A 213,198-nucleotide genomic window follows, 5' to 3' on the forward strand; every position below is an offset into this window, starting at 1 on the left:
ATCTTGAACATGGGCAACAATTTTCAGTGGCAACCTTTCAAACCCAATCTTTTGAGTGGGACTGGACAAAGAAGCAAAGAAAATAATCAGGAAAAACTTTTACCCCTAGTAATGCCTGCCAATCACTAGAGGTTGTGAAGGGTAATTTGTAATTTCGATTTGAAAAATAAAATCAAGAGTAAAAATCATACTCATAATGTTAGTTTAAAATATTTCAGGGACAATCCCGCGAACAAATTGAAATGTATAAGTCCAAACCCATCATCAATTCTTGACTTCGTCGTTACTTACATGCATGTGTATGTACACAAAGAAGTGGAAGGAGAGCATGGTTGTCATTTGAATATTGTGATACTTGTAACCAAAGAGATCCAAAAATTAATACTAATTTTTTTGGAATTCATATGATCATATATTTTGTTTCTTTTCTCTTGTTTTGTGCTGTTTTTCTTTCTTTTCTTGTCCGTCGTCTTCATCAAAATAATACGATAAGATAAGATGTTATGGAAACTGGGATAGGATTAAACGCCCAGAAAAAACATCGAAGACAGATTAACACGTGACCGCAATAAATACGTGTCGTGCCGTTGTTGCTTTCCAGTCTCCACAACGACAAAACTCTCAGCATATTCCAGTTTTTATTTATTTTCTTTTTTTAATCTAAGAATTATTGACTTCTTCATCTTGTTACACTCCCACTCGAGTCCACTTCTTCTTCTTCTTCCCTCTGTTGCAGGTCTAGCTTTTGTGTTTGCAGAGTTCAGAAATGGCGGAAATAGGGAAGATAAAGCTCCACTCCGGGTGGCTCGCCGCGAGATCCACCGATGTGGAAATCGGTGGGACTCAGCTCACTACCACTCACCCTCCTACTGGTCCCACCTCGCCCTGGATGGAGGCGGTTGTGCCGGGAACGTAATATACTTTTCTTCACATTCTGATTCTGACTTTTTTTTTCCCTTCTAATTATAGGTTGTTTATATAGCTTACAGAATTAAAGTGCCTTGATGTTAGAGATCTAAATTGGCGAGGTTTTTTAAATTGTTTTCTGTTTTAACTTTAATGTAGTAAGGAAGAGATTGAACAGGCATAATTTACTGTAGAAAATGTAAATTGGTATCAGCAGGCATAGTGAATATGCATTCGTATGGTGGTCGTCTTCATCAAATAATGTCAGATTGTTAATTGTGGTGTTTAAGAATGAAAAACAGTGTAATGAGTTTACTTTATGTGATTTCTTGCATTGACAGTGTATTGGGAACACTAGTGAAGAATAAAGTTGTGCCAGATCCATTCTATGGGTTGGAAAACGAGACAATCATAGATATAGCTGATTCTGGGAGAGAGCACTACACATTCTGGTTTTTCACAACTTTCCAATGCAAGCTGGTATGCAGTAGATCGATAGGGATTGCTCTCTTTGCTGTGATCTCTGAATTCTCCTCAGACTTTTCATTTCTATTTCAATTAAGTATATTATGATGCTGTTTACAGCGTGAGTTGCTGAAATCATTGACGTAAACAACTGTGTATTTCATACCACAACACTGACATTAAATCCATTACAGGCTTATATTTGAAATGTTTATAGTTCAGTCATTTTATTGTTTAAGAATTGCTGTTGATGGCAAGCGAACATGTGGCCCAGCGGTAGAGTTGCAAGGGTGCAACCTAGAAGTCACAAGTTCAATAAAACATTTTAAAATTAAGTGGCATTCTTCAACACACATTTTGTGGGGATAAGGTCTGTGTACATTTTGCTTGTTCTAACCCCGCCCACGGTAGGAGCCTTGTGAACGGGTGTTGTTTATCTTTTATCTACAATGGTTGTTGATGCTTATTTTAAATTTAAGTGGCATTCTTCAGCACTTAAGCGTGCTGAATTGTTCCAACTTTCAAACATTTATATATTATGATATTTATGTAATAATAATGTTTGGTGATACAATATCTCTAATTACTTTAAATTGCAGTCAGGGAATCAGCACCTGGATCTGAATTTTCGTGCAATCAATTACTCCGCAGAAGTATATTTAAACGGGCACAGAATGGTCCTGCCAAGAGGAATGTTTCGAAGACATAATCTTGATGTTACTGATATTCTGCATCCAGACGGTCAAAATTTTCTGGCTGTTCTGGTCTTCCCTCCAGATCATCCTGGAACAATCCCAACTGAGGGTGGGCAAGGAGGAGACCATGAGGTATACTTCGAATTTCTCTGCAACTTGTGTTCTTGATTGTTCTCACTGTGGATATTGATATATCCTTTAAGGGGAATACGGTAAATCAATTAAAAAGGTGAGAGGGAAGTGATTAACCTGATATCATGTTGTCTTCTGATAGATCGGAAAAGATGTTGCCACACAATATGTCGAGGGCTGGGATTGGATTGCTCCTATAAGGTGACAGTTTTCTTTCTTCTGAGCTTCAGCATGTCGTTTTCAACATTTTCAGGAGGTGGAAAGTATTGGCTTTATCAGCTTCCTCTTGGCAATTTAGAAGAGTTTTTAGGATATGTTGCATTTTTCTGTTGGTTAACTCGAACGCGATCCTGATATGAGATATCTTATGTAACTAACCTTGATATTTTCAGGGATAGGAACACTGGCATATGGGATGAAGTTTCCATTGCAGTCACTGGGGTGAGTTTTTATACATTCTGCTTTTGTAAGCTCAGCCATATGATTTATTGTGGTGCTTGGTTCCATTTACTTTCTATATTTGTAGTGATGTCAATCAAAATTTTGATGCATTACTGTCTGATGCAGCCCGTAAAAATAATTGATCCCCACTTGGTTTCAACCTTGTTTGATGATTACAAGCGGGTATATTTGTATGCTACAACAGAATTAAAGAATAAAAGTTCCTGGGTTGCAAGTTGTTCTCTAAATATCCAAGTGACAGCTGAACTCGAGGGAAACATTTGCTTAGTAGAGCATCTTCAGACTCAACATCTGTCGGTTCCACCTGGAGCACATGTGCAGTATACCTTTCCTGAGGTTGGTTAATAGTTTATTGTTTATCTTGGCAGAAAATATTTTCTGTATATTTTTTGAATGTGTTTTTTTATTATTTTTCTTGGATGAATGACTTCTCGTGACTTGACAAGTTGGTAGTGTATTTTAGAAATCTAAACCATTCAGTAATATGTGTGTGTTTATGATATTTATTATTTGGATTATATATTGCATGAACATGTGAAGACAGTGGCGCATGATTTGCTTTTGCTGGAGTAATTTTTGGGAACACCTGTATTTGCGGTATCTTCTGTCTCATTAGTCTTAGGTAGCTTCGAGCAAGTGCTCCCTGTCTTTCTCAAATTCAATTTTCTCGGTTGTTAGTCATGCTTTGAAGCCCTATCCTTCACTTTCTATGTGTATGGGACATTTACGTTTGGAACCCTATGCAAGATGTAGCAGACACTTGCTTGGTGTTACCTTTTTCCCTTCTTGATGATTTTTCTATTATTCTGATGTGAAGCTAGCTCGTGGACAATAAATTAAGCCTTTTGCGATTCCTCGAAAGTTGAAACAAATTGTTCATAACAATAAAAATCTTGAAAATAATTTTATATTTCATTGTGATTGCCTTTGCTATAACATTTTAGAATTGGTGAAAGTCTTTGCCTTTTTGGGAAGCTATTTAGTTACATGTTCCCCATACTGGGCATGACCTGCAAAAGGTTCATCACCTTTTTTAGAAAAATTTCAATTGCTAATATTCCTTGAACGTATTGTTAAGATTTATTACAGTTGTTCTTTGGCAGCATGTGCTTCGGTTCTGCAATGATGACAAGGATAAAAGATTATGCCTAGATTAAATTCTATCACCAAACTGCTAAAGTAGAAATTTTTGTGTGTAATAATAAATGTGAAGTCTTCCACACATCCATTTATTCCATTCATCATGAAGTTGCATCGACTTAATTTGGTGACATATACTCCTGTCGTGCTAACAATGTGAATTGGCAGCTTTTTTTCTACAAGCCCAATTTATGGTGGCCAAATGGTATGGGGAAGCAATCCCTTTACAATGTGACAATTACTGTTGACGTAGAGGGATATGGAGAATCTGATTCATGGAGCCATCATTTCGGATTCCGCAAAATTGAGTCTCATATAGATCGTGCCACTGGTGGAAGGTACGGTCTGGAAACAAGTTATATTGTGTCATTAACCTAACAACTTGTTCCCATCTACCATTACTGTCTGGTAACAGTTAATCTCCAATCAACAGGTTGTTCAAGGTGAATGGGGAGCCTATTTTTATACGTGGTGGAAATTGGATATTATCAGATGGTTTACTGCGGCTTTCTGATACTCGTTACAGAACAGACATCAAGTTTCATGCCGATATGAATTTAAACATGATCCGTTGTTGGGGTGGTGGTTTGGCTGAGAGGCCTGAGTTTTATCATTATTGTGATATTTATGGATTGCTCGTAAGCTATTCTCTTTATATCTATTTGTGTGCACGTCTTACTCACCTTGTTTGTGCATCCGTTCCTTGATCATATGACCAAGTAATTTTGATAACTCCTCCACATTGAAGCTAAAGATTTGAAGGTTTAAGTTGAGTTTGCATGTTATAACTTATAACCATTCACCCAATTGAGTATCCCTGTGCAAGTCATAAATTAGATCAATGGTTGTTTGCTGTTGGGCACGTGCCAGTTCTCTAATGTTTCATTTTTAAGTTCTACTGGATGATTTAACAAAATTGAGTTTCAACATCCGTTTTAAGATTGAGAGCATTATTGCATCGCATTGCATCACTTGAACCATGCTGGGATTGCTGCTATTGACGTCTATGATGGTTACTACTAGCTATGATTGAACACCGCTAAATCCTTCCTCAAAGTTTCACTATATATATATTACTTCAATCGAATTATTGGCATCAGTTTATCTGGTGAAAATTGATCCATCTCTCATTTAAATATTGTAGGTATGGCAAGAATTTTGGATTACAGGAGATGTTGATGGAAGAGGTGTTCCCGTATCAAATCCAAATGGTCCTCTTGACCATGAACTTTTTATGCTATGTGCGAGAGACACTGTCAAACTCCTGAGGAACCATGCTAGCCTTGCTCTTTGGGTAGGAGGGAATGAACAAATCCCTCCTAATGACATCAATATGTCTTTGAAAAATGAACTGAAACTTCATCCAGATTTTATGAATGCCAATGAAACTGAAAATACCATGGACAACTTATCCGTCACTTGGGTGAATCCTAGCCAATATCTTGATGGTACACGAATTTACATCCAAGGATCTATGTGGGACGGCTTCGCAAATGGAAAAGGGGACTTCACTGATGGCCCTTATGAAATCCAGTATCCTGAAAGCTTCTTTAATGATGATTTTTACCGTTATGGATTTAATCCCGAAGTTGGTTCCGTGGGGATGCCAGTTGCAGCTACCATTAGAGCCACCATGCCTCCCGAAGGATGGCAAATCCCAATATTTAAGAAGCTCCCCAATGGTTATATTGAAGAAATTCCAAACCCCATATGGACGTACCATAAATATATTCCTTATTCCAAACCAGGCAAGGTTCATGATCAGATTTTGCTCTATGGGGACCCAACGGATCTTGATGACTTTTGTTTGAAGGTGCTTTTAAATCTGCATCTATGTTTGTGATGAGTTTAGAATTCCCTCGTTTTTTCCATTGACCTTTCTGATTAACAATCTCAGGCCCAACTTGTGAATTACATTCAATATAGAGCTCTTCTGGAGGGGTGGACTTCTCGTATGTGGAAAAAATTTACAGGTGTTTTAATTTGGAAGACTCAGAATCCTTGGACGGGTCTTAGGGGTCAGTTTTATGATCATCTTCTCGACCAAACAGCAGGCTTTTATGGTGTTCGCTGTGCTGCAGAGCCCATCCACATCCAGCTTAATCTTGCTTCATATTTTATTGAGGTAAATTGTTCGTGCTATCATATTTAGATTTTAGACTCTATGAAGGCTTTGATGATGATGATGATGATGATGATGAAGCATCATATATATACCTGTACAGAGCCTATCTGGATGCATATAGCCACCACACCCTTTTCTTTTGGCTTATTAAAATTTCATTCTGAAAATGGATTGGTTGCATAACAATAATTTGGTGCTTCATATATACCTTAATTTGGTATTTGCAGGTGGATATTTTCTATAGCCATAATATTTTCGATGAGAGCATATTTGAAAATGTAACTAAAATAAATTTTCTTTTAACTGTATTGTTACAAATGGTGCATTCAGTACATTGGATGGATTTTTGCAGATAACTTAAAACTAGAATTTGTCTGTGGTGCAAACAGGTGGTTAATACTACGTCCGAGGAATTATCTAATGTAGCAATAGAAGTATCTGTTTGGGACCTGGAAGGAACATGTCCATATTACAAAGTTCACGAAAAGATCTCTATCCCACAGAAGAAAACAGTACCTATTGCTGAGATGAAGTATCCGAAGTCCAAGAATCCCAAGCCAGTCTACTTTCTTCTCCTCAAACTGTACCATATGTCAGATTATCGTATCATATCGAGGAACTTTTACTGGTTGCATCTGCCAGGTGGAGATTACAAGCTTTTAGAGCCATACAGGAAGAAGAGAGTACCCCTCAAGATAGCATCAAATATTCTTATTAAAGGGTCTACTTATGAAATTGAAATGCGCGTGGAGAATACATCCAAGAAACCAGATTCACGGGGTTCGAGCATAACCTATAAGAATAATTACATTGCTAGACCCGGTGATGGAGATTTTGATATGACCACAGTAGAACCTGTAGATAGTGGAATGGAGGAAAAAAGTGGAGCTGGTTTATTTCAGAGGATCTTCAGACATTTTTCAAAGGAAACTAGCAGATTGAGAGTTGCTGAAATAAATGGAGCAGATGTAGGAGTTGCTTTCTTCCTTCATTTCTCTGTGCATGCTGCTAAGACAGACTACAAGGAAGGAGAAGACCCAAGAATTCTCCCTGTTCATTATTCTGACAACTATTTTTCTCTTGTCCCGGGTGAGGTTATGCCCATCAAAATCTCTTTTGATGTTCCCCCAGGTGTTGCCCCACGCGTAACACTCAAGGGCTGGAATTACAACGGCGTGCATGCAGTCATTTGAGCACCATATATGGATACTCCAATTTTTGTTTCTTGACCATGCACCTATCCGATTCATGATCAAAGTTTCAGGTTGATTCTCGACACTAGAGGTGGATCGAAACTCCCAGCAGCAATGGGATGGAAAGTCAGTTTCTATGTGCCTATCTATATTTATTTATTTCTGGCAAATGTGGAACCAGACATCCTAATATTTGGTTAGGTTGTACAGAGCCTCTTACAGGGAAGTACATTTCTTGCTTTAAGATTTGAGTGGGTGGCTAATGGCTATGCAGCCAGACAAAACTTCAGGGGTTTGATGGCATATTACTATTCATTTTTTTTGTTTGTTCACTGTAACATTAATAATCAAATGTTCTTAGTGGTACCGGAATGGAAATAAATCCTGCATTTCCAATTAAACATTTTTTTTTATTATCCGTGTTGTCCATGAAAGGATTGCAAATCTGAGTTGGTGTTACATCTCGTTTTTTTAGCGGAGCAATCTGTAGTTGCTAAAATGGCATGTATTATGCGGAAACATAAAGCATAAATCTGTAGCCATCAGAACTGCACACATTATACTGGCGACATGTAAAGACTAGGCCAAGACTTCTGTGAATGCTACATAACCCTGGTTTGATTGGTGGGTGTTGATACAGAGCTGCAGTAGAAGCTGCAAGTTGGGATGGAAACCGCCATGAATGAAAAAACTCAACCATCCAATCCAAACTCCCTCACTGGCTTTTATCAGAATTCCCCAATTTCACACAAATTCGGGTCAAACTCGGGTCAGTAATTTGGTTCGAAGGACCAATATCTGTCTGCCACATCATCAAGAAATAACACCGTTTTTAAGTGGGCTGGACCTATTCGTCTTTGCTTTTAATCAATCAAAGCCAGCCCACTCCAACCCCGGATCCAAAAGGCCCAAAACGAGCTACGCTTTAGGAATAAAGATGGCAATTATATAGCCGTTGGAAGCAGCTCCCCCAATCGACGGCTCATGTTTACTTCGATTCAAACTTGAACGCAAATCAAAAACCCTTTCTCTCTCTTCCGCTCTGAAACCCATTCTCTCTCTATCACGCTCTCGCCACTCTTTCTTTCTCTTCCTCTATCTCAGTGAAATTCGGCAACTTGAATTCTCTGATTTTAGAGCCATGGACGGTAATTCTCTTGTAGTATTCGTTTGTGTTCATCTGAGGGAGTGATTTTGTTTTACGTTATATATAATTCTTTCTTTCTTGATCAATCATTCGATCGATCTGTAATAAACTGTGTTGTTTTTCCGACAGATCAAACGATGGAAGTTTTAACGGAGAAAGGCGAGCATGCCGTTTCTCGTTGCGACCCACAACCCTCTCCGTCCTCAAATTCAGGTTCTTCTCCTTCTCCTTTCCTGCACTACTTTCGCTCTTTTTCGGTACTCTTTCTTCTCCTCTAATGCACAACTACCTAATTTTAGATGAGTAATCTTGTACATTCCTCTATTCGTCTTTTCTTTTCTGTACTTCTTGACCTAAATTTGCTATGAATTACGGCGATTTTTGATACCTAGAAGATGAAACGTGACACGTTTGGATGTTTTGTTTGAGTTATATTATAAATTTCTTAATCCCCTTTTAAGTTAGGGTTTGAGTTATTTGAGGTTTTTGATGATTGTGTTTTCACTTTGTTTCAAGAAAACAACATCGAATCAAATATTGGCTGTTGAGAGAGTTTCATTTCCTTCTTCTAGGGCTTTGGTTCCTGAGAAATAAAGTTTTCTTCTAGTTTTTATGATGTTATTAGGTTCAACAATCCAGTTGCGTATGCCTTTACTATTGTCCCAAAAGTATGGAAGAAAAAGAAAAAGAAAAGCACACAATTCAAGTTTTTTGTACTTTCAAGTGTCATGTACTCATGTCCCTTTACAACATTGATCAGTGATTAATGCAAAATGTATAGTTCCCTTGTATCCTCTGTCTTCAAAATTCCTCTTTGTTCATATGATGATTTCGGTGTTTGCGTCAGAATTGGTTGATGAGAGTGGCCATTCCATAAATGAAGATAATGGATGGAACAGAAATGAAGTTGAAGAAACTACTCATTCGATGGATGAGGATAGTATATTGAATAGAAATTTGCTAGCTCAGGGGCCAACACTTCCTAGATCGCAGGATATTATTAATTTGAGCAGTAAAATTCAGGTAAAATTCTAATTATTGTCCTAGACTGTAATTGCAGATAAATATATATTTAGTTTTGTCTCCTGTTTGTTTGGCTGTTAGAATTAAATGCATTTCCAAGAACCTGAAAATCATCATTTTGTGAGGGTGAAGGGAATCAAATTCTTTTTGGGGTTCAACTTACCATTTAGAAATGTCTTTCTTGTTGTTGACTCTTGCTGTTTCAGAACCTAAAGAAAGAACATGCTATTCTATCTGATCAAGCGAAGGGTATGGCAAGAGATTCCTTTCCTGGCCCAGAGGCTATAAGTATGCTTTGGCATCTCAGTGAGTATCTGGAAATGGTAATCTATTTATCAGATGTTAGTTTTTTTTTGGCTCTTATGGCATTATTCTTGCTATGTTTGATGTTAGGTCGTGAACATGAACTTCTGAAGAAAAAGTACCTACAGGAGTCTGGTGAATGGAAGCGGCTTTACAATGAAGTTATAGAACTTAAAGGAAATATTAGGGTCTTCTGCAGATGTAGACCATTGAATAAAGTTGAAATTGCCAATGGGTTGAAAAAAGTCGTGGAATTTGACTCATCACAGGATAATGAGCTACAGATAATCTCCTCTGATTCTTCCAAAAAACAATTCAAGTTCGATCATGTGTTTAAGCCTGAGGACGACCAAGGTAATTTGAGATCTCCTGGCTGTATTCGGATTTTGTGAAAACCTGTACTATTTAGTTCTTAATTCCATTAGTATCACTGTATCATATATGCAGATGCTGTCTTCGCACAGACAAAGCCCATTGTGACTTCAGTGCTGGATGGTTATAATGTCTGCATATTTGCCTATGGGCAAACTGGAACTGGGAAAACATTTACCATGGAGGGAACCCCTGAAAATAGGGGAGTCAACTACAAGACTTTGGAGGAGTTGTTTCGCATATCTGGGGAGAGAAATGGCATTATTAGATATGAGCTATCTGTTAGCATGTTGGAGGTCTACAATGAAAAGATTAAGGATCTCTTAGTGGAAAATTCAAACCATACTAGCAAAAAGTGAGTTTCTTTTAGCCTGCCTTCATTTTTTGCTTTACATTCTGTTCAGGAAGTCTGATCATTTGAATAACAAAGAAACTTGTGGACAATTTAGTTGATGGTTCTATGTATCTTACTTGATCATATACCTCCGAATCAAAAACTTTTGACCATGGAGCCAAATGTACCTGCCATGTTTTGGGGAAATGGGAAGATCATTGGTCTCTATAATATTGTCCAAAACATGTATCCTTTACTCCCAGTTATTCTAATGCATCAGTTCTATGCTTTTGGCTATGTTATATTAATTTGAGAGATATGTGAAGGTAAAGGGAATGCAAATTTTTTTTTGTTGGATTAAGGTTGGAGATAAAGCAAGCAGCCGAAGGAACCCATGAAGTCCCTGGGCTTGTTGAAGCTCATGTTCGTAGTACCGAGGAAGTTTGGGAGCTTCTGAAGTCTGGAAGCCGAGTAAGATCAGTTGGATCCACCAATGCCAATGAGCTTAGCAGCCGTTCTCACTGGTACCTCAGCTCTTTGTTTCCTTCTCATTTATTTTAGAGAACTAAGTATAAATAATGTCTAGCTTTCTGTTTACAAACTTGATGAGTGAGGCTGCTCACTGAGATTCGAGTTATAGCAGATAAATAATCTATATTTGTCAAATATAGAGTCAAGTTCAAGACATCTCTTTACTGCAGAAATGACATCAAAATTGTGTTTATGCAGCCTGTTGCGGGTAACTATAAAGGGGGATAATTTAGTCAATGACCAAAAAACTAAGAGTCACCTTTGGCTGGTGGATTTGGCTGGTAGTGAGCGTGTTGGAAAAATAGATGTTGAAGGTGAAAGGCTAAAGGAATCTCAGTTCATAAACAAGTCTCTTTCTGCACTTGGGGATGTTATCTCTGCCCTTGCTTCTAAAACTGGCCACATTCCTTACAGGTCTTTCCCTCTTTGTCTCTCCTCTCACGCTCGCACACGCCTTTGTTTTTCATCTTATACTCACCAGTACTTACCTGACTGGAGTTTTCATCGTTTGCCGTGCACTAGGAACTCCAAGCTCACCCACATGCTGCAGAGTTCATTAGGTAAGTGATTTGGTTTCATAAGTTCATATCCTTGGACTGTATCCAAATAAGTTTTCTTTCAACAAACCTGAAGGTCTTCATTTGCAAAGCCTAATCTTTACTGGATTATTAAATGCAGGAGGAGATTGCAAAACCCTGATGTTTGTTCAGGTCAGCCCAAGCCCCGGAGACCTTGGGGAAACCCTTTGCTCACTGAATTTTGCCAGTCGAGTCCGTGGGATTGAAAGTGGTCCTGCACGGAAGCAGACAGACCTCGCTGAGATTTTCAAGTACAAGCAAATGGTATTTCATAACTTTCATTCTGTAACTTCTGTTAGTTATCTTCGTTATTTCTTTCTATTGCTTTGAGTAGCTGCAACTCAGATTTCTCTAAACTAACAGGCAGAGAAGCTAAGGCATGATGATAAAGAAACAAAGAAGTTGCAGGATAATGTGCAGTCCTTGCAGTTAAGACTTGCTGCTAGAGAACATATCTGCAGAAGTCTTCAAGAAAAGGTAATTATGATGTCTGCAGTACTCTAGATGAGGAATCATCTGTTCTTATTTTTTAGAGCAGCTTGCATTTCTTGCATTATAGCTCTTTTGAGGCTTTTGAGTTTGTATTTCATCCTTTCGTGACTTAAGATCCAGCTAAACAAGCAATTTAATTGATTTTCCAACAGGTCCGGGACCTGGAGAGTCAGTTAGCAGAGGAGCGGAAAACCAGATTAAAGCAAGAAACCAGAGTTTTTGCTGCTGCTTCTACTCGGTCTTCAAGACAAGCTCCATCTTCTAGACAATCACTGGTAAAGACCAAACCAGAGAAGAAACCACCGCTGGGTCCTTCAAAACTGAGAATGCCATTACGAAGAATCACCAATTACATGCCCCAATCATCTCCTCCCCGTGCCAGTAGAACTGCTACAACCAAATCATTTATTCCTGCTCCAACACAAGATAAAGAAAATGTTCCCAGAATGACAACAATGGCAGCCAACACAAAAGGCCTATTGATGAAACCAAGACGTATGTCAGTAGCTGTTAGACCATTGGGTCCTTCAATGACATCGCAAGTCCTTCAGCCCAAGAGACGGGTATCCATTGCTACGCTGCAACCAGACCCAAGCCCTTACATGGCAACTCCCCTTAACAACTCTGCTTCACGATATATAAATGGAAGCGCAATAGGTAGGCCGTCTTTACTGAATGACCCGCGGAAGGCAAGGTACTCGAAGTTGTTCACTCCATTGCCAGAGTACAGGACAGCTTCAGATGTGACTACACCAATTGCCATGAGAAGCAGTAGTAAATTCATGGGGAGTCCTCCAACACAGGCTGGATCATGGAAGCCTACGCATCCAACCGTGGTTGCATTGCAACGGAAATCGCTGGTATGGAGTCCACTCAGGCAGAGAACCATGCAGAATCAAGGGAGGTTGTCATTGTTGCCTTATCGACCCTCGACTGCTAACCGGTGATCCTTGCTGTCACAGTCTATTTCCCTTTTCCTTGAAGGGGGAAGACTTAATTAGATTAGATGTGAAGAAAAGGGACACATCAAGTCTTTTTCTCATTGTATGTCTTGGATTATAATCCTCACTGTCACAGGATTTTATTATGTTTTATTTCTTTTGAACTTCTATAGCACTGAGTGAAAATTTGAAGAAATGATTCTTTCCAAGATCTCCTCATGAACATACCCACCTCCCCTTACTCTGGACTTCTCTTTTGTAATAGACTAATAGTATTACAGATCATAAATGATTATATTTTTTGGTCACTGGAGAATAAGCAACCGATGTGACACGTGTAAGTAACCCAAGTTGGCTTATAGAGTGCGATTGATTCATGACTCGTGTCAAGAAGGATATCCACGAGCCGTTGATCTATGGACAATCAACGATGCTCTGGCCCACTTGGGCACTACCTCTTAAAGTATACTATTTTAAGTTGAAAATAGAAAAGTAGCCGTTAGCATGCCTTTTTCTCTCTCGGTGTAGCCTAGAATTGGATAGGACCGTTAAGACAAAATAGATCCGTTACAAGAGTTTATGTTTCAAGTTTTGTTTTTGACTTTTCCACTTTGGTCTGAGAGAGAGAGAGAAGAGAGAGAGAAACTGTAACCGAAAGAAACCCATTATGATGAAGTCTCTCAGGTTTATGGGTATTTAGAGAGAGAAACAGAGAGCAAATCCTTTTGAGACTCTTTTTTTGTTGTGGGTGTTTTGAGGTCTGCAATCATGGTTGCAAGAACCCCACCTAAGCAGAGGAGATCAATGGTAGCTCCCCTCAACCCCATTCTCATCAGAGAAACTGTAAACAAGGTAAACTAAAAGTGGGTTTGAATTTCATCATTGGTTTGCATGTTAATTATGCAGAAGTTGGAATTTTTTTAGCTGATTATATTTTTCTGGGTTTGTGTGAATGTGCTTGCTTTGGTGGGTTTGTGAAGGTGGATAAATGCATGGCAAGATTGCAAGAACTGCAATATACAGTATCAGGAGGAACCAAGGTGATAGCTGGAGTGAGTCTGAGTCCAAGGAGCACCAGAGGTTACTTAAGGACTAGTCTTAGGTGCAAGCAAGAAACTTTGAGGTATGATCAATTTTATCTCAAGAACAAGATGAGAGATGCAATTTTTGTTGGTTTTGATAATTTTGATTCTATCAGTACTCAAATGGGTTTTCTTTATTTTGGTTTACTAATTTGAAGGATCAAGAATGGTGCCGCTAGGAAATCTCCGGTGGGGAAGTTCCCAGCAAGTACAGGAGGTCTCTCATTTTCCTTTCTTGACTTAATCTAGTTTCTTTCTACTCTGTTTTCTCTGGGAACAAACAGAATTTTTTAACTTTATGGTCTAGTGACTTTTGAACCCTTTTGCACAGGCGAATGGAGGCGAATGTCGTTACCAGCAATGTTGTTAGGAGAAACAGTGGGAGAGATTCTACAAGCAAGCCAATTTGCAAAAGAAATAGTAGCAGCAGTTGCTCAAAAGACCAAGAGAATAGCCCCAGAAGATCCGAAAACACCAGTCACAGAACAGAGGAAACCGAGACCCCTGCTTGAGAACACTGAGCTCAAGACTAGAAGGAAGAAGGAGAAGCAAAATAAACTGCAACTAATCCGATCAGAATCTGATACACCGTCTCTTCAAAGGGCTCGATCGCGGATCAATTTCAAGGTTTCACCTCCAAAAAAGACCGACTTAAACAAAGACAATAGTAACCATTATGTGGCCAACAGAGTATCTCCCAAGCACAAGCCTTGGGCTAAAAAAACTGTACTTTTTCCTAACCCTTTGTTCCTTTCTACACCTTCTGCTCTACAGCAACCAAAGTTCTGCAAGACAAGGTCTCCAATTATAGCAAGAAGTAAACAACAGACTCCACACAAGTTCTTGATTAAGTCTCCGCCATCGTCCTCTTCGAAATATCATGTTAAGATCAAGAGCCCACCACTTCTTTCACTTTCTCCTACAAGGTCTGCAAACTTGAGCAAGAAATCATCACCAAAGGTGTCAACTGCCTCGAAACTGCGGCGATCTTTTTCACCTTCCAGGCTTGCCAACAGATTGGTGTCTCCTTTAAAGGGCAGAAAAAGTGTACAGAAGATTGATGGTCATGGGCTGATGAATGGACTGAAACAGCGTCCAGTTTCAATTCCTAAGCAATTCCCAACTATGATGAGGATTTGAATGTGTGTATATTCTTTAATTTATTGATTTTGCCCTGTTTGAAATACTTTCTCAACAGCCATAGTTGATTTATTTCCATTCTTAATTGTGAGTTCGACAACCAGTCTTTCTACATTATGCACTTTGCAAGTCTTTTTGACGATAAATGTAGATTTCCATTGTAAAATTTAAGTTCAATTGGATCCGAACCAAGGCCCTTGAACATATCTTGATATCTTGTGCACATTGAGAGAGTATCTTATTTATATCTTTTTACTTTATGTCAACTGAACACAACATAATAAGTTAACATGGGTTCAAACCCGACAATCCTCATACTAACACTCAACAACCTCTAGTGCACAATTGCAGAAGAGACCATTTCCAATAAAACAACAAATACACACATTGTTACCTCTTTTAAAATCCACAAATGGATAAGAAAACGTGGAACAAAATTTTAGGCTATGGCGTGTCATGTTCAATACTCATTATGGTTACTCTACACCAGTAATACAATTTCAGAAAAACATGTGAAAACCCATCCCCACCTCCAAAAGAAAGAAAAAGAACATTACATTATCTCGGATATTTACCCTTTGTAGCAAGAATGACTTATATGGTGTACTCAGGCCATTAAACCAATACTGAGATGTTACTTCTGTTGTTTTTCACCCATAAATGGCAAACCACCACACTAGATCATATTTCACGACGCATGAGATCATATGAACTCTTCATAGCAAGGCAATGTACTTGAGAGCCAGCACAATTTTCTAGACATTCATCTGCCTGGAGATGCAAACCTTGTCCTCTGCCTATTCAACGCACGATCCTTGGGGGATGAAGATTTTCCCCCTACACCCACTAAGTGCATCATCTCTGCAAAGACAGTGTCATAACCATTACTCACCCAAAAAAAAATCAGAACTCGTCTCTACATGAACTTAACATCAACCAAAATGAACTTTCATTTACAATGGGAATGCTATTAGTTCTAATAATGAGACATAATTTTCCAACATATGATACTTTATATGAAGGGTTCTAACCTCTTTTTTTTTCAAGCTCTTGGTCAAGCTCTTCTTTCCATTTTCTCTGCCTTTCAGAAAAGCTCATACTGCAAAAGTGAAGCATCAATTTCAGGTCACAGCACTGCTAACAGAGAATAAATATCTGGCCAACCTAAAAGGCGATTAATTCATTGTCTAACCTTGGGCTACTTGATTCTTGATGGGCATCCTTAGACCCTTTCTGTTCGTTTTCTTGAGGAGACAAATTCTCACGTAAACTGTGATCCCTCACATTATTTATATTAGATACACGTCTACTATTACTCCCAGGGCTTCTAGTTCCAACAGCTGCAGATGGACACCAAACTGGAACCTGCTTTGGAGACGTGCTTTTTGGGGGTAACTTCAAATAATTTGGAGTAGTTTCATCACATTTACTCCCAGCAAAATTTGGAGAGCAAGCTTCATTTACACTATTGTAGTACTCTTCGTATAAAGGTGTCTGAAGTTTCTTTAGCTCAAAAGCCTGGAGCATCAATTGCAAGTTCAAGTCATGCCTGTTATGCAAATCCAGATATAAACATGACTGAAAACTCACAGCTTTGATGCTAAAAGACTGATACCTTCTCATCCAAAAAGGCTCTGATTTTTGATTCAGTGAGTTCATCGTCATCCTCAGAGAGTGATGCCACAAAAGGGAACAAACGATTTTCCTCCTTACCAAAAGCCCTAGGGTATGAGGTAGAATCTTGGGTAGTGGCTGAATTCTTCTCTGCCGGTTCTTGTTTAAAACTTGCACTAAATTTGTTCCTCCAGTCTCCAGAAAGCTCACACAAAGAATCACCACTCTAATTAAAGCAAATGATTAAATGAGTTACATACTGCAGCAACTCTCTTAGATGATTATATTACACTCAAACTGTGACAAAGACATAAAAACTTATTCTCACCTGATTGAAGTCATACGGATTCAAACCAGAAGTGAGCTTTATTTCACCGGCAGTAAAATCATCTTTATCAATCTGGCACATATCTTCATCGCTGTTGTTTGTTCCCCATCCAAGCTTGCTTTCTAACAGGTTCTTAGTATTTGTTGAATAACTCAGAGTGCCCATATTACAGATGTCTGATGTGTCAGGGCAGACTGACATTTGACTGAAAATAAATAGGATGCTATTGTCAAAACCCCTAAAGCATAAAGGATAGAATGAAAGAGACCGGAATGTAGAACTTACAGAATGTTCAGGTCAGTGGGATGTGATTGCAAAGAAATTTCAGAATTCTCCTGGTTGAACAGTGGTTCCTATTAAAAAGATGGATGACAAGAAATAATAGAAACCAATATCACAGGATCTAGTCCTGAATTACTGACCATGATCAAGATATCAACGATAGGACGAGACTCCAAAAACTTCCCTGTAATAAACGGATGCTGCATATAATTGATGAATATATATCAAATATTTGCCTAATTTAATCATTGTGTGATCATTTGAGAGATGATCATTGAAACTCCCAGAATTATAATAAAAGCACAAAAAAAAATAGCGCAGGCAACCACTGTAATGAACATAAGGGTAATAAATGTTACCAAAGAGAAATCACCTGCAGCAGGTTGGTTGCATCTGGCCTCATATTTGGTTCCCTGTGATTGGAGATTACAAGTATCAAAACTTAAGAAAAATGAAAAGGGAAATATACCGTAGCAAGCATGCTATTTATTGTATGTAAAATCTGACCATTGTAGTTGGTGCAGAAAGTTGCTTTTATCATTTTTTACACAGTTGTTGCAAACGAAAAAGATATTGCATGTAAAATTGCAAATGAAAAGGATAACATGTTACAAGGAATAACTATATTGAAAGAAAGAATATAGTAGTATGAAATTTAGATACCATAAATGAATACAAGAGACTTCTAAATCATGGAAGTGCAAGAAGTATATGAAAACTTGACCATGTAGGTATTTAAATTTTAAACATCATTGTTGTGGTGAAGATACTAAACAGTTTTCCTCCCTCCTCATATCATATAGATTCTAGATTTCAGATTAACACCAGAGAATGCAGAAAAGAGAGGAGAGGAGAGGGAAAAAGTACTTCTGCAAACATTGGAGCAGAAAATCTTTTGCCTCAGCAGAGAGATGCTCAGGAATTTCAGCATGGGATTTTGTAGACCCTATGAAGTAGAATGCAGCTACCTAAAAAAAACTTGTTGTCAGTGCAATGAACAAGCATATTGAACAATAGATATAAAAAAAAATCAGCAGAATTTTGTACCTCTTGGTATTGCTGGCTCCAAGGAGGCTTTCCAGTGGCCATCTCAATTACCGTGCATCCAACGCTCCATATATCAGCAGAGCTTTGAAATTATTTAAAAGAAACAAGTAATTACATTTGCATCCAAATTGCAAGCATCCCCACCATTTCTTTAATACAAATGATGCAACAAGCAAAACTAAGTTAACACAGTTCTTCATTGAGTATTTTTTTGAACAAAAACTACTAAGTCCACAAAAAACAATAGCCAAGCACTTGAGTATCAATCAAAACAACAGCTTCCTAACAAGTGTGATAGTAAATTTACTTTTGAGAACATAGCTAGTGCATTTGAATTCTCCTGCAGAAATAGACATGGGCTGCATTCCTTACTACATCGATCTTGATAACTCATGTAAGTTAATTCCTATTAACCCTACTTTAGAAGGAGAATCGAGAGAGAGCACTCCCTCCACCTCACACATACACACACTTATTTTAAATTCTACATCAATAGTTTTCCTCTGCTTGGGGTTGGTTATATCATGAATAATAAGCAGACCATTCCACTCCAAGCATGGTAAAGAAGCGAATTTCTGTATAGGACACAGAGATTCACAAGATCAGGAATCAGATTGCCTTACCAGCTATGACCAGTCTGAAGAATGACTTCAGGAGCCATCCAATATACAGTACCCTTCATTGACTTGGCACCTGTAATAGTAGCCTGTGGACCAAGTGTGTAAATTTATAAAATTTGGAACAAAAGACATTTCTAAATAGAAAAGCTTGGGAAAAATGATTTCAAAAGAGGATAAACATGACTTACCAGCTCAACAACCTGTTTGGATGCACCAAAATCTGCAAGTTTAATGCATCCTTTATTATCTACAAGTATATTTGCCCCCTGGGAGTTGATAGAAATTCTTTTCATCAATCTTGTTCTAAGGAGAGAGAGAAGGGAAATAAAACCACCTACAGATCACATCAATTGACAAGGAAAGAAAAGGTACCTTAATGTCCCGATGCATGATTCCGTTGTTGTGTAAATACTCAAGTCCCTGCAACAACTGTTTTGTGTATGATCTTATAACCTGTTTCACAAATTAGGAAAAAGATTAGTAACTGCCTAACTGGGACACCTGTCAGAAGCAAGGTCAGTCCGCAAACACTTACAGGCTCTGGGAAGGGTCCAAATTTCCCAAGAAGTGACGATATTGATCCACCAGGCACAAATTCCAAGAGAATGTTTAAGCTTTCCTCTTCCCTCACAATTCCCAAATATCTCTGAGGATTTTAAAAGAAGCGGTAGGAGATTTGATAGGCTTCACACACAATTCATAAGCATAATCAAACACATTACTTACAACAATATTTGGATGTGAGAGATTCTTCAAAAGTTTCACTTCTTCCTCAAGTCCCTTTATGTGATCCTACTTAAAATGATCAGCAAATTAAGTGATAGCTGTGTTAAGACAATTCTTCAAGAAATCAACATCAACTGATACAACTGCACTATCTATAATAAACATAATACAAATACATTTATTTTCTTAGGAATTATATAAAAGATGATACAGAAACTCAGACTCTTCAGATTTCTTAAAAAATAACATTATTTGTAATAGCTTAGGTAATAAAACCCATATTGTAAATATATGCTCTTGATCAGTTTGGTCAGCAACTGTAAGGGACACGCACAAAAGAAGAATAACAGTGATCCAACATTCCGAGGAAGACATAAACTAGTCCCTCTCTAGCTAGTAATCTAGTATAATAATGAATTTAACTATTTCAATGAATTTGCAAGCAATACAACACTGTCAAAGAGGGGGACCTAAAATAACCATTTGCTATGAATATGATTAATATAACTTTTCAACTTCTGGAAAGAAGAATCAAGTTAATGATCCCCCATACAACTTGACAAGTGACAACAACCAAATACAAAGTAAGAAGTAAGTAACACACGACTCCGTCAATCATTAAAACACGGTGGGAGTATAAAAGTAGAGACACATACAAATGCTAAACATTCTATTATTCAGAATTAGCGAGTAAATGTGCATATCTTAACTAAATAATAGATAAGATCCAAATAATTTCTCTATACACTCCCAACTATCAGACAAATTTCTTTTCTTGTTCTAAATATTTACAGCAATCAAACACAATGACAAAAATAGGAAGAAGCAACCGTATTATCATACAAGATGTCAACAGCATAAATACTTCATTATATGATAAACAAAGTAAGTTAACTCAAACCTGTGTTCTCTCCTTCATTGCACCATTTGATGGAATCAACACCTTTAAAACGAAAAACAAGACAACTTGACGTCAAATTCAACCCTGAATACAAAAACCATGGAGGTCAAACAAGAAACAACCCATGATGAGAGTCAACGGTTGAAATTAACATCATCATCATGAGCAGCAGCCAGCAGTAGTAAATCCTTTATCACAAACACTATTTGGGTCGGCTACATGGTAACATGAATAGAAATGATAAAATTTTTATAAAAAATCCGTCATATAAATTATCCTTGGCCATTCATTCCTATCAAAAGCAGCACTCTTGACTACTGATCAAAAGTAACCAAAATCAAAAAACAACTGCCAAACAGACATTCAAATCCAAACTCTAACTGAAAATGAACAATGTTCACTTCAACTTCAAGTAGCATTTGAAACCCTCAAACAAGCCCACAATAAACTCAAAAGAGCTCCAGACAACAATCCAAACTACTCAAAAAGAAAATTTGCAAAACAAGAATCAGTAGAGATCCCACTGAAAGCCTAAAAACCACAATCCAGAACCAAGGGACCGAGATTCATTCTAGCGTTGAAACGAAGAACTCCTATAGTCCTATGCAATTTCAGGAAACCACAAAGCACGCACCCCACACCGAAAATCAACCCGAACCTTGAAAACTATCAAAGAGCCAAAACCCCAAGTTAACTGAAACCCGATCAAGAATACCCAAAATTAAAGCCATGAATAATTAAGAAGCAAACTTCCCAAAAACCAATTAAAAAACCACTATTGACAGTTAAAATTCGTAAGAAAAATGGAAGAAATAAGAGTACCTGCTTCACCGCCAAGAGCTCTCCAGAATCAAGGTTCATGCCCATGTAAACATGACCAGAGGCACCACAACCGATCAACTCGCCCTTGCGCCATCGAATCGGAGGAGGAGAATAGGGTTTGGTGGAGAAGACCCGAGACATACGTACGGAAGAGCTAATCCTATCGACCAGAGATGATGGGGTGGTGGATGTGCTTGTTGGTTCTTCGGCGGCTAATGGGGGAGAATTAAATGCAAGTGATCGGCGAACGGAGCCGAAGAAATCTTGCATGGTCGACAGGTAGAGTACGAAAGAGAGAGCGTTGATTAGGGATTTTGATTTTGGTCGGCAACAAGGGGAGAAATTGGAGCAGAGATAGGAGGGAAAAAGGCTCCGGTGACTTTCTTTTCAAATCATTTTTAAATTTTTTTAAATACTAGTACTTAAAAAAAATATTAGAATTAATTATCAATAAAAATCCATTAAAATAAGTTGGTACACTTTTGGTAAAGAATTTTGACAATAACATATATTGTTGATAATAAATAGTGATAATAAATGATAGTAGATATCGTGATTGAAATGTTAATATGTGTTTGATTGTACTATTGTTAGTAGCATATGTAATGTTAAAATTGTTATGTAAATTACGTGTAGGATATTATACATTTAAATTGTAACAGAGACAAATGAATAGTAAAATAAATAACAAATAATTTATAAAATTAAAATAAATATATTATCATCAAACACTTTTCAAATAATTTTAAATAATTTTTAAGTACATTATTAACTAATCCAAACTTAAAATATAGGGTAAAAAAGATGGATAAAGAATGAGGGTATTCTAATCATTCCAACATAAAATGAGGGTTAAAAAGGGATAATTATAACAAAATTGTCCAATATTAAACCATTTGAAAATGGACAATATATTATCCAGAAAGTGTCTCGATTTCTGGGACAAAATTGTTGTATGATTAAGAAAAACTATTTATTGTTAAACTACAATATAACTATTTATACTTGTTATATCTTTGTATACTCAGGATTGTTTACAGCGAATAAATATTCTAAACCTCCAAATTCAATAATATCAACACTTGTTTGCTGTCATTGATCCGATCATTTTAAGAGCTAGAGAAGCTGACTTGAATCATGATATGATCTAGAGTTTGTTTTTCTTGTGAATCGTGATTTTTTGATTTTATCATATCATGACACATCATGTTTTGTGTTTTGAAAAAAAAATTGTTTTCCAATACAATTGGGTCCGTTTGACAGACAATTTTGTCAGTAGCGTATATACTAGCAGATATGGTACTAGCAGATATACTGGACAATAATAGTAGCAGATATACTGTCAAAATGGTTTGTGGTGTTTGATTCAACTTTTATTGGTAACATATCATGTGGCTAATATTATGTGTCCAATTACGTGCAGGGGTATTATGTATTTTAGTTATTTTAGTTGTAACAAATGTATATAAATATAAAATAAATAATAATTAGTTTTTAATGTAAAAATAAATAAAATAAATAATTTACATTGAGCACTGTTTGCTTGCAGAAAAAATGAGAAATTAATTCAAGCCAATTTTTTCTCTAAATATAGGCAGAATTTCTCCCTCCCTCAACTTCATATTCACTTCGTGCGATTCCGGTTGCCGATTGCCTCTTTTCAATTCCGATTGTCACTTTTCAATTCCTTGCTTTACCTAAACACCCGTACTCGAAACCATCCCTTTTCAATTTCGACGGAGAACTTCCCGCCGGCGTCTAAATACTCCTCTTACGGTTGACTGCGTCCCATAATCTGCTCTTACGGTTGGCTCAGTCCCGATGACTTTGAGTTCTATCTCGATGAGGATCCTGTCGCTATGCTTCCGGCCGACGAGCTCCAAGATGCTCTAGTCAGTGGAGGGACCTTCTAGGGGAGAATTTGGAGATGTGAGAATGAGTGAGGAAGGGTAATCTGGGAACGTCATTAATTATATGGGGAGTATTTGGGGATAAATTGTAAAATGGTCTCAAAATTGTTTTATTTTGGACAATTTTCAAAACACCATAATATGGTCACAAAACAGTCTTAGAGTTTGAGCCATAAAATGGCTGTTTGGTTAGCACAAACAATTTAGCATATATTGCCCTCAAAACAGCTTATCAAACGGGGCCAATATTTGTATTTGTCGCAACTCTTCTTTTTCATGTCATATCTTACGCGAGTCATTTTACTTTGTGATATTTTCTGATACTTTATGTTGTATAAGATCATGTCATATTAGAGATTTTTGTAATCCTATGACTTGTTCTGACTTATGGTTACACTATTTAGATGCAATTGGCCACAATTATTTTTCATTGATGGCTATTTTGGTTAGTTGTGTGAAGGTTGTATTGCAAAACAATGGTTGGTTATGTATCAGTTGACCAGTTGTTATGTTTCTCTCGAGCCTTTTGATGCCACAAGACTCTAGCTGATTATCGAAATATAATGCTTTTGAAAATGGTTTCAAATCCTAGACTTGTGTTGAGACTGAAGAACCTTTGCACGTGTTCAGAATGACATTATCATGTTTATGCAGAGAATGCTATGCCTTCTGGTTGATACTTGATAACCAATTCAGAAGGTATTGTGTTTGATTTTAATTGCAAGCAATACTTTTTGTGGCAAAATGTTGGGTTTTGACTAAACTTACCCTCCCGTCGAGCAGGTGAGAAAGTTTTGTACGTGCAGGTATGACGGCTCGAGTTTAAGCCTATATTGGATGCGGGCAAAACTGTGAGCAATACCCTTTGTGACCATGTATTGGGTTTCGATCTAACTTACTCTCCCGTCATAACTTAGGTGAGAAGTTTCATTTGCGCAGACTTGACGATTCGAGTTTAGGCCTATTATTGTATATTTGTATTGTATCTCTATTATAACGAAGGAAGGAACGTGGGCAAATTGACTACTGCAAACAAAATCAGAGTGAGGACTGGACCTCAAACGATAGGGAAAGGACCTCAAAACCTCCTTTGATGAGCCATCAAAAGGAGTAAAGGACCCAAGGAAGGAACAGTATCAACTGAAAACAAGAAAAGAAAAGAGAGAGTTAGATTATATATATAGTCTACAATCAGCACAGCAAGAAAGAGAACATGGAGCTTTTTTTTGTTGTTGCTGTGGTTAGGTTTTTCATGCATTTACAATGTCATCATTCTAAGCCTATTTGGAGACACGAAATTTTCACTTCTCGAGTTAGGAGAGCCACATAAACAATGTGGTTGGTTGTCTGATTTATTAAAAATTAGCTAGCAAAGAAATACAAAGTACGGATCGATAGATGAGAGACGCCGAACAAATCTATACAAAAAGCAAAAGTAAGCATAGAGGGAAACGAGAAGAGGAATTACCTCTGATTCTTCGATACAAAAGCAAGCAGAAAATAAGTGAGATGAGATGGAGATAGGGATTTATAGCTGTATGTGAATCATAATCCGAAACTGAGATGGAAATGGAGGTGTAGAGGGAGAGGGAGAGGGAGACTCCGTTAGCATTTGTAGTCCTAGGTGATAAAGATTAATTGTTCTTGTACCAACTCCTAAATTGCCACTACTATTTCTACCCAATCTCAATTTCATTACTGGAGGGTCGAACACTAGCGAGAAGGATTGAGAGAATCGAGCAACAAGTCGTTTTTCCCGACACAGCCTTTGCCTCCGACGAAGAACCACTTGAGGCTTTCTGCCTTTCTTTTTTGCTCCAATAACTGTACAATTCCCTCCGCTTCTGATTATTTGTATTTCTACCACAACCCAGATAGATATCTAGAGAGTCAAGGCGGAGGAGCTGTCACTCGATTTGGGTCTCCTATCAGTGTACAAATCGAACTCAAAGTCATGTATGTCAGAGAGGTTTGTTCGAAGTCACGACAAGTGAGAAAAAGTAGCATCGGCGGTTAATCTGTGTTAGTGCAGCTTCCATGATGTCTGCAATTTATGAGGAAAAAGGATGAAGATGACTTCATTTACATGACCTACAGTGATGAAAACACATTTGGTATATTCTGAGATGCAATGAAGCTGTGTCTGTGAATATTTAAGGCTTGCGAGATTGGGTTCTTCACTTGCAAGAAGTAGATCAGATGTGGTTTGGATGTAAACACTTCTCTTTAGGACTTATATCGTTTGTTTTTGGATTCCTACATCCTCAACCATCGGAACTTAGATGCATTAAGAGGTAGAGTTATTCTTGATCTTAGTGACATTGAGACCAATGTTTATCAACGGGAAGTAAAAATACCTAATTATATTTATTTTAATTAGTTAATCCGTTGTCACCAAGATTTCTATTTATGTACAACAATAATGGAGTTTACGATTCAGTTGATTCTGTATGGAATCACTTCTCCTGAAATCAAATTTTACATTTGCTCACTCTCTTGATCTGAATATAATATTTTTTTTTGAAACAGGGATTTAAAAAGGAAGTAAGATGCGAACCCACGACCTAATGAGCGGGTGATTCTTTAATTTTTATATGAATTTTGTCCCTCATATTAATATGATATTATAATATGATATTATTATCAAGATAATGTTATTGATATAAATCACAAGTATTTCTATCAAGGTCGATATTGGTTGAATACAGATGGTGACGAAAAAAATTTTCTTTTCTTTTTTTAGTGCACAATATCTAATTCCATGGTAAAACCCTTTCCAACCAAACCGGCAAACTAGCTAGAACCCTACACCGGGAATGAAAAAGAGAGTTAATGGCGTATCAAGAAACCCAACAAAGAAGGCAGCTAAATAAGAAAACAGCTTGGCACAATCAATAAACCCATTTAGTCCTTCAGCTAGACGAATTCTTCCTTGCAGCATAAACACGGTAAGCTGCCAGTCCAACAATCGCTACAGCAGCTCCAACTGAAATGGTGAACACAGCCAGTAACATTGCAGAGAATTACTAATACAAGGTATAAAAGGAAGAAAAAAAAATGATAAAGAAATCAGCAACGTAAAATGGCCAAAAAGACCAACACACCTGAGACACACATAAGAGAGCGGTTTATGAGCCGATGATATTGCTTGCGGCTTCTCCCTGCTTCAGTTTCAGGAATGCTCAAATGTGGCTTCTCTGCAGTACTAACAATCCTACGGAATACATTATTGAAATCGCCCAACTTTGAACTGATGGGTATTGGAGCTTCAATTCCCATATCTTGAGTAACCTACGAAAGCAGAGAACAAAAAAGGCAATAGTATATTACTTAGACATGTGGCACAGCTCCAAGGGAGGAAAATAGTAATAGTAAAAGGAATAAAGAAAATTAAGAGGTTGTAACACTAATCATCGACAAGTATATGAAGAAGTTAACCAGCACCACCTACGGCATTTGATTAATTAGTAGTACACAAACTACTACAAAAACAAAAAATAAGGTACCGACTGGACATGTCTGTTCACTGCTCAACCAAATCATGCCAAAGTTATAGAGGAAATTATTCCTGTTCTGCATGTAAAGTTGCAGTTTGCAATGAGTTATATCTCGAAACACCAGTTTAGACAACCAATTGGTGTTAAGAAGGAAAAGGTATTTCATCATTGTTCAACAATATGGACACAGGAAGATTATATTACCAGTGCATGGCAAGAAGAACATTGTTGAGTTCCCAGTGAAGTTGAACTCAGGTGAAAAAATATTGATTTCCACACCCAAGTTTTTTAGTGAATCACTGAATCCTTCAAACTACAAAATAAGAATACTGATATAAAGAAGTACAGTCACTGCAGTAAATACCCTGGTAGAATCTTGTATGGCCATTGGAAATGAAACCAGATCATCCTTAGCTGCAACAACGAGGCAAGGCACTTCATAGCCAGTATTCTCACCATGACTTGCAACCTCCACAAGCAATTCAGTTGTTCTCTTCCATGACAACTCATCAGAACTGCAAAATCATATGGTATCAGAAAACACACATAAGCAGAATGAACTCTCCAATGATTGCCTTATAGTTGGCACCAAAAAAAATAAAATATATATAACACCTATATTTTCCTATCTATCTCCAATAGAAGTGAAATTACTCTGTTGAGATTGTGTTTTAAGCCAGGGACTGGAAACCCTTCTCTAGGAGTACCATGAAATTTGCAAGAACAAGAATCTTAAAGTGAAAATGAGAGACTTAAAGATGATATATTGTCACACTTAAAAGACAACAGGTTATATCATCTATGAGCCTTAGAAAATCAAAAGACAAAAAAGCTTTTGTTCACCTGTCATAAACAAATAGCGCCATGTCACATGCTGCCAAAGACTCTTTACCAGACAAAAGTTTTGTAACTCCATCTTCAGGAACTTCTCGCAACACAAGAGTTTTCTTATTTCCCTGCAAGCAGATGATAAAACATATTTTGTTGACGAGCAGAAATTATAAACAAATGAGCATGGACTGTTCACACATGAAAACTATCTGAGGTGTCCCGACTCCCGAGTCCTCCTTTCCTCCAACTCAAACGTGTGTGAGGGAGTGTCGTGTGCACATGGGTGTTTTTTTGGAAGACAGCTAGAAAAAAACTGCATATGTTGCATCTGATAACCAAATAAAACAAAAAATCTAATGGACAACTTACCCCAGGTTGATCAACGACACTCACTGCAAACCTTTCTTCCGTTGTGGGAACGTAACTATCAGAGAATGGCCTGTATTGACAATAACCGTTAAAAAAAAAGATTAAGATTAAACTAAACTAAATTAGGTCCTCCTGAATGCAGAAGGGTTCATGATTGGGATTCAGAAGATAAACCTTCCCAGAAAGGAATTCAACAATGCAGACTTTCCAGCATTCTTAGGTCCAAAAACAAAGCATTGAAAAACATTCCTCTCTGATTGTTGCTTCTTGCGATCTAGACGTCTTCTCCTAGTCACTCGGACAGCGGAAGAAAGATCAAGAGTATATCCAATATATATTAGATTCTCCATGGTTTGAGCTGGCTCTAAGAGTGTCATAAGGGCCCACTGTAGCATAAGAATATTCATCATTAACTAGAACAACAGTTTGCTAAAGAAAGAGATTTACTTTTTATTTTGGAGCAACGGCTAAAGAAAAAACAAAATAATTGCTTGACCATTTAGTAACACCAAAACAAAACCAACACCCGCCAAAAAAGAGTAATTTAAAGGGGAAACCCCCCATTTTCTCAAGAGAGACAAATAAAGTTCGTCAAAGCAGATAATTTTAATAAATAAAAAAAAACTCTTATTGTTGTTGCTGTTATTTATATGATAAAAAAACCTTCACGAGGTGAAACTGGGCGCGGACACAGGATAAAAAAAAATTCATCACATTTGAAATCAAATTATTCTATTTTTAAACCTTAACCATTAAGAAAGCATTTGAATGTTCCAGGCAGGGATTTCGAAATATATACACAGTGGATATGAATACCTCTGACAGAAATCCATCAAGCGATAGTCCCCCTAGAGCAGTTTTCTCTGCAGCATCATTGTATGGAGCTTCATTCCAAGGACTGAAGCCAAAAGACAAATCGTCAACACATCAGACCAACAGCACACTCCCAGCTTATTACAAAATATCATGCCTTTTTCTTGAACAAAATTAAGTCTATATACAAAGAATGATGAGAGACAAAACAGCCAGTCAATAACAATTAATGTTGATATGTCAAAAGCAGCAGCATCATAATTATGTGCCTACAAATTAATATCAGCACTGTTAAGGAGGTATTTCGCCTGTCCTTAACGATAGAGGTCCTCCGTGGTTCGAACCCGTAACCTCTGGCACTTAGCCTTAGAGTAGGGCGAGGACCACTACCATTACACCATTGGTGTAATGGTAGTGGAGCAACGCACTCCTTAAGAGGTCAAGCGTTCGAATCCACGAAGAACCTCTATCGTTAAGGACAGGTGAAATACCTCCTTAACAAGCACTACCAGATGAACTAAATGAAGTACATGTTGGTCCGCAAGATCAAAGTGAATACGTGTTTCAATGGTAACAAGAAACCTAAACTTTGCGATTTAGACATATATTAAAACAGCAATGACTTTAAATAAGATTAGAATACCATTCTGGTGCTGTAGAGAAAATATCTTCCAGTTCGTAAATACGCAAGTTATTATCCTGGTTGAAACATATGGTCAGGATCCACAATTGCAGGCAATGAGAAGGAAAAATAATCAACATAACTGATGAACATATCCGAGCACAAACTGAAACATACATAATCGCTGTCAAACAATTCGTAGATCCCCTTCAAATAGTCAATGGCTTCATTTGTCAGCTCCACACTCTACTCAAAAAAAAAAAAGTGAGCTAGTTACCAAACACTGCATGCTGCAATAACATCCCGAAACCTAAACCTACACACACTCTCCCTCTAAAAGATTTGTAGGAGGTGGCCAAGAAATGCATATTATCCCCATATTGTCATAGCTCATAAAAAACAGTCAAAATGACAAAATCTTTATGAAAAAAAAAACTACAACAATTTCAATATCTTACTGCTTCTCGTGCATGTTAAACAGAAAAGCAGGCAAAATAAAAGAAAGACTCACAACTGAATGCAAAAACCCAGCACATACAACCTTAATGAGTTCTGAAATTACTATCAAGATGAGGCAAAAATAAATTAGCTCTTGACATTACCCAGTAATATAGATTAAGTGATGCTTTATTCTTGGACCAAGTGTTAAAAAACTACAATGCCCAAATAAAGTGCTGATAGTATACAATTATACATAAGAAAACACCGATGTTCTTAATATTATATTTAAGCATAATCAGTCACACAAATTAACAACAAATAAATGCATAAAAATTTCAGCAATTAGTGAAAGCATCTAAGTGCAGCAGGCTAAACATGTTATGATAATCACTATGTACCACAATCACATTTACCTGATCAGCAGTTCTTTTGAATGAAGATGGAATGAGTTCATCAGCAAGTTTGATATCATTGGTATAACCAAATTTCCTAAGGACGGTCCATGTTGTCTCCAAACGTCCCTTCTCTATGAATAGGGCATGGAGGAAGAGGAATCCTGTCAATGTAAGTCCACGTTCATTGACACCTTCTTTCAATTTTTCTTGCACAACTCTCTTAACACCCACAATTTCAGAAGGTTGCAAAGGAGCGTTGAAACATTTGACCTGTTTAAAACCACTATGAGATCTTTCACAATGCTCAAGTTTATATGACTTCATAAAAACAGACCTTTTTTCCAGGTTTAAAATACCAAGCCATATTAAAAAAAAATACATAAGACACAGAATTCAAATACAATACTGAATTACTGATATGGAACCAGATATAGAAATAAGAACCTGAAAGTCATTCAACTCTGCATCACTAAGGGCACCATCACGGTCATGGTCGCAAAGAATAAATATACGCTTTAGGGCCCGTACACACCGGGGCTTCAAAGTTTGCGTTTCCTGATCAAAAAGTGGACCAGTTGGATGGAGCACTGCTTTTTGCGCATAATAGAAAACCTCTGGGATCTGCCAAAAAGGAAATTTTACTACTTCATATTTCTGTATGTTAGCTCGAGAAATCCAAGCAACTGCTTCATAAATGCCCAACAGAATTTATCAAACCAAGTATTCTCTATTATTGGTCCCCTGATTGTAGTCATCAATCTCAAACCAAATCCACAATGAGGAAATTCAGAAAATGCAATCATTTTTTTCAATGGAAAAAGCACTAAGGAGGGGCACCAAGTTACAAGGAGGCAATACATATAGCCTTAAGAAGATTGTTACTAGAGCACCATAGCTTTGGAGTAGAACAAATATTCTCAACAAGAACAAAAACAGACGATTCCGTATTGTCAAACGTTCTCCTTATGAAAATGCACTCATCAGTCAAACCTAGCGCGAAAAGCGATCACAGTAGTGATGGCAGCTGAGAAGAGAATATATAAGCAACAAGACCTCCATAGAGCGGAAGGGAAAGAAAGCACTTTCAATGTGGTGAAGTATAGATGGTTCTATACTGTATGAGGTTGGCTTACCAATTATTGCTCTTATGATGAACCTGTTAAACAAGTCAACATAATATTCTCTTATTATATGATTGATTTCCAGTTTCCTTATCAAAGGATAATTGATACCCGTGTATCACTGATTGGTGATTAATGGTAACTTATATATTGCCTCCTTGAGAGAGAATAAACTACACACTTTCAATCAAACCTTTAACATGGTATCGAAGCCTTCCTTTAACCCTCGCCGTCCACTTCGTCTTCTCCATTCTTCTTAACCAAAACCACAACAGTCTGTAGTGTCTCAAGACAAGAGACATGACAGATGACAGTGGAGTACTTCCACTAACCATTCCAACTACCACGATGAGTGGTTCTAATGAAACAATCAGTAATCCAAACGGGCCTCTTGAATCCACCAACATGACTGCGTTCGGCTTCAGGATGATGGAGGTCCATGCAGCAAGCCAAAACAAGCTTGGGTATCTCACTGGTCATACAAAACCAGTTGACGAGAAGGACCCGGGCTATTTGCGATGGCGAACAGAGGATGCCCTTGTACGTGGATGGTTATTGAGGACCATGGAACAACACATACTTGGGTTGTTTATTGAACTTCCAACAGCAAAAGAGATATGGGATAGCGTCTCTCAGAGGTTCTACGATGGTGAGGATGAATCTCAATACTATGAACTACGTTGTAAAGCAACAAGGACACGGCAAGCGGGCCGCCAGGTAAATCTCTATTTTGCAGAATTAAAGGGAGTCTGGCAGGAAATTGATAAGAGACGTCCCAACAAGATGGTGTGCGCAGCCGACATAAAAACCCAGAAAGAAGAGATCCAACAAGAACGAGTATATGATTTCCTTGCAGGACTAGATGATGGCTTTGACTCAATCCGGAGCGATCTTCTCCGGATGAAGCCAATCCCGAAGATTGAGTGCTTTTATACAGTCCGACGAGAAGCACAAAGACAGATAACTATGCTTGGAGGTAAAGAAAGTAGTTCATCCATGGCCATGGTTACCAAGTCTTTTCCTAAAAACACCTCTCGGCCTCTACGTGACTCAGAAGAAGCCGAGAAGGACAAGCTTAAATGTAGCCACTGCCATGGAACTCGACATACTAAAGAAACCTGCTTTGAAATTCATGGGTACCCAGATTGGTTCCTCGAACGAAGAAAGCAAAATCGAGGGAAGGGTAACAAGCGAACAAATCCAGAAAAAAATAGCTCAGGAGTGGCAGCCATAGCAACCGGCCACTCAAATTCAACAGCTGTCGAGATAGATGGTCTCAATTCTGAATTATCTCTCCTCAGCATGATTTCCGAAGGAGATGACAACCGTGATACAGGTAATATGGGCACTGCCCTAACTATCTCTGCAGCCCGTGATACAGGATGAATTATTGACTTTGGTGCTACGGACCACATGACATATAATCCGGCTTTTTTGAATTCCACAATTCATCCTCCTCGAGATAGTATTATTACAGCAAGTGGCAGTGTTATCCCTGTCACTGCAGCGGGTTCTGTAGCCCTTACTCATACTCTTTCTCTACACAACTGCTTACTTGTACCTGCATTATCCAGTAATTTGTTGTCTGTAGGACAAGTAACTACTCAATTAAATTGTGTTGTACTGATGTTTCCTACGTTTTGCTTACTCCAGGATATTCGGACTCAGGAGATCATTGGGCGTGGTACTAAACGGAGGGGGTTGTATTACGTGGAGGATATTACTTCAGGGCGGGCTTATCAAGTCCAAGGTAGTGATAATGCCGGTGTCAAAACCATCCAGCTCTGGCATAGAAGGTTGGGTCATGCGTCCTTTGGATATTTACGAAAATTATTACCTAAGTTATTTCAGAATATTTCAGAGTCTTCTTTAGATTGTAATATCTGCAAGTTGGCCAAGAGCCATCGTAATCATTATCCTATTAGTTTTAATAAACGAGTTATTCCTTTTGAATTAATTCACTCTGATGTGTGGGGACCGTCACCAGTTACTACTTTGTCTGGAATTCGGTGGTTTATCACCTTTGTGGATGATTGCACTAGGATGACTTGGATCTATACGATGAAAAATAAGAGCGATGTCAGTGGCATATTCAAAGCTTTCTATTACATGGTTCAAAACCAATATTCACTCCCCATCAAGGTGCTTCGTTCCGATAATGGTGGTGAGTATATAAATTGCGACCTTGTTAATTTTTTCCAGGATAAAGGCATTCTTCATGAGACTACATGCCCTCAAACCCCACAGCAAAACGGGATTGCTGAACGAAAAAATCGGCATATCCTTGAAACCACACGAGCATTGTTGATTGGTGCAAGTGTTCCCCAAACATATTGGAGTTATGCTGTCACCTACGCAGTCTACCTGATGAATCGGATGCCTTCTAAAGTTCTAGATTTTCGAACTCCTTTGGCAACATTGGCTGATCATGTCTCTATTTGCTCTTCTTTAACTTTAGAACCTCGGGTTTTTGGTTGCGTTGCTTATGTGCACTTACCCAAGAATCAACGAAGTAAACTAGATCCTTGTGCAGTGCGGTGTGTATTTCTTGGATTTAGTCCCCAACAGAAGGGGTACCGCTGCTATCATCCTTCCTCTCGTCACATGTATGTCTCAATGGATGTTACGTTCTCCGAGGATTCATTATTTTTTCCTCCTACCCGAACCAACCATGATCCTCAGGGGGAACCTAAATGTAATGATGAGGGTTATGGTCAGTTCGGTACAGTGTTAGAAAAACCCACAACTGAGATTGAAGCCAAAAGTGAAGCTGGGGAACTTGTTACAGCCGAGAGTGAGATTGAAGCAGTGACCGTGCCTGACGTAGTGCATGAAACTGAGACTGTAGCATCAGAGACTCTGCATGCAGTGCCGTGTGTAGTAGATGAAGCACAAGAAACCCCTCCTCCAGTATCACCTCCAAGATCTGCTGGTCCTACCAATGTCCCGGAGGTAAGTATCCCTGACCCTGAATCTTGTTACAATTGTGGTCCTGTAGAAAGTTCATATGCGTTACCTCCTCGAAAAAATCGTGGGAAACCACCTGAGAGGTATTCTCCGGAGGAGAAAATAAAGTATTCCATTACAAACTATGTATCTACTCACCGGTTACCACCATCGTATTGTGCTTTAGTTCACCAGATTGATGCAATAAAAATTCCTACAAGGGTGGAAGAAGCTTTACAAGACCCACGATGGACTGCAGCAATGAGAGTAGAGATGGAGGCCTTAATGAAGAATAGAACTTGGAGTGTAGTTTCTCTTCCTTCGGGTAAGAAAGCTGTAGATTGCAAATGGGTGTTCACAGTTAAACACAAAGCAGATGGGTCAGTTGATCGGTTCAAAGCTAGACTGGTAGCTAAGGGCTACACACAGACTTTCGGAGTCGATTATCAGGAAACTTTTGCTCCTGTTGCAAAAATGAATACTATTCGAGTTTTATTGTCTTTGGCTGCTAATTTTGATTGGCCTCTTAAACAGTTTGATGTAAAAAATGCCTTCCTACTTGGAGACCTACAAGAAGAAGTGTACATGGATTTTCCACCAGGATTCGGTGTTCCTGATTCAAAAGGAAAAGCTTGCAGGCTTCATAAGGCGTTATATGGCCTCAAACAATCACCCAGAGCGTGGTTTGGGAGGTTTACACAAGCTATGAAGAAATATGGATATCGGCAAGGAAACTCAGACCATACACTATTCATCAAACATAATGGTAAGAAAGTAACCTTGCTTATCATATATGTTGATGATATGATCGTCACAGGAGATGATGTACAAGAAATTGAGAGATTGCAAAAGCACCTTTCGTCAGAGTTTGAGATGAAAGATTTAGGAGAACTCAAGTACTTCTTGGGTATTGAAGTTGCACGCTCTCCGAAGGGAATTTGTTTATCACAACGGAAGTATGTTTTGGACCTTCTGTCCGAAACTGGTATGCTTGCATGCAAGCCGGCTGATACTCCAATTGTGCAAAATCATCATCTGGGTATTTATGAGGATCAAATTCCTACAAACAAAGAAAGATATCAGAAGTTGGTAGGAAAGTTGATCTATTTATCATTGACGAGACCCGATATTGCATATGCGGTAAGTGTTGTCAGTCAGTTCATGCATGCACCAAGCGAAGATCACATGGAAGCAGTTACTCGTATTCTGAGTTATTTGAAGGGAAGCCCGGGCAAAGGATTATGTTTCCGCAAACATGGTCATATGAAAGTAGAAGGGTACACGGATGCAGATTGGAGTTTCCGAAAGCATGGTCATGTGAAAGTAGAAGGGTACACAGATGCAGACTGGGCTGGTAACATTGTTAATCGGCGGTCTACGTCTGGTTACTTTACATTCGTGGCAGGTAACTTGGTGACATGGAGAAGCAAAAAGCAGAATGTGGTGGCCCGATCCTCTGCAGAAGCCGAGTATAGGGGAATGGCGCAAGGGATTTCTGAACTTTTGTGGATTAGGATTTTGCTCACTGAAATTGGGTTCAAGCCAAAAGAACCAATGCACCTATATTGTGACAATCAAGCAGCGAGGGAGATAGCAGATAATCCAGTACAACATGACCGTACTAAACATGTTGAGGTAGATCGACACTTCATCGAGGAGAAACTAGAAGATAAGTTGGTGGAGGTTTCATTCGTAAAATCAGATCAACAATTAGCAGATGTTTTAACTCATGCCGTTTCTACAAGGGTATTTCATGACTCATTGGACAAGTTGGGCTTAGTAGATATCTACGCACCAACTTGAGAGGGGGTGTTAAACAAGTCAACATAATATTCTCTTATTATATGATTGATTTCCAGTTTCCTTATCAAAGGATAATTGATACCCGTGTATCACTGATTGGTGATTAATTGTAACTTATATATTGCCTCCTTGAGAGAGAATAAACTACACACTTTCAATCAAACCTTTAACAGAACCTTCCCTATTTGATGTATATACTTGTTATCTAACATCTTTAAGTTTTTATGCTTTCTAGTTGTGAATTATTCAGGAGCAAAATTTAGAGACTAACAACTACCAGTTTATGAGAAAGATATAGAGCAGACAAATTGATAAAAACCAGACGAATAAGATTGGTCTAATCATTTTCTAAGAAAACTGACAGTTGTATTTGCAATTATCAGATAGTTGATCCCTTTTGATACCTTTTTGAACCATAAGACAAAAAAGGTAGTAATAGACTAAGCAAGGAAAAATTAACTAGAATAGACCTGTTACATACTAAGAATAAGATTTCCGGGAATATAAAACCCTTCAAAAATGTAAACATGTTATCAAATTAGAGATGAACTGAATAAAAGGACTTGATTTAGGTAGATTAATTTGCATCAAAACAGTTAAGGAAGTGGATGGAAAAAAGCAGAGAGGAGATACAACAGAACATACTTGAATGTGATTAAATGCAGAACATTCAATACAAGTTTCAATCTCCCGGAATTGTTGCATTATAGGTGCCATCACTTGCTCCAGGCTCACTTGCAGGTTCTCCTCTCTTAAATCCAGCTTACAACCCACCACTATGACCGGAACCCTCACCTGCACATCAAAACCGACAAACAAATTGGATGGGAAGTGGCAGTGCTTGTCAATTTTTTGCAAGAAGAGACATTTCTGAGCGAAACATTCCCCCCTAAAAAAAAAGGCTCCATCTAGTGCAAGAGCATATTTTCTAATGTTATCCTTCTGAGGGATAAAACCACCAGGAAACATTTCTCCTCTAAATCATTAGGACTTATAACATGCAAAAGTATGCTACAAATAGAGAGACCTCGAGGCGCCGAAGCTCTGGAAGCCAGTAACTACTCAATCTCTCAAGAGTCCTATGATCATCACATGCGTAAGTAAGAACAACTGCATCAGCCCGCTTCAGTTCCTCACTTACTCTAACCTTATCCTCCTCTCTGATCAGCATCAACAAAAACGAAACACCAAATATCAAATTAAGAAGAATATAACAATTAGCTTCAAATTAAGAAGAATATAACAATTAGCTGCAAATAACACGAGTCGCACTGAAACTCCATATGGCAGTCCAACTGGGGAAATAATATTTTTATTCATAACTTTGGAGTAAAATACTATAACTCATAAGAATCTTAGTTTACTCCATTCAAAAAGAAAGAATCGTAATTAATTTTCTATGACAAAACTTAATTTATTTTCACGCATACAAGGATAACTCTAATCAACTAACAGATAATTTATCCACAACGCAATAGACAACCAAGCTCAATCCCTCATATTTTTCAACGATACATATATATATGACGCACACTGATCCTAATGTAAAGAAAGAGCAAGAGAGACCTTGAAGAAGTATCTATAATAGTGATGGGAACGCGGTCAGGGTAGAAATCTTCTGGAAGCCTCGTCGGAGGAAGCACCGGCGGCACGTTTGTAGGGAAAGTTTCGGCAGCTGCGGTGACAATCAAGCTCGATTTGCCGGTACCAGGGTCTCCCGCAACCACAATACGAACACCTGTCCGGCCTCCGCTATTCACAGCTCCAGCTTGAGTTTTTGCCATCGAAACTGCAAACCACAAAAACCCTGTTGTTGATGCAGTGGTAAAAAAGTAAAAACACAACTTTCTAGACTATGAGAAGCAAAGGCAATGGCAAGAGCGTAATAATAAGTCAGTTCAAGGGGTTGAAAGCTGGAGTTCACGAAGAACAAACAAGAAGAGAAAGTGTGTGATTGAGCTAACTGTGTAAAGACTTACGGCGGGTACGATGGCATATAAGGTAAATAAAGAGAAATTGAGAGGCGAAGAATGAAACCTGGAGAATTTTCTGATGATTGATGCAGGAAACCAAGAACCCTAGATTGGACTGGTTTTGGTGGCTGTAGATGGTTTGATGAAGAAGAAGAAAGAAGAAGGGGAGCCGTGAAGCCGCCTTTTGATTTGTTTTCCTGGCAAAGAAAACCTGTTAAAAAGAGTTTAGACTCCAGACGAAGAACCTCTCAATGTAGTGCGCATAAATGCACAGTCGTTTCGTGAAGTTGCATAATCTGGATCGTCCGATTCTTTACTAGGGCCCACACGGGAATATGGTTCCATCTTGGAGTTTTAATTAAACAAAATTTTGGTCACCATGTTATTGTTAGTGCATTAGTGAATTTTATTAAAATATTTTTTTTACATAAATCTCAATTTATTTTATTTTTTTGCTAAAAATTGTTAGAACTTTTTTTTTATTTCAATACTCTCTCAAAATTGTATTAACGATAAATTTTTACAAAATTAATTAGAAGATGCTTATCTTTACCTATTCAAAAATATTAAAGATTTCAGTGTTTTTATCCCAACTATACAAAATATTGGGATTGACGCACATAATCAATGTGAAATCATGGATCACACATGTCCAACATAATATATATAAAATTGTGTGCGTCTATCAAAATATTTGGGATAATTGAGACAAAATACTAGAATCAGTAACATTGTTGCTATCTGTTATCCGAACCTGATCCACTTGTATTACGAAGCAAATTTTGGTAATAAGTGCTATTACCAGGCAAATTTTGGTTGTTGCATTATTGCATTTTTTTTTATCTATTATTCAAGACTGTAGCCAGTTGTAGTTGTATTACCAGGTAAATTTTAGTTGTTATGTTAGTGCATTTATTTAATTTCCCCATTTTGGTGCACAAGAAATCAAACAGAAATTTACTATGGTTAAATAAAATTTTGACGATAGTTATCTATATCTATTATTGGGTAAATCTTGGTATTTTTATAATCACATATTGGGTAAATATATTTTTTAATAATCACATAAAAAATAATTAATTTATCATTTGTTCCTTCTTCCATTACCCGAATTTTTCACTTTTAAGTTTGGTGATTATACCGTTTAGATAATGGGCCCTTGTGTCTTTCCCCAAGAGCAAGGATTAGCCCAATAGAGCCCAATCAAACACATTCTTCCATCAGATGGGCTTGGACATAAACCGTAATTATTTTTGATTGCGGCCCAGCATTCCAAATTTGAAATTACATCAATCGCCGACTTTTTAACATGAAGGGAAAACGTGTCGTCAACTACCACCGTCACGTGGCCGTTAGTTTTCCCAGCATCAAACTGATCAAAGAACATTATTCAAATCCCGAGATAACGACAAATTTCCGTCCATGCTTTCCCACATCATGACGTCACACACCTCGTCTTTCTTTCGGGATCCCATCTCCCGTCCGTGTCTTTCTGTCTCTCTCTGCTTCTTATATGTGTATGTGTGTATATATATACACGCAAAAGACACACATGGGTCGGCGTTGAAATTTGACGATTAAGATTTGGGAAGATGGGGGTTGATCTCGAATCAATATCGGAGGCAACCTCAGGTGCCATTGGATCACTGCTGAGCACCACCATTTTATACCCTCTTGACACCTGTAAGACCAAGTACCAAGCTGAGGCTCGCGCTCATGGGCAGCAAAAATACAGGTAACCATCTCTTCGTCTTTTTTATTTTTCTTCTGCTTTTGTGGTTGTTGATCCAGGTTTCATTGCGATCCGGTTATTGATTTGATGTTTGTTTTTAATCTGACTTCTTTCTACATAAACGTTCTTTGTGATTCTGTTTACAATTTGTAGATGAAGTAAATAGAGTTTAGAAGCAAATTATATCAGTTCTGATTATGTCTCTGCTATTGTCCTGGCATGAGGCTCCATGATTGATATTGGCTGGGTTATGGATTTTTCATTAAATTGCTGGGAATCTTAAAAGGATTGTGCTTATAATAAAGTCTTAAAAAAGATTGATCTTTGGTGATTATTTTGGCTGCTTGTGGATGGGTTTCTAAATCAGCCTACTGCAGCACTCCAAACTTTATTCAAGCTTGGGATCCTCAAGGTTGCATGGCAGAGTTAAAAAGATTTACATTTTTTTTCTTCATAAAACGTTAATGGGATCTTCTAGTTCTAAGTAGAATATCTTACTATTGTCACAGGCACTATAAAAATTAACAAAATAAACTGACAACAACCGAGCTTAATAATGTAAAAGCTGTTGTGTATGAGTAAAAACTGAAAGACTTTTCTGCTGTCAAAAAGAGAAAAGGGAAATGTTGAAAATGAAGACTATACCATAGACATAAGGATGTATGTTTATGCGTTGATCTATTCCTCTGTAGCATTCTATTTTTCATGTAATTGAGTTTTGAATTGAATGTTTGACATTACATAAGCAAATGGGGGCTTGGGGGATTTATTTTTCTGTTTTATTTAATCCTCAGCACATGCCATTTGGAAAATCTATTTGAACATTTCATATGTCTTTTTTACTTAGTTTTATATTTCCCTTAGCTAATCATGATGGGGATGGATTATGCTTGCTAAAATCTGAATGTGATGATACATTTCCACAAAGTTTGTCAATAATCATCACCTTGCTCACTTCTCTGGGTTATTAGTCTGTTTTTCTAATACATTTAATTGAAATCTGTTATGTGTTAAGTGTCCACCCAAGCTGACTACTCTAGATGATTTGGTTTCTTCACAGTTTTTTTTTTATCACTTTGTCGTGCAGTGAACTAACCATGCAAAAGAATTGGTTATTTTAGTGAATGGAACTTCAAAGATTTGACTTATAGTTTATTTTCTTTAATTTTCCCTTTCCTTGTGCAGGAACCTCTCAGATGTTTTATGGGAAGCAATTTCAACGCATCAACTTCCTTCGTTATATCAGGGCCTTGGCACGAAAAATTTGCAGTCCTTCATTTCACAGTTTATATACTTTTATGGGTACAGTTACTTCAAAAGAACGTATTTGCAATGGTGTGGTTCTAAATCAATTGGGACGAAAGCAAACTTGGTAATTGCTGCTGCTGCTGGGGCTTGTACTGCAATAATTACTCAGGTGAGCTATCAATTTGGCAGTTCTTCTGCTTTTCCTGAGAATGACTCCTTATTTAATAAGTCCATGCTCCAGATGTCATTTGTTCACAAATGTTCCAACTGGGTTCAAGAAGTAATATTTTCACTGCATATGGAACCTGAATGGCTGTGGCTGCAAGCTAACAAGTGTATTCATTATCTTTCTGTTTCTAAGTCTGCCAAGTGAGATATTTAGTTTTACGATTATAAAAATCTTAAGTAGGGGCACATTTTGGCATATCAAGGTATGGTTTTTGTTCTTGAGCTATTGTGCATTATTGAAGTTTTTCATGACAGCCCACTCCAAGGTGCTGCAAAAGTGCAGTTTTTTTCGATAATTCTTGCTTTGGCAATAGGAAGAAATAGATGAAAAAAATGAGCCTATGCTACTGGGATTATAGGTGTTGGAATGGGGAATCGGCAACCTTTAGCAGAGCATCAAACCAGCTTCCATGCAATGAAATATCGATATTTACCTTTCAAACATGGATAAATTGAAATGGTGAAATAATAGTTTTCTTATATCAATTTTCTTCCTTCTATTTTCGCTTAAAGAAATAATATTCATGTTTTAACTGGGGGGGCTTGATATCATATCTATTTTTGTTGCTCCGTAGCCTCTGGATACAGCCTCCTCAAGAATGCAGACAAGTGACTTTGGAAAATCCAAAGGTCTATGGAAAACCCTGACGGAGGGTACTTGGAATGATGCCTTTGATGGCCTTGGGATCTCTCTTTTACTGACCTCTAACCCTGCAATTCAGGTACTTGACCTCCTCTTGTAGTTTAAGCTTTAAAGTTAGTGAATGTATTGTGCCTATTGTGGCAGGCATGGTCACGATGTGGTATATAATGTTAAGTGATGGTCCATTTAGAATATTTGATTGGGAGAAGAAACACAAGCTGAGCTTGAAATTGTTGTATATACTGCAGTATACTGTATTTGATCAGTTGAAACAAAGGCTCTTGAAGGCGAAACAAACTGAAGGGGACAAGGGTTCATCACCTGAGGCTCTTTCCGCCTTCAGTGCATTTATGGTAGGGGCACTCGCAAAGAGCATTGCCACCATTTTGACATACCCTGCAATCAGGTACATCACTGCTTTCTCTTTCTGTCACCATCGGTGGAATTGGTATACTGAGCTAACAGAAATTAAAATCTTCAGGTGTAAGGTAATGATCCAAGCTGCAGATTCAAATGATGACGACACGAAGAAAGCTCGTCCAAAATCCAATAAAACATTGCCTGGAGTAATCTATGCTATTTGGGGGAAAGAGGGTTTGGTGGGCTTTTATAAGGGTTTGCATGCTCAGATATTGAAGACTGTCCTAAGTTCAGCATTGCTTTTGATGATCAAGGAAAAAATCACCGCAACGACATGGGTCCTTATACTTGCAATCAGAAGGTATTTGTTGCTCACCAGGGGTAGAGTAAAAAGTTCTTGAAGATTAGGCTTAAAATCACATGTATATATTGTGGCTTTAATTGTTTCCGCCGAAACATATGTACTTTCTAGATTCAATTCTCTAAACGCGAAGCTCACAGTATTAGCAAATAAAAGTTCAAGAAGCTAGGAGGATTCATCATCTAGGCGAGCGCAATGCTCGGAACAATTTTTGGATTTGGGAGAATAACCTAATGCAGGAAGTTTTTACCATGCAATGATAATGTTCAATTATCTTGTAACATTTGTAAGGCATGTTATGAGATTTGATAGACCTTTTCCCTCTTTTCGTGGTATGATTCGTGAATTCCTCTCGTCCCTTCTGGATTGTGTTTGTTGCGGAAAATGAATGGTGAGCAATTCAAACTCACAGAAGATCAACTGATACTGATATGAACTTTGATTGTGGCAAATGAACGGCTTTGCTAATGGTGTTTAGCAAAGTATCTGGAAACCTTTATCATACAGGCTCACAGTTACATCTCGTTGATATGTTTGTGTTGTGATGAATCAATTTTCTGCAGTTATTTACATGTTGAAAGCTTAGTAAGCCTCTACCTGAGTACACTTCTGTGATTTCCGGTCAAGTGATCAGTTCACCATTGCCTATTATCTTCCATAGTTGCTTGTAAATCCAATCCTAAAATACCTTCAAGTGATTTGTCCTGGTAGCTGGAGAATAGACAGATAGTTTGGTCGTAATCAGTGACATGCATCAATTGCATTTATGGAAGAAATAGAGGACATTGCCTATTTGTTTATTATGAAGCATTGCTGAAAGAATGCCTGTATGATTATGACCAAGCTAATCATATTTGCATTGGCTTTGACCAAAGGCATGTGTTAGCGGGATTTCTGTAATTTGATTCCATTCGATTTCGCATTGGGCCTCGATCCAAGTTATCTATCAGCAAATTGTGCGTGCAGTTTATTCTGCCCGAATTTAAAGCGGCTGTTCAAAATAGGCAAACTCGATAATGTTGGTTCTCGATTAAAAAAGTAAAAGTGGTATAATTCTATTGATTATTTCAATAAAGATAAAAAAAAAAAAAAAACAACACTCAATGCACAGTATTTCAGAATTATTTTTTAAAATTTTATAATAAACAAATTATATAATATAATATATTATTTATAAAAAATTTGGGGAATTCAAAATGTTCTTATTGGGTCGTTTGGGCCCTTTCTTTGGACCGTGGTGACAGCCCATCTGATTTCGTTCTTGGGTCTTTTGGGCTCTTCTTTCTTATTGGGTCGAATGGGTCGTTTGACCGTGGGTCGTATGAGGCCATTCGTTTTTATTGTGTCGAATGGGTCGTTCGGGCCCATTCCGTTTATGAAAAATAAACGGAAATATAAATAAATAAAACCCAACGCGGGTACAGGGAGATCGTCGGAGCTCTGTGCGTGCGAAACACAGAGAGAAAGGGAGGTAGAGAAGATGATGTCCGGGAAGTACACCAGCATTGAGAACCAGAACGTCTCAGGATCGGTGCCTGTGAGTATTCGATCCACAATTATGCATTACATCTGTTCACGTACGCATGTATATCAATCAGATCTAGTTGAGTGACTTTGTTTGATCTTTTAGGCTGTTCCAGATCCAGGGCACGTCACCGTCAAATTTACAGGTGCCAATCCGTTATTGCTTATGTGAATTTTGAATTTCAGTATCAAAAGTTTTCTAAGATTTTGTTGTTTGGATGCCAAGAAAATGTGAGAGAATAGGAGATTTTGTATCTTATGCGTGCGTTATATAGGAAGATGAACTGAGCCTCTGTTGAAGGTTGAAACTGAAACTGTAGCTGTAGTTTTAATTGAGCATAAAATGCGTTTTGCAGGAATTCATTGCTTTGTGAGAAAAATGAAGATATATGAGGTTTAGAAGTTGTTGTTATTGTTTATAAAACTATGTGCACTTTTGGTGCTAATGTTTGTTTGTATTGACCGCTGCAGATTCTAATCTTCAGACCTTTCCTCCATCTGGAGTGAAAGGAAAGATCTCTGGTGGTTCTATTCCTCCACGTGATGTTGATGGTATTTCTTGCAATTTTCATTTTGCTTTATGTTTAAATTCTGCTTGTGCATTAGATGTTCTTAGTTCCCTGTGTACTTGTGGTGTTACAATTTAAATGGAGCAAATATGGAACTATGGAAAAATTGTGTGTTTCATGTGCGTACATTGTTTTTGACAAAGATGATTAACGATAGTTGCCAATGAGCTGTTACCTGTTTCCATGCAGATACTTTTTCAAAGCCAACTTCTGGTTCTGATGAGCCTCAGTCAAGTGGTTGGTTCCGAGCATTCACAGTGGCTGCATACACGCCATACTTTGATGTAGATACATCTGATGTTTTAGAGAGGATTAAGGATTCACTATTTCCATTTAGTGGAAGCTTTACTGAAAAAATATCTGACAACCCAGACATGTAAGTAATCTTCTTGCGCTTGTTTGGGGGATTACACTTGAAGTTGTTGAATGCTTTGTTAAATTTTTGGAAAATGTGTACTTTATTTTAGATATTATTGGAAAAGCTTACCTTCTAGTTGATGTAACCAAAACTTAGATAATCGTGTGCTGTGATAAGCCCGTTCACTTGAAGACTTGAGTTTGGCACATATTGCATGAACACTTTTTTATTTAAACATAAATAGAAGCAGGCGAAATAGGAAAATACCGGACTCAACCTTGGTTAGGAGTTAATTTATCGGAGATGCGTGGGAAGTGAGGCAACTTTTCGGTCCTTGTCTGTGTTTGTTGGAGATAAGCCCTGTAGTGTAATAATTTGGCCAAAATATACTTCTCGCTGTTACGATCTGGTGCATATAATGATAATGAATTAGCTGAGTCATTATTTTGGAGGTTTGTCATATGATTTTGTATTATTTCCAGTTGAACGTATTCATAACATTGTAACATATAATATTCTACTTATTTGTTTATCCTTAATGAGTATCTCTGCCTTTTCGTTTCATGTAAATACAAAGTCATCTTATTTTAAAATGTTTTGCAGGTATGGACCATTCTGGATATGCACAACCCTAATATTTGTAGCAGCCTCAATCGGTACTTTTGTGACATACATAGCTCATAAGCTGAAGAATAAAGAATGGGAGTACGACATAAATCTGGTGACTTGGTCTGCTGGTCTGTTCTATGGATATGTCACTATTATTCCTCTTGGGTTGTATGTGGTACTAAAGTACTTGTCAGCACCATCCGGTCTTGTGCAGCTTTTTTGTCTCTACGGCTATTCCTTATTCATATTCATTCCAGCACTGGTGAGTTCGTAGTTATCAAATATTCAACTGCTATGAATTATTTGCAGGACATAAACGTGTCAACAAAAATTGACTTCATTAATCTTGATGACTATAGCATATCGGTGGGACTAAATGCAACCTAGTTAATGTGTGTAGACACATCTTTAAATGAAGACGGCACCTTTGTTGTTCCAACCGTTGAAAGATTCCTAATGCCTAACACAGAATTATGTCAACTATGTAGTTTATTGGTACTCTTATCTGTGATAAATACATGGACTGTACAACCTTGTCCATCACAACAAATGGGTTCATACTCCAGATTTGAGCATTAAATCTGTAGGATGACTTGCTGCGATGATGTGATTTACAATAGTATAGGAAGTTCTAATATCAACTACCCCTTAGCTCAACTGTAATGTATAGTTTGGGCAGGTCCCAAAGTTTATTAGATTTGACAGAAGCGCAAAATGAAATATGAAAGGTAAAAAAAGGTAAGTTTATGTATCAAATTTGCTTTCCTCCTATTTGCCCGTAGTTCACTTTGTAAATATAACATTGGTTTTAACTTCGCTTTAGCGGTCCACTTTTTGTCTGCATATATGCCACTCATGCATTCCTGATCTGAGCAACTGTACATGAGATGGTTACTTCCCATATGTTCTTTTAATTACTTGCTTCCTTGATACATATTCCATAACTTATGATTAACTGAATGACTGAAATGCTCTCCTTTGATATGGCTGCAGTGTTTATCTGTTGTGCCTTACGAGATTTTCAGATGGGTTATTGCCGGAGTCGCTGGGTTCATGTCAGCAACATTTGTGGCACTTAACCTCCGAACACATATCAAGTCAGCAGGTGAAAGATGGTTCTTGATTGTAGCTAGTATCTTTCTATTGCAAGTGGCTTTGGCAATCGCGTTGAAGTTGTATTTGTTCACGGTTAAAGTTTAGATGAACTTTCCTTATTTGAGGAGATGTGAACTGGAAGTAGATCATGAAGAGGTCTTTTTTGTCTTTTTCAAAAATCTATAGAAGAAATATTCATCATATAAACCCTCTTGTATTCATTCATTTGTGTATCAATACAAGTTCAAAGGACCCATTCTCTTTTTCGGTTTAAATTTATGCTGAAGTTTCAATGACATCTATTATACTGAAGTTGTAAACTGTCTTCTTCACGGTAATAGCCTTTTTCAACTTGGCTATAGTCTAGTTGGTTAACTCTCCGCACTTGAGGTGTATGTTGCCCGAAATTGGGAGTTCGAACTAACTAGTTGGAATATTTCTTTGTGATTATTTGCCCGCATGGGTTTTGGCCTAGTATTTATTATATATCGCCAATGTGAATGGTCTGAAATTTACACACTGTCTAAGGCATACTGGGCTGGGTGGTTACTCGGTTATAAGAAAAGTTGACATCTAGTGGGTTGTGCAATTTGAGAAATCATTAGTGATCAACCGACAATTAAGTGGGGTTGCATGAGCTAGTTTTGACACATTGCAAGTCAAAACATGTGTGCTTGTGGTCTTTCTTTCATACTTGAGTTTCCACTAATGCGATGATTACCATGTTGGGGGAGACTATGCTTCTCTGCGTAATCATGCTTGAAGATATTGTCAACTTAAGCAACTTCAAGGTCAACATTTTTAGGTATGGAATGGACAGAAACTTTTTTTTCTCTCTGATCAATTGTGTTAAGTTAAGGTGATAGTGAACATAGAGTATTGCAAGAGCTGCAATGAGCAAGTCCAAAAGAAGAAACAAACTTATATGTAACATACATTGCGATGGCACCTAAACCCAACAAAAGAAATGCTAAAGATACCTTTTTGGCCCTAAAAAAATATTAATTTTACTTCAGAAGGCAAAGGTCCCAGTTTCTGAAATAGAAATATAATTAACAAATCAAAATTGTCAAAATTATATGGCTAGAAGTACAACTAGACCCATAGAAAACTGCAATATCATGGACATTAGCATCTAGACTTATGCTTGAAGAAGGAACTGAAGAACATGAATACAGCCCAAGGAATAGTCAAAGCTGAGATCCTGTTTTTGAGGTCTTTTTGTAGACAATATTTCACTTGTGTTAGGTTAAACTTTCATTTTTAATAATCTATTGCAAAATGAATCTCCATTTCCTCACCATTATGGTCTTTTTTAAAATACCCCTCAAGTCTCATGGCTTGAAACTTAACCTTATATATATATAAACACACACATACAAACATATAATACTGTTTATATGTTTTTATAAAAATTGTCTGACTTTTATAGATGAGAAAAAAACAATGATTCATCACATGGAAAGGTGTGGGACACAACAATGCCCTCATAACTGGACATTTATTAGCCTTTCTTCCCTTATTGTCAATACTAGGATCTTGACCAGAGCTGTTAAATTTCACACACAAACCTCACTTGACTATACTCCCTTTATATTCCACCAAACCTGCACAACAAGTCCATCTCTCTCTCGCTCTGTCTTCCTAGTTATGTTTTCAATCTTCTTGTTCACTCTAAGTTGCTAAGAAGAGAAAAGATTGATGGGTATGTCAAGAGGACAAGTTGGGTGCCTCTTGTTAGTACTTTTGAGCATTTCAGTTTTAAGTCATGGAGTATTGGGAGCTAGATATCTGATAGAGCAGGTTGAAGACAAGGAGAAGCCTTGGAAGGAGAGTCAGAGTCCTAACAGCAATGAAGGAGATGAATTTTTTGCAACAACCAATAGAGAAGTACCTTCTTGTCCTGATCCTTTGCACAACAAGTAAGGTAGGTCTTTACAAGCAAACTCGACTCTCAAGTCCTGAAAAATATACCATAAAGAGAGTTTTTGAAGGAGATCAAGAGATGTATAGAAATCTGTTAATCATAATGGTGCTTCTACAAGATATAGGTTAGGTTTTCAATGTCAAAATAAAGAGAGATCTCTCTTTTTTTTTCTTATTAATTGTATTCTCAAAGATATTATTTGTTAAGTTGAAGATTCAATAAGTGGAACTTCTTTTGTATGGTGGAATTGTAATGGTGAAATACTACAAAAATCATAGCGTACAGTTTGATCATTATAGTTATTCCCCTTCCATTCTTTTATAGATCAAACTTTCTTTCATTATAGAGGAGGTGTATATATATATATATGTATATGTATATGCATATGTATATGTATTGTATGTTCATTCAAAACACATGCTTCCAAGAGCCAGCTCTGTTTTTCTTAGGCATGCTCCACTAACCCTTTGAAGTCCAACTTTTACCAGTCCAAATCCTAATAGAGAATGAGTTTTTTTTGTTGATTTGTATATGTGATTGAAATAATGTATTTGTTAATATGCTTGACAAATACACCCTTAAATACCTCTACAATATGAAACTTTTGGTGCTTCACATAGATTGAGAGGAATATTGAGAATAGAAAGTATAAAGTATAAACTAAGAGGAGAGGATTGTTCTTTGGCAACAACTTTTTTTTAATTGATAACAATATCATACAGATTTGCCATTTGAACATTCGATATGAATCTACTTGGGTTATCAGGCCCATACCCATAAATTTCCCACATGATGACAAGATAAATTGGGTCAAAACCAAGAGTTTGGCCACAAGAGTATTGCTCCCAATGAGAATCAAACTCGTACTTTCCGAGTCTATACGGTTTGAGTCCCATAGCCGGCTCCAAGGGGAGGCCAGACAGGCAGTCGCCTAGGGCCTCTCATAGGGGAGGGACATCATTTTTTATTAAATTGTATATCTTTTTAGGTGTATATAGACATTACAATGTACTTGTCAATTAATATAAAAAAAAAATGGATTAGGGGGCTCCGCAATTAGTTTCAAATTGTAGAGTTTACAATTGGAATCCAATGGCTTGAGAGATGTGCCACATCACACTATATTTTTGTTCTTTCATTTTTAAAATTTGTATGTCTTTTTCTTCACCATTGAATATAAATTGTAAACTCTAAGGAATTGCGGAGCCCCCAAATCCAAAAAAAAAAATCCTAATATATTGCTATTTAAGAAAACAAGCTCATTAACCCAAACACAAAATGACACGCCATCACATATATAAAAATTAAAAAGTGTAATTCATTGACCTATAACTTTGATTGCAGTAACAAATCAAATCCGAACAGTACAAGTGAGGCCCCTCCCCCACGAGTTATTTGGTTTAGCGTTATTTGGTTTCATTTGATGTAATAAATTTATAAGTTTGAGTCGCTTAATTTATTGGATATTAGTGATAATTTATTTGTATTCAAGAACTAATTATATTGCATTTTGAATTTATTAGATATGTTGGATTTCATATTTATAAAAAAAAATTTATTCTAGGGAATGAAGACTTCAGTTTCTTAACTTATCTAGGGCCTCCAAAATGCTACAGACGACCATGGGTTTGACACTAAAGAAATTCATCACTATGATATCATCCAAGTGGTTTTTTATCGTAAACAAACAAAATACTCAAAACACGAAAACATGTATGCGTAAACAGATCAAATATGTTGGAAATGGATGTGATCGTGGACCCTTCAACCCACTCCTATTAAGAAAAAATGAGACCAGCCATGCATCAGTCGTATCCTCTTTGACCTGATCAGTGTATATAATAATACTACAATTATGTAAAGATGCAGCTCTCTTTCAACATTGTTTGACATGCCTCCCAATGGCTGCATTTGAATTTTCAACTACCCTAGGTAGGGTAGTATCCAATGTCGGTTTTTTTTTAAAAAAAAAACCATTTTTAATTACAGGGGAAGAGAATAAGGAGGCTCGAATTCAAGATCGATCTTTATAAAATATCACAAACATTAATGACATTTGAGTTACTCATGGTTCTCCAAGATTGGTTTTAATTGTATAGTACTTAGCTTTTTAGTCAAGTTAGTCCGTGAAGTATATTTTGATTTACAGCAAAGTTGTTCATCTTTGATGATTCTATAGATCGAAAAAGTTGTTCATCTATGATGATTCTATAGATCAAATGCACAATCCACCAGATCCAATGGTAAACCCACGGATCATGTAATACCCACAAACCATAAAGACCTAGACCGAAATCAGGTGAAAAAATAACGTCAAATTGCGCCAAAGTAGATATTAGAGCCTACGACCTCCCACGCACATGCACTCATGAGCTAAGAACTTCAAACAACTAACCTAACCATATGAACCAACTATTTTTTGTTTTTGAAGCTCCACAACATTTCTATGTGATCTGGATGTCTGCAATGGGTGACAACCCAGGCTGAAGAGCGACCATCACGCCTCTCAAGAGACAACGAGAAGACAATTTTTCTTAAAAAAGGCCAGAAACTACAAAAACTGCAACTTGTTTAACGACACTTCAATGTCCAGTAGAGGAAAACCATATTGGGTTTGTGCTTATAAGCATTTAAATCTAATAAATTGGACACTTCAACCTTCTTTGCAAATGTATATGCCTCGATCAACTTATATATGGCATCAGTATATTAAACATATATACCATCAATACAGATGTGCAGCGGTATCATCAAAACTGGCAAACTTGTAGAAGAAACTGAAACAGATTGTTTGCGCAAAAAAAGATTCAAACCAAACAATACCTGAATACCACGCGCAAATTAAGAGCTGATTACATGTTCAGGATCGAAACTCATGTAAACTGTTTTTTAAATTATCTTAGAAGGGGATTCGATTTAGGATTTGGGTGTCAAGAAATACTAACTTCTGCAATTTTCATTCTGAGTTGTTCATCTCTCCAATTTAATAAAAATAAGAAAAGAAAAATCTTAATTATGCCTTGGCGTTCTTCCCTTTGGCTTCAGCAGCCGGTTTGCTCTTGAAAGGTATGAAGGCCTTTCCTCCCATATATTGCCGTAAAACTTCTGGAATCTCTACACCATCTTCTTTCTGATAGTTTTCCAGGATGCAGCATATGGTTCTTTCAGTAGCAGTAAGAGTGGAGTTCAGCAAGTGAACATATTGCTTTGACTGCTCATTGTTCTGCAACATTGTCAAATTACATCTTACAGATCATGATTTCAAAAAAGAAAGAAAGACAGGGTTTTCAGAAACAAGTCCAAAATGCATTACATGATATGATGAAAAATTATGTAATAAGATATTATCGCCATTGGTAGTCTGATCAAAATCATGAAACTTCTCAGTAACAACAGCAAATCTAGAGAGAAGAGGAAGAGGAAAGGCTCTATTCCAAGTTCATATTCATTCTGTTTCATACTCAAAAGTTCATCATTTGACAACTAAGGGACGCCAAAATATCCAGACCGGATGTCAAGGCATGTCTAAGGTCTTCGGTTACCCCCCAAAAAAAGCCAACGTTCCAAGTTGGTCCTCCAATGAACTTCAGTTAAAAATGTATGCATCACTTGAATATTTGGCCAAGGACACCCTATCCCTCTGCTGGTTATCCACAATGACTAATATATAATAAGTTATGGGCAAGACATTGTCTTTCAACAGGTCAGTAAGACTTACCTTTTTCTGGCCAAATCGAGTTTCTAGTCTTCTTGATTGGTAGTCTGTACAGTTTGAACAAGAAACCAACTCCCTATATGTTTGGGATGCAGGAAACCATGCTTCCAAATCATATTTCTTTGCAGCTGCATCGTTCAGAGCACCAGTAACAATGGCTACAACTTGGTAGGGGACATTTAGCTGCATAGAAAAGACAAAATTAGATTTGACAGTAAAGGAACAACAGTATTTAAGAAAATGCATGAGGGAATGCATTGCATCACAATTTCCTTCTATTTTTTTAAAGTTGCATTTTCTCATAATCATTATGTGAATGAAAGAAAACACAAATAGATGCTTTTTTTTTTCCTGAAGGAGAGGGAGACAACTACACACATAAGGGGAAGATCTGATGACGTGAGGAACATTAATAACAGATCCCTAGGCAACCAAAAAATTGAAGCGAATAGAACTTAACATAAAGCATAGACCAAAGAACATAATAGTAAACAAATATAATTCAGAGAAAATATATACCAACTGGTAAAATTCCTCTGAATTTTTTAGCATTTCCTCATGCATTTCCCAAGAGTCATTGCCATTTGGGCTGGTAATGCAAAATTGCTCAATCTTTTCAAATTGGTGCACTCTGAAAATTCCAAGTGTATCTCGACCATGTGAGCCAGCTTCTTTGCGGAAGCAAGATGAATATCCTGCGTATCTGGAGAAAATCAAAAGATCCATGAGCCAAAAGCAGGTAAGTGATTTCTTCTAGAAAGAGATGATAACTCAACTAGCCAGCATATACCTTATTGGCAGCTCAGACGGATGGATCCAATCATCTAGATGATAGGCACAAAGTGGTTGTTCAGCTGTAGCAATCAGATACTTGTCATCTCCCTCACCAGTGACCTATTGGGGCCACAAATTAATCAGTTTCCCTCAAATTTGACTTCATATCATGCGCACAAACAATTGAATACTAGCATTATTCTTTAGTGTTATAACATAGTATGTTCGTCTTTGTGAAAAACAACAAACAATAATCTAGAAATAACCATAATCAAATGGACATAATTTATAAAGTAATGTTTAGGATAAAGTAAAAGTAAAATACAAGTAAACAGTCTATCTGCATGACTTATCACCCATACCTTGTAAAGTTCTTCATCAAATTGGGCCAATTGAGCACACTTGGCCATAGTATCTTTTCTCATAAAGAATGGGGTCTGTAGTGCTGTGTATCCTCTCTTCTCCAAAAAATCAAGACCAAAATTGATCAAAGCTTGGTTCAGACGTACTCCATCCCCTTTCAGGTAATACCCTCTCCCTCCGGCTACATCAGAACCTATTATGTTTCCATTTCAACAGACAATTTCAGAGGATGACAGATACAGAAATAAAGGTGGTGCGGGAAAGAAAATCAAGAGAACTTTTACTTCACCAATTGGCAAAGGTTAGCCTTTACAAATTGTAATAAAAAGTAAAAAAAAATTGAAGCTAAATAAGTTGTTTGCTATTCGCATAAGCCATTCATATGTTATTGAAATTCAAGATCTATCAAACCCCGTAATTTTGAACAGTTCACACAAGTTTTCATATAGTACGAATCCATCATCATTGTTGAAAATGTTGATACCTTTCTTTGTATCGGCTATTCCCAGCAGTTCAACGAGCTCAACATGGTTTTTAAGTTTTGGCACCATCCGCTTTTCACCCCATGATCTAATTATTTCATTATTTGCCTACACAAATTGAAAAAGAGAATTCTTGAGCTATTAACAAAAGACAACAGATTAATAAATGAAAAGCAGCAAAGTAATTTACCTCATCATTGCTGATAGGAACCGAGTCATGCACAAGATTTCCAACAGTTTCCAATTTAGAACTCAGTGCCAGCCAAGCCTCCCGAACCTCAACCTCTTTGTCTGCAATCGACTTTTTGACTACCTCTGTCTGAGATATCACTTCGGATGCATCCCCACCCGACTATGCCCCAAAACAATTACATATTTCAGTTTTGCGCGTAGATCAACATAAATTCTCACACAGATACATGGGAAGCACAAAATTACATATGCTAATACATATACACACGAATACTTACATTCGCGAAAATCAGCTATACTTAACTTCCTCAGAAACCAAACAAATAAACATAAATTGGAATTTAAAGAAAAAAAAGTTAGCAAAACAATTTGAAGAAAAGCAACTCACAATTTTAAGTTCACGAACTTTCTTGCTGATGCTGTTCGCGTCCCTCCTTAATTTCTCGACTTCGAATTGACCTATACATTCAAATAATTCAAACTAAAGATAAGGAACGATAATAATCTCGATAAACCTCACAGTCAAATCGGAAGACAAGAGAGTTAGGGATTGGATTTGGGGATAATTACGCTGACGCCATTCTTTGTCGAGCCTAATGATCTCGTCGACCAGATCGACACTGGCAAAACGACGGCGCTGCGACTCGCGTATGATTTCGGGATTGTGACCCTTTTCTTCTCTGAACAGATTTATGTCCAACATCTCTTTCCGCTCTTCCTCTCAAACGACGACTACGAACCACAAGCAACCAAAAGAGATCAGATCAGAGAGGAGAAAGAGATGATTAAGTAAGACAGATTCTGGGATTGTTTTCTTTGTCGGCTCCCATAAACCCTACTTGAGTAGTGGACGGTGAACCTTACCACTACGTTTGGCTACAGCATTAGCATATTCCTATTCTGCACAAGGATAGCGTGCGCCGTTTATGTTTGAACTTTTTTTTATTCCCTTCAGTGCCACAGCAATAGAATATATAATAATTATCATCATCTAAACGTCATCGTTCGCGTAATTTTTCCGCCCTTTCTCGATAAGGTTTATATAATAAACTATATATTGTTGTTGTTTTTTTGAGAAGGATTTATTGTTGTTTTACTTACCTATTGTATAATACTTTTTTTAAGGTTCCATCCAATTTATGTTTCAAATAATAATAAGCTTATATAAAAAAAAGTTCATATGGAATATTTAAAAAACAAACTTGTATAACATCACCGCTACCCAAAAAAAAATCAAATAGATCATCAGATCGTGAAGGTATTGCTTTCAAAGATCGTTGATACATAATCAAGATTGACGGTGAGTAATACAAACAAGAATGAGGCGTCCTTATTGCTAGCTATATATGGGTGTTTTTTTGTTTTTTCATTCACCCAGTTCGATTAACGCAAAGATATATCACTTATAGAAACAATTGCTATGCTACACATTCCATTCAAATTTCAAAGAATAACAAAATTTATATTGGAAACCAATAAGGAACTGATAATTTTCCTGATCAAACCAAGCACCACTATAGTCCTCCGCTTGTCCATAGGGCTCACCATTTGGCCCGCGGGCCTAAGCCCGGCCCGAGCCCGGCCCGGGCCCGCGGGCCAAAGCCCGGCCCGGCCCGAAAGTAGACCGGGCCTGGGCAGCCCGGCCCGACCCCTTGGGTGGGCCTGGGCTCCATTTTTTGGGCCCGGCCCGACCCGAAGCCCGACACCTCGGGCCAATTTTGGCCCGGCCCCAGCCCGAGCCCGACCCAAGCCCGACGTTATTTATTTTTATATGTACATAATATGTATATATTTACATATATGTATATATAAATACATACACACACATACATATATACACACACATACACAGACAGTGCACACTGTCTGTGTATGTGTGTGTGTATATATATGTATGTGTGTGTGTATGTATTTATATTATGTACATATAAAAATAAATAATGTATATATATACACAAATACACAGTCTGTGTATTTGTGTATATATATACATATGCAGACAGTGCATGCACTGTCTGCATATATATACATACATATATACATGTAATATATATATATACATACACACACATATATATCTGTATATATGTATATATAATATATAATATATGTGTGTATTAGTGTATATATATATTATTGCAATGTATGTGTATATATATATACACATCATACGTATATATTTCACACTCTATAAAATATTGTTCAATTGTGTAAAAATTAAAGTACAATTATGACATTAATCAATTGTAAGCAGGGATGACAATTTATCCCCGCCCCAATCCGACCCGACCCGACCCGGCCCGCGAGGATTTAATCTCCAAAACCCTAAAGGCCCTAAACTCTAAACCCCAAAACTCAAAACCCCTAAACCCTAAAAGCCCTAAACCCTTAACCCTAAAGACCCTAAACCCTAAATGCCCTAAACCCTAAAGATCTTAAATCCTAAACCCTAAACCTAAGCACTAACCCTAAAGCCATAATATGACCATCTACTCATAAATGTTGATAAAATCTTAAGACCCTAAGATTTTATAAAATAAGTATAAAATTAAACTATTTAAAACTATATATGTGTATAATATAAAATTTAAAATCAATACTGATTAGGTAAAACTAAAATGATTTAATTGTGTTAAAAATATAACATGTGGTATGTAAAGATAATAATTTAATTAGTTGACAAATATAACATGAAAGTAGAGTTGGCTTGTTGGTTAGTTCATTACTCTCCTTTCTAAAAGTCCCAAGTTCGAATCCTATGATGAACAATTTAATTTTATAATTTCCAAAGAGGATGAATAGTGACGGGCCGTGGGAGCCCGGCCCGAGGCCCGAGCCCGAAGCCCGAGCTTTATGGGCCCGGGCCGGGCCTGGGCCTCATATTCTTAGTTTGGCCCGGCCCGAGCCCAGCCCGAGGCCCGAAGAAATAAACCGGGCCCAAAAAAGTCGGGCCGGGCCGGGCTCCAACGTCGAACTGCACCTCTTTCTTCTCCGAGCTGTTCTTGTGGCCGGGTCGCTCTGGTTTGCATTTCGCCAGAAAGACCTAGTCAACTCATGTTTCAATGTGAAAATTTTTGGGTCAGGCTAGACCTCGTTGAAACTTAAAAAGAATACTTTCTGAATCTTTGAGTTGTCAGCCCACATGCTTCTGCGGCAAATTTGGAGGGTCACAACTTATTAGGTTTCCCCACAAATTTGCGATTGTGAGAAAGTAGTGTTCTCCATTCCACTCCACCATTTTCATGCCTGTTCAAAGAGAATGTGAAAAACCTGTTAAGAACAAAATCACATGGCATCGCCATTTTTGTTAAATGTCAAAGCAATCACTGCTCCATTGAGTATCTCAGTGCTATAGCTTTTAGTCAATAAGTCCTCTGCATAACCACATAGACAGACTGCCATTGCGCAATCAGCAAAGAACAAAATACATGCATGCGTACCTGGCACGGCAGCTGCAGTTAAGAGGGATAGCTGGCAGGTAGTTTGTTGTCCACCAAAAACATGGTTACAAAGAGCATCAGCATTCAGATCATGAATGTCTTTGATGGACTGTAGTAACGCTTCAACAGTTCCATCGTATTCTAATCCTGTAGGGTCAAAAATGCTACGGAGTGCTTCCTCGAGTCCTGAGCTTGACCATATGGAAGAACACTCACTTAAGAGAGCAGACATTCTCGCAGAGTCAATAGAATTTATTAACAGCCATGACTTGAAAAGTTTGGCTGATGATCCCAGAGTTTCAACAACTCTATAAACTTCTCCAAGGGCAATGATGTACTTCTTGCCTAAAATTTCATCCACAATAGCAGAAAGTACGTGGTTAATGTAAAACATCTATAATCAATCTGAGCAGAGTACTTATACATCATGGTAGCTATTACCTTGGGGTTTACGTAATATCTGACCGTAAAGATTCTTTTCTAATGATTGTTTCCAAACTAATGCACCATGTTTCAGCTCACGAGAACAAACCAATAGAATCTCGGACCATATAGAAACATAGTTACGTTGCCTGTCCACTGATCCCAGTGTCAGAATCTTTAGTGTCGATGCTGCATGCTTCGAGAGTTCAATTGTGGATCTCAAATCCTTCTCTGCCTATTGAAGATAAAACATACATAAAGCGGTATGACTATGAGTATAAAGCTATCAACTAGCAGAGAAGTTAACTGAACGATAGAAAAGAACAGAAGATAAAACAAGCACCACCCATCAATTTTTTCCTGCATTCATGTCCTATTAAGTTCACCACGAAATTTCAGAATTCCCTTGTTCAGTGAAGCAATACAGACTTGTATTTCAAATAATTGGAAAAAGGATAGCTCAAATTCACAAGTCTCAGAGTATGTGTTTGTGTTATAAATCAAGGCAAGAGAATGTACCAATAGCAATTTCTTTGACAAATTATACTCCGACTCAAGTATTAGGAATTTCGGTTGTTCCAAATCTTTAACAAACTCATTGATGTGATTTCCTCCTGGTGAGCAATTCTCAAAGTGGACTTCCCTTGAGATTAAACCATCATGCTGTAGCTTGTCATAAAGATCCTACAACAGCAGAAAAGAAGAAATTGCTTGCTGCCATTAGCTCAAAAAGTGATCCTCATACAGTATCTATCAGTAACAGTAGTCTACAACAATTAAATGAACATACAAGCAATACAAACAATGCAAAATTGCAACTGACGTAAATCAACAAGCATAAGACGAGGACAGGGGGACACTAGTAATTAAAGAAAAAACTACAAATTATATATGATCCATCCTCCAAAGAAATACTAGTTTTCCAGGAACCCATTTTAGTATTTTACAGGGTAACGCAGGCGCATCAGATGCCATTATTCATATTTTCCATTGAGCAACCTAAATGCTTTAGCACAGAAATTAATGCCATCAGTCATATCAAGCAACCTGCATGCTTCGAAGCTGGAATGTATTATCCACCAAACAAATAGTTCAAGTTTTAAATTATGCAAAAATGACAGACAATTGTAGATTCCCCCACTACCATTCTATCATCAGGCAAACAAATACACTTCACAGAAGGAAGGATGCTGCGCTAATTTTCTGTTTTTCAAACCAAAGATAAAGTGAAATGAAAATAACAAGTCCACTACAATACAATAATGGAAGGTGCTCATTTTATACAGCGTTTATGGTAAACAATTTTGCTAACTTTTGGTGGTCACCATAATATTGTACAAACAGAATTAAGAAGGCAACAGACACAAAATTAACAACCAGTTACAAACCTGTATTTCCAGATCAACTGCTTGTACTTCAGCCACTTCACCAGAAATAGTAGAACAGCTTTGACTTTTCTAACAAATAGCAAAACTTTGCAAATTTAGTGCTGTGCAGATGAGAAGAGAGAGACAGATGAGGTTTTGGATTGGGGGAGAGAACTACAAACCTTCATATCATCAAGATGGCACAGTGCAACAAACTGCAATTCATCCTTCAATTTGGAGTAGAATTCCACATAAACATTTGGCTGTATTTGGGTAGAGTTATTATCTGCCTCTCTAATACTGTTGACAAAGGTCTCGTCTGCTCTGACCCCAGAAAACGCACCTTTAAATTCCCAGGAATTATCATCAAGGATGTCATCACTACTAATTAAACCAGTATCTATAGGCGTTTCTTTGGGCAGCAACACACTTTCTTGTGGATTTTGTGTATTGTCATCAGCCCTTTTGTCCTCAGCTTGGCTGTATAAACTTGATATGATGTCACTGATAGGTACATTAGAAGCAGGCCTCTTAAAGCCATCTTTTGGATCAGAAGTGAGGGAATAAGCGGCAAAATCCTGATAATCCATAGAATCATCAGTTTCTTGTTCTTCCTCGCCAAAAAGAGACAGGGGTAATGCCCCCTTTTGGTTCACCAGCATTCCAGCATTATCCTGAGGAAAAGAAGGTAAAAGGGTAACCAGAATAAAGGAATTTTCATCACAAAGAACGTGATACAATCAAACTTCACTTTGTTAGTGAGATACTAAATTCAACAGGTCAAAATACAAGGACCAACAGATGTGTGACTAAAACAAACATTTACATATGAACAAATCCCAATCAAAACATTTAATGTTCGCATGAAGAATGAACAAGTCAAATAAAGATGTAGTGAGCTAGTGAGCTGTCCATTTTGCCAACGGGCCAAACCCCCTTTGTCCCTTTAATGCTAATTATTATTACATTCCTAAACGAAAAGATGTAATGAGCTGAGTAAGAATACCATCCAAATGTTATATACTATTGAAATCATTGAGGAACAACAAACTTAACTCCCAACCATTGAGATAACAAGGAGGATTCACTCCCAAGTCCCAACAAGAGATAAGAAAGGAGGTGAAGCGTCAGGCAAAACTTATAATTTCCAAGTGATATCTCCTTTGTACATGAATAAGTTACATATTGAATAGGACAAGATCAATAAAATTTTGCAAATACAATGTGCACCTCAAATGAACAACCACCTGACATTTTCCAGTAAATGCCTGAGCATCAACTCCACTAGAAGTGTTCTCCGCGACATCAGGCTCTTCCTAAACCAAAAAAAAAAGGTTTAACATGCAATTACGATTAACGGAATAAAGAAATAGAGTGAGATAGATACATCACCCTTGCTTTTGAGCCAATTTCTGAAAAGGCATCCTTGAAGTCCCAGGAATTTTGGTCAGAACCAACAGTCCCATCACCAGGAGAAGGGTTTGACCAGATTTCAGTATCAATTTGCTTGTGATTAGAATATGTATTAGATATATCACCATTTTGAGTTCCAGAAATTGGCTTGAAATTAAATCCAAAGTCCCATTCAACAGATTTATAGGAGGTCCCATCTGATGCAGCAAAGAGATCAGTATGAGCATGAGTGCTGGTGCCAAATGCTCCTGTCCATTGAGCTCCTTCTGATTTCTCTCCCACTTTCTTATCACCCTTTAAGTTAAAAAATGTCAAGACTTTATAAACCAAGTGGAGTCCTAACTAAATATACATACATGGTTTCTGGCAGTAGCATATATACTTTTAACAATTAGACAAGCTTTAAGAATCGAAATCGGAAAATGCTCAATGACTGAAGTTCCATTGAACATGTTGACACTCCTGACCAAACATACGCATCTAGACTTTAACATTTAATTTCTTCTTCAGCTAGTTTTAATGAAATCTTCTACTCATTTCAAGAAGAAAAAAAAGTAGAAAACAAACTGAAATTTTCCAATTGTGTAAATTATTAACTTTCCTGGATGTTGGCTGCTTAAGCCATGATAGTCTTCTAGTCACAACGTAATATAATTTCAGATTTTTAGCATAGCCAAAACATCATTATTTACCTGTAAGCTCCCATCACGAAACTGGTTTTCTGATTCTGCATGCTTGAATTCCCATCCATCAGCATCGCCGAGATCCTCATTTGTATCAAATAAATCTAGATTTGCCACACTAATATCCCCATGCACTCCATTAGCTTTCAACTTTAACCCATTTGGATCAGAATTGAACACATTAGTATTTGAGTTTGGAGCACTTTTATCCTTGATCTGCTCATTCCAAGTCAAAGAAATTCACTAATACCATTAAACCATTGCTGGATTTGCAAACTATAGCAGGTCTAGTGCTTTGCTCAATTGCATAAATGAAAATGGAATATAAAGGCTTAAATATTCAACCTGGAATATCATTGTATTACAAAGGGAAAGTAATTTATCAAAAAACTAGATGGAGGTTCAATTTATGAACTCCTGCATTCCTTCACTATTCTCAGCAACAAAATAAGAAGTAAACTAGAAATAGCGTCCCAATCAAATAAACGCATTTACATGGGAATTATAAACCAACCTCAGTTTTTGTTTCTGCAGCTGTGAATTCCCCCCAGTCATCAGCATTGGCACTTTTGTTTTCACCAAGTGTACTCGTGCTAAGCCAATCTGTATGAGGATTCACCGCATTAACATTCAAGTTCAACTGATTCAAATGACAACTAAACATATCCGGTGCTGAATAAGAACCACTGGAGCTTGATGTCAGCCCATTATCCACCTTGATCTGGTCATTCTGTTTAAAATGGTTCGAGGGAATCATATAACTAAAACAATACCTAATTTTAAAAATCCAACTTCAGTTCCAAGTGTTGCTGATAAACAAAATTCTAATTCAATTATTGAATCAAAAAGTCCAACCAAATATAATACTAAGCAATAAGGAACTATTTTTCACACTAGGGGGTGCTACAACTTGTATCATACAAAAGCCTGTTTCGAACCGCTACCAAATGACATAGATGTATTATCTCTTCAATTCTCGACACAATCAAGTGAACAACAATCTAAAAAACCAATCAGAAGCACAACAATCAAAAGTTTTACCTTTGAGTTTTCTGTTTGAACCTCAAATTTTGCTTCGGCAGCCTTGAACTCCCACCCATCATTATCCTCTAAATCCTCATTTCTATCATTTGCAGTCGAACTTAACCCTTCAACGCCAGAACTCGTGCTGCTCCAAACAAAGTTAAACCCTGATGTATCAAGATTCGTCTTGCTAGCATCTGGATAATTGGCACTTCTATTTGAATCCAATCTACCCAAATCCAAATTCGGCACATATGAACTCCGAATTGGTTTATTACCACCCAAACTCGAAACAGTTTTAGCTAAATCCAACCCGTTCAAACCCGAATTGGACATAAATATATCAGAAAACACTTCTGGTGCAACTGAATTCCATACATTTCCGTTTGAATCCAAATTCGACCCGTTAGAATCTGGTTTCAACCCATTTACAACCCCACTATTGTCATTGTGTTTATGCAAACTTGCAATCAGATTATTAATCCCCGTACTCGTTTTCAAGTTGGATAAATTTTTCACGGAATCAACATCTCTGTTTGACAAAACCTCCCTTGCACCGTCGGACGATGTACCCACCGCACCAGATCCCTCCTCTTCCTCCTCCCCGAAAATCGACAAGGGCAAAGCTCCCTGTGGTTTCACCCACTGAGTCCCTCTCAAACGGGCGGGGGGCGAGTAGGGCTGATCCGGCAGCAATTCATTTCGATCCGCCAAAATTTTAATAGGCACCACCGTCTTCGCGGGATCTGATTGAGGTGGCAATGACTGGGTGCGGGAAAGTGAAACGGAATCCACGAAATCGCTCCAGCCGTCGTCGTCGTCGCTGGTGAAGAGATCCGGTCCATTAATCGGATGAGGATTGACAGCGAACGCTGAAGATGGTGGTGCGAACTTGAAGTCACCGAAGCCCTCTTCGTCTTCATCTTCTGCCAGCATGTTGTTGAGTTGCTTCCTAGCTCCCTTGCTCGATCGCACACTCTGTTTTGCTTTCTCCGCTATTTTGCTTCCTAGGCTCCAGGCTCCTCCCTTGCCAACTGGGTGCGCGGGGGTATGGCTATGCGCACATGGCGTCTATTTTCTCTAAATTTGTAAAGCTTGATTTTTCTGTTACAACTACTTAATTATTTCTCATTAAAGGATGAGAAAACTCTATAATTTCTTGAGAATTTACCATTAAGACACACCATTTAAAACCATTCAAATGGTATGAGTGTAAACAATCGATTTTGATCTCTTTTTTTTCCTTCAGTTTTTGACACGAAAATAATCTATCAATTGATCAATTATGGTTCATTATTTCAATAAGTTCTTTGAAAATAATCGACCAATTGATTGATTTGATTTCTAACCACTCCTATCAAATGGTATTATAGCATATAATGGACCGAATAAACATTTGATGTTGGTTGATAATATTACACCACCACCAGTCCACTCCACTCTACAACCCCCACTCAACACAACATTGCACATAACATAATAACATAAGCAAAGAAATTACCACCACCACTTAAATTATTACTTGACATTATAATTGCCACCCAAACAAACCAAAGCATCAGCCATGGTGGTGGCTCCATTAACGAAACTTCCCGTAGGAGTCAAGATAACAACCATTGACAATTGATCATTGTAGTTGGATTACTGTGGTGTGGTGTGGTGGTTGGAGTGCAAGGCTGGTCCTCTAGACCTTCTGCGTTGTCGTTCCTCTCGACTGGCCGTTTTGGCACCCCGTCTATCAGTGATCAGAGTATCAGACGCACCAAGTTCCGTCGTCTGTCCAGTTCAGCAAATTTCGGTGTGTGGGCCGAGGGGGTGGGCCCGTTGGGCTATTGCTCATCCAGTGGGCTTCCATGTTCCACTTCATGGGCTCCTCTTCACAGAGAAGAAATCAAGAAGGGGATTACAGACTGACAAGTATCAGCCCATAACTAATCGGCCCTGCACGTGGCACACATTAGATTATACTAGTAGTCCGGTGATCATGAGTCCAACTTGACACGTAGCAACTTTACTGCCACTTGTAACCACGTGTCGAGCTGGGAACTCAACTATATATCACTGTAACAATCCACATCACTTGCACCTTCAGATATGCATGTCCTGCCGCTCTTTATTGTTCACATCTACCGTTAGAGCTTTATCAAGCGGACTCTGTTCTACGTATCCTCGCACAACCTACCGCCGTCAAAAGCTCCTTCCGGTGACAAGACAGAGACCTACTAAAACACCATTTGTAAGATCAATGGCTTCACAAGGACAACAGTTCCCACCTCAAAAACAGGCAGCACAACCTGGGAAAGAACATCCCATGGAGCCCAGACCCCAGTTCACCAAACCCGACTACAAGCCCTCCAATAAACTACATGTCAGATCTTTAATTTCCATAATTGATTTTTAAAGTTGGAAAGATTTCTAGATGATAATGATTTTAGTTTCAATTTTTTCAGGGAATGGTGGCCTTGGTTACTGGTGGAGATTCTGGGATTGGGAGAGCCGTTTGTCACTCTTTTGCAATGGAGGGTGCGACTGTGGCATTCACGTACGTGAAGGCACGAGAAGAGAAGGACGCACAGGAAACCGTTCAGATAATAAAGCAATCCAAGACCAGTGATGCTAAGGATCCATTGGCTATAGTGGCGGATTTGGGGTTTGAAGAGAATTGCAAGAAAGTGGTGGATGAAGTGGTGAATGCGTTCGGACGTATCGACATTCTGGTTAATAATTCTGCAGAGCAGCACAAGATACTCTCTCTGGAGGAGATCGATGAGCAGAGGCTGGAGAGGGTGTTCAGGACCAACATCTTCTCTTATTTCTTGGTTACCAAGTAAGATCAAACAAAAAATTCGAACCCAGAGAAAATAAGTGGAATTGAATTGAAAGTATAATCTTTTTCTTATATGTAGGTATGCTTTGATGCACATGAAGGAAGGGAGTGCTATAATCAACTCCACATCAGTAACAGCATACAAGGGGAATCCGAAATTGCTCGATTACTCGGCCACGAAAGGCGCAATTGTGGCTTTTACAAGGGGACTTGCACTCCATCTTGTGAACAGAGGAATAAGGGTTAATGGAATTGCTCCTGGACCGATCTGGACTCCGTTGATACCGGCATCGTTTAGTGAGGATGAGGTTGCTAAGTTTGGGTCAGAAACTCCAATGAAGAGGGCTGGTCAGCCAAATGAGGTTGCTCCTTGTTATGTCTTCCTTGCTTGTAACCATTGTTCCTCCTACATGACTGGCCAGGTTCTGCATCCTAATGGTGAGAATCCTGTTTTGTAGCTAAGTGATTTTTTTCAATGGTGGATGACTGGATGTAGTTTCCATTCAATTTGATAACTGAGTGTTCGATTTGTTTCAGGTGGAACTATAGTGAACGGTTGATGGGGATTGCTACCACATAATATGGAGATGGGCCTGTTGTCTGGGTTTCTAAGTTGGGTTTTGTTCTCTCTTTATGTACAAAAAAACAGAGAGGGTGATCTCTTTTGCATGTAAAAACTAGTGTTAAAAGTACATATGAATAAGCTTTAGACACAGGTCTATGGGGGTTCCAGGGTTGAAATGGAATTGTAGTAATATAATATGTTGTAGTACCTCTGGAAACACAAATATATAATGAGAGTATTATGGACATCATGGGTTGGCAATGCTTGTATATCGGTTGATCTTGGTATGGCATGTTGGGTAAAATACAGTACCTTTGCGACCACGAAGACATGCAATGTACTCAGTACGCGGCCATAAGAAGTGGGGTCAAAATACAGTATCTTCGTGGCCACGAAGATACTGTATGAGGCCTAAGTGCCACGTAAACAACATATTCCGCCAAATGTCAAACCAGGAATCACAGTAAAACTGGCCCTGTAACAATACACACTCTGTAAGTTTCTCTATTTAACTAGAGATGGATCCTCTGTTCTTCACATCCTGGTAAAACCAATACTGCACTAGTGTTTGTGAGAATGGCTTCTCAAGATCATCAATTTCCACCTCAGAAACAGGAGGCACAGCCTGGGAAAGAGCATCCCATGAACCCTAATCCCCAATTCAGCATTCCTGGTTGCAAGCCTTCAAACAAGCTTCAAGTAACTTGCATTCTAATCATTTGTAATTCCAAATGAATTCCAAAATAGAACTGATATGGGTTATTTGTTATGCAGGGAATGGTGGCACTGGTGACCGGAGGGGATTCTGGGATCGGACGGGCAGTGTGTCAGTCTTTTGCAATGGAGGGAGCAACCGTGGCATTCACATATGTTAAGTCTCAAGAAGAGAAGGATGCAGAAGACACAATCCAGATAATAAAGAAGTCTAAGACCAGCGATGCCAAGGACCCTTTAGCGATCCCTGCAGATCTGGGCTTTGATGAGAATTGCAAGAGGGTGGTCGATGACGTAGTGAACGCGTTCGGACGGATTGATATTCTGGTTAACAATGCAGCAGAGCAGTACGAGTGTGACTCTGTTGAAGAAATCGATGAACAGAGGCTGGAGAGGGTGTTCAGGACTAACATCTTCTCTTACTTCTTTGTCACCAGGTGAGATTCAAATCTTTTTGAATAGTAGATTTTTTTCAAGCCTGAAACCCATCGAGCCGTACACACTATTGTGAGACAAGTGATTGGCAAAGTTCGGGTCACATGAAAGACCCCGTAATTCCATGGATCAATTGAGACTTGGGCCAAGTTTTAGTGTGGAAATGAATTGATAAACCTCAAACCGCATGGAAGATCCCACAATTTTATGGATCAGTTGAGACCTGAGCCGAGGTCCAGTATAGAAAGATAATGTAGAGTGACATTTGCACACAGTGGGTTGAACATGTGTCTATATCTCATAAATTACGATAATGAAAACGCACATGAGATTTGAATTCACGACTTAATATTTACACTTAGAGTTAGCACGGTCAAAGATTCGTTATTTTTTGAATTTGTGACCAGTAAGTACTAAAACTTGCTCTGTTTTTTGACATGAAATTGTGATCACTATTCTCAAATATAGGCATGCTTTGAAGCACATGAAGGAAGGGAGTTCGATCATCAACACCACATCGGTTAATGCATACAAAGGACATGCGAAGCTGCTTGATTACACATCAACAAAAGGTGCAATTGTGGCTTTCACTAGAGCGCTTTCGCTACAGCTTGCGACTAAGGGTATACGTGTTAATGGAGTCGCTCCTGGACCCATTTGGACGCCATTGATACCAGCTTCCTTCACTGAAGATGAGGTTTCTAAATTTGGGTCCTCAGTTCCAATGAAGAGAGCCGGTCAGCCGAGCGAGGTTGCCCCCTGTTTTGTGTTTCTTGCCTGTAATCATTGCTCTTCCTACATCACTGGCCAGGTCCTTCATCCTAATGGTATTAAATTAATCCTCCATTTCAGTCCAACCTATAGTGATTACAGATGACTCTACCTCTTATTTGACTAATTCGAATTTGATCTCTGTTGTTGCAGGTGGAACTATAGTGAATGCCTGATAGGTGCTTTTGCAGTATTACACTAAGAAGTCCTGGTTTTTGTTTTATGTAGTATGAGAGAGATGTTTTGCTCTATTGTTTGGGAAGGGTGGCTGGCACTTTAAGGGCCGCTTGGGTCTTGTTGTTGATGTATGGAACAGAATGTTTAATGATATAATCATGGTTTTGATCATGCTTTCCTCAATATTAATCCACGTCACTAGTGTTGATGACGTGAGGTGATGTTATCTGGTAGTGGTAGTGTCTCCCTCCACACCATCGAGGTCAAGGGTTCGAGATACGGAGGCACGTTTGTTTGATGGCGGCCGGGATCACATCACCTCACGTCAGCTGGTAGTGGTAGTGTCTCCCCCCACACCATCGAGGTCAAGGGTTCGAGATGGGGAGGCACGTTTGTTTGATGGCGACCGGGATCACATCACCTCACGTCATCAACAACTAGGCTTAGAAAGATTAGAGTTTTGCATCCAAAGAAGTGTGTGTTTGGCAGGAACAATATATGGTCAAATGCCTTTAATTATTGCATTCCGACAAAGGGTATTTCACTGAGCGATACGTTACGATATTACAACGTGTTATAGAGAAGTTGGAGCTGCATCCACTCCCAACGCAGCTGAATTCATCGTATTTTTAGTGTCAAAACACTAAAAAAGTTTTAATTTTACTTTCAATCAATTTTATTATTACATTTATATTTGTAAAATTTTTTGAACCCAATCAATTTATTATTATATTTATATTTTTTAAAAATAATATCATCAAAATTAATTGATAATATTTTATTACCGGTTGACCGCATGGCTTTCTCCTCGCACAAAAAGTTCACAGATTCAAAGGCTCTCGTTATCGAAGTCGAAATCGCATCTTGAGGGACTAAAGGAGGAAAATGGCGGAAACCCAAGTTTTAGCTGCATCCATGGCAGGCTACGATAGAATGAGCGAAGTGAAAGCATTTGACGAAACGAAATCTGGTGTCAAGGGACTTATTGATGCTGGAATCACCAAAGTACCTCGCATATTCTACGAACCACCAAATAACTTGGACAAGATTAATTCTTCTTCATCATCATCATCTGGTGTTGAAGCAGTCCCAGTCAGTATCCCAATCATAGATTTTCATGGTGTCAATAACGATGATGATCCGGTTCGGCGCAATCGAATAGTTGACCAAGTTCGAGGTGCTTCTGAGACGTGGGGATTTTTCCAAGTGGTGAATCATGGAATTCCAGCGACTGTTATGGAGGGAATGAAGGAAGGTGTTCGACGATTCTTCGAGCAAGATAACGAGATCAAGAAACGATTCTACCATCGCGACATCGACAAAAAGGTTAGGTATAACAGTAATTTTGATCTTTATAGTTCTCCAGCAGCGAATTGGAGGGATACTCTCGTCTGCACTGTAGCTCCTGATAGCCCAAACCCTAAAGAGCTGCCCAGTGCTTGCAGGGACATACTAATGGAGTACTCCAAGGAAGTGATGAAATTGGGGATAATATTGTTCGAATTGTTATCGGAGGCTCTTGGATTGAGCCCGAGCCACCTAAACGATGTGGATTGCTCCAAGGGACTCTCTGTTCTATGCCAGTACTATCCGGCATGCCCCGAGCCGGAACTAACGTTAGGCTCAACCAGACATGCGGATAGTGACTTCCTCACAGTGCTCATGCAGGACAATATGGGTGGCCTTCAAATACTTCATCAAGATCAATGGGTTGATGTAACCCCCTTTCCTGGTGCTCTAATTGTCAACATTGCTGATCTTCTACAGGCAAGTCTTCATCATTTGATCCGCGCGCCTAGGCCCTGCCCGTCCGAAAATTTATCGGGCCTAGACTCCATTTTTGGGACCAGGCCCGGTCAATGTTCTACGTACATATGTATGTATATGTATATATATATGTTATATGTGTGTCAGTGTATGTATATATGTTCTGCCGACTTCTGCATGTGTATATATGTTCTGCATCACTGCATGTATGTACATATCACACATATATATCTATATATATACATATATCTACATAGCACACATATATATATTTTAAAAAACATTCCAAAAAAACACAATCAAAAAAAATAGTCAGGCCCGGCCCGACCCTATAGCCCAAGTTTTATGGGTCCGGGCTGCATTTTCCGAATCAAGCCCAGCCCAAAGCCCGATGATCAATACCAGGCTTGGGCCAGGGCCGGTCCTGGACTTGAAAAAGTCGGGCCGGCCCGGCCCGATGCCGAACCCTAGTCTTACATCTTAATCACTTCAGCTCAATTCCTTGTATCTTTTTCTTTATATGTTATATACTTGTATGTATGTTAGATGTCGTGAGTTGTGATCCTTTACGCTTATATTCAGCTGTACTGACCTGCGTTGGGTTGTTACTTGTTAGTTGGATTAGGTTTCCCCTTGCCCGACTTACCTAGAGGAAGGAGAGGAACTTTTCATGTTTTGATATCATTTGGGTTGTTACTTTTTAGTTGGATTAGGTTTCCCCTTGCCCGACTTACCTAGAGGAAGGAGAGGAACTTTTCATGTTTTGATATCATTTGTTGAGTAACTGAATTAATTTTGAATTTCTTGCTGGTTTTTTCAGCTCATATCAAATGACAAATATGTGAGTGTGGAGCATAGAGTATTAGCAAATAGAGTAGGACCAATAATATCAGTGGCATGTTTCTTTGGAAGACATCTTCAACAATATGAGAGACTTTATGGACCTATTAAGGAGTTATTATCAGAAGAGAATCCTCCCAAGTATAGGGAAACTACTGTAAGAGAGTATGTTGCATATTACAATTCCAAAGGCCTTGATGGTACTTCCAAATTGCTGCATTTCAAGCTCTAACTTCATTCCTGTGTCAAAAAGAGGATTCAAAAGAAAAAATGTCGGCCCGAGAAGTCTCCTAAATCCTCTGATATTTGTATCACTCCACTCTCTCCAAGTACAACCGGATGGTTTTTAATCTTGCATTTATGACCTGATCACTTGTATATGCTAGACAAACAACATTAATTACAACCTGATCTGGTTCTTCTTCTATGTTTTATGTTCTATGGACAGAAGCAAATCAACATCTTTATCTTCTATGTTCTTTTGTAAGTCTGTCATATCATTTTCTTCTATATAAGACTTCAACTACAACTAGTATCATGACAGAACAAGCAATTTCACATAATAGGGTGAAAATGGGGGTCACAAATGGTGAGTCCTCCTACGATTGGAAGAGAGAACTGCAGATTTTTGATGAAACAAAAGCAGGAGTTAGATGCTGGAGTGGCAGAGGTACCACGCATATTCAGGCCTGAAAAACCGAGCCTAGATGAGGACTCAAGGAGTGACTGCAAGTACAATATTCCCATCAAATGCTCACAAAATGAGATTATTGAAGCATTTCACAAGGCAACTGAGAAAATAGAAATTGGGACTCTTTCAGTTGGTTAATCATGGAATCCCTACTAGTGTTCTGGATGAAATGGACGGGACGGTATACGCAGATTCCACGAGCATGATACTGAGGTGAAGAAAGAATTCTACTCATGCTATTTCCTATTTCTCGAAAAAGGTTTGGTATACTACCAACTTAGATCTGTATCAGGCAACATCAACTTATTGGGGAGACACGTCTGGCTTGATTTTTTTCAGCAATATTTTGTTGCAACTGTTCAAGATTGTCTTCTTTGCTACACATTTTAATTGTCTCTTCTTCATGTGGTGTTGTTTTCCTTACACAATTTGTAGCCTCATATGAATTGTCAGTTCACGTTTAGTGGGTTCCCTGTTTTTCAACGTTGGTGATAAATCAGTGATGATTGGTGAAGGTTTTCAAGAAATATGTTGCTCGTTGTTCTCTGATGGAAGATTCAGTCCTCCAGTTCTCTGCTTTTGTTCTTTTACGACCTTGCTTGAGCTCAGTTGTAGTCTTTTATTGGAATGCTCATGTATGGCCTTGTTTTCAGTATATGGTGCTTCTCCTTGATCATTTGATAGTTTGGAATTGTAGGAAGGTCGTTTTGAAGGTGATTGGTGTGTTTGGTCATCTGGAAAGTCACTTTTGACTATTAGTCATGTTTTTCCAGTTCAATCATCTCCGAAAGTATGAGCTCACATATGTTTTTTTTTCCATGGGCTTGCTTGACATGCATAGTTTGTAAGCCAATACGCAACAAGCCCAATAGATTTACCCAATACACACCCAAAAGTAGTGACTACGACTCTCACTGTAAAAAGGTCTGTAATATAGTTAAAACTTAAAATAGATTTTGGCCATGCCAACAAACAAACATTGTGGATGCTATTTTTGCATCCAAGGGATTGTTCGCATTGAGGGTACCACTATGGGCGTTTGAACCCATAACTTCTTAATTTGGAAAAGTGAGAACCCCATTTCCCGAAGTATAATGTAGTATATGTACAAAATTGATTTGCAAAGCTTAATAGATTTTATTTTTTCTTTAAAAAAGTATAATTTAATCAAAATTTGTCTCAACTGAACTACACCCGAGAGTTTTAGGAACCCTTTTATGTTTCATCAAGTCTCTAGACAGATTCACTGCTTCCCATCTACCTGCTCTAGCATATATGTTAGAAAGAAGAACGTAAACTCCACTGCCAAAGGCTTGTTTCAACTCTGTCATCTGGCTTCTTAATCTGTCAGCTAAAGCCACATTTTCATAGATCTCACAGCCATTCAAAAGAGCACCCCATATAGCAACACTGGGTTCAGCTGGCATTTTCTCTAAGAATCTCTCAGCCTCTTCAAGACGTCCCGCGCGGCTCAGAAGATCAACCATGCAACCGTAATGCTCCACTGTTGGCACAATCCCGCAAACATCTGTCATTGAGTTGAACTGCCTTTGACCCTCTTCAACTAACCCAAGATGGCTACATGCACATAACACACCAATGTAAGTGATTTGATCAGGAATAACAGTACCAGTTTCTTGCATTCTTTTGAAGATGACTAGGGCTTCCTCTCCACGTCCGTGCATCGCCAAGCCAATGATCATGCTAGTCCATGCCATGACATCTTTATTTTTCACTTCATTGAAAACTTGTTGAGCACTTGTTAAATCTCCCATTTTTGCATACATGTCGAGCAGAGCAGTTCCAGTAGCAGTATCTTCGTGAATGCTAGCTTTTATCACACAAGCATGGAGAGCTTGTCCTAAAGCTAGAGCACCGGAAGTGGCACAAGCATCAAATATACTCAAAAAGGTAGCTTTGTCTGGCTCAAGCCCAGCAGTTTTCATATCAAAGAAGAGGCCTAGTGCCTCCTTTGCCCGGCCATACTGACTGTAAGCAGCAATCAAGGAATTCCATGCCACCAAGTTTCTAAGAGGCATTCTGTCGAACAGGTCTCTTGCTGTTTTTAAGCTGCCACACTTTGCATACATATCCAGGATTGCAGTTGCAAGAATCACATTGAAACGAACAGGTGACACAAACGGATCAAATCCCAGTTGCCGGATATGATTGTGAGCCCATTTTCCAGTTTCTATATCTCTGGTTCTAGCACAAGATACCATAACGTTCACCATCGTAATCTCGTTAGGCTCTACATTCCAATGCATCATTTCTTTGAATACCGTTATGGCCTCACTAGCTTGGTTACTATTAACTAACCCAGCAATCAAACTAGTCCACGCCACAACATTCCACTTGGGAATTTCATCGAACACTTTGTGTGCTAACTCCATGTATCCACAGGATGCATACATATTGAGCAAACCTGTAGACGCATATACATCCACTTCAAACCCAGTTTTCACAATGCAATTGTGAACACATCTTCCACAATCAGGATCACAACAGATTGAACAAGCTTTCAGCACAAAGGGAAATGTAAAATTATCTGGCATGTGACCCCTCCGTTGCATTTCTCTGCACAAAATCAAGGCCTCGTAAGGTTTGTCACCGCCAGAGTAACCTCTGATCATACAGTTCCATATGTAGACACTAGGCTGATCAATTTGGCTGAAGACTAACTTTGCATAGCTGAGGTTCCTGGATTCTGCGGTAGTGCAGAAATCGATCAGTCTACTCAATGGGATTATATTTTTCACCACTGTTGTGGTAATCGTCAACCCATGTATTTGTTTCAACTGACCAAAGGTTTTACAACTTTCTAAGAGAGAAAGAATGGTATTATAGTGTTTTTTCATGAACTTCTTGGTTTGTTCAATGGCAATCAATTGAGGGTTTTGCAGAAACAATCCTTGGACAGAGCTATGACAGATATATAAGCTTCAGATAGTCAACAACAAGCAATCATCTTTATATAGCCTCCAGTTCATAATGTTCTTCTTTTACAACTGGATTTCCTGCTCTTAATATTTTGAGGGTTTGGTGATGAAATTCCAATCTTTTGAACACATTTCGTCAGCTCTCCTTTCCTCAATCCTAAACACACCAAAACCCCAAAACAACAAATCCCAAAAACCAAATTGTTAACCACTCTCCTCCACTCCTTTCTCAGAACAGCCCAAAATAAACCCAAACCAGAAATCCCCCAAAACAAATCATTCCTTAATTCTCTTCCCCAAAAAACCCACAACCCAAACACCACCACAAACAGTAACAACTCTAAATTCTTCTTTCTGCCTCTTCTCCACCAATTGAAACCTCCTCCAAGACCCTTCCAGAACCCTAATCCGCCTCCATTTCCGCCAGCAAATTCTTCAATGACTAGATCAAACGGCTGTGGTATGATCTTCAGATTCAATGCGATAATTGGCAAGGAATCAAGCACGAATTTTGTAAATTTTCGAGACCCAGATTGCCTTTTCTTCTTCCCTGCACAAATAAACGGAAGCTGAAAGTGAAAAGATGGAGATTTTGGTGGAAAAATGGTGCATTGAGTACTCCCGTTTAAGAGAATAGGGTTCTCTAACAGGAAGTACTGGTTGGTTTTTAGGCTAAGAGGCTTCTGCATTCCACACTGTAACTTCTTCTGGATCCGCAAAATAGGTCGGACATAAAAGGAGTCGGAGCAAATTCTAGTGACCGTTATGCTAGAACAGTTTCATTTTGAATCAAGATGGCATTGTGGGTTTTGATCTTTGGCGATGTGGGACGCTGGTCATTTGTGTCAAATGTGAATATGTATCCTGGTTTAGGTTTGCTTTTCATCAGAAATATGGTATGACTCATCATGACTGGTTCATGTGGCTCTTTCTTACTCTCTATATTCTTCTTTTTTTACTTGTTTTTCTCTAAGAAATAAATATAATTGGTTTGGATAGTTTTTTGCCTGCTGTGTTTTAAAACATTGTCAAAGTGTCCCAATTTTTTAATTTCTAGCTGTAAAAGTTTCATCTTGAATAACACCTCTTAATGTTATTCATTGATTGATGTTATAACTGATAATTCTCAGAGAGTTTTGTTTTTTAGTTGAAGTGTTAACATCAAGACAAATGAAAGAGGAAAATGTGGCTACACTGATAGAGAGAGGTGATTGCATAAGCGGATAAGAATGGAGGACAAATATTATCAAGGGAGTTAGGTTCCAATACCTCCACACTTTTGCTTACAATGATCGTAGATGGCAATAGTCACCAAACCATCTTAATGGCATAACTACTTTCCAATAAGGCAGTCCTTATTTCCTCATCCAATTCTTCACTTATAAACTGAAAAACAATCATTGGATTCCTAGCTATATGTATGCATATGAGGAAATTTTTGGTTGATCAGTGAAGCGCTGCACAGAGAATGAAGAACAGGTTTGTTGCTGATAAGGCTGCAGCTACCATGGGAATGAGTTCGGTATCTGGTGCAAAGCCTAACAAGTGTGTCATTTTTCCAGCCAAAGCGAACATAGTTGCTGAAGCTTTCGAACGAAGAAAAAGGAAGTGGTAGGCTCTCCCTTTCTACCGCACAGAACATAAATCTTTCTACTCTGTAGCAATGACTGTGCATAGTTTGTCTATTTGCAGGGTTGTTCGGTCAAAAATTGCAAACGATTTGATCATTGGAGTTGGGGATTGTACATTTCTGTTGCATAAGGTGTAGTTTTTCTCTTTGTTTCCAGTCAAGAACGAACTTTTTTATTCCGTCTGTCTATTTTCTCTTAAATCTAGAAACTGTGGTAATGGCTTGCACATGTGAATATCCATATTACAGAGCTTTTTATGTGCATATTGTTCTTCAACTCTGGAAATTTTTTATCCGAGTTAGATTTTATGTGCAGTCACTGCCTAAGGCAATCAGAAATTCCTCATAATTCATTTAGTATACAGGAAAAAAAACTTCAATTTGATAGCTTGATTTCATTTCTGTAACTTTCAACTATGTGCTTTTCCCTAACCCGATGCAGCTCCCTATGGTCTCGAGGAGTGTATACTTGAATAGACTTGTATTTGACAGAAGAAACAATGAAGAGAAAGGCACATGCTCCAAGATCCAAATTGACAATTTTCCTGGCGGTGCTGAAACTTTTGCTTTAGTAGTGAGATTCTGTTATGGATTGAAATTTGATCTAACCGCAGCCAACATTGCTCCACTATATAATGCCGCACAGTTTTTGGAGATGACTGATGATCTTGAGCACGAAAATCTCATTTCTAAAGCAGAGGCTTTTCTAACTTTTGTGTTGTTTTCGTCATGGAAAGACATATTTCAGGTTTTGAAGAGCTGTGAAACCATTTCTTCTTGGGCCAAGGAGCTACTAATCGTGAAACGTTGCACTGAAGCCATTGCTTGCAAGGCCTGCACTGACTTGAAAGCATATAGTTTTGACAATGAAGAAGCAAGGATGTGCTTCAATGTTTTACCAAATAATGCAGAAAACTCAAAACTTAAGGACAAAGTTGACAACTGGTGGTTTGAAGACATTTCATTCCTGAGAATAGATCATTTTCTTGAAGTGATCAAATCCATTAAACGTAGAGGTATGAGAGCAGAGCTCGTAGGATCTTGTATAGCACAATGGACTACAAGATGGCTTTCTCAAATCCATCTTGGATTGGACAACAATCTAGCTCCGAGACAATTGACACATCAATTGATAAGAATTACGACTGAAAGTTTGATTACGGTACTTCCAGATGCAGAAAATTCAGTTTCTTGCAACTTTTTGCTTCACCTTCTCAAGGCGGGTTTGATGATGAATATCAATTGTGAACTATTGAATAAGTTAGAAAGACGAATAGCCTTGATGTTGGAGGGATGTTCTGTTCAAGATCTCCTGGTTAAGAACTACGGAAGTGATATTACTTATAATGATTGCAGTACTATTATTAGGGCTGTGGAAGCTTATGTTTCTTTTGTTTTAAGGGACCCTGCACCAAGGGCGTTTTCTGTTGGAAGGTTGATTGATGGGTTTCTTACACAAATTGCGAGGGACAAGAAGCTTACAGCGGAAAGTTTCCAGTCACTTGCAGAAGCGTTGCCTAAAAGTGCTCGATATTGTAATGACAACCTCTATAGAGCCATGGACATGTACTTGAAGGTTAGGAAATTTTCTCATTCTAACAGTTTTGATAACTCAAGCTGATGTTTTAATGAACTTCCAACCGCATACTGATATCGTTAATTTAACCAGAATACTAGTTCTGCTTCCAAACAGGCCATATAATTTTTCTTCAAATGCTGCACTTCCCTTGTTTTAATTATGTTTTCTCTTGACTGGTTATGCAGGCACATCCTAGTTTAACAGAAGAAGAAAGAGAACGGGTATGTAGTACCATGGATTATCACAAACTCTCGCAAGAAGCACGCCAGCATGCGATGAAGAATGACCGTCTGCCTTTAAAAATTGCGACACGATTTGTCCTTCTTGAACAAGTGAACATGACAAGGACAATCACAGCTGCTGGATGTAATTGCCGAAGAACAAAGACTCAACTAATAGTGAAAGTAAGTAAAGGTCTGGAGAAGAGACAGATGGCATCGAAGATGGAGCTAAAGAAGATGAAAAAAGAGGTCGAGACGATGAAGGCACAGCTCAGTGAGTTGCATATGTTCAAAGTAGAGCTTCAGAGACAACTGAAGCAGTGCATCATATAAAGAAATGTGGTATGCATTGGAAACTATTCCATTGATTTTCTGTGTTTTGAACTAAGAGTTTGCTTTGCTATATCCTCCAGAGTTGAATTAACTGTCTTCATTCATATATATAATATTAAGTTTACCTATATTGATTCTCGAGCAGTTTCATCTTTCTTTATAAAAAATCACTAGAATTGCTGCTATGAATGACTGAGAAATCTGTAACTATTTTCCAGTAAAATTTATTATGTATTGAACTAGTGATGATGAAAATCATAACTACATGAAACTATCCTCTAAATTTCCATAGAGCAGATAAAATGGGATGCAATGTATCTATCATTATGGATACATTCTAGGTTTCGAGAAGTTTATTCATTCTTTGTATAACTAAAAATTACAAATTACCTCATAAGATGGAAAGACACCTAATATCATCCTTTCTTGTCGTTCTTCTATTAATTAAGGAAAAGTTTTCAGCAACAGCAAGGCATGACATCCAAAAATGCGTGAGAAAACTCATTTCTCATAGGAGTAACATGTGGAAAATTGTGTGACTAAAGTGTCAAGAGAAACCATGTTGGAATATCCAGCCTAAACACATTGAAGATATTGTTAGCCTTGGACCACGGACCCACATGAATTTATTCTTCATCTACCATCGCCATTGGGCATTAGTATCAGAAAACGCGACTTCATTGTGCGAGGAGCTGGGTTTTGCCAATAAAGCACTTGGTTGGGTTATGCTAGACCGATGTGAGTTTTTTAGTCTGGACAGAAGAATAACTGATTTGGTAGCTGCATAGGAGCTTATGCTGTGATTAATCCGCTAATGACGACGAAACATAATGTATTTGTTCTGATAACAACAACTAAGTCTTTTTTTGTTGGATTTGCGTAATCTATTGCATGGTTTAAACTTTAGAATAACGACTACAGAATTTATAACAGGAAAGAAGAATTATTGATATACTACATGGTATTTGCATAAAGAAACTGAAGTATTGGAGTTAAACACCTAACATGAAACTAGAAAAGGAAATATTTGATGTGTTAGAGAAGTAAAATGATATGTGAGAGAAGTAAAAGATCTGTATTTCACTGTATGTTGATTGTGTACAACATGCCTTTATATAGGCATTGAAAAGAAAAGTAAGAAAAATAATGTCAATAAAGTAAATCAAAGTCAAAGATATTATTGATATTTTGTTGATATCTTTGACAAATTCAAAGATTTTGTTGATTTGTCAAAGATATCATTGATATTTTGCTGATATCTTTGACAAATTCAAAGATTTTGTTGATTTGTCAAAGATATCATTGATATTTTGTTGATATCTTTGACATCCCCCCTCAAACTCAAGTTGGTGCAGTAGAAGTAAGCTTGAGTTTGGAAACTAAGTCTCTGAAACGACCCGGCAAGAGTGGCTTGGTGAAGAGATCAGCAGGTTGGTCAAGAGTGGATATTGAGCAGAGTTGAATAGTTCCCTGTGTGACATGCTGACGAATAAAATGGCAATCAATCTCAATGTGTTTGGTACGCTCATGGTAAACATCATTGTGAGCAATGTGGATTGCACTTCTATTATCACAAAATAGAGGTGTAGGACTGGGAGATTGAACTCCCATATCTCCAAGAAGCCAACGAAGCCAAACAATTTCTTGAGTGGTAGTAGCAAGTGCACGATATTCAGCCTCCGTGCTCGAACGAGCAACTGAAGTCTGCTTCTTGCTTCGCCAAGAAATGAGAGAATCCCCTAACAAGATGCAAAAGCCAGTGGTTGATCGTCTATCAGTGGGATCACCAGCCCAATCGGAGTCAGAGTAGGCGCGCAACTCAAGTGAGGAAGCAGCAGAAAAATGAAGGCCATAATAAAGAGTTGCTTTGATATAACGCAATATATGAATGACTGCTTCATAGTGGGAAGAGCGAGGAGCTGACATGAATTGACTAACAACATGTACAGCATAGGCTATATCAGGGCGGGTGACAGTAAGATATACGAGACTACCAACCAATTGTCGATAGAGGGTGATATCACTGAGAGGAGTACCATCAGAAGGTTTAAGCTTGATATTAGGTTCCAGTGGAGTAGAAGTAATCTTACTATCTGTGAGACCTGCCCGAGCAAGTAAATCAGAAGCATACTTAGCCTGAGATAAATAGTACCCAGTAGTGTCCGAGAGTACTTCAAGGCCAAGAAAGTAACTTAGAGAACCAAGATCCTTCATCTCAAATTGTTGTTGAAGATATTCCTTAAGATCAGTGATACCAGAATAATCATCTCCTGTAATAATCATGTCATCGACATAAATTAGTAGAAAAACACAGCCTAAGGCTGTCCGACGAACAAAGAATGCTGAGTCATAAGAACTGGATTGAAAACCACGTTGTTGAATAGTAGAGCTAAACTTGGCAAACCATGCGCGTGGAGCTTGTTTGAGGCCATATAAGGCACGACGAAGGCGACAGACTGTATTAGGAGGATGTGAATAGCCAGGAGGAGGTTTCATATAGACTTCTTCAGCAAGATCACCATTGAGGAAGGCATTCTTCACATCCATCTGTGACAATGTCCAGCCTCTAGCAGCAGCAATAGCTAACAGACTGCGTACTGAAGTAAGACGAGCAACTGGAGCAAATGTCTCTTCATAATCAATGCCATACTCTTGAGTAAAGCCTTTAGCAACAAGACGGGCTTTGTATCGCTCAATAGAACCATCAGACTTGGTTTTTATTTTGTAAACCCATTTGCAACCAATAGCAGACTTATCTGGTGGGAGAGAAACAAGATCCCAAGTATGAGATTGCTCAAGTGCCTGCAATTCTTCAGACATAGCTTGTTGCCAAACAGGATTAGATTTGGCCTCCGAATAGAACTGAGGCTCATATAAGGTAAGAGTAGTGGCAAAACACTGAAAATCACGAAGTTTAATAGGAAGTTCTCTTACCCGGGTAGAGCGTCGAAGAGTAGGGGAACTGGTAGTGTCTGCAGTAGATCCATCAGACAAGGAAGACAGTTCAGGAGCAGGCAAAGTAATTTGAGTGTCACCTGTATGAGACTCAGAGGGAGATGGTTCATCAGGAAATAGATCAACCATGTTAGCGGGAGAAGGAAGAGATAAGAAATGTGATACTGAGGAGAACAAAGTGTTTTCCAGAAATACGACATGACGAGAAATGCGAAGTCGTTTGGAGATAGGATCCCAACATCTATAACCTTTATGTTCTATCCCATAGCCAAGAAAACAGCAAAGACGAGTACGAGGTTCTAATTTAGTGTGTTCATGTGGTTGAAGGAGAACAAAACAAACACATCCAAATACTTTGAGTAAATTGTAGTTAGGAACAGACCCATAAAGACGTTCATAAGGCGATTGATTACCAATGACTGATGAAGGAATCCGATTGATGGTAAACACAGCAGTGAGAGCTGCTTCACCCCAAAAACGTGTAGGACAAGAGGCAGAGATAAGAAGAGCCCGAACAGTATCTAATATGTGTCGATGTTTACGTTCGGCTCTTCCATTTTGTTGGGAAGTACCTGGACAAGAGCGCTGACAAATAGTTCCATGGTCATGTAAAATGGTTAAGAATTTAGAATCCTTATATTCCATGACATTATCAGTGCGAAAAGTTTTAATAGGACATGAAAACTGAGTTTTAATCATCTGAGAAAATTCATGATAGATTGTAGTAAATTCAGAACGAGTTTTCATGAGATAGATCCATGTAAAACGAGAGTAATCATCGACAAAGATTACAAAATATTTGGATCCCCCCATAGAAGCAGTAGGAGAAGGTCCCCAAATGTCAGAGTGCACAAGGTCAAAAGGAGCATGAGAAACAGAATCACTATTATTGAACGATAAAGCAGATTGTTTAGCTAGAGGACAAGTTAAACAATCAAAATGATTATTAGAAACAATTCCCAAATGACCATGAGAAACAAGAGACTGAATACGACTAACAGAAGCATGACCCAATCGAGAATGCCAGAGACTCAAAGAGGAAGCTGGAACTGTGGATGCAGCGAACTGATGACACGGGAGAGTAGGATGCAAAGGGTGCAAAGAGATGAGCTCATACAGTCGCCCAACTTTACGGCCTGTCCCAAGCGTCTGTCCCGTCTTCGGATCCTGTACAGAACAGCCAGAAGGAGTAAATAGAATATTAAGACCAAGTTCACATAACTGACCAACGGATAACAGGTTCAAAGTGAGTTGTGGAATAAGAAATGTATTGGACACTGATAGGTTTGGAGTAGATATGTGACCAATATGACTAGCTTTTATCCTTGAACCATTGGCAGTTTGTATAGATGGCAAATGCGAAGAAGAGTGTGTGGAAGTGAAAAGAGTAGAGTCAGCAGTCATATGATTGCAACATGCTGAGTCAAAGAACCATGATGATGATTTACCTGACACAGTGGTGGATGCTGAAATATAATGGTTACCAGAGTTAGAAAGGAATTGACGAAGTAGTGACTCAAGATCACTGGTCAATTGAGTGGTTGTGGGTACATGTTCAGGACTCTCCTGTGCAGTACGATCAGTTGTGGCAGCGGAAAGATGTGTTCTGGAATGAGTGCCCTGAGTTGATCCACCTTTGCTGGGACAATCTTGTTCATAGTGTCTTGGTCCAATTTTGCGACATTTGCGAGTTGGACATGTAAGTATCAGATGACCAGATAGATGACAATATCGACACTTTGAAGAAGTGTCAGCTTTCTTTGTTTGGTGTACCTGAGGAGTGGCAAGTACTGTGTCGAGATGTTGTGGTTGACGGATTGAGAGCCGTGTTTCTTCAGAAACAAGATCATCAAGGGCTTGATCAAGAGTGGGTAATGGCTTCTGATGAAGTAAGGCTGCACGAGTAGGCTCAAAAATATCTTGTAAGGCCATAAGAAATTGAATCAGCCGGCGATGGTCTTTATATGTGGTAAAAGCTTTGGCATCTTCAGTATTCTTCCAAACTGGTTCAGTAGGAGTGAGTTGATCCCAGAGAAACTGCATTTGAGAGTGAAAGTCAGTGACAGTTTGTCCGGATTGTTGACGTAGCTGATTGAGATTCTGAATTATCTGATATTGATGAGAGAGATCGGTGGCAGTGTAACGATGAGCAAGATGATCCCAGAGAGTTTTGGCAGTATCAAATCGACCAAAGTGAAGATTGATGGAGGATACTGAAGTATTACGAAACCAAGTGATGATTTGATGATTTTTGCTATCCCAAGTTTCTAAACGTTCAGCAAAGTTATCATCAACTTCATCTTTGGACTGTGTAGGTAGAATGAAATCACCAGTGACATATCGCCAAAGTCTCCTACCCTTGAGAAAGCTGCACATGGCTTGTGCCCATAAAACGTAGTTACGCCCATCTAACACAATGTTGATGGGTTGAGAGATATCTGATTTGTCCATAAGTGCAATAAACAGGTGCAAAAATAACAACCAGATCAAGGAATGACGAAAGAAAGGACTGCAGTAGGCAAGAAAGATGAAATAGAATTTGAAGGTGAGAAACTGATATGAAATAGGACAGTGATTACGAAGGCTTCGATACCATGTTAGAGAAGTAAAATGATATGTGAGAGAAGTAAAAGATCTGTATTTCACTGTATGTTGATTGTGTACAACATGCCTTTATATAGGCATTGAAAAGAAAAGTAAGAAAAATAATGTCAATAAAGTAAATCAAAGTCAAAGATATCATTGATATTTTGTTGATATCTTTGACAAATTCAAAGATTTTGTTGATTTGTCAAAGATATCATTGATATTTTGCTGATATCTTTGACAAATTCAAAGATTTTGTTGATTTGTCAAAGATATCATTGATATTTTGTTGATATCTTTGACATGATGTTTAAAACACAAGGTTTTCTTTCAATTCTTTCCACATCTCTTCCTGCAACTGGTACTGGTGCCATGAAGTTCAGGGAAAAACTCAGCAGAACTGCAGCAGAAACTCATCAGGGTAAGTTGGTGAAGAAAAAAGCTCTGTGGTTTGAAGTTTGAACCATTCCCTGATTCTGCTGCTAAAAGGCCCACAAGAAGTAACAAGTCTGGCCCTATTTGAACTTTTCAAAAGATACTAAAAGGCCAACAGCCCAATATAATACAAAAAGCCCACGAGAAGTAACGAAACTGCCGTCGGCCTTTGCTATTGTCAGATTTGGGCTTTAAATATCTAAAGATGAGCCCAAGATTCTGCTAAAGGCCCACGAGAAGTAGAAAAACTGCCCCGGTCTTTGAGATTTCCAGTATTGGGCTTTAAATGTCAAACGAGGAGCCCAAATTTATTTGGGCTTTAAATCTCAAAACACTGCGAGCCCAAGATTGAACTAAATTAGTAAACAGTAAACCGCCGACAAGAAGTGACAAAACTGCCGGTGGACTTCGACGGCGACACCGCAGACTCCAAATCCAAATAGAATTTATGCATATCTGACACGGATTCGGGGGCTCTCAAATTCCTAAAGGACAGTGGAGACTGCATATCTGTAGCAGGAGCTAACGAACGAAGATGGAGCTATCTGCAGCTTCACAGGGCACGAATCCATGTCCGATCTGCCTCGGTCCCATCGTTCAAGAGTCTTATCTCGACACATGTTTCCGTAACATCTTTTCTTTTCTTTTCTTTTTTTCTTTCCAATTTCTGGAATTGGGTGTGTCTTAAATCTTTGAAATTAGACATCTTTTTGGAGAAATAATGAAAATTGCAAGTTTGGTTGGACGTCAGAGATAAGAGTCTTCTTGTTGATTGCTGATTAGAAATTAATACTGAATTTTCTTTTATGCTTTGTGAGGTAAGGATCAAGAAAAAAAAGCTATGCAAGTTGTGATGATGTAACAAGCGAACCGCTTACTTTTACACTATTGAATTTAGTTCCAAGGTTTGCAGAAGGTGCAATTTGATTGTTCTTCGAAGGATAAGAATTTTTGATCACTTATACTTATGTGCTTAGAAAATTCTTAGCTAGGGTTGTTGATAGTGGTGGAGTTGCTTCGGTTTGCACGATTGTTTGATAACTAACAGATTTTGAAAGGTGAATTGATTCCACATACTGACCCCTTATTTACATGTGAAGAATCAATGAGAAAATAAAACTGAAAAAATAGGAACAATTGCATTGTACAATTGCTTTCCTAATTTCTAAATCTATTGTAGTCCTAAAATCCCTCCTGATTTGATGCAGATAAGTTTTGTTACAATTGCATTGTACAGTGGACTAAAGTGGTTGCCAGTAAGCAGTCTCTCTTGCCTTCTTCTGTAAAGTGCCCTCTCTGCAAGGTTTGTTCTAATCTAGTAATTTTACTACCCCTGTTATGCTGTTTTTGTCCATGATCTTTGTTTGGAACATGTAATTACGGCTTCCATGCTCTGATTGATTGCAGAGAGAAAATTATTCACTAATCCGTGGATTTGATGGAACTTCATTTGAACGGCTCTATGTCAACCAGAATTTTGGCAATGGGTACTGTTTGTTTTTGATTTTCTTGGCAAGATTTATTTGATGCTTTCTTATATGTTATCTGATGCGGTTAAATGGATTACTTTTGTTTGCTTATGCAGTTTTTTCCTTACGAAAGCACACAAGTGCAGATTACAATGCTACCACACTGAACCAGGTATCATCCCGCTTTTCTTTTTTCTTTTTTGTCCATTTCCCCTTCTGGTTTTGTTTGTCTCTTTACGGCTATGTTGTCTCGTGACAAACCTTTGCCGCCTTTATGTATGTTTTCAATCAGGTATCGCAAACGCTGCATTTGATGTGTCACGTTATTGGAAGTCTCGGAAGTATCTTCAGTCAAATCAGTGGCTCCAAAGCTGGTTGAAGAGAGAAATTCAAGCATTAGCACAGGTTTGTGTTGATTTAACTCCCCCTAGACTCAGTCCATGATTGGGCATTCAATAGAAGTTTCCTCGCTTGCTTCAATTTTACATATTTTTCGACAGCCCATGTTCTAGAATGAACAAAATCTAAAATAGGAGGATTTATAGGAATGGTGCTTGAAAGTATATTTGTGGCAGCCAATCTAATGTTGTGCATATGCTTGAATAAGTTAGAATGATAACTGAAGAATTTTATTCCCTTTCCTGTTGAATCAAAATGTTAGTATATATGTTGATTTTATGGGAAAAATCCCATACCAATTGCGATCATATTCAGCGTTGGGCTGCGTCCTATGACATTCATTTCATTGCCTGATTTTGGTTTCGAACTGATCAGTCCTCCACCCCTGCTTCTGCTACTGCTTCCTTAGGTGTATGGTGCTCCCTTGATAGAAGCCAGTCTTTAACGAAGCATGAAAATTACTGACCCAATTTCTATAATATCCACTTTATCCGATTAACTAAATTTGGTTTAACTTCATTTTATTTTTTTTACTGCAGGATGAAGATATTGAGATCATTGTGCATCACATCCTTGGAGTGTTTGATTGCTTCCTGAGAAGGTACTATTTATCTTAGCTGCAATAATCAAATTCATGAAATTGCAAGTTGATGATGGAACTCAAGTGGATGATTCTTGTCATTTTTTTTTTTGTCCTGGTAATAAAGCATTAGTCTTGGTCGATTGAAGCATTAACATTTTTGGATGTTTCTAATTCTCATTGTTCGTGTCTTCAGAAATGAGCAAAAACATGTAAAAACACCTGAAATTATACGTGAAGAGTTCAAGGCTTTGGTATCTGATGCAGCAAGGCCATTTATAGCAGCAAGAACAAATCATTTCGTGGACGAGATGGAACTATTCCTGGCTTCAGGCTTGACGATTGAAGCTTATGATCAAGTTTATGCGGAATACCTAGGTTGGAACAATTCTTCTGCCAGCAACATTGCTGCTGCTGTTGAAAGAAGTAATGAAAACACACCTGTAGCTGAAGGAAGTAATGAAAGCACAACTATAATTCCGGACTTGTCTATTTTTTATGAGTACTACATTGGAAGTGATTAAAAAATATTCAATGTGCCAATTTCATTTATATTTTTGATGAAATTCTAATTAGTAATACTACTCGCTCATACTAAAAAACAAAATAAACTAAAAAAAAATTGAAACAATAGTGTTTTAATTTGGAAGAGGAGAAGTAGAATAATGAGGTGAGAAAATTTGGTCGAATCCACTTCAAGTATGATCTATACTTTGGATCCAAGGTCGGCCCGTGTGATTTTGTTCTTTTAAAAGGCGTCTCTAGGCAACCGAGGTATGACAACAAATGAAACTATTTGATAATATCCCGTAGATATTTTTCTTAAGAGAAAAAGAAGGAATTACGTTTCATAATTTTTTTAAAGCATAACATTGATAATAGGGTACACAAGTAACTGAATTTTAAATCTCCATATATTCAACACAGTTGTTCAATCATCAATAAGGAAGCATAGTAAAACATATAATTATTTATTTAGGATAGCATATATTATGCAATAATTCAAGTAGAATATTAAACCTCTAATTATATCACCAGAATTAAAAATCGTATATTAAAATGACTCAAAGCATTTATTCACATGTTACATTTACTCTAAATCTTAGTACCAACAAGATTCAAAACACAGTGTCTAGCTCATTAGCAAGAAAAACAAACAATTCTATGTAAAACTTTTGACATCCTCCTCCTCATTATTGTCACGAGTTGAAGGTTGAACTAGACCTTCTGAAACTTGATCTGATGGCTGCGGGTTTAGTTCCGATCGACAACCACCAGCTGGCCAGCAGTTTTGGGCGGGTGGACAAGGCATGCATGCCTTTCTCAAATGTTGCAGTTTTCTCAACCAAGTCAGCAATTACCGTCACGCCCAGGTCAGTCTGGCCTTGCACTGGCTTCATCACAGGGTATACCGATGCAGTATCTTCAACAAAATAGGCCGTTTTCTTCAGCTCCTCCACAGTCACAGACTCACAGGAAACTGGCAAATCACATGCCTGGCTTAGGTCCTACTGGGGTGCCTCTTTCTTCATCGTATACGGTTGGATATCACAGCCTTCAATTCCTTATTTTGCTACTAGTGTGATTTGATTTGCTGGAGTATCTTAGCACTATCTCAATGCGCTTTTTGTTGTTTTCAGTTTGCTCCGGCCATCTTATGGTCAGCCCACAAAATCATGTTAGTTAATCGTCCCAGTTCCAACCAATATCTCAAATGCATGCACCTTCTGTGGCTGCTGCGGGACAACCTTGGTTGCCTCTTCTTCGTCAGAACCAGAACCAGTTTGTCTCTCTTACTGAGACTCGCTATGTAGTGATCTGCTTTTGGAGATAATAATTACTTTTCTCATTTAATTTCTTAGTAACAATATTCATTGTTTTTGTTTTGGTCAAGTTACATATTTTTGTAATGATTTTGTTGGTTATATATGTTTCTTCAAAGCGGAATAATTAATTTCGTTTCATTCAAAGGGCCCCCTGTCCTGGGACCATATCAGCTGAAGAACCTTTGTTGCAAGAGTTGTTATAGGGCTGAATTTGAAGACAAGACCATGCTGGTATCCCAGGGAAACCAATATTTGGCGTGAGGAGTAAGTAGGCCCCAGATGGTGGGGTCGTTCCGATGGAGTTCAATGTTGTTTGGGTGTGTCCAGCGATGAACGATTTTTTTTTTTCATTTTTTAATTGAGATGTATTCCATCTTTATGATGGTCCAACTGTCTATGGACTTTAAATTCTCTTACTTAATTTATTAGGTAAATGAATATAATCAGATCTGTCAATCCTTTTAAAAAAAAAAGACAAATACAGAGTAGTTCATGATTCAAACACAGTGTAAAATACCTCACAGCATTTAATTATATCATCAGAATTAAAAAATCTTATGCTAAAAAAGACAAAGCATTAATTAATACGTTACATTATCATTAAACAGTGTCTCATTAGCAAAAAAACAAAAACAAACCACCAATTCTAACCACATTACTTTACTAGCTGCTCATCCGCTTTCAGAATTAACGAACAGTCAACAGCATACATATACATACATGTATGTATATATGCATATGGATTATATATTAATTAATAATATTTTGGGAAAAATAATTTACTTAGTGTCTCGCAAGAAGACATCTGGAAAATAGTTGCCGGTGTCATCTTTCTCAACTCTGGTGATATATATTCCATAGTTGTTAGAGGTGTCTTCATTCTCAACGCTGGTGATATATATTCCGTAGTTATTGCTGACGACGGTGGTCTCTTCGTTGTTCGAAAAAAAAGGGATTTAGCTTCAGTACTGGGCCAATGCATTGCTCGGTCATCCTCAAGAAAATAACTCCCTAATTAATTTGGATATAATATATATAGTTGGATCGTTACTTCAATTCAATTCAATGATAGTACTTGTAACTAAACTAGTAACTAGACACAAAACAAACAAAGATATCAAACATATATATAATTAATGGAAATCACAAGAACAAGAAACAAACAGATGAGATCGAATACCTACCTGGCGTGGAGTAAGTATGCCCCATATGCTGTTGTCGCTCTTAATGATTGACTTTTCAATGGCTTCCTCCTCATGATCATTATAATATGGCTTTATTGGACATCGTTCTTCTTCTGGATCCGGATCTGGTGTTGTTTTTTGTTCGACAAACAAGTTCCCCATCTCTCTTTTTCTCCTTCCTTGATTTGCTGCTATCAATCAAAGAAACAAATGGACAGAAACAAGAACAGAGGAGAGAATTAGAATTACCTCTGCAGAAATACTCCTCTATTTGTAGTAAGTGGATCAGATAGATAGAAGCCAATTAGGAGAGAATTGCCTCTGTTTGGAAGACTCCCAATTTGACCAACTTTTACCAACATTCGTATTCCTTATGTTTTCCATTTTGCTCCAGTAGGAGAACTTGAAATCAACTGAATTACTTCCCTAATTGTAAATTCTAATTATCTCCTCTGAATTTTGTTGTTGGCCACCTTATCTATTCAACACATGTTATAGAAATGGGCCATATTATCTGATCATAAGTCCAGCACATCAGTGGGTTGGGTCTCTGTGTGTCTGGCCAATTTTAGCCCAAAACCAACTTTCCCTTTGCTCCCATGTCTGGGCCCATTACTTGGTCCACTTCATCACGTGTCCGCATCCGTTGTAAACTCAATGCATGTGGATTTTAGAGTGTTAGATGTTAAGTGATCATACATATATACTTTTAAATTTCAAATGTTGTCTCTCTTACATGATACATGCTACATAGGATTGTGAGTAAATTGGGGTCATAAATTGGGGTTATGTAGCATTACAAATATAAAAATGCTAATCATCTCAATGTTTTTTGTTCCAGCTATCCCAAATGCTAGAATGAATATACATGATCCATATGAAATCGTGCATCTCATACGATCTATATAAAATCATGTGTATGCATCTCAACATTGAAGATAACTTAGATAAAAAAAAACAGTGACATGTGTATAAATAAAGGTGTTTTGAGAGCTCAACACCCCTTTTGTGATTAAAACGGTAAAAGTAGCCAAACAGTTGGTTGCATGCCGTAACTTTCCTTTCTCTCTACATGTTTGGGAGCCACTAAATTTCCTTTCCACGTGTCTTTAGGGTCTATTACTATAGCATTAAGGGAACATGATAATATATATAACTATCAGGGTATCAATTCCTCTATCAATTATTAATGGACATCCTTCTTTTTCTTCCTTTTGAAATTTCACATGGTCCAGCGACACCAAACTCTCTTATTTCTCCAACTTTTCTGGCTTATTTTGTACTATGCCGTCTTTATTGAATGTCCCTGACACCATAAATTTGTCACGACCAACCAAACACACACGACCCAGTTCAATTAACAAAAAGAAAATTCCACCGACAAACAAACTCCACGTAGGATGAGTCCAATATTTGTTTCCTCCGTAATTTTAAAATCTATAATTCATATTTAATAGTGAAAAAAAAATCAATAAATTTTAAAAATAAAAAACCAAAAAATATTATCTGATCTGACATATCTCATAAATGGATTCAAATTATAAATTATATAATTTTAAACAGACCACTACATCCCTATCATTTTTTTTTAGGTAGCTACACCCATCACGAACATATACCACTTTCAATTTTGTTTGCATGCGTGTTTTCGTCTGATTCTTCGTGATTAAGATTACGCTACGTTAATCATTCTCTTGCCAATCAAAAAAGGTCTGGGCCCTACCACTATAGCCACACCTGACCCCACAGGGAAAAAACCAAAGCCCAAATGTGGGACCCACTTTGTCCCTCCCATAGTCCATTGAAGTCAATATAAATACCCAACCCCTACACTTCGTTCCTTCCCTTTTCTCCTTCTTTCCTCTCTCCCGGTTCACTCCTAGAACCCGGTTCAGTTTCCTTGCTCAAGTGAGTATCCAGTCCTCATTATGTTGCCTTCCCAAGAAGCGGTTCAGTTCCATTATCCGGTTCTTGAAACCGAGTTCACACCAGACGAAATCCAAGAACTCTTGTCTCTCTTTGAATTACCAGAAACCCCAAATTCCGGTTCGGAAGTGTCCAACCCGTCGATTTCCTCGGCCGATGAGAAGAAGCGTAAGCGCAAGATTTCGAACCGGGAGTCGGCCCAACGGTCACGATTGCGCAAGAAGAGACATGTGGAGGACTTGACGAAGCAGGTGAACCAGTTGAAAATAGTGAATCAAGATCTCAAAAACCGGTTGGGCTCAACTCTGGACCAGTGTAACTTATTATGGAGATATAATGACCAGTTAAGATCCGAATCCGTAGCTCTCCTGGCCAGACTCTTGGATCTTTACCAATTTCTAGGCTCCATGCAATCATGTTAATGATCATCGATCGATCTTCCAAGAACTTATAAATCACTGACAATATCATAATGCTCTAATGAACATGAAAAAATAGAGCTCTCTCTCTCTTTCTCTCTCTAAAGGCATATTTGATCAGAAGTAAAAGATGTCATGGACTACATATGCATGTGTTTTTTTGCTAACTTTTGTTCTTGTTTTTGGTAGTGACCACTAAATTATTAGGCCCCATTGATGTTAGCTTTATGAGCCTATGCTCTCTCTCTATATATATATTTGTATGTATATGTGTATGTTTGTATCACCATTAACCATAGTTTTCAAAACCCTATCGTATCATTGGTTCGACTGGTAAAATCGCGAACCGGCGATAATCACGCATTTTTTGCTACTGTCATACCGCAACAACAATTGAACCGTGCAAACCAAGATTCAACCGCGCCCTTGAAGAAACATAGAAAACTGAAGCAAGAATCTGACTGAAGAAACAAAGAAAACTAAAGAGACCATGCTGAGATTTGGATTCTGAACCATGAAGAAACATAGAAAATTGAAGCAGCAAGAACCCTTTGGCAGCTGCGTGAGGTTTCGAAATTTTGTGTGTAGTGTTGCGTGGGTAGTAGATTTTGTATCTCGCATCTCCCGAATTTCTTTGGAGATATTGGGGATTGGCGGAACTGTTATTCATCCCTCTTAACTGGGATTACAAAAAGAGAGAGATAAGGAAGTAGCACAAAAAGATAAATGAGAAAGAATAAAATAATACAAAAGGAAGAATAAAAAATTTAGAAAACTCTATAGCTTAGTGGGTGGAGATGTGGTCTACAAATACTTAAAAGAGTAGTGTGCAGCTGGCGTGATGGGGCATTCTTTGCCAAGTGCTTCGGCTGAAACAATCCAATTTGGGTTAGATGAACCTTAGTTGCACCCTATTGTTTATTGAGTATATCTCATTCTAAATAAACCTTAATTAAAATTAAAATAATTATGAGTTCATCCCATTTTGTTTTTTTTTTAAATTTTATAAATTGCACTCCATAATCTCAGTCGTTGGATCTCACCAACGACTGAAATTAAACAAAATTAAAAAACGAAATCAAATTAGATTCATCTTCAACCCTAGCTTTCCCTAGCTCAAAATTTCTTGAATGATAAAGGCTCGGATGGCCTCGATTCTCAGAGTTCTGGTTCCATTGATGATTGTTTAAAGAAAGCTTCAAGAGGAATTGGTGGACTTGTTCAACCAGCTTCAACAAATATGGAGAAATCTATATGCTAGAAAGGTTTCCTGAAGATGCCTGCACCAAATAAAACATGTGTTCAAAACTGATGACAGATGTAAGAGATTGCATGGACTTGATGAGCTCCCTGTTTAAAACTCCATGGCACATGAAACTTGAGCCCTTCGATTGACAGCTCAGTGACGCGTTCAAGGTACTGGACAAGGACAACACGGATTACGTCACCATCTCGGATCAGCACCACATCTTGACCAACATTGGGGAGAAGCTGGAGCATTCTGAGTTCGATGAGTGGATCCAAGAGATGGGATGTTGGGCTCGATGAGTGGATCCAGGAGGTGGATGTTGGGTCCGATGAGAGCGTGAGGAGGGAAATGAAGGAGAAAGAGAGAATGTGGAGGAAACGGTAGGGTCAGGAGGGGTTGTGTATAGATAAGGGTTTTTTGTGTTTTTTAGGGTATAGTTAGTGAAAGTTGGAGTGCAAATAAGATTCATCAATAAGATTCATCAATATAGTATATATTTATGTATTATATATATATATATTAATTTATCATGCATTATAAATAAGCGGTTCAATCTTTATTGTATTGGTTGAATCTCAAAAATCTCGAATCTTCTGTCAACCAGGTTTGATGCACAGTACGGTTCTAAAAACTATGTCATTAACTCACTATCGTCGCTAGAATCATAATTAGTGAGTGTAAATATGTGTTTTATGAAATTAATTACTTTCATTTGGATGAGTCTTGATTAAGCTAGCTGCCGGACTTGGACAAACAAGAAATGAGTGAAAATTAATGCACCTATGTGTGGTTGGTATGTCTTTAATTGAAGTTGTTTTTGGACCCACGAATCCACAATTTATATATTTGGTACCTAACATGTTCACGTAGAGGAGAAAAAAAAAAGTTGATGTAGACACAAGTGACGGCCTTTACGTACGTATACAAATTCTTTTCCAGGAATTTAGTGCTTTTGTTTTGTTCACTTTTAACACATTTTAATTAATTAAACTCAAATAATTAACATATTTATTCACTTTTAGGCTTAATGCACTATGAGTGTTCATCATTAGTTTTCATATTCAAGGAACCTAGTGGGTGTCCACACTAATAATATGTTAATGAGACATCCTCCGGTGAAAACAAAAAATTGTAATTTATAAATATGACCCAACATAATAACATTTGAGGTGTCTATTAAAAAAATAAAACTGAGCCAAGAGTTGGACAATACCTCAAGTTGTGGAAATGGGTCTATCACCCTCTAATTTTTGAACCGCCTTTTAGAAGGGCAATTAATACTTTATCACAAAATAGAATTTACTCCACAAAACCTCTTATGAGCATTTGAGTCATATAAGGAAATAACATCGAAACTGCATGGATGTGGGAATTGAACTTACGACTTCTCATATTTGCAAGGAGTTACCATATTCAACTTCACCATCTCAATCAAAACTTCTTTGTTGAATGTGGACGATACCTCGAGTGGTTTGGGTCAAAATAATTCTCTCACCTCCTTCTTCTACTTCTCCCTAATTTCTTCAAATTATAACATAATATGTTGATCAACATCTCAATTGTTTCAGATTATTTTCGTAAATAGTCACAAAACCCCAAAATAATCATCATTATTTTCATTAACATTTGAAAGAAAATATATTTGATCGAATTGGCCAAAACAGGTATGAAAAAAAAAAGACTTGCATTGTCCTTCAGCTACTGTGAGCATTTAGGCCTATAAATTAACGTACCGAACCCCTTAATTAAGTGAAAATTTTTGGTATAATTATTTCGGCTAAAATATCATTTATGTCCTTGAATTATCATAGTTTTTTCGATTCTATCCTTAAACTATGAACTCAGTCATTTCTATCCTTAAACTATCAAAAAAATTATCGATTATGTCCTGAGTCACAACTCCAACGAGATATCTGTCGGATTTTGTTGACGTGGCATCAAATTCTGGCAAACAATACACATGGCATGTTGATGTGTCAAGAACTGAAAATTTTAATTAATTTATTGCCAAATATGAAATGAAATTAAAAAAAAAAAAACAAAAATCTAAACCCATATCTCACGGAATCCCAATTTCAAAATCATTGAACAGGTTCATCTTCCACGATGCCGTTTTCACTCCCTAGCTGACACTAGTCGCTTCACTTAGAGCCATCTTCTTTGTTGGTAGAGGTACTGAGAGTGTTTAGAGGAATTGGGCGATTTGCTTGGAGTGGCGTTGTCGAAGAATCTTCTGTAACAAAACTTGTAGCAAGAATCAAAATCAAAGCTGGACCACGATCCAAATACGAGCCCGGATTCGAAATCGTAACTACATCGTGCTTTTGATCCGCTACAAGATCCTCATCTGTTTCGATTCTATCAGTGCTAGGGGTTCGGAAAATGGAAGGCTTGAATTGAGAGCCATTGCGAAAGATGAAATTCTTCTTCACGGTTTGACTAATAAAATTGCAGTTACGAAGTTGGAGTAAATGAAGAATATGAACAGCAAAAATTCCAAACTAGAGAGAAATTGGAGATTTTTTGTTTTGTTTTTTATTTTAATTTGACAGGTGTTAAAAGTTTATTAATTTTTTTAAAATTTTTGACATGGTCAATACGCTAGGCATAAGGTCATCGGAATCTAGAGGCCACATCAGCAAAATCTGACAAAAGTCTCACCCGAGATTTGACTCAGGATAGAAACGGGAAAAAATTGAAAGTTTAAGGATAAAAATGACTGAGTTCAAAGTTTAAGAATAGAATCGTGAAAACCTTGATAATTCAAGGACATAAAATATATTTTAGCCTAATTATTTCATTTGACCTAATTTAGGACTAAGAAGATATATGTATTATATATGGCTTCTTCTAGCTTATTCTTTGAGGATATTCCATGAATTAACTAGCTAGGTTTTGAAATTACAAGTATCATATGCTCTTGTGCACATCGCAAAATTAAAGGCGCTTTTTAGATACTTTGCCTTATCTTCGTAAGAAGAAGACCGTATAACAATCCATATTTGCCACGCAGGCCGGGTATATACGATTCTTCTTACATGTGAATGTCCGTCGTTTATTGATCTTTTAATCTCAGTCGTTAGACGTAGAGACCCTGATCTGATTCCATTTTATTCTTGTTCTTCCAATCCAGCTTGGCCTAACTAGTAAATCTTTAAGCAATCATTTCTTCTTCCTTGCCCGGAGTTCGGATTGAGACATATCAGAGATAAGTTCTTGAATGATGATGATGGTGAGGATCGTTCAAATCGAAACAGAGAGATCACAAACTTCAAATTTGTAAAAACTTAGTTAATTATGTTGGGGAAGAAATTTCCGATATAGCAAAATATTGGTAAAGTTGAATTGTGCATGAATTAGAACCAGTCAACTAGAGGACAAAAGAAGATGTATTTATTAATCTAAGATAATTAATCAATCAATTACCTCACAAAACCCATCATTGTTAGCTTTAAAAAAAAAAGGCATATTTGGTGGGATTACATAATAAAGAAAGAATATTAAAATGACAAGTGCCATGGATGCAAAGATGGTCTCCCAAATGATGGGGCCTTAGTTGATCCAGGTGCATGGATTTGGATAATTTGATTTTGCAGCCCCCTCCTTATCACCATTTCGAATATCATTCTTTTAAAAAATCAAAAAGAATTGAAGATATTTTTATATTATCCGAATATTACACAAAAAGTAAAAAAGATTTTTTGACCCAATCATCATTTGAAATCTTACAGGGACATTGCTTACATGGCATGCTCTGATTGGTTTTCATACTTGCTTTGTTGACCAGACTTGACCATGTCTTGCCAATGCTATACTAGTCCATGTCTGCATGTAGCTTGCTTGCTTTCTTCGTCTGCAAGTTCTTAGAATTGTTAAAAGATTTGGTAGCACGTCATCTTCACTAATCTCTTCTAACCCTACTTTTTTCTTCCTTTAATTTCTTTCTCTTTTGCACTTTTTCCCCCTCTAATGACCGACTAACCCGATTCTCTCTTTAATTTAGTGTGCTAATCTTTGATGTTGCAAGTTGCAGCTTCCTTTCTTTATTTTATGTTTTACTATTGAAGTTTCGAATGTAATGCGAACTTGAAAGGGAGACAGAACCTTTTTCCTATGCTTTTAGTGATCTTGTTCAAATAGCTTGTGGTTTAATGTGACCGTAACCCGGTTTCGATTCATCTCATTTCATCAATTCTACTTATTAAAAATAACCTACTTGGAATTTTCGATTCCGTGACGTAACGTGATTGTACGAAACAATCGCGCCGTCCTATCTATTTAAAGTTTGAAAATAGATCGAGAGCATTGCGCTCCCAATACCTCTAATCATTGATTTTACCTGATAGAACTTGAGCTAGGCTCCAACTAGCCCGAAGGCAACTTCGGGGGAACCAACTACATCTTAAAATTTAAATATAGTATTGTACTATCACTATCCAAAAAAAAAGGGTGTGAATATTTTAAAAAAAAATATATAAATCTGCATTGGTTTCCTAGCTAACTTAATTAGTACGAGGCCCATGCATAGGCCCTTGAAGTTGCTGCTCATTTAATAAATTCTCGAGGACAGGCCCAACCCACGTCAAAGTTGGATTAACGAAAGCCCAAGCCCATCAGAAGTCCCCCAATGTTGTGAAAATTTGAAACATATCGAGGGGCACTTCGGTAAACACATAGTTTTGAAAACACAAAAGCCAGGTTTAAAGCCCGCCTATGGAAGCGAGCCCCGATTCAAAACAAACAGAAAAGCCGCTTCTACCAAAATCACACACACCACCGCCTCCGATTCAATAGAGAGAGAAATTGGAGCATCAATCATGGAGAAGATCTGTGTTGCAGTTAGGGTGAGACCACAAGTTTCAGAGGAAACATTCAATGGAACCTACTGGAAAGTGGAGGACAATCGCATCTCTCTCCACAGGCCTCACGGCACCCCGATCTCTGGCATCTCTTTTACTTTTGGTATTTTACTCCATTAATTGCCGATTTTTTTCCCTTTGATTTTGATAGTGTGTGTTCTGAATTCGTTTTTATTTAATTATTATGGTTGTTGTTTGTTTTTGCAGATCACGTGTTTGATGAGAGCTCTACGAATTCAAGCGTCTACGAGCTTCTGACTAAGGACATCATTCATGCTGCAGTCGATGGTTTCAATGGTGTGATTTGCTTCCTATATTTCTTTTGATTGTTAAGCTCAGCTTTGGTCTCAATTGATGTATCGATTTTTGGTTTTAGGTTTTTATTAATGTTTCAATTTCGTTGAATGATGCACCTTTGACATGTTTCTTTTGGAAGCTAATTTTTATTGTCATTGTGAATTGTATAGGAACTGCATTTGCTTATGGACAGACCAGCAGTGGAAAAACGTACACAATGAATGGCTCGGAATCTGATCCTGGAATCATTCATCGTGCAGTTAAAGATGTATTTTCAAAAACACAGATGGTAATGAGAGGTTTTGAAGTATATCGTACTATCATGGGTGCATATGCATCTTAATTTTGGACTTATTTATTTTTCATGTGCGATATTTCCAGACGTCTGACCGTGAATTTCTGATTCGAGTTTCCTACATGGAAATTTATAATGAAGAAATAAATGATCTTTTCGCTGTGGAGAATCAGAAGTTGCCAATACATGAGAGTCTGGAGGTTGGCCGATTGCAAAGCTATGGCATTCTTTTGATAGCTTCTTTCGTGTATGTAGAATGACTGTTGCTTTTCTGTTTTCCAGCGTGGCGTTTTTGTTTCTGGCCTCAGGGAGGAAATTGTTAGTGATGCTGAACAAGTACTAAAGCTCATTGAAGCAGGGGAAGGTTAGAAATGATAGGCAATATTAGTAATACCATTAATGACTTTGTTCAGTGTAGGACCATAGGTGCATTCTTATGTGAATTTGGAAATTCTTTATTTCAGAAAATAGGCACTTTGGGGAGACAAACATGAATGCTAGAAGCAGCAGATCACACACAATTTTCAGAATGGTACCCCTTTAGGATATTTTTTGAAACTAATTTACATTGGAACAAGATGTATGCTTAAAATAAAGTCTTTACTTATTTTTATTAAACGTACAGGTCATTGAAAGCAAGGAAAAGGATACCAACTCTTGTGGTGACTACTCGAGTGCCGATGCTATCCGTGTATCAGTATTGGTTTGTATTCTTTCTAGATTGTTGAACTCTTATTTATTTGTTTATGATGTATCCGATATTTTGCTTTTGCTAACTATTCCTTTTTCCTCGACGAGGAAAGTAGAATTTGGTAGATTTGGCTGGTTCAGAACGGATCGCTAAAACTGGAGCTGGCGGAGTTCGGTTAAAGGAAGGAAAACACATTAACAAGAGCTTGATGATTCTCGGCAATGTGATCAACAAACTAAGTGATGGGGCAAAGAACAGGTACTTTCTTTCTTTGAAGTTCTTCAGTTAGTATTAAACATAACCATGTCTTAATATTATCGTATACAAATGCAGGGGGCATATACCTTATCGTGACAGCAAGCTAACCCGCATCCTTCAACCTGCTCTTGGTGGTAATGCCAAAACCTCAATTATATGTACAGTAGCACCAGAAGAGGTAGCTTATATGTTTATCAGTAATTTTTTTTCTTCCTGTTTTTGTAGTTGATTTTACAATATTTAGGAGTTATTGAGATAATTGTTTAATTTCAATGTAGGTTCACGTAGAGGAAACAAAGGGAACCCTCCAATTTGCTAGTAGAGCCAAAAGAATAACCAATTGTGCTCAAGTAAATGAGGTTGGTTTGTTTTTGTTTTTTTTTTTTTAAAATTTCTTTAGCCTGTAAATATCTCCTAATTTGCATCCACTGCAACTTAATTATGTGATTTTACTTAAATTGAAGTCAATGATCACATACCAATTATTGGATTCTTGACCCGGCCAAGAAAAGGAGGTTAGATATATTATCGGCAGCACTGATAGTCCTATGAAATAAGATTTTTTTTGAACTTCCCTATTTTAACCTATTTCCTAATTCAGAATCTCAAATAAGTCACCATGTTCTAAATTACTGTTGGCATGAGCCATGAGGTAATGCCTTGTGAAATTTGACAGTCTCAACCACTATCGTAGGCCTCAATTTCATTCCTTCGTTTGCCTTTTGTTGTAAAAGATTTATCTGATGAGAGATTTCTGACCGCACTATTAGAAGTTCTTATAAATTTAAATAATAATATGCCCTTGTCTAATTTCATAACCAAACTAATAGAGAATTCTATATTACAGACTAAGCAAAGTGATGTTTTGATTCCAATGAATGCTTGGCTTCGTACTTCACAGTTCTGTTCATTGTGTTCCCACAGAACTAATTTTTTTGATTGCATTTAAATGGAATCTTTCAGCAGCTAGTTGTTATCGATTGAATTTGAAGTTCACAATATATTGTCATTTCTCCTTACTTATTATGGTAAATATTTTTATAGATTATGACGGATGCAGCCTTACTGAAGCGGCAGAAGTTAGAGATAGAAGAGCTACGTAGGAAACTCCAGGTGATTATTGTATCATGTTTTTCTCTACCCAAAATTTCAATGAGTACCTAATGTTGCAAAACAACTTTCAGGGATCTCATGCTGGGGCACTGGAGCAAGAGATTTTAAAACTACGGAATGAAATGCTTAAGGTAGATTTATTAGTTCAATTGATATGGATTATTCCATGAGCAAAAAGCTTGAATATATTCTTCTAATATGCACTGCATGCATTAATCCCCTCCTCCCACACAAAATTTTTGCAGTATGAAGCAGACCGAGAGAAGCTTGAAATACAACTGGAAGAGGAGAGGAAATCACACAAAGAACGTGTTGCCTTTCCCGATCATGGCAGGAGTTCTAGTCAGGTTGGCTCACGTAAATTGAGGCCAAAAGAACTTTATTTTTTTCAGGAATCAGGAACTTTGTTGTTGATGCCACATAGGATTGTATCTCTAGTTTTTTTTTCTTATTCTAAAATCTGGTAATTCCCAAAAAAGACAATGCATATCTTGTATTTTCCACTTCATTTTGACCGTAGTAACCCTTTGATGAAGAACTAAACATTTTCTATCGTTCTAAGTTGTCCAGCAATATTCACTGCATAATACAAATGATCAATTTTGAAGTCTCTAAGCCTTGACATTGATATTTCTCTGTCAGCAGGTCTATTTACTAACCAATCCAACTGTAGCTCGCGATGCCTTTCTTAAGCTTGTTTATGTAGTGTCAAATAACATAGATATGGATGAACCCTAGACTTGATGGGAAACCTATTTTGCTATGTGCCTGAGTCGCATGGCACAGATGTAGTAGTATGAGTATTTCTGCTCCTGATGAGAAGATAGTTACTGCTTCGACTTTTGCGCTAGAATTAAAATCAGAAGTGAGATATATATTTATGTTCTTGAATTCGTTCTTATACAGTGGTATAATATTTCAATTAATATTCATTTTTGTCATTTTGTGTTGGGAAGATGATAAATTTTTGGTTCATAGCTGTTATATGTAATTGAATGCCATTGGTGAGAACAGAACTCCAGACAAAGCCAGAAGACAGAGAGCAATGAGAGCAGCCAAGACGACGGTTTCAGAACCCCTTGTTTTAAGGCAGCTCCCAGTGCATTCGTTGTAAAACGATCGAATCGATCAAGACTGCCTGACTATAGCCCCCTCCCTGAGACTCTTAGTGATGTTGCCGATGAAGATACATGGTCGAAAATGAACAATGGTTTTATAGCTGACCTTGATTCTCTTCAAACCACTCCCGCAAGAAAAGCTCAGTCTTTTCCATCAGTTGAAGCAACTCCTGTGAGTTAATGTATTTGTATATTCAATTTTGCAGTCGGCTTTTTCTTGTAAATTGTAATGCCGCATAGTTGCAGATTTTGCTTTACTTAAATTTTTTACATGGGAGTATATTTGATTGTATTCTCTCCTGATTTAGGTGTTGTATTTAGCTTAGTGCTTCTCTTATGAACGATGTTCTCTGATACATGGCTTTTGGATGCTCACATAAATTTAGCAGAAATATATAATTGAACATTTGAACTCAATAAAATTTTACTTGTCAGGGTTGTTCAGGTGATAATTACGAAGAGGTGCAGAATCTCAAGATGCAATTAAAACTTGTGACTGAGGAGAAGAATGAACTTGAGGTTTGTATTCTTTCTAGCTCAAATATGTTTCACCAAACTAATTGCATGTTTCATTTTTTTGCTGGAAAATGGATAGAGTGTACTGACTGATATAATTGTACTGTATCACTGTAGAGTGAAGACTCTATCAATACGTTTCTGTTGGTTCTAAATACTATTTTGGGTATACTGTAATTTTTTAGTTGGTAACTTAAGACTTGGAATTCTTGTGCTTAAGTATTATAATGTTGTCTATCACAGAAGCCATTATAAAGTACTCGTTAAGAGCTTAGGTCTTTGAAGCTTGACTGATGTGAAAATCATCGTAATCATCGTTATGATTGATTTTGCTTGCCTCATCTGAGGATTTGAAGTATGACTATCAATACACTTGTTAAACTCCAACCCAAGTTGATTATGGCCACTTTCAGTATATTGGTAATTTCAAACACATTCATACTCGAAACTGAGTTCACTATGCAGCTTGTCTTTTTAGGGAAACTTCTTTTTCATCCAACAAAAACTCTGGACTTTCTTTTTTTTTTTTTTGTCAAATTTCATTATTTTGAGCATTGAAATTTAGTCTGTGAAATTTATCTTTCTGTTATTTTTAGCACTCCTGCATGTAACTAGACTTAATGTGTGTCACACGTACATGTTTGCAGAGAAAGCACACAGAACAATTACTGCTGAATGATCAGCTGACGGGAGAAATAGCTGAGCTTAAGCAAGAATTACTGTCAATGCAAGAAATCCCTCACAAGCTGTCTGAGTCTGTGGAAAGTTGCAAAGATATTTACGAACGTGTTTTATCTCAGCTGCAGGTGGAACCTTGTTGCATATGCATACTATACTATATTAGCTTATATTCTAGTAAATAACATTGACCTCATATAATTATGCATTATTGAACAGAGTGTCGTGCTTGATGGAAAATCTTCAAATTCAAAATTCATTGCAAGCATGAGTGAGGTCGGTACAAGCCTTTTTTCAACACTGGAAAACCATTTCTCGGGGATGATGAATAGTTGCAAAGTTGACGATGGGAATGATTCCTTGATCAAAGAACAATCCAAAGTGCTTTTGGAGAGACTAAAAGACATGGTTACATCCTTGGAGTTGTCCGGAACATTAGACAGTCAGAATAATCAAGCAAAGGATCCACTACACAGTTGCGACCATAAGGTAGCTGCCTGGCCACAGTTATCAAGATATAATTCACCCCTTTTGTTCTTGTTTTCCATGCTTGTGTTAGGTTACATAGTTTCTTTTTTCAGGATTTTGATACCTTAAATTGTTTCTGCTATATGTTTTATTTACATTGACATCCATTATAGACTAATTATAATAGAACTATTCATATTTCCTTTTATTTCCTAGATAATGTGGTGGGACTGAATTAGTATCTGCTATAAAACTATAAGATTGAACAAAAAAAACTACATGAATTAGTTTATTGCTGATAGCAGACAGCACCTTAAGGTTGCTTCTCTGTTTATTTAAGATTTAGTTTTCGAATGTGATTAAGGACTGCATTCTCGGAGGACAAAATACTTGTTGGAAGGAGAAACTGAGCAATGATCTCAACGGTATCAAGGAAAAATACTATGGCTTGGAGACAGAATTAGATCACAGTAACCAGCTTCTGAAGGTATCTAGAGAAAGATATACCAGCTTGGAAAGAGAGCTTCATCTTTTGAAAGAGGAGAGGGACAAGTTACGCGAAACAGTCTCCGAATCATCTTGTAAACTTGCTATGGTCACGGATCACAAGGAAAATATCCTGAGAGATCTGAATGATGAGATACATAGAAGAAAGGATCTCGAAGAAGATATCAAACAGTTTAATGGTGCTTTTGCTAGCAGGCAAAGATCACTTATGTCTTTCCACAGTGAATTGAGATCTGAAATTGAGAGACTGAGAAGCCTAAATCCAGTTTCAGTATCCAAATCCCTTGAGCTTTGAAGGTAATGTGTTGTTCCTTTGTTGTTATTATGTCAAGCCAGAAACTTCCTCTGCATTGTCTGTTTCTTCTGTATTTATCACAACACCTATGTTGTAATCTGTTATGTAATTGCATGAACTTCCTATGTACTCTAATTATTTTCAATCCCAACTTTGTTAGAAGCATATTAGAGATTTTTATGAGGGACTTGTCTAGTATTTTTCAGTATTGCTGACAGCTATGCTTCCCGGCCTGGTAAGGTGGTTTTTCTTCATTTCTGTCTTATGAGTTGCTTTTTAAAGGTACTGCTGGTTGTGTTTTCATGGACAACTAGCTATTATATGTCAATGTTACTAAAATGCCTGTTCATGAAAAGGGTGATCTAGAATATTGGAAGTTTTTTTTAAATATTTTTTGGACTTCCATTTGAAGTCATCTCTACAATTCTTTGAAGCAGATTTGTTTGGCAGAGTTGTTGCAACAAAGTGAATTGAGGGCAGGTAACAAGGTCATGGATTTGTTGGCACATGTGTGTCAATTTATTGACAGAATTCGGCGCACGTGTGAAACCTCTGCCCCCATGATGATACCAGGGACCTAATCAGACACAAGTATGTACTATTTAATTTAAACATCCACAATGAAACAGAAAGGAAGTGAAATGAAAGCGAAATGGAGAAGATGATATTCATTACAGAAACAGAGTGATGGGCACTAAAGGCCATAACTCAACCCATAAGCCCATAACACGACAAAATATGATCAATTCCTTAAACCGGTGACCCACTTTTATGGATAGGAATAAAGTATCTTTTCTTATTGGAATAAAGTATATTTGTTTGTTAAAGGTCGATACGATGTAGTATATTGACCAATCAACATAAGCCTAATCACAAGTACTGGTGACCCACCTATATCTGTATCTGTATCTGTATCTGTATCTGTCGACATATTAAAGAAGCTTTCTTTGTTAAAGAGAGCATGATTATATCACATTTGATGCAACAAATTTCCTTTCCAATCAAAACATCATCTTTTTTAAAAAAAAAGAAAAAAAGAATCGCCTTATAGCGTGCGGTGTGCCCTCTGTTAATGTGATATTCCCATCCTCGTGAAAAAGACAACCAATTTAATGACAATAAATTCTGTTTGTGACCTTTAACAAACAGAAAAACAAATTATAGATTTTATTTCACTAAACAAATGCAGACTTAAGTGCATGAGGAGGCTTCTTTACTGACATAAAATACCTACCTACCAACCCAATTACTGAATTACATAATAATATTTAAACGAATCACAGGTAATGTTCTTCTCTAACTTTATTTCTTTTCTAAAATTGACAAACAATTTTGCAGGAAATCAGGAAATTAATGGGAGGGAAATAAAATATTTAATCAAAATCTTATGCCCCACAAATAATCTAAACATGAAATCTTCTAATTCTCCCATTGTTGATGCATTTTCATTCGTGGGGACCCACGTGTTTCATTCCATAAATACGAACGAAAATGAAGAAAGTGGATTGCCATGAATGAAAACCCTGCTTTAAGCAAAAGCCACGCATCCTCCTTTTCTTCTGTCCATTAGGATTTAGGAATAAAGCTAGCAAACGAGAGAGAGAGAGAGAGAGTGGAATCTAATTATAGAAGGAAACAAATCATGTCAACATTCCATCTGCCTCTCAATCTATATGCAGTGTCGTGGAGATGAAAACAAAAATCAGCATACGACAAGGCTGAAATAGAAGACAAGACACTCGATTTAAGAAAAGGCAAATTACCAATATGTTGTCCAGGCAGTCTCCGGGACTCTCAGCAGTTGAAGCTATATATACAAATACAAGCTAGAGATTGTTTCTGAGTTTCGACTGAAATGCTTTCTTTCCAATTCCCTTCAATACCCAATTCTGTCACATACTGACAGATGTGTTTTGTTTCTCCCATTTAATTGATCTGCACCACCAGGTCCACCACCACCTCCTTCTTGCTACCGCTTATATTGTCAGCAACCCAACTTCATTGAAAGCCTCTCCAATCACTCTGCTCTAATGGCAACTTCTACAAGCCTAAAACCAGTTAAACTTGGAGAATTCCTCAAAGAGGAACAAGAGCCTTTTGTCCTAGAGGATTACCTTACAGAAAAAAGGCTTCAGAGGAACAACAGTGCGCGCAAGTCTTTAAAGAGATCATGCAGTAGTGACTCAAACAAGATCAGAAGAAAGAGCAATTCACACTGTCCTAAGGTATTGAGAGGTGTATATAATAAGCTTACTTCTATTAATTTGAGATTAGTAATTAGAAAACCTGACAATGGGGAAGGAAAGTTTGGCGTACCCACCACAGCCCAAGTTGCTGAATCAGATAACTTTTCCACTGCTAGCAGCTCAACAGTTTTCAATTCATGTTCTGCGAGCGATGAAGAAGAAACTCCAACTTCATTGCGAGAAGATCATACCTTGTGTACAGCAGAAACTTCACAGCCTAAGAAACCATACAGTGGGAAACAGGTAAAAAAGAATAATCAAAAACCTTCTTTTCTAATTTCAAGTTACTTTTCTCACTCGCCAAGTTAACAGGATGTGATAGGAAAAAAGCTTCTATGGGGATGCAACAGTATGCAACTAAGCCCCGTATCAGTACTAGCAGAGGGATCATTTCATGGTGCTTCTCCACATCACCACAGTAAGTAGTTTTATCGCCAGTAGATTAAGTACTTCTATTGGCAATAGACTGCTAGTAAGTTTATTGTTAGCCTAATTACTCACTAATCAGAAAATCTTGATCAACCATTTATGATAGATAAACCAGCAAAAAAGGACTTCAGTACCAAAAAACAAGACAATTCGTCAAAAACAAAAATTACAGAAGAAGCCATCTTATCAGCTTCTATTTGGAAATTTTTTATCCACTCAGAGCAACAGAAGCCAAGTTGTAAAGGAGTCCAATCTAGTTCCTCTTCTCAGTTGTTAAAATCCAAAAAGGTGTTGCAGCCAAAAAGACAGCTACTGTTCGACTGTGTGAGGGAGATTATAAAGACCCATGTGTCCAAGATGCAAGGACGTCACAAACAATATCTGGGATATGAAGAGCTTGGAAAGCTCATTTGTGACAAAATAAAGTTATGGGAAAAACTATCCGCGGATGAAACGAACTTACTGCAACTATTAGACTTTGAATTCCAAGGTTCAGCACAGGAATGGAGTAATTTTGAGCAACAAAGAAGGTATATAGGATTAAAGATCGCAGATGCAATCTTCGAAGAGACCAAGAATGAAATTGTTGTTGAAATAGTAGACTTTTTGGATAAAAATACATATTAAGCAATCTCTAGTTTCATTACTCCCATTCACTGACTTACTGTTATTCAATTCATTCATCTCTATCAGGTAAAGCATGCTAATTTGTGGGGTTGGGTGATAGCAAAACGGTAGACACTTCTTCCTTCCTATCTTTCCTAGAAGACAGGACAATCATTATGGCTTGATCTACACCATTTTCACTTTCTAGAAACCAGACATGAAGAGTTGTTGATTTCATGCATACTTGCAGAAAGAAAAATGCTCTCTGCAGTACATACCGACACTCGCGAACTCATTTGGCCACAATTGCTTTCTTAAGATTCCTTGTCATTTTGTTGCTCTAGTGTGTGTAACACACTGGGCAAAAAGGGTTCATTAGTAGAATGGAGTCCAACCTTTCTATACTAGTTAAAAAGACAGATGAGTCGAAAGTGATATGAAAACAAACCAATTCCAAATACTAGAACAATTGGTCATCTAATCTTCGAGTTTAGTGTGAAAGTAGCATTTTGTCCCCAAGCACATGCCTTTGGACTTACCAGACATGACAGCTATACATTGATATACTCATTCAAACAATATCATAGTTTTTCTAGTTCAATCTGATTTAGTAATTTCTCAGGAAGTTCAGAAAAGGAATTCACATCATAAAAGAAAGCAAGCAAGCGTTTTTTGGAGGCCATACCATCAGAGTGGAATCAATAGGAATCTCTCTCCATAATGGGCTGAGCTTCCTCTGAAGTTAACCATTAAATCTGCTTGCAGAAGTCCGACATTATAAAAGAAATCATATAGAAATTAGCATCTAAAAACATAAAATATCATTGAAAGATGATAATAGTGTCAAATATCAAATATATGGATTCTTTTGCCCGAGCAAGAAAATACCCAAATTAAATCTGACATAATTTCCTCATATCAAGACCCCGATTTAGGGAATCATCACTATCCATAGTGGTCATCTGGCTCGTCCTATATTTGGGTCCTTGAGACCAAGGTTCAAACCCACCCCTATTCTTAGCTTAACTTTTAAAAAAGACCAGACCCCGATGTTTTCCATGGAATAACCATCAGCTTGTGACATTGATGCTGGGATATATGTCGGACTCAATTATTCCACATAACAAGCCTAACGATGCACCAGGATCAAAAAGGTCATCCTCCAAACATCCCATCAGAAGAAGCAATCAAAATGAACAAGTCAAATGCATTGAAAGAAAATTGTTTTGAGCACCATGCCCAGCATTCCCAGTTGATAAAACTCCAAATTACTTGTATATACTAAATGCAACATGGTTTAGCAATCTGTAAATATGGGACTACAAAGACACTAGTGGATTTCACCATCCTCGCCAAGCTCCCCATCTTCTAGCTCATCATGACCCCCATTTCTACGGGAACCATCCCGGTGATCCTTTTTGTGCCTTTTATGACGGCTTTCGCTATCTGATTCAGGTGTGTATGCATGCTGCAAAGACGAATAAGGAGAATTTCATAATTTCCAATATAAATTAAGCTCTGCACAAGCAAATCATAATATATCACTCAACAGTAGATTCAAATACCTTTCTTGATTTCTTACGGTCACTGCCATGTCTGCGTGATCTTTTAGAATCTTCTCGCTCATCCCTATCAGAACTCACATCATCAGTAGCACTTTGATGTCGTTTCCGGTGTTTCCTATCTTTGTCCTTTTCCCTCTTTTTGTCTTCTTTATGGCCATAATCATCCACCACATCAACGTTCTCACTGTCTGTCTCATCCCTTTTTGTACGTTCCTTCACCTTTTCTCTTTCATGTTCTTTCTCCTTTCTTTCTTTCTCTTTCCGTTTTTCCTTCTCCTCTTTCTCTTTCTCTTTTCTAGCCTGCAAAAAGTAACCAAAAAGAAAGAGTGAGCTCTTTTTTAATTTAGAAAGGTAATTCAATAGAACAGGAATGAGTATATAACCACACCAAGGACAAGCCCAAACAAGTAAAAACTAGTTTTAAGGGTATCTCTTCCAAACCCAAGGGCTCGGATGAATAGGTAAAGTCTAAAGATTACCTACCACCTTAACACCAGCCCTTTCCTGTTTTTCCCAATCTACATGGAATACATGGGCATGATGCTATGCATGCATCAAAGAAGATAGTTCCACATGAGGGGCAAGGACACATCTCAGAAAAAGATGGCCTTAAAGATGTGGGAGCAAGCAGTACAAGATCCAAAATTTCAGAAAACCTTGAATAGCAGATACAACACCAGCCAGGTCAAATTTTCAAGATAAACAGAGCTAAGATTACAACTAAAAAAAGGAATTTCCATGGGAAAAATTGTCATTAACAAATGGAGAAAATTTTCAAGGAATAGAGAACCTCCAGTTGTGGTCATCTTGACGAGGTCCTGGCCCTGGCAATCAAAAGGGAAAGATGCCACAAGAAAATTCATGTTCATAACAAGCAGCTCCAGTATTTTGAAGGCTACATAAGGTACTGTGACATGTACAAACAAGTATTTACATTTTCCCACAAAATTAATTGGTTACATATCAAATTCGAACTATAAACCTTCTGCATCAAGCGATATATACCAGAAATCCAGTCACCTAATAAGAACAACAATCATATCATGTTATATCATGACATTCTGAACTTATCCAAATAATTTCTTTCTGAAATAATTGGAGAACTGTGTCTTCCAAATCATTGATCTAACAACGATATGCAATGAATGGGCAATCTCTAACATAAAATTCAATTGATTTACTAAGACAGTCAGATAGGCTAACAACATTTAAGTACCTTGTCCTCCTCCCGTTTGCGTTCCTTCTCTTTAGCCTTCTCCTGTAGGTGTGAAATGTATTTTTCAAAAATCTCTCTCCTAAAGCTCTCTTCCCCAATTGATCTGACAAAAGTGCAAGAGTGAAAACGCCATGGTTAATGGAAAACTTTCAGCAGTAACACTAGTTTTGAGGGCATACAGAATGCAAACCTGTATTCTTGGCTCTCTTCAAAAAGTGACACACACTCCTCCCAAATAGAAGATGCAGTAATTTCCTACAAGGTGGAAAACAGTTATTACTAGAAGTGAATGCAAAGGCCCAGCTTTGAAGGAAAATATCGGATAATACCAAAAAACAGTTGTGATACCTTATATGAGTGCAATAAATTAGTGAATTCATCAGCAAGGCGTTGACGTTTTTTAGCTTCTTTCTCTTCCTTCTCCCTCGCTCTCTCAAGTAGATCCTCATATACAAGCTTCAAATAAATTTACAATCAAGGACTTCGGATATGGTATCTCAAGATGATTAGTAAACATTCATTAAGAAGCCTAGAGAAATATATGTAATCTATTGGAAATGAAGTCATACTCGATACAAAGGCGAGATTTCAGCTTTAGTTAATGAGTTAATATAATAATAGGCACCTCCAATGGCTTATATGCATAATATATCGGCAAGGTGGTGGACTTCTTTTCAATAGTTAAAGACAAAGTAGAATCGACCAATTATGCCAAAGAGGTCTCAAAAATATGCCGATGCTTGAATAAATGAGGTAAGAGATGGCCCACAGCCTCTTGCTCTTGGTCATCCCTTACGTAGTAATATACGGAGAGAATTGAATCAGTAAAAAAAAGGTTGTATACTGTCTAAAGTAGTCCATTCATTTGACGTGGTCAACTGCAAAGGCAACCTTTGATCAAAGTTCAAGTTGAATTCCGGTTTCAGTAATCCACCCCACTCCCATCTAAAACACCTACTCTGCGCAAATAACACAGATGCCTCCCACAATTTCCCAGCCTACATGTCTCTATAATTAGATAACTTAGTTTACACAAACACCACAAAACCCAAAGGCCCTTAGGCCAGTTAAAGAAATTCATCAAAGCCTTGACAAATTCCAGTTTGAACATCAATTCAATAAAGCCTTTCTAAACAACTGGTATATGATCTGACCACAAAGAACTCTTTTCTTAACAAGCTGAAAAGGTGGCTGCCAATCCAAAATTTTCAACTATAATATAAAACGAGAAATCACGAAAGATCTAAACCTAGACAGTTTTTCAGGTTTCCATCTTTCAGACTTAAAACTGTGCAAGATAACATTTTAGTCTTTCATCTGGCTAAAAGCTCATTTACCTTCATTAACCACAGTAATTTATTTCAAAAGCCACAAACCTAAGTAAATGTACCCACAGATCACAGACCCACAAGTATATTTTAAAGACTAGCATTGCAACAATTACATTTATTTATTTTGTAAACCATAAAATGTATTAAACTAAGCGATCCTATAATTTTAAGTAGGAATTACTTGGGCCCTTTAGGAACAGCTCTTCAAATTGCGAATTATTCTTCATATTCATTTTACCAGTTTATAACTTATAATCAGATCTCGGTAACTAAATATTTGCAACTTGAGCTTGACAATTTAAAACAGAACGTTCAAGTAATTCAAATGAAATATTATTTAATGAATAAAAATGGGAGAGTTTCTAAGCCCGATCCATGCAGTAACATCATTTTGAATCAATTCAATTTGAATTGGCATTTTCTCTATCATGATTATCATCACAATTATTGTGAAGAAAGATCCCCAATAATTAGCTTGGGGCAGTTGATTTGTGAAAATCTATGTATAGCTAAAAACGGACCACACCTAAAATCGGGTCAAGTTATTCCATTAAAGAAACGAGAAAAATATTAAACTAATAATGACTGCTCCAGAATACCTTTAAGTTATTATCTGATATTGCCGGTAAACCAACATCCTCCATAATAGCAGTTTTGAAATCTTCAAATGACCACGAGGACAACAAGGTAGCCTGCAAAAAAAAAATTTACAACATATAAATTTTGCAAAGCAAAGCTACAAGGCACAAGATTCACTGTATTACCTTCCCTGACTTCATTGAATCTTTTATACGAGTTTTGTCATCATGAAACTGCAAATAAGCAAAAAAAGAATGAGTTACATATCTAGCATCCGAATTTGCATAATTCAGCTTCTAAAAGCAAGTTTGTCTAAAAACTCATAAATATGAAAAAATTAGGATTGCTAAAGCACACACACAAGACACAACAAAACACATCAGACAACTTCACTGGTCAGAGTCTTGCTATCATGCCAGAAACTTGCCGTCAAATCTTTTCTTCAATAACAAAACATATATACTTACATAAATTGATAATACTGAAGCAAGAAGTTTTCTAACAGGATGAACGAAATTCAGCCACCTGTTTATCTAAGTCTTCAGTAACTTCCTCAAACAACTCTTTTGGTGTTGAGCCTGAGGTGTTTGATGCAACAGCCTGATACTGAGGTAAATCCCTAACCTGCAATCCAAAGAGGGAACATATAAAATAAATTGACAGCATCCTTCGTCAAAAAATTATTATAATTCTCAAGTATATAGCATAGATTTAGCACCTTCAAACAATATTCATGCCAGCGAGTTTTAGCCGTAAGAGTGCCACTAGCAACATGTTCTTCCATTAAACTGCGGAAAGCATCTCGATTTTTGCGCTCAATCCGCCTCAGTTTATCCTTATTTCAGTCAAATGAAGGCATTAACAAAATCTGAAGGAAAAAAGCAAAATAGTCAAGCATAATTAGCCCAAGGATCATACCTTCTGTATCTTTTTTTGTTCCTCTTCTTCCTTCTCCAGATCCCGAATATAATCCTAACAACAACAAAGACAAAGACCACATTCACAATTCGGCATACAGCTCCAATACACAAAACCAAATAGAACTGTTAAGAGTTTTGAATTATACCTGGAAAATCATCAAACGGTCAATTTTCTCAAGACGCAAACACCTTTCATCATCCTCCAAGCGATCTAGGACTTTTCTCCATTGGCTACTCACCTACAAACAGAAGACAAGTGAAGCCATTGTGCTACTTATAATATATCCAGGAAATGAGCCCTGTAGCTGCCAAAAAAAGAAGTCCAGACGTTGTGCTACTTATAATATATCCAGGAAATGAGCCCTGTAGCTGTCAAAAAAATGCCACATCTTGCTTAGAACGCTTAGAATGCAGATTCTCCTGGTGTGTAGACATTCGCAATTGAATACTGCCTTTAACCAGTTTGGGAATGCAACGGAGGAGTGTTCCCCCGCCACAACAACAGGTAACTCAACTGATGGCAATAAAAAATGTTTATACACTTCACTTTTCAAAATTTTACCTTAATAAAGTCACAAGATTCCAAAAACTCTCTGTATTCTGCTACATTACGCCTATGGTCTTCTGCAGCATTTTCCTTTTCCTGGGTTCATTCATCGAAACAAAGGGCTGTTTAAAACTTTACATAGGTGTGGCATGCACATATAGAGCGCAGGTAACGTAAAACAAAAATGACTTCCAACTGCAAACAGCATGGAAGAATGACAACAACACTGCTATTAAAAATTTCCAGAATATATTTATGAACAACACGATGCATGGAACAGAAAAACAAAAATAAATATGAACATTTCATAAGCATTTTCCACTTAAAGTTTCCCGTCTCCATCAAATGACGCGTATAGCACCAGAACAAATCTATAAGCATAGCAATCACAATAAGCCAAATGCAAACACAACAAGAAGAATAAATGCTGACAAATGCCACTATTTTAGTTTCGAACGAGTGGATGATTTAATTGCACATAGCCAAAATAACAGCTCTTCACATATCGCATTCAGACAGAAAATCAGCAATCAGCAGTAGCTTTGACATGAAACTAATTTTGCTAGTAAATGAACAATTGAAGATTGTTTGCGTTACTAACTCCAGAGGTCAAAATCCAAACGTTCCCGACATGCATGAAATGTATGCTTCTTATCAGATGTTTATTTTGTGAGTGTCCAAACAACAATATGAATAAATGGCAAACATGCAATGAGGTCTAAGGCAGGGCTACGAAACACACAGCATTAGTGGCCTCAGTCATTTCCCCATATTGACTTCTACAGCGTGCCAGAAGATTAATAACTAAGATGGGCCATTCTACCAACTCCGTAAACAAAACTACTCACAAAGTGGAACATCAGCTTAAGTTGTCACTAGCATACATCTTCAGCAAAGTAAATATTATGTACTGTTTTGACTTTTGTGAGTAATTTGGTCGTTGGATGGCACGGTAGAATGGAGTCCATCAACAAACTTCCCAAGCCTGAAGGATCACCAACAAACAAAAACTTTTTTCTTAAAACAAAATTGATAAGAAACAAAAGAACAATCCACCCATCATCAAAACAAAGGGGGAAAAGGTAAAAAATGAAAATTTGAGACTCAGTTAGGAAGAGCTCTAGATGAATGGTTCAGGATTTGAGATTGTGGTTTTCTTGATATAGTGATAATAACTTATGAAATGCAATTGAGTATTTTGTTTTCTTTTCTCTGTTTTTGCTCTCCACCACATAATTCAGGCGGCACCCCCACCGCGCCCTTTCTTTTTTTTTGGTCCTGCAATAAGCTCTTTCCCACTCACAAAAGAACAGAAAAGTTGAGAATCCATACATCAAAAACACATCGGGGTTTCTAGTAACAATTTTTAACTTTGTGCATCTCGCGACTCTGTAACAACAGTATTGCTCCTGAAGAGGGAACCTACATATGTATTCACTTTTTGACTTCAAAATATCAGAAAGCACCAGAAGAAATGATACTGGTATATGAAAGAGAAGTTTTAAAGTACAATATACAATCTAAAAGGCTAAAAAAATCCCATGTACAAGCACAGGGAAAGATGTATGAAGCCTTACTCCACCGCCAAGAGACTGTTTCCAGATTTAAACCTGATTGCGCTGAAGAAACGTTACCGCTAGGCTACAAGTTACCCCTAGAATATTAATCTAGATTTGATTTAAATGCACAATTATATACCTCCAATGCACCAATATTATTTCACAATAGACACGTGCACAAACACACCCAAAAAGGCTTCAGAATAAAGAATTCAACAAAAAAACTGGTAATGATAACAAATCTGAAGAGAATAATGGAAAAGAGACCAAAACCTCTGCCCATCTGACATACGGTGAAGTTTATATCTGTGCACGTAAGGTCAACGCTGAGCAAATGAAATACAGACACATCAGATTCTTACCTTCCTCTCAAGTTCTACCAAGTAGTTCTCATAAAGATCCTCCCTGTCTCTCACTCTTTCAACTGCCTTGAATCGCTCATCATTTTCAAACAAACTTACAGCTTTGCTGATTAAGCAAAAATGTTATCAGAATGTATGAAATGTTTGTGTATTGTCTAAAACAATAACTGTTGGATATGGAGTAATTAGAGCAAAAGTCAAAACTTCTCAAGAACAATGTGAAATTCAAACCTCCATTTCATTGATGATGTGAGCTCCTTGCACTCCTGCAGTAAAATTGAATCACCAAAAAGACATCAGACCTGTAACCTGTCAGGAAAAAAAAATTTGAGGCAGGAAAAGCAAAGACATTATTTGTTGCAATCACCATACTTCAAGCATCTTTGTGAATTCTTCACGAGCTTTTTTCTGCCTCATACGCCTTTCCTCAGCCTCCATCTTTTTCTTTTGACCCAAATACTAGAAACAAAATTGAAAATTGTATTTAGTCTTGTTGCCGCGTTTGAATAAAATTAAGCAACAACCATAGGATGAGTCTAAAATCAATCAAATGCCTGTAACTGTACCATTACATTTAAGGTTTACCTCATTGAATGCCTGTTTTCGCTCACCAAGTGTTTTTAGAGCTGCATATCTCTTATCATTAATGATCTCCCGCATTGTCTGGTAAACAATTCCAACATTAATCATAATGCGTTCATTCAAACAACAGGAAAGGTAAACAACTCTCGTGCACAAGGCTCCTATAGTAGGCGGGGTTGGGAATAGCCAAAACCTTACCCCACCTAATATGTGGGGAGGCTGTTCCTAGGAATTGAACTTGTGGCCTCCATGTTGCAAATCCTACAACTCTGACACTGGGCCACATGTTCGTATGTATTCAAACAACAAGGGGGAAAATGCCAAGTAGTGAAGTTACCTGCTCCCAGTTCCAATCAGACTGAACATTTGCAGATTCCAGTAGTGCTTTGAATGCATTTTTCGCCTCCTAAGTAAACAGATCATTAAAGGAAAAAAGAAAAGATGAATCACAAGAAGACATGCATGCTTATGCCAAGTAATTTGAGTCAATAGACCCCATAATGGCAAATAATAATTGGTTGGTACCTGTTTATTGGCATATACTAGAGGTTCATCATCAGATGTTTTATCATCCACAGGAGTCGCATTGATTTGTTCGGCAACCACTACAACCTTTTTGGCTTCCTGAGAGTAAAACTCCTCGATTAAAGCTGGCTCCCTAAACTAGAATTTAAAATACATAAGGCTCCCTAAGAAGGAAAGAAGAGGCCAGATTTGTGTTCTTTTTCCAAAATTTCATTTGTGACAGATTATATGGTACTTTTTGGGAAAGTCGAAACACTAGGAAGAGTAGAAATACCTCAATATCCTGAGTCAAAGATCCATCCAAAGAATTTGTAGCATCTTGAGATGATGTTTTATCAAAGCCACTCCTGAACAAGTTGAATATATGTAAGGCAGAACATGATATAGAACAAAATCATTAACACATTTAAAGATGAGAAAAGAAAGAAGCTCATACACTGGTGTTGTATCGGCATTCACCAAAGCAGAAGAAACACCAGTGGATAAAGGAATCAAAGTTGCCTCAGGGGTTTGAACTGCTGCAACACTCGTTGCAGTGGAGTATGGCTCTGGAGTGGTTGATCCAGTAGCTACCGCCACAGAAGGATTAGCAACTGCCCCAACAGATGTAACTGCAACTGGGCTAGTGGCTGAGCTGATTCCTGCAGTAGATGTTTCACCAACAGGAACAGCCACAGCAGCTGGGGCATGAGAAGTTGTAACCATATCTGATTGTGCTCCCTGGCTAGTGACTTGTTCAGCCTGTTCACGAGCTAACTGCAAGCATACATTAAAAAATCAGCTTAAAATGCAGGAGCTCCCGGGAGAGCACAGCTGAGGTGGCAGCAAGAATGGTTAAAGATCACACAGTTATACACCTTCAGTTCCTCAGGAATTGTCCATTTAGACTGCTTTGTGACTTTGTTGTAATAATACCTGCACACGCCACATTTACAGCGATCATACAAAAGATAACGATAGCATCCCTAGAGTTCAGGTGAAAGCATAAGTGAACTTTAGAAGAGAAGAGAACGACAACTCACTTTCTTCCCTCTGCAGTTGTAAACTCTTTCCAAACTGTCGATGCATCAGCTCTCTATAGGATCCACAGCAGAAAATCAAATGGAATAGTGAAATGAATTAATGAAAATAGCTCAAAAATATAAGTCAAGTATGATATATATGAAATCAAGTCAAGTAAACAAGTGGATCATGGCAAAAACGGAGTAGTGAAATGAACCGCGAAAATAGTTGCAAAAAATGTGAACATCAAGCACTAACTGATAAATTTCAAGGATCATAAATATAAAAGCAGGTCAAGTAAATAAGTGGATCATGGCCAACACAAGGATAGTAAATGGGCAAATTAAAAATCCAATTTGAAAATTTGAGAATATGATTTCCGCACACTTTAAAATACACAAACAAGAAAAGAAATCACAAGTTCCAATACCTTGTGTGCCGGTCACAAAATTTTACACCTCCAGAAATAGAGCAGACAAGATAGCAAAATGAATAAAAATTCCGATATCATGAGTATGAAAGGCACACTGAAAGCAAAGAATACTCGTAATTCTATACAACAGTCGACAAGAAGGCCCAAACAGGTCAATATGCACTATGCAGCAAAAGATCCAAACAGAGACAATTTAACAAGTGATGGTACAAAAATATAAACAAACATCACAACATAAGTGAAAAAAGAATAAAAATATAAAATAGATGTAAACATGGGAAAACAACAAAAAGAAATTCCATCCAGACAAAAAATAAACTGAATAAAAATAAGACATCTACACCAAGATTATTCAACAGAGGCTTGCAAAAAGAGATTAAACATAATAAATTCCCAGCATTTTTAAGTACTTCCAACAACTGGAAAAAGTCCTATATATACAAAAGATATTAATACAATATATTGCCTGCCTTGAATAAGTGTAAGCCCATCTTCAAAGAGAGCACATCGTAAATTTTCTCCAAAGTTCCCAAGACATCTACAAACCAGTAAAGAAACATGCATAGAAGAAGAAATCCAAATAAACAATATTGATCTATATTTAGGGGCTACTGCAATGTCAACATGCAAGAAAATTGAAAGGCTTTATAATAGAGAACAAAGACCAACTAAATCACAATCACATTTAGCAGAATACAGAAAACAACATTGCTACGAAAGAAAATTAGATCAGCTAACCTCCAATGGTGTCATCAATTCCAAAGGCTTCTCCCAACTAGATTCTTTTGTTTTCTTATTGTAATAATATCTGTGAACATCCATGGACATTTAAAACAGTTGAAAAAGGATAGGGGAATATCATATGATGTTCAAATAAATTTTACTGGCAATAGAAGTAACACTTCATAATCTACTTTATTATTTTATACTAACGGAAGTTAACATTTTGAACAAATTAGCAGAAAACTGTCAGTGTAGTCTCGTAATATATATGATGTGGGTTCAATAGCTCCTCTATAATTGAAAAAGCTCCAATAACATGTTGTATTTGTGAGTGAGGAATTAAAATAAAAAATAAGACTAAAGAGAGAGAGAGAGAGTAATCATTTTGCAAGAAAAGAGAGATTCAGGGTGCGTCTAGATGACACTTCCCCTTTTTCACCACAATATTCATAACTTAGTACAAAATTGTCCCAAATTCTTAGAATAATAAAATCAATGCCACATCATAAAAATTACAAGACTACCCTTAACAAAAGACAATCATGAATGTAAAATTTGCAGCAATAGCAAAAATGTATCTTCTTCCGTCAGCAGATGTATGCTCTTGCAAACCCAATGAGGATTATTGAAAATTACAAGATACCCTTCACAAACACAATCATGAATGTAAAATTTGCAGCAATAGCAAAAATGTACCTTCTTCCATCAGCAGATGTATGCTCTTGCCAATCCGATGAGGATTGTTGAGAAAGGCCAGAAGAATCTAATGCCTGTGATCCAATTGAAATATAGAATCAAAAATTACAGTTAAACAGATTCAACAACAAGCAGGTAACATTTTTCAAAGAAATACAACATTATCACCATAGCCTTTATCACAAACAATGTTGGGTTGGCAAGATAACAATACCGGAAAACGGGTAATATGCAAGTAAACAGAACCTTGTGAAAACTTCAGATAACATATATAAATTTCGATTACATTATGGGTTTATCACTAACCAGCTGTTCAAGTTGTTTACTTACAATTTTGCGTAAATTCAAACTGTAGATAAGTGGAGAAGCTTGATGATTATATACTAACAATTCAGATTGTAGCTCATTGGAAGCATATAAACCCATCTGCAGTTACTACTAAAACTTTCAATGACAGGGAACACCACCAACATTCTTCTAATCACTACATGAAAAATCCCTGACAAACCCGCAGCACAAGACTCCACTAATTATAGATTGTAAAAAAGGCACATGCGCATAATCTTAACCCCAGATTATGGGGAGGCTATTCTTGTGATTTGACCACGAGGGTGCTTATATGGTCCCCATGGGAGCTCTTTGAATGAAAGTAAATTTACGAAATTAATTATTCCGCTCTGAAGAAACTTATATAACCAAGAAAATCATTACAATAATATAACTTATCCCAAAAAAAAAAATATTGTTACTGCGAAAGTGAGAAAAATAATTATGATCTCCAAAAGCAGATCATTACATAACAAGTCTCAGTAAGAAACATTTACTGGCATCGCATGATAGAAGGTCAGACCTAGATGTGGCTGTCAAACAACAGGAAAAATAAAAGAAGAAAATAGTGTCTATCAAATATCAATAGAGAGACTAACTGGTTCTGACAAAGACGCCGAAGATTGCGCAGTAAGCTGTGGTGGTGCAGCATGCGATGCGCTATGGTTCGCCAGAGGCAACCAAGGTTGTCCCGCAGCAGCCACAGAAGGTGCATGCATTTGAGATATTGGTTGGAACTGGGATGATGAACTAACATGATTTTGTGGCTGACCATAAGATGGAGCAAACTGAAACAACAAAAAGCATTGAGTTAGTGCCAAGATACTCCAGCAAATCACACAAGAAGCAAAAGCCGGAAGGTTGTGATATCTGACCGTATACGATGAAGAAAGAGGCACCCCAGTAGGACCTAAGCCAGGCATGTGATTGCCTAATGGGGGACCAGTTTGCTGTGACTGTGGAGGAGCTGAAGAAAACGGCCTATTTTGTTGAAGATACTGCATCGGTATACCCTGTGACGAAGGTAGTGCATGGCCAGGCTGACCTGGGCGCGACGGTAATTGCTGACTTGGTTGAGAAAACTGCAACGGCTGACTCGGAACAGCTGGCATCCCGACATTTGAGAAAGGCATGCCTTGTCCAACCGGCCAAAACTGCTGGCCAGCTGGTGGTGCTGGAAACACTGGCCGAAACTGCAGCGCTCCATTTGCACATAATGCACATGTAAATATTCATATAAAGTTGCAACCAATAAAATATCACCAATCACGATGAAAAGAATAAATTCTCTGCCTACATAAAGAACCAAAACTTGATGGACTGAGAGACCCACATTAAGTCAAACGTCCAAATTCTAATAAAAAGTAATCAACACAAAGTTATCATAGATGCAAACAAAAACAAAAAACTAGAGATTTGCTACCTGTGCTCCAGAGGACTGAGAGCTGTTGGCCATTTCAACACATGCGCAAACTAGTCAAACAGCTGCAGAAAACCACAAAGTTATTTTCAAATGCTTCAGAACAAAATCAATAACAGTTTACTAGGTAATGTCCAAAAATAGTGAATGAGCCTGCATAGTGTATGTAAACCAACTAAGCAAGCTAACAATAATGACTATCAGAAAATTTATCCATTATGTATCCTGATCCATTTAGCATGCAATACAATGAATAACAGAAACAGCAAATACTCCACTTAAAATTATTTTAGTTTTACTCCATAAACATAAATCAATACAGGAATCAAAATAAATGAGACTCGAGCTTTGACTCCATATCGAAACGGAAATTGAAAAACCCCAATCCCTACCAAAACCTAAATCGAAACAAACTTGAACCAACTCCATACAAGAACCAAAGTCAAAAGAAACTGAGCCTTAATCGTATGGAAATCTTAATTGAAACAAGCTGGAACCCTGTTCTACGGGTTCGCCAAAATCAAAACGAAACTCAAACCCTAAAAAAATTCCAGATACAAAAACCAAATCGAAACCCTACAAAAAAAAAAAACAAGATTCAATGCGTACCTTCGATAAACGAACGAAACTCAAGTTTGAGCACGGCACTACTGGTTCTTCTTCGTCGTCGACGATGTGAACTCACGCTTTATAGCTATGATATATATATATGTTGAGAATATTAGGAAAGTTGAATATGCAACGAAGGAAAGTTTCGACTAATAGAGCGGAATGTTTTTTTTTTGTAACTATTTTGAAAGTTGTGAACGTTTTTATGGGCCGGTCTATTGTCCTCCATATGGGCTTAAATAAGCTTCAATCTGGGCTGTTCCTCTTTTAGGCCTGTATGGAGTGCATTGGACTCTTTATTGGGCCTAATTCAGCAAAGTATCCAGTAATCAGTATTAAGGGGATGAATTAATTAATATTCAGGGGTTGGTTTGCATCTTTCATTGTTATGATTTGCTTAAATATAAATGGTTCTTACGATTACTTAAAAATAATGGTATGAAAATACGATTGATGTGTATTGACATCTTTTTTGGACTTTTTACAGTCGAGTGAGCCTAAACTCGAGCTGTCAAACTAGCGCATACCACCCTAACCACAATTAACACTTAACCAAAGCTTATGGGAGTAAATCCCACAAGCGGGACAAGTTCACGATGCGAGTACCACTTGAAAAATACCTCAAAAGGTTTTCGAACGTTACACATACATAACGTCTAACAACAAGATAACCAACTGAGCCATCCTCAGTGGGTTTTTTTTTTTTTGACTCGACTCATCTATGCAATCTACCTATTGTATTTCAAAACACACGACATTTATCCATTTTCCCTTCCAAACAGAGATATTGATTAAAAAAAAATACATAGTTGCCAAATTTTGTAACTACATTGAATGTAATAAGAGCACTCTTTTGTTTTCTGCGGCATGGTTCTCCTCGGCCGAGCCTCATGCCTCAAGCTTCACGACCCTTTTTGGTCTAATTTCTCATGTTTCTTTCTCTCCCCTTGTTTTCTATTGGGAAGCTGAGAAATTCTCACCACACTATCTTCCCTAACACTGCATGATGTCTTACATGAAGAGAACCCCAAACCGGTACTTTTCTTCAATACTCTAAACCCATCTTCATTCTTGGACAATAAACTACCTTTCTTAGTACTCTTGGTGCACTCTTTATAGGCTGCCAGAAAAGGGTCTTGATCGTACTTTCTCAGCCCCCTTCTTGATGAACTCTTCAAAGGATGCTGGAAGGTGCATGGAGGAAGAGGAATTGGGATGCCGTGGACGCCTGAATTGGCGACGTTTTCGACTGGACAAGGCGGTGGTGGAAGCCTTTCCAAAACACAGAGATCTTCATCTTCTTTAGGGCGAGTCATGACCTTGGAGACCCCAGGCTTGTTCTCCCATAAAAAGGGTATGTTCCCATGTGAATTGTGAACTTTGTTGTTGTGATTCATGGTTCCAGCTCTATCTCCAATAATGGTTTTAAGTCCAAAGAGATAGGCTTTATATGACCACACACATATAAAACGTGAAGGGGATAGAATGCTTTTGAGAAAGAGACAATATACAGTTGTGGAAAGAGGACCAAGTCCAGAAGTCTTTATCATCATATAAAACTAACAAATTAAGACAACTAAATAAGTTGAGGTAGAGATGTTTGAAGATCAAGATGCCGTCCGATTATTATATGTCGTGACAAAGTTGGGTATTGAAAGTTAGGGTATAAGGACAAGTTACTACATATCAATTTTACAGACGAACTCATGGACCAAAACAATTGCATTATTGATATTGAAAAATATTTTTGCTTTGACAATTATTTAGGCACATTTTATAATGAAAAAAACCATCTTTCAGATGATTTTCGTTGTTTTATATAATAATTGTGAAGGCTATGATGCCAGCATTGAGTTAAAGAACTCGTTAGGATTGAAGTTTTCCAACATTGATCCTCAAGGACTCGTGGGTCCCACATTAATTTGCACCCAAAAATAATTCATTGCTCATAGATATATCTATCAAATATAACGAGGTAACTAAATATATGCTTGTATAATATGTTGTAGATTGCTTGTCGCAGTTCTAATATTTGAATAATTTCTTATTTAATACAAAATAATGAGATACAAACGCCCATTAATAGCCAAAAACAAAAGAAGAAAGAAACCAAGAATGATTTTCCAAGCCAATTATCTAATTCATCCCCTTAAAATTGTCTCCGATCCCTCTTAATTGATTCCCCCATGCCTTCCTCTTGAAGTTACTGCTATATGAACATGAGAGAAACTCACAACATCATCACTCATAACATCACAAGAAAGTTTACACAAGAGATTAGACATATAGCTCCTCATCCCAGACCGTTCCTCATGACTATTAGTAGTACTACTAGACAACCTTGGACGAACAGCACGGTCGGGGGAAGCTGTGCAGTTCATGTAAGCAGCAAGAAAAGGGTCTGGATCTTGCTGCTGCTGTCTCTTGAACGAATTAGAACCTCTTGTTGGTGTTGTCTGAGAACCACGTATCGGAGACGGCGTCGCCGAGATATGACCAACATAAACATTCTTAGAAGGACAAGGTGGTAAGTTGAGTTGTGGGAGGTGCCGTATATTCACTAGATCACCATGAATATTGTTTGAAGACTTGGAGACACCAGGCTTGATCTCCCATGAAAATGGTATAGAAATAGAACATACCCTATCTCGACTCATCGACTTCACTATTGTTGGTTTGGTTATAATTATTTAGGGCCTAATTTGATACATACATACATATATATAGGTGCCATTGCCATGCATGCAAATGTTGGTTGGTGGTTTCTTTAACGGTTAATTTAGTTTTTCGTCAAAATTAAGCAAGTGTATGGGGCTTGAAAAGGGAATATAAAGTTGTATATTGAGGGAAATATGTATAAGACAAAGCCTCTTAGGTGTTTAATTAGGTGATCAGAAACGTATATAAGTCGCCACTGTATATAATAAACGATTTGCACCTCATGCAAGCCATCACTTTGGTATCGTGAAAGAAATCAGTTAAACAGGATAAAAAGGTTAAGCTGATTTTTGTATATTAAATTGATTAAAAAAAATACACAAAGAAGGTTAGCGTCCGTTAGGTTTGTTTTCTGTTTTTCGTGTTTTCTTTTTTTTTTTCTCTAGAAAACGTCTTTCTTCTTCTTTTTTGTTTAATATTTGATCAAATGATTTTTTGTTTCCCTTCTTTTATGGACAACCAAACAGGTTTTCGAGATTATTTTTATATTTTTCCAAAAAACAAAAACAGAAAATGCATGGAAACAAGCATACCAAACAAACTTCTTAGATACAAGTTTCCACGATGAGCACTTGTATTATATATGAATTTTCATCAATGGCAACACGTACTAGTTACTTGGAAAATATGATTTGGTCTCATGTCAATTAATCTATGTAAGTAGTGAGTTAATTATTAACAAACTCGAGACTGTGTGCCTTACTTGCATAATTCGAAGCCCGGACGCCTTTGAGGCGGACGATATTATTTTAAACATATATAATTATAACCTAGTTGAAACGGAATGATCATACGTATGTAATACATTGTAATGATGTATTTCGCTTATGCTATCTATGAATTTATTAGTGCATGGGAGATATTTCAAAATGACAAAGGTAGACTAATCTCAATTTTGTTAGGTATAACTTGGATTTTTCTGAAATATACTTTTCTAGTCTAAAACGTCGACACCAATATTTTGTCTGTAATTTAAGCATTCAAAATTTGACAATTTCTACATAGTTTTTTTGTCGAGTTTTGTATAAACAGTGAGGCCAAGACACAATTAATTCCATTTTATTTTGTGGGTGCTGGTATTTTGATTACATGGAGATGTGATATGCTAACAAAAATATTAATAAATTTTAGGTAATTAGTGTTGTCAATGACCAAGCTCTACTATTAATTAATCAGGAAAAAAAGGCACACGATTCTACATATGCAATTTGATACTACATTAAAATATGCATATGATATGTAATAAATAAATTGATATCAAAAAATTTAGGCAATCCATATTAATGCTTGGCTGCTTGTATAACATGTTATGTAATAGCCTATCCGTTGCTCCGGCTCTCCTTAGCCTAATGAATATTGTCCGTTTTGAACTAATCCATACTAATTCGCATGATTTATTATCTTGGGCTCTTTTTTTTTTGATGAATATGAGAGAATTTTATTGAATATGTGGATAAAGAAAATAACAAATCACATTCAAGAAGATATAACCCACAGAGAAATTATCCTGGGCTCTTCGACCCAGAAAATACATTCACTAGGTTATAGGTTATAAGATTTGACACATATCTATTTCGTACATCATTTTCTCTTGTGGGTGAAGGGGGTTTAGAGTACACTACTTGGTAGTTCGCCTAACACCATCAAACTTGACACTACAGAGGTTTGTGGTCCTGCCCACTTGAGTTGACTACTACAAGTTAGCATCATAAAAATGTCATATATATATTGTTTTTCTATTTTATATATATATATATATATATATGCAAGTTATCTTTTTTTAATGAGTATATGCAAGTCATTTTCTAACAAACAAGCATGACTATAGTAACTTATCATAAAAAAAAGAGAGAGACCATAATTTAGCGATTTTTTTTTTATTTTAATAATATAATGAATCCCAATATCCAACAATATTGTTCCGTTCGATTCGATATGCACGCACGGATCGGCCCAAACTTACCCAATATGAGAGTTCTAGGCTTCTAGCAAATAGTGGTTTCGCTGATGGATATGGCTTAAGCCCATTTTAATTAGATTTGGGTCGAAGCCCACCTGGAAGTAATGTGGGCCTACTCAATATTATCATTAAGTAGTAGGGAGCACGGCCTACTAAATATACTGGGCCAATTGTTCGACTTCAAAATCCTTCTCTAGGGTTAGGGTTTCGGCGAGCAGGTAGTGTTCTTCCTAATCCACTATATAAGTGGCGTACTTAGTCGGAACTTCAACTCATTCAACTCGACGCAGCCTCCATTGATGCAATTATGTGTACTTAATCTTCTCTTATTTTTGTCCGAGTTTCTTCGTTTCTTCTGTTGCGTACAATTTGGTAGAGAGAGAAATCAATCGTTGATAGAGGTTTGGTTGCGATGATTATAAAATAATTCCTCGTTCTGATTGCTATTGCCATGGCATGACAGACTCTTTTACACCCATAGAATATGAGCACCAACCTTTTTCATCTTTATAATTTTGATTGTTTGATATAATTTCGTTTAAAAGCTTGTTTTCGAGATTGGAGTTATGTTGTGAAAGAAAGATTCGTGATTGTTTTCTGGTTTCTGATATGGACTCGCTATAAAGCATTGGTTTCAATTTACGGGTCTTAATTAGGTTACTTGCTTGGTAGCATATTCATCCCTGAATTAAAGTTATCGGATTTCTTTCAATTATTATGAAAATTTCACTGTTTAATGAAGTCAAATCAATTGTATGTGAAGGTGCATGGAGGGTATCACTATCGGATTTCTTATACTAGTTCTGAATCAGGCAGTTACCTTCCCTATAGTCAAAATGTATGGAATTTACAATGCGTATGCTCCTTTGCTAGTATATGGTGGTGTTGGAGGGTATCACTGTATAATGGGCATGTACCCTATGGTGGGATACAACAAGTTGGTTATGGGGGTTACTCTAGTGGTTGCTAATGGGGGTTACTCCAGTGGATAAGTGATTGAAGTTTGCCGCTGCCAAAGAAGTCTTATTATTCTGTGCTGAATAGAAAATATATATGACCTCAATATGATATCACTTTTGGCTTTTGAGGTTTGTCTATTTGGCTGTTTCGTTATCTTTTGGTTTTTCCGTGGAAATTGCAGATAAATTATTTTGTAGTATGATTATAGATTTCCTTGCTTAATTGCTCCACTGATTTTCTAGAGAAAGAGAAGTAATTAAATCCAGGCCCTGCTAGTGTTGCATGCTCTTTATTGTGAAAAGATTTGTTCATGTTGGTTGTGACTTACTAGCATTTTAAGTTTCTTTTTTTAAAGTTCTTGCACATTTAGATCAGGTGTTAAGAAGTAAGAAGCACTTCTATATCAGTTTGTTTCTTCATTTTGATTTTTGGCTAACAATAAAAATTTGGCTTCCTATGGATGCTTTATTTAATAGCAAGTATTTGTTGATGTATTCTTAATGGTCAATTAAGCATCTCTAGCACATTTCATCATCATCATTATTGTTGTTGTTATGTGCTACATTCTTTGCAGGTACTTACAATTTCTAATGGAAATTTGATTCGTTGTTCCTGATATAGATGCCGCAAATTTACTCTTCTATTTTTTTTCTCCGAATTTCTTAGTTTCTTCTGTTGCGTACAATTTGTTGAGATAGAAATGAATCATGAATAGAGGGTTGGTTGCGATGATTATAAAATAATTCCTCGTACTGATTGCTATTGCCATGGCATGACAGACTCTTTTACACCCATAGAATATGAGCGCCAACCCTTTTCATCTTTATAATTTTGTTTAAAAGCTTGTTTTTGATATTGAAGTTATGTGTGAAAGGATATTCTTGATTGTTTTCTGGTTTCTGCTATGGACTCGCTAAAGAGTTGGTTTCAATTTACGGAGGTCTTAATTAGATTGCTTGCTTGGTAGTATATTCAGCTCCGAATTAAAGTTATTGGATTTCTTTCAATTGCTATGGAAGTTTCAGTATTTAATCAAGTCACTGCAAATGTCTGTGAAGGTGCTTGGAGGGTATCACTATCAGATTTCTTATGCTAGTTCTGAACCAGACAGTTACCTTTCCTATGGCCTTGTATATGGAATTTAGTAATTTACTCTCCATATGCTCCTTTGCTAGGATATGGGGATATGGGGATATAGGTTCAGTGAATTCTTTATGGGGATATAGGGTCAGTGAATTCTTTAACTGCCTGTGTTATTGCTTTACCATCCCATTCAGATGTCCCTTTTAGATGTAATTCCTGTTTCATAGCACTGTTGTTTCTTGCCATTTGTTTTATATGCATCTATAACGTTTTGGTTTTCAGACTTTGTAATATATGCTCTTTCAGATTTAACTAGTCTCTCCAAAAAAAATTTGCTGGTTGCATAAGTGACTGAATAGAAACTATTCATGAGGTTTTTCTATTTGGCTGTTTCGTTTTCTTTTGGGATTTCCATGGAAATTGCAGATACATTTTTTGTAGTATGATTATGGATTTCCTTCCTTAATTGCTGGCTTATTAGTCCCCGGATTTTCTAGAGAAAAAGAAGTAATTAAATTCAGGCCCTACTAGTGAGTAGTGATTCATGCGCTTGATTTAATATCTAGTTTTTCGTTGATGTATTCTTGATGGTAAATTGAGCATCTCTAGCACATTTCATTATTATTGTTATTGTGCTCCATTCTTTGCAAGTACGTGCAATTTCTAATGGGAATTCAATATCCCTGATATAGATGCCACAAATTTTCCGAGGGTCTGCATACAATGCTGTAACTTACCTACTTCCAGTATTGGAAATCTCTCCCTTTATTTGCTTTCTTGTTAGCCTCGAAAGACTGGCAGTACTGCTTCAAATTTCTTCTATTTTTGCCCATGAGAGGATGCAGGGCAACGGCGAAGGAGAAGATACTATGGTTCTGTTACTGGTGTCCTTGTTCTGTTGTAAGTCATTGTGTCCTGTAAACTGAAAAGGTTATAGAGAGTCCCTGGCTTATCAATTTACTGTTGTTATAGACTTGAATGTAATGTTTAATAAATTAAATTTTTTTCCCTGAAACTGAAACTGAAAGGCAAGATATTCATAACAAAGACCAAACCGACCGATTCACACCCCTACCTGAAAGGCAAGATATCCATAACAAAAAATACAAAGTAGATGTATGCTACAACTCTAAACAAAAAACAAACCGAGTTTATCTATGGGGTTGTGCATGCTTAACTTGGCCCGAGATTGAGATTAGTGAACTGTTCAAAGGACATATTCGTAGAAATGTTATAACTTACTGAAATTGAGAGCATAAACAGTAATGGTACGGCTAGGGCTGGGATCCCAGCGGTTCATGTTACAGTGCTGATTTATTGTGCATCATTTCATGTGCTATGAAATATGTGGAGTATATGAATTTACAAAATCATGTTGGTCCAACTGTTCAACAGTTGGGAAAGTTTATTAGAGAGGGCTGGTGGCCAAAGTGAAACAGAGTACCACAAAATTCCAGAGACATGATGCTTCTAAGCCAAGCACCGGGTACAGCTCTCTCGACCACTCTTCCATCTCCTCTCAAATTCGCCCACCCAAATCCAACTTTGTTCGCTAACAATCGAAAAGCCAGATTTTGCTCTACCAGAAGTCGTACCAAGCGTCTTAATCTCACTCTTGCGAAGGCTGATGGAGGGGTCGACTCTGGCTCTGCAACCAAGCAAACTCCTCCCCATCCTCCTCTTTTCACAAGTGACGAAACCCTTTTTGTGGGTCAAGAGAGTGTTCCTTTGGAGGGTGTCATCCAGTTTGAGAAAACAAGCTCATCTTCGCGAATAGACAAATGGGGGTAATTATATTTATAAGTAGTTGTTTCCTTTGTTTTCTGAAATTTCTCTTTCAATACAGTCCCTTGTGTGATCAGGGTTTACGGGTTTAAATTGTTTGATTTTCATAGTCGCGTGGCTCTGCTTGCTGGCGGGGATGTGCTGGCATTGTTTTTATTCTCTGCAATTGGGAGATTCAGCCATGGGTTATCTGTTTTTGACCTAGAAACTCTCCGTACAGCTGACCCTTTTATTGCTGGTATGTTTGTGCTTTATTTTTTTCATTATTTGGGGAAGTTTACAAGTGTTCTTCCTCCTCATCTCCATCGTCATTGATATTAAAATTTGAAATGAAGGCGGTAGTGAGACATCGGTAATACTTTTGGCAGGTTGGTTTTTGAGTGCATACTTTATCGGGAGTTATGCAGAGGATGGCCGAGGAATGAATGGTTTGTCCAAGGCTGTTACGGCTGCTGCCAAGTCATGGGCTTTGGGGATTCCAGTATGTCCTCAATTTTCTCTACCCTTCGTTAAAGTTTTGTTCTTGTAACTTGTTTCAACTTTCCTTCATGTGCTTTCTTGTAGGACTCTTAATATGTTTATCTAAATGTATACAATTGTGGCATTTTTTGTCACTGCGTATTGTGTTAGCAGCCAAGTCTATTCATGGTTGTTATCATTTGGCAACATAGCAATTCATCGGTGCCGGTTCATTGTGTAAAAATTAATTGTTGTAAACTTGTAATGAACAAGTGCATGAGGGTAACTATGATTCCCCCGGCTATTGGCATGTAATTCATCAATTTTTTCCTTCTTTTTTTGATTTGTCCCATAATCCTATTCAAAATGAAAAACTCGTAGAAGGAAGGTATGGTGTAATTCAAAAGGGCTTTAATGGGTTAACTTCTGTTCTGCTTGGCTAAATGTCTTCATTGTCTTATTTTGTTATTAATTGTTTGGGTATACTATTTGCTTTGTTTAGTCCTTGTGCTATTACTAGTTGTGAAATAGACAAGTAAAGCTTTTGAATACATTCCTTCTTAATTGAACTAAGAATAAATGGGCATTGGCTATGAATTTTGGGTGGTTTTCTGTATCTTTGTGATGAGGCTCTTTTTTTCTTTTTTGGTTCTATATCTTTGCTACATGTGTCCTGCACACGTTTTTTCAATTAGGTTTTCTTAGTCGATGTGCTGTTTGATTAGTCCATTGGAGAATACTAATAGTTTATTCTTATATTGATTTTCTTATTTCTTGATTCGGAGTGGTATTTACCAACAACAACTTTCTTGACTAAACTTTATTTTTGGCAGTTAGGATTAATTATAAGGGCAGCAACATCTGGTCATATTCCACCATATATGTTTATCATAGTGACAATGGGGAGCACTGCTGTTTTACTTATTGGATGGAGAACACTATTCTTCAGTGTTTTTCCCAATGGTAAGGACAAGAAGGATGATGTATACCGACGTGGCAGTCCATTTGAACTATTTGAGGTACGAATGATCTCCTTTCTTTCACAGTATGAGAGTGACATCTCCAATTTTTCATCTTGGATGCAATTTGTTTGTAAAGGTTTTGTTGCTTGACACTTATCCTTGCAATTTGAAATCATTTTGTTGACATGTGCTGTGTGGCTTTCTATCACTAGATGGATGACTCATGGTTGAGTTTTTCCTTGTACAATTGCGAGATTTGGTTTCTTAGATGAGAACTACCAGGCTAATTAAGATCACCCTAGGTGAAGTTTGCTATAAATTGAATTTTGAAGCATAGGTCAATACACGTCAGGGGGTTAGCGGTGGGGGAAGGGCAGTAGGAAGTGAACTTGTGGGATTTATTTTTTCTTTCATAGTTTGTCTTCTGAAGGTTGGGTTAGAAGCTGGATGAGACTGATTATCCATCCCCAGCTTGAATCTCCACTCTGGTTTATATTTTTGAAGATGAATATCCTGAACTAAAAGTTTTCAACTATCCACTAAGCAATTCCTTTGCTTTGTTTTATGCGTACTAAATACGTAGCTTGCTTGTCTTAATTCTATAATGCCTGTCACCCACCTGCAACCCTGCATGAAAGGGTAACTGCTCAATACTCATGTAGAATTATTAACTTATGTTTTGCAGTTGCTTACGTCATTAGTGAGAAGGTGGTGACTGGCAGCCATTTTTCATGCTTGTAGCTAGATCTGAGACATCAATCGTTTCGACTGTTGAACTATACATTGTACTTATCAGCTGTAATTGTAGCAGGTAAGGATAATGTCGAGTTGATATTTATGAAATATGAATGACAGTAGATATTTCTTGTTCTTTATTACTTTTCCTGAAACATATTTTCGATTTAGTCTTTTAGCTCAATTTTTAGAGATGACCCAAGATTGTATAGCTTGTTATGGAAATTGCTTTGATACATGCCCTTTTATTCATCCAATCATCTTTCATCTACTTGTGAGTCTCTCTCGTTGCTTTAAGATCAGGGAAAAACGAGTGGACGGCTTATTTTATTTCCAATACATCAATAATAATATGTCTGCCGTTGTGAGGATTCTGTAACAGTTGTTGTGCAATTATAGGATGTTTTGCAATAGTAAGCAATAATAAAATGATTATTTTTGACACTACTATAAGAAGAAGAGGAAACTTGTTTCTTTTAATGCATCGACCACAGCAATTTGGGTTTCCTCACAAGCTGCTTCTTTTAAAGAGTTTACTAGGGAATTCCGGTAAGCCTTAAAATGATTATTTTTCGCATTGTTACAGTTTTTATATGATCCCAGCTTGACTAGTTCTGTATTCATTCACTTCTAAGTAATTTACAGTTAAACCTTTATGATGACAATCTGTAGTGTCCCTCGTAGAACATAGTTGTTCTGATAAATTAAGGTTGAAATAATTGATTCAATTCTGCCATGTTATGCATGTAAACTTTCTTGTAGTGATTATATCGTGGTCATTCAGTTTTTTATCTGAGTGTGTGCAGTCTACATATGATGTTTTTTGTTTTCTGAGGGACTGCATTTGAGTAGAGTCTTCTAGTTCAGCTATTTTGCACATTAGCATGGTCTTCTATGCTTATCTCATAGACATACTACCCTACTTAGATTGGGATCAATTTTAGTGTACGCTGCTGTTGGTGATACTGGTATTAGGTGTCTGGAATGTTTGTCTGATCCCTCTGTGTGATAAGTTTACGCAAGATGAACGTACATCTAGTCTTTCCATGACAGCATAGCATACGTTTTAAATTGAGCATTTCATTCTTCACTTTGAAACGGTGGATTTGGCGCATGATATTTATGAAGCTGTTATACTATTTGGGCCTTTTATACTGCTGTGTATATTTCATGCTGGTGTTAATCTTCTTCTTCCCCTGTCACAACAGATGTATAAGGTATAGGTATTCATTGTTTTAAGTGTGAAGCGTGAACTGATGATGAAGTGAGACTGAGAAAGGCCGTTCCATCTTCTTAAACCCTATCAAACATATTAGCTAAAGCTTATACAATGGAGGAAAAACGACATTTTTAGGAGTGTTGATATTTGTGTGAACTGCTGGTGCCCTTGGCATGATACGGGAAGAAAAAAGAGAGGGCTCTTGAGAATTTAGGAAAAGCTGATGGATTGGAATTTGGACATATTTGTGGGTGGCATCTGGTTTTTTGGTTCCTTAAAAGAAATTTAGGGTATAGCCAGCTTGTGACCAATGGTTATCCACAACAGTGATTGGACATGGCATCTGGTGAATTCCTCTTCCTCCTATTCGTGTGGAATTAAATTAAATATCAGCCATTAAATGAAATTGATGGCTGAGATTTAATATCATTAAATAAATCTCTTAAACTAGGGCTAGGGTTCTCTCTTACTTCATCCCTCCCAAAATTAGTTCTCCACCAGCAAAGTGACGCAACCGGCGAGTACAAACATCAGAGTGCCATTGATTTTGTTCTGAAGTTTTGTCCAACTGTATTAGATCGTCATTTGTTCGATGAAGGGCTTGTTTGTGAATCAGATCTGGGCAGCTAGACTTTGCTTTGCTTTACCGCATCGACTACTTAACTTCTTTACCAGATTACCTTTTGTGGGAATCGAATCGGATGACGGTGGTAACTCTAGGCCATGTGGAGCCAGATTCCCTTCCCTTTTATTCTAGTTCAATTAGTAACAGTGGTAGCTCTAGGCTTGTTTTTTGAAATTTAAAACTCAAATCTGGCCCATATTAATACATTTCCAACTTCGGCTTCAAATTAGAAAACCTAATTCTAATGGAATTGTTGTCCTTGTAAAAAAACCTTGATTGGCCCAAAAGGAATTCACAAAAATGCTCATGTGAAGTTTCAAAACTGGTGTCAGGGAGTGGGATGACCAGGCCTGGCCTGGCTGGGCCTGGGTTCTGTTTGTCCTCCTTGTCACATTCCTTGGCAAGTCAATCATGTTGCATCTTAAAAAATACATTTACTATAAAAAGGAACATTTTTTCTTGGTTTAATTCCATTAACAAGCAAGTGGGTATTGGTATTTCTGGACCACTAAACGACTAAAGTAAAGGCGTTACTTGTATAACAGTGTTGGTGGTGACAACTGATATGGGCCCAAAGTGTTTGATAAAATTCCTCAGAGAGAAGCCACGGTCCACCCACTTCCTTAAAACTCCTTCAAAGTCCAACCATAACCTTTAAATTATTTTTCACTCATATGGAATTAGTTTAGGGTTGTGTGCTTTGTTCTGATTGATAATTTATCCCTCATTCTTCAATAATCAATACCATTCTTTAATTGCAGGGAGATAAATGGAACTTCTCTTAAGGAAACCAGATGGAAGAGAATCTATGGCGACTGTGACATGACTTGTAGGCTATAGATTTTGACAGAGTCAGATAGAGTAGTGACAAATAGTAGATGGTGGGGTAAAAAGAGTTTCAGTAGGTCCAGCAGAAGCAGCAGAGTAGTAGCATTGGAAGTAACCAAAGATGCATTCATATTTAGGAGTCTCTCTCACCAATTAAGAGGAGCAGCAGTAAATAGTAAATAGTAATTGCATAAAAGGCCAGGAGAGAGAGGAATATCTAAAGAAGAAAACAGTATGAAGCTGCCAACAGCTCTTGTTGTTGTCATTCTGATCTCTCATAAATCATAATCCACTTTCTTCTGTATTGGCTCCTCTCATTGGCTATTTGGCTCCTTTTGTGATCTACCCTTGGATTTTGTTTGGACCTTTTGTTTTCTTTCTCACGTGAATGCCATTACTGCCATCTCACATTTACTTTTTTTTCCCTCTGGGCTGGGCCTAAGAATTGAATTTTGAACCTACTTGGGCAAGTATAGGTTGCCCAACTTGGTTTATTTGTTGAATGGAAGTTTAGTTACTAAACAAGCCTGTTTAGGTTAATGAAACCCATAAGGCCATAATCAAATTCCCTAAACACTTTAAGAATGAATTGCCATTCTAATAAGATTCAACAAAACCAAAAAAATACTTAGAATAATGAATTAAATTTAAATGCTCTTACACAAGTGATGTGTTCTTTCATGCAATTCATGTGTTGAGAAGAAGTGAAGAACTGATGAAGAAGAGTATTAACCTATTAGGTACTATGATTGATTGCCAGTAATTACTAGACTCTACTTTAAGGATTAGAACTGCCTGTTTCATGAACATAATCATTAATTAGAAATTGAGAACCCACAAGATTATTAGGCTTGTTCATCTAGGTAAAGCCCATTTTGCATTAATGGTATGTGTTGTACCAACAACTTGGATGATAATCTAGTGGGTGAATCTTATTAGGACAAAACAGTATAGATTTTGGAAGTTTTGAGTTTGATTTTCATTGAGAGTAATACCCTTGTGGTCACATGATGAATATTTGTCCAATTTATCATGTCATCAAGTGAGAAACTTTTGTATACTTATATCTGATGTCTAAAAGACAAGTTTGATTTTAAAAAAAGCATGTGTTGTACCTCTTGAAATCTGTTGGTCTACAATAAGGCTTCATGAAGCATCCACGGTTTAGTTTCTGTCTCTTTAATGTGTTTTCTGTGGTGGGTTTTAATAGCTATCACTGAATCTATCATGTTCTCAAGGTGGAATTCTTCACTGTACCTCACTAACTAAACCATGTTTATGATGTATTTTCTTAATATTTGAAAAAAAATGTATATGTACACAAAAACATCTCGACATCCTTTGTTTCTAGTACTTAAAATACATATCCACTTGTGTTGTGCAAAGAGTTTCTATACATAGACAGTTTTCAGTGTATTTTGTCTTTCCTTCTCTGCTCCTGTTCTTTCACTTTCTCTCTTTACTCTTTTTCTTGCTTGTGAGGTCCACATCTCTGACCAAATTTAAACCTACAAATTCAATGGCTGGACAACACATTGTTCTATCCAATTCTTTGTGTGTGGTGTGTCCCCATTTGGCACTTACCCCTCATAAATCTATGTAGATAATTGTATTCTACTTCAATTACAAACTAAGCACTTGACAATGTCAGATTACTTTGTTTTACAAAAACTTTAGCAGGGATTGCCTAATAGTCAATGAAGATACTTGACTCCAGCTTTCATTGTATGAGCTTGTTTTTTAAATGCTGATTTTGTATTTTCTTATGTGGGTATTAGAAAGAAACAGAGCAATAATACTTTGGTTTACATAGTACCATTAATGGACTTAAACCCAATATACATGTAGACACAGGAGTTCCTGATTGTGCTCATAATTGCTGTAAAATTATCAAAGAGTAGGACTAAGCCTTGACCCTAATAACTTCTCTAATGGTTATTGTGGAGGTAGGTAGACAAAAAATGGGCCATGGAGCCTATTTGAGGTTAGAATTTATCAAAAGGAGACAAACAAGTTAAAAGAAAAGAGGTAGCAGTCACTTGTGTGGCTGTTGCCAACTCTTACCTTTCATGCAAACAAAAATGGCCTAATCACTGGAAAAAGTTTGGTGAAAATGAAAGTGAATTTGATAGGGGATGCAGACAGAGAGAGAACCCACTCTCTGCACTAATTCATTGCAAAAGAAAGCTTAGTGGTCTGGTCTTCTGCTACTAGTGCTCCTGATGGATTGACTCATCATTACCATATAATAAAAAAGAATCATATATTATAGTACTTCAACATTTTTCCCTCCAAAGTTTGGTCTTTACCATCAAGGTCCAAAACCAAATCATTCACATTTGAATATCTGTCTCCATGAACACAACTTTCATGCACTTCTCCATGCAACATTCCATTCCTTCCCTCCCCCACTCATTGTTAAAGGAACCTCATCAAATGACATTCCGAGGAAAATCCTAGAAAATGATGTTACTTCAGTTCCCTACTTCCCTACCATTTTCAGGAAAAAAAAAAAGAAGCATAATGTGCTAAAGGAGAATTTGACTAGTTAGGGGGAAAAATGAACAGAATTTCATGAAATAAACCAGATTTCTTCGCTTCTTTTTATTTATTTATTTTGAAGTTTGAGTATAACCCAGTTGAGCATATTAGTGGCAACCAAGGAATCTGGTTTCTATCAATATAATATGGTTGGAGAGTGGTCTTTCTCACATTTCTTCAGGGCATGTAAGTGGAATATAGAGCTATCCTTAGAAAATGTTATTTAAAGAATGTCATGAGATACCAAAATTCATAAAACTACATTTTCCATGAGACTGTTTTTTATGAGGGCCCTCTTTCTCATCATTCTTGGAATATGTTAAGTTTTATAGTATCTTTGTATGAGAGACCCACTTGCCTTTTTTTTTTTGCCTGGAAGCAGGTGTTGACTAAACACTCCAGTGTTTAGCAGGAAAAAGCTAATGGAGTTTCTGTTTTTTGCCATTTCTGCTAAACAAAAGCAGCATATATATTACTCCAAGCTTAACTTTTGTGTGGATTTTGTATCAACACATTAGTCTTTGGCAACAGCTAAGGAATTGTTCAGAACTAGACTATACTAATGGTGTAATTTACTGGTACAATTTTAATATTCTATAAAGAAATCCAGGAAAAAAAATGACATTCTTTGATATTCTTTAGAGGTTGTTGAACATTATGAAGTTTTCCATCCAAAATTCGTTTTATATTTGTCTGAAATAGGCAATGACCAAGGCCAGTTTGGCTGCATGCATTGCAGGCTGTTACAAGCTTAAAAATTTTTGAATAATAAATGGGCCCTGTAAATATAACAAACAGGTGGTGGCAATAACATCATTTATTGCTTCTGGGTTGTTTTGTTTCTGTGAGATTTTTCATCTTTCTATTGAAACGCTTGTAAGAATTCTTGTCAGGATAGATATTTGTTTCCAGACTCACAATAGCACCACAGGTGATGACAGTCACTCACAGCCAAGCTTATGGTGTCAAAAATGAATAAAGCACAGATTGAACAGAGATGTCACATCAGATGACCCCACACAAAGCAACCTTTGGTCATCCCAATCAACGGTGAGTGATGGGCTGTGACCATTTTGTGATTACAGTGGAAGTATGGGACACTAGGATTTTGTTTTGTCCTATTGAGTGTTGTGGGGTGTTTTTGAATCAAAGAAGAAGCTTGTGAACCAAATTGGTGCAGTATTTAAGTTGGGGAAAACCATTAGATTTGAAATTGGATACCGTTTAGTTGCAGGGTTTTGCACAGAAGCTGTACTGACTGAAGTGATGGATGGTGCAAATGTCTTGCCCGTCAAATCTATCTAAGGCCCGTCTCTGTGACTGTGAAATACAAAATTACAAATAGTAAACCTGTTTTGGTCATCTGGGTCTGCCTCAATCTACTAGCTATTAGATATTCAGCTGACTCCGTTGTCATTAAAGAGACAATCAGAGAGAGAGAGAGAGAGAGAGAGAGAGAGAGAGAGAGGTGTTTATCTGAGTAATCAGGAGGAGCTTACAGCACTTGAGAAAGTGAAAGGTTGGGCTTTTAGCTTTGGAATTGGGTTTTGGTGTTATATTTGATCTGGGTTTCTTGTAGGGTTTAAGGGGTGTTTGTTTAAAGAACCAAGAGATAAGTTGAGAGAGAGAGAGAGAGGGATTAAAGCAAAAGAAAGACGTGGTCTTTCTCATATACACAGATCCCTATGGAGATGGAATGCAGGGGTGCTCCCCAACACTTGCTTCTTGAAATTCATTCTTTTTGTTGAGTTTAAAGAGACCAGTTTTGTTGTCTTTTGAGAGAGAAGGAAGTAGAGAAAGAGAGAGAATGTTAGGAGTTCCAAGTGATTGCGAGTGCATAGATAGTAGAGTCTCTTAGAAAATTATCTTGCAATGAGTTCTTCTGCTACATAACAAAAGGCCAACCTCGGAGCAGCACAAGATTTTGGTATGATTAGTTTATTTGCTTGTCAATGATTGACTAGTCTTGCAGCAGGTGATAGAGATATACTGTTAAACTACAATAAAGAAAAGGTAGAGATGAAGTCCACAAATGATAACAATGAAAGCAATAACAATAACTGGTTGGGGTTCTCTCTTTCACCTCACATGAAAATGGAGGTTGCTTCAGACCCTCAGCATCACCACCATCACTACCATCATCAGTCCCATTCTCCTACTGCTGTCTCTGATGCTGTTACTACAAGCTTTTACTTGTCAAGTTCTCAACTCAGCAACCCTGGAATCTGCTTTGGAGTTGGAGAAAACGGTGGGTTTCACTCTTCCTTGTCTGTTATGCCACTGAAGTCTGATGGGTCTCTCTGCATCATGGAAGCTCTCACTAGATCACAGAATGAAGGTGCATAAGCCTTCCTTGTCCTTGTATTTTGTTATCTTCTTTGAAATACTAGTTTAAAGTGTGTGATTTTGTTTCATTGTCTTTTGTACTGGTAGATATTGAGTCACCAAAACTAGAGGACTTTCTAGGAAGCCATGAGAGGGAAACAATGGCTTTAAGCTTGGACAGTATGTATTATCACCAAAATCCAGAGCCTGAAACAAACAGGCAACATTCAATGGGTTTTCTTCAGGACCCATTCAGGCAGCAAAGCCAGTTCTCCATTCAACAACACGCATACTATGCTGCAATGCAATGCCCAGCCATGTACCAGGCTCCATTAGAGCAAGAACCCAAAGTCACCCAACTTACAGAATGTGAATCACAGATTCCTCAAATGGGAGATGAAGGTGTGCCTTGTTTCAGAAACTGGGTTACTAGGCAGTATCAGACCCACAATGCACTGGAGCCACAAATGAATGATAGCATTGTTGATGATGGTGGTGCCTCTGGGTCCGTTAGTGCAATGGGTTGTGGGGATTTGCAATCCCTAACCTTGTCTATGAGCCCTGGTTCACAGTCCAGCTGTGTTACAGCTCCCAGACAGATCTCACCTACTGGTGGTGAATGTGTGGCCATAGAAACAAAGAAGAGAGCTTCTGGTAACGCGGGTCAAAAGCAGCCTGTTCATAGGAAGTCTATTGACACATTTGGGCAGAGAACATCACAGTATAGAGGTGTTACAAGGTTGGTTTTTTCACACCATGGAATCTTAGTATATTCTTCCTTTAAATAGCCTTATTTTATTTTTTGTAAATTTTGCTCAAGCAGGCATAGGTGGACTGGTAGATATGAAGCACATTTGTGGGATAATAGTTGCAAGAAGGAAGGCCAGACTAGGAAAGGAAGGCAAGGTTAGTCAAGCAAACAACTATGTGTTTCTACAGTATATATGTATGGAAGTATTCATTTTTTACTCTAAATCCTTGGTCCCTCCATCTTCATTTTTTGGACTCGTGCTTTCTTGTCGTCTTCATGCATCTTGTGGATGCTAATTTGATCGAATGGTGCATTTTCAGTGTATCTTGGTGGGTATGACATAGAGGAGAAAGCTGCAAGAGCCTATGATCTTGCTGCCCTTAAGTACTGGGGACCTTCAACACACATTAATTTTCCGGTCCGAGTTAATTCCCCTTAGTCCTTTGTACATTAACATGTGAATGATCTTATGTAGTTTCTGAAAGGCCATTGTTTTGCATCTATTTTTCAGTTGGAAAATTACAGGCTAGAACTTGAAGAAATGAAGAACATGACCCGCCAAGAATATGTCGTTCATCTGCGAAGGTATGATTATGGCTACCATCCTGTAACTAGTTCCCAAACATGACTCGTTATCGCTTATCATGGAGAATTAACATTTCTTTCCTTTGTTTTGCAGGAAAAGCAGTGGGTTCTCAAGGGGGGCTTCCATGTACAGAGGAGTAACAAGGTATTTAGTATTTACTTACACAAATTTTCAAATCTATGAAAAATGTTCACTGTAAACAATTACAGTCTTTGTTTTAGGCTTTTTGGGATTTTACTTTTCTTGCTTTACCATCTTGCATAGACACCACCAGCATGGTAGATGGCAAGCCAGGATTGGCAGGGTTGCTGGAAACAAAGACCTTTATCTTGGGACTTTCAGTAAGTTCTTGCCTTAGATTTTATTCCACCAACAGTTTTGTTTTCTGTTCTTTGTATTTTCCATTTCATATTCAAATTCTAGTGGGTCTGACATAAAGAACTCATTTTATGACCACTTTGGTTGCATGTCTCCATTAAAGACTAGAGATTGCTTTTATAAGGCTGATGATGGCCTACTAATACTGTACAACATTCCCATTTCCTCAGTAGCAAAATAAAAAACTTTTTTAAGGCTGTTTCTCCAGTGAGGATGCTAAAGAGAAACAAAAAGTATCTGCTATCTTTAAAGAAAACTTGTCTTTTCTTGCTTGGTTACATGTACCTTGGTAGTTTTCTTGATGTTATTGCCAATTCTAAAAATATCAGGCACTCAAGAGGAAGCAGCGGAAGCATATGACATCGCTGCTATCAAATTTCGCGGGGTTAATGCAGTGACAAACTTTGACAGTACTAGATATGATGTTGAGAGGATTATAGCCAGCAATACTCTCTTAGCCGGAGAGCATGCGAGGAGGAACAAAGAGATTGAAACAAGCAATGAGGCCATTGATTATACCTCATCAGTTGCACAAAACAATACTGAATCTATTCAAGTTGAGAACAACAATGGTGTAACTGGTTCAGACTGGAAGATGGGCTTGTATCATTCTCCACAGCAGGAAACAGATGGCGATATGGGATCACTTGAGCTTAACTCGATCAACAATGGGAATTCTCAGCATTCCTCATTCTCAATGACTCTTCTGGACCCTACTGGCATAAATTCTGCTAACCATACTCATCAGTCAATAGTGGATGAATCAACCAAGATAGGGACTCAATTCTCAAACGCCTCATCACTGGTCACCAGTTTGGGCAGTTCCAGAGAAGCTAGCCCTGACAAGGCTTGTCCCAGCACACTGCATTTTGCTAAACCTCCATTGGCATCAAAGTTTATCAGCAACCAGGCAGCTGGTGTTAATCCTTGGTTTTCATCGCCAACTCAGTTAAGGCATGCTGCTGCAGTCTCCATGGCTCACTTACCTGTTTTTGCTGCTTGGAATGACACCTAGGAGAAAATAAGAAGGATAAAAAAAAAAACCTTATCTTGTGACCATGTGGACGTTTTGCATGCATGAAAATGAAAAAGGAAGGGAATTGTACTGTTAGGCCAAAAGAAAAAAAAAGGGTTATGAATTTGATTATTATGTTTTGTGCTGTAACCCAAGTGCATGAAAACTTTTTCTTTCAACTTTTGGCTCTTATTGGAATCAAGATTATGCAAAAGTGGAGGGAGAATGGTATTTAGATGGCCTATCTAATGATTAAATTCTGTGAAATGATGTTAAACCCTTTTCCATTATTGAATCTGCTTTTCTTCCCATTATACTTTTTTCCTTCAATGTCCTGCAAAGAACAATAATTCATAAACCCCCAAATATCTCAGTGTTCATCAAATCTGCATAAACAACATCATTGCATCAGATCAAAGGAAGCAGACATTCCTACTCCATTCATAAAAGTAGTGAAGACTGAGATTCTTTAGAAACATAAAAGTTTGCATCTTTAGTTTTGAATTGAGATGGTCATAATTAATTAGGAGTCTGTCTGTTTATGCTCTTTGGTGTAAAAAAATCTTTAGCTTTTGAAAAAAAAAACCCAGATTAATCAAAGATTTGGGATTAAAAAGTGACTAAATGTCCTGGTCTGGGCACTAAAAAGTAAAAAAGATGCGATGATCAATCAGTAGAATAATTAGATTTAAGTTAACTGAGTAGGTGAGGTGATCACTCGTGTGTAGGGAGAGGGAGATTGTTCTTCACACGTGTAAACTCCATTACAATCTTGACCAATGTGGGATTTGCATGATGAAAGGACAAGGAGGAATCGGTGCAAAAGAATAGCTGGAAATTAATATTAGACCACCTAAAAGCAGTGTTTTATCTCTCAACACTGCTATGTTTTGTCATGAAGTTAACAAGTCAAAAATAGACACCAATGTCCAAAATCACTGACAATGTATAACATCCACCGAAAACACTTTCTTTTGAAGAAGATTAAAGACAAAAATGGAGCTTGATTGGACTCTAAAAAACACAAACACTCCAACTACCATACATATAACGAAGAAAAGGAAGGCCACACAGTATTATTAGTATTGAATATTGATGGATGGTCAAAAAAGTTTACATAAATAATTAAACATTTCTTATTTTTTAACAAAAAGAAAAGGGTCTCTTTGGGTTTAGTCAACAAGTATGATTATATGTTCCTTTGTTTGTTTGTTTGTTGTTGATGTTGTTGATGTAATCTGTCTATTAGCAAAACAAATTGCTACAATTTAATTGGGATTTAATCAAATTTGAATTTTTGGTGGAAATGGTGGTTCACTTTTAAAGATGACTACAATTCAAAAGCTATATATTCCTGATATCATATGAGTTCATGTGAATGATTATGGGAGGTAAGAGCCAAAACCCAGGGAGAGACCATACGAAATATGCCATTCCGATTCAGATGTTCGTATATTGTGCTGTCTGATTCTTGCATGTCCGGCTGAATGGAGACTGTTCCTCCCACGGAGACCTCTTATTACCTTTTGACTTTTCTTCTTCTTCTAACATGTCACACAAAAGACAAAACCCCTTCTGGTTCTGAGTCTAATTGTCCTGTCTGATAGTGCAAGTGTTGGGAAGAAGAGATGCTGACGGGACAGGATTATTAAGCGTCCGTACAGTCGCAGTAAATGCCCAGTGCTGCTACGCTCAGTTTCCCTTGAAAATGGAGACCTGTTCGTCTGTCAATATCTATTTCGAATCTAAACTCGTATCTTACTATCTTTGCATAAGTTGGGCTTTCAGTCAACAAGACAAGGGTCCACTAATTGCTTGTGGAGTGATGGGCCGGGCTTGTATTTCTCTCCCAGCCCAAACACAGAAAACAATGAAAGAGAACTTATTGGGCCACATAAAGCAATTACCTACTTACCTGGGGCCCCTAGGCCTGTGCATGCTTTCAACATCTTGGGGACTCTAACTGACTGGCTCGGTTTCTGTGCGTTCTTTGGGCTATAACTTGTTTTTGGTAAGGAGTGTAGTAGTAGTGTACAGACTCGGGTATGTTTTTAAGCCCAAAATTAAAAATGTGAAATAACTCTTATTGGGCCACACATAGCGAGATAGTTCTTTACGCAAAGCCTTGGCCCATGAAAGATTGTAACATCTACTAGGGCCTATAACAACGTGATGGGCCAAATTTGTTCTGTGAGGCCCAATAAATCAAGTCCAGGTCCAAAAGAAAATTCCCCCCGTAGTCCGTGCTTTCTGGTTGTATGGATTTAAATCAGATAGGATTGCGTATCATCATAGTTGCCTACTTGGACTACGAAGACAAGCACAAGCCTGACAGACTCTCAAAGAAGACCAGTAATAGACTACCCTTTATGGGATTGGGGAGAGCGATCTTTCTGTCTGTCTGGTCATTCTTTGTTTTCTCGAGACAGATATTGCTATGATTCTAGTTTCTGATACAGTGATATAATCAAGAAAACTTCCCTTCAATTGGAAGTATGTATAATGTATTGTTTGAAATTTGAATATTGAATCAAGAAACAGTGGAATACTCAATTTACCTAAGCAGAGCAGACCACATCATCATACTTGGACACCCTTTTATCCTTCCCTATGAAATATGAGTGTGCATGGACTATGATTTTGTTGCAGGCATGTAGAATGAATGTATCTCTAGCTTTTTACACGTATTTTAAGAGTGCACCGACTTTGATCTGGATCCTCGGATTGTTTAGTAATCACTCATACTGAAGCAAAGTCAATTGAGAGTCAGATAATAAGTTCAACAAGCTGTGATGTTTTGGTGTCCATTGAAATTCTCGAACCAAACACACCAACAATATTGTCAAAACTCTTTTGAGTTTGATTGTTCACTATGGATACATCGGGCTTGCAAATCTTCGTTCTTCATGGGCGGTCTTACAACAATACTTACACCCAAAAAAAGGTGGTGCTGAAGAGAGGGGAATTGACTTTACTTATAATCCACCCGACTGAATTATGTCAGAGACCGATATGAGATTATAGTCTCTACTGTGTGACTATCAAGCACCTGAGTAGTTTCAGTTTCTGCACAAATAACATAATTAAGTACAACATTCACGGGTTGTGACAAACTTCCTCTGCTTCTGAAGCAGCTTTTTAGGCACACAGAGAGACTAGGCTCTGTTTTCTTCTACCTTAAATTGCTAATATGGGAAACATGTGGTCTGGATAATATGTTGGTGCCTGAACGATTAGAACTTGGTGTTTCTTACACAAATTGCCATAATTTGATATTTTCTATTGAATGTCGTACTCCATAGAATCTTGACAGTACTTCTTTAAGTGGAAACATCAATGTCTTGGAATGATTGTCTCGGAGAGCCGTCATGGGTTCGATGGGGAATTTCATAGAACAGATGGAGTGCAATCATTTCCTCTCCAGTTTCCTTAGCAGAAACCTTTGAACTTTACTTTTAAAGTAACTGGACTTATGATTACTTCTCTTCTGCGCATGCTCCTTCAATTAGCCTCATTGGACAACATGGGTTTTGCTTTGATTCTTTGTATGTGTCTCTTAGAATTATGTTTACTAATCATGAACTCTTACAGGGTTTAATCTTTGATGAGTTGTAGTGTCTCTGACAACTTCCAACTACCCATTACTCCATTAGTATAATACATTAACCATGTTGGGTTGTGGTAACTTTTGATAAAGAAGAGGAAGGAAAAGTGTAAAACTTGATGGGCTGTGAAGTTAAGTAACTAAAGCAGAGACCAGGTGATATATATTAAGAAGCAAAAAAAAAACCTCTTTTAAGGTATGAATTTCATGATTGCTAATTAGAGAAGGACCACAAACCACATCTTTGGAGCGGCTGGTCCGGTCCTACCGAAAGGTCCACGCGTGATGGTGGGTTGCTTTTGGTTAAGGGAAGAATGTTCTTGATGATGTGTATGTGGTCTAAGTGATATGAACACATGCAACCAGCCACTCCGGATCTAAATAAGTCCATAGTTGGTGGGTCTTCGATCATATTTAATTTCATGTTGTGTGTCCTATTGAAAATACCATGAATTATTGATCAAATCTTGAACCAAGTTGGCTCAAATGGTTTTCAAGTAATAAAGGGATTCCTCGCGAACCCGTACTTGACAATAAAACCACGAGGTGTTCGGTAGGATTTGCAAAGCCGGCCAAACCTCTCCCAATAAGTATTTTTTGACCCCCTCAAGATGATGTGTTCGGAGGTGTTCATTAAGCGCTCACAAAATTACAATATTGTTTATGATTTTAGTGAAACACTTGAGTCATCACTTATATCAAGGGTATAATAATGTGTTAGTGCGTAGTGTACAATAATATAGAAACTACAATGAAATTACAATGGAAAGAGTAAACTATAGTAGATTGAGGCACAATTCTGTTTAAGGAGATTGAGCCCTCTGCAATTCTTATTGTCTTCAAAATTGATGCAACGACATTCTCTTGGCTCGACTCATTTATGTCGTGTTGGGTTATCACTTAATAAGGATGAACACCTTCTTGAGTTGTTGCGGTGGATTTGGATATGAATTCAATCCATGGATGCAAAGAGGTGAAGAGACTCATCTCATGTATTTCACGAGTTAGAGACTAATAAATTTAAATTTTAAACATCTCCCTACCCACTACTCTCCAAAACAAGGATTCATACTAGTCATGAACTCAACTCCTCCCAACCCATCTGCCTAAGAAGGGTCCAAATCTCCCATAGCTATCAAGATTTGATTTTTAACAAACAAACTCAATTCAATTTCTCAAGACATGTAGTAGAAAAATGAAGAGATGATCCCCATTCCCCTCACTAGTAGTGGCCCACATTGGATTGGAATCATAGCCAGAAAAATGATATGGTGTGAGTACCCACATTGATAAGTTAGGTATACCATCTCAATCATCATATCTACAATACTGCTTTTGACCAAGCAGTATCCCAAAGTGGGACCCCTTAACCCTATATACACTAGTGTACTGTGCAGTATTCCACACTGGATTATAAAAAAAATTATTTTCTCGGAGCAAATCAGCCGTTAATTCCGCAATAATGTCATTGTTCCAGCCAGATCACAACCAGAATGGCTGTTGACCAGATAATATTGTTTGACCAGATAGAATTAGTAGTTAAAAGTCTTTGATAATTATAGGAAGAGGGCATCAAAGATACAGCTGTAAGACGTACAGGGACAAAAGGGTAAATTCAATGATAAGATTCCATTATTCCTCATCTTATGTTAGCCAAAAAAAAAATGAAAAAAGATTCTGCAGGTATTAAAAATAATATGAGCAGTCATCCTCTGCTAGTACCAACATTATTCTATCCAGCTGGACCAATGAGAGGAAAGGAGATCTTGTCTATGGTCCATATTGCCCTTCAGATTGAATGGTGTGGAAGGGAGATTTAGTGGGGCCATGAGGGTCAAGCGTTTTTTGGAGATGGTGCTCATGGAGTGTGATGGAGCTTAGGTGCATGATGATTGATTTTCTCAAAAGAAATGAATTGGGGTTTGGTACTTTGGTTAGTTGGCAATGAGAGAAGATGAGTGTGTAACAGCAAATACAGGTCTGTTAAGAATAGTTGGCAAATGTGTCAGTGAAAAAGAAAGAGTATTATTATGTGAAAGAAATAAGCAAGCAAGCAAAGGCAGGGCAAGCTTGGCCTTGAAGAGAAGAACCTCTCCCATCTTCACTGAGAAAGGCAATTAAAAAATCAAATCTTGAAGCATATTATATTTGGAAGACCAGAAAAGAAGATAAAAATTACAAGGAGTAAAGGTGTGGGAGGAAAAAGAGATTAGGTTCTGTAATAATTCAGGAACAAAGAGCAGTTGGCAGTAGTTAGTATGTCTTTTAAAATCATACATGTCACCTGTTAGCTTGGGCAGGTAAGCAAAGGCTCTCTCTCTCTTTATTTACTCTCTGTGTGGGTTTCTCTTTCTTAGGTTTATAGGCCTCTACATTGTCTGTGATCTATAAAGGTCCCAATTTTATGCTCTTTTTGCTGTTTGTGCAAGTACCCAACTGGTGAATTTTGGGTTCTTTCCTTGGGCGAATTTAAGCAAAGCAATTGATGCTCTGGGAGGTACTATTAAACCTATTAAGGGTGCTGTGATTGAAATCTGTTCCACTTCAGTTCTTTGCATAATTCTAGTTGAATTGGATGCTATTTGTTCCGTTTTTGGGCAACCCATCAGAGAATATCTTAAAAGGGTATCTGCAACTTTCCCTTTCTTACTTCTTGGGGTTTGTTGGTTCTTGATTCAAAACTTGAACAACTGGGCAATTCCTCAATTGGAGCTCTCTAGACACCAATTTCCATACCACATTCCAATCTTGGGGTCATCCTTTCTGGTTGGTTTATAGTTGAATTTCCAATCATTTTTGTAATTGATAAAATCTTAGTTCATGTTTAAGCAAAAGCGAAAAAGGGAATCTGCTTTATTTTGATTGGATTGGTGAGCTGTTTCTTAGCTAATGCTGGTGTTTGTCTATGCCTACTTTATGCTTTGAAAGGTTCACTTTGTTGTCTGTTGGAAGCATTTTCCTTTTATTCATTACATTATAGCAGACTTGATCCTAGGGTTTTTGAAGAATTGTTTAGTAGCTTCTTCTGTTTAGATTCTATGTCTTATATTCTGGATTTCTCCTTTCATTTACAGAGTTGGATGCTGCAATGAGAGGTCTCTTTTACTTTTACTGCCACTGAGTTCTATAAAGCTGCCAAGGTTTATTGTTCCTTGTTGAGTCCTGCAAGGCATCACCAGCTAATTTTGGTCAAACCCACTTTTACTTTGCTTCTATGTATATTTTCAGTTAAACATCTGCTTTTAGTCCTTATCTTGATTACCTGTTAAGTTGAGGTTTTCATCTAGGTTCTATATAGAGTTGGGTTGTGTAGATTTTGACCATTTGGCTTTAAAATCTAGAACATGAGTGGTGGGGATAATGATGATATGGGGTTCCAATCTAGAGGAGAGAGTGCGCTGAACTGTCCCTCATCAGGGATAAACACAAATCCAATTAGCTCAATGTCCATGTATAAGCCTTCAAATGAAGCAGACCCTTTCTATTGTTCTAGTTGGGATCCAATTGTTCCAATGAGTCAGCCTGAGAATTTTGCAGGTGCATCAATGGTTTCACATGGTGCATTTGCAAATTCTATTTATCCTGTTGTAATGGGAAATCAGGGAATTAGTGGTCCTTCGCACCTTGTTCATTATGCACCCGATTCGAGTTATAGTGAGCTGGTGCCAAAGCTTCCATCCTTTGGTAGTGGGGGTTTTTCAGATATGGTTAGTTCCTTTGCATTTCCTGACTGTAGCCAGATTACTACTACCGGGTGCCCTCCAAATTATGCTGCACAACACCAGGTCAGAGATGAAGCGACTTTGACAATTGGTGAACAATCTCAGGAGGACCGCCAAATGTCAGATGGAGCTCTTGAAGCTTCACCAGTTGGACGGAGGAGAAAACGAGCTCCCGAGTCTACTTCTCCATTTGATCCAAATAAGGTAATTTGAATAGTGATACACTTGTGCTCTAGTTATGTCTCTCAATGAAAGCACATTCACTTTTGTTTAAATGATCTGATTATAAAGTTGAAAGAATTTGTGGCTGTGAGCTGATAAGAATTCACATCCATTTGAATTTGCAATGTCCACACTGAGGTAGTTGTATTGTGATTTTCCAGCAGAATATTGAAGGAGAGCGACAAAAAGCTTCCTCTGCGGAGAGCTCTGATGTTCAAAAGGAACAGGATGAAAAGAAACCAAAGTTTGAAAGGCACACAGGCACAAATTCACATGGTAAACAAGCTTCTAAACAAGCTAAAGAAAATTCTAATAGTGGAGAAGCCCCTAAAGATGATTACATTCATGTGAGAGCCAGAAGGGGTCAGGCTACAAACAGTCATAGTCTTGCTGAAAGGGTACCCTGCTTATCTCATTGTTTCAGATTTCTGTAACTTTTCGATAAAATATCTGTATTGAAGCTTGAGAGACATTTGCGTGCAGGTGAGAAGAGAAAAGATTAGTGAGCGGATGAGATTGCTTCAAGAACTTGTTCCAGGATGCAATAAGGTAATTAGAGATAACTAAGCTTATCAACTGCTGCTTCTTGGATATATATAGGCTTGCTGATTAGTTTAAGGTTATTGAATCAGATTACTGGGAAGGCAGTAATGCTTGATGAGATTATCAACTATGTGCAATCACTGCAGCAGCAAGTTGAGGTATGCTATTCGCTGTCTTCACAGTTGGAGTTATTTTCTATTGATTGTTTGTGTAATTTATCATGCAACTTATGATCATAAACTTGCTTTTGTATTGCAGTTTCTGTCGATGAAGCTTGCCACTGTCAATTCAGAACTGAACATTGATATAGAGAGGATTCTATCCAAAGATGTAAGTCGAAATCCACACTGCTAAAAGTGAAATGGAAAGTAAGCACTTGTTTATTTCTGTGTACCGGTTAGCGATAATTTGTTTTTTGCTTTTCTCACCTAGATTCTTCAAGCACGAGGAGGTAATACGTCTCTTCTGGGCTTTGGTTCTGGGATGAACTCTACTCATCCTTACCAACACGGACTTTTGCAAGTAACCACACCTGTTATCCCCAGTACAAATCCTCAATTTGCATCCTTGCCTCCTGTGAGTAAAAGATCCTCATCCCTTCTTTTCTTTATCCTGTGCTTGTTGAAATACTCATGGAAGCAATATTTGAATGTTCGCAGACTGGTATGGACAATGATCTCCATAATTTCTTTCACATGGGATATGACTCAAGTTCTGCTATTGGCAATTTGGGACCAAACGGTAATTGGCAGGTCTTACGAGCTTTCATTAAATGTTTTCCTCTGGTTCTCTAACCTCGAGAGTCCATCGTTTCTGCAGGACGGTTGAAATCAGAGCTCTGAGGTCTTCAGGAAACAAAAGCGAATTTTTTCTGCTGACAGCGATTTGAAGTTGACTGCAAGCTGAACACATTTAGAAAGGGAAAAGAGAGAAATGTTCTTCAGTTGTGTTGTATAGGGTTCTCAGAGGCTAACTGTTCTTCGAAGTTTTAGCAGAAGAAGTTGACATTTTAAAGAGTTACAAACAATGTATATTCAGATTTAAGACAACAACTAAGTGGGGACTTTGATTGGAGACAATGATTGTAAAATTCTTTTTGTCAAAATTCCATTTGATTGCTGTAGAGTAAGGCAAGTGTGTGAAGATTTGTGATAAGGGTTTTATAGAAACTGTTAAAAGTAGTTTTCTTGTAGAGTGTTTTATTTTTAAAAAACATGTAGTCGACCCAGGCTACCCAATTGTCCACCGGCCAGTTGGTAAGTAAATTTTGGGTCATATGTAAGATCTCGTAATTTTTACGGATCAATTGACACGTCTTGAGCAAAGGTTCATTTCATAAATTGTGATAATGAAAATACCTATGAGACTTGAACTCATGACCTCCTGTTTGCATTAAGAGATCCGTAGTCAAGTTCACCATCTCAACCAACAATCCGTTGTTTTCTTGCAGAATTGATCAAGCTAGAAAGACAAATTGGCCGGATATTGCGACATGCAAATCTAAATGGCTTGTGTGTTGGTTGCACCTTCTGGACTTGGACTCTGTTACGGTGAAGGGCCTCAACATTCAACAGGCCCAGGGCCTCTCAAAGATAGAGTAAGACTTTGTCCACAATTCACATGATTAAGGCCATTGAGTACGAGGAATTTTCGTTTTCGTACATGTACTAGAGGATCAAAAAAGAAAACACAGTCTCGCGAAAGGTCGAAGCTTCGCGGAGGAACATGTCTTCGGATCGATCTCTCAGGGGATAATGTTACTCCACGAAGCCTATGTAGCGAAAAGTTAGTGATAACGTGACCAAATATCATGTGGTAGGACAGACGTCAGCGAGTGTCTGACGGGAGCTATAAGGGGACCGAGAGTGTTCTCCGGACATATCCGACACTCAAATATGCTCAAATAAGAGTGCAGGATTTAACATTCAAGATACTTTATCTAGTGCTGCAAATCCCTTTTATATGAGTTGGAGAGTTGGGACTAGAACTTTTCTTCCATGACTCTTAGACGTCTTTTATACGAGTTGAAGAGTTCTAACTTGGGTAGGTGGAGAACTCTTCTTCCATCAGGGCTTTCAAGCTGGCATGTTAAGTGAGGCATCTCGGTCTTGTCGTTGCTCTCTTCTTAGTTACCCTGCCTTCTGCATGCTCGCCGCCCTGCTTTATTCTTGAATGGGAATCTCGACCCTACCTTGATCGGCAACCGAGGTGGCTCCTCGGCTTTTATGCCGTACGAGATTCTAGTGGAGGTTACTTTTGTATTATCAAGTCGTTTGAATAGAACACACTATCAATCCACACAAGAACAAATGGCAAATGTCCCATCAATCCACACATCTGCCGCCACTCTCTATTTGGTTGTGTGTTTGTGGACCGTGCACCACCATTTTCAACGGCCTTGGCCATATAACTCTCTCCAACTACACATATGTCACTACAACATAATATTTAGGGTGTTTCTAAACGCAAACAACTAGTCAATCCCAGCCCTCTTGAAGGGTGAAGCAAAGACTTCCACCTTGTATTTTCTTCCTGTCATTATCCAAACAGGTTTGAAAGAGTAACTGACAAAACAAATTTTCTCGGGAAAATGAGAGGTAAAGCTCGAGAAAAGTAGATCTATAGAATCCAAATACAACCCATAAATTCCGTTAACCAACTTTGAGAGGGCCTACAAGGTTGGCTCTGTAATTAGACAAAACCCACACGTATCCATGTGCTTTCCGGAAACATATACATCACTTGGAAAGCAACTTTGCTCTCAATTACTCTCTCTTTTATGACCAATTAATCCAATGCAAATCACTGGATAATGTTTTTGTTTCCCATTACATGTCAATCCACAAGGAATTTAAAATTATACCTAGATTCATCATTACATAATAGACTTATCACCTAATTATTGCGGTATATTTTTTTTAAAACCGAGAACAAAACTCAGGATGCCTGCCCTTTGGACTACCCACTAAACCTAAACTCGAGCCAGGAGCATAGTGTTGGTTAACAAACGCATGAGATATAATTCTTGAAGAAGCTCCAACACATTTCTTCAACGACTTACATATTGAATTGAATTGCCAACATGATAAAAAAAAAAAAAAGGGGGAGAGCAGCGAAAAGATGAATGTTATGTACTGTCTTAAAACTATAACTAAAACGTACTCCTGTTGAGGTTTGAACAACAATTTTTCTTACAAAAAGAATTGACACAGAGAAAGAATCAAAAAAAATAAGAAACAGAACCAGCAAGAGCTTACATATGTTGAAGAGCATCACCACTCTTATCTCTTTTAGACAATGAAGTCTCTTTTTTTCTGCCCTTCTAACATGTTTTCTTCCAATGTTGGGTGGGGTTTGTAATAGTCTTCAGGAGGGTGCGAAGAACAGGCAAGAAAGGAACCACCTTCAAACCCGCAACGATGTATCCACAACAATTCACATTTTAGTTATTCTCAGATGTTGCAAACTTGCAATCCACCCATTACTGCTTGTTTCTATGAACTCTCAATCATTCACTTATGTTCCCGAATAGGCTACCGTTTCATATTCATTCTAACTAACCTGCTCACCGATCAAGTCCAGACCGACCAGCAGGAAAGATACTCCCTGAAACAACAAGAAGTAAAAATGGATACCCTGAGCCGACAACAGACTCCTAGCTGAAGCTGTTAGAAGAAGGAAAGCAAGTGCCAGCTCCTTAGTATATATCCTATTGTGCTTCTTCTTTCTCGCAGCCTTCTCTTGCTGCAGAATTTCCTCCTTCATTTCACCGAGGTCAGGCACCGACACCATTCTATGAGGTTTTGCTTCCTTTTCAACCAAGGAAACAAGATCGCCTTCGGAGGAGCGGCCTGATTTCTTAGTAACAACCCACTCATAAGCACTTCCCAGCTGGAACAAACCAGAGACCATGGCATTGAACTTGGTCACCGACATAGTGTTCTCAAAAAGAAGGTAAGGGACAATGAAGGGAAAAGATTTTGGAGCTGGGAGGATGTTGAGGAATGACATGGTGGCTGGAATGTAACAAACAACCCATGCTGGGAGCTCGGCCTCTGGTATGAACATTGTCATGGGCAGAATTATGCAGAAAAGGGTGAAAGAGTAAAATGGTAGGATCAGTTTTCTAAGCAGGAAGAAGAGGAAGATCATATTGAATTTCTTCCAAAAGCTAATCTGCATCCACCATAATCAGCAACTGATATCAGAAACAGGAATTCAGAGAATTCGATCAATTATAGCTGTAATTAGTTCACATTTAAGTAAGTCTACCTTAGCTCGGATAATATCGGGCAAACATAGCCTAAACAATTGCATTGGTCCAGAATGCCATCTATGTTGTTGCTTTCTGTAAGCTTCATAAGACTCTGGTAGTTCACACTGGCACTGAAGATTAACTAACAGTCAATTTCATGGAAACTATGAATTGAAAGTACTCCAATTTAAGCAATCAAGTCAAAGAAATACCTCGACATCATTGAGAAAAACGAATTTCCATCCGTGAAGATGAGCTCTGACAGCAATGTCCATGTCCTCAACAGTGGTTCTCTCTAACCACCCACCTGCATCCTCCAAAGCCTTAATCCTCCACACTCCAGCAGTCCCATTGAACCCGAAGAAATTCAAGAAAACACCATTCACTTGCTGCTCTACCTCAAAATGAAAAGCCAAATTAACATTCTGCAACCTTGTCAACAGGTTCTCATCCTTGTTCACAAAAGACCACCTTGCTTGAACAAGTCCAAGCTCTTCATTACCCTGTAATTTAACCAACATGGAATACTCTCTTTAATTTAAATCATTTCTACAATTCATTCATTCAAGGTAGTTCAAAGTAAGGATATAACTTCAAATCGCAATGATGGAAGGTTATTTAGCAGTTACCTTAAAATGGGGGACAGTTCTTTTGAGAAAATCAGGTGTCGGCTGGAAATCAGCGTCGAAAATAGCTACAAATTCGTAATCTTTGACATAGCTACAATTCATGGCGGATTTGAGATTACCAGCCTTGTACCCATCTCTTATCACGCGATGCCGATACACAATGTGGGCACCATCTTGCTGCCATTTGTGCACCTCCTCTTTGATCAGAGACTGGGTAGTCGGATCGTCTGAATCATCAAGAACTTGAATCAAAATGTTCGACTTCGGCCAGTCCAAATTGCACACAGCAGCTATCGATTGTTGATACACCTAAAACCCCCACAAACATAGAAGATCAATCAGGACAAAAGCAACTAAAAATCCGCACAATTGATAAACTAGAAGTCAAAAGTTTTTCCTTTTATACCTCTTTTTCATTGCACATTGGGATCTGAACAAGAACCATTGGGAAATAGCCATTCTCGCCGGATTCAAGATCTGCTACTGCATCTTGTTTGGGTATGGGTTTAATCTTCTTAAAGCGGATCCAGAAACAGCCGAAGCAGAGAACGAGTCTATCAATACTCTGGATAAGGAAGAGCAGAATACATACATTGGCGAGCAATTGAAGAGGAGGAGCAAGATACTCCACACGAATCAAAACCCACTTAGAATACAGCGAATCAAAGAGACTCTTAAACCCCAAAGACGTGGAAATCAAATACTTTAATCGCATTTGTGCCGCATCGAAATGCCAGCCATTGAAGTACGCAGCAACCTCAAACACAAGAAGAAGTACTGATAACCAAAGAAAGGCCTTGATGAAAGAGTAGAACCTACTTTTAATTGTTGGGTTCTCGTGTTCTCTGTTGTTTTCGTTGTCCCCGTCAGTGTCGGTGTCGGTGCGTCCGGATGAGACGCGGCGGCGCACGGCGGAACCAAGGCTTACCATTGCGGAGGCAATGGAGGTTAAACAACCGGCGGCTCTGTGAGCTTTGAGGAGGAGAACCCAAGTGAGCTGCTTCGCGTTCTTGCCTCTGGGTTTCCTGTCTCGGGGACCGTGACTCGGCGAGTCATCGAGGATGAAATCTTCCTCCGTCGGACCCTCTAACTCCACCATTGACCAGTTGGGGTTCTCCATCTTGACCACCACAGGCGTGCCTCTGTGACTCTCCTTCCCCCACCACTGAAAGGAGGGTGTCATTGTTGCTAATTTTTTTTTTCTGATCTCAAAAACCCAAACGACGAATTTAACAGCAAAAAAAAATACAAAACCCAACAAGAAAAATGTGAATAAGAGACTATGAATCTGATCTCATTATGACATAAATAAGAGAGATTGGAGAACGAGACGCGTGGAAGAAGAAGCAAATTGAGGAGTCTCTCTATATCAAGGTCACAGATGGAGATTCAACTTATATGAACAACAAAAACACACTGTTTTAGAGAGAGAAAATTGGTATGAATTGTTAGAGAGAGAAGGATGACCTATGAGAATAGTCCAAAGAAGCTCCCATACAATTTACAGCTTGCAATGGAGAGAAAAGGAAAGGAATTATAAAGGGTGGGATTTTGGAAAGAAAATCGATAACAGCTCAACACGTCTTTGATTAATTTAATTGTTTGTGTTTGAAAAACCGAAAAGCAAAATCAGAATAAGTCACCAACATCCAAGTTCCCTTCTTTCTTCCAAAAATCGATTCTTTTTTACAGAATCGATCAGAGGGTGATTAATTATGGTAAGAAACCAATCATAGATAGCACTTCGTGTGTTTAATTCAAAATTAAAAACATAACAAAGCAGAAACAGAGTTCCGACAATGACAGGATCTCCTTTCCTTTCCTTTTCTTTTCTTTTTTGATTTTCCCCCGCATGCAATGAAAATAGCAACCACCAAAAGAACCCTACAAAATTAAAACACAAAAGGAAAATTTTACAGCGGCGAAATAGAAACAGGAGGAAGAGAAATCAGAAATGTAGATCGGAAGCCTCATTTCGATCGCGTTTCCTTCTGGGGTTCGCTGTAATTTTCCGTTTTCTCGCGTGCGACAGAAATCAAAGCTAATTCCAGTAAAACATGATCACACGCGCCAGTGGAGTCAAAGATGACAAGCCAATCAAAACCCAACAAAAGTGAAAATACTTAATTAAAAAATAATCTTGTTTTCTTTTATTTATTTGACCAAGTTGGGGTCTCCTAATAAAAGGTAAATACCGTTAATCTAGAAGCTCCAAATCGGCTTTGTTTTTGTTTCATATTATATTATCATTCACGCCACAACAAGTGCGTGTATTACACCATTATCTACATATTAATAAAGGACAATGCTAGAGACTCTCAAAATTTGATCCCCAAAAGTCCCCAAAATCTATGTGGCATTCCCCAAATCTATGTGGCATTAAAATAGTCATTGATTAAAAACACACATGTAGGGTTCACTTCACATCCAACACTTCACATTAAATAGAGGTCTTTTGGGGTCACTTTTTGAGAATATCAAGCATTATTCATTAATAATATGGCTATTAGCTTAAAAGTATAATTCTTGCATTGATAGCCATGCTTACGGGTGGAAAAAAATTGTTTCGAATTGGACAACATCCCTTATTTACGAAATATTTATATATTCGAACCCTAATCCGGATTGAATTTTGAATGTACTTAATTTATCAAAATCGAATTGATTTAAATCTGAATAATAACATAATCCGGATTAGGATATAGACAAGTAAACTGTAAAAAAAAAATTGTGTTTAGACTCGAATTTCACACATATAACTTATGGATAGAGTTTTGTCACCCCTAATTATGATGATTCAAAGGAAACAATTAAATGAGTTGAAATTAGTTACAAATATTTACGGGTCTTAAAATTAGTAATAAACATTTATTTGTCTTAACTAATTAAGATTGGTTTCTAATTATTGATAGTTAGTTCACACTTTGATCAACAATAAATAATATATATTTATTTTTACTATATTGCTAGATTCTTATCTATTTTTTTATAATCGATAATAACATCGTACAAATCTATCTTTCAGGGTTTAAATATTCAAACTTAAATTCGAACCGACAGACCCGCATGCATAAAAGTAATATCATATTAAGGACAATGAACAACAATTGTTCTATATAAATCCAACATCGTGAATGAGAACCTCCTCTTCTTAGAATTTTAAATCTAATGTATCAAGCTATTTTGTGGTGTGAATATAGTTATTTTCTTTCGGTTGAAAGATTTCCTTTGAGAAATTTATACCAAGTAAAATCATATAGTTGTCTTATTTAAAAAAAATTTTGATTGAATATTTACCACAAAAGTCAAAACCTTATACAAATCAACATGAAAAGAAAATGAAGAACCCCCACCGATTGTCCAATACGAGCACTAAGTTGAAGGAAAACAGCTTATCAAAAATAAAAATTGAAGGAAAACAAATCATAAAAAATAAAATGGAAAAAAATATATAAAAACAAAAAGTTTCACTAGGTCAAGGTCGTGCGCACACGCACCATTAGCGCGGCTACACTTGCGAATTGTGATTACGCCGAGAATAAAGTGGATAAGACATAAATTGTCTAAAATAGCCTCGACAACCCAATAAGCCACCGACAGTTTCAGTCAAAGCGTAGTGAAATCGTGGAGGGATAATCTCGGAATATCCTAAACGCCAGCGCACGAGGCAGGAGAAGTGATGTGTAATAAGAATCGGTCCTCACGCTGTTCTATCGTCCTTCCGGTGAATAGTGACCGTATTTTGTCGATCTAATCAAACGGTCAAAACAAATGTTTGTCTGATCAACGGTTCGATCTGTTTGACATGACAAAATCATCAGAAAGCGTACCGTTTTAATTGCATCGTAACAAATCTCATTTCACGTGGGGATAAAAACTTCAAAATTTCAAAAAACGCAAAGTGGGGCCGACAATTAAGAACAAGCATGGCCCACAAGAAAAAGGAGGGTAAAATGGGTAATTTATAGAGATTTATTGGATGGAGGAGAGTGGAATCAAGTGGTTGGTACAGTAAATATTTGAGATGGAACCGGAGGTGTCAGTCAAAATGAGCCGTCCATCAAAACACATGATGGGTTTGGTGAGGGAGTTTGTGTGACATAAACCCTATCAGGTATTGCACGTGATTTCAATGCCTAAAGGACACGTCGACGGCGGTGGTCCACGGTCAGAGGCAGGCTGGGCTTGATTCATCACAGCCGGCTGCCACTGGTTGTTGCGCGCAATCTCCGCTGCCTTAACAGAACCGTTTTGCACGCTGATGTCCACCTAGTTGGTTATCATTGGTGTATCTCTATTCGGTGGGCAGGTTCGAACCTTACTAATAGCATTCGCGTGTAATTATGTAAGTGTGTGATGTGTCGACAAAAAAATAAGTTAGCATAGATGCTAACATAATTGTTTTACCAAACGCACAAAATACACTAACGTATGATAAAATTATCAAAGTATCATCAAACAATTGATAACTTATTTGTCAACTTATAAATTAACTTATTTTTAAAAATTTATAAATTAATAAGTATAAATTAGCATCAACTTTAACAGTATCACTAGATACCCGACATCTTATTTATGAATGTATTTTTCTGGAGTAAATCTATAAAGTCATGCAATAACTCCTAAATCACTATGCCATTAAAGTATATGAAAATTTCATCTATATTGTCTTATTTAGAATCCAACCTACAAACTGGAGAGAAAGTATATCCTTCTATTATTCCTAAATACTAAGAAAAGTTGTTACACAAGAAAAGAAAATCCAAAGGAAAGAACAAGCCTAGCTAGTGGGGTGGTCATTGGTCCAAGAACAACATCGAGGAATCATGGATGACAACTCTACATATGATTACTTTCTTTTCCTAAAACAAGGAGAAGAAAACTAAACATGTTTTGCCATCTCGGGTGCTGCAATATAATATTGAGTAAGAACAAGAAAAGTAAAGTAAACCAACAAAACATGTAGGTCCTTTTTGGGACTTTTGAGTTTTGGGGGGTATCTCTTTGAAATTTTTAATGCGCTGGGTTAGGTGTAACCAAAGAGAATTGATCCATAATAATGATGATGATGATGATGATTTAACAAGTGTAAGCTTTGATTGAAGCTTAAAGGCATATTTTGTATATATATTTAACTATATATGTATATGTTGATTGGAGTAATTGAATTGATTGATTTAAATAAAATGTTATGGTAGGTGGACTTATTGTTAGTGTGGCTAGGGCCCCTCCATGTGTATGTCATGTACCGACACACCACTTTTTGAATCTCTCTTTAATCATCAATATAATGTATGTGCAAAAAAATAAAATCATCAAATATAATTAGTAAATGTCATATTTCAAAATATTTAACTAATTAATTAATTAAGGTTTTAATTTTACATTAATTGGAAGAGTCTTACAGGTGGAACAAAAGACTAGTGACGTCTCTAAATAGACAATTTAGACCTAACTGCTTCTCTGTCAACTACTAATTGAATTAAGGAGATGACCCACTAAAAAAAATATATATTAACATTATATTTTTAAAAATAGAAAATGTGCAACCTTAATAGCATCTCACAAGGGGGCGGTTTGGTCTATGTGCTCTCCATGTATTGCTTGTTTTGTTCTCACATTCATATACATACACACACACACATATACACACACACACATATATATATATATATATATATATATATATAATCATATTTAATCATGAGAATGTCCAGGTTCATCTCTAATGAAGGCACAATTTTGTTTTGTATAGGGAAATTACAGGGTTATAGACTCATAATACATATCTTTACAAGACCCATGAATCTATGGTTACAAACATAATATATCATTGACCTCTCTAGTATTTATTGTTGTTTTTTTTTGGTTTTGTTATTCATTCTAGTTGACCACTCTTTCGGCCCAACTGGCCCGGCAATCATCACCTGCTTAAATTGAAAAGGCAGCACGTTTTCAACAAAAAGTAAATTTTCTTGGCCATCACCGTCGATGCAAAATTTTCTTTGAACTTATCAAATTCCAAGCCTATTATGGTTGTGTTTGGTTCACAACGGGAACAAGAACGGGAATGGGAACGAGAAAGGTAAATAGGTATAAGAGATGAATGATATGAAAAAGTAGTAAAATATCTCTAACAAGCCTTTGGTTATCTTTGGAAGAAAATTCTTGATTCAAATATAATATGGAATATCAATAGAGATTTTCATACTACTAACCAATGAACAATAATAATTCAAACCAAGGGTTGTAATGAAAAGAATGGGAGGAGAAGCTCATTTAACAAAACATTGACTATTCCGCTAGGAATGGAAATGGGCAAACCATTCCCAATTCCGGCCTTAGAAGCCAACCAAACATGGGAAAAAAATGGCATTCCCAGGTCAAACTGCCAACGAAACGCGACCTAAGTTCAATCTGTTGATATAAGACAAGTTCAGGGCTTGATTGTGGCAGTCATATACGCCTTAGATCAAGCCATCTTATTAAATATAAATATAACAAAGAAAATATGAATTCAAACAATGTCACACAACATGGCTGTCAACAAAGGGCTGATAAGAAGTTGGTATTGGCTAACAGTATATAATACGTACCTTCAAGTCTTTGAATCTCATGCGATGTTTTTATCATATCAGTCCCTTTCAGAACACAAACTTGTGACTCAGCAGCTGTTTCAATGTTCATTTCACAAACTACTACACCGATATTGCCCAACTCTCTTCTCCCCTGAACTTACATTCAAAATAATTCAGTAAGGTATATATATCACCAACTTTTTTGTGTTCCTGTCTTACGAAAACTTACACGATTGTGTAAGGTGTGCTATGAATTGTCAGAGTCATCGTATAGGAACTATCAAAGTTTCTCAACTTACGAACAAGAAATGTCTGCCAATGCCACTTAATTGCTCTAATGGAATGTAACATCAACGCCCTGCCTTAATTTACAAGAAAGAAAGAGAAGTACCAATCGTGATTGAGGAACTGAAATGCTATTCCAAGAGCTCCACGTTCATGGTTCCATTAAAGCCAACTAGCCCCGAGTGTGTTAGATGTGCAAGATTAAATGGCCTCAAAGGAACTGCAACCTCAACTTGGAACTTCCTTGTCAGTGCTGAAAATGGCGTAGATGTCACTAGAAATAGCTGCAACACTTGAGGTGACTGCCAATATTATCATCATCCATGATATTAGTCTGTCCTGCTTTGTTGCAATTCCATGTGTGTCCCTGCATAACAAATGGAATTGAGGAATACTCACGAATTAAGATCCTAAAATTGGACAAGGCAGAGATTAACATATATTTGATGCCGAGTTGCAGATGAAGCTTTTCTTTTCCAGTGGAGGGTGGCATTTGGCGGGGGGTTTGCCTTGTGCCAATACTACTTGTCAATAATCGAAGATGCAAACCAACAAAAATTGAAAACCCCATAATTGAAAACCCTACTAGTCAATAATCAAGATACTGCAAAGTTAGACATTCTTTTGAAGATGCAATGTCAATACTTGCCACACAACAGTGAGTAACATACAATTATATATGGCATCTTTGGACTAAGAATGCAAATATTGTGGCTGCAATTGACAATATGAGGTTTCTATGTTCTAGGTAAAATGCTCATTACTTTGGTTTTTGTTATAAATGGGAAAAAGGGAAAATAATTTTTAAACTCCAGATTTCTCTGTTGAAACCAAAAACTAGCAAATCAAAACTCTGACTAGTCCAGCTCCAAGAGGCAACCTAACATTTTGAATGTCCTAAGAATGAATGTCTCCAGATGTAGTAATTCAATGTTAAGTACTGTTGTTTACCTAAGAGTGATGGCAGCTGGAAATATAAAACCAACGGAGATCGCAGCAGTGGCTCCAGTAAACTGGAAGGCATCCCAGATGTCAGGCACAAATTCAGCTCCCACAAATATCAAACCCATGAGAGCTACAGTTACTAAAAAGAATCTGCGGTTGTCAAATGTGATTGGAATGGCATGGGGAAAGAGAAGACCATCCACATTGAGTCGAAGGGAATAAAAAACAAGTGGGAAAACAAGCATCAGGTGGAGGCCATAACTCGCCCTAACCACATCATCAAGAAACGAGCTGTATGGGATTCCAAGATCACCATCAAAATTGGCGAGTACATCATCCAGTGTCTGATCCCCAAAAAGAAGTACTCCAAAGAAACTGGTGGCAATGTAAACAGTTGAGCATAACATGAGGGATGTATGAACTATTGACTTCATTTGCGTGGGGTCTTTCAATTCGTTATCTATGGGGTGAACTGCAAAATGCATTACAACAAGGATCAAATATAAAGAGTTGAATTGAGCAAAGATATGTATTTAAGTATTTAACCAAAGGCAACTGTGCTTGCATGTGAGGGGAACAAGTTGCAGTGGCTATTCACCAGCCAGAGTGACAGTCACTGGAGCGGCAGCGTTACTGCAGCTGTCCCTTGATTAATGAAAATTTTAGCGACTTTCTTTTTTATTGCAAATTATTTCAACCTTCATTCTGCCGCATGGTATAACAAATTCAACTCGTAGACAAATCTCGCATTCACATTAGTTAGATAACACCAATAACATTCAAGTCAAAGCGAAGAGACATGAAAATCTGATTCAAAATTTCAGCATAATCAAGCTCTATAAAACTATTGATTCAGAACTGGAAAGACGTGGTCTCATAACTGCTTTCAGTGCTTTTAGCTTACCCAAAATAAAATCACAAGTGCAAAGAAAGATCCCATAGCCACATTTTTTTGATAAGTTGTTGTTATTATTATTATTATTATTATGAGCATGAGAGGGGACTCAAAACCTTTCTCATAGCCACTCTTGCGCTATCAACCGCAAGGGGAAACATTGAGAACTTACCATTGTGGTGGCAAATATATGCAGTGACCAAAACAGGAACAGTGGTGAAAAGCTTCCAAAATGACGCCTGATCCACAAGTGCAGGCATCAAACGAGGCATTCCAATGCTTCCATTCATCACTTTAACAATTGCTACCCCCGCCGTAATTGCAACAAACACAATAGCCAAGCCCACTGATATTGCTGATGTATATCTCAATGAATCTAGCATTTCCAAAATGATAGAAAACGATAATCAAGTGCTGTATTCCACAAGAACCATCTTAGAATAACTATTTAAGGGCAGTCCAACAAAGACATTAATGCACTTCACAAAACTCAAACAGGTAAACATATACAGAGTTATCATATCGTAGGAAAATATAGATAGCCACTGTAATGTTTTGTCCATACAGAAGTTAAAAGACTAGTTTCAAAAAATTTGTTGCCAATCATATCGTGAAAATGGACATAAAAATTGACATGGCCAGCAATCCCCTAAGTGAGAAATGTAAAGCGTGCATATGTGGGTAAAGTGGGTTATTTTTGGATACACAAATGAACAGTTTAACAAAGAAGCACAACAATACATAAAAGTTACATGCAGGATGGTATTATCAATTGCTAATTTCCACTGTAAAGCGTGCATATGTGGGTAAAGTGGGTTATTTTTGGATACACAAATGAACAATTTAACAAAGAAGCACAACAATACATAAAAGTTATATGGCAGGACGGTATTATCAATCACTAATTTCCACAAACACAATAGTTATATAACTATTAGAGTGAAAGGCGATGTATCAGAAGCATTGACACAGTTCACAGAACCCAAACATGTGCTCATATCTAGAGAACAATATTCATATCTATTGGAATACTTAAAACTAAGGTCGCAAACGGCCCCTTCTAAAAGTTAATGACGTACTAGTAAGAAACTTTCTTGGATATCAGATCATCATATATATTTCCCCTCATTAATTTTCATTCAAGTGTCGACAACATGACAAGCACCATGAACACTCCCTTATTTTGGTAATTTAAAATGTGTAATGTATAGTTTGGACGTAAAAATTATTACACAAATAAACAATTTCACAAAATAACACAAACATAAATAAAATCTTTTTAGGCCTACCAACAAAATTTGAAATTCTTGCTGCTCAAAAATATGAGAAGACTTGTCAAACAGAGTAAAAAAACACTAAAAGAAAATCATACCCACACGCTTGAAAGAAATTAGAGGAGCAAACACAAAAAGAGTTGTGGGAAGCAACAAGGAGGAGCGTGAAGTCCACCAATGCTGTCCAAACCATTCTTCCATCAATCCCGAATGGTGCACTCCTCCCGACCCCGTCCCAGATAACACATCACCTGCCACACATCATATATTTTGTTTACCCACAAACTATTACATGAAAATAAAAAACAGACCAGGTTGTGAGTTCTGGACCAAACATCATACACCCATGCTTAGTCTTAAGTAATTTCAACAAGTGTTAGTCAGGATTGGCACCAAATCATAGGCTTCTAAAACCCTAGAACCAAAATTTGGACTCCAGAAAAATGTAATCATGAACCAAATTCTTATTGTCCCCTGAAAATTCTAGCAAAGTAATATCGTACCGATAATTATCATGTAGACAACAAGCATGCCAAGATTGTTCACAACGATGCAGGCCTGGAGGAGCGTACTACCAGTCCCACCGAACGCGTCGGCAACGACCCCGGAATACGAGGCGGTCTTGGAGGCCCGACTGAACCTCAGGATCATATCAATAGACGATTCCGTCAGCATCCCACACACAAAGATCATAATTAGTCCTGGAATAAGCCCCAGTTCCTTAACGGTAGCCGGCAGGGCCATGATTCCAGCGCCAACGACGGAGGTAGATAGATTAAAGACAGCCCCCGAGAACGACGCACCCGGAAGGTTCTCTTGGTGATAGTTATCGGCATGCTTCTGATGAGGTATGAGAAGGCCTCTGGTACTCCGGCGTTGTTTCCGATCGGCGGAGGACATAATCGACATCTCGACGAGGATTTGCCGTCCAAGGAACGGGACGTAGGGCGCGGGCTTTTTATGTCGGAGAGCTATTAGAAAAAGATCGGGTACATGCGGGAAGAACGGGAGCACGAGTAGTGGAGTGTTTGTAGCAAACAGGGTGATGACACGTGTAAAGTTTGAGATATTACGTGCGCCGTGTTGTTTGGATTGGCTCTTGGAGTCAACGAGTCATCACCACCATTCAACGCCTGGTTGCTTAACGTACTAAAACGTAACATAGCCGTTAACGCCTACCCATGGCCCCACATTGTTATTAATTTTTTCATATCTTTAAAGAGTCAAATTAAATCCACACCAAATTCTATAAATTAATTTTGTACCATTTGAGCATCAGCCTGCATCGTTTTATTCCTCCGAGCTATCATCTATAATACTTAAGTCTCGAAAAAGATTTTGTTGTGTAAAAGGGAGTAAATATTTGCATATAATTAGTATTTTGTTAGGTTATGTCAATCCGTTGTGAGATTTTAATCATTACACTTCCCGCACTTGAGAGTTAGGTTATATTAGACCCAATAAATTGATAAATAGAAGCCACATCCAATTGAATCGAGACTTTGTTTCGATATTATATTAAAAAATTCACCTCAAAGATAATAAACCAATATTGTCTACTTTGGGTCTAAACCTGCACAACCTTGTTTTTCTAGGCCGTCGCTTATGATATTTAAATCCAAAAAAGGTCTTGATTGTGTGAAGGTGAATTAATAATTTCTTATAAACCAATTGATTAAGTTATAACAATCCGCTGTGGTATTTTGTCTTGACATCCCTAAAAGAAACTAAGCATTCAAATTGGGTCTTAAAACGACTTTTAAATAGGCTATTTACTTGGTCTACTACAGTATTAATGAACGTTAGGAGGGGAGGTCCCCTGGTCTAGACTGCTCCCAGTTCCAGATCAATCCAAGCAGGAGACTCTTCTTTGCATTAATTCGTCATCAAGGCAAACAAGTTAAGGCTACCAACTCATGAATTCTCAATGAAACTACAATCCAGACCATATTAGAAACTGAAACCATTCAAAATGGTCCAATATTTACCTATGTAGATTACAGCATTCCATTGATTCCAAAATGCGAAGCTGCAATCTAGTTGATTACGTAGATATAAATGGTCTTCATTATACACTAAGCTTCTCCATCTCCTTCCTTAGTGCATTAGCCCTCACCAAGCTTCCAATGGTATTGATCGCCAACTTCAAATCGTCCACTGGATTCCCAGGAACCACTGTCTTGTACAAATAGCTATCAAAGGTCATCTTCTGCACATACTCATCCGCGCACATTTCTACAAATGCTTCCCTTGCGGGGTTTGATCTGTAGAACACTTTCTGCAACACGTCCAGCACTTTGTAAGTTGGCCAATATGTCTTGTCCCACTTCTCCAAGTACTTCCTCAAGTCACTCTCATCTACCATCCTCTTGCCATTCTCCGACCCCTCGACTATTGCATCCGCACACATCCTTCCACTCTTCGCCGCAAAATAGATACCTTCACCCGAACATTTTGTGACGTACCCAGCTGCATCGCCAACAAGGGCTACTCTTCCTGATAACCTGCGTGGCCGTGGGTGTTCTGGTATTGGGTGAGCCTCCACTCTTATTATTTTGCCACCAAGTATCTTGTCTTTTGCACGGTTTCTTGTAGCTAGTTGGAACTTCTTAATGTCTGCCTTGTGAGTCACTGTACCAGTACCCACAGCTACATGGTCGCATTTGGGGAAGACCCAGCCGTAGAAGTCGGGGGAGACATCATCCCCAACATACATCTCTGCCCGGTTCTCATAGTACTTCATTTTATCTTCCGGAATCTTGATTCTTTCCTGAACATACAATAACATGTTTCAAGAAATTATCAATAATTAAACGTCAGAGTAATTAAACATTGCAGTGCAGGAGAATCAAAGATTGCCAATAATAGTTTCCAACCAAAACTCCAATGTACTGTCTATGCCCAAGAATTACGATATATAACCCCATACTCCATCACCAATGCACATCAGAATTACTTTTTTTTTTTGGTAATGTGGAACTCACCCAACTGCCCACCGGAAAACTGACAGGTAAACTCGGATCACATGAAAAATCCCGCAACCCTATGGATCAGTTGAGACCTGCATCGATCAGAATTGCCAATGCTAATACTTACTATTCTAATACTATCACAAAGGATTTGTTATGCAAACAGTTTGAGGCAAACAACTAATACTATCTAACAATCAGGGAATAACTCCAACTCCACCATATAAAGAGCTATGTATTAAACATAAGGAGAAGCAGAAACAGAAACAGAGAACCAAACTGAAATTGCACCTGAAAGGCAATGGCATATTCATAATCACCAGCATCAATGGACTTGGCAACCCGAGAATTGGCCCCATCAGCCCCAATTACCGCATCAACCTCTAAGGTCTTCTTCTCTCCAGTGCTGCCCTTTTTCCCATCATACTCTGTGTAATGCAGCACATAGGGCACCGTTCCGTCGTCTTCTTTGGGCAAATCCATCTTCAAGAACAACCCGTTAATCACTTTAGCTCCATTACTCGCTGCCCTTTCACGGAGATACGAATCGAGCACTTCGCGCCTCACCATACCGATATACTCATGGGGCTTTAGGGTTCGTCCGATGTCAACTGCGATGTTGGAGGGGGAAATCATCTTCATTTTGGTAACTTTGCGGTCTATGATGTCCAACGGGAGGTCGAACTCGCCGACCATACAGAGAGGGATGGCTCCGCCACATGGCTTGCAATTATCGAGTTTCCGCTCGATGAGGTACGTCTCAATGCCACCTTTAGCGAGTGCCTCGGCGGCGGCTCCTCCGGCGGGTCCACCTCCAATCACGGCCACACGGAGGTTGCGGTTAGAGAGCTTGGGGCTGGTCTTACTGGAGGTTATCTGGAGACGGCGACGGAGAGGGCGAGAGATGGGGGTTGTTTGGGGGATGTGTTGGGGTTGTCCCGGAGTGGATTGGCGGAGGCCGGTGAAGGATTTGAACGCAATGGAGTTCATTTTGATCCGAGAAGTTGCAGAGTGCTCAGTGCTAGTGTGGGAGAGAGGAAACCTGTATTTGAGGAATTTCAATGTTGGTGGTGGATATGGTTTGGGATATCAAAGCAAAGATGGCCGTTGGATGTCTGTCAACGGGTGGTAAGGATTGGATGTGGATAATGGATCGAGATTTCGGGTTTTTGTCCTGTTGTGACTTGTGAGGGTATTTTGGTATTTGACTCTTTGCTTCTTCTTTGTTTTTTCCTTGGAACTAATTGGCTGACATTGTGCCACGTCGTCCGAAGAAGTGGAGAACTCAACGATTTATCTTAATGAAAATTATTTACATCTCATTTTTTACTAAGTACATCCCGTTAACCCTTTAAAAACACACTAGAGTGGGGTGTACTTAATAAAAAATTAGGTGCAAATAATGTTCATATTTGGCTTTTCTAATTAGTCCCATTGGTCAGGTTCATTTATAAGAATGCTACACGGAAGGTTGCGACCCACGACCCCTTTTCATAGGGAAGGGGAATTGAACCCCAAAGAAGGGGGACATCCTTGCCTCTCTAAAAAATAAATCATTATTCATCACCAAAAGAAAATCATTCGTCGTGCCCTCTATCGTGGTCATCTTGCATCCTCTGTCATTGATTTCAAACCCTCAACTTCACTAACTTGATCGACAGAGCTGCTTTGGCCGACACCCCTCTAGGTCAAAGGTTTTCTGACATCTTTTCTTTGAGTTTTACAATATGGCTACTGGGTCACGTTATAAATCTTTGATTGTGAAAATGATTCGCCGTAGTAATCAACTAAGATAAGATTGGGGAGGAGGAAGCATAAATTATGGAACAATTTAGTCGTCAAAAACATTTAGAATGTGTTTGAATTGAGAGATTTAGGGGAGGTGAATGAAGAAAATGTAATGCATAATATTTCTCTATCTCATGTTTTGATAGATAAAAAAGATGAGAAAATTTGTTATTTATCTTATTTGAATGGTTATTATAAAAGAAAATAAATGAAAGCAAATTGGTATAATTTACTAATTTATCGATAATTTTATGTTAAACTATTATGTACAATGGAAAAAGTAACATTTTAACTCGTAAATAACTTAATTCAACCCCTCCCTCTCTCCAAATGAAGTATTTTGTCAAAAAATTGATAAAATATTCCCAAAATTCTCTTCAAATCCCTCCCCTCAATTATTTCTAATCTATCCAAAATAAGAAATAGGGAAGAAACTCATTTCTCTTTCCCTCCCCTAAATTCCTTAATTCAAACACACTATTCTCCGTGATATTTTCTTGTTTGCAAAATTATTCTTCTAAGTTGTTTTGTAACCTTACACCTGTGTGCATGCCATTAATAATTTAATACACAACGAAGAAGGAAAATAAACTGACCTTGGCTTTTGTCTGTAGCTTGTCAACAAATACCCTAATAGATACTGCTTCGGTGTATAATACTTATAGGAGCGTCCAAGAGCAGCAACCAGAGCCTATCACCAACATCAAATTAAGCCCACAATTGATTCAAACGAAAAAAGAAATGAGGTTTGGGCCTCATCTGGCCCATCCATTAATGGGCTGTGCCATTCTTGTTGTTGGACCCAGAGGATGACGAATTGAGTTAGCAATTGCCAGGCCCAGTATAATGGCAGCTTGCCAGCTTGGGATTTGTTTAAAGGACCAGAACTCACCAGTCACTAGGCATGCATACCCACATGAGCAAAATTCCGTTTCAAAATTACTGGGCCTTTTATGGCCCATCATAAATGGGTGACACCTTGCTTGCTGGATCCCAAAGGCCAAAATTACTAGGCCGTTCTCGTTGAACACTTGGACCTCTCATATTTGAAAAATTAGGGAACCATGCAATTCAACACATGTTTATTTTGGATTTTGGACTCTATAACTGGTTTAAAATTATAATGTTTATAATTTGAATCCAAGAGTTTGGGAGATGTGCCACATCAAACAAAATTTTATTTTTCCATTTATAAAAATTTTCATCATAACCATTTAACGAATGATGATATTGTTCTGGTGGTAAAGTGCATGCTAGTCACCCTCTCCCACAAACATTCAATCCTCTCCGTAAACATTATAGCTCGATCACACATGACTTTTCATGGGTTTGCCTGACATGTGAAATTTGTGGGCCATCACACATGCTCGTAATTAGATTCATCCAGTGTATAGCCAAAGGGTAATGATTGCCGGTTGCAACCTACATAAAAAAAAGGGAAAAAAAATCATAACGTTTCAATGTTTTTTTTGACAAAAATCATAACCTTTCAAATGTGAAACACATTGCCATAAATTGTTGGGTATGGACAATGAAAAACCAGTACGTACGTATGAGCTCCGACACTGACTCGGCACGAAACGTTTATCACATTTGGTTTAACAAACGCCGCTCTTTAAGTATCGACAATATATATGACGGAGAGAAAGCAAGAAACTCCATGAAAATCTGGCAATGTGTGTCCCATCGATCCCTCCTTTAATTATTTGTACCACTCAATTTGACATCTGTAGAACTTCTATTCAATAGATTCGATATTTTCAAAACCATCTACTAGTGGAAGCATTTACTCTTGGTGGGCTCGATTCCTACGAAACCTGTATAGGAAATTTCTATGCGCTTGCCTGACATGCGTGATTGTAATTTGTGGGCTACTGTAAGAGCGCATAGATTTATTCGGTGTACGTTCAAAATGCAAGTGAATTCTCTATATAAAAATAATTAAGTTGATTTATTAACCAGTAAGATATTGGGTTCGTACCAAACTTGGGAACGTGTATTTTTATATAACACTAGTGTTAATATTCACTGTATTAAATTACATTGAATATGCTTGAGAGTCAAAAAATAGTCGCTATATATAAATGGATCAACCGCACAGATTACTAAATTTCATTTAAAATATTACTACTTAATTAATTCTTCACTTGGACTTCGAGTAGTAGTGGCACTGCCCCAGATCTACCAGACTACCCACTATTGACTACTGCATAGAGAAATGTAAGCACGTGAGACAGTCCGGCACGTGCAGGATTATATATTCAAGTTTGGTAGGTAATATTATTAATTGCATAATTTCCTGTAAGTTGGTCTCCCTCTATATATATATATATATACACACACATATACAAATCAGTCATTTTTCCATTATCATTAGAAATCGGACCCACACGGATTCATTCAAAACCCAGCAATTGAGCCGAAATCCGATTGAACCAAGCCCTTGAAATGGCCTAGATGATAGTTGATGGAGGGTTTTGTCCATATAAACCACACGGTAAACCTTATTCCCCGATATGTAAATTTTCATTTTGGACATAATCTTACATGATCTTGACTAACCATCGCACACCCTGCCTGGAGATCGACGTTAATGATGTACTCAATTTTGCTAATTGATAAAAATATGATTGAAATCGTTATTATCAATCGTTAAGCAAATTAATTAAAATACTAATCTTCATGTTTTGCACGTTTACAATTACTTGAGAGTTGCTTAAGATTGTGATTCTCTCTGCTTTTCCCTCTCTAAAAAAATGTGTCAATGACGTGCATGCATGTGGATCCTCAATTTAATAGATCGATATAGGCATATAGCATGCACGTACGTCACTAGTTTGAAAAAAAAAATGTAGGTATGTATACCATGTGTTATTTTATTTTTCTTAAAAAAAGAAAAAGAAGAGAGGAAAGAACATTGAAATCAATTAATGAGGATATATGGATATTAATTGGCAATTTCTTGGAAATGAAGTGAAAAGATTTGACCTAATATTCGTTTGTAGCATATAAAGCCATTCCCTTGACTCTATCATTAACATTATTTAATTTTTTGTTCACTTAGTCACAAGTTACATATCTTAAATATTGACCAAATTAAGAGTTGTTAATTATTAAGAAAATAGTAAGCAATGCAATTTTGAGGTTGCAGATCAGTGATACATTGGGGAATTTCGCTCCAACGTCTAAGGGCGCTCCAACCCCGTTGTCAACATGTATCACTAAGCAACGGATTAATCTTGTTCTATTGTAGTTGTTAACTCAGAGTTAATGATTCTCTAACACCCTATCCCACTAAATAGCTGATAAGTCTCATATCATATGCTAAGAACCCATGAGTTAGAGGTGAAGGATTCAATCCCCAACCCCACACTTATTTAAAAATAAAAAAACACTTTTGCTGATTGATATGGAATATTCATGATTAATAAAAAGAAATATGGAGCCTCTATGACCTTTTATAGAAATATGAAAATGATTGTACGTGTTATTTCTTGTCCATGCAATGTATCTCACGGTGTAAAACATAGAGACGTTGCAGAAGAAACGAGAAGGTGAGAAAGACAGACAGTGTGTCCCATTATCAAACGTTGATCACATGGGAACCATAGGACAAATGAATTCATGAGCCCCACAAGGAAAAAAGTTGGTATGCATGTCTGAATGACAAGTCTCCTTCGTTTTTGTCAAGTCCCCCCCAATTACCTTGGATGGCAATTACGTTTCAGTCCATTACATTCAAAACAATTGCACACTTTGATCCCTGAGAAAGTTGTGGGTGATGTTTCATTTCATATATACTTTTACAACAAAATTAAGCACAGTATCATAACTTATGACAGCTGGAAGATCCATATATAATAATAATTGTAATAATTTTCATCCACAAAAAAAGTTGTGACAGAATATGTTAGAAATCCATATATCAAGATTCAAAAAAAGTTGTGATTTCTAACTATTTAGAGGCTAGGCATATTCGTTTTTTAGTCAAATTCGTTACATAATCAAAATTCAATTAAGTGTGTTAAACTTGTCTCTTTCCATACACGCATGCATATACTTGTATATATACACATGCAACATGTTGTTGGGTGAGATATGACCGAGGAGTGTCCGTGTACGCACACTTTTGAGTGTATTTGACTAACATACACTTTTAGAACCCATCTAAACCTAAAACATTAAGACAATATGTTATAAGCCTGCATGTCCATGAATATTAACCAATAGTTAACTTTCTTATACTTATCCGATGTGAGATTCCAAACACTTCTGAATTCCCACACATATATATCACATCAGAAAAATGAGAGAATCTTGTAGACTATGAAATTTTTTTATTTTTTTTTGTACTTGATTCACCCAAAGTCATAACAAACTTTGAATAATATATAATTTGAAGACATCAATGTGACTAATTAATATATTAATTAAATACTTATTAAATAGCAAGTAGAATATGTATTTAGTCGTGTACCGATTGAGTACTAATGCATCTAAATGGCTCACAAATCATGCTCTTTCTTTTAAAAAAGTAATTTTTGGTTTGACAATTAATAGCGCAGCCAGATTGTAGGTAGATTGCATGACTTTGTGAATAAATAATTGAGAGATGTTGGCCTGTTTGGGAGTGTTGTCAACTACTGTGAGGTGTGTTGAGATGCTGTGAGTTATAAAACTGTGGTGCTGTGAGGTGAGTTGGAACGCAAAAAGCTGTTTGACGCATAACTTTTAAAACTATGGTGCGATGCTATGAGATGCGTTTGGCGTATCTAAATTATGGTTATATTAGATGACTAATAATATTAATATAAAATCACTTAATGTTTACATTGTACATTAATCTAAAATAAAATAATTGACCTAATTTAATTACGTAGGACAATTCAACATATATTATAAACGTTTGGAAGTGCTGTGAGATGTGGTGAGGTGCTGTGAGGTGAGTTGGAATGTAAAAACTGTTTGGCATGTTACAAAAATTGTGATGCTGTGACGTGCGGTGTACCTGAACACAATTAAAACATACTACCAAACACTATCATTGTCTTCAGTGAGTGCCTTCAACCTGGACTCGGGGTAGGGGAGTATAATTATCAGTAATTAATTTGAATTCAAAATATGTGAGCATCAATATGTACACTAAGTCAACTTTCTATCTTGGTGGATGCCTGCCTGCCTTTTCTCTCTATTGACCATAAAATATATATATATATATTCGCATTGTTTGACTGGACCATACACAAGTTGACATATACTAGCACCCGATAGACTATGGCTTTTTTTAATGATTTTTTACATTTTTACTGATCATTATCTATATGTGCTGTGTTTCAGTACGTAGTTCTTCCATTAATGGTTTGACATTTGCTATTTGTCTTCGTCGTCCATTAACCGATCACAATATCAAAAAAAGGTAATACACTGTTTTCACACGCATGCATAGTGTGAAAGATGTATTGTATCCTCGACCAACTACATAACGGGATGGTTGTGTGATGCGTGTGTATGTATATATGTGCGTGTATAAATAAATAAATAAATATATATATGTTTGTGTGGTTTTATATAAATATTTTAAGGAACAGTTGTGCTAAGCAGTACTTTATAATTACGTTGGATTTTGACTCAACTTATATATATATATATATATTCACATTGTTTGACTCAACCATACACAAGTTGACATATACTAGCACAGTAGCACCCGATAGACTACGGTTTTTTTTTAATGATTTTTTTTACATTTTTACTGATCATTATCTATATATATGTGCTGTGTTTAAGTAGTTCTTCCATTATTGGTTTGACATTTCGTTTTTGTCTTCGTCGTCCATTAACCGATCACAATATTCAAAAAGGGTGATATACTGTTTTCCCACGCATGCATAGTGTGAAAGATGTATACATCCTCAACCAACTACGTCACGGGATGGTTGTGTGATGCGTATGCGTGTGTATGTATATATGTGCGTGTAAAAACAAACAAATAAATAAATAAATAAATAAATAAATATATATATATATATATATATATATATGTTTGTGTGAGTTTATATAAATATATTAGGAATAGTTGTGCTAGGCCATATTTGTAGTCACGTTGGGTTTTGATTCAACTTATAATGTCGTAAGGTGATAAATTTATGTGCATGCCAACTTGATGCTCCGAGTTTAAGCTCATATCGGATGTCCAACAGACACGGATGGTGTATACTTTTGTAGTAGTTAATGATACCGAGAAGATGTTACCACAAAATTACATGAAAGATGACCCCTATATATATGATCAATTTTCTCTTTTGATGGAACACAAATTATAGAAAAATATACATTCAAGCTCATGCATGGACGTCACAACTTTGAAAAATCTAAGCCTACCTAATTTTATTATGTTTTATAGGAAGAAAACATGAATGAGAACCAATGACTTTCTTCGTAAATGAATTTTGACCCAACACAAATATCAAATATGTGGGGTAAAAAAATAGAGCAATAGATACTTGACTTTTTATTTTGAGAAAATATGAATTACACGAAATAAATACAAAATTGATAACCGTATAAACTTGAATAATGAATATTGACCATGTATGTGTATATATATATAGAGATAGATATAGACTGGAAAATTGAGTTGATAACAATCAATATTAATCTGTTGCGTGCACCTTTTTTAATTATTATTGATATGATAGTCAAAAGACCAAATGATTAAAATTTCACAAAATAAAACAATTTGAGCAGAGACTCTTACTGTAAATCCAGACTAATAATATTGTCCACTTTGGATTGTTTATTTCTCGATGATATATCGACTTCACATGACTTTATTCTTTCTTAACTGAGCTACTAAAGGCCGAAACCTATGAGTCAAAGCCCAACTCACTTGGGCTAAGAAAAGACATTGTTAGTGTAATGAGAGAGATGTCCTTATTAAGTGTAAAGAATTTCCACATCCTATCGATGTGATACTTTAACACACTCGATAACTAAATTTACATAAAAATATAAAATAAAACTTTTAGCAACACATGTACACATTAATTCCAAAGTATATCATACAAAAAAAATGAAGAAGAGAGAATCACATGAAGGATATTGTCCACTTTGAACAATAGGGTCCGCATTAATTTGTTCTTCGTGAGTCGTCGCTATTATTTCTTAGGCCTGAAAATGCGTCCACGTATAAAAATTGCAAGATCTTAATTTATTTATACACCACTAAGTTAAGTTATGTCAGTGGAGTATGACACGAGGACAGTGCCAAGGATTCAGTGGCGTATATAGTAGACTATCTATTGTGTTTATTATGCCTCTACAAATACTACTTATTTTTCTTATAAATAAAAGAGGCATTAGCTTGGATTTTTCTGCCTCACAAGCGATATAGGCTTATTGACAAAAAAAATTTATTTGCAAATTGATAAATTTGAATACAAGAATTGACTGCCGTCCAAAAATACACAAAAACATTTATTTGCAAATTAATAGATTTGAAAAAGTCTTATATTCAAATGTTTTTTGTCAGTTTATTGACCTGTACAAAATTCGCACAAAGCAGTCTATTTTTTATTTAATTTTATTTGTGCACACAGCAATCAAATTTGAACGGGTTTATAATCTAAAAATCAAATTGAAAATAATAGTCAATAATAACTCCTTATAAATAATACCAGGATTATTTATACTTCTCTCCGCGTTTGGGGCTAACGGCTCGAGTCTAAATTTAAAATATATTTATATGGTGTGGTCCGTTAAAAAAAAAGGTAACTTCCATTTTGGTTGATATTTTATACATGTATCAGTGTACGGATTAGAGCATCTTTTTTTTTTCTTAACTATTATAGTTAGGGGTGTAAACAGTTTGTCATGGTCGATTTTTTGACATGAATTTAATCGATCAATTTTGATTTTTTTATTTATAAAATAACCGATCAATCGACCGATTTGATGATCGGTTCAGTTTCTACAATTTTTATAACACTATCATTACAGTCTCAGGATTAATGGTATACTAGTGATATTCTTTCACTAGAGTTTTACTCTCTCAAGATGAGCCGACGTACGGATTTTTATTAAGACACATTTGTGGTTGTGAATTTTATCGAAATTTTTAAAAAAAGGAAAATGACACGTCAAAGTAAGCAAAGTGGCTAAGGAAACATACGGTGCACGTTAGCATTAGCAAGTATGTGGTGAGCCTGCGTGACATCGTGATGCCTATAAAACAAGACGTGCCTCCCGTCTAAATTTCTCGTGCTTTGTTGCGTGACTGGCGATTTCGAAAGAAAAGAAAAGAAACGCCAGCGAAGACACAACCACCATTTCATAACCAAAAGAATTCTGCCGGAGCGAAAGAGCGAGCGAGAGAGGGACTCTGCCTTTCGGTAGAGACAGGGGGAGCGAGAGAGACTGTTATTGTGTTCCTTGCTTCTATCTGGATTTGCATTTCGAAATGGTGGATCACTGTTTGCTCGGCTGGATCCTGGCCTCGGTGCTCGGGCTCTTCACTTTGTATTTTTTGGTGTTGAAGCGGACGGATGACGAGAAGAGAGCGGTTTTGGAGGCGAGAAGAGAGGGCATGGAGAGTCTCAACACGACAAACGGAGAATGTAGATCTAGTGACGGCGAAGACGTCGACGTCATCATTGTAGGAGCTGGCGTCGCCGGAGCCGCTCTTGCTCACACTCTCGGCAAGGTAATTTTATTATTTCTTTATTTCCATTATTTTTTGTAGGCTGCGGAACAGAGTATCCTTTTCTTGTTTGATGTTACTGTTACTGTTAGTTTCTCAAAAATACAATTTCATTCTGGCAAGTTATAAGGAACACACGCCTTAAATGAGTAAAGTGTCATCTCCAACACATTGAATTTCTAAAATCCGGTATTAGCTAGAAATTCGAAGTATATACATATTTCTGGATGACAAGACTGCAAGTACTGATATATTTTCTACTATTTATATATAATATCTTTTTTGGCATGTAAAAGTACTGCATATGGCGTTTCTGGATATTTGCTGGACTTTTTTTTGTCGAATTTATGGAATTATCTGATGGTGAGGATGCCATATTTGAGTGATTATTTGTATGCAATTGAGATTTGTAACATACTTTTATTTTGGGCTGGCAGATTTGTAACATACTTGATTGTTGATATTATCAGCAATAGAAATCATAATGAATTTGTTCATGAGGTCATCAAACTCTGTGATTCCAATTGATGCCCTTTTTAATTTGTGGGGCTGCAGGCGTCTCTGTCCTTTTTCTTATGATTATAATATTTTAAATATTTGCACCTTTCACTGTGACAGTTTTAGGAACTTCTTTTTCTATGGGCGCATCTTTGGGAACTTCGGTCCTTTTTTCTAAGTGATTTTGAGTGTGGGTAACTGGGCATACAAAGATGTGTAGACTTCTTTATGATCAACTGACAAAGACGCCTTTAATTTTTCTAATATATAGACTTTTAATGTTGTGTATTTTTTTGTTCGTCAAAGATCATAATTGATTGATAGTGTTAGCGGGGACCAAGATATGAAAATGAACTTGTTAATTGTTATGGTTATCACAAATGGAATTTGTATCCATCGTTGAATACTATAACTGTCTTTTTCTGAATGGGATTTATGCACTCTGAAATGTGGGGCTAGATTCACATATCTGGTTTTATAGTTTAACTATATCTAGTGTTCATGGTTACGGATTCAAATTTTCTGATGGACCACACATAATGTTCTCAAGTAACTAGAACAAGTTGTTCTTTGTTAAAATAATTTTTTTAGTTATTCTTGTGCCTTTCCATTCATGCTAACCTTGTCTATTAGTTTTTGCCATGATTAGTCATATATTTATAAATTAAATTCTCCTTTGCATCTGCATCAGAGAGTAAAGTTTTGTTCAACTATCATTTTTCTTTTTCTATTACTTTGCAGTATGATAACACATGAACCTTCTTTGACAAATTCTCTTGATTACGTACTAATTAAGTACTTCGAAGTGCAGGATGGACGTAGAGTACGTGTAATTGAAAGAGACTTGACAGAGCCTGACCGCATAGTTGGTGAATTGCTACAACCAGGGGGCTACCTCAAATTGATTGAGTTGGGACTTGAAGGTTGGTGATAATTGAAATTCACAACTATGTTAAATTTGTACTGTTTCAAGTTTCTTTTGATAATGTGCACTGCTTCAAGGTTATGTTTGATGATAATTGTTGGTATTTGGTAATAATTTAATGATTGCATTCATTTGTTCGAAATATGGTATGACTCTGTTGCTAATGGACCATGTGTCATTGTTCAATGCCAGATTGTGTTGAAGAAATTGATGCTCAACGAGTGTTTGGCTATGCCTTGTTTAAGGATGGGAAAAATACTCGACTTTCTTATCCCTTGGAAAAGTTTCATTCAGACGTCTCAGGGAGAAGTTTTCACAATGGACGTTTCATACAGAGGATGCGACAGAAATCTGCATCGCTTCCAAAGTATCGCTTCTCCCTTCTCTCAAGTTTCGTTCAATTTTTGTTTTTGGTACATCTTTTTTTTTCCCCATACTGCCTACTGCTTGCTGTATTTTTGTTCTTTGTTATTTATGTGTTACTTTTCGCTATTGGTAGTGTACGATTGGGGCAAGGAACTGTTACTTCTCTGCTAGAAGCAGATGGGATAATTAGAGGTGTGCAGTACAAAACTAAAAGTGGGGAAGAACTTAAAGCATACGCTCCTCTGACCATTGTTTGTGATGGCTGTTTCTCAAACTTGCGACGCTCCCTCTGCAAACCAAAGGTGACAGAGCTGTTCATCTTGTTAGATGATAACAGATTCCACTGTCATCATCATTTAAAATCATTGAGAATTGTCTGCAGGGCCATTTATACATAGAAACTAACTTTCCCCCCTTCATCTTACTCAGGTTGATGTACCTTCTTGTTTTGTTGGTTTGATTCTCGAGAATTGCAACCTTCCACATGCAAATCATGGACATGTTATCCTTGGAGATCCTTCCCCTATTTTGTGTTATCCTATCAGTAGTACTGAGGTTCGCTGTCTAGTTGATGTACCTGGTCAGAAGGTTCCCTCAATCTCAAACGGCGAAATGGCAAAGTATTTGAAGACCATGGTGGCTCCACAGGTATATAGTCTCTACACTTGCCCATAGAATTTCTAGTTTGGCCTTTTGTTTTAAGTTGCTCTTGCACTTTACCAATTTATGTAGAAATTGCCTTTGAATGTATCTGTTTTACTAACCATGTGGATGAATATTTTGCAGCTTCCTCCTGAAGTCCAAGATTCCTTTGTGGCTGCTGTTGATAAGGGAAACCTTAGAACAATGCCAAACCGAAGCATGCCAGCTTCTCCCTATCATACTCCTGGAGCTTTGTTGATGGGGGATGCATTCAACATGCGCCACCCTCTAACAGGGGGAGGAATGACTGTGGCACTCGCTGATATTGTCGTGCTGCGGAATCTTCTGAGACCTTTGCATGACTTGAATGACGCACCTACCCTTTGCAAATATCTTGAATCTTTCTACACACTGCGTAAGGTAAGTTTGAGTCCCGTGTTTGTGTTTGATTCTAATGCAGCCATAGCGGCACAGCTTTTATAAAAGCTTTTTTTTTTCTACGGAAGGCATACTCCAAAATTTTCAGTCTAAATATCTCTTACTGTTGTAATCTACAGCCCGTGGCATCCACAATCAACACACTGGCAGGTGCTTTATACAAGGTGTTTTGTGCCTCACCTGATCAAGCAAGAAAGGAAATGCGTGAGGCTTGCTTTGATTATCTGAGTCTTGGAGGGGTTTTCGCAGCAGGACCTGTCTCTTTGCTGTCGGGTTTAAACCCACGCCCCTTAAGTTTAGTTTGCCACTTCTTTGCTGTTGCTGTATTCGGTGTTGGACGTTTATTATTGCCATTCCCTTCACCTAAACGAATCTGGATCGGAGCTAGAGTGATCACGGTGTGTATCTACTTTCCTCTAATTTAAGACTTTGGTCTCTAATTTTGTCAAGATCTAAGCTAATTGACGTATTCAATTGCAGAGTGCATCAGGAATCATCTTCCCCATCATTAAGGCTGAAGGAGTAAGGCAAATGTTCTTTCCGGCAACGGTTCCAGCATACTATCGAGCTCCTCCCACCAAGTGAGATCCAAGTATTAAGGCAACTGTTAATCCTAGTCCCTAGTTATTATCATCTACGTTCCCACCCTTAAAGTGAAGGGCAAGGTTGAATGTTTCATCAAGAAGGGTGTCCCTTATCGCATCTAAGGGTTCTAGGAGACTAGGATGTCGATATTCTTTCATTATCAGATCAACTAGATATAACCTTTTCTGTCTCTGTAAACAAAGCGGCATGCATCTTTGTCATCAATTTGCTGGCTGGTGAATGTTCATCTCAGCTTGTTAGGACCAAAAGAAATAAAATGTGCCCAATATTGTATCTAACATGAATGACCAATTATGGGATGTCTTACATTTGAAAGAAAATGGTCAAAAGATCTGAGAAATATTGGACTTTACAGAGTAGTAACTCTTGAACAGACATTAAAGTCGAATATGAGCAAGTGTTTTTTCAGAGTACATAACCAGTTCACAAGTCACAACTCAAGGTTAATGTTTAGGCTTTGTCTTCCACTTTAACGTTTCAAACCTAGGAAGGCAAAGTGTGGTTCGGCATCAAAAGATATTAATGCCTTGGAATCACTAATAGTAGTGAACCTTTTTTATTTTTATTTTTTTATTGTTGTATAAAAGCGAGACAAAAGTTAACGGACAAAGCAGCTTTCCTTGAAAAAAAAAGAGCAGCATATATTTTTCTCTCTCTTTTTTTTGACAATTTCATACAAGTGAGCCGTTGGTTTATCCTATTCATTTATACCTTCAACATGTTTTGTTGGCAATGAGAAAATGTGTCGGTAAAGACGAGTTCCTTTCCTTTTTTGGATTAGCTAGTAAGACAAGTTGGAACCTTATAAACTAGTGGATTAGCTAGTAAGACAAGTTGGAGCCTTATAAACTAGTATCCTAATGTAGAAGTCGTCACAAATGATAAAAAAAAAAAGGCTTAACAAAAACAATGGCACTAAAGCATCTTTGACTGTTTGGGTCGTGGCCTCCTTGTTTGTCGAATATGGAAAACAAATTCCTAAACTACAAAATGTTTATGTTTGGCTGGCACGAAGGAGTGTCGGGTGGTTAATTTAAGGGTCATAAAAAATTGAGAATTAAGAGAACTTTTTTAATTGAGAACAATATCGTAAAAATGTATCATTTGAATATTTGATACACAAATTTACCTTTAGACATTAAACGTTCGATATGAGTTTACACTCGGGCCATCAATCCCCGCTCATAAAAGTTTCCACATGAAGATAATGTGAATTAAGAGACTCGATTATGCCATAAAAATACACAGGATACAAAATACCACAAAACATCATTTTCCAAGCACCCGGAGTCGATATTACAACAAAAGCACAATTAATAATTTTAATATAGTTTTCTTTATGGGTGCAAAAAAAATTTTGGCCAGTAAAATACGTATCTTAAATTCTAAAGTCTTTCACCAAAAGTTACATGTATAATATAAAAAACGATCAGACTAGTTTAACGAAAACAGTTTCCTAATGAATGCATATAAAATAATATAGTTTTCTAATATATAATAATATGCTCACTCACTCCAATGTTGTTTTGTAATAACTAAATTACATGGCTAAAATTTTTTTTCGATAAATATGAATCAGATGCAAAAAAAAAAGTCTCAAACACTAACAATAGCCTTATTTTATATACCTGATAACTAAAGGGGCGCCAATAAAAAATATAAGGAGTGGGTTTTTTACCATACTTCCTGTAGTTTGATAAGATACATATCACAAGACCTTTGATGAGAGAGAGTAATGATCTATAAAAACTCATTTCTCAACCTTATTCAAATGTGACACCAAAAAAGAATGATCACCATTTATCCTTCTGGAACCGGCTAGTAACAAAGCCTTGAGTGTTGGAACTCTCATGACTTACTTTGCGGCAGCCTTGCAGTGGCGTACTGTTAAGAATGGAAACCCCTCGGATTCGTCTAGGCTTTCTTGAATCCACAAAACACTTGTTAGCTGTTTCATAACTTCATGTCCTTTCTTTCTTGCTTGATAGCTTCATATGACATCATCACCTCTTTGAATTTTGCCTCGGCAGCCTCTGTGTAACGAATTACAACCAATAAACCTCAAAACCTTAATGCAATGCTGTTTATACAAGATCAATAAAGTCACAGCCAACAATGTTCACCTGTATTATCCCGGTTCTGATCTGGATGGAACTCCTTTGCCTTAGCCCTGAATGCTGTCTACAAGGATAGACGTGGCTATTTTAGTATTGCTGAAAAAAGGGCTAACTAATGTTGTAACAGGGGAACATAACATATCTAGTCTAACTGGATTATAACAGATATTACTAAGCTGTTGCTCTTCCAACCCAAGACTAAATGTGCATAGTGCGTTTGTGTCTACAAATTATACAAAAACAGACTTGTACGCAAAAGCTTGCAGGGATGTTCTATTTCTCAACTGATTTTGACCTAACTGTTTCTCAAATACATTCAAGAAACCATAATTCATGAAGTTATATTCACGAAGAAATTTTCATAAGCGATGACTTTAATTTGCTTCAAATAAGCACACAGTCAAACATATATGATAAAAAGGTAAAACTTTCTGTTTGCAAACCAGCATAACATCTGAAAAGACTATAGTATATATATATAGCCAAGAAAAAGATACTACATCAAATATTCGGTATAAAATTTACGCTTCAGCGAAAGCTAGTCCAACACTAGAACAGCAAACCAAAAACTAACAGCTATTCCATACACTGACGTGGTTATACCTTGATCTCAGCTTCTGAGTAAGGCTTCTTTCTGGTCCTGTTGCACATAGAAGACAACAAAATATGTCAATTTCTATTTCAAGAAAGTTTCTTGATATACATGGATGCTTGTCCAAGGGGTTAGCTTTAGTGTTAAATGCCAGTCAAGAATGATTACCAACAATGAGCATGGTAACTCTCAAAAATAGAAATATAGTTTTATTATACACCTGTAATGATTGGGCACATTACCAACTAGTTTCATAAGTGGGGTTTTTTATCCACCAAATCTAAATATGACATATTTCTGTCAAATGACAATGTGGAAGGCTGAAGACAAACAACGTTACATAAAAAAATTTGATTCACTGAGAAGTAATTTCAGAAATTTCCAAAACCACTCTTTTCAATGAATGAGACAAACAAGAGTAACCTGTAATTCATCTAGATTCAAAATTCATCTTTAATATCGAAAAGAATCGCTAATTCACAAGAGGCCAACAAGAAAATCATCAAGATAATGCACAAGAATAATGATCCAAGCTTGAAACTATATACACGTAGCTTTTAAGTCTTCCCATGCAGCATTATAGTGGTGCAGCAAAAACAGCAATTCAATCTAAAAAGAAAATAAGAGTTAACTGAACATTCCTAATGAGCCTAACATCCTGATATAATTTGGAAAGAAAATGCTCCAATCTCTAGCATGAGACGTCATTCTTTGTAGTTCTAGCTGTTTCCAATAATTTCACAGAAGCAAGTGTGCAGATAACACAGATATAAGAATATAAGGGCAGAAACAGAAAGAGCTCGTGGCCTAGTTACAGCCACTCCTTAGACTTTCAAATAGGTTGAATGTTTGAATCCTTCTATACGCTAAATACTAATAACTAAAATATTATTATTTTTCACAAAAAAAAGAACAGCAAAGAAAAGGGGCAGAAGCACAAGAAGGAATATCAATCCAACAGCAAACACTGCAAGAACAGTTCTTCTTCTTGAGATACCAACTATGTACGAGTATAGATATATCATTTATATGATTTGTTAAAAAAAATTGCAGCATACAGATTTTTTTGAATGTTTAAAATGTTCTTTACTATAAAATAAAACAGATTCAAATTGAATTTTAGGCGGAAAACAAACATCTCAACAGCTATAAGTTACCGATAAATATAAACAATTATTTTAATCAAATAAAAGACAGATGATTACACACCTAAAATCCTTCCCAAACTACACCAGTAATAGTGCCACATGTAACAGTATTCAGGTGTTTAGAACTCTAGAATTACCTGTCAAGCCCCAAAACCAAGTAATGATGTGATAACATATAGCTTGCACTTTCTCTAGGCATTTGCCTGTAATCAGTCCTCCGATGTGCCTGATCCCTAAAGGACGTATCTGCTTTCCAATACCAATCGTCCCGTTGAGACTGTTGATGATATGCACCTGTACCATTCTCCCTCCAGCTCTCATAGCCTCTTTTGTGTTTGTTCCTCTCTCTATTGAACACACTCTGCATACGCCTTATACGTTCCTAAAAATAGCAGAAACCATATCTAAGAGGTAAGTTATATCAAGTGGCAAGTGACATGAGACTGCAATTGAGGGACATCTTATTGGCAAAAGCATCTCGCAGAAAATTGATATCCAAAAAATTGAAAAAAAAATTAACTGCCTGGAAGCAGGAAATCAATATTGATTGTTACACTTAGCAACCCATAGCATGGAGTAAATCAAATTCCAATAAGACAATGATAATTTCAGTGTATCTAGTATCTAGTCAACAAAAAATTTCAAAATGTTATGTTACCAAAAAAACCAAGGAGTGCAGAATCCACATTTGGATTGCGGTATTGCACAAAGGAGGATGTAATTGAAGTCTGCTAAAAGAGCACCAAAACTATAAATAAAGATATACCATTTCAGAATTCAGACAACTAAGGTTAATCCATCAAAACAGCAAGGTGAAGAGATGGCAAAGAAGAACAAAGTTACCCATTGGTCATAACTGCCACAACATACTAATATGATTGGAAAAAGACTACTATTATCTGATAACTTTTCTTGATGTAAATTCAATGAAAAAGAAGGTGGGAGAATATGATATGAGTTCTAGCAAAAGAATTGCAAGTGACTTAATACGCAAAATGAAAGTGCAGAAGACAAAATAGAAATAGCCAAATTAAAGGAAAAGGAAAGCACGAGTTGCAATGGCATCAAACTAACCAGATGGCCTTTTTCTGTAATGGAACTAAGATTTTAAAGGGGAAAGAACAGAAATTTAGTTTATATCTAATGTAATTTACATCTGACTAGGGCTATATGTTGTGTAGACTCTCAAAACATACTGTAAAGTAATTTAAAAAGAAATACAATCAGTACTATGAACCATTTATTCCTTAACGTTGCATAACTGAATTTCTAAGAAATCTTTTCGCAAATAGTCTTGCATCTATTGAACAGTCAATTTCATAAATCTTCTACACCAAACTATGATTCTTTTTTTGAAAGATAGAATAAATATCGAGCAGTGATTCTTACAGAATCATAGGTATCAAGGTCTACTAGGCATCATTGAAACTTTCCAAGGACTGAAGTCTAACAATTTTGAGAAGAGTAAAGGAACTTATAAAAGATGAGAGTCAGAGAATGCATGAAAATTTCAAAGTTTTAAAAAGAAAGCTAGTACAACTATGTAGTGAAATCACAGTTTACACATTGTTTCTCATCTAGTTTCACTAAGAACATAATAAGATACAAGAGGCTAAACTCACCACTCTCTCCATTTCTTCTTCATACTCCTCTTGCATTCGACGACTATTCCTTTTCCAGGTTTCTTCTTGAAAAGACGTACGGAAAGATTGGCCAGCTCCACCTTTCCGTGCTGCTTGTGACCTGGATAACTTTTGCGGAGTACATAAACAGACAATCAGCTAGAAAATTGAAGCACTCTGTTCATCTAGCCTCATAAAGCTACAAGTTGAAATGTTTCAACAAATGAAGCAGTCTATCATCATGTTTCCAAAAATAATATTCTTTGAGACCTTTTACCGCACAATATAATATCATGACTTAAACAAGTAACCTTTTAACATCAACTCATCAAAATAGTGAGAGAAAATTTTAGCAACAAAGTCTGAATTCCAGTCTAAGCACAAACAAGAGCTCCCATCACGGGCAAGTTCTATAAATCCAGACCATCGAAAATCTCAAAACAACGTTGTTCAGATATACTAATGAAGTACTTTAAAGTTCAGAAAATCAGCAAACTATTTGCTTGGGCTTGTCAAAATTATAAAAACACCAAATCAAGCAGGAAGCAGGGAGAGTAATCCACTTTGGGGTTAAGCACACCGTGGAATGGCAACTGTTGTATATATACACATGCACACAGTACACACACATATATGTCGAGAAAACAAAAGGAATAGAAAAAGGCAACAAAAGGGTGCTACCCAAGTGGAAAGTAAACTGACTACTATTTTCCAATACATATAACACCTCCCCATTTTATACAATGAAATGTTTCCTGCAAAACATTCAAGTCTTAAATCATCATTAAATCATGTCATTCAAAGCTACTATTGAATATCCAACATTTAATTCATCATAATGACATTTGAGAGTCAGAACTACACAAGAAATGAACTTGTTCATCAGTCAATAGACAAAGGAGGAAATGAAAAATAAAATTGGCAACAAGCCCACAAGTAATTTCCTCTTAAACATTATTTGAATCTAAAAAAATGGAATTGCTAAACTGCTTGAAATTTTTATCATAGATGGTACAAAATGCTAAGCAATTCATCTATATGTAGTTTAGGACAGGCTATTTCTACCTGGGTCCAGAACCAATGAACAGTCCTCTGCAGTCGACCAACCTGTCAATAACTACAAGCATGAATGGATTGTCGCAGAGTACAGATCCCACGAACAAAAAATTACCGCAAGCCATGTATATACTTAGGATTTAAGGGATGATGAGATAATCATTCAACAAAGACGGTTGGTACTCGAGACTTTGATCAAAAGCAGGAATGGAAACAAAAACAGTTACTGACTACCATTTTTGCAAAGTGAATGTGACCTTGTCTTGAAGTTTTTTTCATCTACACATCTCAAACATTCACAAGGGACAAAATAAAGCTTATATTGTGCTGTCGAGAACAATTCTCTGAATTCCAAAATATTTTTAACAATCATGATTACAGAATGCTCAATATAAATAAGTAACAAGCATTTGGAGAAGTAAACTCCATAATCAGCTCTGCCTAATCTCCCCGCACAAATAGAATCAAATCAATATAGAATCATAGAATCACAATTGATGAGCTCATATTGGAAATCATAAAACCCTATGTGAAATTCAATCTCTAATCTAAGCAAAAACAGCACCTCCAGGATATGTTACATACTATCAGAGCATCAATTAAACTGGTAAATGTCTTGTACTTCAACTCGTTCTTCATTATTGCATTACAGAATCCAAATTCATTTCCCGCTCAAGAAACAAAGAATAAGAACTAAACAGAAATAAATAAAAAAATAAAAAAAAAGCAAAGAAAATTCATGAAAGAACTCACAGCGAAGGTGGTGGCAGTTGCACCAATCAAGCCGAAGAGAAATACTCCCCAAAGCTTCGTATCTTCTGCTTTCTCTTGAGGTCCTTTTGGAGGTGGATAAGGATTATCCTTCCTTCGATTAACATCTTCGCTTCCCATTCTCACGTAATTAAAACTTCAACTGCTCAGAATAAGAGATGGCAATGGACGAATTCGAAACCCTAGACGCATGGTCAGGGTACACTATTTCAATTTTCTTTCTTCTTCCCTCAATTTTCTATTGGATTCTCTTCGAACTTCTCTTCCCGTAAATTGTATTGGAGTCGGAGTTCTAGTTCTGAATTTTAATCGAATCGGCAAGCAAGCCAGGGAAGCCTGCGGTGGAATATGAAAAGAATGAGCGACATATTTGGGCTTAGCGATCGGCCCAACACTCTTATAGGCTGAGTCCGTAAAAGGAAGAAGCCCACCCACTTTAGATTTGGGCTTTCTATGAGAACTTTAGGGTTGGGCTTAGTTTCTGAAAGTAATAGATAAAATACCGTTGGTGATCGCGGCCGACACAAACGCGCGTATGGGTTGCACTCGGAGTCTCCCATCGATGCTGAAACACACAAAACCCAGTCATTCTCTGCCTCTCTGTCTCTCACTCAATGCATTACACCTCACACGCAATTCGGATCTAGATCATGCTTCTGGTTCCGAATCACGCGGTTCCATGGATACCCAGCTAATCCTCCTCTTCATATCCTCTTGTAGCGTGTTCTTTCACGGGATCTACATCTCCAAAATCACTCCTTCATAATTTTTAGGTGGCTTACACGAATTCGTCAGTCAAATTAATTGAACCCATGTCGAGGAGGCCAGGGAATCCTGCTCGTCGATATGCTGACGGCGGTCTTTACTCGTCTAAGTCACGATCCTCCCCGTTACTGTCCGTCGGGCTCATTGTCCTTGTAAGTTTCTTTGCTATGATCAGTCTTGGTCGTTGAAGGTTATTTCATTTGCAATTTATTTACAGGCATGTGTTCTTCTATTGAAATTTGTTCAGGGAGGAGTACTTGTTATTCTTTATCTGTCGAGAGGGTCAGGTTTGTATTTAATTATCCTACTCTTTTTTTTTTCTGAATTGAAATTAAAATCATCTGCATTCTACGCTCTCCAAGTGACTAGATTGGACCGATTCTAAACATTGAGTTACTAGTTTGGAATGTTTGAATATTGGGTGACTGAGTTGGAACACGACAGATCTTTCGGTTACCAAAAAGTTACATTAACCCTTATTGTAGGTTATATGAACTTTCTTGCTGATTATTATATATCAGTTTCACAAATTGGCTGATATTCTTTTTCACATGCTAGGTGGGATACGTAGCAAAGAGGCTCTTAGTCAAGTAGAAGGTAACTCAATTTATCTTAAAATATTATGTTTTGTTGCAGTTATAATTTAAAGATGTAATGGCCGTTGTTTCCTCATAGTGGATGTTATGTGAAGCTTGGCATGATCTGTTTCATCAAATAAATTTTTAACCCGACTGTATGTCTTCTTCACCTGTTAATGGATGGCATGAAAATGCTGCATCAACATTGTGTATGTGCCATGTGGATTGTTTTGAACTGTGTGATGTAGAAGAGATTGAATGAAGAGGGGACAGTTTCTGTATGCCCTATGTTGTCTAATGGGTATATGGTGTTGAACAGTGTAAAGTACTCTAAGGGTTCATCTTGTATACTTCTTTTTAGGCTTTCAGCAGCTGATTTAATAAGGATTAGAATTTCTTTTTCAAACCCTTGATAGTGAAGATTGGGCATCTTTGAGGAGCTGGCTGTTATTGCTTCCCTTCCATCCTTACCGATGTTGGCCGCTTGTTTAGTTACATAGCCACTTGGCTAAAACCAAATTACAAGTAGCTCTGTAATTTGGGATCCATGAAGGCAAGTATATCTTTCCCAGCATCCCACTAGACATAAATTTGGTTCTTAAGAGTGACCACTTCAAGGGGGAAAAACTCAAACAAAATTAGATCAGGCTGGACATTTTCCCCTGTTTTGGAATATTTGGCAATAGGATGTGTTATTCAACAACAATGAGACACTACCATTTCTCAAGATATTTACAAATTCCAAAGAAGCAGCACTCGAACTCTTAGGTCTATTGTGGTGATCATGCTTTTCTCCTGATTGTTTGGTTGCCACTCCAGAGATTTATCTTGGTAATTGGTAACTGCCTTTTACACATGAGACATGGGGGGGCCCTATACCGTGCTCAGAGAGAACCCTAGATGTGCGTGGGTGGTTGAGATGTTGGGTTGCAACTGCAGATTAGGGGTGAAAAATTGAATTTGATTTTTGAAGAGATGGAATCCTATTATTTTAGTTGGTATTCTGCCAATAAGCAGGTTGACTTAATTTTGATGAGTGTCGTACTGTATTCCCCATTTTGTAGGTGATTTTTCATGCACATCAGAGGTTCAACGTGCAATCCCAGTTTTGAAGGAGGCATATGGTGATAGGATGCGCAAAATTTTGCATGTTGGTCCTGATACTTGCTCTGTGGTCTTTAAGTTGTTAGATGAGAAGGAAATTGAAGCTTGGGGTGTAGACCCATATGATATTGAGGATGCTGATAATCACTGCAAAGCGCTGGTGCAAAGAGGCTTTGTGCGTGTGGCTGATATCAAGTTTCCTCTTCCCTATAAGCCAAACTCTTTCTCTCATATAATTGTGTCAGATGCATTGGATTATCTGTCACCAAAGTACCTTAACAAAACCCTCCCAGATTTTGCGAGGGTATCATCTGATGGTATCATAATATTTACAGGTAGATGTTATTTCTTTCTCTTCACCTTTGATGTCTTACAGAATCTTTTGTTTGGAGATAATTTTTTTTAGAACTACTTGATTTTACCTTGGTGCATTGTGAATAAAATTCTTCTATTGAAAAAAAGTTCTTGATTTTCACTGTCCTTTTTTTGTTTTGTTTTGAACTTTTTGAATTTTCAATTCATCTTCTTTATTGGGTTAACTTGTGATTTTATGGGTCGTGTTGAATTGTTTTTGGTTTTGCACTTCTTATAGATGCTTTTTTGTTTTGCATCTCTCATTACAATGCATCCTTATGACCATCTCACCTCATATTGAATATTTTTACAATTTTAAAAGTTACTTGAAAAGCAAAAAATTTTGGTACCTAAAGTTGGAGACAATCAAAAACCGTTGATCCTTTATTTTAACACAACAAATTGTAAGTACTATTTGGCTTCGCAAGACTCCTGTCTTATCTAGATTCGCCTCTTCTCTCTAACTACCTAGTAAATGGGGTTAACATTGGATGTCAAACTCGAATTTTCAAACTCATGAATTATCCACAATTAATTCAACCATTTCGAGAGGACACTAAACTCAACCATGCTTACAATGATCAGCTACATTTCTCATCAGACGTACTTGGGGTCTGAACCCTTGATCTCGATGGGTGACACCCCTCATCAAACATACTTGAACTAATACAGATCTGTGATTGACATTGATTTTGAATTATCCTTTCTCATCTTCACTTTTCTACATCTCCTGCGTCTACAAAGTTTTGGTCTGTGGATTTATTTCCACAGTTACATCCATGATTTCCACAGTTACATCCATGTGCTCTGGCTCGTCTTGTCATGCATTCACATATATTTTCCGGGAAAATCATATGTACATGTGCCATCTTTTGTTTGTTCTTTGAGAATTTTTCTTCTTTCTATGTTCAGAAGTGAAGCTTTCTCATGTTCCTTAATGAATTTTTTGATTGATGTAAATGAAGGTTATCCACGTCAGCAGAAAAATAAAGTTGCAGATGTGTCCAAATTCGGTAGGGCGGTAAGTTTCTGTTCCTGCTTCAAAATTTCCCTAGTCAATGGTTATTTGTGGTTGTTGAAAATCGTCAAAAAAATGTTTTAGTGTGACTGGAGATGATAATCTGTATAACTTTTGTCTATCGCGAGTGCTGAAAAGCTGCTATATGATTTAGGCGTTGCAAAATGTGGGAGCTATATGCTTCTTATCTGCATTTTCAAGTATATTAATCTCTAGGCTTGCTGCCTTTGGGGGTCTTATCTATTTTCCATATTATCTGTCGAACATCTGGTTACTGAGTGGCTATGTTGGCATGTAAATAGCATTTCGGGTACCTTTTGACGCTTTCTTGGTCTAAAATCTTTCTTGGTCTAAAATCACTAGGTGTATTTCTGTTATGGTTGAGAGGTGAGATGGTATGTTAAGCCTAAGCATTTCTCGTCTCTTTTAGACTTTTAGTAGCATGAATGGCATGCAATTCTTCTATGCATGGTAGTAGTGCAAAATCACATCATGGCAACGGTTGGAGATTTTATATTTATGATGACTTCTTGCCGCCTTGGTCTTTTATAAATGAAGTCTTTTTGGAAATTTTGAGACGTGTTTGGAGAACACTCGCAGAAGTTGAGTAGATGCTCAATCTTAAGAGTTTAGGTGAATCCATAAAGTTAGTATGATAAGGCATGCCAAAATTTTCCGTGGGGTAAGAATTCTCCCCGGTTGACCTACTTTTTATGTTTCTGTTTAGATTCCCCTTTTCAGCTGCCAATATACCTGAGATGTTACAGAGACATTTCTTACAGGAAGGAATTCATGATGAGTACTAATGTCATTCTCTTTCTCCGAAAAGAAAAGAAAACATGCTTGAACTTTAATGACTTCCTTTTCATTGTGCGTTCCTTTACTAGCTCTGCGTGTTGCTGTCATCTACATCTAACTTCTTCATTCTGAAAAATTTCCCTTTCCTCAGGCTAAATTGAGGAGCTCAACGTGGTGGGAACGATTTTTCGGTCAGACTAGCTTAGTAGAAAATCAACATGCTGCTAAGAAGTTCGAGGAAGTTGCAACAAAGAATTCTTACACTCCAAAATGTCAAATTTTCCATCTCACCATTTCAAGGTTGAAATGAAAATTTTCTTCTCACATTCCCTTTTTAGTCTACTTCAACTATTATTTTCCATTTATTATAGTCAGCATTATACTTATTTTGTAATCTAACTACAATTTTTCGCTTTGGGGGTTGAATTGTTGCTTGTAAGTGAAGCATAAACCATTATGGTTTTTGCTCATAACATATACCACAGCAGCTATGGCCTCCTTTATTGCATAAAATGTATGCATTCTATGCGAGTTTTGCCATATGTGGCTTGTTACTCTTTTTTGGTGAGAATCTGTGGCCAAGTGGCTTAGCACTTTAAATTTATTCTGTAGATTGCAATTTGAATCAAGTATGAACATATATGGCAACCACTTGGCTGGACTTAGCGTAAAGAATCTAGCTCGAAGTGGGGACTTTGATTATAAGTTGGAGCAACAATTTCCAAGTGGTTTGTGTTGGGTCTTGGCCCAATTAACATTTTGTCCAGGGTTGTGAGTGTCTAGCCCAATCCGAATTTGGGTTTAGTGGGATAGTTAATGGGTTTGTGCAAGTCTAGCTTAGTCTTCGTTTGTGTTTAGTGGGTTCAAAAGACACACGACGTTCTCGGTTACCAAACAAAATTAACATGTATGGTTAGAATGTGACTTTGGAGTGGGGAGGATTCTCTTCAAAAAGCAGACAAATAAAGCTTCTTGTCTTGCAAAAATAACGTCAAGACCTAGATTTCCATGTCTTGTTATTCCATCAAAATTAAAGGTCTAAAGCATAAAGGTTTAAAGATAGTTAGTTGACTTGAGCATAAGTATACATATACAAAGGTATATACGATCTAGAACTAGAAGAATAGCCAAAAAGATTAGACATTAGGGAATTGTAAAAAAAAAAGGAAAGAGATCTAAAACGTATGTTTGGCCCCTTCCCTCCGAGTAAAATCTTCTTTTTATTTTGTTTGCTTGAGGCAATTCAAAGATTAGGAGTCATAATCTGAATAAGAATTTTTATGGATTTGATTTATGATACGATGGATGATTTAAAAAAATATTCTTTCAAATTGAAGCTTATTTTAGAGTTTATGTTTTTTTTTTTTTCATTTTTTTTTCTTCCTTTTTATTAAGATAATATTGTGAACTTTTTTTATTTTATCTTTTAAATTAAATTTAAATAGACTTTTTAAAGAACTTATAAGTTAGTTTATGCTATAAATTTCACTAAACACCTACAGCTTATTTCACAACTTATAAACTTAACTTATTTTTTACAGCTTATAAGCTAATTTATTTTGATAACTCTACAAAACGGCATCAAGATCTTCAATATAGTTATAACATAGCTGATCTCCTTTCTGAAAAATAACGTCAAGACATAGATTTCCATGTCTTGTACTTATTACATCAAAAGATCTACACTACTCCAATACATTCCGAAGGATATAGCACTAGACAAAACATCACTTTCTTTAAGGACTGAATCGGCTGGACATATCCCATGGAAGGTCACATAAAAGAGAACATGCATCAATACTTTTTCTTTTTTTTTCCTTCTGCAAAACGTAATATATTTGTCTTCGAACTTGACCTTAGACGTCTAGAGTTGTTGGTCTGCAAGCGAAACCAAAATCTACGTTCTGGAGCAATTTGTCCCCTTGAAGAACAATTTTCTATGTTCTTTTGTTCCAAGACAATCTAAGATCGATGTCCTAGTACTTTTATATTTCGTGTGTTGGGGGGTGCATGTTAGCTAAGACAAGAGTTGGCATTTCTTTTATATACAATTTGATTGTTTTGGAGCAATAGAGTCAAGTCTCTGTCGGGAATTTTGTTCTCTCTCTTTTTAACCATTTCGTTTTACCAAATTCAATGTTAGTTAGATTAGTCAACATATTTAGTTAGATTAGTCAACATTTATATACTATTATGGCATTACTCATCTGGGTTAACCTAAAGGTTGAATTGTTATTTCGAATATACCTTACAAGGGACGATCCACTCCCTAAATTATTATTTAACCTTACAGATTCTCAATATAACATGAAGTCTCCCGTAAGAACATCGTTATTGAGGTTTGTATAAGCACCTTTACTTTTACGCTTTTAGATCTGATCAAATGACCGAGATTAAAGTTGATTTAAAATTTAGATTTTAAAATTTAGGATTCGTACATCTACTTTGATCTCAAATATTTTAGGAGGTAGGGGCTCAAAAGTGATATAATTATATAAACCCCAACAAAGACGTCACCGGAGAAGTCGATTGCTCAATATGATCCCACTTATATGGGTTAAAGTTAAATATTTACTTTTTGATATTTAAACATGTGTTTGTCGTTCAATTTGTTAGGCTTTGTTGGGAGAAAAAATAGAGATTAGAGAAAGCCATGCATGATTAATATCACAAGGATGGAGCAAAGTTGCAAGCTCCAATAATGTCAAAACAGTCCAAAAGAGGAACTATTCCTATTCCATCGATCACATTTTGTCTCAATTCAATTTTGATGAGTCAAAACTTACCCAAAATGGGAAAAAATAATTAGAGATTGCTGCCTTTGGTCTATCTTCAAAACCTTCCCATTTTGGTATTGGCATCAAGGTCGGTTAAGAGAGCAGTGAAATATTGAAAGTCACATTGACTATCCATGCTTCTCATGCATGGCCTGTCCAAGGATAAAGCTTAATCTTTGAACAATGTAATCGCCATAAATGCTAGAGACAAAATGGTCAAAATCATATTTATTAGTCAAAAATTGAAAAACCCAGTTCAATTTCTTACTTGTTTGCAGACATATTACTACAGAAGGTACAATTTTGTCTGTTTAAAACTACAACTAAGGTTGGGTGTCAATCCATTTGTGAGGCATAAAAGTCATAGGTACGTCAGTTTGGGCAGGAAACCATTGACTCTTGTGAATCCTGTATCATGTTGATCACATATCGGTTCGATGTAAGTTATTAATGTAATTTATACATAAAGATCAAATCTCTTTCAACGAAAATGATCTTTTTAAGGATAACATTGTGCGGATCTTAGATTTAGAGGGGACAATATATCTTCGAGTTGTTTTGAGTTATATTTATGTAATACTCTCACGAGTATTCGATTTATTACATCCTTATCAATTAGCATTAATTAATGAACCACAAAGTAGATCAGCATAAAGATGTATTAATCTTTGAGGTTGAAAACTTGGTATGCTATGTAGAAAATCTTTAGTTACACCTTTTCTCCTGAAAATATTCCATTTATGTTTGTACTTTATGGTTGGGGTTTAAATTAATGTGAGACCTTGGTAGGGAAGCTGATGGTCAAATGGTTTATTAGAGCAGGTTTGTTTGACTAACAAGGCATGGACTAACATGGTGTGTTGCTATTGTTGTCACAGGGAATTATGGTCTCTTTTTTTTTTTTTTTTTTTAAAAAGAAGTTGTATTGATGTGTTGTAGGTTTGGACTTTGCACACATGACTTAATAAACCTCCTTGCCCTACAAACCATGTGCCTTTCTTTCCAATTATCATCATCAACTTTGTTCTTCTCTATGCATTAACCATAATTTGAGACAAATTTGGTCATGCTAGCTCCTTAGTCACACGTGACGGTGTGTTGAAATGCAAACCAAACACATTATGAATATTGTCTATTCTGATCCATTGGTCCGCACAAATTTATTTTTCAAGGGATCGTCGTCATTGGTTCTTAGGTAAAACAAACGCACCATGGTGTGAGAGATGTCACTCAGTTGGGTTAAACCAATCCAATGTTGGATATCAGTCGTGATAGGGTGTAGTCTAGAACTTAGAAACTGAAATAGGCGGAAACTACAAAAAAGATCAAACAAACGTTTAATCAGAGCACGAACACTTGAATCCACCATATTTGAGAGAAAACTCTCTAGGTTCTTAAGTATATTTCTTAGAATCGAAGTTAATGATCACCAGAACCGGCTACAACCCTAAAAGGATGAAAAATGCAGTAAAATTACTACAATACCCCCGAAATATAAAATGTTCCATTTAAAACCCTAACAAACGAGGATATTTCACATAATGCATTTTATGTTAAAGAGTTCAATATCATCATATTTCCCAAATTTTTTTTGGGGCAACAAGTGGCACAAATCCATAGCTTAAAGGGGGCCAATGCAGTGACTAATCACCATGAAAAGACAACCCACTAACCGTGGAAAAAATGAGAACTTGTTGATGATCCACATTGAGTTGCAGATAGCACAATTCTAATCCTGTTGTACGTTTCTTGTTAGTTGTTGCTGCTGCTGCTCCACTTAGAACCCAAATTCAATAATGTACAGATGGACCATATAATACTACTGCTACAAAGTCATGCATATACCCTATCCACATTGTACTTGTAATGAAAAATTGTCAAAGCCTCATTTAATCCCTCCCTATATAGCCTAACCCTTCTTTCTATAAAGTGATCCATTTAATTCCATTTTTGATAAAACAGGCAATGGTGATCATTCTTTGCAAGAAACACTTTCATTTGATGTTTTTCACATTGTAATAACCATAATCGCACCACATTGTCAATATATACTGATCAAGAGCTCTGCTTGTGCACAATCCATATAAAGAAATTGGCCGGAAAGTCTAGCTCTCGTCCACAAATCCGCGTTTTCGATCGGTCAATTAGTTGAGCTGATTATGATGAAAGTTACTACTGCCAAAACGGTGGACATTTTCCTTCTGTAAAGATTTTTCCGGGAAAATGCTTGTTTGATTCTCTACATACCAAATTAATGGAAAAATACAAAAAGTCTTGCATTCCCAACAACACTGCATATAATAAAACGTTTACTTTGATACCGCATAACAACCAGTACTTCTTTAACATTTTTGCTTAAGCATAGAAAAGTCTTGTATTTCAGTGATTGAATCACAAATAAGAATAAAATTTGAATAGATTTAAGCGAAAACGAAACGAAAATAACCTTTGGGAAATTGATAAGAGTGATCATAACAACCAGTAATTCTTTAACATTTTTGCTTACGCATTGAAAAATCTTGTATTTCAGTGATTGAATCACAAATGATAGAGTGATAATAACAGCAGTTACAAGTAATCTTCGATTAGATTCTCTAATCAATGTGATGAGTTAAAACTTAGATAAGGATTTACGCTTTGAATATAGAGCTGACTCAACTATTTGATGAATATATTGGGCGGATGAATTCTCCGTTACAAATAAAAATTACTCCAGTCTCGCGATTGTCATATATATATATATTAGAATTTACAAGTTAGGTGCCCCATTATTGCTGTTACATGAGAGACCAGCTGGGGTTATTTTTGTGCAAAGGCATGAAGAACAAAAAGGAGGAGACAGAGAAGCAATGGCAGACAATAGAACTTGAGGACTAACCAAGTGGGTCGGGGAAAACACTTGACCAGGGCACAGCCATGGGTCCCAATATTGCACTTGCCAAAGCTTCTAAGACAGGTCCACAACTTTCTTATGCTAAAATCACGCCACGTGGTCATAATAATTCCCAACTTTCCTATGCCTTTCTTTCTGTACAATTTCTCCATTGGCGATTGGGGCCCAAGCCAGGATTCTCCCAGCCATTGGATTGATTGAGGGGCGTCACTCACTAGCAGCTAGGCTACTTCTCCCATTGTCGCAATCTCTGATATATTTTTTTTTCCAATATGTGAATGAAACAACACCAACTTCTAGGAACAAGTTAGTACGCACTAGTTTCAAAAGATTATGAGAGGGACTACCAATTAACACTTAGAAGTTAGAACAAATGAAGCTAATTGTAGATAAGTGCCATTTCTAGGACTCAAATCAATGATCAATATAAATTGTTGTTATTAGAATTGTTTGAAATAGACACGAGAGAGTACTACAAATCATAAATTCATGAGATGCATCTAAAATCTTTACGCGGATATTTGTTTGGTTGGCATTTAGAGGATGGAGTGAGAGTAGAAATCATACGTTTCTTTAATTTGTTTGGTCAGATTTTGGGAATGTGGAATTTCAAACTCATTCTATCCTCTATTCTCTCTCATGGAGAGTGGGTTTTAATGCGCAAAAGATACACTTATTCAATTATGAATCAAACGCCCCGTTATAGTATTTGCAACTGTGGATGTGAGTTTTCATCCAATGACATGCCCTATTATAGTTGCAAAACAAGTCATCCGCAAACAATCACGGATAATAGAACAATATAAATAAACAATAGAAAAATAAGAGAAAAAAGAAGAACACAAGATTTACGTGGTTTGACAATTTGCCTACGTCCACGGGGTTTATGGCTGTTTTCAATAGTACATTCGGCTAGGGTTTTAACCTTTATATACCAGTTATCTAGGCACTCGAAATTACAACTATACCCTCATACAAAAATAACCAACTCACATCAGAAATACCGTACCATACCACGGGGTGGAGATTTTGAAGAAGACAATGATACCATCTTAATTTCCTTCGAGTAGAAATATTATTTATTCTATATGATTTTTTCCTTGCTTAAGCTAAGAGGCGATTGCAATATTAAGTAGCACATTTAACACACAAGTATAATGATGTATGCGTTTTCCTCAACTAATGCTTTTAGGCTCTGTTAAAAGTCATCACGTTTGAATTGGCTGAGAGAATTCTGAAATATTTCTCGAAATCTATAATTTTTATTTAATGGTGGATAAAATAAAAAAAAAATGTGATGCGATATTAAATTAGAATTGTACATGTGGAAATTGCAGAGCCCCAAGATCTATACTATCAAATAATATCAATTATATAAAAAATATGAGTGAAGAGGTGCAGTGTGTTCACATGCATGCTCTATATATATGGCAGAGCCTTCTCCCAGTTACCTAATTCAATCCTTCCCATTTTTCACAAACACACACTCTCTCTCTTTGTTTCTCTCTCTGTGTATCACTAGGACCAATAGCCTCTTTCGCTAAAGGAAAATGTCGTTGTCTAGGAAAGCTAGCTGCGACTCGCATGGTCAAGACTCCTCTTACTTCTTGGGGTGGCAAGAGTATGAGAAGAACCCATATCATCAACTTCACAATCCTAAGGGGATCATCCAGATGGGACTTGCAGAGAATCAGGTTTGTTTTGTGATGCAAAAATCTTCTCTCCTCTATCTTCCTCCCCAAATTCCTCGCTTTCTCTCTTTTCTTGAAAATACCACGTATGAAGGTTTTGAATTTCGATAAAACAGTGATGATAGAGATTTCAGCAGTTGGTATTCTAGTTATGTCAGCTAGTGAGTTGGACGTACAAGATTTTATGTGCATCATGTGAAGCCCACGAATTCACTTGAATCTTGTGTGTTCAACTCAACAGTTGAGATAACTTGAATTCTATGCGTCCAACTCAGCAATTGAGATAACTTGAATTTTGTGCGTCCAATTCAACAATTGAGATAAATGAGATACCAACTGCCGGTATCTTTATCATTTTTGTAAATAAAAAGGGAGAGGGGGAAAAACTACCGCATGTAAGTTTTACTGACGTGGCATTCTCACGACCACTCATTCGACAAAGGAAGGACAAGGGGAAGGATGAGAAGAGAAGAAAATGTTACCATTTTTTTTTCACATGTGATGTCATGTGTGAAAAAGATTAAATAAATCCATCTAGAATAATAATATGGTTGTTTAGTTGTCCTTTTTTGAGTAGTTTTCAATGATCACTAATGGCCATCTGTATAGTCTTCATGAAAGTATCTCTTACAGTGATTTAATACTCTGTTGCAGCTCTCATTTGACCTTCTTGAGTCTTGGCTTGCAAGCAACTCAGACGAATTTGGGTTCAAGACAAATGGAGTATCCGTGTTCAAAGAACTCGCTCTCTTCCAAGATTATCACGGCCTCGCTGCTTTCAAGAATGTAAACTCATCAATCTCTGCAACACATCATTCTCTCTCTCTCTCTATATATATATATATAATGTAACATTGTGGCAATATGAACACAGGCATTGGTAGAATTCATTGCAACAATGAGAGGAAACAAAATAAAATTTGATCCGAACAAACTTGTTCTCACTGCCGGTTCAACCTCAGCCAATGAAATCTTAATGTTTTGCCTGGCAAATCCCGGTGAAGCCTTTCTTCTTCCCACGCCATATTATCCAGGGTACCTCATAAATCTTAATTTTGTGTTAATATTACACAGTTTCATGCATTGATCTTCTGTAACAAACGTGTATTGTGTTTTTTTTTGGTTCTGTAGTTTCGACAGAGACCTTCAATGGCGAACTGGTGCTAAAATTGTTCCAATTCATTGCTCCAGCATAAACGGCTTCCGGGTAACTAAGTCTGCACTAGAACAAGCATATAACAGAGCCCAAATGCTCAATTTGAAAGTAAAGGGCGTATTCGTGACAAATCCTTCGAACCCATTAGGCACAACCATGTCTCGCAATGAACTCAATCTCCTCATGGACTTTGCAATCAACAAAAATGTTCACATAGTAAGTGACGAAATCTATTCCGGCACAGTCTTCGACTCCCCCAACTTCATTAGCATCGCAGAAGTGGTAAGCCACCGGAAGTTAGAAGACAATAATATCAATGGCCGCGTTCACATTGTGTATAGTCTCTCCAAGGACTTGGGTCTACCAGGTTTCCGTGTTGGAATGATATACTCCAACAATGAAACACTAGTCAATGCCGCGACAAAGATGTCCAGTTTCGGCCTAATTTCGTCGCAAACTCAGCATTTACTCTCACACATGCTTTTTGACAAACAGTTTGTGTGCAACTACATTCACGTGAACGAAAAGCGCCTCCGAAAGAGGAAGGACATGATGGTTGCCGGGTTTCGGGATGTTGGAATCAGATGCCTAAAAAGCAATGCGGGTTTGTTCTGTTGGGTGGACATGCGACATTTGTTGTCCGCTTATACATTTGAGGCTGAGAAGGAACTGTGGAAGAAGGTTCTCTATGAGGTGGGTTTGAACATCTCCGCTGGGTCTTCCTGTCATTGCAGCGAGCCTGGGTGGTTCAGGATTTGTTTTGCTAATATGTCTGAGAAAACATTGAGTGTGGCAATGCAACGAATTAGGGCCTTTGTGGGATCCAGTGGGAAGTGTGGGAACGGCAGGAGCAACCAAAGATCAACGGTTAAAACGAAGTGGGTCTTCAAACTAGCATCATATGACGATGATCGTGAACCAGAAGACCGTTGACTTTTACGCAAATTAAAGTCATATTACAATAACAAGAGAAGTACTTTTTGGGTATAGCGAATTTAGCTAGGAGAGTGGAGCTATCATTGTGACACCTATTTGTAGAACTATGGATATTCATGTAGCTAAGCATATTTTTAATTTCAAGAACTTTCTTACTATTAATTTTCTTCCTTTTTATGTGGTTTTTCTTTTGCTCATTTTTATGTATATATTGTCGGACTCTAATCCCACATCCCTTTGAGAGCACCAAACGATATGGTTTATAAGAAATGCTCAAGCATATCTCAAACAACAAGCTCTTTTTTGGGTAAGTACCATTGACGACGATATAGAAAAACAAAATCGTTCGAGTCTAATTTATCCATAATGAAATAATATATCTAAAGCAGACAATATTGTTGATTTGAGTAGACCGATTTCTAATATGGTATCATAGCAATGTCTCGGTCTAGTTGGACGAGCTTTTATTTGTCCACTTGTTGGGTTTGACATAGCCTAGTGTACAAGTGCTGGAGAGTGTCAGATTTGTAATCTCACATCGCTTGCAGAGTATCGAACGATGTGGTTTATAAGAAAAGTCTAAGTATCCCTCAAAAAATAAACTCTTTTCTAGGCTCAAGTCTTGTTCGTGATAGCTTAGAAAAACAAAGTCGTGCAGACACGATCCAAACGATGTGATTTATAAGAAAAGTCCAAATATCTCTAAAAAGACAAACCCTTTTCTAGGCTAAGAAAAATAAAGTCTAGTTGATTCGATACAACCACCGTGAGATGCACTACGACCTTACTAGAAGCATGTTGTTGGCTGGCCCAGTTGGTCTAGCCTAGCTAGATACCCTCGACTGTCAATTTTCCAAAAAGGCTAGTCGGCCCATGGTGTGTTTGTGCTTCAATCATCTCCGACATGAAAATTTGTTTTATATTCTTTTTTCAAAAGTTTAAAATAGAATATTGTGATTGGCTGGACTTAACCACCACCAATCTATCTAAGGCAGGTTCGTCAAGGATAAGATGATTTTTTTACTTTTTAGGCATGAAATCATTGCACAAGCCAAAAGGTTGTGAATATGTTGTCTAACATGATATGATAGTGTCGAATTTAGGCCCATCTGATGTATTAATGGGCCTCATCCATTGTCTAAGGCCCATGTGCTTGGAAGTGCGTCAAGCAAAAGTCGCTTTAAGGAAGTGTTGAAGGCCTTTCTGGTATATAACTGGGCCTCATCCATAGTGGAGGGCCCATGAGAAAGTTAAAAGTTTAAATTATGGCAGAAAAACTCCCGCCGCGTCGAGATCACGCCAAGATCATCAACCGACTCGAGAGTATGGAGATCTATATAGATCGGGACGCAGCAGATTTTCTGCGATGCTGTGGCGGTGCCGTTGGATGGTTGACTTTGTTCCATTTATGTCCGCCACGTGGCGGTGCCGCTGCTTTCGCAAATTTCCCGCACAAAGGACAAATTCCCCAATTGAGAACGTGTATTACTTCGAATATTTTTTTCCCTAAAAACCTCTACGCATGCAATTATTTGCAAAATCAAATTGCGTGCCATGATAAGCACCGCATAACAAGCTCCTCCTCTTAATCTCTTACTTTTACAGTTTTATCTCAAATTCTAGGGTTCCGACGCAAAATCGCGGTAATGGCGTACAAGTTCAAGCGCAACTCGCATTTACGTTTCTGCGCCATGTCATTGACTAGCTTGTGAAAAGCTGTTTGGACTTAAGCGTGGAGTTCTCACAGGTACCGTGTTCTTCATCCTTTTTTCCACTCGTTTTCTATTATGTTCGTTGCGAAGGATTAGTCGCTGCTTTAATGCTCCTTCGTACGATTGCTCCTGTTTTGTTATTTTTTTTTTCCTTTTTCTTTTGCCTATTGATTATCACCAACTGATTTTAATTTAAACAATGGAGTTGTACTATTTTGCTTTGTGAAATAATTTGTGTTGAGAGATTTGAGACTCCCGCTGGCTTTTATTAGAGCTCTTTTTTACTTTAATGTCTTTGTGGTTCTGACTTTATAGGTTGCTTTTTATCTTATGTTAGGCTTGATGTCAGAAATTTGACGAGGTTTTGGGTTGGATAAAATAAGGGTGAAAGCAAAATATGCTTGGCATGTAAGCATCAAATTTTTGACAAATTTTTCGCGTTTTACTTTAATTTCTTTGATTTTGTTTGTATTGCTGTAGATAGTTTCACTGTGTCAGTCATACAGTTTGACAATATTTTGGAACTCCTTTGGCAGACCTCTGTGTCATATTCAGTGTACGTGTACCTTGAGAGACTGACATGTAAGCGACTGAGGGACTGAACTTTTGTTAAATCAGGCCATTCTCTTCCTGCTATTCTGTGTTCTTCATTGATGGGATTTGTTAGGTTTGCGATATAGAAGAAAGACATGGACCTTAATGCCCTTTTAACTTCTGCTGGCATTAACATAGGCATCTCAGTGGCACTTATTTCGCTATATTCCATTTTGAGAAAGCAACCTTGCAATTTAAGTGTGTACTTTGGTCGGAAGATCGCTTCAGAGCGAGTGAGACGCCTAGATCCTTTATGTTTTGATAGATTTGTTCCTTCCCCAAGTTGGATAGTGAAGGCGTGGGAAACATCTGAAGAAGAAATAATGTTTATTGGTGGCATGGATGCTTTGGTTTTTCTGAGGATACTTGTGTTCAGGTGATTTAACTATGTCCAAACTTCAAACTCTGCAAACAATGTTATCTAGTTTCCCCGTAAATTTTCTTTTTAACTACGCACTGTATGTAATTAAAATATTCTCTTATGAAGAGTTTATGCTGTTTTTTTTTTTGCAGGTTTGTGTTTGTAGAACAAGTTCTGACTGTTTTATTTTACTAACCGCATCATGCTATTTTCTTCCATCTCTACAGTATCCGAATCTTCTCCATTGCTGCTATCATATGTCTTTTTCTGGTGCTTCCAGTGAATTATTATGGCAAAGAAATGCCTCACAAGCAAATTCCAACAGCATCACTTGAGGTTTTTAGTATTGGGAATGTCAAAGAAGGTTCCAAATGGTATGAGTTTTATCAACTTATTGAGGGCAAAAAACTGATCTTGTTAGCTCTGACTCAAATCTAGGCTTTAGTGGTGTAGCATGCCAACATTATCTTGAGAGAATTTGGACCTTCTATGCTTTGCTATCATTTTCATTTATTGATTTTCACGGAAGTCTACTTGCACATTTCTTTCGCATTTGTTTCTGAAGCCTGGACCCAATACTTTGGAAGCTATTACATGGTTTTGGAAAGCCTTATTGTGGTGCTATCCTACAATTGTGCAGTTCTGTGAGGGTAATTTATTTCCAGTCACGGTCATCTAAATCTTTGCATAAAGTGGCAGTTGCGAGCAATCTGTTTTAATTAGTAATCGTAGTTGTATTTATTCCATATGGTTCTCAGTTATAGACATGCAGATTCTTCGACTTTCATGCTTGACATATTTGAACATAGTTCACTCATGTGTTTGTTTTTCTGCATTATATTTTTTTCAGGTTTTGGGCCCATTGCCTCGCCTTATATGTCATATCCTTCTCAGCTTGTATTCTTCTCTACTTTGTAAGAATGGAAAAATGTATTTGTTACGTCTTTCTGTATAACTATATGTTCCATTGATAGTTGATGTCCATTTGATAACTGCTACTTTTTTTGTAGGAGTACAAAAGTATCAGTAAGATGAGGTTGGGGCACATAATTGAATCTACCCCAAAGCCAAGTCAGTTTACCGTTCTTGTTCGTGGTATTCCACGGCTGTCAGGGAAATCCTATAGTGATACTTTGACAAAATTCTTTGCTAATTATTATGCATCAAGCTACTTGTCTCACCAAATGGTGTATCGATCTGGCACTGTTTTGAAACTGATGGTGTGCCTCTGACTTAAATGATTGGGGAATTTTTTTTATTTTGGCTTAAATACTGCTTCTTATATGACTTCTTTCTGCAATTGTTTATATGTAGTGATAGTTTGCTACTCTATGGCTTGATGTTCAGCCAACGAGAGGTTGGTTTGGAAAGTATTTGTGCTTTTTTCATATTCTGTTTCCACTTGTAGTTTCTTAGTTTGTAAAAAATGCATTTGGTTAGATTCAAATAAGTGAGCTCTATGTTTTTTAAGAAAAGAGTGAAAACAAGGTTTATTGTTTACTTAATTCCTATAAAACAAGGCCGCTATTTTATAGAAACAGTTTCAGTGAAAAGAGGTAACAATGACACCAAACCACCATTGTTTAAAGGTTGGTGCAGAAACTAAATTTGAATTTTAATGAGTAGAATGCCTACAAGTCTAGAGACATATTATTTGATGTTATATGATATTATGATTATCTTACCAGAATGATGATTAGGTTGTGTGTATGATGGATTATTTCTGAGACCATCATCAGTTGGTCAGTATTGGTAATCTGGTGAATTTGGCGTGGTATTTCAGGGTATTAAAATTTCTTATATACCCTGTAAGATTACATATATCTTCAGGAATTTTCCTTTATGTATAGATTCATTTACATGTCATAAGTTCTTCTTTGAAATGATATCTCAAGCATAAAATTATGGCACATAAGTGCTGTGTAAAACACTAATTAGCATGTGCTGACTCCATCTTTTGCCAATCTGATAATTATTATTATTTTTGGCTTTTATTTTGACTTCAGAGCTATTTCGTTATTAAACTCAATATTCAAATTTTTAAATTTTGTATGTGGAAGTCTTATTAAGTGTTACCTTGGTTGATAGTTGATACTTCCTACCAATCATTCATTCTCCTTGCAAAATGGTGATGACATGTGTCAAAATGGTGATGACATGAAAGTCTTTTAGATTTTCATGGTGCCGTTCAAAAGAAAAATGGCGATGACATGTCACATGTGTCAAAATTATGTCTTATGGAGATGAGTCAAGTCATATCTAAGTGTTTTCATATATCCTTTTGCTTTTAAGTTTCTGTACCATATTCTCTTCTCTTTGTAAAATGTCATATGCTTTTTCAGAATTGTATGATGTAAATTTTTGTGATTCCTGATGATGCTTTATTTGCAGAGTGACACAGAGAAGATGATCAAGTCTGGATGTTGTGGAGGAAGTGTCAATGCTTTTAAGATCCTTTCCAGTGAAGAGACAGTTAAAGAGAATGTCAAGGAGATAGCACGTTTTGCTGATCTGGGTGTAGCTTCAAGATACAATGTAACATCCTTGACATAAATAAATAAACATTTTCACATTGAATACCAGGCTTCCTTTGGTCATATACTCATATATTATCACATCATGATAGACATGACATTAAGACTGGATTGACTTTCTACTCATTCTGCTTAGTCCATAGTGAACGCCTATCATGGGAGACTCTTAATGAATCTTAAACCTTCTCGCATGTTTGCACCTTGGTAAATGTTGATATTATTGTGTCTGGATGAATTGCTTCTTCTATTACACAACTTGAGTAGTTGGTATAACTGATAATACTAGCTTATGTGGACGTGGTGAAATATGTTTGTGGTGTTTATGGTTTTGTCTGCAGAGTTTTTCTGGAGAACATTTTGATCTTTTGGTTTTGTAATTAGCATTATTCATCTATGAAAAGGTCTTGGTCGATGATGCCTTGTTGGTTGCAATAAAATTTGACTTTCTTGATTGAAATTTGAGCGCGAAAATGAATTGCTTTTATTTTACAAACTTCAGTGAAAGTTGCTCTACTGTATTATTAATTTTATGTTCCTTTATACAGGAGTGTCCAGCTGCTTTTGTTTTCTTCAAGACACGCTATGCTGCTTTTATTGTTTCACAGGTGCTTCAATCATCAAACCCCAGGTTATGGGTTACAAAATTGGCCCCAGAGAAGAATGATCTTTTATGGTCAAATCTTTGTCTACCTTATAGGCAATTGTGGCTCCGTAAGATAGCAATACTTATAGCTGCTATTGTCTTCATGTTTGTGTTCCTTATACCTGTCACAGTTGTACAAGGCTTGACTCAACTAGAGCAGCTGGCTCAGGCATTGCCCTTTTTAAGAGGATTTTTAAACAAGTACGTGTGATTTTGCTATGGTGGTTCCCATCTACTGAGTGCTATCTTTTTGGTTTCTCTGTTGTGTGTGTGTGTGTGTGTGTTTTTTTTCCTATCTGATTATAAGTTTCAAGGTAAACGTAGAATCCCGCGGGGTTAGAGAAATTGATATGATGACGAATCAATTAGGATTGATATCAGAACTAGATTATTATTGTTCCATACTTCCATTCCTTTTGCTTAGATTACTGCACTTAGTTGGGGTTTTGCAGACATTGACTGCTAACTTGTAGTCGAATTAGTTCAGTTTTTAGTGAAGTATATTTAAAGTAACATAGAGCCAGGTGACACTCTTCAATATGTCGTAGTGGGGTTAGATGTAGGTCCTTTTATCATAATTTTCAAGAGTAACAGCATTCTACTGCTTCCAAGGTTATCTTTTGCATTGTTGTGTCACTCCATGTTTGTTTCTCATCTGCATAAGATGTCTATGTAGTGTTTTTTGGTGGAAGTTCATGTTGCTTTTCTTGTAAATTCTGCCCTCTTTTTGGTAATTTATTTGTGTGATGTATCGCTTGTTGATATGCTTTTATAATAATAATTTTTAAAGTGCTTTGAAATTTGACGTTTTAATGCTTCAGGCATAGTGTCTGCTTCTGAAATAGAGTCTTGGAGTAAGTGAAAGTGAGTTGCATTCTAATTTTCTTATGAAGTTACAGAGTCTTGCATTTAATCAAAAATCCCTCGGAGTTCGTTTTCTTTCAGTTTTACTTTTGCAGTGTTGTTTATTAACAACATCTTAGCATCATCAAAGGAGGATGAAAAAAGAAAGAAAAAGAATGAAAGAAGTGTGGCTCTGAAACAAACTTCTAAATTTTGTGCTCTTTTGCAGGAAATTCATCAACCAGCTGGTAACAGGTTACCTCCCAAGTGTGATTTTGATGTTGTTTTTGTATACCGTTCCACCAACAATGATGCTGTTTTCAACAGTGGAGGGATATGTCTCCCATAGTGGAAGGAAAAAGAGCGCATGCTTGAAAGTCTTATGCTTTAACATCTGGAATGTTTTCTTCGTTAATGTTCTCTCAGGGTCTATTATCAATCAATTGAATGCCTTCTCTAGCGTAAGAGACATACCTGCCATACTGGCCAGGGCAGTGCCAACACAGGTGATTTTTAAGTTGTGTTGTAGTTATGTGTCTTTTTTATGCTATATCATGTGCTTAGTGGCTGTTATATTCTGAATTCTTCAGATAATTAGAAGGTAAATGAGACACTAAGTATACATCCCTGTTATCATTACCCTTAATGTGAGCTCTGAGACGTCGAAAAAATTGTTCTGTTATTCTGTGAACAGACTTGTTTATTCTTTTGATGTGGTTTCCTTCCGCACTGCTCATCTTTCTTCATGCTACTGGAAGGTTTTCTTTTATCGTATCTCTGATTTTTGGTTATATGCAGGCTAGTTTCTTTATGACTTATGTTTTAACATCAGGCTGGGCAAGCCTATCATGTGAACTCATACAAATTTTTCCACTATTCTGCAACATGGTCAAAAAGTTCATACTCAGAATAAAGGAAGATTCGCCCAATAACTTGACCTTTCCATATCATACGGAGGTTCCAAGAGTCTTAGTTTTTGGGCTTCTGGGCTTTACCTGTTCCATCATGGCACCTCTAATACTGCCCTTCTTATTAATTTACTTTATTTTGGGGAACCTTGTATATCGAAACCAGGTGAGCAGTTCTACTGTTGATTATTTATGTCTGCATTGAATTGTTTAAATTTTATTTGATTATATTATTACATTTCTTTTTGTAAATGGGAAATCCTTTTCTTTTATTTTCTTTATCATTTAGATTTAATTGCATCTCTCTATTATGTAGAGCTTGTTTATTTTTCATAACTTTCACATATGGAGTTTTTATATCAACAATGCACTGATAGTGGAGTTTTTATCATTTAGATTCTCCATGTGTATGAATCGAAATATGATACTGGGGGACAATACTGGCCTGTTGTTCACAATGCAACCATCTTTTCATTGGTGTTGACGCAAATTATAGCTCTTGGGGTTTTTGGAATTAAGCGATCACCTGTTGCATTTGGTTTCACCATTCCACTGGTTATCTTGACCCTCCTCTTTAATGAGTATTGCAGACAGCGGTTTTACCCTACCTTTAAACAGATAGCTGCACAGGTATCAAGGAAAAAAATTGTTTTTGTTCTCCATTCTCTACCCCTATGTGAACATGTTTAAAGATTGATGATTTGCCTTTTTCAGGTTCTTATTGAGATGGATCGACGTGATGAGATATGCGGGAGAATGGAAGAGATTTTTCAACAGCTGCATTCAGCTTATTGCCAATTTGCATTAACTTCTCCGGACTCCTGTAAAGCTGGAAACATAAATGAAGGAGACCACAAGATCCAAGATCCAGAGGCTATAAATCCTTGTGTAAAGCTGGAAACATGAAGAATTGGGATCAGGATAACATTCGAGGTCCTAGGGCTGTAAAGACAGGTATGACGGTAAGCATTCTTGTTGAAAGCGAAAAGGTAACGGATTGGCTTGTATTACGGATCTTTGTCGAGCAAGTATTACGGGTTCCACCGGAATCATAGGAAGGGCTGTGGAGAGAACTTAATTTGAAATGAATTAAGCTCATTCATTTGTACATTTGTTGATTTGTAAAGTTAATCCCAAGAAATGTACTATAGCAAAGAAGTTTTCAATTATCTTTGATTTTTTTCCCTTGTTTTCTTAGCATGTTGTAGTTTGTACTTGTGGGTAAACTATAGGATTAGAGCCGCTATAATGTATACACTTTTAACTTTTTTAAAAAAAAACACGGCGAAGGAGTGGAACTTGGAAGAGCTTCCAAGGAGTGCGTATGGTTTATCAAATCTTTCGACTCTCCCCAACCCCAAATAGGGATATGACAAAGGAATCGGTTATACTGATGATACTTTCTCAGTTTGCACCTATGTTGTTGCAAACGATTGGTCAGTTACCATGGTTATGTCAGTTATTCGATCGGTTCT

General features: G+C 37.3%; 31 protein-coding genes and 2 non-coding genes across 46 annotated transcripts; 22 read left to right on the forward strand and 11 right to left on the reverse strand.

Moving 5' to 3' along the window:
- The first annotated feature begins 424 nt into the window (after nt 1–424).
- On the forward strand, nt 425–7,519 carry LOC120008957 (mannosylglycoprotein endo-beta-mannosidase-like). The gene is made up of 11 exons (XM_038859360.1): nt 425–912; nt 1,248–1,386; nt 1,971–2,198; nt 2,341–2,399; nt 2,591–2,639; nt 2,766–2,996; nt 3,969–4,138; nt 4,234–4,438; nt 4,945–5,613; nt 5,698–5,925; nt 6,315–7,519. The coding sequence occupies exons 1-11, from the start codon at nt 767–769 to the stop codon at nt 7,116–7,118; spliced, it is 2,928 nt and encodes a 975-aa protein (XP_038715288.1). The 5' UTR covers nt 425–766; the 3' UTR covers nt 7,119–7,519.
- Nucleotides 7,520–8,105: 586 nt separating this feature from the next.
- Nucleotides 8,106–13,048, forward strand: LOC120008623 (kinesin-like protein KIN-14S). 2 transcript variants are annotated; one of them, XM_038859004.1, is made up of 12 exons: nt 8,106–8,266; nt 8,395–8,478; nt 9,113–9,288; nt 9,495–9,594; nt 9,682–9,945; nt 10,039–10,318; nt 10,660–10,821; nt 11,027–11,242; nt 11,351–11,388; nt 11,507–11,670; nt 11,770–11,883; nt 12,051–13,048. In XM_038859004.1, exons 1-12 carry the CDS (start codon nt 8,260–8,262, stop codon nt 12,843–12,845), a joined length of 2,400 nt encoding a protein of 799 aa, XP_038714932.1. In that variant the 5' UTR covers nt 8,106–8,259; the 3' UTR covers nt 12,846–13,048. The 2 variants fall into 2 exon arrangements, with proteins under 2 accessions (XP_038714932.1, XP_038714934.1); XM_038859006.1 differs by lacking the exon at nt 9,113–9,288.
- Nucleotides 13,049–13,465: 417 nt separating this feature from the next.
- Nucleotides 13,466–15,267, forward strand: LOC120008451 (microtubule-binding protein TANGLED-like). The gene is made up of 4 exons (XM_038858774.1): nt 13,466–13,691; nt 13,820–13,962; nt 14,080–14,138; nt 14,253–15,267. The coding sequence occupies exons 1-4, from the start codon at nt 13,608–13,610 to the stop codon at nt 15,059–15,061; spliced, it is 1,095 nt and encodes a 364-aa protein (XP_038714702.1). The 5' UTR covers nt 13,466–13,607; the 3' UTR covers nt 15,062–15,267.
- Nucleotides 15,268–15,379: 112 nt separating this feature from the next.
- Nucleotides 15,380–21,767, reverse strand: LOC120008450 (mitogen-activated protein kinase kinase kinase NPK1-like). The gene is made up of 17 exons (XM_038858772.1): nt 21,402–21,767; nt 20,580–20,621; nt 19,679–19,744; nt 19,488–19,598; nt 19,325–19,405; nt 19,141–19,218; nt 18,956–19,038; nt 18,333–18,414; nt 18,153–18,253; nt 17,659–17,698; nt 17,426–17,485; nt 17,289–17,338; nt 17,004–17,208; nt 16,677–16,901; nt 16,254–16,579; nt 16,093–16,160; nt 15,380–15,922 (listed from the first exon to the last, which is right to left on the reverse strand). The coding sequence occupies exons 1-17, from the start codon at nt 21,669–21,671 to the stop codon at nt 15,825–15,827; spliced, it is 1,986 nt and encodes a 661-aa protein (XP_038714700.1). The 5' UTR covers nt 21,672–21,767; the 3' UTR covers nt 15,380–15,824.
- Nucleotides 21,768–26,023: 4,256 nt separating this feature from the next.
- Nucleotides 26,024–38,345, reverse strand: LOC120009698 (mitochondrial Rho GTPase 1). Its single transcript, XM_038860384.1, has 15 exons — nt 38,187–38,345; nt 37,716–37,938; nt 37,177–37,309; nt 36,795–36,944; nt 30,724–30,900; nt 30,298–30,549; nt 29,621–29,689; nt 29,465–29,520; nt 28,825–28,906; nt 28,183–28,394; nt 28,009–28,078; nt 27,652–27,764; nt 27,173–27,323; nt 26,416–26,602; nt 26,024–26,297 (listed from the first exon to the last, which is right to left on the reverse strand). The coding sequence occupies exons 2-15, from the start codon at nt 37,931–37,933 to the stop codon at nt 26,224–26,226; spliced, it is 1,944 nt and encodes a 647-aa protein (XP_038716312.1). The 5' UTR covers nt 37,934–37,938; nt 38,187–38,345; the 3' UTR covers nt 26,024–26,223.
- Nucleotides 38,346–39,629: 1,284 nt separating this feature from the next.
- LOC120009817 (peroxisomal adenine nucleotide carrier 1) lies at nt 39,630–43,029 on the forward strand. The gene is made up of 5 exons (XM_038860527.1): nt 39,630–39,857; nt 41,040–41,271; nt 41,906–42,052; nt 42,222–42,379; nt 42,455–43,029. The coding sequence occupies exons 1-5, from the start codon at nt 39,715–39,717 to the stop codon at nt 42,732–42,734; spliced, it is 960 nt and encodes a 319-aa protein (XP_038716455.1). The 5' UTR covers nt 39,630–39,714; the 3' UTR covers nt 42,735–43,029.
- A 1,050-nt stretch (nt 43,030–44,079) lies between these two features.
- On the forward strand, nt 44,080–47,123 carry LOC120008656 (protein YIPF1 homolog). The gene is made up of 6 exons (XM_038859048.1): nt 44,080–44,231; nt 44,325–44,364; nt 44,690–44,770; nt 44,977–45,163; nt 45,749–46,016; nt 46,748–47,123. The coding sequence occupies exons 1-6, from the start codon at nt 44,175–44,177 to the stop codon at nt 46,952–46,954; spliced, it is 840 nt and encodes a 279-aa protein (XP_038714976.1). The 5' UTR covers nt 44,080–44,174; the 3' UTR covers nt 46,955–47,123.
- A 4,400-nt stretch (nt 47,124–51,523) lies between these two features.
- LOC120008408 (serine--tRNA ligase) lies at nt 51,524–55,243 on the reverse strand. 2 transcript variants are annotated; one of them, XM_038858710.1, is made up of 10 exons: nt 55,167–55,243; nt 54,873–55,034; nt 54,691–54,761; nt 54,301–54,462; nt 54,113–54,218; nt 53,628–53,821; nt 53,282–53,385; nt 53,011–53,194; nt 52,495–52,674; nt 51,524–51,999 (listed from the first exon to the last, which is right to left on the reverse strand). In XM_038858710.1, exons 2-10 carry the CDS (start codon nt 55,003–55,005, stop codon nt 51,790–51,792), a joined length of 1,344 nt encoding a protein of 447 aa, XP_038714638.1. In that variant the 5' UTR covers nt 55,006–55,034; nt 55,167–55,243; the 3' UTR covers nt 51,524–51,789. The 2 variants fall into 2 exon arrangements, with proteins under 2 accessions (XP_038714638.1, XP_038714637.1); XM_038858709.1 differs by lacking the exon at nt 55,167–55,243 and having other exon boundaries at nt 54,873–55,129.
- Nucleotides 55,244–57,270: 2,027 nt separating this feature from the next.
- On the reverse strand, nt 57,271–63,784 carry LOC120009569. Its single transcript, XM_038860210.1, has 11 exons — nt 62,670–63,784; nt 62,143–62,358; nt 61,638–61,844; nt 60,925–61,239; nt 60,780–60,848; nt 59,715–60,206; nt 59,554–59,622; nt 58,685–58,849; nt 58,184–58,400; nt 57,743–58,087; nt 57,271–57,548 (listed from the first exon to the last, which is right to left on the reverse strand). The coding sequence occupies exons 1-11, from the start codon at nt 63,585–63,587 to the stop codon at nt 57,436–57,438; spliced, it is 3,126 nt and encodes a 1,041-aa protein (XP_038716138.1). The 5' UTR covers nt 63,588–63,784; the 3' UTR covers nt 57,271–57,435.
- Nucleotides 63,785–64,880: 1,096 nt separating this feature from the next.
- LOC120009974 (NADPH-dependent aldehyde reductase 1, chloroplastic-like) lies at nt 64,881–66,258 on the forward strand. Its single transcript, XM_038860713.1, has 4 exons — nt 64,881–65,019; nt 65,102–65,478; nt 65,558–65,916; nt 66,016–66,258. Exons 1-4 carry the CDS (start codon nt 64,897–64,899, stop codon nt 66,036–66,038), a joined length of 882 nt encoding a protein of 293 aa, XP_038716641.1. The 5' UTR covers nt 64,881–64,896; the 3' UTR covers nt 66,039–66,258.
- Nucleotides 66,259–66,598: 340 nt separating this feature from the next.
- Nucleotides 66,599–68,139, forward strand: LOC120008394 (NADPH-dependent aldehyde reductase 1, chloroplastic-like). Its single transcript, XM_038858696.1, has 4 exons — nt 66,599–66,742; nt 66,818–67,194; nt 67,661–68,019; nt 68,117–68,139. The coding sequence occupies exons 1-4, from the start codon at nt 66,620–66,622 to the stop codon at nt 68,137–68,139; spliced, it is 882 nt and encodes a 293-aa protein (XP_038714624.1). The 5' UTR covers nt 66,599–66,619.
- Nucleotides 68,140–68,946: 807 nt separating this feature from the next.
- On the forward strand, nt 68,947–71,196 carry LOC120009058 (1-aminocyclopropane-1-carboxylate oxidase homolog 1-like). Of its 2 annotated transcripts, XM_038859498.1 has the most exons (3): nt 68,947–69,471; nt 69,586–69,907; nt 70,728–71,196. In XM_038859498.1, exons 1-3 carry the CDS (start codon nt 69,026–69,028, stop codon nt 70,977–70,979), a joined length of 1,020 nt encoding a protein of 339 aa, XP_038715426.1. In that variant the 5' UTR covers nt 68,947–69,025; the 3' UTR covers nt 70,980–71,196. The 2 variants fall into 2 exon arrangements, with proteins under 2 accessions (XP_038715426.1, XP_038715424.1); XM_038859496.1 differs by having other exon boundaries at nt 68,947–69,907.
- Nucleotides 71,197–72,551: 1,355 nt separating this feature from the next.
- LOC120008601 (putative pentatricopeptide repeat-containing protein At3g05240) lies at nt 72,552–74,318 on the reverse strand. The gene has a single exon (XM_038858977.1). The coding sequence runs from the start codon at nt 74,294–74,296 to the stop codon at nt 72,602–72,604; it is 1,695 nt and encodes a 564-aa protein (XP_038714905.1). The 5' UTR covers nt 74,297–74,318; the 3' UTR covers nt 72,552–72,601.
- Nucleotides 74,319–74,322: 4 nt separating this feature from the next.
- Nucleotides 74,323–75,066, reverse strand: LOC120009497. Its single transcript, XM_038860116.1, has 2 exons — nt 74,445–75,066; nt 74,323–74,360 (listed from the first exon to the last, which is right to left on the reverse strand). Exons 1-2 carry the CDS (start codon nt 75,064–75,066, stop codon nt 74,323–74,325), a joined length of 660 nt encoding a protein of 219 aa, XP_038716044.1.
- A 567-nt stretch (nt 75,067–75,633) lies between these two features.
- Nucleotides 75,634–78,225, forward strand: LOC120008600 (root phototropism protein 3-like). Its single transcript, XM_038858976.1, has 4 exons — nt 75,634–75,988; nt 76,070–76,139; nt 76,450–77,583; nt 77,772–78,225. Exons 1-4 carry the CDS (start codon nt 75,846–75,848, stop codon nt 78,138–78,140), a joined length of 1,716 nt encoding a protein of 571 aa, XP_038714904.1. The 5' UTR covers nt 75,634–75,845; the 3' UTR covers nt 78,141–78,225.
- A 6,382-nt stretch (nt 78,226–84,607) lies between these two features.
- On the forward strand, nt 84,608–87,130 carry LOC120009671. Its single transcript, XM_038860343.1, has 7 exons — nt 84,608–84,742; nt 85,325–85,419; nt 85,524–85,603; nt 85,702–85,757; nt 85,878–85,990; nt 86,524–86,585; nt 86,761–87,130. The coding sequence occupies exons 1-7, from the start codon at nt 84,652–84,654 to the stop codon at nt 87,086–87,088; spliced, it is 825 nt and encodes a 274-aa protein (XP_038716271.1). The 5' UTR covers nt 84,608–84,651; the 3' UTR covers nt 87,089–87,130.
- Nucleotides 87,131–91,502: 4,372 nt separating this feature from the next.
- LOC120009499 (basic leucine zipper 4-like) lies at nt 91,503–91,922 on the forward strand. Its single transcript, XM_038860119.1, has one exon. It carries the CDS (start codon nt 91,503–91,505, stop codon nt 91,920–91,922), a length of 420 nt encoding a protein of 139 aa, XP_038716047.1.
- A 5,965-nt stretch (nt 91,923–97,887) lies between these two features.
- Nucleotides 97,888–104,468, forward strand: LOC120008987 (kinesin-like protein KIN-7N). Its single transcript, XM_038859406.1, has 18 exons — nt 97,888–98,130; nt 98,235–98,324; nt 98,495–98,613; nt 98,706–98,819; nt 98,902–98,983; nt 99,084–99,151; nt 99,245–99,322; nt 99,426–99,568; nt 99,644–99,746; nt 99,847–99,927; nt 100,613–100,681; nt 100,753–100,812; nt 100,927–101,028; nt 101,696–101,971; nt 102,235–102,318; nt 102,963–103,121; nt 103,213–103,482; nt 103,826–104,468. Exons 1-18 carry the CDS (start codon nt 97,986–97,988, stop codon nt 104,261–104,263), a joined length of 2,481 nt encoding a protein of 826 aa, XP_038715334.1. The 5' UTR covers nt 97,888–97,985; the 3' UTR covers nt 104,264–104,468.
- Nucleotides 104,469–106,258: 1,790 nt separating this feature from the next.
- Nucleotides 106,259–108,218, forward strand: LOC120008994. Of its 2 annotated transcripts, XM_038859414.1 has the most exons (4): nt 106,259–106,752; nt 106,822–106,927; nt 107,045–107,468; nt 107,632–108,218. In XM_038859414.1, the coding sequence occupies exons 1-4, from the start codon at nt 106,294–106,296 to the stop codon at nt 107,633–107,635; spliced, it is 993 nt and encodes a 330-aa protein (XP_038715342.1). In that variant the 5' UTR covers nt 106,259–106,293; the 3' UTR covers nt 107,636–108,218. The 2 variants fall into 2 exon arrangements, with proteins under 2 accessions (XP_038715342.1, XP_038715341.1); XM_038859413.1 differs by having other exon boundaries at nt 107,045–108,218.
- Nucleotides 108,219–108,731: 513 nt separating this feature from the next.
- Nucleotides 108,732–122,096, reverse strand: LOC120008993 (pre-mRNA-processing protein 40A). Of its 2 annotated transcripts, none has more exons than XM_038859411.1 (28): nt 121,941–122,096; nt 121,335–121,396; nt 120,787–121,104; nt 120,511–120,699; nt 119,585–119,658; nt 118,904–118,973; nt 117,753–117,805; nt 117,588–117,645; nt 117,167–117,486; nt 117,005–117,077; nt 116,731–116,829; nt 116,543–116,611; nt 116,209–116,286; nt 115,996–116,082; nt 115,855–115,889; nt 115,624–115,729; nt 113,718–113,798; nt 113,302–113,394; nt 113,154–113,207; nt 112,954–113,070; nt 112,761–112,859; nt 112,421–112,468; nt 112,256–112,348; nt 110,674–110,781; nt 110,516–110,580; nt 110,326–110,428; nt 109,110–109,409; nt 108,732–109,012 (listed from the first exon to the last, which is right to left on the reverse strand). In XM_038859411.1, exons 2-28 carry the CDS (start codon nt 121,365–121,367, stop codon nt 108,875–108,877), a joined length of 2,961 nt encoding a protein of 986 aa, XP_038715339.1. In that variant the 5' UTR covers nt 121,368–121,396; nt 121,941–122,096; the 3' UTR covers nt 108,732–108,874. The 2 variants fall into 2 exon arrangements, with proteins under 2 accessions (XP_038715339.1, XP_038715338.1); XM_038859410.1 differs by having other exon boundaries at nt 116,731–116,868.
- Nucleotides 122,097–127,021: 4,925 nt separating this feature from the next.
- Nucleotides 127,022–127,111, forward strand: LOC120010018. Its single transcript, XR_005470804.1, has one exon. It is a non-coding gene; the product is annotated as a small nucleolar RNA snoR8a (small nucleolar RNA).
- A 1,186-nt stretch (nt 127,112–128,297) lies between these two features.
- On the forward strand, nt 128,298–128,387 carry LOC120010020. The gene has a single exon (XR_005470806.1). It is a non-coding gene; the product is annotated as a small nucleolar RNA snoR8a (small nucleolar RNA).
- Nucleotides 128,388–129,965: 1,578 nt separating this feature from the next.
- LOC120009652 lies at nt 129,966–132,821 on the forward strand. Its single transcript, XM_038860310.1, has 5 exons — nt 129,966–130,448; nt 130,557–130,684; nt 130,815–130,927; nt 131,739–131,924; nt 132,553–132,821. The coding sequence occupies exons 1-5, from the start codon at nt 130,123–130,125 to the stop codon at nt 132,580–132,582; spliced, it is 783 nt and encodes a 260-aa protein (XP_038716238.1). The 5' UTR covers nt 129,966–130,122; the 3' UTR covers nt 132,583–132,821.
- A 6,131-nt stretch (nt 132,822–138,952) lies between these two features.
- LOC120009902 (AP2-like ethylene-responsive transcription factor CRL5) lies at nt 138,953–143,147 on the forward strand. The gene is made up of 8 exons (XM_038860631.1): nt 138,953–140,153; nt 140,249–140,879; nt 140,964–141,046; nt 141,212–141,309; nt 141,403–141,476; nt 141,571–141,621; nt 141,742–141,818; nt 142,185–143,147. Exons 1-8 carry the CDS (start codon nt 139,835–139,837, stop codon nt 142,868–142,870), a joined length of 2,019 nt encoding a protein of 672 aa, XP_038716559.1. The 5' UTR covers nt 138,953–139,834; the 3' UTR covers nt 142,871–143,147.
- Nucleotides 143,148–148,419: 5,272 nt separating this feature from the next.
- On the forward strand, nt 148,420–152,153 carry LOC120009670 (transcription factor bHLH74-like). 5 transcript variants are annotated; one of them, XM_038860341.1, is made up of 10 exons: nt 148,422–148,774; nt 148,904–148,971; nt 149,549–150,400; nt 150,580–150,816; nt 150,902–150,967; nt 151,051–151,119; nt 151,220–151,291; nt 151,394–151,537; nt 151,621–151,702; nt 151,781–152,153. In XM_038860341.1, the coding sequence occupies exons 3-10, from the start codon at nt 149,819–149,821 to the stop codon at nt 151,801–151,803; spliced, it is 1,275 nt and encodes a 424-aa protein (XP_038716269.1). In that variant the 5' UTR covers nt 148,422–148,774; nt 148,904–148,971; nt 149,549–149,818; the 3' UTR covers nt 151,804–152,153. The 5 variants fall into 5 exon arrangements, with proteins under 5 accessions (XP_038716270.1, XP_038716269.1, XP_038716268.1 ...); XM_038860340.1 differs by having other exon boundaries at nt 148,422–148,971; XM_038860339.1 differs by lacking the exon at nt 148,904–148,971 and having other exon boundaries at nt 148,423–148,774.
- Nucleotides 152,154–154,067: 1,914 nt separating this feature from the next.
- Nucleotides 154,068–157,347, reverse strand: LOC120009669 (probable xyloglucan glycosyltransferase 12). The gene is made up of 5 exons (XM_038860337.1): nt 156,252–157,347; nt 155,846–156,154; nt 155,429–155,719; nt 155,234–155,347; nt 154,068–155,137 (listed from the first exon to the last, which is right to left on the reverse strand). Exons 1-5 carry the CDS (start codon nt 157,026–157,028, stop codon nt 154,514–154,516), a joined length of 2,115 nt encoding a protein of 704 aa, XP_038716265.1. The 5' UTR covers nt 157,029–157,347; the 3' UTR covers nt 154,068–154,513.
- Nucleotides 157,348–162,265: 4,918 nt separating this feature from the next.
- Nucleotides 162,266–166,784, reverse strand: LOC120008520 (amino acid transporter AVT6A-like). Its single transcript, XM_038858866.1, has 5 exons — nt 166,326–166,784; nt 165,921–166,073; nt 164,721–164,924; nt 163,660–164,125; nt 162,266–163,075 (listed from the first exon to the last, which is right to left on the reverse strand). Exons 1-5 carry the CDS (start codon nt 166,729–166,731, stop codon nt 162,937–162,939), a joined length of 1,368 nt encoding a protein of 455 aa, XP_038714794.1. The 5' UTR covers nt 166,732–166,784; the 3' UTR covers nt 162,266–162,936.
- An 877-nt stretch (nt 166,785–167,661) lies between these two features.
- Nucleotides 167,662–169,839, reverse strand: LOC120009962 (geranylgeranyl diphosphate reductase, chloroplastic). The gene is made up of 2 exons (XM_038860700.1): nt 169,083–169,839; nt 167,662–168,592 (listed from the first exon to the last, which is right to left on the reverse strand). Exons 1-2 carry the CDS (start codon nt 169,779–169,781, stop codon nt 167,891–167,893), a joined length of 1,401 nt encoding a protein of 466 aa, XP_038716628.1. The 5' UTR covers nt 169,782–169,839; the 3' UTR covers nt 167,662–167,890.
- An 8,994-nt stretch (nt 169,840–178,833) lies between these two features.
- LOC120009540 (squalene epoxidase 3-like) lies at nt 178,834–183,104 on the forward strand. Its single transcript, XM_038860165.1, has 8 exons — nt 178,834–179,280; nt 180,587–180,698; nt 180,893–181,067; nt 181,200–181,368; nt 181,496–181,714; nt 181,853–182,128; nt 182,266–182,544; nt 182,627–183,104. Exons 1-8 carry the CDS (start codon nt 179,038–179,040, stop codon nt 182,729–182,731), a joined length of 1,578 nt encoding a protein of 525 aa, XP_038716093.1. The 5' UTR covers nt 178,834–179,037; the 3' UTR covers nt 182,732–183,104.
- A 1,193-nt stretch (nt 183,105–184,297) lies between these two features.
- LOC120008474 lies at nt 184,298–190,378 on the reverse strand. Of its 2 annotated transcripts, XM_038858803.1 has the most exons (7): nt 190,041–190,378; nt 189,297–189,338; nt 188,232–188,360; nt 186,747–186,991; nt 185,473–185,509; nt 184,876–184,933; nt 184,298–184,785 (listed from the first exon to the last, which is right to left on the reverse strand). In XM_038858803.1, exons 1-7 carry the CDS (start codon nt 190,176–190,178, stop codon nt 184,706–184,708), a joined length of 729 nt encoding a protein of 242 aa, XP_038714731.1. In that variant the 5' UTR covers nt 190,179–190,378; the 3' UTR covers nt 184,298–184,705. The 2 variants fall into 2 exon arrangements, with proteins under 2 accessions (XP_038714731.1, XP_038714732.1); XM_038858804.1 differs by lacking the exon at nt 189,297–189,338.
- Nucleotides 190,379–190,625: 247 nt separating this feature from the next.
- On the forward strand, nt 190,626–195,234 carry LOC120009599 (probable pectin methylesterase CGR2). Its single transcript, XM_038860253.1, has 6 exons — nt 190,626–190,975; nt 191,071–191,110; nt 191,382–191,420; nt 192,466–192,840; nt 193,825–193,880; nt 194,827–195,234. Exons 1-6 carry the CDS (start codon nt 190,871–190,873, stop codon nt 194,983–194,985), a joined length of 774 nt encoding a protein of 257 aa, XP_038716181.1. The 5' UTR covers nt 190,626–190,870; the 3' UTR covers nt 194,986–195,234.
- A 6,661-nt stretch (nt 195,235–201,895) lies between these two features.
- Nucleotides 201,896–204,204, forward strand: LOC120009500 (1-aminocyclopropane-1-carboxylate synthase 3-like). Its single transcript, XM_038860120.1, has 4 exons — nt 201,896–202,039; nt 202,691–202,822; nt 202,911–203,071; nt 203,168–204,204. The coding sequence occupies exons 1-4, from the start codon at nt 201,896–201,898 to the stop codon at nt 204,123–204,125; spliced, it is 1,395 nt and encodes a 464-aa protein (XP_038716048.1). The 3' UTR covers nt 204,126–204,204.
- Nucleotides 204,205–205,655: 1,451 nt separating this feature from the next.
- LOC120009557 (CSC1-like protein RXW8) lies at nt 205,656–212,916 on the forward strand. Of its 4 annotated transcripts, XM_038860189.1 has the most exons (12): nt 205,656–205,875; nt 206,178–206,248; nt 206,377–206,810; nt 207,023–207,169; nt 207,646–207,709; nt 207,806–208,015; nt 209,187–209,330; nt 209,875–210,173; nt 211,045–211,321; nt 211,614–211,889; nt 212,120–212,353; nt 212,438–212,916. In XM_038860189.1, exons 3-12 carry the CDS (start codon nt 206,530–206,532, stop codon nt 212,627–212,629), a joined length of 2,124 nt encoding a protein of 707 aa, XP_038716117.1. In that variant the 5' UTR covers nt 205,656–205,875; nt 206,178–206,248; nt 206,377–206,529; the 3' UTR covers nt 212,630–212,916. The 4 variants fall into 4 exon arrangements, with proteins under 4 accessions (XP_038716117.1, XP_038716116.1, XP_038716118.1 ...); XM_038860188.1 differs by lacking the exon at nt 206,178–206,248; XM_038860190.1 differs by lacking the exons at nt 205,656–205,875; nt 206,178–206,248 and having other exon boundaries at nt 206,670–206,810; nt 206,948–207,169.
- Nucleotides 212,917–213,198: the final 282 nt, after the last annotated feature.

The sequence above is a fragment of the Tripterygium wilfordii genome, chromosome 11, assembly GCF_013401445.1.
Source record: "Tripterygium wilfordii isolate XIE 37 chromosome 11, ASM1340144v1, whole genome shotgun sequence".
NCBI classification, from domain to species: Eukaryota; Viridiplantae; Streptophyta; class Magnoliopsida; order Celastrales; family Celastraceae; genus Tripterygium; species Tripterygium wilfordii.

Bases quoted from the DNA above. Each gene is read 5' to 3' on its own strand.
- LOC120008994 (XM_038859413.1), top strand. From the start codon at position 106,294: ATGGCAACTTCTACAAGCCTAAAACCAGTTAAACTTGGAGAATTCCTC. The intron at 106,753-106,821 runs GTAAAAAAGAAT...CCAAGTTAACAG, and splicing joins AACCATACAGTGGGAAACAG to GATGTGATAGGAAAAAAGCT. The intron at 106,928-107,044 runs GTAAGTAGTTTT...CATTTATGATAG, and splicing joins TGCTTCTCCACATCACCACA to ATAAACCAGCAAAAAAGGAC.
- LOC120008601 (XM_038858977.1), bottom strand. From the start codon at position 74,296: ATGAAAAAACACTATAATACCATTCTTTCTCTCTTAGAAAGTTGTAAA.
- LOC120009569 (XM_038860210.1), bottom strand. From the start codon at position 63,587: ATGCTGGCAGAAGATGAAGACGAAGAGGGCTTCGGTGACTTCAAGTTC. The intron at 60,207-60,779 runs GTGGTTGTTCAT...TCTTTTCCTCAG, and splicing joins CATTTACTGGAAAATGTCAG to GATAATGCTGGAATGCTGGT. The intron at 58,088-58,183 runs GTAATAGCTACC...ATGAAATTTTAG, and splicing joins GATATTACGTAAACCCCAAG to GCAAGAAGTACATCATTGCC.
- LOC120008520 (XM_038858866.1), bottom strand. From the start codon at position 166,731: ATGTCGATTATGTCCTCCGCCGATCGGAAACAACGCCGGAGTACCAGA. The intron at 166,074-166,325 runs GTACGATATTAC...GATGTGTGGCAG, and splicing joins TGTCTACATGATAATTATCG to GTGATGTGTTATCTGGGACG. The intron at 163,076-163,659 runs GTAAACAACAGT...TTTGTTATGCAG, and splicing joins CCAGCTGCCATCACTCTTAG to GGACACACATGGAATTGCAA.
- LOC120009557 (XM_038860189.1), top strand. From the start codon at position 206,530: ATGGACCTTAATGCCCTTTTAACTTCTGCTGGCATTAACATAGGCATC. The intron at 208,016-209,186 runs GTGTGCCTCTGA...CTTTATTTGCAG, and splicing joins GCACTGTTTTGAAACTGATG to AGTGACACAGAGAAGATGAT. The intron at 211,890-212,119 runs GTGAGCAGTTCT...TTTATCATTTAG, and splicing joins ACCTTGTATATCGAAACCAG to ATTCTCCATGTGTATGAATC.
- LOC120009500 (XM_038860120.1), top strand. From the start codon at position 201,896: ATGTCGTTGTCTAGGAAAGCTAGCTGCGACTCGCATGGTCAAGACTCC. The intron at 202,040-202,690 runs GTTTGTTTTGTG...ACTCTGTTGCAG, and splicing joins TGGGACTTGCAGAGAATCAG to CTCTCATTTGACCTTCTTGA. The intron at 202,823-202,910 runs GTAAACTCATCA...ATATGAACACAG, and splicing joins GCCTCGCTGCTTTCAAGAAT to GCATTGGTAGAATTCATTGC.
- LOC120009962 (XM_038860700.1), bottom strand. From the start codon at position 169,781: ATGAACTCCATTGCGTTCAAATCCTTCACCGGCCTCCGCCAATCCACT. The intron at 168,593-169,082 runs GTGCAATTTCAG...TTGTATGTTCAG, and splicing joins AATATGCCATTGCCTTTCAG to GAAAGAATCAAGATTCCGGA.
- LOC120009902 (XM_038860631.1), top strand. From the start codon at position 139,835: ATGAAGTCCACAAATGATAACAATGAAAGCAATAACAATAACTGGTTG. The intron at 141,310-141,402 runs GTCCGAGTTAAT...TCTATTTTTCAG, and splicing joins CAACACACATTAATTTTCCG to TTGGAAAATTACAGGCTAGA. The intron at 141,622-141,741 runs GTATTTAGTATT...CATCTTGCATAG, and splicing joins ATGTACAGAGGAGTAACAAG to ACACCACCAGCATGGTAGAT.
- LOC120008957 (XM_038859360.1), top strand. From the start codon at position 767: ATGGCGGAAATAGGGAAGATAAAGCTCCACTCCGGGTGGCTCGCCGCG. The intron at 2,997-3,968 runs GTTGGTTAATAG...GTGAATTGGCAG, and splicing joins TGCAGTATACCTTTCCTGAG to CTTTTTTTCTACAAGCCCAA. The intron at 4,439-4,944 runs GTAAGCTATTCT...TAAATATTGTAG, and splicing joins GTGATATTTATGGATTGCTC to GTATGGCAAGAATTTTGGAT.
- LOC120009670 (XM_038860338.1), top strand. From the start codon at position 149,819: ATGAGTGGTGGGGATAATGATGATATGGGGTTCCAATCTAGAGGAGAG. The intron at 151,292-151,393 runs GTAAGTCGAAAT...TTTCTCACCTAG, and splicing joins AGAGGATTCTATCCAAAGAT to ATTCTTCAAGCACGAGGAGG. The intron at 151,538-151,620 runs GTGAGTAAAAGA...GAATGTTCGCAG, and splicing joins AATTTGCATCCTTGCCTCCT to ACTGGTATGGACAATGATCT.
- LOC120008993 (XM_038859410.1), bottom strand. From the start codon at position 121,367: ATGGCCAACAGCTCTCAGTCCTCTGGAGCACAG. The intron at 121,105-121,334 runs GTAGCAAATCTC...GGAGCGCTGCAG, and splicing joins CTCAGTCCTCTGGAGCACAG to TTTCGGCCAGTGTTTCCAGC. The intron at 112,469-112,760 runs GTGGCTGAATTT...GCTTATTTGCAG, and splicing joins CTGAAGACTTAGATAAACAG to TTTCATGATGACAAAACTCG.
- LOC120009974 (XM_038860713.1), top strand. From the start codon at position 64,897: ATGGCTTCACAAGGACAACAGTTCCCACCTCAAAAACAGGCAGCACAA. The intron at 65,479-65,557 runs GTAAGATCAAAC...TCTTATATGTAG, and splicing joins TCTTATTTCTTGGTTACCAA to GTATGCTTTGATGCACATGA. The intron at 65,917-66,015 runs GTGAGAATCCTG...GATTTGTTTCAG, and splicing joins CCAGGTTCTGCATCCTAATG to GTGGAACTATAGTGAACGGT.
- LOC120009058 (XM_038859496.1), top strand. From the start codon at position 69,026: ATGGCGGAAACCCAAGTTTTAGCTGCATCCATGGCAGGCTACGATAGA. The intron at 69,908-70,727 runs GCAAGTCTTCAT...TGGTTTTTTCAG, and splicing joins ACATTGCTGATCTTCTACAG to CTCATATCAAATGACAAATA.
- LOC120009599 (XM_038860253.1), top strand. From the start codon at position 190,871: ATGTCGAGGAGGCCAGGGAATCCTGCTCGTCGATATGCTGACGGCGGT. The intron at 191,111-191,381 runs GTTTGTATTTAA...TTCACATGCTAG, and splicing joins TTATCTGTCGAGAGGGTCAG to GTGGGATACGTAGCAAAGAG. The intron at 191,421-192,465 runs GTAACTCAATTT...CCCATTTTGTAG, and splicing joins GGCTCTTAGTCAAGTAGAAG to GTGATTTTTCATGCACATCA.
- LOC120008451 (XM_038858774.1), top strand. From the start codon at position 13,608: ATGGTTGCAAGAACCCCACCTAAGCAGAGGAGATCAATGGTAGCTCCC. The intron at 13,692-13,819 runs GTAAACTAAAAG...GGGTTTGTGAAG, and splicing joins TCAGAGAAACTGTAAACAAG to GTGGATAAATGCATGGCAAG. The intron at 14,139-14,252 runs GTCTCTCATTTT...CCTTTTGCACAG, and splicing joins GTTCCCAGCAAGTACAGGAG to GCGAATGGAGGCGAATGTCG.
- LOC120008408 (XM_038858710.1), bottom strand. From the start codon at position 55,005: ATGTTGGACATAAATCTGTTCAGAGAAGAAAAGGGTCACAATCCCGAA. The intron at 54,463-54,690 runs GTGAGTTGCTTT...TTTGGGGCATAG, and splicing joins AAGTTCGTGAACTTAAAATT to TCGGGTGGGGATGCATCCGA. The intron at 53,195-53,281 runs GTATATGCTGGC...GATTTTCTCCAG, and splicing joins CCGTCTGAGCTGCCAATAAG to ATACGCAGGATATTCATCTT.
- LOC120008394 (XM_038858696.1), top strand. From the start codon at position 66,620: ATGGCTTCTCAAGATCATCAATTTCCACCTCAGAAACAGGAGGCACAG. The intron at 67,195-67,660 runs GTGAGATTCAAA...TCTCAAATATAG, and splicing joins TCTTACTTCTTTGTCACCAG to GCATGCTTTGAAGCACATGA. The intron at 68,020-68,116 runs GTATTAAATTAA...CTGTTGTTGCAG, and splicing joins CCAGGTCCTTCATCCTAATG to GTGGAACTATAGTGAATGCC.
- LOC120008474 (XM_038858803.1), bottom strand. From the start codon at position 190,178: ATGGGAAGCGAAGATGTTAATCGAAGGAAGGATAATCCTTATCCACCT. The intron at 189,339-190,040 runs GTGAGTTCTTTC...AGTTATTGACAG, and splicing joins CAACTGCCACCACCTTCGCT to GTTGGTCGACTGCAGAGGAC. The intron at 188,361-189,296 runs GTAGAAATAGCC...ACTCCGCAAAAG, and splicing joins TTCATTGGTTCTGGACCCAG to TTATCCAGGTCACAAGCAGC.
- LOC120009499 (XM_038860119.1), top strand. From the start codon at position 91,503: ATGTTGCCTTCCCAAGAAGCGGTTCAGTTCCATTATCCGGTTCTTGAA.
- LOC120009671 (XM_038860343.1), top strand. From the start codon at position 84,652: ATGGAGCTATCTGCAGCTTCACAGGGCACGAATCCATGTCCGATCTGC. The intron at 85,420-85,523 runs GTTTGTTCTAAT...GATTGATTGCAG, and splicing joins TAAAGTGCCCTCTCTGCAAG to AGAGAAAATTATTCACTAAT. The intron at 85,604-85,701 runs GTACTGTTTGTT...TTGCTTATGCAG, and splicing joins AACCAGAATTTTGGCAATGG to TTTTTTCCTTACGAAAGCAC.
- LOC120009669 (XM_038860337.1), bottom strand. From the start codon at position 157,028: ATGACACCCTCCTTTCAGTGGTGGGGGAAGGAGAGTCACAGAGGCACG. The intron at 156,155-156,251 runs GTATAAAAGGAA...TGGGGGTTTTAG, and splicing joins CAATGTGCAATGAAAAAGAG to GTGTATCAACAATCGATAGC. The intron at 155,138-155,233 runs GTAGACTTACTT...TGGTGGATGCAG, and splicing joins CCGATATTATCCGAGCTAAG to ATTAGCTTTTGGAAGAAATT.
- LOC120009817 (XM_038860527.1), top strand. From the start codon at position 39,715: ATGGGGGTTGATCTCGAATCAATATCGGAGGCAACCTCAGGTGCCATT. The intron at 39,858-41,039 runs GTAACCATCTCT...TTCCTTGTGCAG, and splicing joins CATGGGCAGCAAAAATACAG to GAACCTCTCAGATGTTTTAT. The intron at 42,053-42,221 runs GTACTTGACCTC...TATATACTGCAG, and splicing joins CCTCTAACCCTGCAATTCAG to TATACTGTATTTGATCAGTT.
- LOC120008656 (XM_038859048.1), top strand. From the start codon at position 44,175: ATGATGTCCGGGAAGTACACCAGCATTGAGAACCAGAACGTCTCAGGA. The intron at 44,365-44,689 runs GTGCCAATCCGT...TGACCGCTGCAG, and splicing joins CGTCACCGTCAAATTTACAG to ATTCTAATCTTCAGACCTTT. The intron at 44,771-44,976 runs GTATTTCTTGCA...GTTTCCATGCAG, and splicing joins TCCTCCACGTGATGTTGATG to ATACTTTTTCAAAGCCAACT.
- LOC120009497 (XM_038860116.1), bottom strand. From the start codon at position 75,066: ATGCAGAAGCCTCTTAGCCTAAAAACCAACCAGTACTTCCTGTTAGAG. The intron at 74,361-74,444 runs GTAAAAGAAGAA...TATCTGTCATAG, and splicing joins TAAGAGCAGGAAATCCAGTT to CTCTGTCCAAGGATTGTTTC.
- LOC120009652 (XM_038860310.1), top strand. From the start codon at position 130,123: ATGATGCTTCTAAGCCAAGCACCGGGTACAGCTCTCTCGACCACTCTT. The intron at 130,449-130,556 runs GTAATTATATTT...TGATTTTCATAG, and splicing joins TCGCGAATAGACAAATGGGG to TCGCGTGGCTCTGCTTGCTG. The intron at 130,928-131,738 runs GTATGTCCTCAA...TATTTTTGGCAG, and splicing joins CATGGGCTTTGGGGATTCCA to TTAGGATTAATTATAAGGGC.
- LOC120008987 (XM_038859406.1), top strand. From the start codon at position 97,986: ATGGAGAAGATCTGTGTTGCAGTTAGGGTGAGACCACAAGTTTCAGAG. The intron at 98,325-98,494 runs GTGTGATTTGCT...TGAATTGTATAG, and splicing joins TGCAGTCGATGGTTTCAATG to GAACTGCATTTGCTTATGGA. The intron at 102,319-102,962 runs GTTTGTATTCTT...ACATGTTTGCAG, and splicing joins AGGAGAAGAATGAACTTGAG to AGAAAGCACACAGAACAATT.
- LOC120008623 (XM_038859004.1), top strand. The intron at 11,243-11,350 runs GTCTTTCCCTCT...GCCGTGCACTAG, and splicing joins ACTGGCCACATTCCTTACAG to GAACTCCAAGCTCACCCACA. The intron at 11,671-11,769 runs GTATTTCATAAC...CTAAACTAACAG, and splicing joins TTTTCAAGTACAAGCAAATG to GCAGAGAAGCTAAGGCATGA.
- LOC120008600 (XM_038858976.1), top strand. From the start codon at position 75,846: ATGAAGAACAGGTTTGTTGCTGATAAGGCTGCAGCTACCATGGGAATG. The intron at 76,140-76,449 runs GTGTAGTTTTTC...AACCCGATGCAG, and splicing joins GTACATTTCTGTTGCATAAG to CTCCCTATGGTCTCGAGGAG. The intron at 77,584-77,771 runs GTTAGGAAATTT...CTGGTTATGCAG, and splicing joins CCATGGACATGTACTTGAAG to GCACATCCTAGTTTAACAGA.
- LOC120009698 (XM_038860384.1), bottom strand. From the start codon at position 37,933: ATGGCAAAAACTCAAGCTGGAGCTGTGAATAGCGGAGGCCGGACAGGT. The intron at 30,550-30,723 runs GTTCTTATTTCT...GGTTTTAAACAG, and splicing joins CAGAGTTGAATGACTTTCAG to GTCAAATGTTTCAACGCTCC. The intron at 26,603-27,172 runs GTATTTACTGCA...CTGCTTTCGTAG, and splicing joins CCATACAAGATTCTACCAGG to GTTACTCAAGATATGGGAAT.
- LOC120008450 (XM_038858772.1), bottom strand. From the start codon at position 21,671: ATGCAAGATTTCTTCGGCTCCGTTCGCCGATCACTTGCATTTAATTCT. The intron at 18,415-18,955 runs GTAAGGCAATCT...ATAATTTCAAAG, and splicing joins CTTCAGACTGGTCATAGCTG to CTCTGCTGATATATGGAGCG. The intron at 18,254-18,332 runs GTACAAAATTCT...AGTTTTTTTTAG, and splicing joins GGAGCCAGCAATACCAAGAG to GTAGCTGCATTCTACTTCAT.
- LOC120009540 (XM_038860165.1), top strand. From the start codon at position 179,038: ATGGTGGATCACTGTTTGCTCGGCTGGATCCTGGCCTCGGTGCTCGGG. The intron at 180,699-180,892 runs GTTGGTGATAAT...GTTCAATGCCAG, and splicing joins GATTGAGTTGGGACTTGAAG to ATTGTGTTGAAGAAATTGAT. The intron at 181,369-181,495 runs GTGACAGAGCTG...CATCTTACTCAG, and splicing joins GCTCCCTCTGCAAACCAAAG to GTTGATGTACCTTCTTGTTT.